Source organism: Urocitellus parryii, chromosome 1 (genome assembly GCF_045843805.1).
Source record: "Urocitellus parryii isolate mUroPar1 chromosome 1, mUroPar1.hap1, whole genome shotgun sequence".
Taxonomy (NCBI): domain Eukaryota; kingdom Metazoa; phylum Chordata; class Mammalia; order Rodentia; family Sciuridae; genus Urocitellus; species Urocitellus parryii.
The window spans coordinates 181,604,074-181,832,393 of NC_135531.1; the positions used below are offsets into that span (position 1 = coordinate 181,604,074).

The 228,320-nt window shown below is 35.7% G+C and overlaps 1 protein-coding gene and 1 pseudogene across 3 annotated transcripts; one reads left to right on the forward strand and one right to left on the reverse strand.

Moving 5' to 3' along the window:
• Positions 1-20,403: 20,403 nt before the first annotated feature.
• Ptpn4 (protein tyrosine phosphatase non-receptor type 4) lies at positions 20,404-209,469 on the forward strand. Of its 3 annotated transcripts, none has more exons than XM_077802315.1 (27): positions 20,404-21,046; positions 68,820-68,974; positions 90,644-90,751; positions 110,080-110,122; positions 110,221-110,299; positions 114,182-114,226; positions 114,483-114,535; positions 114,910-115,030; positions 120,208-120,295; positions 127,555-127,643; positions 134,577-134,640; positions 137,028-137,200; positions 147,166-147,234; positions 151,474-151,599; positions 154,098-154,256; positions 168,632-168,791; positions 172,364-172,447; positions 172,541-172,597; positions 178,494-178,650; positions 182,477-182,643; positions 183,635-183,725; positions 183,899-183,960; positions 187,913-188,059; positions 190,773-190,901; positions 194,202-194,350; positions 196,315-196,450; positions 200,967-209,469. In XM_077802315.1, exons 2-27 carry the CDS (start codon positions 68,837-68,839, stop codon positions 201,051-201,053), a joined length of 2,781 nt encoding a protein of 926 aa, XP_077658441.1. In that variant the 5' UTR covers positions 20,404-21,046; positions 68,820-68,836; the 3' UTR covers positions 201,054-209,469. The 3 variants fall into 3 exon arrangements, with proteins under 3 accessions (XP_077658441.1, XP_077658440.1, XP_077658442.1); XM_077802314.1 differs by lacking the exon at positions 20,404-21,046 and adding an exon at positions 21,081-21,328; XM_077802316.1 differs by lacking the exons at positions 20,404-21,046; positions 68,820-68,974; positions 110,080-110,122; positions 110,221-110,299 and having other exon boundaries at positions 90,650-90,751.
• On the reverse strand, positions 156,743-157,823 carry LOC113196784 (cytoskeleton-associated protein 2 pseudogene; annotated as a pseudogene).
• Positions 209,470-228,320: the final 18,851 nt, after the last annotated feature.

The window sequence follows — 228,320 nt, forward strand, 5'->3', positions numbered from 1 at the left end:
CACAGACTCAAACACATCATAACCCTCGGCATTATTCCAAGAGACTGAAATTGGTCTCCCTACTTTACATTTACCCTACCCCCCCCCCAATATGTGTTCTCCGTCATCATAGTATCTTTAAAAAATACACAGATGATTACTGCTCCACCTTAAGCCCTCCCAAAGTTCATGATATACTAATGCAAAGGTGGCCCCTCTCTCCAGTCTCATTCCTGCCCTTTCCCTTCTTAACTGAGGCTTGTCCCATGCTGGCTGGCAAGAGCATGACAGGACATGGCACTGTTACCCTCAATAACCAAATTGTTTGCATCTGTATAACACTCTTTTGTTGCCGTTGTTGTTTGTTCGATTTGGGGGTTTTTAAAAATATTTTTTTAGTTGTAGATGGACCCACTATCTTTATTTATTTTTAAGTGGTGTTGAGGATCAAACCCAGTGCCTAATGCTTGTGAGGCAGGCACTCTACCACTGAGCTTCAACCCCAGCCCCCACTGTTTGTTTTTGAAGCTCCATTTGGGGAGGTCAATGTTAATGATATGAAACAATCGGCTAAGTCTCCTCCAACACTGTGGGACTGAGTTGAATTGTTGTAACCTTTAAATCCAAGTTTCCTTATATGCAAAATAGGGGCCCCAATACTTTCTCAATGGGGAGTTGGGAAGACATAAATTCAATGATGTATACAACAAATGTGGCCGGTAAGTTTCTAATCAATGACAGCTCTACTTACAGAGTACATCTTACTCTTCAGGATGGCTCTAGGTGTTTGTTTGTTTGTTTAAGGTACCAGGGACTGAACTCAGGGGCACTCAACCACTGAGCCACCTCCCCAGCCCTATTTTGTATTTTAGAGACAGGAGGGTCTCACTGAGTTGCTTAGCACCTTGCTTTTGCTGAGTCTGGCTTTGAACTTGCAATCCTCCTGCCTCAGTCTTCCAAGCCACTGGGATTACAGAAATGTGCCACCAAGCTCAGCTTTGTGTTTTATGGTTTTTAGTTTCTTTTATCTCATAATAATCCCATGAGGTAGGTACTATTATTCCCATTTTATAGATGGAGAAACAAGCACAGAAGATTTGAAAAGTTTGTCCAAGATCACACTGACTGGGTTGGGGTGTCCTTTGCCCTGTCACTGCATGAAGCATGCCAGGGAGATTTGAATCCTGGCTGGGTAACACCATAAACTATATTCTTTTGGGGGCAGAGGGACCTAGATATTTAACCCAGGGATGCTTTACAACCACGTCACATCTCCAGCCCTTTTTATTTTTTATTTTTTATTTTGAGACAAGGTTTCCACTAAGTTGCTTAGGGCCTCTCTATATTGCTAAGGCTGACCTTGAATTTGGGATCTTCCTGCCTCAGCCTCCTGAGTTGCTGGGATTACAGGTGTGTGCCACTACACCCAGCTCAGAAACTGTATTCTTAATCACTAAGTGATTTCAATTCTTTGTGACTGATCATCATTTAAATGAATGCATTTATTTTAGTCAGATGCACAAGAAAATACATTTGGAATTCCAAACAATTTTTTTGCAGATTATTTGGTGGGGACACACAGAATCTAAGAATTTCTAGAATGTTAGTATAAAAGTCAATAGGAGGATGCCCTCCACCACACACACACCCACACACACACACACACACACACACACACACACACACACACAAATTTAAATACTTAGAAGGTGCTTCCATTGAACTGATTCAGGAACTAATTTCTTTGATGACACTGATACCAAAATAATTCAGATCAAAGTTGAATCTGTCATTCTGCAAATTAAGGAGTTTGGAAATTGCTTCAAAGGGACCAACGTTTTTGCTCTTTTCAAAATTCCATGTCACATCACCTTCATTGGGTACAAACTTCAAAACAGGAGCCCTTGTGGCTACCCATTTGGGTAAACTCGATTTTTTAGCTGGAGCAAAGTGCTTCACACTTGGTATTTACCTAGTTCTCCTTGGGCTGGATTTTAGCCAATCTGTCAACAATCAGAGGCACTCAAGGATGACTTTAAAGGTGTATCACAGGAACTGAAGTGTGTGATTTATGTCAACTCAAACAGGTCTTTCACTACTTGGTCTCAATTCCATGAATATTTGGGAAATTCACCCTTGTAAGGACAAGGCAAACAGAGGCACAGCCTTTTAGATCACCCTTTCTGTGTTCTGCAAAGTCCTTTAGGGTGGAGACGATGTGATATACATATCTCTGCAAACCCAAATCCTGGCGCGGTGCCTGGCACAGAGAAGGCCCTCAGCTAATCCAAATACCGGCAGGGTTAGAGGTCCCAGTTTGCCTCCTACGTCAACCACGATAGGTTCAGAATAGGGGTTGCTGTGGCAGAATACACACAAGCGACAGATACCAGCACCCTCGCATAAAGGGACCTAAATTGTAGTATTTAAGAAATAAGATGGGGTTGGTAGTATTTGAGAAATGGTCAAGTTGTTGGAAATATATAAAAGCTTCCCAAAATGACTAAGTTGGAGGACTGTACTAATCTGGTTTTTTGTTTTTGTACAATTTTTATTCTTTCAATTTTGTACCAGGGATTGAACCCACGGGTGCTTAACCCCAGAGCCACATCTCCAGCCCTTTTTTGTATTTTATTTGGAGATACTGTCTTCCTAAGTTTCTTAAGGCCTTGCTTAGTTGTTAAGGCTGGCTTTAAACTTGTGATCCTCCTGCCTCAGCCTCCCAAGCCATTGGGATTACAGACATGGGTCACTGTGTCTAGTGACTATACTTATTTGAATGCGTAGATTCTGGTATGCTTGTAACAACAAAAACAGATTTTCACGCTTTATAGTGACACCTGGTCCTTCTTCCCTATAAACCAAGTAAGCTGTGGTTTCAATCCTCTTTTCTTTTGGTTGATGTTTCTCCTAGTCTTTTCCCACTAAGATAGTATCTGATTCTATAAAATCTGTCCTTCCTTTCCTTATTATCTAATCATATAAAACATTCACATTTGGAGAGATTGTGATATGTGTGATAATTCCAAAGATTGCAAGCTCAAAACAGACCTGGAAAATTTCTTGATTCACTTGACATTCTTAAATCAGCATTCTTTTAAAGCGCTAAAAAAAAAAAAAAAAAAAAAATTAGGGAAAAGACCCAATAGTAGAAGCAAGTAAAACTGGTGTTTGAAGGAAGAGTACTTAGAAGAGTGCCTCTTCTCCTGTTAGTTGAGAATTGAATTGAACTTGAAAATAATCTACTCTCCCATCAGATATGAATTTTATCCATTTGAGGAAACATTACCCATAACTGATAATACTACATTACAGGTACTAGGCTAAGTGCTTTGTATTATTATTCTTTCAATTGTTCCCCACACTTTGTGGATGTCAATAATCCATTTTAGAGGTTCTGTAATTTCCCTAAGTACACATAACAAATAAGTTTTCTGTACCCCAAAGTCCAGCTTCCCTCAACAGAATCAGTAGTTTTAACACAGGACCAGAACCTGGCATTGTACGTAAAGTTGTGCTTATTAGCTGTGTGGTTGAGAGAAGCAAAGAGGTTGAGACTTTTGAAGCACAGAGGGTAGTGCCTGGCACGGGACAAACCCTCAATAACTACTGCTGTTATGAAGATCTTGCCTGCTATGATTTGTCCCCTTCAAAACTCATGTTGGAATTTGATCACCATAGTGGAAGTTTGGGGAGGTAGAGCCTTTAAGAGGTGATTAGATCATCAAGAGGGATCAATGTCTTTCCTAAGGGAGTTCTTGCTCTCACAGGACTAGATTAGTTACTGCAAGAGTGCTGCTTTAAAGCAAGGCAATCCTTGTGTTTTACCTCTTCCACACACTCTCCACTTTCCTTTCTGCTTTCCACCATGAGTTGAAGCAGCAGAAGGCTCTCAATAGAAGCCCTCCAGAACAATAAGCTAAAGTAAATCTCTTTTCTTTATAAATTACCCAGCCTTGGGTGCTCTGTTACAGCAATGGAAAGTGGACTAAGACACTGCCCATACTGAGGATGACAGTCCAATTTGTACAGATGGAAAAGGAGGCTTTGAATAAAAGTGAAGATGGGGCAGGGCACATGTGTTATAAGTTGCCTGGTAAAAGAAGTGATCCAAGAAGAAGTGAAAACTAAGGTCAAAACCAGAGCAACTGGTCTAGAGCTCTTAGCAGCCAGGACATTTGATGGAGGGGGCTAGGGATAAACCTCAGTGGTAGAGCACCTGATTCACATGTTTAAGACCCCAGGTTCAATACCCAGCAACTCACACACACGAGAGAGAGAGAGAGAGAGAGAGAGAGAGAGAGAGAGAGAGAGAGAGAGAGAGAGAGAGAGAGAGAGAGAGAGAGAGAGAGAGAGAGAGAGAGAGAGAGAATATGATGGAGACCAAAAGGGTTGGAAGAGGTAAGCAAGGGTATAGAAGATGTCATTTGACAGTTTAAGAATCTCTCTTTGAGCCAGATGCCATGGTATACACCAGTAATCCCAGCAGTTGGGGAGGCTGAGACAGGAAGATCACAAGTTCAAAGCCAGCCTCAGCAACTTATGGAGGCCCTAAATAACTCAGTGAGACCTTGTCTTTAAATAAAATACAAAAAAGGGCTGGGGATGTGGCTCAGTGGTTAAGTACCCCTGGATTCAATCCCCTGGACCAAAAAAAAAAGACACTTTGAACACAGAGACAAACTGTAGAGCCCTTTCTCTGGAGATTGCAGATATCTTCTCAATGTTAGTGGCAGTTCTTCAATGTATACCTAATAGAGAACCCACAAAATGCACATCCTGGCAGATGGAGAGGGCCCAAATTTGAGCGTAGTCATTGATGGAGAAATCTGTCTCGATTGTAATATATTTTAATATATGAACATAAATAAAATGCAATACATTAGATCATGTATATGAATTTTTTTTTTTTTTTGGTTAATTGTAACACACAGTGGAAATACTAAGAGTACAAGGGAAATGTGCTAGTGATGCAGGGTTCTGGGGTCAGGATTATGAGCAACCAGTCATTCTTCATTGTGACAGTTGCCCAGTTCCCAGAGTCTCCTTAACCCTCAGAATTAGGAGTGGAGAAGCCCCCACATTTAGACAGGCAACATGGCAGCCCTGGAATAAAGACCACACTTCTCAGGATCCCTTGCATCCAGGTGTGTGCAGCAACCGAGCTCCAGCTGTGATGTAGTGATACTTACCGCTTCAAGCAACTTCCACCTAGCAGCAAGCTCCTGCCTTTCTTTATGTCTTTCCCCTGTGGCTGCCTGGCATCTGAATGTGTTGCAGCCCTTGTCACTAATCTAGACCAAGAGGATGAGTCACACCCAGGGGATGGCAGAGCAGAGAGCTAGAAAGAGCCGGGCCCCTGAGAAGTTCACAGAGCAGGGCCACTCAGGACTGCCTGCCTCCCTCAGTTTTTCACAGAAGAGGGATTTAACTTCTCCTGTGTAAACCACTGTATTTTAGGGGGTTTGCCAAATGCAAATGGGATTATCTTAATCTCTTTTGGATTTTCTTTTCTTTGTAGCACCCAGGATAGTATATATGCTCTGCAATAGCTAGCTCTCCAGCCTTCTCTTGGATTCTTGTGTTCATTTTTGCTTCTTTTCTAACTATGCATGAGGTCTCTTAGGAGCCCCCCTCCTGGGTTTAGAAGGGTCTGAGGCTGGCCAGTTTGTCTCAACCGGTCCTCTTAGTTGGCCCCTAAGCACTCTATAGATCCTATATTTCTTAGTGGTCTGTTGTTAATGACTATGGTAAGCTATCCAAGATGTTTTTATTAAACTTCAGAAGTCTATACTTATGAAAAAAAAATAGACCCCAGAAGAAATTATTAAGCTCTTCAGTCCATGCTGGATTTCAGGAAGCTAATTGGTCCTTCTTGAGCTGTTCTGGGTGGTTTTCCTGCGATTTCCCAGTTTTAATGCTGAGCACCACGCTCAGTCTCAGCTGCCAGTTAACTAGGGCAGGAAGACTGCTGCATTAGCATGACAAGGACTCTGCAGCTAGCCCAGGCTTTCCCAGCACTCCACCGGCCAACACAGATGGGGGCTGAGATTTGGCTGCAGGGAGAAGAAGGATATAAGGAAAGGAGCTGAGGGAATGGGGCATCTGAGAACAGGCAGGCCCAGAGATGGACACTTGAGACATCCTTGTGAAAGCTGAACTAACCAAGTGCCCAAGGTCTGGTGCAGGGGACACTAAAGAGGGGTAAGGAGAAGGACAGGAGTACAGGTCAGAAGGGTGAACAGAGGTGATTCACTGGCACTACTGGGAATACAATTAGTAGCTCTTGAATAAAGGAAGAGAAAAGGAAGAGAGAGAAGCAAAGAAAGGACAGAAGAAAAATAAAGAGGTTGCTAAAACCAAATGCCAGGCAGCCAAAAAGAAGTATTGCTTCAATAGAATAAACAAGATAAGAATGTGCCTGCAGGTATACTAGGGTCATGCTTCAGCTGGGTGAAAAACGCAGACACCGACACATACATATACAGACACATAAATAGATATGGATATACACGTAGGCATAGATGTCATGGTCGACTTCTAAAATGGCCCTGGTATTTATATCCTTGGGTAGTAACTTCCTACCATGAATAGGGCTGGCATGTGTGATGAATAGGGCATTATGGAGAAAAGGTGAGTAATTTCCAAGGCTAGATCATAAAAAAACCATAGAAGAAGATCTCATCTTGCCCTGTCTGATGACTCCCTCTGGGGGAAGCCAGTCTTCAAGTTACAAGGACCCAATGGAGTTTCATGGGATAATGAATGGAGTTCTGCCTACAGTGCTAACCAACCAGCCAGCCAGGTGGCCATCTTGGAAATGGATCCTACAGCCCTGTTCCAGGCTTCCGTTGCTGGTGACCACAGCCCTGGCTATCATTTTGTAGAGATTCCCCCCCCCGCCCCCCTATCCCCAGTACAAGGGATTGAACCCAGAGGCACTCTATCACTGAACTACATGCCCCATCCTTTTTATTTTTTATTTTGAAATAGGGTCTCACTAAGTTACCCTGGATGGCCTTAAACTTGCATTCTTCCTGCCTCAGCATCCTGAGACACTGGGATTACAGGCATGTAACACCATGCCTGGACCCCTACCTGGGCCCGACTAACATCTTAACTGCAACCTTAACCCTGAAAGAGCCGTTCCCAGATTCCTGACCCACAGAAATCCTGCGATAATCCTTTATTGCTTTTAATGTCACATGTAATCTTTATGTAATTTATAACAAATATAAATCATATACTCATATTTTCCATATATAATTTATAATATAGGCACATGTATATGATTATCAAAATAATGTGCCTTTATTGGAGAAATATTAATTAAAATTCAGAAAAGTAAATTGAAATCACCACATTCTACCCCTCCAGAAAAAATATCATGTCCTAGTCATTGTTTTAAGCACACTATCTGTTAACTATTTAATTCTCACAACAAACCTTATGAGGTAAGCATTATTATAATTCCCAAGTTAATTGATGGGGAAACTGAAACAGAGAATTCAAGAAACTTGCTAAGCAATAGGCAGAAGAGGTAGAACTTGATCCCAAGAATTCAGAGTCCATTATCATCTTATATTATGATACTATCTGGCTTAAATTTTGTATTTCCCTCCAGTATTTTTTCTATACATCTAAAAAAAAATTAGTAGGCTTTATTTTTTAGAGCAGTTTAAGATTTGCAGAAAAATTGAGCAGAAAGTACCAAGAATTTCCATATACCCTTTATCCCCGCCTCTCATCAACAGTTTCCCGTTATTAACATCAAGTATTAGTGTAGTGCCTTTGTTATAATTGATGAGCTGATACTGATACATTAAGTCCAAGCTTATATTCAGCCTCACTCTTGGAGTTGTATATTCCATTGACAAATGTACAAGGGATAGAACCGCCATCCTTGTATCATATAGTATTTACTGCTCTAAAATCTCTGTGGTCCACCCGTTCGTCATTCCTCTGCCTGTCATTTTTAAGCAGAGGTCATACTATATACATACACCAATTTTACATCTCACTTTTTTCAACTAATATTACATAATAAACATTTTTCCATGTCAGTAAAACTTATTTATAAACACAATTTTTGATGCTTGACTAACACTCTGTGTGCATGGCTGAACCATAACTATATTCCCTGTTGTTGGGCATTGGAATTGTCCTTCTAAGACCTTTTTGTAATTCCTGGAGTTGGGGATTCTTGGCGACTCAACCCAGTACTCTTAATTTAAGTGTGCCTTTATCCACAGATACATGTGGGTTTCAGTAAGCCCATATAATTGCTATGATTTAAACATACGTAACCTGACTCTGTTAGAAACTTGGAAACTATTGATTCTGTAAGTTTTTTCTAGCCTGTGAGTGCACGTATTCTATCCACCCCCAACCTGGCTTTAAGAATAAGCTTTCCTTAATTTCAAGAAACGGATCACTGGGAACGACTAAGAAATCGTCTTTGCATCCTATTTCCCACATTGGACCCAGGCAGGTAGCACTTATGCCTTCCCAGGATTGACAAGGATCTGAAGACAACAACAGGAGCAATAAAGAAAAGCCATACTGATTTGTCATGTACTCTGTATTTCTTTTGCCCATTTCCATATTCCATCACTTAATTCTGAATTCAGTTTTGACAGCCCACAAACTCCTATTGGATTAAATCGCTATGAATCATCTGTACTTTCAATTTTCTCTAATTGAAAATTCTCTTTACAAGTGATTTTCTACTTACTATACTTTCTTGATGTGCGTGCCAGGGGACACCTGGGTCTGTATTGCAGGCAGGTACACAGACCTGTTCAGGCTGGTTCATTAGTCACACTGTCATTAACAAGAAGGGATAATGCACAAAAAATTTAAGCCTTAGGTTTAAGTGTTGCCCTGCCCTCCCCTCTCCCTCTCCCTCTCCCTCTCTCTGTCTCTTTCTTTGAAATCTGATGCCCAGAGAGGAAGTGGTGTTCTAAATTGTGTAACTTTGTTAATCCTTAGAGCAAGTATTGGTATTAGAAAATTCTAAAGAACCACGAGGAACCAGAAATGTAAAACCTGAATTGGCAATTATAAGCCCTTGATTGATTTTGGCCAATGAAACATTATTTGTCTCACTCATGATGGGCAGAGTTTTAAAAAATTCTGAGTAAGTTCAACTTAGAGTGAAGCACAACCTTAATATTCATCTTAATGTATTCCTGGGTGTTTGAAGAAAAAAAATTTCATATAACTTACAGAATGCCTGTAAGATAGCTTAGATAGTATATAGGTAGCTTTCCAATGAATATCACTAGGCCACAGTAGAACAATGTGTTAATTTATCAAACATTCAGTAAAAGGTCTCTATAACATAATAAGTGTGTGTTGTGTGTGTCGGGGGAGGGGGTGCTAGGCACACTTACTAGGAATTAAAATTAACTTTAGCCAGGTGACTAGTAACAAATTTACAACTTTTACGTCCTTTTGCTTTTTTTTTTTTTTTTTTTTTTTTTGGTACTAAGGATTGAATCCAAGGATGCTTTACCACTGAACTATAGTCCTTTTTATTTTTAATTTTGAGGCAGGGTTTCACCAAGTTGCTGAGGTTGACCTCAAACTTGTGATCCTCCTGTTTCACCTCCTGAGTCACTGAGAGTAATAAGCTTTTGAGATAACCATTTTTTTTTTTTTAAATAATCTGTTAGAAGTTTGGCTTTACCTCCAGGAGAAGTTCAAACATAAAATTGGAACCATTATTTAAACTGGTTAAATATGTAATGACAACACATCAAGTTTCTACAATTTCACATATAGATGATTACAACTGACTTCTGAATTTCCTTTTCCTGCATCTCAGTCATAGGGCAGATTCCCCTTGGCACCAATGTTTCTATGCAGTGATTATTCTGGGAAAGGTGTGGGTTTTCAGAATTGAATGGGGGAAGGGAGGGCAAGATTTAGTGTTGATTGTAGCATGTTGATGAGTTGGATGCTGCTCATGGGGTGATGCTGTTCTTTTTTTTAAAAAAAAAAACAAACAAGGGGCTGGGGATGTGGCTCAAGCGGTAGCTCGCTCGCCTGGCATGCGTGCGGCCCGGGTTCGATCCTCAGCACCACCTACAAACAAAGATGTTGTGTCCGCCGAGAACTAAAAAATAAATATTAAAAATTCTCTCTCTCTCTCACTCTCTCTTTAAAAAACAAACAAACAAACAAACATTTTTTTTAGTTGTAGATGGACACAATACCTCTATTTTATTAATTTATTTTTATGTGCTGCTGAGGATGGACCCCAGTGCTTCACACATGCTGGGCAAGCACTCCACCACTGAGCCACAACCCCAGCCTCACTGTTGCTATTTTAACTGGTCTACCAGGTTCAGTCTCAGCCCAAGTCTAATCTCTCTTTCCTCAATGCCATGAAATTAACTTCTCTTGGATAACTAATTTCATGACTATACTGCCCTTCTTACATACATTCATCCCCTACCAGTTAATGCTCATACTCTTCAGCTTAACTTTCAAGGAATAACCCTCCAATATCCTATTAGCAAATCTTGTAATGGATTATAACAAATGGTTACACCTCCTCACCACCATCAAACTTTCATAAGATCAGATGTTACTCATATCTCCTACTACCCCTCCCCATAACATCATTCTTAAGAATAGAACTAGGGGGCTGGGGTTGTGTCTCAGTTGTAGGGCTCTTGCCTGCATGCCTGAGGGACTGGGTTCAATCCTCAGCACCAAATTTAAAAAAAATAGATAAAATAAATATATTGTGTCCATCTACAACTAAAAAAATAAGAAGAAGAAGAATGGAACTAGGAGCTAGGGTAGTGGCTTGGTGGTAGAGTGCTTCCCTAGCATGTGGGAGGCACTGGGTTGGATCCCCAGCACTGCATGTAAATAAATAAAATAAAGGTCCATCGGAAATTTAAAAAAATAGAACTAGAAAATCAGAGTTTATTTCACCAAACATTTTTGGGGAATCTCTACTGTGTAAAGCTTCTGGGGACCCAAGAGCAAACAAAAGGAAGGATCACTGTTCTAAAAAGGACTATGCACTTTGCTAGGGAGAACTGATTCCCTGGGGAATGGGAGATTCTTCAGGCTTCCGGGAAGAACCACTGTCAGAGCTGAAATCTTGGCAGAGAATGGGAGGCAGGGCAAGAAGAGCAAGACTGCAAAGACAGAAGGACAAGGCTGCATATAAAAAGGTAAGAACGGATCAGCTTATGACTCATCTGTGAACAGAACCTGCGCTGTGTCTAGTTGACAATACCTTGCCAATAAAACCTGGGGGTCACTCAACTGTAATCAAGGTGACTTGGGATAGCCTCAGAAGTGGTTTAAAACCAGAGAAAGTTGTAACTCAAACTGGTACATTGAACTGCCTGCTTGAGGTAGTGATGGATAGAGGAAATGTCCTAGAAGTGTGACAGGTTGTCAAAATTTGTCTGTGCTTTTAAGCCCTGTCCAGAGGAGAGCCACGTGCATTGGATACTCATGAGGGTTGTCATCACTGAAAAGAACTGCTCCATGTGGGGCAGGGAAGATTTCCATTCTGGGTTCCCTAAATGACTTTCTTATGCCTGGAACTTTGGTACTAGAAAAAGGATATTGTTATAGCAAAGACAGTGTCTGGTCCCTGGAAAGGCATATTTCTTTTTAAAAAGAATGAATTTGCTTTATAACCAGTTTCTTTTAAATTTTAGCATATGAGCATCCCAAGAGCCTGATCAATGTGTGCGTTTGATGAGTTCAAAGACTGACCAACCTCTGGTAGCTCCACAGGACTCTGTTATCTGGCAGGCAGTCACTGAGAGGGCAGCAAGCCTGCTCCTTAAATGTGGGTCCTGCTAGTATTATCATTTGTGTTTTGCATCTCCTCTGTCTTCTCCTTGACCATCTAGAATATAACCTGAAGCCATGTGACTACAAATACTTCACTGTAAGTCGTTTGTCTCCAATCCACAATGAGATAAATACAGAAATTGAGAGTAAGCAGTGAGAATTTGTCAGGGTAATTAATTTCCATCAAATCTAACAACAAAGTTGGGACTTGTATTTTATTATGTCTTTTATTATATGCCTTTTTCATTCTATTTCATTTCATAGTAATTTATTTTTATTTATATTTTATAAAGATGTTGGGACATTCTAGATTGATCGTTCACCCCAGATCATCTGACAAGAACTGAGGAAAGGGCAGGGATCCCTGGGTCACACTGAGGCTCTGTGATGTTCAGTGCCTGTCCAAATGGGAACTATGTCCCTCAACCTGCTGCACAGTAGAATCCCCTTGGGATATGATAAAAAAAAAAAAATCTATATCCTTATCTAGAGAGACGCTTCAGTTCCACCCTGATCAATTAAATGAAAATGTGGGTGTGAGCATGGTGGGGTTAAAGCATCTATATTTATTTATTTATTTAGGTACTGGGGATTGAACCCAGGAATGTTTTAGCACTGAGCTACATTCCCAGCCCTTTAATTTTTTAATTTTGAGGCAGGTTTTCGCTAAGTTCCTTAGGATCTCACTAAATTGCTGAGACTGACTCAAACTTGTGATCCTCCTGCCTCAGCCTCTGAAGTCCCTGAGATTATAGGTGTGTGCTTCTGTGCCCGCCTACATCTGTATTTACAAAAAATCTACTTAGTGTTTCTAACTGATAGTCAGGGATGGGAATCCTTTTTTTTTTTTTTTTTTTTTTTAAGGAATGAGGATCTTTAATGTGGACAGTACACAATCAATGATCACAGGTTGAATGGATGATTATAATGATTATAACAAGTCAGTCAGCCAACAGCTGGTACTTACACAGCTGATAATGCTGTATCAGGTTCTACGTAACATGGTACAAAGCCGTGGAGATTAATCAAGATTTTCCAATCTGATGATAATGCTTCTGTGAACAAAGCCAACATATAAAGAACACAAACCAACAAACCCGCAGTTTTCACCTACAAATAAAGTAACATTTATATGCTATACAGGGATGTTCTCTCTCACTCTCTCCTTTTTTGTGTGTGTGGGGGAGGGGTGATTATAACACACACACACACATACACACATACATATTTAGTTGTAGATGGAGAACGCCTTTATTTAGTTATTTTTATGTGGTGCTGAGGATCCAACCCAGTGCCTCACACATGCTAGGCAAGTGCTCTACTGCTAAGCCACAACCGCAGTCCTGGTGCTTTATTTTTTATTTTGAGACAAGGTTCTTAGTAAGTTGCTGAGGGTCTTGCCAAATTACTGAGGCTGGCTTTGAACTTGTGGTTCTCCTGTCTCGGTCTTCCAAGTCCAAGTGTGCGCCACCATGCCCAGCTCTCCCTGTCTTTTTTAAAGCAATCAAGATTGCACCTAATAGGAAGATTTCTCAGGTCCGTGTCCCCAAGTTGGTTAAAGAATCCACTAGATGTCACTCAAGATCCCTCAGGGTTCCCTCTTTCAGGGTCTGCCCAGCCTTCAATTCTATATACCATCTACCTTTCCAAACTGTGTCCCACTCCCAATGGAAACTCTTCAAAACAAAGGCACACTGTGTTAGGATATGAGTTAGTGGCAGAGCACTTGCCTAGCTTGTGCAAAGCCCTGGGCTCCATCTCCAAGCATTGCCAAAAGAGGAGGGGGTTGCGGGACAATAACAACAAACATGTATAGAACTTGTTTGTGGGTCATTTGATCTCCTTGTACAGCTTTCCCTAGGCTCACCCCATTTATTCATTTATTTGGGAATAATAACTGAGGGCTGATCTTATCTCAGATATTCAATTAAGTGGTGACAAGATAATGGCTAGTGATTCTGTCCATGATTCTGTCCTCATAAAGTTTATAGTTTCATCTATGAAAGCACTTCTCCAATTTGAATTGTTTGTTTATTTACTAATGCTCCCTTCAGACTAGAAGCTCTCAAACTTTTTTGGCCACCACATCCAAAGAAAGAAAGACATCTTATATCTCAACCCGCCCCCCACAAAAACACATGACCACATTTATGCTTATATTCCTGTTGTATGACACACTCTAAGATTTTCGATTCTAGTTATTCCTCTGTTTTCAAAATGCTAGTCATGATTCATCAAATTGATCTCACAAACCTCTAATAAATCATAACTTCAAGAATGAAAAATACTTACCTTAAGGGCAAGGGCTACCTCTTCCTGTATTACCATTACTTAGCAGATAGCAAGTGAGCAATACATATATTTTTTAATGAATAAAAATTATGAGGACTGATTTGCATTAATATTTAAATTAAAAAACTTAGATATAGGTTAAATGGCTTATATTATGCATGTTAATGTCCTAAGAATAAGCTTATACACACATTATTTTCACATATATCCTTTTGGTTTTTTGCAGATATTATATAGACATTATGCCAATATTTCACCCACAATCTGGGGTTCCCATTTTTAAATTCATATAATTAAAAATATGTTCATTTTGGGAAAAGAATTCATTAACTCTTTCAGATATTTAAACTTATAAACTCTAATAGCTAAAAATAGTTGGTATTAGAGATTATGGCACAAAGAAAAATAGCCTCCGAAAATGCCTTAATCCTCAGAACCTGTAAATATGTGTCCTTACATGGCAAAATCTTTGCAGATATGGTTAAGTTAGAGGGTTTGAGATGAGGATATTATCCTGGGCTACTTGGGTGGACCCAATGCAATCACAAGGATCCTTACAAAATGGAGGCAAGGGGGTCAGAGTAGGTGAGACAGAAACATGGAGATGCTATCCTGCAGGGTTTGAAGGTGGGAGAAGGAGCATGAGCCAAGGGATGTAGGAGGCCTTTAGAAGCTCTACAAAAGCCAGAAGAGGAAAGTTGGATGCAGTGGTACAGGCCTGTAATCCCAGCAACTTGGAAGGCAGAGGCAGGAGGATTCAAGATCAAGGCTAGCACTCATCAACTCAGTGAGATTCTGTCTCAAAATCAAAGGGATGTGGCTCAGTGTTAGAGTGCCCCTGAATTCAGTCCCCAGTACCCCAGAAAGGAAAATAAAAAGTCAAGGGAAGGTCTGGTGTTGTAGCTCAGTGGTAGAACACTTGCCTTGCACATGTGAGGAAATGAGTTCACTCCTCAGCACCACATAAGATAAATAAATAAAATAAAGGTATATAGGGGCTGGAGTTGTAGCTCAGGGGGAGAGCACTTGCCTTGCAAGTGTGAGGTACTGGGTTCGATCCTAGCATCACATTAAAAAAAAAAAAAGCAAATAAAGGCATTGAGTCCATATACAACTAAATTAAACAAAAATAAAGGTATAAAAAAAAAGTCAAGGGGAGATTCTCCTCTAAAAGTTTCTAAGGAATACAACCTATTGACTCATTTTTGTTTTTCTGATGTCCAGATTGTAAGATAATAAATTTGTATTGTTTTAAGCCACTGGAGTTGGGGTAATTTGTAGTAGCAGTAATGGGAAACTAATACAGAGATGGAGAAGATAACTTATTGGAATAAAGTAAAACATTCTCAAATTAAAAATGTCAGAAGCTGGGCGCGTTGGCTCACACCTGTAATCCCAGCCACTCTGGAGGCTGAGGCAGGAGTATCCTGAGTTCAAAGTCAGCCTCAGCAAAAGTGAGGCACTAAGCAACTCAGTGAGATCCTGACTCTAAATAAATACAAGTATATTTTATTTATTTAATGTCTCTAAATAAAATACAAATGTATTGGGATGTGGCTCAATGGTTGAGTGCCCCCGAGTTCAATCACTGGTCAAAAAAAACAAAACAAAACAAAACAAAACAAAAAAACCCTCAGCGGGCTGAGAGAGTAACTCGGTGATAGAGTGCATACTCAGCATATATGATGCCCTGGGTTCAATTTCCAACCTACCCCTCTCCTGATGCTGCCTGGCAAAGTGTTGAGGATTTTGCATCTGATAAAAGCAATTTAGCAAATAGTTGTGTGTATGTATGTAATGAATAATTCAAAAAGGTAATATTAGGACAACTGCCTAACCTGTTTTAAAAAAAACATGAAGGTCGATCTCTGTCCTGGTATACAGGAATTATTTCCAGATGGATAAATTTCAGGAAATATGAATGACTTTAATTGAGAAAAATGCAAAATCAAGAAATGGCAGAGAAGATGTGAGTAATGGTAACTCTCACACTTAGTTAAATTGGCAACATTTATTTAAAGTAAGAATGCACAAACGTTTTGGCCCCACAAATTCATTCCCAGGAATTGACCTTAAAGAAAATACTTCAATATAGGTATAAAGTTTTGTAACAAAACAAAACAAAAAACCCAAACATTCTTTAAAGCATTATTTGTAGTAGCACAGAACTAGAAATGACCCAAATGCCCATTAGTTAGAGAAGGCAGATTACATCATGGGAGAGCCCTTAGAAAGAGACAAGTATCTGTATGTTCTGTTGAGAGATGATCCCCAGATATATTGGTTAGTGAAATATAGTAGGTATAGCATAACCTGCTGTGTTCAGGAGAAAGAGATATACTATTTTAGCTTATACATGCAGAGTAAATTCTAGAAGTGTCCCATGGATGATTACTAGTGCTTACCTTTGGGGAGTGGATTGGAAGTAGAAGGAAATCTCTAGTTTTAAAACTTTTACATTTTGTGTATAGTTTTCTGTCTCAGGATTGCTAAGTTGGGTCATCTGCTCTGCTCTTCAGCCAACAAGAAAAAGAAAGAATTTCTAGCAAGCGAAGAGAGAGAAAGCCATGCAGACAGAGTGACAAACTGGGCCACTGCCTCAGAGGTATATGTATTTGATTTTTTAAAATAGTTTTTTTTTTAAGTACATTTAAAGTTGTTTTGTGCTTAAAGGAAGTCTAAGCCACAGTATTCTAAACTTATTGGAAAAATGTATTACATTTCTTTAAAGATTTAAATTCTTTAAATTTACTTGTTTTGTTTTTCTTTGCTTTAACGGAGGCATGGAGATTACAGATAAAAAGATGAAATTGCCCCCTAATTGTCTAGCCAAGGCAGACAGATATCTAACTGGGGTGTCATGTCAGAGACAAGCTTAGGACTCAAACTTGTCTGAAAGTCTTTGTACTTTGAAAGTTCCACCTCACCAGCTTAGGTAACAAAATCAAGTCATTTTAAGTCACGTGCTTTTTTAAAGTTAAAATTCATATCACTCCAGGCTCTGTCTAGCACGTGGAGTCCAACTTTCCTTTGGGGTTCTCTTCCCCTATATATCCCCAGTGATTCCAAAGTTACTCAAATTTCTTTCAAAGGGGTCCTCTCAAGCTACTGATGATAGGGTGGCCTGTGAGTCAGCCACAGTGCCCAGGCAAAGATTATCTTTCAGTAAGGCTGCCCAGGGTCATTGCCAAGGCCCAGGAGGCTGGGTTAGGCTGCACAGGCCAGAATAAATGCCAATTCCCTCCTGGCCCTGGCTATCCAGGGTTAGGAGAGAAGGCTGGTCCTTGCCTGTCAACAGCCTCCAACTATGGACACAGCCTTTACACTCACACTCCAAAGCACAGCCAAGGGCATGTTGAAGACACAGAAAAAAAAAAAAAGATCAGTCAATAGCTGTGTCTGCTAATATCCAGTAATGTTTGAGGTCGCTTAAAAAAAAGTAAGCTAACTCCCAACCATTAAATTTTCTTAACTATGTTTCTTAGGTGTAGATCAGGTATAAATTCCTTATTGTCATATCTTTCTACATCTATAAAGCTAAAGAAGTATGGTAGATGATGCTGTTTTATTGAAATTTAATTCTCTTGGGCTGAGAATATTGAACTCACTGCTATGGTTATAGTTGTTACCACATACAAAATGATTCAAATGATTCAGAACAGGCATTAAAATATAATAATTTTAAAAAGAACAATTTAAATAAGAGCAAAACTTTACATTTATAGAGAATTTGCAAATTGATTTTCTTTGACTTCTGTTTAATGAACAGTGGTCTACGCTTTTGCTACTGTAAGGTGGTCCAAAGACCAATGAGCTTCTTAGAAATGCAGAGTATCAGGCCCTACCTTAGACCTAGTGGATTAGACCTGCATTTTAATGCCATACTCAGGTTATGGATATGCACATTGAAGTCTAACTTATTATTTCCCAGTTCAGTCTACAATAAGTCAGTATGGAGATGGATATATTCTAAAGCTCTCTCTCTTTCACTCTCTCTCTCTCTCTCTTTTTTTTTGTTGTAGTTGGAAACAATACCTTTATTTTATTTGTTTGTTTTCATGTGGTGCTAAGGTAGATTTAAGTGAACTTAGAATTTTCTAAGAATAACAGTAAGTATTAGTGACTCCAATGGCCCATCCTGGTGACTTTCACTAAGGATGTTCCATTCAGGAACTTATTTAATTTATATGAATTATCCAGAGTAAGCAAATCCTAGAGACAGAATATAGCTTAGTGGTTGTTAGGGACTTGGAAGAGGAGGAAATGGAGAGTGACTGTTAACAGATATAAGATTTCTTTTGGGGGGTAGAATTAGTAGTGATAATTAGTAGTGATAGTTTATGATAGTTTATTTTAGGTGGAATTAGTGGTGACAGTTGCACAATTTTGTGAAGGTTCTAAAAAGCATTGAATTGCACACTTTAAAGAGTAAATTTTATAGTATGTGAATTATATATCAGTTTTTAAGAAAGTGGCTTCATACTTTTCTTAAAGAACAATAGATGAATATGAGGCTTATGTTTGTTTATCTAAAGGGCTCATCCTGAGGAGTTTCCCAAAACAAAGGATGTCTTTCTCCAAGCCCTCATCAATGCTGAGACTCCAGATATATTTATGCTACACGTCAGATTTATGTATTATGTAAATATAGATGCTGTGGTTTACAGATGAGGGTAGAAGGAATGAGCTGCAGGGGGAGGGTCTGAAGATGGAAAGGTTAGTTGGGACTAGTAATGAAGCTCTATAGGGCATCAATAAGGGCAATTTAGACCTGATTAATATCACTGATAATATCCAAACTACCAGATTTAGAAGGCGAGGAAGAGTGTGCTCCATTTTAAACATCTTCCTGAAATCCTACCGTGAGAGATTCAAACATTTCATTCTATCCACAACACTATTTTTTTTTTTAAACCAGGCAGTGTAATCAAACATTATAAAGGATATAAAGATGACTGAGAGGTCCTTTCCCTCCAGTGGAAGTAGTGATCAGACCATGGAGTGGTGGTATGACCTGCACAGAGCTAAGTACTGTACAATAAAATGTATAGTATGATAAGAATCAAAGGAAGATATAAACTTAGAGCTCTCTGTGTCAAAAGAGGAAGAAATTACTTTTTACTGTTGGTGGTATTCCTTTCTGATCTTTTGTTGGAGGATAAATGGATATTGATAAGTGGATTTGGGATGGAGAGCATTTTATAGAGTCAACAGCATGAACAAAGGCATCGAAACTGGATACTTAGAGGCAAGAATGCATATTTAGGGAAGGATGAATGAGCATTGGCTAGACAAGAAATCTGGAAAGAAAACTAAGTAGACGAGGTAAAGCAGAAAAAAATACGAACTGACGCGTTTTCTTTTTCAAATGGCAAAACTAGGGAGGGGGTTGAGAGGAAGAGAGTCAGTAGAAATTGCAGTCTTTCACAGATTGGTACACATTTCCCTGACTGGTAAATAGCCATTGTGTTGACTTGAAGGGAAAGTAATTTTTGAAGGAAGATTTTTATAAAGGCCGGCTCTAGTAGGGTGGAAGCTATGAGCAAGGAGAAGGAAGAAGACGCCTGGTAACTGGAGAGGGTACCGGCAAATATGAGGCAAAAGGGAGGTGTGACGGTCAGGTCCCTGTATCTTTCATTTAAACTAAGATCACCCAGCCCATAAGGCATCTGTCCTATCACTAATAGGTTTGTATCCCAATAAAATATGAAAATTCCTGACATGATAATATTAAATGCGCTTTTATTAGAGTGAATTAATTCGATTTTAAAAAACACGGTGTTCCTGGTACATAGAGGGCACCTAACGTTTTATAAATTAACCTTGTTTGTTTGGGCTTTGTTTTGGAGCCTGTATTTAGGAGAGTATTCAAAACTGCACCACAAATCCTCGATCTACTATTAGTATTGATACTGGGATGCCCTGGTACCAAAAGATCTGCTTCTCCCCTTTAACACTTTAGTCTCTGGCCCCTCCCATAGGTCCCTAGGATCCTTAGGTACAGCGGCGGCGGGGTGGGGGCGGGTATTGCAGTTCGAGCAGCCAATCACAGCGCGGAGAAGAGGTGGGGCCACGGCGTCCCGCCTCTCCTCCTAGACCGCCCACCCCACCTTCCCAAGACCCGCCCCTCTCACACCTGCGTGTCCCTCTACTCTGGGGCTGCTGTAATCTCTATTCCCTGCGCTAGCAGGGAAGGGGCGTGGCCTCACCTCTCGCGAGACCGCCTCCTGTTGCCTTTGCCGCTGCTCATGGCAGCTGACTGGTCGCGCTTGCGCAGCCGCCATGTTCGGTTGCTATGCTGCGGCCTAGGAGACCGGTTGTGCTTGAGGGAGGAGGAGGAGACGGAGACGGAGGAGGAGGAGGAGGAAGAAGAGGAGGCGGAGAAGGAGGGGGGTGACTGAGCGCCTCTTGCACTCTCACACACAAACCCTGCCCAGGATTGCCCGCCCGCTCCAGGCGTGCTGCGCGCTTTTCCGCTCCTCATCCCCCCCCACCCCCCCACATTGTTCTCTCAGGACTCCTGGGTCCCCAGGGGCTGAAACTGGGCCTGAGCTGGGGCGGGAAGAGATTTGGCTTTGGCCGGAGGGTCAGAGATCTGGGGCCAGGCCCCCCGCCCCAGATCCCCTCCCCCACGTCGCTTTTTGGGGGGTGTGGATTATCTCATCCCCGCAGGGAGGTGGGAGAGGGCGCCGGCTGCCCGCCTCCCTGCCACTTCCCGGGCGGCGCTGGCCCGCGGTAGCCCCGCAGCATGAGGTGGTGCTGGCGGCTCCCGGCCGTGGCACGGCCGCTGCGGCGGCTGCTGCTAGGGGAGCGCTGAGGGAGCCCCCGGAGCGGCGCGGCGCGGCAGACGCGCTTCTCCCGGGTGCGTCCGGGCCTCGAGGTTTTTTTTTTTTTTTTTTTTTTTTTTTTTGTAAAGCCGAGAGGACGCGGCTGTGATACGAAGGTAAGAGGCTCTTGGGTGCCCGCCGGCCTTTCGGCCCTGCACGTTGTATGCTAGGTTGTTACCTGGGGCGTGTGAGGCTCTTGGAGGTGCCAAATAGGGCAAACCGGAGGTACAGGGTTGATTTAAAAGGAAGGAAATAAGGACGCTTCTTTTTTTCCTTTTTCCTGGGACCTTTGCTCTTGGAGTTCCCAACGTTATAGTTGAAATCTGTTATGGGTGAATGAAGGAACAAGGGATGGAATACGTACGAAGATGGAACGTTTCGCGGTGCCTGAACTCTATGTAAGGCTTTAGACTCTTTATAGACTTTTCCATTGCTGGTAGAATTCTTGGTAGATTTTTAAAAATTGGCTCAGGAGCGCTTCTTGCTTGCTGCAGGAGCACACTATCTCTACTATTCAAATTCTAACCTTCTAATGCTTCTACCAGTATATGCTAGTATTTAGAAATCTGTAGTTGGGCCAAAAAAGTTGAGATATAGCTAAGTAGATGAGCCGATGCATTTCCCAGGGTTTCCTTAAAATGGAACAGTTTACAGTTGCACTGATGTACGTATGGATATTTCTGTGAAACTTAGAATGGGAGACTGTGTCTGGGCTTGCATCATAGAGTGACATCAGTATGCACAAGGACGATTTGCAGGATTTTTCAAAGCCTTGTTCTAGGAGGACCTGACATATCTGCAACAAACCAGCTGCTTTTCGAATATGAAATTTAATATTAAGTTTTTGTGACGAAATCTTGAGCCCACTTGAAACAGCACAGCACAATAAAACATTTAAAACATCTATGGAGGAAAAAAAAGTCAGTGTATCCGACTTGTAATAGAAGATTTGAGTAGAAAGAAGACTGGTACAGTAAAAGCCAGGGCATTTTAAAATCCTGGCTTCCTGAAGCTTAGTGTGCCAGAGGGAGGAAATTATTTCTCATTTTTTAAGAGGGGGAGGGGATGACCTTAAAATAAATGATTATTCAGAGCCCCAAATGTCCTCAATGGAATAGAGCTAGATACATCAGTTAAATCTTGAATTTGATAAGTTTAAATTGAACATTGTTTTAAAGGAAAAGAAAACTTTTGAAAGCAAAAGTTGTGTATGGTGCAGAACTACTTTACAGACTCATAAGAGTTAAGTCAGTTTGTGGATACCACCATTTTTTTGTCAGAATAAATTTCTTCTCCACTTACCATAATAGCTATTTTTGCATCTCTTAACATTTTTATGGCTTACATATCTTTATTTCATTTTGCATTTACACATGTGCATGGTTTTATAATATGATCTTAAGTGATTTGTAAGAGCAACATGGTCTTTTTTGCATATAGTAATTGTGATTTAGCTAGTATGTTTTAGACATTTGGCAAGACATTTTGAACACAAGGAGACATCACTATTTTATAGTTTTTTAAGATATTGAGTAGGTCAGTTATTAATTTAGAAAACCAGGGATTCTTCAAAAAGCAGTAATAGATGAGGATGTGACTTTCTTATTGCCTGTTTTCTAAAATGTTAGCTGTGGATGGATTGTGTCAAATTTGTGTTGTTTTTTTTTTTCTTATGTCGTAATTGAATATCTTTAAAATACCTCTAGTAACATGTTACTTTAAATTTATGACACCTGATTTCTAATTTAGGCTAGGCATAAAACCAGCATTGATTGAATGCACTTGCTAAAAATACTTTCTGGGTCAGATGTACTTAGAATGCAGCCTCAGGAAAATTCGTTTAAACTAGTCTGTGACCAATGTACACTTCATTATTATTGAAGGGTGTTAAAAAAGTACAGAATATCACAAACTAAATTTCATTAGTTCAGACAAAGGTGCCTAACTTTTATTTTAATGTGTAAAGTAAAATAGTAATAAGTTTATGTGGGATAATAATTTTAAAAAGTTTTTTTCAATTTTTTTAAACTTATATGATCCCTGTAGACTGTTGTTAAACTCTGTGGTTTATATACTTAATATATTTTAGTTTCATCTATTAAATATAATTGAGTTGTATAGTGACAGTATGTATATGGAAATATTGTTGTTATTGGTCTAGTATTTATTTATGACTTTGTTTACACTCAATAAGGGGAATGTTGACCATATTTTTTTAAGTGAATTATCTTTAAGGAACAAAGAGACTACCAGATAATTTCACAGAGGCACTGATATTGAGAATACTTTATTTTGTCCTTCAGAGAGTTAATTTGGTCACTTTTAAACAGCAGGAATGCCTTTAAAAAATATTTAAGGATCTTAACTTGTTTAGTGGCTGTTTAAAGGGAAATGGTTAAAAGTTCTTGAATTTTTTGTTACTTATTAGGTATGCAAAAATCTCTGACCTCACTAGGAATGAAAGTCTGTATGATTTAATGGTGCTAAATATGAATTATTGCTCATAAATAAAATTTGTTTATTGGTAGAAAAGCACTGGTTACAGACTGAATTGAATTGTTATTTTTCTGGGTTATTGCATGTTATGAAGTTTTTTATATGCTATAGTTTTTTATATGCTATAGTAGATTAAATTTACTGGCTCACTAGAAGCTGTGAAGCCTTGAAGATTGGCTTAGCATTCTGGAAATCCTTGTATTGTTTGCCAGGAAAGTACTGTAGGAGGAAGGTATTGTTATTTCTTCATTTAATATTCAATTAGTACCGATGGTGAGAAGGAATATAATGTAGAAGCACTGTAGGGTATTTATTGGTGTGGAAGTCAGTTGTTTAAGAACAGCCTAATTTATTGTATATCCTTTGCATGAGAAGTCAGTATAATCAAATATAAAATGGAATGGGGGAAAAGAGAAGGGAAAATTTGTCACACTCTCTGTATTAGAGGTATTTTTCCCTCACATTAATTCTTTATTTCATTATTCCGAAGTAGAAATACTGGAAGAAAAGCTCAGGTTTTCATACTGTGGACTATTTTGAGGGGAAGATATTAACTTGGGTGGGTTATTGTGTTTATATCTTTTAACAAGGAGATTATGTAGAGTACTAGGGAAAAAAAAAAAGACTCCAGAAGAGAAGAGTAATAGTATTTATTATTTTGTTAAGTGTCAGACAGTGTACAAGGGGTATTTCATGTTATTCCAGTTCATCATCAAGTATAATTTGTGAGGTAAGTATTATTAATCCCCTGTCCTACCCCTGAAATAGAAGTAAAAAGAAATTAAATAACTTGTCCAGAGTCATACTCCTAGTAAGTGGAATTCAGACCACATTTGTCTTACTGTAAAGCTTATTCTTTAGATCAGGGCTGTCCAGTTAAGTTTTCTGCATTGTGGAAATATTCCCTCATGTCCACACTTTAATGAGGTGTAATTGACAAATATGATAGAAATGTTCTTTTTCCGCGCTGTTAGATATGGTAGCCATTAACCATGTGTGGCTGTGGAGCACTTGACATGTGACTAGTTATGTGTGAGAAAATGAATTTAAAATTGTATTTAGTTTTAATCACTTTAAAATGTGGTTCACAGATGCTAGCCATATCTGGTTGTGAATGTGATAGTGTTGGACAACACAGCCTTATATCTTGCATCCTATGAAATCTGAGTTCTAGTATGTAATCTTCTACAAGTTTGTGTATGGCGTTGGGCATGTTACTTTGTTTTAGAGTCTCCATTTAACCTATTGTGAAAACAGTGGGGTTACCATTAAAAGATTATTTCCAAGATCTCTTCTTGTAATTTTTATTAAATGTTCACTGGCTCTTAATACAAACATTTGTGAAAGTCTCCCCTCTGCAGTGTGCCCGTTCTTCATATAAGGATTTTTATTCAGTCATTTTCTTTTTGAGAATATGTATAAATCACACATAAAGAATAATGGAGTACACACACACACACACACAGTTGTTTGTTGAAAAGATTGGGTAATCCAAGGCAGTACTATATGTTGGAACAAAGTTTGAATCTTTTAAAATATCATATTTCAGCAAGTCACCTTCCATTTAAGAATATGTAGAGTTCCCTGGTGCTTATCAAATTTATTCTCAATTTATCTGCTGGCCCTTGAAGACTTTCCCCAGTTTCATCTCACCAATGCTGTTTCTTATTTTTGTTTTAAAAAAGAAAACATTCTTGTTTTTCCCTCCATCATTTTTTCCTCAGTTTAACCATCCTGCAGTCCATCTGCCTCCTTTAAGCTGTTCTCAAAATTCACCTTTTCTGGAAGAATGATGCTTAATCCATTCATAAAGATCAGGCTTTGGGCTGGGGATGTGGCTCAAGCGGTAGCGCGCCCGCCTGGCATGCTTGCGGCCTGGGTTCGATCCTCAGCACCACATACCAACAAAGATGTTGTATCCGCCGAGAACTAAAAAATAAATATTAAAAATTCTCTCTCTCTCTCCTCTCTCACTTTCTCTTTAAAAAAAAAAAAAAAGATCAGGCTTTGAGTCCTTGTGACACCACCTGGAGTTAATATACTTGCTCAGATACAGTTTATTATATCTTCCTACAGCTTTTCTTGAGTTTTAATGTTACCTACAAAATGTAATAAAATTAAAAACAAGGCTTGCTTAGTTTGTGTTGCTTTGAGTTTAGTTTGTTATTCAGTAATTCCCTTTTTAAAAAAAGTTCCTGATTTTAAAAAGTGATAAATACTGTAACAACATTTATTGGTAATCACCATTGTAATATTTTTTATTCCTTCTGGATAGTTATCAATACTTATTTATATTATATATAGATGTGTAATATATAGACATATAGCATATATACCTGTATTTTTTTTCCTGGAAAATTGTGTAGTCAAGATATAATTTTAAGTCAAATATAAGGGAAACAGATCTGGTTTGGAATCTAGTCTCAAAAACTTTGTGCATGTCAGAGAAAACATTCTACATTTTACCTAACTTTTGTATTTACATACATGAATAGAGCACAGTGAATCCCAACATAAAGTATGTCTACAAGACACTAATTAAAAAAAAAAAAAAAAAAGCTGTAAGTTGCATAAAGACCAGTAGGGTAGAGGGAAGAAAGGAGGGACTGAATTAGAGCAAATTATATTTTATGCTTTTGTGATTATGTCAAATATATCCTAATGTTTTGTATAACTACAGAGAATCAATTAAAAAAAAACCCTTGGACAAATTATGTAACATCTGAACCACTTGGCCTTTTATTGTGGAGATTAGGATAACATATATAAAGCATCTAGCACTGTGTTTAAATAGATGATCAAAAAGTGGTAGTTGGTATTACTATTTTTTCCATTTTCCCATTCCCATGTTCATGAATGTAGTTTAAATGTTTGCTTAAATTCAGGTGATATTCCATAATTTATTTAATCGTTTGCCTCTTGTTAACTTTTAAAATTTTCCTCAGTCTAAAACTGTAGGACTGGGATAATGGTCCAGGGTTATGCCAAATCTCTCTCTCAAAATTCTTACAATGGGTAGTCTTGTTTTGAAAAAGATGTTGATTTGATTGCATAGTTTTGCGTTGTTATTTTAATTAATGTGTTTTTGAAATTTTTGGTTTATTGGGAAATGATGTTGTAAGCATTTCTTTACCTCTTAATAGAGTGAGAGTAATGGCATAAAGGAAAATACGGCATGATTCTTGTCCTTGAGCTCAAATTCTAGAGTGGTAACACATGTCAACAAACACAATTCAGAGTGACAGTGTAATAAGATCTGGGGGAAATGAGAAGTGGTATTTGTAATATGGTCTTGAAGGATGAGTTGGAATTGATCTGGGGAAAGAGAACAGTGTGTACAAAAAGTCAGAAGTACGAAAGAGTACGTAGTGTGTTTGGAGAAATGCAAGTTGTCTTGTGTATATTCACCTTTTGATGGGTGTGGTATCTACTCCTGTGTATGAATCTGTGTGTGCATATGTGTTGACTATTGAGGGAGACAAGCCTAGTGAAGGATTCTTATGTTTGGGCAATGAAAGGGATCATATTAAGACCTTTAGAACAGAGCTTCACGTTGGGTATGTTGGAGCCTTAGGATGGTTTCTTTTGGCTTCATAGTCTTCTTGGTTTATACAGTTGTGCTAAAAAATTATTTTGGTGCCAACTTGGGAAAAGGATTGTGAAAAACAGTGTTGGAGAGTTTATCCATTCACTCTTGGCAGCCCCACTTCATAGTCAAGAATAAAACGCATACCAAGTCCTAAAGCAAGCATAAAGAAGGTCAAGTCAAAGTCTCCTCTTCCTCCCCTGTCTTCCCTTCTTCTACCCATTCCTCAGTATTTTCTTCATCATTGTTGTTGGGGGAGGGTAATTTTTGGTGCAACTGTGTGGGAAATCAGCATTAACAATTAGGATATTTGAATAAGGGAATAAGATTGGAAATAGGTTTTGAAAGGTAACTCGTGGCTTCTAGGTAATGATACAAGGATGTAAGAATGGTGCAAGGATGAGGTTAGAAATGGGGTAGGGAGATAAGTAAGGATGATCTTAGCATGCCAAGTGAGGGATAATAAGGCTAGGAATGGGGAAATAAAAATAAGAATGTGAGATTACTGATTAGGTAGTTTCATTAGGACTGTGAAAACTGATTAGGTAGTTTCATTAGAACTGTGACTCCATTTGGATATGGGGGAAGGAGGCAAAAAGTTGAAAATGATGCTAAGATTTGTTCTTTGGCCTCTTTTCTCCTTTGAGAAGGCCAAATAATTTTTATTGAGTACCGTCAGTGAGCCAAGTATTTTGCTAGGCACCAAGTTTGTCATGAGTCCTTATTGGATTTTAAAAAATTAACATTTTGAAATTCAAGCCTAATGAAAAGTCTCAAGGAAAGTAGTTAGAGCGCCTGAACTGTCTATTTGTTCATTTGCCTGTTCAACCAATTTTTAACAATATATATGTACTGTGTATGTACCCAAGATGAGCCTGGAACGTTTTGTTGTGCCTAACTTACTGTAGCAGGCTTAGTAAAAACTTCCTTTCTACATTTCCAGGGATAACCTGGGCATATCTTTTTGTTATGTCTAATTATATTCTGTTTAAATTTATTTTTCACATTTTTTATTGATATATTGTAGTTGTACATAATGATGGGGTTTGTTGTTACATATTGGTACATGTGCACAAGATAACAATATTATTTGGCCAGTATCACTCCCTAGCACTTCCCTCTTCCCTCCCCTCTTTTTGTCCCCTGATCCTGTCCCTCTTCTGATCTCCTGTCATGAGATCCCTGACTACCCTGCCCACCCCCCACCACCTCTCTTTTCTTTTTTTCTCTCTAGCTTCGACAGATGAGAGAAAATATACCACCCTTGACCTTCTCAGTTTGGCTTATTTTGCTTAACATAATTAATGACCTCAAGTTCCATCCATTTTTCTGCAAGTGGCATAAATTCACTTTTATGGCTGAATAAAACTCCATTGTGTATATGTACCACATTTTCTTTATCCATTAATTCACTTATGGACAACTAGGATGATTTCATAGTTTGACTGTTATGAATTGTGCTGCTGTAAACATGGGTGTATGCATGTATCCTTATAGTGTGGTGACTTTAATTCTTTAGGATAAATACTGAGGAGTGGTATAGCTGGGTCTATGGTTGTTGTATGCCTTGTCTTTTGAGGAAACTCCATACCAATTTCCATAGTGGTTGTATTAATTTACAATCCACCAACAGTATAAAAATGTTCCTTTTATGTTTATTATTATTATTATATTTGTAGTACATTTGTATTTCTTCTTTTGATAGCTATTATTTAGTTCAATTTGCCCATTTATTAATTGGGTTATATGATTTTTTTCTTTATATATTCTAAATATTAGACCTTCTTTGGGGGTGGGTACTGGGGATTGAACTCAGAGGCACTCAACCCCTGAGCCACATCCCTAGCCCTATTTTGTATTTTGTTTAGAGACAGTCCATTGGGTTGCTTGGTGCCTTGCTTTTGCTGAGGCTGGCTTTGAACTTGGGAATCCTCCTGTCTTAGCCTCCCCAGCCCCTGGGGAGGCATGCGCTACTGCACCCCGCTAGATATTAGAGCTCTTTTGGAAGAGTAGACAACAAAGATTGTCTCCCAGCAGAGGCTGCTGCCAAAGCCCAGAGGTCTTTTCTCCAGGCATGGTTGCCTCTCCCACACTGCTGCCCCCACCTTTGCCTAGAGGTTTTCTCTCTGGCACCGCAGATGCCACTTCTACCTACTGCTGCCTCAGTTGCCCACTCCTCCCTGTCATCACCTGGAAGTCTTTTCTCCAAGCGCTGCTACTACTGGTGCTGCTCCTGTCAACTGATTCACATGGTGCCGCTGCCCTGGACTGCTGCTGCTGCTTCTGTACCACTGCTGCTGATGTCCAGAGGTCTGCTGCCAGAGTGCCTGCAGGTTTGATTACACATGGCCACCTCCATCTTGGGATGCCAGCCAGCGCCTGGGGCCTGGGTGCCAGCTGGTTTGCTGCCACTGCCATCTGAGGGCGAGCTGCCTCTGTTTGGGGACACCAGCGGGGACCCGGATGTTCAGTGTCAAAGTGCCTGCAGGGTTGGCTGCGCCTGGAGTCTTCCTATAAGTTGACTGCCATCTTGCAGTGCCTTTTCAGGGTCACTTCCCTATGTAAGTGCATCCCTGATCATCTTCCTGCAAATTAGAACAGCTTGGAGATCTTGGGTCTGCAATGTGACCAAGCTTGGGGTATTGAAATCCAGATTAGAGGGATGGTAGCTGGGTCTGTGTGGCAGTCCTATGAAGAATCAGACAGGTCTGAGAAAACTTTGAACTCTGAAGCAAGCAGTTGCTCAGTTTTCCATTGAGCGCCCCCATCCCCGTTTGATGTGCTTTTGTTTTAAATACTCCCCCCCCCCTTTCTCTAGCTAGCTACTATTTTTGGTTCCAGGTATTTTTTCATTCATCAGTTTGTTGAGGATTTTAGTGTATGGATGGTATTTTGCATTTTATTGTATATTATATTTTTATTATATATATTTTTCCTCTCGCTTGTCTGTTTTCCTGGATTTCTGTATTTTTTTCCTACTAAAGGTCAGTCTCTGTCAATTCTTTCCCACTCTAACTGTAGATTTTTGCTTATGGCTTATGGCTTCTCTCCTCCTCCCTCATTAACATAGTGTCCTGCACTACTTCTGTTCTCTTTGTCCAGCATTTGGAATTGTGAACCCTTTTAACAAATTTGCTATGTATAGTGTGGACAGTAAATTAAACTATTTCTTTTTGTTGTGAGAAAACTGTGGAAGTCTTCATAGGATCTAGTGGGTTTGGGGCTATATGTTGTTTGCGTTGGGTGCTTTTGATATTGGTCTCCCCCCTTGAAAGCGAGGTGCTGGAAACCTTCAGGGACACCATAATCTGCAGAGTAGAATTTGTGCTGCCTTAGATCCATACTGCTAGATGGGGAAACACACGAACAACATGAAAAAACAAAGGAATAAAGTGCCCCAAATAAACCAAGAAGCTCCAGGGACAGAATCCACTGACAAAACAGAAGAAATGTCAGAGAGGGAGTTTAGAATGTACATAGTTAAACTGATCTGCGAAAAAAGGATAGTATAAGAAATGAAAGAAAAAACACAGGAAGTGAAGGATCGCTTCAATAAAGAGAGATTGTGAAAAAAACCAAGCAGAAGTCCTTGAAATGAAGGTGTAAATAAACCAAACAATGGAAGGCATCACCAACAAACAAGACCTCTTGGAATATAGAACCTCAGGCCATGAAGATAAAATATATAATCTTGAAAATAGAGTTGACCATGCAGAGAAAAGATGGTAAGATTCCATGAACAGACATCCAAACAAGAATAATGGGATTATATGAAAAGACCAAATTTAAGAGTTATTGGGATAGATGAAGGAGCAGAGATACGAACTAAAGGAATGCGCAGTCTTTTCAATGATATAATATTGGAAAATTTCCCAACCTAAAGAAGGAAATGTAAAATCAAATACAAAAGGCTTACAGAATCCCAAATGTACAAAATTACAGCAGACACATTATAATGAGAATGACTAACACAGAGAATAAAGATAAAATCTTAAAGGCTGTGAGAGAAAAATTCAAATGACATATAGGGGGAAACCAATTCAGATCTCAACTGATTTCTCAACCCAGATGCTCAAAGCTAGGAGGTACTGTAATAATATATTTCAAACTCAGAAAGAAAATGGATACCAACCAAGAATTTTTTTTATCCAGCAGAATTGTTTCAGATTTGAAAATGAAATAAAAACCCTCCATGATAAACAAAAGTTAAAAGAATTTGCAACTAGAAAGCCTGTACTACAGAATATTCTCAACAAAATATTCCATGAGAATGAAGTGGGGGGGGGGAGTGAAAATCACCAGAGATGAACAATGCTAAAGAAATGTCAATCGAAGGAGAAACTAAGACAAATTAAAAACCATAAGTAAACCAAAATGACTGGGAACACAAATAGTAGCTCAATAATAATCTTAAACTCATCAATCGAAAAACAGACTGGCAGATTGGATTAAAAACAGGAACCAATAATATGCTGTCTACAAGAGGCTTATCTCATAGGCAAAGACATCTACAGAATGAAGGTGAAAGGATGGGAAAAAAACATATCACTCACAAGCAGGGTTTTCTATCCTCATATCAGATAAAGAGGACTTTAAGCCAAAGTTAATCAGAAGGGACAAAGAAGCCCATTTCATACTGCTTAAGCAAATTACACATCAACAAGACATAACAATCATAAATATTTATGCCACAAACTGGAACATCTCTGTACATCAAACAAACCATTCTAAATTTTGAGAACCAGATAGACCATAACACAGTAATACTAGGTGACTTTAATAACACACCTCTCTCACTATGGGATACATCTTCCAAACAAAAACTGAATAAAGAACTCTAGATATAAATAACACTAATCAATAATTTAGGCTTAACAGGCATACATAGAATATTCGTTTATCAATGAGCAAATACACTTCTCAGTAGCACATGGATCCTGCTCTAAAATAGACCATATCTTATGCCACAAAGCGACTCGTAGCAAATACAAAAAAATAGAGCTAATACCCTCCATCCTATCAGATCATAATGAAATAAAATTAGAAATCAATGAGAGAATAAAAAAATATAAGCTATTGTAACACCTGGAGACTAAATAAAACATTATTGAATGATGAATGGATAACAGAATAAATCAAAGATGAAATAAAAAAAATACAGAGATGTAAATGATGAGAATAGTGATAAAACATAACAAAATCTGTGGGACATCATAAAGGCAGTGCTAAAAGGAAAGTTCATTGCATTGAGCCCATTCATTAAAAGAATAAAAAGTCAACAAATAAATGACCTAACATGACATGTCAAAGCCCTAGAGAAAGAACAAATCAACACAAACATCAGTAGAAGACAGGAAATGATTAAAATCAGAGCTGAAATCAATGAAATTGAAACAAAAGAAACAATTCATAAAATTGACCAAACAAAAAGTTTTTTTCTTTGAAAAAATAGATAAACCTTCAGTCATGCTAACAAAGAGAAAGAGAAATCTACTAAAATTCATGATGAAAAAGGAAATATCACAATGGATGCAACTGAAATACAGAAGATAATCAGAAACTATTTTGAAAATTTATACTCCAATAAAATATAAAATCTTGAAGACATTGACAAATTTCTAGAGACTACTCAAATTGAATCAGGACGTCGTATACAATTTAAACAGATCAATTTCAAGCAATGAAATAGAACATGCCATCAAAAGCCTACCAATTAAGAAGAGCCCAGGATCAGTTGGATTCTCTGCTGAGTTCTACAAGATCTTCAAAGAAGAATTAATACCAATACTCCTCAAATTGCATGAAATAGAAAAGGAAATAACCCTTTCAAACTTACTCTATGAGGAAAATATCACTCTGATACCAAAACCAGACAAAAGCACATCAAAGAAGGAAAACTTCAGGCCAATATCCCTGATGAACATAGATGCAAAAATTCTCAGTAAAATTCTGGCAAACGACATACAAAAACATATTAAAAAGATAGTGTACCACGCACAAGTAGGGTTCATCCCAGGGATGCAAGGTTGGTTCAACATACAGAAATCAACAAGTGTAATTCATCATATCAATAGATTTAAAAACAAGAATTCATGATCATCTCAATAGATGCAGAAAAAGCATTTGAAAAATACAGTACCCCTTCATTTTTCAAAACACTAGAAAAAAACGAGGGATAGTAGAAACAAACGTCAACATCGTAAAAGCTGTATAGGCTAAACTCAAGGCCAATATCATTCAAATGGAGAAAAATTGAAAACATTCCCTCTAAAGACTGGAACAAGGCAAGGATGCCCTCTTTTACTACTTATATTCAACATTGTCTTTGAAACTCTAGCCAGAGCAATTATGAGAAAGAAATTAAAGGGATACGAATAGGAAAAGAACTCAAACTTTATTTGCTGATGACTGATTCTATATTTAGAAGAGCGAAAAAATTCCACCAGAAAACTTCTAAAACTCATAAATGAATTCAGCAAAGTAGCAGGTTATAAAATCAACACCCATAAATCAAACATGTTCCTATACATTAGTGACAAAACTACTGGAAAAGAAAGTAGGAAAACTAACCCATCCACAAATAGCCTCAAACAAAACAAAACAAAAACAAAAACAAAAAATTGGGACTCAATCTAACAAAAGAGGTGAAAGACTTGTACAATGAAACTACAGAACACTAAAGAAAGAAATTGAAGAAGACCTTAGAAGATAGAAAGACCTCCCATTTTCCTGAATAAGCAGAATTAATACTGTCAAAATGGCCATACTTCCAAAAGTGTTATACAGATTTAATGCAATTCCAAAATAATCCCAATGACATTCTTCAGAGAACTAGAAAAAGCAATCATGAAATTCATTTAGAAAAATGAAAAACCCAGAATAGCCAAAGCAATCCTTAGCAAGAAGAGTGAAGCAGGAGGCATCACAATACTATATTTCAGAGCCATAGTAACAAAATGGCATGATATTGGCACCAAAACAGATATGTAGACCAATAGTACAGAATAGAAGACAGAGGCAAACCCACATAAATACAGTTATCTCATACTAGACCAAGGCACCAAAAACATTCACTGGAGAAAAGATGGCCTATTCAACAAATGGTGCTGGGAAAACTAAAAATCCACATGTAACAAAATGAAATTAAACCCTTAATTTTCACCCTGCACAAAACTCCAAGTGGATCAAAGACTTAAAACAGTAGACCAGAGACCCTGCACCTAATAGGAGAAAAAATAGGCCCAAATCTCCACTATGTCAGCTTAGGATCTGACTTCCGTAACAAGACTCCTAAAGGGTAAGAAGTAAAATCAAGAATTAATAAATGGGACAGATTCAAACTAAAAAGCTTCTTCTTAGCAAAGGAAACAATAACGTGAAGAGAGAGCCTACAGAATGGGAAAAAAATCTTTACCGCATGCACCCCAGAGCATTAATCTCCAGGATATATAAAGAACTCAAAAACCTTAACACCAAAACAAAAACAAAAAACTATAAATGTGCTAAGGAACTGAACATACACTTCACAGAAGAAGAAATACAGTTGAGCAACAAATATATGAAAAATGTTCGGCATCTTTAGCAATTAGAGAAATGCAAATCAAAACTACTCTGTGATTCCATTTCACTATAGGCAGAATGGTAGTTATCAAGAATAGAAGCAACAGTAAATATTGGTGAGGATGTGGGGGAAAAGGTACACTCATACATTGCTCATGGAAATGCAAATTGGTGCAACTACTCTGGAAAGTGTAATAGAGATTCCTCAGAAGAACCATTTGACCCAGTTCTCCCACTCCTCAGAATATACCTGAAGGACTTATAATCAGCATACTACAGTGATGCAGCCACATCAATGTCTATAGCAGCCCAATTCATAATAGCTTAACTATGGAACCAACCTAGGTGCCCTTCAATAGAGGAATGGGTAAAGAAAATGTGGTGTACATATACGATGGAATATTACTCAGCTTTAAAGAAGAATGAAATTATGGCATTTGCTGGTAAATGGATGGAGCTGGAGAATATTATGCTAGGTGAAAGCCAATCCCCAAAACCCAAAAGCTAAGTATTTTCTCTGATATGCAGATGCTAATTCACAATGGGTGGGGAGGGCTAGGGAAGAATAGAGTTACTTTAGGTAGAGAGGAGTGAAGGGAGGGTAGGAAGGATCATAGAATGAATCAGACATTATTACCCTATATGCATATATAACTATACGACCCGTGTGATTCTCTATCATGTACAACCAGAAGAATGAGAAATTATACTCCATTATATATGATGTATCAAAGTGCATTCTGTCATGTAAAACTAAAACAGAAAAATTAAAAAAAATTTTCTCCCGTTCTGTAGGTTCTCTAGTCACATTCTTTTTTTTTAAAAAAATTTTTTTTGTAGTTGTAAATGGACAGAATGCCTTTATTTATTTGTTTATTTTTATATGGTGCTGAGGCTCAAACCCATTGCCTCATGCATGCTAGGCAAGTGCTCTGCCACTGAGCTACAGCTCCAGCCCTCTAGTCACGTTCTTAATTGGCAATCTTATTATTCCTTTGCTGTGCAGAAGCTTTTTAATTTTATGCCATCCCATTTATTACCTCTTGGTATCTAGGAGTTGCATAGTTATGGTCTAATTCCTAGGTCTTGATCCATTTTGAGTTGATATTTTTGTGTGTGGAGTAGGAGATAAGGGTCTAGTTTCAGTCTTCTTTGTATGAATAACCAGTTTCTCCCTGAACCCATTTGTTAAAAAGACTGTCTTTTCTCCAGTATATATTTTTGGCACCTTTGTCAAGGATCAGATAGATGTGTGGGTTTATCTGTCTTCTATGCTGTACCATTGGTCTCTACTCTTTTTATGCCAGTACCATGCAATTTTATATAACTATATAATTATAACTCTGAAATAATTTGAAGTCAGGTATTATAATGCCTCTAGTAATGCTTTTTTAGCTTTTCTGGTCTTTTATTCTTCCAGATTTTAAGACTTTTTTCTAGTTCTATGAAGAATGTCATTGGTATTTCAGTGGGGTCTAATTGGATTCTTAGGTTTCAGTGAAACTACCCAACCATCTCTCATTGCTGGTCCTTCATTTTCATCCCAGTTTCTTCATTTCAGGGGAATATACTATTGGTAATCTCATTTGACCTTTTCTCTACCATTTGAGAGCAAGTTGTAGACATGTTACTTATCACCCCTAAATATTCTACTATATATTTACCAAAATATGAAGTCGTCTTCATAACTATCAAATCAGGAAATTAACATTGATACAATACTACTTTCAGATCTGTAGATACCATTCAAGTTTTCCCAGCTGTCCTTATTTTGTCCAGAATCCAATTTAGAGTTACTCATTGCCTTTAACTATGTCTCTTTAGTTTTCTTTAGTTTGTCTTCTACATCTTTTTGTGTGTGCGTGTGCTAAGGATTGAACGCAGGGCCTCAGCATGCCAGGCAAATACTCCACCACTGAGCCACATCTTCTGCCCTAGTCTTCTTTAGTTTAGAACATTTCCTCAGTATTCCTGTGTTTTATGGTCTTGATAGTTTTTAACGGTGCAGTCCTATGTAACATGTCCCTCTATACAGTGGTTCCTCTCATATAGACTGAGTGCATTGTTTGCCAGAATACCATAGAAATGAAGAAGTGAGTTGGGGGTTTTGTTTGTTTGTTTTTGTTTTCTGGTGGTACAGGGGATTGAACCCAAAGGTACTCTACTGAGCTACATCCCAGCCCATTTTTAAAAATTTTGAAACTGAGTCTTGCAAAGTTGCCAAGCTGATTTGGATCTTGCACTCTCTTGCCTCAGCCTTCCAAATCTCTAGGATTACAGGAATATTCCACGATGACTGGTTTATGGTGTGCTATTCTTAGTGCAAGTAGAAGACATACAGTATTATCCAACCACAGGTGGTGTTTAACCTTAAACACTTTGTAAGTTCATGTTCCTTATGTTTCTCTATTGTGAAGCCATCATTTTTCCTTTTTTCTTTTTGTGATATTGGGGATCCAACCCAAGACCTTATGCTAGGCCCACTGAGCTACATTCCCAGTTCCCATTTTTCTTTTTGCAATTGATAACTCTTAGATGGGAAAATATCCAAGACTCTGCTAGTATTTCTCATAAAACCTCTAACTACCATCATTTGGGTGCTCTTGTGAAGGCTGCCATCTACATTAGTTGGTATTCTACTGAAAGATTTTATTTTTTTCCAGACTTTAAAAAATTGATTTGTTCATTTTAATATATAATTATGGAAATTTTGTTCCTATTTGGTGATTCTTATTAGTTAATGGAATCTTTAGTTTTATTCTAATGTTCAAATTGTCCCAGATTTTGCTTGGCCATCCTCAGGACATGCTGCTATGTCCTTGCAGGGTAGGGAATTTCTCATTTAGTCTCTTTTTAAAATCATTTAATCAGAAAAAGAATTTATAGAAAGATATTATCCCCAGTTTAAAAGGAGAACTAAGATGAAACTCAGAAAGGTGTGTGTCGTTGGGTATGTTATTGTGTAAATAGCAAAAATTTTGAATTTGGATTTGTCTGATACTGAAGCATCTTTTCTCTCCTATATTGTGTAGCCTCTCACTACCTATGTAAGTATAGTTTGGAATCCAAAGTGACAGTACTTAAGGTTGTATGGGTGTGACTGACACAGCTTATTAAGTGTGTATGAAGTTAAAAAGAGGGTCACAAAGGGTCTAATCACCATCATTGAAAGAATAAGCACTATTAGAAGAGAAGATAACTGAATAGTGGTATCAGAAGAGTATTTGGTTGTATGGTAGAAAGTGGTAAAGTAGGGAATTTCAGGAAGGTGTCAAATGCTGCAAAGAGAAAGAAGACCAAAAGTGCTTTGAATGTGACTATTGGGAGGTTGATACTTTAGTTGGGTGGTTTTTATGTGTATTAGGCAGGCTACCTACTTCAGAATCATTGGGATATTGATTAAAAATATAAATTTCTCAGGTCTCATCTCAGAGTTTGCAGATTCTTAAAAAAGTTGGGTAGCATAGGACATCTGCTGAAATGCTGCTAAGATTCTTTTGGGGCATACTAGTTTGAGGTTTGTTGCTTTAGCAGAGGAGTTACAGTATAGAATCATGGTAAGAAGTGAAATCGAGAAAACTAGACAAATACTGATTATAAACTAAACAACTTTTTATGAAATTTGACCATAAAGGGAAGAAGGACTTTTCTGGGTTATGGAGGATGAGGAGATATCATCAAGAAAAATATTTATTTTTCTTTTTAAGGATACATACATCTTATCATTTTTTAAGATTAAGGGACAGAAATTATAGTGGTTATTTGAAAGATGGTTAAACAAAATCATATAGCAATACTTGCTATCAAAATAATTGCCCTGAATGAATTTTAGTAGATATCTGGGATAACTCCCTGTCCTCCTTTCAAATTATCGCCATCTTTTTGTGGGTTTTGGAGTTGTCAAAATGTCATTGTAGCTGGGCATGGTCGCGCACACCTGTAATTCCAGCAATTTGGGAGGCCAAGGCAGGAGGATCATGAGTTCAAAGCCAGCCTTGGCAACAGCAAGGTACTAAGTAACTCAGTGAGATCCTGTCTCTAAATAATACAAAAAAGCATTGGGAATGTGGCTCAGTGGTTGAGTGCTCTGAGTTCAATTCCCAGTACTGCCACCCACCCCACAAAAAAGGGTCATTGTTAACCTTATTATTAGTTAATATAATTTATATGTTATACAATTAACATTTTTCTTTCACTCATTTGTAAAAAAACATGAATTCTAAGAATACTCTTGTATATAAAAATAAAGTCTCCAACAGTACAATTTAAAAAATTATATCTAGAATTGGAAATGACTTCAGATAGAAAACATTTAGTCAATGTATAGTTAGTTGGAGTACCAGCTAGGTAACAAGAACAGTATATGGCATTGGGGATACAGAATTGAATAAGGCATAATTTTTGTCCTCAAGTAGGTTATTGTAAAGGACAGTAGTCTTTAGCAGAACTCAGAATCTAGTGTACAGCTGAAAATGGTGTAGGTCAGCTGTAGTTAACTACATATAGTTAGATAGATGTAGCATACAGCTAAGATACATACAGATAAGTCTTAGTTGTTAAGTTATTAGGACTTCAGAGTTCTTGTTTTAAAAATTTCAATTTTTTTCTATTTTTGTATTGGTATTAATATGACTACTTTGTTCAAAATTCAAAATAATATGAAAAAGGTATATGTTGAGAAGTCTCAATACTAATCTTTTCCTTTGCCTCTCTTTATAGGTAACCCACTTTATTTCTTTATATATTCTGTAATATTTATACAGATAGAAGCAAATACAAATATAGATTACTGTTTACCTTTCCACATTCAAAGTAGCTTACTATGTTAATGTTTTATAAACATATATGTTTTTTCATTTAAATATACCTTGGAGATCATTTGACTTTAGTGTTTAGAGAACTCCTGACCTTTCTTCCCTCCAATATAGTGATATACTCTGTTGTGTAGATATGTTGTTGTTTTGATATGTTGTTTTTAAAAAAATATTCTTAGTTGTAGATGGACACAATACCTTTGTTTTATCTGTCTATTTTTATGTGGTGCGGAGGATCAAACCCAGTGCCTCACACATGCTAGGCAAGTTGCTCTACCACTGAGCCACAACCTCAGCCTTAGATATACTGTTAAGCTAACTTGTTTTGAATATTTAAGCTCTTACTATACTTGGATTCTTTTATTATTCTCCTGTGTAACTTATTTGCTTTAACTTATTTTCTGTCTGAATTGGGCTCCCATGAGGTATTGTGCATTAATGGTTTGCTCGACTTTGTGTACCTGAAGTCCTCTAATGCCTCGTGGGACCAACCTTTTAAACTTTGTGGCCAAGACAGACTCTACCCTCCTTATTTCAGTTGCTTACATGAAAAAATGGTAGCAAAAGAAAAAGGGGTAAAACTAATATTTGTTAAACTCTACTGGTTGTTTTTAAATATGATATTTAATTTAATTCTCTCAGTAACCCTATGGAGTAGGTGGTGGTAGTCTGGTTTTACAGATGAAGAAGTTAAACTCAAAAAAGAGAGTTGTCCAGAGTTTTACAGCTTAAAAATGTCAGGTTGAGGGTGTTTTTGTTTGTTTGTTTGTTTGTTTGCTTTTTTTTGTTGTTGTTTGTTTGTTTGTTTTGTGGTGCTAGGGCTTGAACCCAGGTCCTTGTGCATGCAAAGCAAGCATTCTATCAGCTGAGCTATAGCCCCAGCCCTTGGAAGTTTTTAAAGTAGGTTTGAGTCTAGAATCTGTACCTATTCTGCTACTGCCCTTGTTTTCTGTGTTATAATGTCTTATTTTTGAATTCTTGAACTTTAGCCTTAAAGCCGGAGCTCTCTATTAATCTACTGTATACCTTACATCGGAGCTCTCTATTAATCTACTGTATACCTTACATCAAGAGCCACATAATTAGACATGTTGCCTGCTGCCATGTTTCCCTGTTGCATTGTTCCTGTTTGCTGGGATGCCACCTGCTTACCTGACCTCTGTGACACTAAAGCCCACTTGTCTGGATCCCTGCCGATAGGCATTTTCTAATTGCTTATCTGTATTGCCACTCATCATTACTCTTAAGGGTTTTTTGTTTTGTTTTGTTTTCTTCTCTAATTTCCCCCTGCTTAGCCCTGTCACCACTTGCTTTTCAGTTTATCAAGCTTTGTGAAGCTTGAGCAAAATTTCCAAAATTATTCGGGATGATTTAACATTTTTTTTTAATGTTAAATCTTTTTTTAAAAAAAATTTTTTTTGTAGTAGATGAACCCAATACCTTTATTTTATCTTTTAATGTGGTGCTGAGGATCAAACCCAGTGCCTCTCACGTGCTAGGTAAGTGCTCTACCAACTGAGCTATAACCCCAGCCCAATATTAAATCTTATCTTGGAGTTTTATATTAGTTTCCATAAAAGTGCATTTGACCATTAGTTTAGACTTTTCTAATTTCCTAGTGTAGCCAGTGTGATCTGACATGCATATTTGATCAAACTTTTCTATTATCTCTTCATCTGCCTGTGAAACAAATGAAGGAATTTTCCAAGGAGTTCAGAATTATTTGAAAAATCCAATTTTATAAGTAATGTTGAAGGTGGGCACAGTGGTTCACTCCTGCAATCTCAGCTACTCAAGGAGGCTGAGGCAGGCAGATTGCAATGTCAAGGCAAGCCTCAGTAACTTAGTGAGCCCTCCATCTCAAAATAAAAAATGAAAAGGAGGGTATGGTGGCACATGCCTGTCATTCCAGTGGCTTGGGAGGCTGAGGCAGAAGGATTGCGACTTCAAAGCCTGCCTCAGCAATTTAGCCAGGTCCTAAGTAACTCAGTGAGACCTTGTCTCTAAATAAAGATATAAAGAAGGGCTGGGGGTGTGACTCAGTGGTTAAGTGCCTCTGGATTCAGTCCCTGGTACAAAAAAGAAGAAAAGGGCTAGGGATGTAGCTCAGTGGTGGAGTATCTTTGGTTCAATTCCCAGTAATGAAACAACGAAATGAAAATGTTAGTGTCATTTTTGCCGGTTTCTTTTTTAGATATTTCTTTATTGTATAGAAGCAAATATCATTATAGACTTCAGAGATTCTTGAATTGTTTTATTTGCATTGTAATGAGATCTCTACTTGGTTTATTTACATGTCCCACTTATCTTTCTTTTTCCAGTCCAACAGCAGTCAGTTACTGTCGCTTACTACAGAAGTACTAGGAAATGGGGTATCTTCTCTGAGAAGCATTTTGTGACTTGGAAAAATTGTTGCAGGTGATTCTGATAATGTGATCCACCTTATATCTGTCCATTTTTATGGGTTTTGATCTGTGTTCACACAATCATTTTAAAAAAATTTGCATAGGTCAACATTTCTTTTTATGAAATTTCAAATCTCTAAAATTTTTTTTTTTTATTCACTTAGTGCCAGACTTGACCTAACAGATGTGAAGCTGTTTAGTCTTAATTTATCTCACTTAATAGTATACCTTCTTTAAGTTCTCTAATGAAATTGTATGGTGCTGTCTAGAACTAACCAAGAAGGTTACTCAATATAAGGTTTTTTTTTTTTTTTTTTTTAGGATAAAGCGGTTGAACTTATTCTTTTCATGTTCCAGTTTCACTTTTTACATATATTCTTCAAATTCATTGTTCATTTATCTGTTAGTGTCTTAGTAAGTTTTGTTACCAATTTATATTGTAGATATTAACTGTTTATTTGATAACACAGTAGCATGCTTGGGACATACTCTGAGTTTTCTTGTATCTATCACATTAAAAAATGCCACAACTTGAAAGCACATCTATTTATAAAGGAGATGATTTTGCTTACAATCCTTTTATGTCATTCGGTCTTACATCTCTACATTAAAGCCATAGTTAGTCAGGTACTTTAGTGCATGCCTGTAATCCCAGCAACCCAGGAAACTGAGGCAGGTAGATTACAAATTCAAGGCTATCCTTAGCAACTTAAAGAAGGCAGGGATGTAGCTCAGTGGTAAGGTGTCCCTGGATTAATCCCCAGTACCAGTACCAAAAAAAAAAAGCAGAAGAAATGAAAAGAAAAAAGATAAAATCCATAATTAATAAGAAAATTTCTTCTGAAGAAGAGAGGAACAACAAAACTTGAAAGATGATACCTTTTTTAAGACAAGAATAATAAAGAATATTCTCATTAGTGGTACTTATAAAAGATAGGCTTTATCGGAATCTAATATAGAAGGAACTAAAGAACCAAAGTTCACTGATTTGTGTAGTTTCTTTCCCTGTCAAGACTTTGAGCCTCCTGAGGCTAGAGATCTAGATGTATGCATATTTATATCTCCAGCATCTAGTACTGTGCCTGCCAGTTAAGAGCTGCTCACATATTTATATGCATAAACTGGTGTTTTGAATGTACAGATTTTTTTTTTTTTAAAGAGAGAGTGAGAGAGAGAATTTTTAATATTTATTTTATTTAGTTCTCGGCGGACACAACATCTTTGTTGGTATGTGGTGCTGAGGATCGAACCCGGGCCGCACGCATGCGAGGCGAGCGCGCTACTGCTTGAGCCACATCCCCAGCCCCTGAATGTACAGATTTAGGGAACTCATTTCAGGGTTTGTAGGTTTTGAGTCTGTGGGTCTTTGTCTCTTGTTTCTCTGTCACTTCCTCTCACAGAGTATTTTAAATGCTATAGTATATAAATATGATGAATTGTCAAAGATTAAATAGCAAAAAAGGAACAGCCTCTGGTAAATAAGTTTGATGCAAGAAGTGGTACAAATTAGTTTCTTATATTTAACATACAGTTAATGAATATCAAATCTATTTTACATTATTTAGTAGTCAGTAACAGTTGAGTTGAGGATTATACAAAGGACATTTAGAAAATGCTGTTTGTATAGTGAATCAGTGTGCAGGTTCAGTGCTGTGCATGCAGGTGTCAGGTGATTGAACATGCTTAACATGGGATACTTTTTTCTTAGACTATATGATTTCTATTCCCCCTTCTCCCATTATTGGGCTTTGAACCTAGAGGCAGTTTACTACTCCCCCCACTTTTTTTATTTTGAGAAAAGGTCTTTCTCAGTTGTCCAGTTGGCCTCTCAGACTTGGGGTTCTACTGCCTCAACCTCCTTAATTGTTAGAATCACAGGAATGTGCCTCGCTTGTGGTACACCATTTCTTAAATAAAAAGCTTTTATTTAAGGTGTTGCATAAGAACTACTATATAACTAGGTTTGGTACATGTAAGTCTAGAGAGAAATTTTAGAAAAAACTTACAGCATTATTTATTTATTTTCTTCTACAGGATATCAGTTTTATAACTCATAGTTTTGATAGTGCTGTCCTTAGGGAATCTGGCTCCTTCTGTTTTACATTGCCAGGTTTAGTTTAGTGGAGCTCAGTGGTAGAGCACTTGCCTATCACGTGTGAGGTACTGGATTCGATTCTCAGTACCACATAAAATAAACAAAGGCATTTTGTTTATTTATTTTTTAGTTGTAGATTAAACAACTAAAAAATAAAAAAATAAGTGTAAAGAATTATCAGCTATCCATGTGCTGATGCACATGCCTGTGGCTCAGGAGGCCGGGACAGGAAGATTGCAAGTTCAAGGCCAGCCTCAGCAAAAGTGAGGTGTTAAGCAGCTCACACCCTGTCTCTAAATAAAACACAACTCAGTGGTTGAGTGCCTCTGAGTTCAATCCCTGGTATCCCCCCCTCCAAAAAAAAAAAAAAAAAAAAGTCATCCAGAAAACTTTTTGAGTGACTAATTGCTTGATTATTTTGGATAACAATGAATTTATTGTGTATACTTTGTTAAGTGTAAAAACATAATTTGAAAGGAATGTTTTCTCTTTCCTCACATTTTTTTATTTTTAAAAACTTCAGACCTGTGGAAAAGTAGCAAGAATCACATATTAAACATCCATATACCCTTTATATAATTTTACTAGTTGCTACTTTGCTTTATCTCTCTGTATATACTTTTAAAATTTCTATTTGGGAATTGTAGTCATCATGATCATAATAACACTTTATCCAAATGTTTTAGCATGCAAACATGAATCTTTAGGAACAAACACATTTTCCCATATAACCACATAATCACACTCAAGAAGTTTTGCATTGACACATGTTGGTATCTGAAATACAATCCATATCTAAATTTCTCCAGTTGTTCAAGCAACTTCTTTATGCCCTCTCTCCCTCTGAATCCATGATTGGATTAAGGATTGTACATTACTTTGGTTGTTAGGTCAACTTGGATGTTTTAACCCACAGTTCTTCCCCAGCCTTCTTGTACATCTCCTGCACATACATAAGATCCAGATTTTTTAAGATCTAGATAAGTTGTTTTGTAGATTGTCCTTCAATTTAGATTTAGACAGCAACAAGCTAAATTAGTTTAGTGACAGATGTTTCATTTAGTTTTCTCATCATTAGATTTGGGTTAAACATTTTGGCAAGAATACTGCATAGATGTTTTGTTCTCAGTGTTTGATATTAGGATGATGTTGAATTTGATCATTTGGTTAAGGTAGGCTTTGATAGGTTTCTCTATTAATAATAATCTGTGGGGTAACACTTTCAGGTTGTGTACCTTGTTTCCCAAATAAACTTTTGCCCAGTGATTTTAGTATTCATTTATGAGTCTTCCCCAAATCAGTTATGGTAATTGTAAAGTAGCAATTTTCTATTTCTGTAATTTCTTCTGTTTCATCATTTGACATTTTTATACAAAGAAGAGTTATTCCTCTCAGTTAAAAAAAAAAGTGTTAAGTTTGACCTATTAATTCTTGTTTTTAGAGTATCATAATCTATTCTTATTTATTTTGGAACTTAAATTGATTCATATTTAGCTAGTAGGAGTCCCATTAGATTTATTCTTTGACTTGTCCTCTTTAGAGTTTGAGGGCTTCATTTACTGGCACAGATATTTTACCCTCACCTTATATTTTCCTTGTTCCATCTCTGGGATCAGTAGTTTGTCCTAGAGTCTTAATTCTTTTAGTGGGTAGAATAATATAAGGGATTAGATATGCTTGGTGTTTGGGGAGCTTTTTTCCTTTTAGGTTCAAATAGTGGGCAGAGGTAGAGGTGGCAAGGCTACTTTTAAAAAATGATGGAATCCTGTCATCAAACAATACCTTATCTCCCATGCCATGGGATCTAACTTCTTAATCTCCTCTAGCCAGTGAGGTTCCTGGTAATATTAACACGTTTTTCATTTGTTCATTTATATAATACACACAGAATAGTTTCAGAATGGTTCAAAACTGTTACTGAGGGTGGGGCATGATGGCACTCATCTAATCAGCCCAGCTTCTCAGGAGGCTGAGGCAGGAGGATCTCATGAGCCAAAGAATAGTTCAAGGCCAGTCTGAGCAAGATAGCCAGATCCTGTCTGTCTGTCTGTCTGTCTCTCTCTCTTTTTAAATAACTTTTTAAAATTTATGTATGACAGCAGAATGCGTTACAATTCTTATTCCACATACAGAGCACAATTTTTCATGTCTCTGGTTGTATACAAAGTAAATTCACACCAATTCATGTCTTTATTCATGTATTTTGGGTAATAATGTGCAAGAAATGTCAAAAAAAAAAGACAACATTGACAACAAACTTACTGAGTAAATTTAAGTTTTTTTGTTGTTTTCTTTTCTTTTCTTTTTTTTTTGTTTATCCTTAAATATATTCTTCTGTGGATATACAGATAAGAGTAGAGGCAGGCAAATCACTACCTGATTTTGTATGGCCTATGAAATAGCATGCTTTTACTTTTTTAAAAAATTTTTTTTAGAGAGAGAGAATTTTAATATTTTTTTTTCTAGTTTTTTCAGCGGACACAACATCTTTGTTTGTATGTGGTGCTGAGGATCAAACCCGGGCTGTACTCATGCCAGGTGAGCGTGCTACCACTTGAGCCACATACCCAGCCCCTGCTTTTACATTTTTAAATGAAAAAAAAAAAATCAAAAGACTATTTTGTGACCAGTGAGAATGATATGAAATTCAGATTAAGTATTGGTAGAGTTTTGTTGGAGTACGCCATGCTCATTTGTTTATGTTGTTTATGGCTGATTTCAAGCTACAAAGATAGTAGTTGCAACAGAGATTATATGGTTTGTAAAAGCTAATTTTTTTTTTTTTTTTTTTAAATCTGGCTCCTTACCAGAAGTTTGTTTATCCTGGTCAAGAATACTGTGCTTAACAATTACTAGGATCAGGGCTGGGGCTGTAGCTTAGTAGCAGAGCACTTGCCTAGAATGTGTGAGGCACTGGGTTTGATCCTCAGCACCACATAAAAATAAACAAAGGCATGCTGTCCATCTACAACTACACAATAAACTAAAAACAAAAACAAAACAAACAAACAATTACTAGGATCATTTTCCACTCTGTGTGGTGATGATATCTATCTGATACATAGTTAGGTTCATTTATTTACTCAGTTCTCAAAGGATGTTTTTTAAATGTTGGAAATTAGAAATGATTAAATTTTAGAATTGGAAGAGTACTAAGAGATTATGTAATCCTGTACTGCCCCATAGGGTAAACACTAGTCTAATGTGGCCATTGAAGTTTAACTTAATTTTAAAAATTCTTGGCTGAGGGAATAGCTCAGGTGTATAGTGCTTGCCTATCATGTGTAAGGCCCTGGGTTTATTCTCCAGCACTGAAAAAAATCTTAAGTCATATGAGCCACATTTCAAATGCCTAGTCATGACATGTCTACAATATAAGACAGTATAAACAGTAGGTGAACAAAAGTTCTGTTCTTTTACAGATGAAGAAATGGAGGTTCAGAAAAATGGAGTGATGGTCTCAAGATAGTCAAAGTTAGAAACAGAATTAGAATGCTAAAATTCACTGTGTGTCAGTGGCTTACCAAGTGTTTAGTTACTAATGTAACAGCAATTTTTAATGGGAAACAAAGACCTCTGCCTTAGGCTTTGAAAACCCTTTCTTTGCTAACTTCCAGATGAGTGCAGCATAGTAACAGAAATTTTTGTATTTTGAGAGCTTAATAATTGACTGAATGGATGCCCTATTTTACTGCTTTGTCCATTCATTTGCATTTATTCATTTTTGTAATAGGACATTTTTCATTTGGTTATTGACTTAGGAAGCTGTTGGGAGAGGTTGGGGAAAATGGGCTGTGCTAATTAAAAAAATGAAACAACAAAGCTCGGATACTGATTCTCAGTAAGCCTGTAATCTTTTTTTCTGTTAATATCACTATCACAAGTTGGGTATAGTGGCACATATATGTAATCCCAGCTACTCTGGAGGTTTATGAAGACAGATCCCAAGTTTGAGACCAGCCTGGGTGATTTAGCTAGATCCTGCCTCAAAACACTTCACACATGAGCAGTGAGTTATTCTCTCTGTCCTTACTTTAACAACACATTTCAGGATATTTGGCTGTGACTTCTTTTCCCCTTTAAGTTTTCCTGGGAGTAGAGTTGAGGTGGGAAGATTGAGGAAACAATAGAACAAATCATGTGATAAATCAGATTTAAGATTTGCAAATTAGTGGTATCTTTTTTTCAGTAATATCTTTAATTTTTTTCCATGGATGACTTAAAAAGGACAATAAAAATAATTTTAGCATGGGAAGTAGTAGACATCATTATGACATAGTGGAAACGGCTTTTTTTTTTTTTTTTTTTTGGTGGTGGTGCTGGGGATTAAATCCAGGACCTTGTGCATGCAAGGCAAGCACTCTACCAACTGAGCTATATTCCCAGCCCGGAAACAGGATTCTTTTTGTGAATAAATAGATCTGGATTCAAGTGCTACTCTTTTGCCTGTGTAACCTTAGGCAAGACACTTAATCCTTTTGAGGCAATTAAAATAGTGGATTGTCATAGTTTTGAGTATTGATAAAATGAGAAATGATCCAGTTATTACCGTCTAGCAAACCATGTCAACACTTAATAACATAAACCAATCACCATTTTATTTATTTATTCATTTATTATTAGTTGCTCAAGACAATACAATGGTATGTCACATTTGATTGAAATGGGGTATGAATTCTCATTTTTCCACGTGTACAGATTGCAGGATCACATTGGTTATATAGTCACGTTTATACATACAGCAATACTAGTGTCTGTTGTATTCTGCTGTCCTTCCTTTGGGCTGGGGATATAGCTCAGTTAGTAGAGTGCTTGCCTCGCATGCACAAGGCCCTGGGTTCAATCCCCAGCACAACCAAAAGAAAAAAATCTCACCATTTTATTTTTATAGACTGTGAGTGAGGAATTCAGATGAGGCCCAGGAGCAATGGTTCTTTTCTGCTCCACAGTATCTTCTTGCTCAGCTGGGACTGGCTAGGGATTGGAACACTTAAGGGGCTGGAAAATTGATTTTTAGGATTGCTCATTCCTGTGTCTCATGACTGAAGGATGGGCTCAACTCAAGCTGTCGATATGGTCTCTTTGTATAGCTTGGATTTCTTACAGCCTGTTAGCTGGATTCTGAAAGGATGTATCCTAGAGAATGACTTCCAAGAGAGCCAGAAGGAAGCTAAAGGTTTTTCTGATGTCATCCTAAAAGTGGTATACCTTCAGATCTAGACTCTGTTGGTCCTCACAGTCACCTCCCCCTTCAAGAGAGATGACATAAACTCCCTAACTCCTGATGGGAAGAGTGTCTGTGCCATCAAAACCAAAACAAAATTTCTAATGATAGTCTGCGTGACTCATTCTTTTCATTTGCTATGCTTTATGATATTGAGTGGTGGAAAGGCATCATTAAGCTTCTTTTGGTAATTTGTTAAAGAAAAAGGACTATCTAGATGGAGTGGTTCATCTTTGACATTGTAGACATTTTGGATCACATAATTCTTTGTTGTGTTGGTTGGGGATGCTGTCTTGTGAATTGTATAATTTTTAATAGCATCAGTGGCCTCTACCTATTAGATGCCAGTAACACACCCTTCCCTACCCTGTTGTGATAAACAAAAATGTCTCAGACATGTTAAATGTTCCCCAGAAGCCCAAATAATCACTACTCTACGTTATTGTTAATCAAAGTGTGGGCCTGGTGTGTAATCCCAGCTACTCGGAAGGTGGAGGCAGGAGGATCACAAGTTCTAGGCTATTCTGGGCAGCTTAGTGACACCCTGTCTCAAAAAACAGAAAGAGTGGGGATGTAGCTCAGTGACAGAATGACTCTGGATTCAATCCCTAGTACCATTTAAAAAAAAAAAAGGTATGGTTCATAAACTATCCACATTAAATATCATTTGTAGGACTTGTTGAAAGTATTACAGAATCTGGAAATGATTCCCAGAAATCTGTGTATTTCAAAATGCCCTCAAGTGATTCTGATACCCACTGACATGAGAAAAACACTGATAAAGGTCATCTTTGGATACTTACATGAGCTGGGCATGGTGGCGCACACCTATAATTCCAGCAATTTGGGAGTCTAAGGCAGAGCCACGTAGCAAGACCATGTCTCAAAATTTTAAAACAGGACTGGCCGTATATAACTCAATGGTAAATTGCCCCTGGGTTCAGTCTCCAGTACCAGGAAAAAATAGCAGCAACAACAGAAAAACTTAAGTGGTTTACAGGCATATGAGTACTTTATTAACTGCTAATATGTTAATTTTAGGTAAAATTAATGGCATAGTAGACTTGTACACTACGCACATACTTTATTATTTTGGGTTCCACAAATAATTAGTGCAAATTGTAATCCATGCCCATTTTAGGAAGAAATTTTAAATTTTAATTATTTTTCTCAACTTTGTTTTAAAACTTTCAAACACAAAAAATATAATATAGGGGCTGGGGTTATGGATCAGCAGTAGAGCACTCACCTCACACGTGCAAGGCCATGGGTTCGATCCTCAGCACCACATAAAAATAAATAAATAAATAAATAAATAAAGTTAAAAAAATATAATACATATGGGCTGGGCTGTAGCTCGGTGGCAGAGCGCTTGCCTATCGTGTGTGAGATACTGGATTCAAGCCTCAGCACTACATTAAAAAAATGAACAAATAAAATAAAGTCATTCTGTTTATTTACAACTACAAAAAAGTTTTTAAAAAAAGATATGATGAACATTTATGTATTTGCCACCAAGAATCAGGTGTTGTTAAAATTTTGCCATGTATGCTTCTTGAGTATGTCTTATGAGAAAGAAGAGAAAGTGAGAAATCGGATGTTATCATAAAGTATGGAATCAAAGAGATAGATGTATTCTGTCACATATCAGGACACTTTTACTCAGATTACTTAATGAATTGATTTGTAAACTTTAAAAAATGCTTTGGTAGTACGAGCACCCCACCCCTCTTTTTCTTTTTGTGGTGCTGGAGATCAAATCCAGGGCCTTGAGCATGCTAGACTAGTGCTTTACAACTGAATTATAACCCCCCATCCGTAGTAAAACTATCTTTCCTTGCTTATTTCTTAGATACTTTAATACCACTTCAGTCAAATTATGCTTTTCTTTAATGTAATCTGTAACAATGCTCGTCTAAGGATTATCTGTGAATTGGTGCCAGTCTATTGGTTGTGAGGAAATAAGTACAGTAATTAAGTATTTAGAAACTTTTTAAATGATTGATAGACTTTGCTTTCTTTATATCTAATAAAAAACTGGGACCAATATTTTGTATATCTTTTACATTTTTATTTTTCTATTTGTAAAAGTACTTACTATATTTACAAAGTACTTACTGATCTTTGTTCTAGTTGCCTACTGCTAAGTAACAAACTATCTTAAAAGCTGGTGGTGTAAAACAATTGGCAGTCATTTATTTTGTTTGTGATCTGTGTTTTGTCAGGGGTTGGCTGGGAAAACTTGTCTCTTCTCCATGCAGAATCAGCTTGGGTGGCTCAGTTGAAATTGGCTCACTCACGAAACTGGCAAGTTGGTGCTGTCTGTCATCTGTGACTCTTTTTTAAAAAAAATATATATTTTTTAGTTGTAGTTGGACACAATACCTTTCTTTCTTTCTTTCTTTCTTTCTTTCTTTATTTATTTATTTATTTTTGTAATGCTGAGGATCAAGCCCAGGGCCTTGCACGTGCTAGTGCTACTGCTACTGCTGAGCCCCAACCCCCCAACCCCCTCATCTGTGACTCTTAATAGGGCAGAGGTCTTGGGACCTCAGTTTCTTTTCACATGTGGCCTGTGCATCCTCAGAGATTGGTGACTGGGTTCCAGGGATAATCATCTCCAGGCAAATCCAGGTGAAAATTGTATCATCTTTTATGACCTAGACTCCAAAGTCACTGTTATTTCTGCTCTACTCTTACTCTTTGAAGTAGCCAGAAATGATGGTCCAAATTTAAGGTAGAAGAGACATAAATTCTACTTCTTGATGTAGTGACAAAAATCTAGAAATATTGTTGCTGCCATTTTTGGAAAATGCAATCTGCCACATGCCGATTGAAAATGGAAAATACTGGGCTGGGGATACAGCTCAGTGGTTGAGTGCTATCTAGCATGTTTGATCCCAACCCTGCAAAAATTTAAAAAATGACTCTTCAACACAGGTAATTTGAGAGCTGCCACTCACCTAGTCCTAGTTGACATTCTGTTGGGCACTTAAGTGCTAGCTTAACTCTTAAAAATTTAGAGGGTACTTTGATATACTTAAGAAGACACTGTGTGGTGCAGTGGTAAAGAGATGCCAAAAGGCTGGTAGAAAACTTCTCATGGTGGCTTGTAGGCTTTAGAATTTTAAGTCTTTTCCTGGGCTGGTGGTAAGTTTTCCTTAAGGAATTGTCAGTTTCCTCCCTGGGCAATCAAACATGGCTGCTAGTGTTCTAGAAACCCATTTAGGAAATTACCCTGACTGAAAGAGAGTGATACTGATACAAAGCTCAGTTCTAGGTGCTAAGACAGTACATGATTAGTCTCTAAAGGGCTTAACAATCTTAAAATGAAAAATACATTTGACAAGACTTTAATGCTTAAGTATTCATATTAATTAATAGTATTAGTATTTAAGATTTTATTATTCTAATAGTAATACTACTATCAGAAGTAATGTTGTCTGACATTTATGTATCACTTTAAAAAATTCCAAGTTGTTTTTTCAAGTTCTTTGTCTTGCCTCAGCTAATACATTAACTATAGTAGGTCCCCAGGCTTAGCATAGTGCTTCCAACAAGTGGATACGTAATAAATATTTGAGGTATAGTAGTATAATTGCATCCTCTGCTGTCTGGTATACTAGATCTTGCACTTTCTAGTAGTGTGATATTGAGAGGGTATGTCACCTCTGTAAGCCTGTTTTGTCATCTTTAGAAATAAAGTTAATATCTCTCTATAAACTATATATAAAAATAGGTTGGGAGCATTGGGTATGTGTTTTTAAATTCTAATATTAAAGCCCAGTATATGTGATAACTAGATGAAATTTCTGGTGTTGAAGACTAGTATTAGACATTTTAGGTACTGAAATTTAAAAAGTGGTATGCTGCCCTCTAGGGGTAATGTGCTATTAAATTAATTCTTGAAATTTTTATCCTTTCTCCTGCAATATAAACTTGTTTTTGGAATAAATATGACATATTAAGCAGTATTTAAGTTTATTTTTGTCTTAATTTTGACCCTCTCCCATTTCTAGACTTTTACTGATATATGTTCATAAGAAAATTTAGGACCACTTTTTCTCTCAAATTAACTTGGTGCCCTTATATTAGTCTTATCTTTCCATCTTAAATTTCACTAGAACTTTTGGAAATAGATACACATTCTGTAAAAGTTAACAAAGGGAGAACTCCATTGATTATGTTTATTTAGAATAGGAGATGAGATCACAAATGATGGAAAGCTAATACCACAAATTCTACTAAAATAAATACAATAACAGCTTCACTAATTAACTTACTGACACAAGTCTGAAAGAACATTTATTAACTATGCAAACATATATCACCTTTTTATATATTAACATTTTAAAATCACTGTTAATTGTAATAAAATGCATACAATGAAATTTACCATCTTAATTTTTAACTGTACAGTTTCCTGATGTTAGAAACATTCATTTGGTTATGGAACCATCACTTTTATCCTTCTCTGAAATTCTCTTCATGTCTAAACACAAACTTCATTTCCCGTTCTCTTTCTGCTTTTGACTACACTAGATACCTCATATAAGTGAAAACACAGTGTTTGTCATTTTGTGATTGTTATTTTTATTGAGCATAACTGTCAAGAATAGTCTGATTTGCAGATTTTTCTTCCTTTTTAAGACCAAATAATATTCCATTTTGCTTTTACATTCAATGAATTCTTGGTTTGTTTCCAACTTTTGACTGTTATGAATAGTACTGCTATGAACGTGGGTGTACAGACATCTTTTGAGATCTGGCTTTTAATTCATTTGTGTATATATTTAAAAGAAGAACAGCCAAATCTTTTAATAATTCTATTTTTAATTTTTTGAGAAACCATCATACTGTTTTCCATAGTGGCTGCACCATTTAAATGTCTACCTATGAGTTTTTCATATATGCTCTTTATTATGTTGAGATAATATCCTCTATTCCTAGCTTACTGAGTTGTTTTCTCATGACAGGGTATTGAATTTTGTCACATGCTTTTTCTGCATTGAGATGAGCATGTGGTTTTCTTCTTCATTTTGTTATGTGGTATATTATGTTGATCAATTTTTGCATGTTGAACCATGCTTTTTCGTATGATGTACATTAAGGGACCAACTTCTGTTTTGCATATATGTATCCAATTGTCCCAGTTACTTTTTGTAAGTATTCACAAGTGTAATTCTAGATACAAGTCCCTTTTCAGCTATTTAGTTTACAAACACTTTGTCATATTCCCAAGGCTGTCTTTTCATTTTCTTTTTGTAAAATTTGCTAATTAGTTATACATGACAATAGAATGCACTTTGACACATCATACATTAATGGAGTATAATTTCTCATTCTTCTGGTTGTATGTGATGTAGAGTCACACCTGTTGTGTAGTCATATATGCACATAGGGACTGTTTGTATAATTTGGGGATGTATTATTCTAACTTCATTATTTTGTAGGTGGATATTCATTTTTCCCAGTACTGTTTGGTGAAAAGGCTCCATTTTTGTTGGCTGAATATTCTTGGAACCATTATGGAAAATAACTTGATCGTGAATATGTTTATTTCTGTCTTGGTCTGTTCCATTCATTTATGTGTTTTTCATTATGACAGCCCTGGGCTGCCTTAAATTATTGTAATTTTGTAATATGTTTTATTAAAGATGTTTTTAGTTGTGGGTGGACAATAGTACCTTTATTTTATTTATTCATTTTTATGTGGTATTGAAGATTGAACCCAGTGCCTCACATGTGACAAGCACTCCAACACTGAGCCACAATCCCAGACCATTTTGTAGTAAATTTTGAAATTGAAAATGTCTTAAAAATTCCAAAAATATTTTATGATTGTTTTGGTTATTTTGGATATCTTGCATTTCCATGTGAATTTTGTGATCAACTTGTCATTTTCTCCCAAAACAAAAATGAAGATGCAGTTTTGTTAGGGATATGTATTTAAAGAAACATAACAACAATATTACACAGAATTTTAAAAAATAGAAGAGTAGTGTTATGGTTTGGATGTGAGGTGTCCCCCAGAAACTCATGTTTGAGACAATACAAGAAGGTTCAAAGGAGAAATGATTGGGTTTTGAGAGCCTTATCTCAAATCAGTGAATTAATCCCCTGATAGTTATTAACTGAGTGGTAACTGAAGGCTGGTAGGGTGTGGCAGGAGGAGGTGGGCATTGTGGGTGTGGCTTTTGGGTATATATTTTGTATCTGGCTAGTGAATGGAGTCTCTCTCTGCTTTCTGATCACCATGTTCTTCCATCCTATTGTTCTGCCTCACTTGGAGACCTGAGGAATAAAGCCGTCTATCTATGGTTTGAGATCTCTGAAACTGTGAGCTGCCCCTAAATAAAGCTTTCCTCTTTTACAGTTGTTCTGGTTGGGTCCTTTAGTCACAGCAGCGAGAAAAGGTGACTAAAACAAGTAGATTCTGTATTTTTTGTTGGTAGAATGTTTTATAGGTGTCTGTTAGGTCTAATTAGTTTATAACATTGTTTAAATTTTCTGTTTTCTTGTTGATTTTTCTGCATATTCTGTCCATTATTGAAAAATAGATAGTAAAGACCAGCAATTTTACTTTCTATTTTCCCTCAAGTTATGTCAGTTCTTGCTTGATTATTTTGGGATGTTTGTTTACTAGCTGGCTGGGTGTGGTGGCACATGCTTGTTATCCCAGTGGCTCAGGAAGCTGAGGCAGGAGGATCACAAGTTCAAAGTGAGCTAGGCCCTGAGCAATTTAGTGAGACTGTCTCAAAATAAAAACGGGCAGTGGAAGTGGCTTTCATCAAAATCATTTGGTTACTGTTTTTTGTGGTATATCTTGTGTGTGTGTGAATGTGGTACTGGGTATGGAACCCAGGGCCTTGTACATCCTAAGCATGCTCTCCACCACCAAGCTAACTTCTAGCCCTTTGTTTTTATTTAATTTTGGAGCAGGGTCTTGCTATATTGACCAGGTTGGCTTTGAATTTAGAATTCTCCAGAGTCAGCCTCCCAAGTAGCTAGAATTATAGGTGTGCACCACCACACCCAGTTTGTAGTGTATCTTTTTATATCCTTTTACCTTCTCTTTGTTTACATTCTTCAGTCAGAAATGTGTCTTGTTGAGAGCATATAATCAGAACCGGTTTTGAAAAATTCATTCTTGTAATCTCTGCCTTTAGATTTAATCCACCATTTAATGTAATTATGGACAAGGCAGTACCATTTTGTATTTTTTTTTATATATCTTTTGTCTCCTGTATTCCTCCATTGTTGCTGTTTATTTTACATAGATATATTTTAGTCTGTTGTTTTAATTGTTCTGTGAGTTATATTTTTTAGAGACTTCCATGAACATTTATTTATAACTATGTACTTATGGATAATTTCAATAACGTTGAAATTTTGTTCCTAATTAAATAGCTCACCCTCCTTTTTTCTTATTTAATACTGCTGTCACATGAATTATGTCTTTATACCTTTATATATTTTTGTTTGTTTGTTTGTTCGTTTGTTTGTAACTTTCCCCTCCTATCTGATTTAAAAGACCACGAACACAAAATACATTTATTACTGTTGTTTATATTTATCCATCTAATAACCCTTATAGGTAATAGTTATTTTTTCCTGTGGATTTGAGTTACTATTCAGTATCTCAATTATTAATGTTTTTTTTCCTGGGGGCAGATCTGCTAATGACAGATTCTTTTGTTTTTTGTTTTATTTCTGGGACTATTTTAAATTTTTCTGTCTGTCTCTTTCTAAGCAGTGCTGGAGATTGAACCCCCCGGGGTCTTGTGTGTGCTAGGCAAGTGTTCCACCACTGAGCTGCATCCCAGACCATCCTTCATTTTTTTTATTAATTGCTAATAACATTACAATGATCTTGACATATCATACATTTGATCCAAATGGGGTACGTAATCTTAGTTTTCCACCTGTACAGATTGCAGGATCACATTGGTTATACAGCCACGTTTATACATACAGCCATACTAGTGTCTATTGTATTCTGCTACCCTTCCTATCCCCCCCACCCCCATCCTTCATTTTTTTAAAGCATTGTTTTACTGTACAAGGAGTTCTTTTTGACAGTCTTGATAGTCTTTTTTCTTTTTCTTTTTTTTTTAGTAGTTAGTATCATCCCACTGCCTTTTTACCTCCATTTTTCCTGATTAGATTTTGCCTCTTCTCTTGATGCTCCTAAGATTTTGTTTTTCTTTGGCTTTCATCAGTTTGATTACAGTGTGTCTATGGGTGAGCATCTTTGAGTCTGTCCTAGTTGGAGAACATTTAGCATCTTGGATGTGTACTTTACTTTTTCTGACCCAAGTTCAGGAAGTTATATGCCTTTATTCTGTCTTCTTTCTGTTTACTTTCTGTCTATCCTATTAGGTATAATGTTGATGAGCTTGGTGGTGTCTTATGTCTCAGGCTCAGTTTATTTATTTAGTTAAATTTTTTTTTTAGTTGTAGATGGACACCATACCTTTATTTTATCTTTATGTGGTATGAGGATTAAACCCAGTGCCTCACATGTACAAGGTGAGTGCTCTACCACTGAGTTAAAACCCCAGCCCCTCAGTTTATTTTTCTTTGTTCATTATTCCTTCTGTTGAGATTAGAAATTGTTAGTTAACTTCAAATCAGTTGACTCTTCTGTCTTCTCAAATCTACTGTTGAGCCCTGACATTAAAATTTTAGTTTTAAAAAAATATTTTTAAAATTATTTTTTTCAACTACAGAATTCTGAACTGCTTGTTTAAAAAGTAACTTCTGTGCCAGGAATGGTGATGCAAACCTGAAATCCTAGTGTTTTGGGAGAGTGAAGCAGAAGATAACAAATCTGAGGACAGCATCAGTAACTTATGAGACCCTGTCTCAAAAAGTAAAAAATTCTGGGGCATAGCTCAGTGGTAAAATACCCCAGGATTGAGTCCCCAGGACCAAAAAAAAGTAATTTTTATTTTTTTGTTCATACTCTGTTTGGTGTGATATTATTCTCATGCTTTTGTTTAGTTCATGGTAAGTTTTTTTTAACATACTTACAGTATGTTATAGTATGATTTATTTATTTATTTTTTTAGTAAATTCAGTGTCTGGACATCCTTGGGGCAATTTCCATTCATTCCTTTTTATTGCCCTATATGTGGATCATAGTTTCATGCTTTTTAGTTTGTTTTTGTCATTTGGTAATTTTGTGTTGTGTGTTGGATTCTACACTTTAAATTGTATTTTAGGGCTGGGGATATAGCTCAATTGGTAGAGTGCCTGTCTCAAATGCACAGGGTCCTTGGTTCGGTCCCCAGCACCATAAATAAATACGTAAATAAATAAATGTATTTTCACAGTTCTAGAATCAGTTCCTTCCTTGCTGGGTGGTTTATAGTTTTTGTTGCTTGTTACTATTTGTTTCTTTAGTAACCTTCCTGGATAAATTTTATAAAGTCTGTTCTGTTAACCACAGGTTGCCCCATTGTCTTGCTCATTTAACTTAGCCCTCAGGCAGTGAATGAACAGAGATTTCCATAAACATTTTGAAAGAGTAAGCCTTGCTTCCAGTCTTTGCTAAGGGTATTTTCAGTGTTCATTTTACAGCCCTGCTTTCACTCCTGACTTTGCAGAGCCTCAAGGTTAGGAGGTGAGAAATTTGAGCCTTCTCCACTCTTCCCTGAGCATGCACAGTTCTGCACATGCTAGTAGCCTTCTGGATTCCCAGAAATAATGTTGGAGCTTCTCAGAGTCCTTTCTGGACATATCATTTTCCACCTGTTCTCATTTTTGTCTTTGATCATCTTTTGGTTACTTCTGGTAACTGCAAGATAAAACAATTGCCAATTATATTTTTTTGAAAAGCAGCCTATATGAAAGGTGATTGGTAGTAAGCAGGTAGCAGTCAGGTAAAGTATGCATGTTGTGCAAGTAGCAATTTTCAGGTAGCTGATGAAATGGTCAAATAATGAGTCTCCCAACTTAGGACTTTTTGGCGAGTTCCATGCCTTTTCTACCCATTCAGTGATTGCAAAACCGCTTATTTCTTTAGCTATCATGACTGCTAGTTTGTTGATGGGAGAAGATGGGTAGAAGTCACATTAAAATGTTACAAAGTTAGTTGTTCTTACTGAGTTTCTGCTATTTGTCTTGAATTAAAGCACATCTAAGTGTTGCATTTATTTTGTTAATTTCCAGAGTATGGAAATGTTGATTTTGACAGTTTGTCAGTTGTCTTTTCACTTTATTTATTTATTTATTTTTAAATATTTTTTGTTTTAGTTGTAGTTGGACACAGTACCTTTTACTGTATTTTTATGTGGTGCTGAGGATCGAACCCGGTGTCCTGCGCGTGCTAGATGAACACTCTACGGCTGAGCCACAACCCCAGCCCCTGTCTTTTTACTTTAATGTAGAGAACTAGATTTTCAGAGGTCCTTATTTCATCTATCTATCTTTCTTTCTTTCTTTCTTTCTTTCTTTCTTTCTTTCTTTCTTTCTTTCTTTCTTTCTTTCTTTCTCTCTCTCTCTCTCTCTCTCTCTCTCTCTCTCTCTCTCTTTCTTTCTCTCTTTCTCTCTCTCTTTCTCTCTCTCTTTCTCTCTCTCTCCTCTCTCTCTCCTCTTTCTCCTCTCTCTCTCTCCACCAAATTGAAAAGTTGCCTTTAAAAGATGACAAAATAGGGGCTGGGGATGTGGCTCAAGCGGTAGCGCACTCGCCTGGCATGCGTGCGGCCCGGGTTCGATCCTCAGCACCACATACCAACAAAGATGTTGTGTCCGCCGAAAAAACTAAAAAATAAATATTAAAAATTCTAAAAAAATAAAATAAAAAAAAAATAAAAGATGACAAAATAGTTTTCATAGTTTAAAATTGGACATTGAGGGTTGGGGTTTTGGCTCAGCAGTAGAGTGCATGCCTAGTACGTGCGAGGCCCTGGGTTTGTTCCTCAGCACCACATAAAAATAAATAAGTAAAATAAAGGCATTGTATCCAACTATAACTAAAAAAAAATAAATATTAAAAAAAATTGGACATTGATGTCAACAAAATATAGTTGAGTTACTTTCAAGTGATTGATACCTGAGGGTTTTTTTCCATGTTAACACACCTAATGTGAATCTGAACCTAACTCAGTGCTTTCTTAATTGGAATAGTATTTTGTATAAGGTAATTAGTAATGTAACTAGGGTTTGTGTAAGTAACATTTATGTAATATTAACATGAAAAACATTAGTCTTTTCTAGGGAATGCACTTTAAGAACTAAGAGACTAGTTCCTAAGTTAATTTTTACTCCATTTCCTTTTGTTGCTTTATTTATACAAACGTACTTTATTTCCAATGACATTCTGTTTCTGCAAATGTAAATTATAGTGACAGTAATGGAAGGTTTTGATTTATGATTATGAAAATTGAGAAAAGTAGATTGAGAGGAGTGCTAGTTGTAAAGATGGAAAAGATACTGTTAATAGTTATAAAGTGCTTACTGGATGTGTTGTTGTATGGCTCCTCCTGGACTTCTCTCTGATCCAGTAATAAACTTTATAAGACTCAGGAGATATTAAAAGTATAGCTGTGTAATCCTCAATAGTTGTTATGGCAGGTAAGGTTGTTAGGATGTGATTCAAATGTGATTTTTCAGCTTCACATAATTGGAAACTAGGGTTATTTATTGTTCCTTTATTGGTCTGTAGAGATTGTAGTAACAGAGCTCAAACTACTAATTTCTATCTTAGCATTTTTTTAACCTCTTTAAGTGAAGCACAGAAGAATAATAAAATGATAAGAGTGATTATCTCAGAGACATCTGCTTCTTGGGTGTTTGGAAATATTTTATTGCCAAATTATCAGATACATCCAAGATTATCAAACAAATTAACCAGAACATTCTTTAAATTAATGATAAACCTAATATGAGTCCTTAGAAGCTAGGCATGGTGGAGTACACCTCTAATGCCAGCAGCTCTGGAGGCTGAGGCAAGAGATCATAAGTTGGACACCAGACTCAACAACTCAGTGAAACCTTTAGCAACTCAGCAAGACCCTATCTCAAAAAATAAAAAGGACTGAGGATGTGACAGTGTGCCCCTGGATTAGGTCCCTGGTACTGGAAGGGTTGGGGGGAGATTCCTCAGAAATAAGATGTATGGTAATGACATTTATTTATTTATTTATTTAGTTTTTAGTTTTAAAGGTGGCCATTGAAAAGGGAATGTCCACACACACAAAAAAAATATCTACAACTGACATCACACTTTATGATACAGTCTGCACAGTTCCTCTAGATTCTTTTAAAAAGCCTTTGGTCCCATTATGTTCTTTTCATTGAAAGAGATGCACTCATTATTCTTAACATCTCCCCCTCATTTATACGAGAATATTTGAGTTGAATATACAGTCATCCTCTGGTATCTATGGGGGATTAGTTCTAGGACCCCAGAAGTTCCAGGACCAGCAAATCTGAGGGTGCCCATCTGAGGGTGCCCAGATTCCTTATATAAAATAGTGTGGTATTTGCATAAAATCTGCACACATCCTCTTGTATACTTTAATCATTTCTAGTATATACTTAATACAAATAAATGTTATGAAAATGGTTGTAATCCTATAATATTTAGGGAATAATAAGAAAAAAACATGTTACATGTTCAGTGCGGACACAATTTTTCTGAATATTTTCTATGCATGATTGATTGAATCCAGTGGTGCAGAATCCACAGATATGGAGAGCTGACTTTTTCAGGATTTTGTTAGAGAAATCCAGTTTTCCTGCATCTTTGTAAAATTTTCATTATTTATTTTATATTTTACTACTCACATAAGTATATAAATGATATCTCATAATCTTAAATTTTCATTTCTCTAATGAGATTGAACATTTTTTATGTACTTAATTGGCATCTGAATATTTTATTTGAAATGTCTCTTCATGTTTTTAGCTCATTTTCTATTTGTTTTCTAACAATCGCACTTTGAGAGTTCATTAGATATTCTAGATACTAGTCAGATAAGTAGTTTATAAAAATTTTTCATTGCCAATGTCTGGGCTTGGCACAAGATTACGAGCCACTCACAACTTTGTAGATTCAAACAGCAATTCTTTATTCCCAAACTCACACCGGCCTCCACACACGTTCAGGGGAAATCCCGTTCTGCCGCCCCCTTCACCTACTCCATGAGGCTTTTTTCCAAATCCCCTTTGAATCTCACGAGAACTCAACGGGAACAAGCAGCAGGAACACCCTATTCCCAGCAGCAATAATCTTTAACCTCGAACTTCCCTAAAACCACATTGTCTTAAATTGAGAATGCCCTAAACCCAAGGACCGGGATACTTCCTCAAACCTGCAGGATACACCTGAAACCTGGATCCACCCTCGATCACCTTGAGCAGGGTCACCTTACATGCAATGTCAACAGCGAAATTCCAAGGCAAGTCCATTTAACATGGGGTACGCTGGCAAGGAAATTTTGATGCATCATTCCTACTTGGCAATGGCCCTCAGCATTTCATAGTGTGTAGTTTCAAAGTTTTTGTCCTCTTAATGTCTTTTGCACCGAATTTTGAAGGTGTTTTTTTCAAGGGCAGTACCCACAATTAAACCCAGGGGTCCTTAACCACTGAGCCGCATTCCCAGCCCTTTTAAAATATTTTATTTAGATTTGTCACTGAATTGCTTAGGGCCTCAGCCTCCCAATCCTTGGGATTACAGGCATGCGCCACCATGCCTGGCAGAATTTTGAAGTTTTGATGAAATACCCAGTTTGTCAGTTTTTTTTTTTGTTTTTTTGTTTTTTACGTTTATGAATCATGCTTTTGGTGTCACATCTAAGAACATTTCACCAAGTGTAGGTACGGAAGATTTTTACATGTTTTTCTTTTTTTGGTGGCGGTGGGGGGTAGGTAGGGTTGGCCACTGGGGATTGAACTCAGGGACACTTGAAAACTGAGCCTCATCCCCAGCCCTAATTTGTATTTTATTTAGAGAAAGGGTCTCACTGAGTTGATTAGCACCTTGGTTTTGCTGAGGCTGGCTTTGAACTTGTGATTCTCCTGCCTTAGCCTCCTGAGCTGCTGGGATTACAGGCTTGTGCCACTGCACCTGGCTTTTTTTTATTTTTAGCAGGGAGCGGGTGATGTTTTCTACTGGAAGTTTTGCAGATTTAGGTTTTAAATGTAAATTTGATTCAATGAGTAACTTTCGCTATGAGGTTTAGGTTGAGGCTCCTTTTTTATTTTGGATATAGCCAATTTTTCCAGCACTGTATGTTAAAAATGACATCTCTTCATTGAATGGCTTTTGCACCTTTGTTAAAAATCAATTGCCTGTACTTATTTTAGTTCACTGACCTGTGTATCTCTGCTGCTATTACCACAGTCTTGATTACTGTAGCTACATAATTAAATCATAAAATCTGGGAGTGATGATTCCTACTTTGTTCTTATTTGGGGTAGGAGTAGAGTTGTTCCCTTTTTTTTTCTTTTTTCAAAATAATTTTCTTTTTTAACTATTCTGATTACTTTGCTTCCCTGCTCTTCCCCCCCCGCGCCCCCCCCCCCCATTGGCAATTAAACCCAGGATGTTTACCATTGGGCCACATCACTAGCCCTTTTTAAATTTTGAGACAGGGTCTCACTGAGTTGCTGAGGCTAACCTCAAACTTGTGATGCTCCTTCCTCAACCTCTTGAGTCACTGAGATTATAGGTGTGTGCCACCATGCCCAGCTATTTCCTTTGCTTTTCCATATAAATTTAGAATAATCTCTCTCTGCAGAAAAAGCCTACTGGGAATTTGGAGAGAATCGACATCTTTATTATATTGAGTCTTCCAATTCATGAACATATTATGTCTCTCTATTTATATAGATCTTTGATATTTGTCAGCATTTTTTTAGTTTTTAGCATAGAATTTCTGTTTTGTTAGATTTACACTTAATTTTTTTAATTTTTTGTTTAGTAGTTGAAATGGGGTTACATTTTAAATTTGACTCCGCATATTTATTTCCAGTAGACGCAAATGAAGTTGATTTTTGTATGTTAGTGTATCCTGTGACCTTGCTAAACTCACTACTTCAAGTGTTTTGTAGATTCCTTGAGGTTTTCTACATAGACTTCATGTCATCTGCAAATAGTAAGTTTTATTTCTTCCTGTTTATGCTTTTCCCCCTTACTTTATTGCCCTGGTTAGGACTTACAGCTTTAAGTTGAGTCAAGTGGTGAGAGCAAACTCCCATCCTTGTTTTGTTCCTGGGAGAAGACATTCAGGTTTTAGCCAGTCATTATGTGTAATGCTAGCTGTAGTTTTTTTTTTTTTTTTTTTTGTAGACATCTTTAATTATGTTGAAGAAGGTTCCCTTTATTTCTAGATTTTGAGAATTTTTATCATGAATGGGTGGTGGATTTTGTCATGCTTTTCTGCTTTGGTTGGAAATATTGTGATTTTTAAAAAATTCTGTTAATTTGCAGGATAGTACTGGTCCCATAAAATGAGTTGAGAAGGGTTCTTTCCTCTTTTGCTGTCTGGAATAGATTGCGTAGAAGTGGTTATTAACTTTTTGTTAAGTAGTTGGTATAATCCTCCAGTGAAGCCATCTGGATCTGAAGAGTTATTGGAAGTTTTAAAATTATAAATTCAAATTTTAAAATAGTAACAGAGATGTTTAAATTACCTTTTATATTGGTTAAATTCTGCATTTTGTGCCTTTTTAGAAATTTGTCCATTTTATGTGTCAGACTATTGTACTTATGTATAATAATGGATTTCTGGTTTTTATTTCAGTTCTACAGTTTTTGCTTCATAAATTTTGGAGCTCTGTTGGTGCATTCACAGTTAGGATTGCTGTGTCCTGGTGAATTGACACTTTTATCATTATGTACTATCCCTACATGTTCCCAAGAATTAATTGTTCTAAATCTGAATTCGACTTTATCTGATGTTCATATGGGCACTCCTGTTTGTGTGTATTAATGTTTCCTTGATAAGTCTTTTCCCATAATTGCACTTTCCACTTGCCTATATTGTTAAATTTGTGGAGAGTTTCTTGGAGGCAGCTTACAATTTGAGTCATGGTTTTGTTTGTTTTTTTTCCCCTCCTTTGCTAATGGCTGACTTTTAATTGGTGAATCTTTGTATAATTTTTTTATTTGTTTTAATTTGTTATTCATGACAGTAGAATGCATTTATGCACTTTGATAAGAATCTTTTTAAAAAAAATATTTTTAGTTGTAGATGGAAACAATACCTTATTTATTTTCATGTGGTGCTGAGGATTAAACCCAGTGCCTCACAGGTTCGAGGCAAGCGCTTTACCACCGAGCCACAACCCCAGCCCTAATTTTTTTTTTTTTTGGAGTAGAGAGTTTTTATTTCTTTTTAAAAATGTTTTTATTCTAAATTGTTATATATGACAATAGAATGCATTACATTTCATATTATACATATGGAGCATATTTTTTCATATCTCGGTCGTATACAAAGTATATTCACACCATTCGTTGCCTTCATACATGTACTTAGGGTAATGAGATCCATCTCATTCCACTATCTTTTTTACACCCCTTGCCCCCTTTCTTCCCCTCCCTCTCCTTTGCTCTATCTAGAGTTTGTCTGTTCCTCCCATGCTTCCCCTCCCAACCCCACTATGAATCACCCTCCTTATAATAGAGAAAACATTTGGCATTTGTTTTGTTGGGATTGGCTTACTTCACTTAGCATTATATTCTCCAATGCCATGATTTTATTCTCTTGTATTGCTGAGTAATATTCTGTTGTGTATAAATACCACATTTTCTTTATCCATTCATCTTCCGAAGGGCACCTAGGTTGGTTCCACAGTTTAGCTATTGTGAATTGTGCTGTAATAAACATTGATGTGGCTATGTCCCTGTAGTCTGCTGTTTTTAATTCCTTTGGATATAGACCAAGGAGTGGAATAACTGGGTCAAATGGTGGTTCCATTCCAAGTTTTCCAAGGAATCTCCAAACTGCTTTCCATATTGGCTGCACCATTTTGCAGTCCTACCAGCAATGTATGAGTGTGCCCTTTTCCCCACATCCTCGCCAATACTTGTTGTTGTTAGTATTCTTAATAGCTGCAATTCTGACTGGAGTTTTGATGTGCATTTCTCTAATAGCTAGAGATGTTGAACATTTTTTCATATATTTGTTGGTTGGTTGTATATCACTTTCTGAGAAGTGTCTGTTCAGTTTCTTGGCCCATTTATTGATTGGGTTATTTGTTATTTTGGTGTTTAGCTTTTTGATTTCTTTATATACCCTAGAGATTAGTGCTCTATCTGATGTGCAAGTGGAAAAAATTGCTCCCAAGCTGTAGGCTCTCTATTTACCTTGTTGATTGTTTCTTTTGCTGAGAAGAAGCTTTTTAGTTTGAATCCATCCATTTATTAATTACTGATTTTAATTCTTACGCTATAGGAGTTTTATTAAGGAAGTAGGGTCCTAGTCCAGTATGACGGAGATTGGGGCCTTCTTTGTCTTCTGTTAGACATAGGGTCTCTGGTTTAATTCCTAGGTACTGAATCCACTGTGAGTTTAGTTTTGTGCATGGTGAGGATAGGGGTTTAATTTCATTTTGTTGCATATGGGTTTCCAGTTCTCCCAGCACTATTTGTTGAAGAGGCTATCTTTTCTCCAATGTATGTTTTTTGCACCTTTGTCTAATATAAGATAACTGTAATTATGTGGGTTAGTCTCTATTCTGTACCATTGGTCTACCAGTCTATTTTGGTGCCAATACCATGCTGTTTTTGTTACTATTTCTCTGTAGTATATAGTTTAAGGTTTGCTATAGTGATGCCACCTGCTTCACTCTTCTTGCTTTAGCTATTCTGAGTCTCTTATTTTTCCAGATGAATTTTATGACTGCTTTTTCTATTTCTATGAGGAATGTCATTGGGATTTTGATTGGAATTGCATGTATAGTGCTTTTTGGTAATATGGCCATTTTGACAGTATTAATTCTGCCTATGTAGTTGATGAATCTTAACATGCTAAAACTATTTCTCATATTACTTTTATACTTATATAATTATTACTGGAGGTAAAGTCTACCTGGTCCCTCAGGATCAGCTAATTAAGCCGAGGGACAAAAGATGTTGAGGCAAGGAAGTTGACCTTGACTGAAAAACTGACTCAATAAGAAGAAAGGGGAATCATGTGTCTAACACCCTTCTTAAGGTAAATTTGATCCAGGTAGCTTATATAGGTGGTTGATGGGTGTTCCCAAGCTGGTGGGCATCTTCCTGCAGCTGTGTGCATCTTCCTGCAGTTGGAGGGCAGATGATGCACATCCTACTCAGATAACTTAGTTATGTAGTGTTTTTTGGCTTCTGTTTCAGAAACAAAGATCACTTATTATTCTTTTGGGCTCTCTCTCTCACTGATTGGGTTATTAACATAATAAACCATGGACAGCCTAGAGTGGCTATTTGAAGTTCGTATAATTTGAATTGGAATGTAGCTTTCTTGTGGGGGTGGGATGGGAAGACCCTTTTGGTCATGCCAGTTAATTGTCAGACTCCCTGTAATGGAAAAGAACATACTTCGTTTAGTTATATACTATAAACACAGGCTGTGAAGGTAAAATGTCTGCAGTTCTTTGTTTCATAATGTTGACTTTTACTTTCAGCTTTTACCTATTGACATGAATAGAAATCAACTTTAAATGAATAGCACTGATTTGAAATGTTTCTTTTTTTATTATTTTTTATTTACCCATTTTCACATTGCTTACTACTTTTCTTTACCCATATTAAAACTTCCTAAATACTTACATTTCTTCCTACTTTAGTTTATCTAATTGATTTTAAGGTAAAAATTTTATGAATTTTAAATGTTGAATCAAGGAATATCTGAAAAATGTTTTGAGTTTTCTCTAACATGAATGTTAGTTTTCTGGATATAAAAGCCTGTGTTTCTATTATTTTTCCCCCCAGAACATTGGAGCTGCAGCTTCATTGTCTTAACATGTAGTTGATATCATTATGATTTCTGTTCTTCTATAGACATTCTGTTTTTCCTGTTTTCTTAGGTTAAAAATTCAGAAGCAAAGATTGGTAGGCTTAAGTTTTCTCTTTAGTTTTTATTTTAGTTTGTTTTTTTTTTGTTTGTTTTTTTAACATCTTTATTTATTTTTATGTGGTACTGAGGATCGAACCCAGTACCTCACATGTGCGAGGCAAGCATTCTATCACTGAGCCACAACCCCAACCTGGTTTTTATTTTGTAAGGACTATGTTTGAGGATAGTTGAAATGAAGGTTATTGTTATATTTAAAAACAAAGAAAACCTCCCATGTTTTCCTAAAATCTTAAGTTTTCTAGGGAATGGCCTAAAAGTTATCTTACCTTTTGTCATTCTATAATGATTTTAAATACTTGCATTAGTGAATAACATTCAGCTTCCTGAGGTGGCATTACCCTCTTCCTTATTTATGTATTTTAAATTGTAATGTGACTTCCTGAAATTTTAGAATATTGAATTCTCTTTGGAGCAGTTAAAAATAAAGCCTTTTTTAAGGCAATAAATATTTGTTTAGATGATGAAATATATATTTGTGTGTATATGTATTTTTTTATACCTACAGTTCTTATCCTAATGTTTCAAAATTTGTTAGTTTCCTAAGTTTTAATTAAAAAAAAAACAATTATCTTTTAAACAACATTGTGTCTTCCACAGTCCTTTTATTTGGTGATTTTTTTTAAAACTTAGATCTTGTGTGGACAGTAATGACCTCACGTTTCCGATTGCCTGCTGGCAGAACCTACAATGTACGAGCATCAGAGTTGGCCCGAGACAGACAGAATACAGAGGTGGTTTGCAACATCCTTCTTCTGGATAACACTGTACAAGCTTTCAAAGTTAATGTAAGTATATTATTTTTTCTTCTTCGAATCATCATTATCATCATCATAACTACTTTTTAGTCTGAATTTAAATGTATTTTAAAACTAGAATCATTAAGTTGTGTAGTTTGAAAAGTTATTCAGATATGAAAGTCTTTGATACAGGTTTGTGTTAGGTATGTGTTCTCATTCAAATTGGGTGTTTTAAAAAAATCTTGCCCACTGAACACTGTTAACAAACCAGAAATAGTATGTGGGTGGTTGAAGGTACCTGAATGGAATTTGTTCTCTAACATAACTTATATGTTGTAGTCTTTCTTGAACTATCTGTAAAACTTTTGCTAAATAAAGATAATTGATTCCTGCTCTTAACTGAGTATTATCTTAATATTTGTTTATGCAATTTGTGTCTAGCTTCATTTGCTTATTGTTACTTGTGAGTTTCATCCATGTGGTATTAATAATAATAGTTCATTTTCATTGCTAGACAATTGCCTTTTGTATGAATATGTCACAGTTTATCCACTTATTTATCTGCTTGTCAATTTATTGTTTATATATTTGGATTGTTTCTACTTTGGGCTGTTGCACTGAACATTCTTGTACACATGTTGATATACAAACAAGGATGCATTCCCCCCTTTTTATTTTAAGAATTTTAAACATAAAGAAAGAATTAAAAAAATAGTACAATAAATACCCCATGCCCTTTACCAACGTGTTTGAGAATATCATAAAAGGATTTACTGTATTGAACTTATATTAACATTTTGCATATTTGCTATTTTTTTCCCCGAACTTTCTCAAAGTAGTAGATTTCATCCACAGTACTTTGGCATCCCAAGAGACTCCTGAATTAATATAGTACTGTTATCACACCCTGAAATTTAATATTATGAAAATAATAGTTTTTAATATTAATATTTAAACTGGAATTACTCATTTCCAAGTATTCACTATGACATAGCTGTTTTCTTCTGAGTAATTGAAAATGCTCATCTTTATTTATTGGTTTCTTAAGTTCAAACTGTTGTATATTACTGTACAGCAGAATTGCTAATTTATCCTAAATTCCAAGCTATTTCACATTAGAAAAGAGACTGCAGATTGATGAAAGGCACATTAATAACCTTTGAGATATTTTTAGTATATACAACAATTCAGTATGTCTTTTCTTTTTTTCTTTTTTATTGTTGGTTGTTCAAAACATTACATAGTTCTTGATATATCATATTTCACATTTTGATTCAAGCGGGTTATGAACTCCCATTTTACCCCGTATACAGCTTGCAGAATCACATCAGTTACACTTCATTGCTTTACATATTGATATACTCATGTCTGTTGTATTCTGCTGCCTTTCCTATCCTCTACTATCCCCCCTCCCCTCCCCTCTTCTCTCTCTACCCCCACTACTGTAATTCATTCCTCCCCCTTGTACTGTTTTTCCCTTTCCCCTCACTTCCTCTTGTATGTAATTTTGTAAAACCCTGAGGGTCTCCTTCCATTTCCATGCAATTTCCCTTCTCTCTCCCTTTCCCTCCCACCTCTCATCCTTGTTTAATGTTGGTCTTCTGAGCAGATTATGCTAAGCGAAGATAGCCAAGCCCTAAAAAACAAATGCCAAATGTCTTCTTTGATATAAGGAGAGTAACTAAGAACAGACTAGGGAAGAAGAGCACGAGAAGAAGACCAGTATGTCTTTTCTAAAATGTTGAACTTCTAATTTTTATTTCTATTCTATCATCTATTAATAGATAGTTGGAGTATAGGTTGCTATGCAAAAATATTATGAAATTAAGGAAATTTTGCTTCGTAAAAATTTCTGATTAATGGAAACTCTTTTAAGTATCAAACAACTGGTATTAAAAAATGGTACTCTTTTTCCTGATATTAACTCATGAGATTTAGAAAACCAGGATCAGAGGTCTCAAATCCCTAACTAGCTTGCTAGTTGAGGGTCATAAACTTAAAAAAACTCTTGTTGTAAGTTGATATTAGTTAATATTTTGTTTTCATTTTAACTTACAGTTTGTATTTGTTTCATAGTATCATAAAAGGATTCTCTGTGTTTCCCATCTAGCATAATTTTTCTTTTGATAACTTTAATTATCAAATTATCAGCAAGACCTTGTCCATCACCCCCTACCCCCCAAAAAAGAACCAAACAAACAATGGGCCAGGGATGTGGCTCAGTGGTTAAGTGCCTCAGCCTTTCAAGTAGGTACCAAAAACAGCAACAATAAAAAACTCAATCATTTATTATCCCCAGGAATTCTCTTTGTTATTTGGGGATTCACACATGAATGCTCTGTCTGCTCCATTATATGTCAGGCCTCAGCTGGAAGACTCAAAGGCTGGAGACTATCCACAAACAGGGAAACCTCAGCTGGGACTGAAGCATCTATATATGACCACTTTGTTTACCTTGGGCTGCTTCATAGCATAGTAGCTGGTTTCCAAGAGTGAGCACTCTTACATAAAAAGTCAGACTGGCTGGGCATGGTGATGCAAGCCTGTTATCCCAGCAGCTAGGGAGGCTGAAACAAAGAGGATCATGGGTTCAAAGCCAGCTTCGGCAAAAGCAAGGTGCTAAGCAACTTAGTGATATACCCTGTTTCTAAATAAAATACAAAAATAGGGCTGGGGATGTGGCTCAGTGGCCAAGTGCCCCCAAGTTCAATCCCAGGAACCAAAAAAAAAAAAAAGAGAGAGAGAGAAAGAGAGACTGTAGCCATATTACCTTTTCTTAGCTGACGCTTGGAAGTCTTGTAATGTTATTTTCACCATATTTTGCTTGTCAAAGTTTTCATAAAAGGCACGCTCACAGTAAAAGAAAGATAAATGTGCTGTCTTTTGAAAAAAGTGACAAGGTTCTGGAGGATCATGTGATCAGAAATACTGCTATGGACTTGTTAGGAAAATATAGTCTGTCCATATGCCCATTGGTGGAGACATCTATCTTGTCCTCACCTGGTCACCCAGCTGCCTTAGTAGCCACAAACATTAATTCTCATTTTCTCATCATAGCAAGACTGCTTGCTACTTGGTACTTGGACTTTCTTTCTCTATAAAGGTATTAGAAAATACCCTCAAGGTGAAAACCAGCATGGAACTAGATTCATTCAGTTTTTTTTTTTTCTCCCAACTACCATAGCCTTGCATAGGTTATTATCTGTTGTCTGCAAATTAGATATATATTGGTTCAGCTTTTCCCTCCCTCTCTCTCTCCCTCCCTCCCTTCCTTCCTTATTTTGATAGCATTGGGGATTACATGTCCAGCCCTTTTTATTTTAAGACAGATTCTCACTAAGTTGCTAAGGTTGGCCTCGAACTCTCAATCCTCCTGTTTTAGCCTCCCAAGTGTGTGGAATTTCAGGTGTGTGCCTCTGTGCCCAGAAAGTTATTTTTCTTAGTAATGTGTTAGGACTACTTTTTCATTAGTCTTTTGAATTCTACACACAATTTTTTTCTGTATCAGTTTGTTTAGTTTCCACAAAGAAAAGCAACAGGTGTTACATATGAGGAATTACTAATGTTATGATAAAATTTTTCTGAATGTTCAGGCATTTCCTTTTGGTGCTTCCTTTGGTTTGTTTATGATATGCTTTAAAGCTTATAGTTTTGGCTGTTCTAACAAGTTATTTAAGTTTGCTTGTTTTTGTTTTTTCCTCAAGTAAAGGATTTGGAGATAGATAGGCACTTAATAAATTTAATACTTAATTTTAGCAGTAATTTTTAACGACTTACTATATATTATTTTTTTCTTTATTTTTGTGGTAGACAAGTACTCTACCATCAAGCTATACCCCTAGCCCTTGTCAATATTTATTGATATCATTCAACTTTTAATCACTATGGGATAATTTGCATTTTTCTTTATTAAGAATACCTCATTCGGAAAAAACACTGGTTCTGCAAAGAACTAAATAGATCTGTCCCTGGATTTTAGGTATTGAGGATAGATTCTAGGATACCTGTCTAGATTTATGTAGTCCTGGATTGTAGGCTATTTAGATATCACAAACAGATAATCTAAGCATAAAGTGATGTAAAAATTAAGACTTAAAATGCTGTACAAACAACTGAGACAGGAAGCACTGTGGTGTAGGGAGACAGCATAGTATAGTAAAAACTGCATGGGCCATAGGATCTGAAGGACAAGATTTTCATTCTGTTCTGCTCTATACTTGATATGTGACGTAGTCTGTCTTACCTGACCTTTGGGGTATAGTCATTTTTTTCAAATGAATGCAATTGAGAACCAAAGAATATAACTGATTTGTGCATAGATTTCAACCACTTACTTCCCTTACTATTTTTAGCCTTGTGCTTTATCCTGCCTTTTCTTGATACTTGTGTCTCTATTGGGGGCTTCTCTGTTGGATTTGCTTCTTGTTGGTATTCTTTGTGGATATTTGAATTAACTCTGCTGTCTCTTTGATGTTATTTCCATCTTCTGGAGTGTGTTAATATCTCTGATATTTTCTCCTCTGTTGTTCTTGTGGTTTTAACAGCTTTCTTTTTTTCCACAAACAAATGGGCTTTCCAGAAAGAAGAAGTAGACATGTCCAGTCTATCTCATTTAACCGAAGGTTTAAACACTTTTAAACAGCAAATTGTTTTTCCTTAAAAAATTATTTTTTCTTAAAAAGAATTTAAAAAAATGGATAGTTATATGTAATACAATTTGAAATCACATTGCATTAACATAAAGATTTTATATTTTGGGCTGGGTGTGGTGGCTCAGGGAATCTCAGCAACTCTGGAGGTTGAAGCAGGAGGATAACAAGTTTGAGGCCAGCCTTAGCAACTTAGCAAGATCCTGTGTCAAAATAAGAAGGGATGGAGATATAGCTCAGTGGTAAAGCAACCCTGGGTTCAGAACCCCAGAACCAAAACAGTTTTTTATTTTATTTTTTTGTTTACCTCTCACCCACTTCCATTGTACTTTTTTGGGGGAGAATATAACAAAGTCACACTTTGTCATCAAGCATGTAAATATTGCAATCTTGCTTCAATATTCATTCTTCTACCCAAACTGCTTCCTCATTGATTATTATCTAGTTAAGAAATTCATCAGTTTATCAGGGCTCATTTTGTTTATCCTCTAGAAGGCTTTATAACCATTAACCTCTCCTTACTCAAAAAAGCTCTGTTCTCTTCTCCAATCACATTCTGGATCTGCCTCACCTATTCCTTGTATTTTAATGTTCCTTGAAGATTTACCATTGATTTTTGTTTCTTTTACTTTCATTCTTTTCAGTTGCTAAAGATTACCATATCTATTATATTCAGTCCTGATATCTTTCTCCTTTTTTATGTTTCATTATTCAAAAATATTTTACAGCATAGTTCACAATATAGCTAAAAAAAAAAAAAAGCTAAACTCTGGAACCAACCTAGATGCCCTTCAGTAAATGAATGGATTAAAAAAAAATGTTGGCATATATACACAATGCAATATTACTCAGCAATAAAATTTTGAGAATAAAATCATGGCATTTGCAGGTAAATGGTTGGAATTAGAGAAGATAATGCTAAATGAAGTGAGCTAATCCCCAAAAAACAAATGCCAAATGTTTTCTCTGATATAAGGAGACCGACTCATAGTGGGGCAGGGAGGGGGAGCATGGGGTAATAGATGAACTCTAGATAGGGAAGAGGGGTTGGAGGGGAAAGGAGGGGGCAGGGGGTTAGCGATGATGGTGGAATGTGATGGTCATCATTATCCAAAGTGCATGTATGAAGACATGAATTGGTATGAATATACTTTATATACAACCAGAGATATGAAAAATTGTGCTATATATGTGTAATATGAATTATAATACATTCCACTGTCATTTATTTAAAAATATATATTTTTAGTTGTAGTTGGACACAATACCTTTATTTTGTTTATTTAGTTTTTTTTTGTTTGTTTGTTTTATGTGGTGCTGGGGAACAAACCCAATTGCCTCACTCATGCTAGGCAAGTGCTCTACCACTAAGCCACACAACCCCAGCCCTCAGTCTTGATATCTTTCTATAACTTGAAACTCCAAAGACATCCCAAAGAAACTTACAGTGGTTTTAAGATTACATTTAATTTTTTGTAAGTTTTTTTGTTTGTTTGTTTGGTTTTTTTGGCCAAGAGAGTGAGAGGGTATGTAATCCCTTCGTTTGAAACTTGGTGATCCTTTGGATTTCTTGCACAATAGAATCTAATGGAGGGCTGGGGATGTGGCTCTAGTGGTAGCGCGCTCGCCTGGCATGCGTGCGGCCCGGGTTCGATCCTCAGCACCACATACCAACAAAGATGTTGTGTTCGCCGAGAACTAAAAATAAATAAATAAATAAATAAAGAATCTAATGGAAGAGATGTTAGAGGACTTTCTGGAATTTGTTAGAATATATTGTTCAGCTTCTGCGGCTGTCTTGTGGTTAACTCATTCTGGGAGTGCATCTAGCTGCAATGTTAAGAAGGCTGACTCCCTTGAGGTCACACTGGTGGATACCCAGGTAGATGGCATATAGAGAAAAACATGGCTGAGGAATCCCAGCCTAGATATTAGACATGTGAATGAAGATACCTCTGAGGTGATTCCTGACCATGTTACTGCTCCATATGAAATTCATTGAGTGAGACTTAATTAAATGAACTTAGGAAGTTATTAACATACCATTTTAACATACTCTTTTGATGTGGCTTGTTAGATTGCAGTAAATAACCTGTATTCACATTTATCAGATCCTAAAATCATTGTCATCTCCCCATTGAACTTTACTCTTTGTTTCTCCTAGTGTCATCATCACCTATGATATAACCTTTTAAACTTTTGTTCAATTCTTTGGCTCATTTAAAAAAAAAAATCTTTAAACACGTTTTAAGGGGTTAAGGGTGTAGCTCAGTTAGAGCATTTGCCTAGCATGCATGTGGCCCCAAGTTCAATCCCTAGCATTGCCCCCTACAAAAAAATTATTTCTTTTGTACACAACATAAAATTGACCATTTAAATTAAAGAGTACAATACAGTGGTATTGAGTATATTTACAGTGTTGTAAAACCATCACCGTTATCTATTTTCTTAACTTTTTCATCAAATTCTGTACCCGTTCTACAAATACTAATTTTTCCCAGCCCATAGTAACCTCAATTCTACTTTTCCATCCCTATGAATTTGCCTTTTTATTCCTGAATAATTTTCCATGTGTTATTATCACATATTGTTTATCCATCCTTCTGTTGATAGACCTTAGGTTATTTTCTTCTTTTGTCAGTTATGAATTAATACTGCTATGAACATGGATATACAGGAAAAAAGGAAAGAAAAAAGAAAAAGAAAAAAAAAGGAAAGAAAATAAACAAAAGTCTCATCCTTGAATTAAAAAAGAAAAAGAAAGGGGGATTTTCTGAGAAAAATACATTTATAGCCATGAGACAGTAAGTGTTTTTTGTTTTTTTTGTTTTTTTTTTAAAGAAAAACTCTTTCTCGAAACCAAGGTAAAAAGAAAATAAAAGAAAGGTGGTGGTGGGGTCTTATGAGATCAGTAGAGTAGAAAAAAGGGACCAAGGGCAGGAAGGAGGGGAGGAAAGGGGGAAATGCTGGAAAATTATATTGGCTCAATTATTTTGTTACATTGTGTGCATGTACGAATGTAAACAACAAATCCCATGACATTCAGCTATAATGCACCAATAAAATATATTTTCCTTAGAGTTGGGTGTTTAGCTTAGTGGTAGAACACTTGCATAACATGCCTGATGCCCTAGGTTTGATTTCCAGTGAGAGGTGAGGGAATTCATATGTTTCCTTGTAAAAGTTTCATGGTTTACGTATCACATTTAGATCTATGATCCATTTGAAGTCTATTTTTATATGGTCTGACAAATTCTATAAAAGATTATGTAAATATTTTAGGCATTGAGCAACCAAAATGATCTGTTGCTTGTTCTTCTTTGTTGTTTTTTTAACAACCCCTTAGAAATGTTAGAACTTGGCCTCAAGGGCTATACTAAAAATAAATGCCGGATTTGGGCTTTGAGCCATATTTTGGTGACCTCTGGATATGCATGGGTCCATTTGTGTGTTTTATGTTCTGTTTCCCTGATCTGTGTATTTACTCTTTCTAAAACCCCATGTCTTGATTATACTTATACAAATTCTTGAAATTAGGTAATGTAAGTCCACCACTTTTTTTCTCCAAATCTATTTTTCTTTTCCAAAAGATAACCTTGACCTAATAACTTTTACCTTGTACCTATCTTTCCATATATATTTTAGAATCAGATTTTCTATATCTTCAACAAATCCTACTGGGATTCAGGTTGAGAATTGATTGTGTTGAACCTATACATCAATTTAGAGAGAATAGGTATCTTAGCAAAATGTGTCATCTGATCCATATACATGGCATGTTGCCTTATTTGTTTATTTGATTAGTGTATGAGTTTATAGCATCTTGATCCTGAACAGATTTTGCTAGATTTATATCTAAGTGGGTTTTTTATATTCTATTATTTTTAAAATTTAGATTTCCAACTATTTATTACTTATATATGGAAATATAGTTGACTTTGTAAATGGACCTTGTACTGACTCACTAAACTCAATTCTAAGACCTTTTGTGTAGAGTCCATTGAATTTTTTATAAGACATTTTATTTGAAAATACAGATTTCCTTTCTCTCTCCCTTCCTTCCACTTTTCTTCTCACAGGCAGCCCATATTCAGCCACTCTCATAAAAAGTGAATTTTATGCATTTTCATAAAATTGGGGAGAAGCAGCTAGTTTGCTTTTCCCTTTACCCACAGAAGCCTTGTAGAAATTAAAGCCAAGTGCTATACATATGTAAATTTAGCTAGGCTGTGCTTAGCAAGAGAACAAGTCAGTCTTAATTTCCTTCCTGTTTTCCCTCACCCTGAGGATATAAAAGCAGTTATGAGGAAGTTGCTTTTAATTTCAAAAGGAATGTGTTTCCTTTTTTCCCATTCCTTTCTTTTCTGGCTACACTAAGGGATAAATAGGAGTGATGAGAATGGAAATATTTCTTGTGTTTTCAATTTAGGAGCAAAGTGTTAAGTCTTACATTTGAGCATGATAGCTTAAGATGTTTTGTAGATGCCCTTTATCTATTTAAGGAAGTTCTCTTCTGTGCCTACTTTAGCAACAGTTTTTACCATGAATGGATGTTGAATTTCACCATGTTTTTTTCTTCATGATCATTGGCCCAAGTTCTTATTTAGTTCCCTAGTATAGTGAATTACAGTGATCGGTTTTTGATTGTTGAACCAGCCTTGCATTCCTAGACTGAACAGAACTTGGTCATGATCTATAATCCTTTTCACATTTTGCTGGATTTGATTTTGCTAATCCTATGTTGAAAATTTTTGTGTCTGTGTTTACTGGGGTTGTTATTATGTAGTTTTATTTTCTTGTAATTGTTTTGTCTTTTAATATCAGGTTAATGTTAGTCTCATAAAATTAATTGTGAAATGTTTCTTTCTCTTATGTTTTCTGGAAAAGATGGTATAGAATTGGTATTATTTCCTCATGAAATGTTTGGTAGAATGTGTGTGGGGGGTATTTTTTTTTTCCAGCTAGCTTTGATAATTTGTGTCTTTTAAGAAATTGGTCCATTTTACCTAAATAGTCACATTTTATCTGAATAGTGCACATACAATATTTTGTAGTATTCCTTTCTTATCTGTAGAATCTGTATTAGTGTCTGTAGTTCTTTTCTGATAGTACTGCTCACTCACTCTCTAGCTAGTATGTTATCAATTTTATTGATTTTGTAAAATCATCCTACAATTATTTAACTCCTTAGTTGCATCAATTTCTGTTCTTATTATTTTCTTTCTTCTCTTACTTTGGTTTAATTTAGCTCTTTTTTAATATCCCAAGGTAGAAGCCTAGGTTATTGACTTGCAATCTTTATTTTTTCTAGTATAAGCATTTAATGCTATAAATTTGGTTTATTTGATTCAAAAACTTTCTGCAGGTTTCTTTGATTGGTATCTGCTTTCTCTTTTTCCTGTCCTATAACCTTTAATTTTTGCTTGAGCCTGTTGGTCATCTTTAGGGTAAAGGCTGTCAAAGTCTCTTGCCCATTTTATAATTATTATTTTTTAATTATTATTAAGAATAATAATTATATAAAAAGTAAGAATTCTTTTTTCTGGATCCTGGGCTGGGTCGTAGCTCAGTGGGATAGGGTCGTAGCTCAGTGATAGAGTGCTTGTCTAGTATGTGAGAGGCACTGGGTTCGATTCTTGGCACCACATGTAAATAAAGGTCCTTTGACAACTATTAAAAAAAAAAAAAGAATCATTTTTTTCTGGATCCAAGTCACTTATCAGGTATTTGATTTGCAGATTCCCCCCCCCCCATTCTGCTGGTTGTCTTTTTCCTTGGTGGAATTTTTTGAAACAGTTTTAACCTTTGATTCTAATTTGTCCCTTTTTTCTTTTGTCACACATGCCTTTAGTGTCATATTGAAAAGAAATTGCCTGGTCCTGGTCACAAGGGATTTACTCTTCCTCTAAGACTTTTTATAGCTCTAGATATTAATTTTAGGTACAAGATCCGTTTGAAGTTAATTTTTCATAGGGTTGAGATGTAGGGGTCCATTTTTATTCTTTTGTATATGGATATTCATTTATCCTACCACCATTTGTTGACCCATATGAATGGTTTTGTTGCTCTTGTAACATCAATAAACATAATAGTTTATATCTGAACTCTAATTCTTTTCTTTCCTGTTGCAATGTCTGTCTTTATGAATATGTATATTTATGAATGTGTATGTGTATGTATATCAATTTTTTTTGGTTGGGGGGGGTGGTCCATACTTAGAATTGCTGTGTCCTTGGTGGTGAATTGGCCCTTTTGTCATTTATAATTCCACTTTGTTTCTATTATAAACTCTTTTGCTCTGAAGTCTACTTTATCTCACTTTAATATAGACACTTTTAAAAATTTTCTTATATAATTTTTATACCTTTATTTTATTTATTTTTATATGGTGCTGAGAATCGAACCCAAGATCTGGCACGTGCTAGCCGAGCGCGCTACCGCCGAGCCCCAGCCCCAGCCCCAGCCCCAGCCCAGCCCAGACACTTTTTTTGATTAGTGTTTGTATTGCATTTTTGGGGGGGAATCATTTATTTTCAGCCTATCTTTATCATTATACTTTTTGAGGTTTTTGGAGATGGCATATCTTTGGGTCATTTATTTTATTTTATTTTTTGGTTTTCACTCTTGCCAATCCCTGAGTTGGAAATTGAAATTTTACTTTCTTTGCAAGTAATTTGTAGATGCCATCATCCCAGAAACACTTTAAGCTTATTTTTTCACTTGGAATTTTCAAACCACATTATATAGCTGACAAGACAGGAGAGTTTTAGTTTTTTTAATTCTTTATTTTGTTTTTCTTTGCCATTGTAAATGGCATTATTCTTTGTTTATTTTTACTTTTCGTGTACAGCCTACTTAAAATTTGGGTCTTTTATTTTCAACCTGAATAAACTTTGATTTTCATGTATTATATGTGGTCAAAGCAAAAGCTAGAAAACTTAAGGACTGGGAACTGATCATAGCATTTCTTACTAGTTAGGCTTCCTAGATCCTTTTTCACCCCATGCTAGATCAGTAATAGATTAAAGCAAAGAATAATGAAAATATTTCATCTAGCCATTTTATTGCATATGGGAGGATTTTTTTTCTAAACATACAATCTCCTTTACTGCCAGAAATAGAAGTCATATCTTTATTTGCACAGGAGTTTTTATTTTAATACAGACTTATCAATTCTTTATTGTTCATACTTTGGGCTCTTTCTGAGAAAGCTCTCTCAACTATGAAAACTAAAAGATATTCTTGTATAATTTTCCCAGAAAAAATATTTAAAAACATTTTTTTGGTACTGGGGATTTAACCCAGGAGTGATTTATCTAGGAGCTACATTTCCAGCACCCCCCCCCCCCACACACACACACACTTTTTCTTTTTTTTTTTTTGAGACAAGGGTTCACTAAATTGCTGAGGCTTGCAACGTGTGATCCTCCTGCCCCTGCCTCCCCAGTCACTAGGACTATTTGCGTACCCCACTATACTTGGCCAGAAATTTTAGTCATACTTTAAATTCATCTTAAATATTTGTTTAACTTGAGAGATAGTATTGAAATTTTTGAAAATTTTTTTGCCCTGACAGTAAGGAGGTATTTGCATGTGTTTTCTCCCTCATACTGTTAATGTTTTACATCATTAATTACTTGTGCTGCACTTGTGACATCTGTGAAATCCTGATTTCTTTTTTTTTACCATGATGTCAAGCAGTTAGCTAATATTGAGGGTTTTGCATCTCTATTTGTGGGATTTGCCTTTATATTTTCTTTTATTCCTTTGAATCATAAGACTAATTGGGTAACATTTCCCGTTTTCCTATTCTTTGGAATAATTTAGATAAATTGGACATACTTTGGAAAGGTTGTTAGACAGGTTTGGTAAAGCTGTCTCTGGTGACTTTTAAGTATATAAGATTTTAAAGCACTTACTAGTTTTCTTTAATGTATGTAGGTTTAAGTGTTCTACCTGTAGTTCTTTTCACTTTTTTTATTGTCCCTTTAATTTGCTGTTCTGAAAGTACTCTTAATCTTTATGCCAGTTCACATTATCTGGTTATTTTAGCTTGACAGTAAGTCTTTATATGGGATAGAGTAAATGGTTTTATATTTTAAGTACTCTTAATCATTTAAGTTTGTAATCTCTATAGTTCTGTTGTTGGAGTTCTGAATGTGTGTGTGGGGGTGATTCATCTCTGCTATCTTTTGCTGTTGATAAATTGATTCTTCTTATGCCTTAGAATTTTGGGTTGTAACCTTGTTACCCAATAAGCATTAACTCTGAGAATCATCTACAGTCAGGGTTAAGAATGTGTTTTTGACTCATGTTTTATTTTTACCTAGTTATAGTCTTGTTGTTGTTGTTGTTTTAATCAAAGTTTTCCCCTTTGGGGATTTTATGAATAGTCAATAATGTAAAATCAGACTTTAGACTTATATGAAAGCTGCCTCATGGTTAGGAATTTTCAGAAGAGGCTTTTCTTCATTCAGATCCCAGGTAGAGGCAGAAAAACCTCTTTGTGCTCATCTGGGCTGGAGGGAGGACTTTCCCTTCCGGTTTATTTTTCATGGAGAATGTTGCCCTGGGTTATTAGTGGAAAAGTCTTAGTTTATTTTTTTTTATTTTTTTTTTTTAAAGAGGAATCTTTTTTTTTTTTAAGAGAGAGTGAGAGGAGAGAGAGAGAGAGAGAGAGAGAATTTTTTTTTTAATATTTATTTTTTAGTTCTCGGCGGACACAACATCTTTGTTGGTATGTGGTGCTAAGGATCGAACCCAGGCCGCACGCATGCCAGGTGAGCGCGCTACAGCTTGAGCCACATCCCCAGCCCGTTTTTCATTTTTTTTTTTTTAAAAGAGAGAGTGAGAGAGGAGAGAGAGAGAGAGAGAGAGAGAGAATTTTTTTTTTTTTTAATATTTATTTTTTAGTTCTCGGCGGACACAACATCTTTGTTGGTATGTGGTGCTGAGGATCGAACCCGGGCCGCACGCACGCCAGGCGAGCGCGCTACCGCTGAGCCACATCCCCAGCCTAAAAGTCTTAGTTTATATCTTGTCTTATTTGTACTCTGGGCCTGAACATTGTTGTACCTGTGTGTGATAAGCCCAAATTGCTTCTTGTTCCTCTGTTCTTCCTTCCTTCCTTTCCCTCCCTCCCTCCCTCCCTCCCTTCCTTCCTTCCTTCCTTCCTTCCTTCCTTCCTTCCTTCCTTCCTTCCTTCCTTCCTCCTTTCCTCTTTTTGGTACTGAGGATTGAATCCAGGGGCATTTTCCACTGAACTACATATCTAGCTCTTTTATTTTTCATTTAAATTTTTGAAACCACGGTCTTGCTGAGTTGTTTAGGGCCTTGCTAAATTACTGAGATTGGCCTGGAACTTAGTGATCCTCCTACTTTAGTCTCTCCTGAGTTGCTGGGATCATAGCAAATTGCTTGTTCTTTCACAAGCCTTTCCAGGCAACCCCAGCACAGTTTATACCCAAGTTCTATTTCTTTCTTTGTGAATGCTGGAGATTTTGTGTCAGATTAAGAGTGCAATCCTATTTTATATTTTATCCAATTTTATATTTTATCCAGCATGTCTAGATATTTTGTTTCATGACTTTTTAGATCATCTAGTCTGCCATGTTGTTGGAAAGGAAGTTGGTATTTTAAAATAGGATATACAAAGCAATTATGTATAGTTAGCTTAAATAATTTCCCCCTAAGATGGGAGGACCAAATATAAATAGCCTTTCATTGTTGACCAAGGCAAAATAATTGTCTGAAGCAAAGTATTGCATAGTGGCTTTGGGCAACTCTAGACCCTCATAACCTGGCTAGAGTGTATAACCCTTGCCACTTAACAAAACCTGTATAATCTTTAGAAGTCTGTGGTATCGCCCTGTGCTTCTTCACTTTTAAAGAATCTTAATAGTGCTTACCTCATGTTTTTTTTTTTTTGTTGTTTAAATGAGCCAGTACACATATACTTTACAATAGTGTCTGACAATCATTAGTATTCAATAAATGTTAGTTATTATTATTTTTATTACCATGAACTTCATTAACCATAACGCTTACTTCTTGAGACCATTTTTCTGCATGGGAAAAGTTTTTCATTGACTATAGGAAAAACTATAGAATTTATACTTTATTTTTAGAAGGCTGTATTGCTTTTTCCTGTTCTGTTTTATAAATGAGTTTTCTGCAGAGAAGGAAATCAGTTGCCACTTCATTAAGACACTACTAAATTTTAAATTTTCCATTAGTAAGTAACCTTTTGTTTTCAAAACCATTGGTTGTTTTTCTCTTAAATTTATGTTACCTATTTCTAATCTCTTTTCCCTGACCCTTCAATGAAAAACCTACTCCTGTGATATATTTTCTTCATCCAGAAAGGTGTTCAGAAATCATAGTATGATAAGGCTCTCAAGTATTCATTCTTTTTTTTTGTGTGTGTGTGTGGTACTGGGGATCAAACCCAGAGCCTCATGCTGGGTAAGTGTTTTGTCTCTGAGCTACCCCCTGAGCCCTTCAGTCACACTTGAGGGTCATTACTATGACTTTGCACTAAATATTATGGAGGGAACTCTTTCTGTAACTTTGTCTTACTCACCTGCCTAACCTATTTCATAACTGTATTTTTCATTTATGGAAAATATATTGTCCTTGGGACTGGGTCTGGGGCTCAGAGGTAAAGCACTTGCCTAGCATGCGCGAGGCCCTGGGTTCGATCCTAAGCACTACATAAAAATAAAATAAAGATATTGTGTCCACCTATAACTAAAAGATAAATTTTTTAAAAAAGGAAAATAGTCCTACCTATCTTCAGGACAGCATCTTTAGAAATATGAAATTTTAGTGTCACAAGGGACATCAGAGATTGTCTAGTTGTTTTCAAACACTTTTTTTTTATTGTTGGTCGTTCAAAATATTACATAGTTCTTTTTTTTTTTTATCAGTCTGCAATCCAACTTTATTTGCCATACAAAGAAGAAAGAAAGTCTGACTAATTCTTTAATCAATCAGTTTAAATTTTAAAAAAAAAATACAACCCTATCTCAAAGGAAAAGATAATCAACAAATGTCAACAAATGACCTAACGTTGTTACATAGTTCTTAATACATCATTTTTCGCAGTTTGATTCAAGTGGGTTATGAACTCCCGATTTTACCCCGTATACAGATTGCTGTATCACATCAGTTACCCTTCCATTGATTGACATATTGCCTTTCTCTTGTCTGATGTATTCTGCTGTCTGTCCTATTCTCTACTATCCCCCCTCCCCTCCCCTCCCCTCCCCTTTTCTCTCTCTACCCCTTCTACTGTAAATCATTTCTTCCATTTGTATTATCTTGTCTTACCCCTCCTTTCCTCTTATATGTCATTTTGTATAACCCTGAGGATCGCCTTCCATTTCCATGCGATTTCCCTTCTCCCTTTCCCTCCCACCTCTCATCCCTGTTTATTGTAAATCTTCTTCTCAAGCTCTTCGTCCCTACCCTGTCCTTGTTTATTCCCCTTATATCAAAGGAGTCATTTGGTATTTGTTTTTTAAAGATTGACTAGCTTCACTTAGCATAATCTGCTCTAATGCCATCCATTTCCCTCCAAATTCTATGATTTTGTCATTTTTTAATGCAGAGTAATACTCCATTGTGTATAAATGCCACATTTTTCAAACACTTTTTAATAGACTTCTTCTTTTCCTAATAAAGGTATACTCATGCACACATGAACTGTATATGTATAATGGATCAAATTATAGTTAGTAGTTAAAGTGAGGTGTCTTGGACTTTTCTTTCTCATTACATCATTCAGTACACTCACTGAACCCCAAAATACTACACAGCATAATCTGGAACTACTGATCTAGTCTCTCTCATATTTTAGGGTCCATGAAATTGGCCTGCATGGAAAGAAAAATTCACCCAACACCACACATTAACTAGCTAAATAAGGACTAAGCCTAGTGTTTACTGTTTCAATTTTGCTACTTCCTAAAGCATTGCCCTGTTCCCTCTGCTATATGTCTGGAGAGCTGCTGCTTCATCTTCCCCACAGCCTTGTCTAACACAGTCTCTCCTTATACTTGGCCTGCCAAAAAGAATCTTAACTTAGACAATCCTTGGTCTAGGATTCTAGTGATAAGATTCTAGTGACAGTCTTCCTCTTTAGAGACAGTTTACCAAGTTAGTTTATCTGCAGATAAATTATTCCTTAAGCTTTAGAGATAATCCTTAAATGCCCTGTTCTCTATCTAGTCCTTTTATAAAATAAGAAAAACAGAAGGATTGGCAGTACCTCCAAAGACCAAAAGCCACATACATTTTTATAATTGCTTCTATATGCGGTTTAATCATTTAATTATTGAACTAACCACTGGGTACAGTTGGTGCACACCTGTAATCCCAGTGACTTGGGAGGCTGAGGGAGAGGATCATGAGTTCAAAGCCAGTCTCAGCAACTTAGTGAGACCCTGTCTCAAAATAAAACATGGTTCAGTTGTTAAACACCCCTGGGTTCAATCCCTGGTACAAAAAAAAAAAAAAAAAAAGAAAATTCAACAAACCAAATATTTATTGATGTCCTTTTTTGGACAGACTTCTTAGAATCTCTGGTACATTCCAGAATTCTCTTTCACCTGTCATGTTACTCTTTGTTTAGATACTGGGCAGTTTTATCTGCTTCAGTTCTCAGACTGATGACTCTCAAATATGTATTTCTTCTCGGTTGGACAGTGAATCATTTATTCTTCCATTTCTTGTTTATTCATTCAACAACAAATATTTATTTATGCTTGGTAGTGTTCCAGATTCTAGTAACTTGACAATAAGACTCTGGAGCTTTTAGTGTGAGACATATATAAATATAATTTATATATATATGATGGTATTAAGTAATAAGAAAGTGAAAATATGATAAAGGCATAGAATGAGTTGGGAGCGTGGAAGGTACATGTGGTCACAGGTGGTGGCACTAGAGCACAGTTTAGAACTGAGAAACAAGCCTCGGGTAAGTCTGTTAGAAGAATAGAGATTGAGTTTAGTGTGGGAAAATCAAGGAGGCTGTCATTAGGTAAGAATGTGCAAGCATAGAGGTGTGCATGATTAGTAAGGGATTTGAGGATTGGATCAAAATAGCACCTCACTAGGCCTTAGCAATTTCTATGGTTTGAATATGGCTTGAGTGGTTCCCCCAAGGTTTGTATGTTGAAATTTAATCCCTATTATGAGGTATTAAAAGTTCAGAAACTCAATCTGACTATGGTTTTTAGAGGTGAGGTCTTTGGTGGGCTAGGGATGTAGCTCAGTAATAGATCACTTGCCTAGGGATGTGTGAGGCCTTGGGTTCAATTCCCAGTTGTGTGTTGGGGGTGGGTGCGTTTTAGAGGTGGGGCATATGGGAGATGATTAGGATTATATAAAGTCATTAGGATGGAGCTTTACCCTAATAATTGAATCCTAGTGGTTTATTTTTTTCTAGTGGTACTGGGGATTGAGCCCAGAGCCACACATATGCTGCGTAAATTTTAGTGTCTAGTGGGAGGGAGTTCAGAAGAGAACAAGAGATAGAGATGGAGATCCCCTGCCAACGTCACTCCCTCTCTCCCCCTTTCTCTTGCCTTTGATGATCTGTGTTGTCTTAGGACTCTGCCAACAAGAAAGCCATTTATTTGTCAGATGTGGCCCCTTGACTTTGCACCTTCAGAACCAAGAATCTAAAGAAACCTTTCTTGATTAAAACTCTGCAGTCAAGCCAGGTACAGTGACTCATGCCTGTAATCCCACAGCTCAGGAGGCTGAGGCAGGAGAATCACAAGTTCAAAAGCTCAGCCTTAGGAATTTAGCAAAGCCCTAAGCAACTCAGCAAGACCCTGTCTCTAAATAAAATATAAAAAAGGGCTGGGGATGTGGCTCAGTGGTTAAGCACCCCTGGGTTCAATCCCTGGTGCAAAAAGAAAAAAACAAAAACCATCCCAATCTATGGTGTTATGTTATTGGCAACAGAAAATGGATAGTAGAGCAAAGAATGAGAAATGGACCAGTGGACCCAGCTTTCAGTCCTTTTTAAGTCCTTCTTCTATCCTTTTTCCTTTGGTTGAATCATAAGCCCTCAAAATATAGGGTTTTTTTTTTTTTCCCTTTTTTGTTGTTCTTTTTAGATATACAGACAATACAGTGTATTTTGATATGTGCATATACATACATAGTGTATAGCTTATTCTAATTAAGATTAATTCTTGTGGTAGTGCAAAATGTGGAGTTACACTGGTCATGTATTCACATATGAATATAGTAAAGTGATGTTTGATTCATTCATTCTTATTCTCGTCCTCGGCCCCTTCCCTTCTTTTCCCTTTTGCTAATCCAGTGAACTTGTATCACTCCCCCTTATTGTGTGTTAGCATCCACATATCAGAGAAAATATTTGCCCTTTGGTTTTCTGGGATTGGCTTATTTCACTTGGCATAGTCTCCAGTTCCAGCCATTTACTGTCAAATGCCATAATTTCATTCATCTTTATGGCTGAGTAATATTCCATTGTGTATATGTACCACATTTTCTTTATTCATTCATTTGTTGAAGGGCACCTAGGTTGGTTCCATAGCTTAGCTGTTGTGAATTAAGCTGCTGTAAACATTGATGTGACTTCATCACTGTAGTATGCTGATTTTAAGTCCTTCAGGTATATTTTGAGGAGTGGGAGAACTAGGTCAAATGGTGGTTTCATTCCGTTTTTCTGAGGAATCTCCATGCTGCTTTCCAGAAAGGTCACAGCAATTTGCAGTTTCACCAGCAAAGTATGAGTGTACCTTTTTCTCTTTTCCAGCCTTTATTGTTACTTATATTCTTGGTAATTGCCGTTCTGACTAGAGGGAGATAGAATGAATATCAGAGTGTTTTTAATTTGCATTTCTATAATTGCTAGAGATATTAAACAATTTTTTATATAATATAGGTTTTTGAAACTGAGCTTTGTTCATGGAGTGTTCCTTCCATCAGTGAATGGTACCACTAATGACATATTTGAATAATGCAGGCACGTACACACATTGTCTTTGATGTTCCGTCCTTCCTTATCTATAGTCAGTTGCTTTTTTGCCAATTCTGCCTTAATGAATAGATCAGTTTATCATTTTTGATGTCAGTATAGTTTAGGTCTCCATTATACTTGGTATTATCATAGGAGTCTCTTAATTTATCTTGTCTTAAAATTTTTAATATCTACACAGTATTTTATAAAGCCATATGTGATCTGACCACAACCTTGCTGCCTTTTTCCACATTTCAGAGTTTAAAAAATTTTCATTTTAGCATGTTTACTAGTTGCAGTCAGCTGGAGGCATAGCAGAAAATGATTCTGTTCCATCCCATCTAGACAAGTACATCAAACTCACCTTAGACTTTTCAAAAGACTTAATGCTTGATCTCTTCCTCAGGTCAGTTTAATCAGAATAGGAGAGGGGCCAGGAGGTAGGTTTCATCAATATAAAAAATATTTTCAGGTAATTGAATGGGCAGCAACATTGAGAAGCCCTATTTTTGAAACCCATACTTCCTTGCCATTGATGAGTTTGGTAAATAATCATTTTACCAGTTCTTGCCAATAAGATATGAAGGGAAGCTCTTTGTAAAATAAGTTTACAAGGAAATGCTTTCTTTTGAACATTGTACTGTGTGCATATAAATTTTGGAATTGCTGTGATAATCTTGCTCACGGCCCCCCAAAATAGCCAACCCTGGAATGCAGATAAGAGACATGGAAAGAAACCTGGTTCTTGATTGTCTTTTTTTTTTTTAACATTTAATTTTTAAAAGTAGTTAGACCAATACCTTTATTTTATTTATTTATTTTTTAATGTGGTGCTGAGGATCGAACCCAGGGCCTCGCACATGCTAGACTAGCTGAGCCACAACCCCAGCCCCTTTGATTATGTCTTTTATTTACTGAATTAGTTAGCTCTGGAATCTATTGTACCTCTATTAAAATGTTCTTAATATTTCAGCTCTGAGATTGGATTCTGATTTATAGCTAGAAGCTTCCAAACTACTATATCTCATGAATGGATAAAGTAGTGGTAAAATATACCACTATTTACTGCTGTGTTTTCTATTATTTCTCTTGTATAAATAACACTGCAGTGAACATACTGGTGTGTATAGTTCTTTCCCCCAGTTTTGGGCTTTATGTCATTACTCAGATTAACATCCCAGAAGTAGTTAACATTGTTTTTGTTTTTGTTTAATATTTCAAATTCCTTTCCCAACAGGTTATATCTATCTACAATGTTAGCAGTAATTAGTATTTTTTAATCTTGCTCACCGGGTTTTTTTTTTCCACTGTTGTTTACACATGTTCTGTCATTGTAATGTCCCATTTTTATTTCTTTTATTACTAAACATGTTAATCATTTCTCTATTTTTATTCATTAGTTTCATTTCTTTTTTTTTAGGCAATTGTACAATCATGTCTTTGTGCAATAATTTAGGAACTATGGAATATGGGGAAGTTATAGTTACTATTACTAAAACAAGGGAATAATAAATAATTTACTTATTACTGTAGGGTTAGTGTGAGGTTAAAATGAGACATTTTCCTGAAGTTCTCTGAGCATCATAATGAAATAATAGTCCTTTATCACATTTGCTGTATTTTTAACATCTTTTGTTTCCCTTTTCATGGCATTATTTTACACAAAATTATATTTTTAATTATAATTAGTCAAGCCAGTTACTTTTCAGTCATAATTTAGATACAAGAAAAGACATGAGAAAAATGACATGGAGTTATACGTAACTAACATATGTTAATCATACTATGTACCTACATGTTAATTATATACACATATAATTAATGTGGTACTGATAAGAATACCATGGTGATAACCTGAAAGCAAGAGACATTTTCAAAGGTTTCTTTATATCTTCATATTTATTATATACTCTTGAACCAGTTTGTTTTTAAAAACTATTAAATGTGAAGGCTTTTCTCTGAACCAAGTCATTGGTATAGAGACATCTGCCATTTTAATAGAAGAGGACAAAAAGTCAAGCAGGTTATAAAGCAAAATTGGTTTCATGTTATTTTTCTTTTCAGAAAAATGAGCTGGGACAAGTTTTGTTGGATATAGTCTTCAAGCATCTTGATTTGACTGAACGAGACTATTTTGGTTTACAGTTGGCTGATGATTCCACAGATAACCCAGTAAGTTTCATTTTCATTTTAGTTTTTCTCTCTGTTTAAAATATAAAGTCCTTTTTTTGTTTTAAATGTTCACTGATTTAATGAATTTTTAAATTTTTATTTGAACAGTTGGAGGTAATTCTTTTGTCTTCATTCCCCTTTACTTGATGTTTTTGTAAGTCAGCCTATAAGTCTAGTGCCAGTTTCATTAATTGTGTATCTCAGAAAACTGAAAACAAAAAAAGTATAATTCATCCTCTTGACTTGACGAGAGATGACTGGGCATAAAAATTAAAATATCTGGAGACTTATTAATTTGCACTAAAATGAAATTGGATTTTTATGGTATTCATGGAGAATTATTTCTAACAAAAAATCCTTATTTTTTTGTTCAAGATAAATTTTCCAAATAAGAATATTCAAAAAAGACCTCCCAAATGAGAGAGAATAAATTCAATAGGTACTCAAACTTATTATTCAGTATTTGTAATCATGGTTCTTTTGATTAGAAACATAAGATCATAGAAATAGAAGATAACATATGATTAAATAGTACAGCTGTTGACTTTTTAAATTGAACATTATGAAATACACTAAGGAAAAACATCTTTTTATGAACCTAGATGAAGGGCTTACTGCAAATTTTGGTTGAATTCTTATATGTTTACATGGTTATACCATGAGAGACTTTTACAGAAATTATGATAGCCTTTTGATTAGTGTAGGAAGAGTTCATTTTTAAGGAAATATTATGGACAGCTTAGAAAAATGAAGAAGCAGAATAAATAGTTTCTGAATCAGTGTTTCAGAAATCCATTATAAGACTATACAGTAGAGTGTCTACAGAAAATATAAATATTGTTTATGAAAGAGTAGGGGTTTTTGTTTGTTTGGTTTTTTGTTTCTTTTTTGTTTTGTTTGTATGCTACTAGAGATCGAACCCAGGAACACTTTACCACTGGTCTATATCCCCAGTCGTTTATATTTATATTTTTATTTATTATTTTGGGGGGTGGTGGGTACCGGGGATTGAATTCAGAGGCACTCAATCACTGAGCCATGTCCCCAGCCATATTTTGTATTTTATTTAGAGACAGGTTCTCACTGAGTTATTTAGCACCTTGGTTTTGCTGAGGCTGGCTTTGAACTCGTGATCCTCCTATCTCAACCTCTAGGATTACAGGTGTGCACCATTGCACCCAGCCTATATTTTTTTTTTTTTGAGACAGGGTCTTGCTAAGTTGCCTCAGCCTCTTGAGTTGCTGGGATAACAGGTGTGTGCCAGCACTTCTCCCGTCCCTCCCATCTTTCTACCCCCTGGTCCCTTTCTACCCCCTGATATAGTAATAGACAGACATTCAGTAGAGTAGAGGCAGAGGATAACGGGAAGGAAGGGAGGAAGGGAAAGGGAAGATCCTAGGGAATGAGATTGATCAAATTATGTGCATGTACCAATATGGCATAATGAATCCCACTATTATTTTTAGTTATAATACACACATAAAAATTTAGAAAAGAATTTGCCTTTAGAGCAAGTTCCCATGTGAAAATTGATGTTGCAAGTCCAAGAACCACATTTTGAAAATCCTGCTTTAACTCAGTAAAATATTAAGTCAACTGATGGATGGCTTAATTTATGTGGAACAGTTTGATTGATCTTCCTCCCTCCTCCTCCTTCTCATCCTCCTCCTTTTTTTTTTTTCCCCCTGGCACTGGGCATTGAAGCCAGGGTGCTTTACCACTGAGCTACAATACCAGTCCTTTTTACTTTTTATTTTGAGACAGACTCTGACTAAGTTGCTGAGGTTATCACTAAATTGCTGAGCCTGGGGTTGTAGCTCAGTGGTAGATCACTTGCCTTGCATGCGTGAGGCATTGGGTTCGAGTCTCAGCACCACATAAAAATAAATAAATAAAGATGTTGTCCATCTATAACTAATATATATATATATATATATATATATATATATATATATATATATATATATATATATATTATTGCTGAAGATGGCCCAAAACTTGGAACCCTCTTGCTTTAGTCTCCTGATTTTGCTGGGATATAGGTGTGAGCCACTGTGCCCAGCTAAAGTTTTTTCTTGTTTTAACATATAACTCAAAGTTGCTGAATTATTTATTTTGTCAGGCTTGAATAAATACAGAAAAAGTCACATATGGTTCAGTATAACAGTTCCTATAGTACTTGCCTTTATTTCACATGTCAGTATTTCTGTCTTATATTTCTTTCATGTGTTTTGTTGTAATAACTTAAATTTAGGCTTTTGTTACCTACTTATAAACATCTTTGGTAACCTCTTTTTAAATTTTAGCCCTGTTATACTTTCTTGAGGAATGACAGAGGTACCTGAGATACAGAGGAATGTTTCAGAAAGAAGCAGCAGCATATGCAAAGATTCAAAGTAAAGACACAAGAATGCTGTATTTGAGGAATTGAAAAAATGTTTTGAGCTGGGGATGTGGCTGAGTGGTTAAGTACCCTTGATAACTATTATATCCCTGGTATCAAAAAAAAAAAAAAAAACGTTTTAATTTGGCTGGCAAATAAGGTCAGGAACAGACAGGTAGAAAAGGACTATGCTTACTTAAGGATTTATTTATATACCAAATGTAAGACATAATTCAGCTCTATCACTTTATGTTTACAGTGTAGACAATGACTAATACAGTTATAGTTTAGAGATAATTGGAAGATTATTTTATTAATGATGTTACTAGGAAAAGTAATGATTGACTGTAGGGGGTGAAGAAAAAATGAGTGCTAGAAATAATTTGATGATATAGGACTAGATATAGTTAAGGTAGAGTGAATCCATAGGGAAAGGAATTAAACTCATTAATTCTGCATTTTGTAAATTCATGGAATTTTCCATATAGATTATCATGTATGTATGTGGTTAATTACATTGACTTTCAGATTTTAAATATATACAATTGACTGTGGACAAATAGATACAATTGACTGTGTGTTAAACTTGAATCTAAATACACATAAGTTCAAGTATTTTTCTTCTTTAATTCCTTGGGGTTTTCTGTGTAAATTATCATATCGTCTCTGACTAGGGACGGTTTTACTTCTTTTCCAGTCTTTATTTTTCTCATTTTTAAATTCATTATTGCATTGGCTAAAACCACCTTACAGTGACGAACAGCAGTGATGGGAGAGATTAATTTATCTTCTTAAGAAGAAAGTATTCAGTGATTCACCATCAGGTATGCTGTCAGTGTAGAGGTTTTTTCCCCCCTGAATTAATGTAATTGAAAAGTAGAACCACAATGAAATGTCAATACACATTCACTAGAATAGTTAAAATTAAAAATTCTTTCAATACCAAGTGTTGGAAAGTATGTGGAAGAGCAGATAAGAATTGCCTGTGAGAATGTAAAAATATTCAATCATTTAGAAAATAGTTTGGTAGTAGTTTAATTCCTTGTAAAAATTAAACACATTTGATATATTACACCACCTGGCAAAATCTCACATATATTTATCTAAGAGAATGAAAACATTGTATAAAGCCTTGTATATAAATGTTCATAGGAGTTTTATTCATAATACCCCACGCACAAGTTCACCTTAATGTCCATCAGTAAGTAAATGGATTAAAATAAATGTTGTATAACTATACAGTGGGACACTGTATAATTCCATTTGTATTAAATTGTAGATCAAGCAGAATTGATAAATAGTGACTAAAAACAGATGTTGTCCAAGGCTTGGTTGACATACTACAAAGGGATACAGGGAACATTTTAGGATGTTGGAAATATCTTGATTGATAGTGGTGGTTACCTAGCTGAATACATTTGTCACAACTTAGACTGTATATTGAAAATAGGTAATTTGTTTGGACCTACAGTCCGTATTTTATTTCCTTTTTGAGGAGGAGTATCTCCACTCATTTCTTTTAAAATTCCAGTTGCTTTTTCATGGAATTCTAGGGTCTTTGTTTTTCATGCGTAGTTCATGTGTCACTGAGTTGAGGTGGTTTGAATATGTAGGTTTAGGGCCTACTTTCTGTTGAGTCTTCCCTTTCAGAATTTCATTCTCAGTTTTTTGGATGTTCTGTCTGTCCTTAACTCTGTCTTCTGACACCTCTGGTCAGTGAGGCTATCCCCATGCTTTATGAAGGAATTGAGATTGCCCTCAGGCCAACTGCTAGAAACGTCACTCTCACTTATTACAGTTTAAGAGTAGACTTTGCTCCTGCTTCTGCCTGCTTTTGGTTACTTTGCAGTGTCAGACATTACACATACACACAAACTAACACCATTAACAACAAATGTTAAGAAGGATGTTTTGAAGATGGATCTTCTGAGGATTGGATCTTCAAAGATTGGTAGAAGAATCAAACCAGAGGAAAACCCACCAGAAGGAGGAGAGAAGAAAGGGGCACAGAAATTATTTGAAGAAATAAATGACCAAAAATTTCCCAGTGATATGAGTATACAAATGAAAAGCAGCTCACCAATCTCTGTAGGATAAAAACTGTTGAAAGACAAAGAGAGAATCTTGAAAGCAGCAAGAGAAAGTTGACTTACGATGTACAAGGGATCCTCAATAAAATAGGTGATTTCTTAGTAGACACCTTGCAGGTCATAAGCAGTGGAATGATACATGTAATTTACTGATGTATTCGACTAAGAATTTTGTATCTAGCAAACATGTCCTTCAAAGATAAGGAAAGAATTAAGACATTGACAAATATATTACACCTGAGGGAGTTCATTATCACAACCTGTCCTAAAAATAAATGCTAAAGGTAGTGCTTCAAGATGAAATGAAAAGAGACTAGATAGTAAGTCAGCTATACAGAAATGAAATATCCTATAAATATGCAATTATACATGAACATTTATAAGAACAGTATTATAATTTTGGTTTGTAACTTCACTTTTTATTTCCTATAAAATTCAGAAGATAAATACATAAGGAATAATTCCAAAATCTGTTAAAGAGTACATGTGTAATGATGTAGTTTTTTTGCATCTACAGAGAAGGGTTAAGGGCAGAGTTGTAAAGGACTACAGTTTTTGTATGTAATTGAAATTAAGTTGCCACCAGTTTAACATAGATTGTCTTTAGGATCGCATATGTAATCCTTATGTCTTTAGGATAGCATATATAATCCTCATGGTAACGACAGAGAAAATATTTATAGACTATACACCAAAGGAAGTGAGAAGAGAATCAAAATATTTACCAAAAAAGAAAGAAACCAAAAACTAAACACAAAGAGGAAAGTAATAGAGAAAATGAAGGACAAAAAAACATACGATACAAAAGTTTATGTTTCCCTGTCAGGGCTGGGTGCAATAGCACACACCTGTAATCCCAGAGGCTTGGGAGGCCAAAGTAGGAGGATCCAGAGCTCAAAGCCCAGCCTCATCAAAAGCAAGACACTAAGCAACTCAGTGAGACCCTGTCTCTAAATAAAATACAAAATCGGGCTGAGGATGTGGCTCAGTGGTCAAGTGCCCCTGGTTACCCCCCCCCCAAAGTATCTGTTTCATTATCAATCATTTAAATGTAAACATACTAAATTCCCCAATCCAGAGACATAGATGGGATAAAGGGTTAAAAACAAAACAAAAAGTCAGGATCTAACTATATCCTGACAAGATTCTTTTTCTGTCTAAGTGTATACAAGTTGACGGGTATTTTTTTCTAGTGTGCTGTTTCTATAAATCATTTGCAGAAGCAGCCTCCTTTCACCAGGAAACAAAGGAAAGATTATATTTATCATCCATTTTTAAGAAGCTCTCCTGCTTCTGGTTCCCTGACTCAAAATTTTATGTGTTTTTATGTGTGTAACTGTTATTGTTTCATGGATTGCTTCAAAGAGCCATCTTAATATTACATATTTATGTTCTTTTTTAAAAGAATAGTTTTAGTTATAGATAGACACAATATCTTTATTTTATTTATTTGTTTTGATGTGGTGCTGGGGATTGAACCCATGCCTCACACATGCTAGGCAAGTGCTATACCACGGAGCCACAACCCCAGCCCCCATATTTGTGTTCTTTAAAAATAAATAGATATTCTATTTGAAAAAGAAGATACAAATGCTTCTGTAACAAGATGGCAAACATGCACATTACTAATATATTAATCATTTATAATGCACTAATATTTTAATTTTATTATCTATTTTAGACCTATTAACACTGTAAGTTGAATACTGTCATCTTCGTTTTATAGATGAGAAAATTACTATACTGAGAAATGAAGTAGTTTGCCAGAGATCACAAAGCTACTAAATGATAGAATAGTTCCAAAGGTATGCCATTTTCATCAATGAGTGCTATTGAGACCAACAAGAGATTGACCAACAGGGGCACTGATTTCAGATGTAACCTACTGAGTCAACCCAGACCTCCCTGGCCTTTTGGAAAGCAGTAAGCAGTGTCTACCATTAAGTGTGAATACTTGGATTGGAGAAATCAGCCAGTGTTCCCATTTGACTTGTGACACGCAATGAAATGAGAAAAGCCTCTTTGCCCAGGATTTTGTTATAACATAGTAGAAGCATAGTCAATCCCTTACCAGCTGTGGGAGTCAAGCTATATGTCCTATGTCCTCTCTAGAAGTATTAAAAAAAAAATAGATACAAACATTTGAGGAAAGTTAACACTGTGAAAGAGATGTACCCACATGATTAAAACAAATACTTTATAGAAGAAATAGAGCAATATGTAAAGATGGGAAAATAGTTAATCTTGGGATTAATAGAGATGAAGTGAATTTTTACATGTAAATTGCATAGAACGGTGCTTGAAACATTAATAAGGGATCAATATTAATATATAAACGAACATGAAAAAGAACTATATTAGCATGATTAGAGAGGATATTATATCCATGCAAAGGAAACAATGAATGATTTTGGAAAATAAAAATACGATGATCATAATAAAAAAGCTCACTAGTTAGGATAGAGTAGATAAGGTAGAATAGTAATGCTTTCACCATTAATGGATGTAGCAAATATAACAATACATTAATATTTCAATGATAAAATAAATACCAAGTTTAAGCAAACAGTCATATAATCTTCTTTTCAAATGTAACTTTTCCACAAATTCAGCATATATTAGACAACATATTAGGAATTTGTGATACATAAATTAATTTGTTTATGAAATGCTGTATAGAATAAACAAGAGATTCATCCAAAAAAAATGGAATGAGAAATTGGCTTTGAGAAGACTAGAATGGTTCCATGCCTAAATACAAATCCTTCCTCAATTGATGATGAAATATTGTCCCTTATTATCTATTAATATTTATCAGATATTAATGATTTTTAATGCAGTATTATCATACTTGAATATATATTGCATTGCTTACAGTTAATCTTCTCTTGGATGCAGCACAATAATCCAGTTGGTACAACAGTTGTTGGAACAGAGAAATGCAGTCCGTGACCATATGTTGTAAAATGACCTCAGTGCCCATTTATATAAGAACAAAGAAGGGTTTATAATACTTGTTCTCAAGATGTAATGAAACAGTTTCTATAAGAAATTACACTCCTAGATATGTACCCAAGACTTAAATATATATCCACACATAAAAAATTTGTATTAAGATGTTTATAGTAGGATTATTCAAAATAGCTACACAGTAGAAAAAGTCCAAATGTCCATCAAGTAATGAATGAATAAACCAAAAGTAGTATATCTATACAATGGAATTTTATTCAGCAGTAAAAAGGAATGGCATACCACTGATCATTCGCTAGGATAGCAGTAAATTAAACAGTTCATGTTGGTAGGCAAGGTGGTATATGCCTATAGTCCCAACTACTTGATTGTCTGAGGCAGGAGGACCAAATTTAGTTCAGGAATTTGAGGCTAGCCTGGGCAATATAACAAGATGTTTTCTCAAATAAATAAAATAAAAGGCTCCTGTTGATGAGGAGGTGAAGAAATTAAAACCCTAGTACATTGAGGATGAGGGTGTAAAAAGGTACAGCCACCAGAGAAATAAGTTTGGCAGTTTCTCAAAAGTTAAATATAAAGTTACTATATGACCTAACAATATTACTCTTAGGCCTTATACCCAAGAGAAGTGAAAACATGTTCACATAAAAACTTGTACATAGTTGTACATAGCATTAATATTCACAGTAGCATAAAACAAAATAGCTCAAATGTTAGCCATAAAAAAGACATATTACAATATAGATAAACCTTGAAAACATACTAAGTACAAACTGAAAACAAAAAAGGCCACCTATTATATGAAATGTCCAAAATAAGTAAATCCAGAAACAGAAAGTAATTTATGGATAGGTTCATAATGAGACTGATTATTAATAAGTATAGATTTTGGGGGAGTGTGATGAAAATATTCTGGAATTAGTGGTGATGGTTGCACAATGTAGTGAATATACTAATAATATATACGTTAATATAGGAAAATTTGATGGTCTTGAATATATCTCAGAATGCTATATAAAAATTTATCCTGGGCCTGTGGTCATATGCATTTTATCTTTTGATCAATATTGCCAAACTGTCCTCTATCAAAATGGTACAATTTATACTCTTAAGCTATGGCTGAGGGCTGGAGATGTGGCTCAACCGGTAGCGCGCTCACCTGGCATGCGTGCGGCCCGGGTTTGATCCTCAGCACCACATACCAACAAAGATGTTGTGTCCGCTGAGAACTAAAAAATAAATATTAAAAAAAAAAAAAAAGAAGCTATGGCTGAGGGTACCTGTTTTTATCATGTTCTTGGTGTTGTGGTATGTGATCAAAAGTTTTAGTCTTTGTTCGTGTTGTTGTTGAAAAATAATAACCTAGCTGGGTATGGTGAGGTGTGCCCTCAATTCCAGCAACTCAGGAGGCTGAGATAGGAGGATTGCAAGTTTGAAGTCAGCCTCACCAACTTAGATCCCCATCTCAAAATAAAAAATAAAAGGGCTGGGGATATAGCTCATTGGTAACGCATACTGGTTTAAATCCCTAGTAACACCTACATCACCTCCCCGCCTCCCAAAAAAATGAGAAAGAAAGAATAAAATAATAATCTAATGTAGATTTGTGATTTATTTCTCTGTGATCCAGATTGAACATCTTTTATAAATTTTTTGCCATTTTATTAAGTATGAACATCTATTACTCATTGATTTTTTTTTTTTTGTTAACATTTGTCTTTTTCTTATTGATATGTAGGACTTCTTTATGTTATCTTTTACCTACTTTTTCTTTTGAGGGATGTACTTTTTAAATTATTTATTCTAATTTGTTATATATGATGGCAGAATGCAATTCATTTCATATTACAAATATAGAGCACAATTTTTCAAGTCACTGGTTGTACACAAAGTATTTTCACACCAGTCATTTCTTTATACATGTACTTAGGGTAATGATGTCTAAATCTTTCCACCATCTCTTCTACCCCATTTCCCTTTCCTTCCCCTCCCTCCCCTTTGTCCTATCTAAAGTTCCTCCATTCCTCCCATGCTCCCCCACCCATCGCCATTATGAGTCAGCATCATGACTGAAGGATGTATTTTTATCATGAATACTATCATTGCTGTCCAGTAGTACTTTTTACAGCTTTGCTCCATCTTTGAAGTTAAAATAAGAATCTTGAGTCATATGTCATTGACATCATTGATGAGGGCTGTTAAGTTTCTTAGTACTTAGCCTTGTACTTCTTCTAAAGCTATGACAGTTTACCACATCTGTTTGTGTATGTAATTGTTTTTCTTATATTCAGAATATTTTGAAGGGGAAGTGAATGAGGAACTCAGGCTTTGGATAAATTATTTGATTCTAATTTTGATTTTTAACAACCATTAAAGTAAATGTAGTTTACTACTTTTCATAGAAAATATGAAAAAAAATTACTAGATTAGTATATGGGTAAAAAGATAAATGGGTAGATAAATAGCATAAACAAATGTGTTAAAACAGGGCTGAAAACCAGGTGACTATTTGCAATGGAATAGTTATGCCGCACCCCCAACTGTTGAATCATTCATGCCTACACAGTCTTCAATAAATATTTGTGTTCATATTATATGCCAAACCTTGTTCTTGGTTCTGACTATCTTATGTTGACTGAAACAGATTTTTCCCCATATTTTTTTTAATTGGGACATTATAGTTGTACATATGATGGGATTTTTTGTTACATATTCATACTTATATACAATATAATAATATGATTTGGCCAATATTATTCCTCAGGACTGAAACAAGATTTTATCCCTGACCTCTTACAGTTTATAATCTAATGAAAAAGATAACAAAATGGAAAACCGAACATACTGTAATTGAGAAGATGTTATAAAAGTTTAATGTTTCCTGCTTATTTATAGAAAATAACTGAGTAACTGGGAGCTGTATGACATACTTTAGGTAGAGTGGTCAGTGAAGGACCTCCTTCTGAGGAGATAAGGTTTAAATTAATACAGAGGAAGAAGCCAGCCATAGCAAAGCTGAGGAACATTTCATGAAGTGGAGGATTGAAATTGAGGACCGTAAGGGTATCTTTTGAGAAACAGGAAGGAGGCCATGGAAAAGGTAAGAAGAGACCTTTCAAGTTATAGTAAGGACTTTGGACCTTTACATTGAGAAATTATCCGGAGATGTTAAAGCAAAAGATTGACACAATCAAGTTTATGTTAAAAGACCAGTAGTTTCTAGATGGAGATCAAAGAGAGAGAGAAAAGAAACTGAAAAAGCAATTAAAAGGCTATGACCCAGTGGCTTGGGAGGCTGAGACAGAAGGACCAGGAGTTCAAAGCCAACCTCAGCATCTTAGTGAGGCCTTAAGCAACTCAGCAAGAGTCCATTTCCAGATAAAATGTAAAAAAGAGCTGGGGATGTGGCTCAGTGGTTCCATCCCTGGGTTCACCTGGTACCAAAAACAAGGGGCTATGGACAGTGCCTATGTTACCGCTGTTGACCAGTGACGAGTCCTTGCTTCCCCAATGTTGAAGAATAACACCAAAGAAGCACTCCCAGGCAAGGTCAGAGTAGAAATTAGAAGTTTATTAAAGGACAGCAGAAAAGACTTCTCCTGGAGGAAGAAGGGGACCCAAGAGGTGGGATCCGTGGAAGTTCGGTTGTCTCCCCTTTTTATAGTTCTTTCAGTGATGGAATGTAGGTGGGAAGGCCCGAGGGGTGGGACACAGGCGGGCCAAAGAAGTCATCTGGGCAGGAAGGACTTCTGAGTCAGCACCTTCAAGTTTGCTGGGGGCTGTTCATTAACACTTCTTTGGGATGGGCTCTGGCCTTGGGCTTTTTCCTGGACTTCATTAACATTCCATGAGTTGTCCTGCATTTCCCTGAATCATTCTCAGCATGGCCTCCATTTTAGATTTCACTTGATATTAGACCCGATCTAACTATACTGACTACCTAACTTTAAATCTGGCTTCATTCCCCCCTCTAATTTGGGAACTCCTTACTGCTGTAAGGAAGGGGGGCTAAGAAGATCTTTCTGGCTTCTTCAGGCTGAAAAGGGACTGTGTGTGGGGCAAGCAGTTTGAAGTCCCCTTTAAAAATCAGGTCTATCGAGTGGTCCATGATAAAAGTCTGATTGAGAAGTCATAGGCTGGAGGGCCATTTGAGTGATGGGTGGTCTATAAGAGAAACAAGAGTTCATTAGTACTGGAACCATATAGATGCAGCAATAAATCCCATAGCACAGGAATATGCCAATGAGTATGATGGCAAAGACAAAGACTAACAATGTTTTCCACCAGGAAGTACCAAGAACCAGGAGCCAAGATATTGTTTTCATGACAAAGTTGCTGAGGACATGGCTTCTGAGCATGTAAATCTTTAAGGATATTTGTCACATTGCCAGAAGTGTCAGGGATGTAAACACAACATTTAACTTTTAGGGTTACAGATGTCCTTTTCCTTAAGATACAGTTTAATAATTTAATGTCATCTGATCTTGCAGAATCCTTTTACTAGTATGACCTCTGTGTCTAATAGAGAAATCTTTAATTCTGTTACTTAGGGCTGGGTAACCATACTAGCAAACATTAAACCTACCTGTGTAGGTTAGAAATAAAGGCCTTAAACTAAAAACTACTCTGGCAGTCACTTTTGATAGTTATCAGGCATTCCTGTCTGAGAATCTCTTTTGCAGCCTCCAGTTTACTTATTTTTGGAAGTTACATTTAACTATTATTATCATTTAAAATGCCCAGGAATAGCTGTGTTTTGGCTTTGACTGTCTTTGCTAAGTGTTTAAGATGAAGCAATTCAAACTGACTTTTGTTTCTATCAATTGTTAACAGTCAGCTGAGTTTCCCTGGGAGTCATCGGGGAACTTTACAGCAGCTTCTCAGTTCCGCTAGTGCCATTTGCGCTAGGATGGGTCCAGGCCTTGCTTGACCATGTGGCTTCCCTCGGAAGCATCAGGGATGTCTCCCTTCTTTGATGACCCTCCTCTTCACAGCAAATGCACTGATTGGCTTTCTGTCCTCCACTGGTCTTGTTGATCTACCTGATCGGGAGGTTATGTGACCTAGAGTTGCAAAGCTCTTTGGAGAAGTCCCCTATTCCCTGATTCAGACTGACTCAGAGGGCAAGAGCCAAATATTGGTTTTCTTGGCCCTTTTAATTTAACTTTTATTTTAAAACTTAATCTTAAACATCCAGCAAATAAGTTTCAACAGCCTTATACTAAGAGTACTGGGCTTTAATGTCTCTCTCTCTCTCTCCTGTAGGTGATAACTCCTTATCTTAAATTAACCCAGGTTGTGTGTTCTTAAATCAGTACCTCTGTAAAACATTAACAGGCAATCTTAAATCATTTATAAGAAAACTACAAAATAAAATTATGAAGAGTAAAAGCATATTGGGCTGGGGATGTGGCTCAAGCAGTAGCGCGCTCGCCTGGCATGCGTGTGGCCGGGGGTTCGATCCTCAGCACCACATAGAAACAAAGATGTTGTGTCCGCTGAGAACTGAAAAATAAATATTTTTTTAAAAAAAGAGTAAAAACATATTTAGTTCATATAATAGCTACCTTGAATTTTGGCAGAGTTATACATTATAATCCCCTGTTTGAGATCCTGGTAATCGTGACAAAAGCTAACCTTTGGACACAACTTTAAATGTACTGATATCTGGCCTACTTCTTTCATAGTCACTTTCACATGTAGTGAGATGGGACATAGAGTCTTATCTCAAGTAAGGCAGGGCTCTTCATAAATCTTAAATACTATAGTTCTGAAGCTGATCTTTGCTTTTTAGACATCATTTTACAAAGCCTACATAAATTGTTGCTCAAGTTCACATGAATATTAGCTAACACAACATAATATCACATCTAAAACATGAATTAAAGAAAGGCTGAAAGCTTTTAACCTTTTGTAGAAAAGTAGCAAAGTACTTTTGTGTTTTGCAATAAAACCTTTACATAGATTAGGCTCTCATTAACTTAAAAATACATTTAAATTGTATCTCAGTGTAAAAAGCAACATAGAACTTTACATAACTTATTGATAATAAGTACAGTTATAGAACACAAATGATATAAATAAATTTCCAACATGTTTTTCTTTTAAGCCTAAAATTATCATACAATTTTAGAACACCAGCTTGATATAATGCTCTTTCTAAAGCTTCTACCTTACAGACTTGTATACCTGGAAGATATGAACACATTAATAGCACCAATTACATTGATGTTTTTATATTAACCACGTTTAGCTTTTAAAGAAATAACATAGCACAATTCTCTAAAACAACAGCACTTGTTTAACCAGCTGTTTAATTTCTTTAAGATTACTTGCTCAAAAACTTACACTTATAAGCAACTTACACAGACCTTCTTTATATCATCTACTTAAACCCTCTTAATTACTTTTATCATATAGACTCTTATCCAGAAACAAATTTTCCCTCCATTAAATCCATACCTAGAACCTTCTAATTTCTCTTTTTTATCTGTTAACCTCCTTCTGTTCACATTTTGAAACAATACTTGTAAATTTTTGAATTTAAGCAGATTATTTCATAGACATCAACATTTTATTAGGGCCTTTTTGAACACCTAGAAAAACTTATAAGCTTAATTTTAAAGACATCTTTACTTTCATCTGTTTACCCAATTTAAATTGAGCCATTTGAATCATGTGAATCAAAGATATTTGGATCCATTTTTTAAATTTTTTATGAGCGCTCCTCATCTGTCAATTGTCTGTCAATCACTGCATGATATATGGACATACACACATACAGACATACCGACATACAACACGTAACACAAGTGTAACACAACACAATACTAAAGGCCTTGCAGCTTTCTCAGGTGAAATCTCTTTGCAATGTTAAAAAAAAACTCCAGTTGATCAAAAATAGAACTCATCAGAAAAACATTAACTTGTCTGTAGGATCAAAATCATGAGCTCAAAAAAAAAATACACAATATAAGAAAAAAGCAAAAGTCCTAGAAAAAATTGACCGGCCAGTAATTAGTAAATGCCATGCAATTTACTCTTTTTTTGTTTTTGAGAGAGAGAGAGAAAGAATTTTAATGTTTATTTTTTAGTTATTGGCAGGCACAACATCTTTGTATGTGGTGCTGAGGATCAAACCCGGGCCGCATGCATGCCAGGCGAGCGCGCTACCGCTTGAGCCACATCCCCAGCCCTTATCCTGTAGTTTAATCTAGTTTGAGTTCCCATAAAAAGACACTTTTACTCTTTTATTTTTTCATGGGCCTCAGATCTGTCTCCTGCTGAGTGCTCCAGGCTTCTTCTATTTGCATATCAACTTAAGTCCTGGCTGAGGTCTGGAAGGAACTGGGAAAACTGGAATTCTGAGCAGAAACCTCATGCCTAAAGCATTTTAACCATAAGTCACAATTTTCAGGTTTGGATGTTGAAAATTATGATACAAGTTTAAGATACAATTCACAAAATTGCATATCTTTATATCTTCCTACACTAGAAAAACTTGCTCAAACAAAACTGAAAATAATATTTTAATAATATAAAAGCTACCACAGAAGAAATTTTTTTCAGGATCATTAAGCCACTTTCTTTGTTCTGAAGTTCCTAAAGTAGTATTAAGTTACATTAAATCGCCTGAAAAATTTTAAAAGAGAACCACACACTACCATGTATATCCAAAATTAAGCTTTTAAAAATTTCCAAGACTGTTGCTATTTAATGTCATTTTAATAAGTCAGACCAACGTTTTAATTCAACACTTTTTTCCTAAATCTTACACACTGAGAGAAACAGATACCAAATCATAATTTACTATCCTTGCCCAAATCAATGCACTGGTATACCTAGTGAAATCTCCTTAGGCTACCCAGTTCAAAAATTGATGAAAAAAAAAATAAAAATATATGATTGGGAGTTACTTGCCAACTTGGAAGTAGAGTTCTTTTAATTTTCTATCCTAAGTATTTAAGTTCTCTGGCATGAATTATCTGAAATCAAACTAATGAATTACCTAACCTCAACTTTTATCTGCAAGATTATGCAATGCTTCAAACTCATTTAGATACCAGATGTTACAATGAAACATCATCTTTTAGACACACATTTAACCTAGATTATCCCCAAGAAACAATCTATAATAACCTTTAAAACAGACCAGATAAGAAAAAATCTCCGGGTTTTGAACTTCCATTTAATTATGACTCCTATCAGTGGCACCTTAGATTTCCCATGAGTGGACCAGATGTTTTCACATAGGGGCAACTATAGGTATAAAATCAAGGGTCAGTGTGACTGACTTTACTGCATTCAGATGGAGCAATCTTTACAGTGCAGGGAAGGAATGAGGAAGTTCCCCAAAGCGAAAATGGCTTTGGCAGCTGCTGGGAGTTTCTCAGTCTCCCCTTTTACTTGTAGGATTAGCTCCTTTGGTTAGGTCCAATTCCAGGCAATCTGGCATATCTCTTAACTTTCCAATAGAGTCAGTTTTTATCTGCCTTAGGTCTTGAAGGGGGAAGGGAGTATGTACTTTGATCGACCCAAATTTTTCTCTTGATTCTTTTTCCTCAGTGAGTCCAAGATTTTTTCTCTTCATGGCAGATATCATAGCTAAGTCTACTTTACACTGTTGGCATAATTTAGGATTTTCCCTTAGAGCAAAGAAAATCTGAACATACAGCACCTCACACCATTTCCTTTTTTGTAAATTTTATCAAACTGTAAAATTGTATTAAAATTGATATTTTCCTTTGGTGGCCGGGTTTCTCCATCAGAGAGTTTGTATTGAGGCCAGGCCAAGAAAATGAGGCGCTTTTTCTTGAGCGTCTGAGGTTCAGATTTATCCCAATTTTTCAATACGCGTGCTAGTGGTGCACCTGGCGTATTGGAGAGAGAGAAGCTCCCATCTGAGTGAGAAGAAAACAGGACTCAGGTGCCCACGCTGCACTGTAGAAAACTGTTCTCATTAGGGACGTCTCCCTAAGCTTGAGCTTCCTAAACGGTCCAGAAAACCCGTCTATCACCTTGCTTTGTCAAGGGGTTTCTGGTCCCCTTTAGCAAAGTGCTAGGGTCTCAGTTTGCCCTGTGCCAGAGACTTTGGGAGAATTCAGACTTAAGGGCATTGCTGCTTACCCTCCCAGTCACTAAAAACCCATTGCAAAAGAGAATCGTGTGTTCTTTTGTTGTCTTTGCTCTGTATACTAAAGGAATCGCCACAGCACCTTTTAAACATTGGGGCAATAAAACAGACTAGTGAAATTTACCTATGCATCTTAGAGAACCTGGGCAGATTTTACTAATTATCTCATGCCTTTCTCAGTCCTGCAACCTGAATTGCTAACATTTCTGACCTGCGAAGGAAGGGGAGCATCCAGGAGGAATGGATGCGAGGTTGGGAGTGTTGCACGGCCCATACGGAGGCAAATGTGATTGGGGCTTTCCCTTAGTGCCATTCATCTACCGATCACCCTAGATACCCCTGAGGGCTGTCAGGAGGGGGCTCAAGAGAAAGGAACCTTAGGAATTGTCTGAGACTCAGACCGGAATTCCGCAGTTGTTCCAAACTCCTTCCTCTTCCTCCACCTCCACGCACCCGAGGCAGACCAGGATTGGGGACACTGTGTACTCACGCCAGTTGCTCTCCGGGCCCAGACAGAAAAGTTGGAAGCGGCTTTGGCAGAACCCAACATGCCTGCTCTGTATTGAACAGGTGATTGAGAGCTGCCTAGGCCGGGAAACCTCTCACCGGAGTCTTGAAGAGTGGCGGCTGCACTAATTCCGTTTAAGTAGCCGTTGGGTGCCCACCTTACCCTCCAGAAAGAAAGAGAGAAAAATGCACCTCAAACAGACATGGGGTGCGTAGAGAAGAAGAAAAATCTCGGTGGAACCTCCAATATGTTACCGCTGTTGACCAGTGACGAGTCCTTGCTTCCCCAATGTTGAAGAATAACACAAAAGAAGCACGCCCAGGCAAGGTCAGAGTAGAAATTAGAAGTTTATTAAAGGACAGCAGAAAAGACTTCTCCTGGAGGAAGAAGGGGATCCAAGAGGTGGAATCCGTGGAAGTTCGGTTGTCTCCCCTTTTTATAGTTCTTTCAGTGATGGAATGTAGGTGGGAAGGCCTGAGGGGTGGGACACAGGCGGGCCAAAGAAGTCATCTGGGCAGGAAGGACTTCTGAGTCAGCACCTTCAAGTTTGCTGGGGCCTGTTCATTAACACTTCTTTGGGATGGGCTCTGGCCTTGGGCTTTTTCCTGGACTTCATTAACATTCCATGAGTTGTCTTGCATTTCCCTGAATCATTCTCAGCATGGCCTCCATTTTAGATTTCACTTGACATTAGACCCCCATCTAACTATACTGACTACCTAACTTTAAATCTGGCTTCACCTAGACCAGAAATATGGATGGCGGCAGAGTAGATGTAAAAAAATTGTTCAGTTCTAGGTATAGTTTGACAGTAGAATCAACATATTACAGATAATGAAGAAGAAAATTCTTGGTATATTTCCAGCTGTTTCTTTGTTAAAATTTTAATGGGGCTGGGAGCTTAGTGGCAGAGAACTTACTACCGAGGCTCAGTCTCCAGCAATACATATATATGTATGAAAGTATATAAATAAATTGATGCTTTGCTTGGAATCAAATATGGGTGGTGGTAGGTTTTAACACAGTGATACATAACATGTCTTGTAATGCTTTGAAAATACTTTTTAATTTTGGGTTCTTCCATTTTTTTAACTGAAATATGTTGGCAATTGAAGTATTTTCTGAATTCAGTTATAATTTTGCAGAAATATAGCTTAACTGGCATTTGAAAGTATTGAGACTGCTTAAAATCCTCACAGCCAAAAAGTAGTTCTTCCCCAAACTAAACATTTTTAAAATTTATTTTTTAATTTTAATTTGTTATATATGACAGTGGAATGCATTAAAATTCATATTACACATATAGCATGCAATTTTTCATATCTTTGGTTTTACAAAAAGTAGAGTCATATCATTCGTGTCTTCATACATGTACTTTGGATAGTAATGTACATCTTATTCCACCGCTTTTCCTATCCCCATGGCCCCTCTCCTCCTCTCCTTCCCCTTTGCCCTATCTAGAGTACATCTGATCCTCCCATGCCCCCCATCTCCAAGCCTATTATTAATCAGCAATCTTAAAACAGAGAAAACTTTCGGCATTTGGTTTTTTGGGTTGGCTAACTTCACGTAGCATTATATTCTCCAACTCCATCCATTTACCTGCAAATGCCATGATTTTATTCTCTTTTAATGCTGAATAATATTCCATTGTGTGTGTGTGTGTGTGTGTGTGTGTGTGTGTGTCACATTTTCTTTATACATTTTTCTACTGAAGGCATCTAGTTTGGTTCCACAGTTTCCAAACTAAACATTTTCTCTTAGAAAATATGTGAGTTCTTTGAGGTGGGGTGGGCGAGTTTAAAGTAGCAGAGTAGAAATTAGAAAATTTATTTTCCACTTATGTACTTAAAATTTTGTCTGAGAGTATCAAGTCCCAAAATTTTATTTATGAAAGAAGGGAATTTTTTTAACTTGCCAGATAAAATAGTTAAATTTATAGAAGTTACTTCCAATTGCTGCAACTAAGCATCTTTACTTTTGAAATAGAGGTTATTGCACAGTGGATACTTAGATGGGAAATTAAAATCAAAATCTTAAAGCTAATAAATATATTCAGTAATTTCTATCATAATTTTGTTATATTTGATATGAATAATTGGTAATTTAATGATTTTTTTCTACCTAAGCCTTTTCAAAAATGCAGTTTCTTAGTGTTGCTGTTCAAATGCAACAGATTTGCAAGAATTGCTATATTAGATATTCAAAGAGAAAAGAAATCAGTCTTCTTTATTTATTTTTCAGAGGTGGCTGGATCCAAACAAACCAATAAGGAAGCAGCTAAAGAGTGAGCATACATATTTACTTGATGTTTTGCAAGTACACCTTATAAGGATAAAGGATTAATATAAACTTATTAATTAGAACTGCTTTTATTAATTCTAGGAGGATCTCCTTACAGTTTGAACTTTAGAGTCAAATTTTTTGTAAGTGACCCCAACAAGTTACAAGAAGAGTACACAAGGTGGGTTTATGGAGTATATTTGTCTTGAAAAAATTGTCAAAATTCTAATATGAAATTTTGAAATTAACGAGGCAAAAATAGATTACCATTTTATACTTTTCCTGCCAGCACAGAGAAAAAATTATGGATAATCTAAGATAACTATTACTTCTTCTTTTGGATGACTAAGAGGGCTTTAGAGGATTAGATTCTCAGGAATTCCCCATCCAGCCACATGCTACCTCCTGAGCTGAACAAACTCTGCATTATTTATTTACTTATTTATTTTTACTTGTGAACAGTGGTTAAGAAGCAATGCTGTGAGCTGGGAATGTTGCTCAGTGGTAAGTGCTTGCCTAGCTTGCACAAGGGCCCTGGTTCAATCCTGAGCAGTGTAAAACAAAAGAAGAAGCAATGCTGTAGTTAAAAATGGTAATCAGGTGATGCCAAAATTGTGTCCAAGGAATGGTACATAGTGAGAGTTTTCCATTTTTTTTTTTCATGTAAAAGCATATTCTAATCTGGGGCTGTAACTCAGTGATGGAGCACTTGTCTCATGTGTATGAGGTACTGGGTTCTGTCTAAGCACCACATAAAAATAAATAAAATAAAGGTGTTGTGTTCATCTACAACTAAACATTTTTTTAAAGCATATTCTGTATATATTTTTTCCTTTCATTGGAGGGAACATAGAATTTCTAAAATACATTACCATCATGTATAAGAGAAATGGTTGTCAATAGATATATTTTTTTCCCTTATTTGTTTTATATCTTTGGTTCCAAAGAAACTACAATAGACTCTTATAAAGGATGCTGCAGAAGGTTCAGCCTTTGCATGCCTGCTTTATTGCCCATCTTAATTCTGAACTTGTGTTAAAACTGTCTTAATTTTGTTGTCACTTGTTCTTAGTGAGGGATACACGGGAAAGATTCAAATGAGCATTTTTGTTAGATTAAGCATTAGGTGAAATGTTTAGGGTAGAAAGAAGAGAGAAATACTGACAGTATGATGAATGTCATTATCCAGAATAACCTGAATAATGATATTGCATTGCTTGAAAGGTAAAATTAGTAATTAGTTTTTAAAAATGAAAAATTAGTATATTATACCTTCTATAGAACATGTAAGAATATAGGTCAGCAACTACATTGAGAATTACTCCAGAAGTTAGGTGCCAAATGGAAAATATGTACCTAAATCACGTATAGACAAAACGTTTGGTTTTCATACATTGCTTATTGTTTAGAATGTTGTGTTGGCATAGAGAAACAAAAGGATAAATTAAAGATACTTAGTTAGCCTAAGATCCTATTCTTAGATGCCTGTAGTGTTTTCAATATTAAACCAAGCAAGAAAAATTAGATTGAAATACTTTAGGATCTTTTTCTGTGTATTTGTTGGGGGGAAACTGGGTATTGCTTTTTTAATAATGAAAAAATTCAAGAATACAGGGTATTCCTAATATTTGCAACCAGTAGTAAAGTCCAAGCTAATTATCTTGAAAAATAAAGTATATTATATTAGTACCCTTTAATTTAATATTATAGCCCTTAGTCAAGTTTGTTTTTGAATAATTAAAATAATAAGATTTTTGTAATTAATTCTCAACGTAGTAAAACTTGCCCTGATTTTGCATGAATTCCAAGGAAACTACTTTCAATCAATGAAAAATTTTGATTTATAAAACAGTGTTAAATGTATTTTATATTTCCAGGTACATATAATAACTTGAAATTGAATAACAAAATATTTCACAGCTTTTATTTTATATGACTAGACTTCAAATGTTTAGAAAATAGTCATGATTAAAATCTAATAATTAGATTTCTAACATGTTTAATGTTTATAAGTTTGTTAAAGTAAGCAATTAAAATATCATCAATTATAGCCAGGTACATAATTTACTTCATTTAGAACTGCCTGAATTTCTGAGTGGAACTTAAATGTGTTGATTCTTGCACAGCATGTGTTGAAAATGTAATTGAGAAACAAATGTGTCTCACTGATAATTAAGTCAAAATAACTTTTTGACAATGAAGAAAGTGAAGTCAAGTTAGACTTTAGTTGCAAATGAACTTGTGCTCAGTCCCTCGTCTAGAGGATTATCTTTGTTTTCACTAGAAATAATGATCTTTTTCAAAACCCCATATGTTTTTGGAATGTTATAGAATCTCATAACTGGTTTGGCAAAATGTGGTACTTGGCTAGTTTTTATTATCATAGTGTACTTAGTGATTCATTATCCTGATTACAAATTACCATCAGTTAGGAGAGTTTTAAACCATACTAATTAGCCACTTCTCTTCATAGTCTGATTTAATAGGTCTCAGATGGGACCTTAGCATAGGCAAGCACCATCCACCCCCACCAGATGATTCTTATACATATAGCCAGGGTAAGAAGTACTTTTAAAATTTTAGTACTTGTGTAGACTTAATACGATGATCTTGATACAAGGACACTCTGTGCATAGCTACCAAGTTTTCAGGACTTAGTTAAGACCCACAAAACAGCAAATCTGCTATATCCCCTTACTCATTGAGTTACCGTTTTGAATAAGTAGAAAAAAAGAATGTGGTCAAAGGGCTTCCATTAAATGTCATTCAGTATTGACAAGTCCTGGCATCATTAGAATTGGATTTTTCTAATTCCCAAGATACAGAAATTAGGCAAATTATATTACTTCTTTTTTACAAGTGTAAAAACGAAGGCTTAGCCACATTTTAAGTTATTTGCCCAAGATCACAGGCTAATTTAGCCTGGTTCTTAAATTCTAGCTTCTACTCTAATAGTCCTACTTGCTTAAACAAGTGTGTAAGTAAAATTCAGTAAGGATAGGCCATACTTGTATAGGATTTGCAATATTATATCAAAGATAATACATGACCCCTAAATCCTAACTTAAAATTCTTTCCCTGCTGGGAACCGCCCCCCCTTTTTTTTCTTTCTTTCTTTTTGTGGTGCTGGAGAGTGATTGACTCAGGGCCAGGGCTTCATTATGCTTTGTGCTTTACCACTGAGTTCTATCACCAGCTCATCTTTAATGTTTAATTATGAAACCAAATAACTTTGATAGAAATACACAGTCTTGGATTGTCAGTAATAGTTGTAATATTGTGCATTAAACTGCACAGGGAATTTATGTACTAAATTCATATATGAAAACAGGATATTTATTTCAGTTTTTTTTCTTTTGGTAATGAATATCTGATTCTTTAAAAACTTTAATTATTCTTCGGTAATTTGAATATTGTCATAGAGCTAGTTAATGACAAGCCACACTAGAATTATTATTTAATGAGTTTTGATTCATGGAATATATTCTTATTTTTTTAGTTAAGTGAAATAAAATCTTAAAATTTCCTGTTGAAACATTAGAAAAAGGAACTTAGGTTGTTTTTCTGATCAGAGATTTTTTTAAGTCTAATGAAAGTGGACAGTTGCTTTTCTGCAGTAAGCCTAATGATAAAATTATCAACAGAAAGTTCTGTCTTTGCAGCTGGATTTCTCAGCAGAAAGAAAGATTTTCTTCAGCTGGTTTCTAGTGCATTTGGTGTCAGCTCTCCTTTATGTCTCGTGCTCAGCTTTTCTGTGCTTCTCAGTTTACTTTCTGCATACATCAATTCTTAAGAATATTTTCCTTTAATCTTCTCCTTTGGTCATATAACTTTTAGAAATCTTGAGAAGTTTTGTAATAGAAACAAGACATTCAAAGTATAAAATTTAATTTATCAAAGAATTTTAAAGATTTATATTCATGGATTTATGAAAATTATTTTTAAAAATATGTGCTAATATATAAATTATAAAAGTACTAAATATTTTCATTTGTTAACATAAGTGTACGGTTTCTCAAAACTAAAAGTGTAATTCCAGTAAATGCTTATTTTTTTTTTTAAGGTACCAATATTTTTTGCAAATCAAACAAGACATTCTTACTGGAAGGTGAGCTATTTAAAATTTTTTAAAATAGACTTTAAAATTACTTTTAATTCTGCATTCTTGAAGTAATCAATTATTAAAAATTATCAAAATTGCTTACATTTAATATGAATGTTTTTCATCATATAAGTTTATTTCTTAATAGTTAAAATTAAATCACATGAAAACTTCAGCTATGAATAATATAACATAAATTATAGCATTTTTGAAGTTACTGTGTTTAATCTTGGGTTGTGTATTTTCTGTTTTGCTTTATCAGATTACCCTGTCCTTATAATACTGCTGCCCTTTTAGCTTCATTTGCCATTCAGTGTAAGTATCATCCCACTTCTTTAGATCAAATAACGTATGATTTGTGGTCTGATAGCATATTTATTTTAATACAGGAGTTCTTTAGACATGTTACAGTGCAGTAAATAGAAATTGAATGTTCAAATAGTTAACAATGCTTTGATGTTTGAAAAATTTTTTTTCTCTGAAATTGAGACCTAGAAGGATGTTGTGAATTATTGCAGATTGCTTAAGTGAACTGCAGTAATTCATTTAACATTCTTCTTAATTGGTTACATTGAAAAATCCAAATATTTTACTTCCAGAAATACAATGGAATTGATGGTATTGCTGCTTTAACTATAATAATTGGAAATTTTGTTTTTTAATGTGAAATTTTTTCTTTACATTATTAGCTGAACTTGGAGACTACAGTCAGTCAGAAAACTTGCCAGGCTACCTCTCAGATTATTCTTTCATTCCTAATCAACCTCAAGATTTTGAAAAAGAAATTGCAAAATTACATCACCAACATATGTAAGGATTTAATTTTCTGCTTATTTGGTAAACTTATTGGTGTCCTTTTTAGAGGAATATTGTAAATTATTTCTAATTTTATTGTTGTATTTATTTAACACAGAACAATTACTATTATATAAAGATTGTTATAAAGAAATGTATGTGATCTCTACTAAAAATGTGTTTTGCTTATTTCATAGAATATGTGAGACTTCTTTGTATTTCCGTTAACTACCATAAAACTATTTGTAAACAGAAATTTATGTGTTATTATACAAAATTATTCTTTACAAATAAATTTTGGAATATTAATAATATATATTCATAACTTGCAGTTCAGTCTACTTGGTAAGCCTTTCTTAGTTTTTAGCTATATGAAAGGAATTGATTCTGTTTGGCAATGAGCCAAAAGCACCTTTTGTAACACTAATTTTATGAAAATATTCCTTTAAAAATAGTGGCATTTTTTCAATTACAACCATATTCAGCTTTGATTTTTTTATATAAGTTTGATTTTCTATGACTTTTTTTTTGTTTTGAATAGGCAGTAATATTGTTGATTGGTTCATAGTTCAATTTTGCTTTAACATATGATTCAGAATACTGAATCCTGGAGGAACTAAGGCAATCTTGCAACTTGGCTAAGACTCTGAGCTAGAGAACCAGATTGTCTGATTTGAATTTATGGTAAGGTTACTGTCTTATAACCTTGGCCAAATTGCTCTAAACCTCTGTTTCTCCATTTTATTGTATATAAATTGGGGATGATAAAAGTATCTATCTCTGGAGTTACTTTTAGTCCTCAGTGGAGAAGTACTCAGAATGGTGCCTAGCACATGGTAGGTATAGAAGAAATATTAGTTCTTACTAAGAAAACTTACTTTCATTTGGTAATAACCTATGTATCTGAAAATGTATCTAAAACATGTTGGCAAATTGGCTGTTGCCTATTTTTGTATGGCCCACGATCTAAAAAATGGGTGTTTGTATAAATGGAGAAATATATGTACATACACATGCAAACTTGTAGTTTTTATGTATGTGTACATATTGAAATTTCACAAAATCCAATGACCATAATAAATACCTTTTGAGACAGATACTCCAATTTGTTATATATTGACTATGACTGCTTTCATAGTTAAGTTGTTGTTGTAGAGACCAGCTGAAAGCCTAAAATACTTACTATCCAGTCCTTTCCACTAAATGGTTTGCTCACCTGGAATCTAAAGGGTCTAATGACTGAGAATTGTAATAGAGTAGTGTAAAGTAGTGAAGGGGCTGACTTGCACTAAATTGCTGTATATCGAAAGTTTTAACATATAGCATATCTGAACCAAAGAGTAGATTTTTTAAACTTACCAATAATGAAAAATATTTTCTATAAGGGAAAAGGTTTATTTAATGACACAGTGATTACATATTTCTATTTGGTTGAAAGAATTGATCATCAGATCTGCAGACAAGGAAAAATAGAATTATCCAGTTTAATGGGGGTGGGTGGAGGGGAGATAGGCTCTGTATTTAACTTAATGAAATGTTTCAGAAAAGGGAAATATAACCTGCCATCTACCCTTTTTTGTTGGTACTGGGGATCGAACCCAGGGCCACTTGACCACTGAGCCACATCCCTGGGCTTTTTTATTTTTTATCTAGAGGGCCTCACTAAGTTGCTTAGGCTGGCATTGAACTTTTAATCCTTCTGCCTCAGCCTCTTGAGCTGCTGGGATTGCAGGCACTGTGGTGCAGTGCCCAGTTTTGCCTTCTTTTTGAAGAATCACATTTGTTATTATCATACATTGGCAGGTTGTTGGCTCCCTTTTCTAGTATCATTAGTGAACAAAAGGTTGATACCTTTTCTTGAGTAGTTTATCACTTTTGCTGTACTGTAGTTTCATAGCATCAGATAACTAAGGTTGTTAGAACTGTGTATGAAATTGGGTGTTTTGTTTTGTTTTGTTTTTGAGGTACTTGGAATTGAACCCAAGAGTGCTCTACCACTGAAATACACCCTCAGCACTTTTTTATTTTTAGACAGGGTTTCAGTAAGTCCCCAGGTTAGCCTTGAACTGAATGAAGGTCCTCCTGCCTTAGTCTCCCAAGTAGCTGAGATTACCATCATGTGCCATCACACCTATCTATTTTAAATGACTTCATATCTAGAGCAGGGTTCTCAAATTTGTATTCACAAGAATCACTTGGAAAACATTAAAATGATAGTGCACCACAATCAAGTGGGATTCATCACAGGGATACAGGGATGGTTCAACATACGTATATAAATAAACATAATTCATCATATTAATAGGCTTTAAAAAAGAATCATGATCATCCCAATAGATGCAGAAAAAAGCATTTGACAAAATATATCACACCTTCATGTTCAAAACACTAGAAAAATTAGGCATAGTTGGAACATACCTCAACATTGTAAAAGCTATATATGTGAAGCCCAAGGCCAGCATCATTCGAAATGAAAAATTGAAAGCATCCCCTCTAAAAACTGGAACAAGACAAGGATGTTCTCTTTCACCATTTCTATTCAACATCATCCTTGAAATTCGAGCCAGAGCAATTAGACAAAAGAAAGAAATTAAAGGGATACAAATAGGTAAAGAAGAACTCAAACTATCACTATTTGCTGATGACATGATTCTATATCTAGAAGATTTTAAAAAAAAATTTACCAGAAAACTTTTAGAACTAATAAATGAATTTAGCAAAGTAGCCAGGATATAAAGTCAACACCCATAAATCAAACACATTCCTATACATCAGCATTGAATCCACTGAAAGAGAAATTAGAAAAACTGCCCCATTTATAATAGCCTCAAAAAAAAAAAAAGATAAAATACCTGGAAACCAATCAATCTAACAAAAGAGGTAAAAGACCTTTACAATGAAAACAGCAGTACACTAAAGAAAGAAATTAAAGAAAACTTCAGAAGATGGAAAGATCTCCCATGCTCCTGGATAGGCAGAATTAATATTGTCAAAATGGCCATACTACCAAAAGTGTTATGCAGATTTAATGTAATTCCTGTTAAAATCCCCATGACATTCTTCATAGAAATAGAAAAAGCAATCATAAAATTTATTTGGAAAAAATCTTAACACACACACACACACACAAATAACCCAAACAATAAATGCACTAAGTAAGGAACTGAACAAATACTTCACCAAAGAAGAAATACAATCAACAAATATATGAAAAAGTGTTCAGCATCTCTAGCAATTAGAAAAATGCAGATCGAAACTACTCTCAGATTTCATGTCACTCCTGTCAAAATGGCAGTCATCAAGAATACAGGCAACAATAAATGTTGGTGAGGATTGGTAAAAAAGGTAAACTCATACATTGCTGGTGGGACTGCAAATTAGTACAACCACTGTGGAAAGCAGTATGTAGATTCCTCAGAAAATTGGGAATGGAACCACCATTTGACCCAGCTATCCCACTCCTCGGTTTATACTCAAAGGACTTAAAATCAGTATACTACAGTAATGCAGCCACATCAATGTTTATAGTAGCTCATTCATCATTCATAATAGCTAAAACTATGGAACCAAGCTAGATGTCCTTCAATAGATGAATGGATAAATAAAATGTGGTATATATACTCAATGGATATGGCAAATGCCATAATTTCACTCTTCTTTAAAGCATTTGCCAGTAAATGAATGGAGTTGGAGAATATCATGCTAAGCAAAATAAGCCAATCCCGCAAAACCAAAGGCCGAATGTTTTCTTTAATATAAAGATGCTAATTACAATAAGGTGGGAGTGGGGGGGACTAGAGTTCAGAATAGTGTTACCGTAGATTAGGTAGAGGGAAGTAAAAGGAGGGAAGCGGAGGGGAGGTAGGGATAGGAAAGATAGTAGAATGAAACAGACATTATTACTTTATGTGACTGCATGACCAATATGATGTATACTACATGTACATCTACAACATGTACACTCAGAAAAATTAGAAATTATATCACATTTCTGTATATCAAAGTGAATAAATGCATTCTACTGTCATGTATAATTAAAACAAAAAAGTTAATTAAAAAAAGAATCACTTGGGATAAATGTAACAGTTTGACTTTATCCCTTTTGTAGAACTCTTATTTCCAAAACCATCTGTAATGAAAGACCAGTCTTCCCCCAGTCTGTCATTATTATGTTATTTATAATATTTTGAAATATGTAATAAAAATGACTTACAAGAAAATAAAATGGAGAAATAAAGCAAAGACATTAAAAAATTAAATCCTAGGAGCTGTGGATGTGTCTCTGTGTAGAACACTTGCCCAGTGTACAGGAGGCTCTGGGTTCAATCCCCAGCACTATCCAAAAAAAAAAAAGGTCCTGTTTTTTCACTATTAGATTCAACTAACATAAAATGATTGCCAAATATCTATAAAAGTCTTTGACACTCACTTCTGTATTTGGTGTGAAACAATATCTGTCTGTGCATGACACTCAGAAAAGCACTGCCCTGAGAATCTGCATATTTCAGAAGCACCCCATATGATATAAATGCAGCTGTGGTATGTGAACCAATTTTCGAGAAATAATGCTTCTAATTTATATATAAAAATGGCTTTGTTAGAGCCATAAAACTATAGGAGTAAATTTATATTTTTAAAAAAAGATGTTACATCTAGAGCAGTGGTTTTCAAACCTGCTGTAGATGTCAAGTCTTTAGAAATGGATCTACTCTGGGTGTAGTGGCACTTGCCTGTAAGCTCAGCAACCAGGAGGCTGAGACAGGAGGATCACAGGTTCAAAGCCCCAGAAATTTAGCGAGGGCCTAAGCTTAAATGTAGCAAGATCCTATCTCAAAATAAAAAATAAAAAGGGCTGGTACATGATAGCTCAGTGTAAAGCACCCCTGGGTTCAACCTCCAGTACAAAAAGAAAAAAAATGGATTCACTCATGTTTCTTAAGAGTTTTCATAAATTTTTAAAACTTACTGTATTAATGTATTTCTGGAGAAAACAAAAACATTCTGGAAGACAATAGTTTGAGTTACTGAAAGTGTGCTCTCTAAATGTATTAAATGTTACTATTCAGAGCTAAAAGGAAGAGTCATAGATGGTGGTTTTACAAGATTTAATTAGACTGTACATTTTTCCAGATAAATAACCTTTTACTAATTTGGGTATATTTTCAATGGATAACCTGATGATGTCTTTACAGGGGCTTATCTCCTGCAGAAGCAGAATTTAATTACCTGAACACAGCACGTACCTTAGAACTCTATGGAGTTGAATTCCACTATGCAAGGGTAAGTGAAGAAAATAAATTTCAATGTTGTTGAATTAGGCTTCATTACTCAGTATCAAAAATACTGTAATGCCTTGAAAGGCTTAGGTAACAGATGAAATAACTTACAATTGCTGTTGACATAGTTGAACTGAAAATTTCTTCTGAATAGAAATATTTTTTGCAATAACATTAAGACTGTTAAAGTGCACTTTGCATGTTTTTTCTTCCAGAACGTGTTTTATAAAGATAGTTTTTTGTAGACTATAGGAGATAGATTTAGAATATTTAGTCTGTAAAGTAAAGGTTAAGTTATAAGAAAAGTAATTTTTTTACTCTTTGATAATCATCATAAAAATGTTCTCACAACACTGAGACTTGTATTGCTGAGCTTGATTTTCATCATTTCTGGTATCGTAAATTTTTATTTGTAAAGCACAAAATGGAGCATAGTAACATGTTTTGTTTTTATCTGCCCCAGTCCATTTATTAATTTAGAATTTATAAATCACTGGCTTTTCCTGTACAACACTATATAACCTCAGTTTTCCTTGCATCAAACTGTTCATCCTATGAGAGACTGTTAACTTCTTGTCATAACTATTTCTGTGTAGCTATTCTTCATTTGTGGCTCTATTCCTTCTTGTGTTTTTGTTTTTGTTGTTGTTGTTTTTTGTCAAGAGGTTATATATTCCTTTAGAAGTACCTGGAGTATAGGTGTTCTGTGGAATTATAAATAATCATTGGTTGATTTAGAAATAGGGTTTATATTCTCTCAGGACAGACTGTTGAGCCTAAAAAAGGATATCAATCTGAAAAGGAGTTAAGGAGTTATTTTCCTTAGGTAATTATTTTGAGCATATACTGTTAGTACCCACACATACACAGTTGCATAGTTGTTTCAAGTACTCAAAGTTTTGCTCCTCATAATGATTAAGCCATCTGACCGTGTTCTAGGAGAGGAGATTTATTTCTTAACATTTCATAAAGCTCATGTCAGTTTCTTCCTTGGTGGTCAGAAGACTTGCTTTCTTCTGAGGAATGTATCTTGTAATTCTGAGTGTTATGACTTAGAAATCTGTTTTTTAGATTTCTATTTAAAATGTTAAGTCTTTCTGGAGCTTTTTGCTCTTTAAAATGCTCTTCTCTCTCTCTTTCCTTATTTGGGGTTTACAACTGTTGAACACGATTTTCTAAAATGTAATAGTCAATATTTGTGCAACTAGATTTTGTTTTATATTACAACAAATTTACAGCTGATAGAACTTCAAATATGAGCTATGCTTAAAAATAAGACATCCAGCTGGCTTGTCTGTAATCTCAGCAACTCAAGAGGCTAAGACAGGAAGATCACAAGTTCAAAGCCAGCCTCAGCAATTAAGAGAGGTCCTAAGCAATTTAGCAAGACTGTGCCTTAAAATAGAAAATAAAAAGGGCTGGGGATGTGGCTAAGCACCCCTGGGTTCAATACTCAGTATAATAAAAAAAAAAGAAGAAGATGACCAACTAATGTGGTGTTGTACACCTGTAATCCCAGCTACTTGGGAGGCTGAGCAGGAGAACCATAAATTTGAGGCTAGCCTGGGCAACTTAGTGATATCCTGTCTTAAAAAATGAGTGTGTACTGGGGATGTAGCTCAAGTGTTATAGCACCCCTGGGTTCAATCCCTAGTACACCCCCCCCCCAAAAAAAACACCACCAAAAACATTTTGCTCTTTTGTGTTGTTTTTGTTTGTTTTTTGTTTGGGGGTGTTTTTTTTGGTGAGGGTTATAGTTGGGGTTAAACCTGGGGATTTCCATGTGTTAAGCAGTTGCACTAACACTCCAGCCCTTTTTGTTTCATTCATTCTATCTATCTATCTATCTATCTATCTATCTATCTATCTATCTATCTATATCTGTCTATCTATCTATCTATTTTTTAATCTTTTGAGACAGGGTCTCCCTAAGTTGCCCAGACTGGCTTCCAACTGGCAATCCCTCCTGCCTCAGCCTCCTGGTAGCTGGATTACAGACACATACCATCATTCCCAGCTCCTTAGCAGTTTTCTAAATATAGTTTTATGACTGCTGAGATTACTGACAATGAAATAAGAAGAGTGGTAAACTTTCATCTTTTCACTTGTATTATAAGACTAAATAAATTTCATATATAATTTACCATGTTATTATTTCTTTATTTGAATAAGGTAGTTTTTCTTTGTTTAAATTATTAGATTATAAAACTGCTTCTCTGAAAGCCCTCAATATGGAGGACAATATTAAAGAAGTTTAAATTTGAAATTGTCAAAAGTTATTTAGACGTGTATTTTGCACACCCCCCCACATCCCCTCCCTACAAAAAAGAAAAAAAAAAAAAGACAGACAGGAAAGGGTTTTTTTGTTTTGTTTTTTTGTTTTTGGTGAATACTGAGACCTTAAGAAGTGAATGTGCAGATGTTCAATGAACATGAAGAGAATTTTTGTGGCATCAGAAGCAAAAGAATAGCCTATATGGTGGCGCACGCTTGTAATCCCAGAAGCTCAAGAGGCTGAGGCAGGAAGATCCTGAGTTTAAAGCCAACCTCAGCAAAAGTGAGGCACTACACAACCCATTGAGACCCCGCCTCTAAATAAAATACAGAATAGGGCTGGGGATGTGACTCAGTGGTCAAGTGCCTGAGTTCAATCCCTGGTAATTTCCCCCCTCACCCCCAAAAAAGAACATAAGGTAGATGAGGGAGGAGCATAAAAGAGGAAACCTAAGCTTTAATTGAATATTAGAAGCAAAATATTTTATTTTGGCAAGCAAGGTAAATTATTTTTTTTTCGGACTTCAAGTGGAACCAAGTTATTCATATCGAATTCCCAAGATTCATATAAATCTTAGTGCATTTATAGCAGTGGATCTGCTCTGTACCTGGTACAATCTTAGCACTAGGATTGTATCAGTTATTCCTGCCCTCATGGAACTCACACAATAGTGGGAGAAAGAAACAGACACATATTAGCAAATACATGAGAATATGAAGGAGAGAGTACCAAGTGCTGTGGGATCATACAGCAAGAACATCCCTCCCGCCCCAGGAAGAGAGGGTAGGGAATGCTTCTTAAAAGTAGTATATTCACTTAAGTCAAAAGAATGAATAAGATTTTTCCAAGATAATGGTTTTCACTGTAGAGCCATAAAGAAAAACCTCAAATCAAGACAGAACATTGTGGGGATAAGTGTATGGAGTACTGCATACATGGCATATGTTAAGGGTGTCTGAGTGGCAGGCCACTCCTCTGTGCTAGGCATGTGAGTGCCAAACAGCTTACCCTGTAGGCACAGCCCTGGGTGTGAGACCCCGTGTTGCAGTCCCAGCACTTCTCCATAGCCCACTCTTCAGTTGGTCACTTCAAGGGCAGTTAGCAGACTTTGCATTGGTGGCTGCCTGTAATCTGCTTAGCTACTGCCTGAGTATATATACATGGTAACTGCTCAATAAAATTAGACCTGCTTCCTGCTTGGTCTCCGGAGGTCTTGATTAGCAACTCAGAAGCCACACTCTCCTGTACCCTGTTCCATGGACCTCCTCTCTGAATAAGAGAGAGCCCACGCAGAACATGACATATTTGAAAAAATAAAATTAATAGCAAGGAATATCATAGGAACTAAGTTTAATTTTTTATAAAGAATTTTTAATCTCTTCAAAGGGAAAAGGCATTATCTCAGTAGAAACTGCTGGCCTGATTGAAATATCTTACTTTTTAGATGAATAGTGGATCAGTCGTTCAACACCTATCAACTTTTCTTGAAAATTGGTCAATAACTATTACACTAAGAAAATAGAATAAAAGAATGAAAGAGAGCTGTGATAATATCTAAATCATGAATCATCAAACTCATTCTCTTTCTCTCTTTTTTTGTATTTGGGATTAAACCCAGGAGCTCTTTACCACTGAGCTACATCCCCAGCCCTTTTTTAATTTTTTATTTTGCTGGGTCTCACCAAATTGCTGAGATTGTCCTTGCAATCCTCTTGCTTCAGTCTCCCATGTCACTGAGATTACAGGTCTGTGCCATTGTATCTGGCCTCAATCTCTCTTGTAGAATGCTCACATATTAAGAAAAAAAAAAAGAGGAATTATATTAAAAAATTACTGTTTCCAAGTTATCTACAGGTAAGCATAATTATGTTTTTAGTTAGGCACAGGAGGCTTTCAATCAACCCTAAAAAATTCTAACCAAATTCTAACCCTAAAAAATTCTTAATTATGAATCTTATTTCCATAAGTATTTGTAATAGTGATAAAGATAATTCTACTAAAAAGAAATCTTTGCTCTTCAAAGCTTCAAGAAAAGATTTATGATTTTTTAGCCGTTGATGGACCTTTATTTTTATTTATTTATATTCAGTGCTGAGAATCAAACCCAGTGCCTCACACGTGCTCGGCAAGCCCTCTACCATTGAGCCACAACCCTAGCCCTTATAATGATATTTTTAATTTTTTTATTCTTTGGTGAATATGTTTTGAGTACCTACTGTGCTCCAAGTCCCATGTATAGCCATTATGGATACAGCAGTGAGAAAAGCAGATAAATTCCAACCCTCAAAAGCTTCATTCTAGTTGGCAAAACAAGACTATCAACAACTAATTATATCAGAGTGAATAGTCTGATTCCATGGAAGTAAAGTTCAGTGATAGGCAAAACATTTGTTAATATTGATAGAAGTCAGAATAACAGTCATCTCTGGAGTAGTATTATTAACTAGGACACTCATGAGGGAACCTACTGAGGTTTAAAAAATGTGATATATATTAGTGGTGGTTAAATATTAATGTATATAAGTGTGAAATTTCAAGTTGGACATTTAAGATTTGTGCATTTTATAATGTATATATTTCAGTTTTTTAAAAAGGTAATTAAATAGATAATAGGTCAGATAACCAATAGGTGCTACAAAGAAAAATTAAACTAAGGAAGGAATTTAGTCAACCAAATATAAAGTATCCATTTAAGCCTCACTGAGAAGATAAACAGACCTGAGGAAACTATACATATGTCTAGGGTTTAGGGGGAGATAATTATTAGCAAAGGAAACAGCAATCGAAGGTGATGGGTAGCAGCAGTTCAGGTGACAGCAAAAAAAACGAGTTTGTCTGGGGGTTGTGTGAGGAAGGCAGGAGAATATTAGGAAATGAGGTCAAAGCAGACCAGGACTTTAAAAACATCTTAAAGACTTTGGTCTTTAATTTTAAGAAAGTTCCTTATAGGGTTTTGGGAGATTTTTAAAGATAGGCTATGATTTTACATTTTTAAAAGAAACTCATGGCTATTCTGAGAATATATTGTAAGACACTAAAGGAAGGGACCAGTAAACAGACTGTTAGATTTACCAGGCACAGTGGCACGTACCTATAATCCCAGGAGCTCAGGAGGCTGAGATAAGAGGATCACAAGTTCAAGGCGAGCCTCAGCAATTTAGTGAGGCTCTAACCAATTTAGTGAGACCCTGTCTCAATATAAAAAACAAAAATGGCTGCTAGGGATATTACTCAGTGGTAAAGTGTCCATGGGTTGAATCTTCAGTACAAAAAAAAAAAAAAAAACCAAAAAAAAAAACGACGAGACTGTTATGGTGATCCAGGTGAGAAAAAATGGTGGTTGTAGCAGTGGGATAGTAAAAAAGTAATCAGTAAGTGAAAGACCAGGCAGAGCAGGTTTCAGAATTAGTCTTGGGAGATGTTAAATTTGAGAAGACTTTTACAAGTCTAAATGAAGAAGAATAGACAGTTTATATAGATCTGGAGTTCAGAGGAAAAGTTTGAGCTTGAGATACAAATTTGGGAGTTGTTAGCTTATAGATAATATTTAAGACTACAAGATAAGAGACCTGGGAGAGGTGGGGCTGGAGTTGTAGCTCAGTGGTGAAGCACTGCCTGACATGTGTGAGGCACTGGATTCAATTCTCAGCACTGTATATAAATAAATGAATAAAATAAAGGTCCACCAACATCTAAAACAAATATTAAAAAAAGAAAAAAAAGAGCCCTGTGGGAGCAAATACTGCAGATAACAGAAGAGGTCCTCAAAGCTGGAACACTTCAAAGTTTAGAGGTTGGAGATGAGGAAGAATAGGAGATCAAGAAAGAACAGCCATTTGGATAGAAAGAAATTCTTTTTTATGTTAAAGATACAATTGTGTGTCTTTGGAGTCAAGTGAATCAGGGGTGGTCTACTGCATCAAATGATGCTTTTAGGTCAAGTAGGATGAGGACAGAGAACTGAATTAAAAATGTGGAAATCACTGGTGACCTTGTAAGAGCAAGTTTGTACTATAGCCACAGGATGATTAGAGAATTTTCAAGAAAGATTGTGAGGACAGTAATTTTGAGGAATTCTACAGTCCACAACATGGGTAATAACAACAGGAAACACCCATGTGGCATTTACTAAATGCCAGACACCCTTCTTAGGGCATTACATGTATTAATATCCTTTAATCCTTCAAACAGCCCTCTGAGGTGGGAATATTTTACTGCCACTTTACAGATGAGGGAAATGATACACAAAAAAAGTTAATTTGCATTACCTTCTAATACCTATTTCTGTGTTTAAAAACCAACGTATATCTTTTTTCTAAAGCTTCTTTTTTTTTTTTGTAGCAGGGATTGAACCCAGGCCCTTTAACCACTGAGCCACATCGTCAACCATTTGTATTTTTTATTTTAAGACAGGGTCAGGCTGGGATTGTGGCTCAATCCTGAGGGTGCTGGATTTGATTCTCAGCACCACATATTAATAAATAAAATGGAGATGCCTTGACAACTTAAAAAAAAAAAAAAAAAGACAGGGTCTAGCTAAATTGCTGAGGCTGGCTTTGAGTTTGCAAAGGATTATAGAAATGCACCCTGCTAAAGCCTCATTTTTAACCTATATATATTTGAAGACTTTTTGGCAGTTTGGTTAGAATCATCAAATAATGTAAAAACATAATTTGGAACAAGCAAAGGACCTCTTCTGTCAGTATAGAGGTATACATATGACTTCCATCTGTGTCCCCCTAAAGTATTCAGATCACAATTTTCCATAATTCTACTTCACATTTGCATCATCTTTTTTTTTTCACCTGCCTTTCTTAGGGAAATATGATGTATAAATTTGTAATAATTGCTATTTGGATTTGTCATTATAGCATGATTCTATAATATCTTTGAAAATGTCGAATTGTATTGAAACTAATCCTGTTTAAAAAATATATTTCTAACAACTAAAGCTGTTGTTTTAGATTGGTCATGTATTTCTTTTGAAGGATCAAAGTAACAATGAAATTATGATTGGTGTGATGTCAGGAGGAATTCTGATTTATAAGAACCGGGTACGAATGAATACCTTTCCATGGTAAGAACCTCATTAATGCTTTTGTTTTTACCACTTTATTACCAAATACAATAACTTGTGTTAAGTAAAGGTATGTTAACTTTTTTTAAATTTATTTTTTAGTTTAGGTGGGCACAATATCTTTATTTTATTTTTATGTAGTGCTGAGGATCGATCCCAGTGCCTTACTCATGCCAGGCAAGAGTGCTACCACTTGAGCCATATCCTCAGCCCAAGTATGTTAGCTTTTTAATGTCAGTTTTCTTAGGTGGTGCAACTTATACTTTATCCTGTTTACTTGGAACCTTCAAGAAAAAAACTAAAATTTGTTTATTTTAAAATGGCTACATAAAAATATTACTAATGAAATTTTTCTTAAAGAATCTCTAACTTCATACTGCAGCTTTATTAGAGCATTTACTTTGTGTCTTCTACCATGTTAAGAGCTGTAAGTACAGTATTTCATTTAAATGCATCCATTGGAATCCTAGTTTATTGTTGAAACAAAAATGGATATAATCTCTCTGGAATATCTTATAAGCCCCATGATATTTGAAATGGTTTTTATAGGGCGAATAGGAATTTTCTCAGTTGAAAGGGAAATGTGAAAGAGGCAGCAAATATAATAGAGTTTATTTAATGTGTATAGAGCATTCAAGATAGGAGTACCAAGCATTTGCTGAGGCCTGATGACGAGTTCATTAATGGAAGGATACTTGAGTTGCTTTTTCCTTTCTTCATTTGTTTTGATTGAGAAGAAAATAAGAATTTAGGAATATATTCCTTAAGGAAGAAAAAGGACTCAGACTTATACGTCTTACATGCTAAGGAGTTGATTTTTATTTTATAGCTACATATAGTGAGAGTTAAAGTTGAGACATAGAACTTATATTTCCAATTCCTTAACAGACCAGTTAGGTTAAAAATAAAAGTAGCAATGAGGATGTGAGTATTTAAAGTATCACGTGGAAAATAAACTGTGGATTTTTAAATTTTAGTTTCAAAAATTACACTAAATAGTTGGGATTTAAAGGTGCTAAAGCTACTAAGTCTGCCTCATTATGAAACATGAGGATTTTTTCTGAGCTTACTAATCACAGCAGTACATAATACAATATTAGGGAAATATTTACAATTTGGTAACAAGAAGCCATGATTTAAGATCCAATATATACATATTTTTTTCTTCATTGTTGGGAATCAAACTCAGGGCCTTGCACATGTTAGGCAAGTGCTTATACCACTGAACTATACACACAGCCCTTCCAAGTATCTTTGATAATCATCAAATTTTTTAACTTATTTTCACAAAAGCAAATACTTCTCACAGGTATCATTTGTGAATATGGATTATATTCATCTCCTAACCATTATCAAATTGGTATTTATGGCATTGCCATTGCCTTTAAATTTATAGTTTAGCAAGTACTGCATAAATTGACTTTAGGAAACCATAAAATCACTTTGAGTACTGATAATGATGATGTCTATAATATCTTTCATTTCAGGAACTTTATTTCATGTAATATCTCAAATAAGATGCTTAGGCCAAAAATTAAAATGGTGTAGATACCAAATATATTCATGAATGAAGAGTTTAAAACTGATAGAAAAAAAATCACTCATGAATTTCAATCCATTTATCTGTAGTTTAGAATTCTGCAAGTTTGGTAATTATTATAATTTTTTTAACAAATAAGGAGAAACGCAGGAGAAATTGGGTGGGCCTTAAATTAAATAACTGGTAAGTATGAAGCAGAGCTTTAAACTCATTTCATTTACCTCTTCTCTCAGAATTAGACCTACATGTAAAAAGAAAGTACCACATAATAAATATACTCTCTCTCGTGTCCATTTTCTATATATGATTATCCCCCAGCTCAGGTTTATACTTTAAATTTGTTGAATAACAAATTGGAGATATGTGGATTCTTTAAATTAGACTTCTTTAGAATGAATATCAACCAGGAGGCATCATTGAGACAACGAAAAGAGGAAGAGAGAGTTCTGATTTCCAGTCTGACAGGTAAAAAGCTTAGATGTTCACACTTCTGTCCTCACAACAAGAAAAAAGCTAATAACAACCCCAAACCAACAACTTTTAAGATTCTTCAGAGAATCAAGAAAATTGTTTTGAAAACAGGAGTGCCAAATTAATACAGAGAATAATCAAGGTTAGCAAACTACTAGAGCCAGAACTGTTAGGAATACTTAAAGGGCCGTTGTCTAATAGCTAGATACCAAGTTTTGACTAGATAAAGAAATAAAAAATATCTGAGGGACCCAGACTTAGGAAAACCTCCAGACTTTCATGAGTTTTCATGCCTCTCCGGGATCTCAGGATGAAGAAGGAAGAAAAAAATTCATTTATGGCAGTGGGTGGGGGAAAGTAAACATTTTAAAATCACTTAGAGCTTTCTGTTCTCCTTAACAAGGCCTGCCCTCAGAAACTATTTTGCCAGCACTTGAACAACATGAGTTCTATCAGAATCTTACCAAAATCGGGGATGGCAATTATCCAACTCAGACTCCTCCTGCTTTCTTGTCTACCTAAGGAGGGTCATAAGGAAGAGGCAGAAACCACTAAAGAACTGAGAAGTAATCAGGATTAAAGAATGGTTTCCCCGCTGCCTGTACCTTAACAGTCAGTGAGGCTCCTCTGTAATAACAGGATTATAACTGAAGTAACTGCAAAGCTCAGACTGTTTAAAGTTTACCTATGGAAACCTAAGACAATAGGGATAACAAAAACACAGATACTAGAGGAAATTGTAACCTCAAGTCTATAGTTTGTTTACAACAAACAGTAAACAGCCTTTCTTTTTGCCAGATAAATAAGAACCTCCACTAAAGGGATATTTGCCCTAGTTCCACTTACCCCTGTATATCACATCAGGCATTCATCAATCAATTACAAAGCATTGCTGAAAGGCAAAAAAACAAAAAACAGGAGAGGCAAAGGCAAGCACCAGAACCAGATTCAGGTATCTCAAAGATTTTAGGATTATATTACAAATTTAAAGTAATTAATTAGGGGTTGGGGTTGTGGCTCTCCTAGCATAAAATAAATAAAATAAAGGTATTGCATCCAACTACAACTAAAAAATAAGTTAAATAAATAAACTAATTAGTATGTAAGGACTTCAATGGAAAACTTACACAGTATACAAAATCTGATGAGTAATGTAACCAGAGAGATGGAAACCCTGTCAAACAATCAAAGGAATTAGAAACACTGCAAAAGGAGTGAAGAACAACCAATAAAAAAAATAATTAAAAAAAAATAAAAATAAAATAAAATACTTGTTATACTGTTCTAAAAAAAAAAAAAACAAAAGGAGTGAAGAATATCATGGGTTGTCTCATTGTTACATTGTATACAACTGAAATATAGTCACTGACCTTGAAGATAAGTCAGTATAAACTTCCCAAACTGGAAAGCCAAGAAGAAAAAGAAAAAAGGCAGTTAAGATAGATAATGAGACTATACCAGAAGGAGAATTTGAACAAAAGAAGTAGTGGTTGATACCTTTCTAAAGTTAATGACAGCCACTCAGGCACAAACCCAGAAGTTCAGAGAATATCAAACAAATTGAATACCCTCCGATTTTAGAGCTACACATAGCATATTCATACTTTAGAAAGTCAAAGAGAAAGAGAAAAATCTCAAAAGAAGCAAATGTCAACACCTTCATCAAGGAACAAGGATAAGAAACTATGTAAGCAGGAAGAAAATGGAATAAAAGTGTTGCAAGAAAAAGCTCACAAACTTAGAAGTCTGTAATTACCTTCAGAAGTGAAATAAATAAAACTTTCTCAGACAAAAATTGAGGGAGTTTGTTGCTAGCAACCCTGCCTTGTGAGAAATGTTAAAAGAAGTTCTCCAAAGTAAAGGAATTTTCAAATTGAAATTATCAAAATGTTTTTTTTTAACAACTTCACTGCTACAATTTACATACTCTAAATTTGCCTATTAAAGTATATAGTTCAGTGGTCTGTAGTGTATTTACAGGTGCAACATAATTTTACTCTTAATTTTGAATCATTTTTATTACTCCCAAGAGATAATCTTGCAACCATTAGGAGTCATTCCCCATCCCTTCCTCTGCCGCTCACCTATCACTAGACATGGCAATCACTAATCACTTTTTTCTCTCTAGAAGTTTCCTGTGCTGGATATTCCCTTAAATGAGATCATATGCTATGTGGTCATTAGTGACTGAGTTCTTTCATTTAACATAATGTTTTTGAGGTTCCTGCTGAATAATATTCCCTTCTGTGGTCATATACCACATTTTGTTCATCAGTTCATCAATCACTCTATCTTTTGGCCATTAGGAATGATGCTGCTATGAATATATGCATACAGGTTTTGTGGACACATGTGCTTTCATTTCATTAGGGCATATACAAAGGAATGGTTTTGCTGAGTTTTCAATCATGGCTGCATTATTTCACATTCCAAAGAGCAGCATATGTATGTTCAACTTCACTATATTCTCCCCTGTGGTGGTTGTTGTCTGTCTTTTATATGACAGTCATTCTGGTGGATGTGAAGTAATTATAATTTTTATTTGCATTTCTCTAATGTCTAGTAATGCTGAGCATTTTTTGAATGTTTGTAGTTCTTTCATCTTTTCTGGATTATTCAAACTGGACTTTTACAAAAACAGTCTACATACTGTCTTCTAGAGATATATCAAAAGCATAAAGAGACAGAATGGTTGAAAGTAAATGCATTGAAAAAGATAAACCAAGAATATAGAAACCAAAAGAAAACTATTATAGCTATAATATTATTTGACAAAATAGGTATTTCAAAGTCCTTTATTCATTGTTTAATTATATAAAAACTATTATGCCTATGTATAGAATAAAATCATATAGAATGTCTTTGTAAGAAAATACAAGTTGTATAAAATAAATTTTATGCCAAGGAGTAACCAGTGTAAGAATTTCTATTTATTCCTTGTTTAATGTTTTTCTGGGTTTTTAAAATTAATATGATTTGAAACTGGGTTAGATTTCCTTTATACTGATCATTTAGAATTGAATAGAGTTTTGTTTATTGCTTTTGTGACAACTCCTAATAGAAATTCATTTATAACTTCTAAAATATATGTACCGCTTTTAGGATTTTTTAAATGAAGTACCTGGTTTTCTTTTTTCCATAAATACAGTTTGTTTTATGTAGTCTTTTTTTTTCTTGACTTTCTAGAACTAACGTCCTCTGTCATATGACATAAGAATTTCCCCTTGTTGTGGGGAAGCTCTGAATGTAAAAATAAAAAACAAAAAATTTTAAGCCTAAAAACTAAACATAAACCAGTAAGTGCATTGGCACACACCTGTAATCCCAGGGACTTGGGAGGCTGAGCAGGAGGAGCACAAGTTTGAGGCCAGCCTCAGCACCTTACTGAGACCCAGTCTGAAATTAAAGAATAAAAAGGGATGAGGATGTAACTCAGTGGTAAAGTGCCCCTGGATGCATTCCTTAATACCAAACAAATAAACAAAAATACCACTGAGCATATATTTTCTTTCCTATTCTAAACTAGTCATGCTCGAAGCTGACTTATTCATTTGCCTCCCCAAGTGATTTGAGGTGTGAGAAATCTATCTGGGAATGCCAAGAGCTTCTTGGATGGATAGGGCCATGAGTTATGAAGATCAAAATTTAGAATTAACATGAAAAAAATGTATTAGAAGATTGGAGCAGGATCCCACAGAAGTTTTCACTAAATAAATTTAATGCCTTTGGCCTTATGACCAGGTCTTAAGGTCAAAAAGTATCTTGAGTCTTAACATATTACATATGGTTATAATAAAGAGAAACATCAGTTTTGCTCATATTGATTTCACTAATGGAACTTTGAGGATGCATACCATTGTGGATTTCATATGAGAAGAAAAGTAACATAGAAAGGTGAAATTTAAAAAAAAATACTTATGCCTTGTAGTGGGGGGTGGTACTGGGGATTGAACCTAGAGCTTTGAAAATGCTAGGCAAGTACTTTACCACTGAGCTACATTCTCAGCCCCTTTTTAAAATTTTATTCTGAGATGGGGTCTTGCTAAGTTACCCAGGCTAGCTCCAACTTGAGATTTCCTGCCTTAGTCTCCTGAGTAACTGGGATTATCAGCAAGTGCCACTGTACTAGTTTAATTAAGCTTTTTAAAGTCAAATAAAAAAATGGTTCTAGGGTCATTGCACAAAGCTGAAATTTTACATTTTATCAGTATTGCTTATAGTTTTAAGGAGTAAACTACACCTATTTTATTGATACTTCTTGAGGATTTTTTCTTTTTTGTTGTTGTTGTCATCGTTCACTGTTAAGTGCTGGGGATCTAACTCAGGGCTTCCTGCATGCTAGTTGGCAAGCACTCTACCACTGAGCCACATTCACAGTCCTATTTTTTGAAATTTTAATTTGTGACATTTAAGTATTTCTGTACATATAAAATTGGGAAACGGATATTTTGCAATTAGATATTTTGGTAAAATTTTCTGTAGTTGAACTCATAGATTTTAACTAGTTTTTCATGAAGCACCAAAAACTTCAGATTTTTTTTATATTCTGTGTGCATGTATAGAATATATGATAAGATGTTTAGATATTAGAAAATATAAATTTAAAAGATCATTTAATAGATACTTTCTTTTGGGGATGGGTGGATACCAGGGGTTGAACTCAGGGGCAATTGACCAATGAGCCACCTCCTAGACCTAGTTTGTATTTTATTTAGAGACAGGGTCTCACTGAGTTGCTTAGCACTTGACTATTGCTGAGGCTGGCTTTGAAACTGAGATCCTCCTGTCTCAGCCTCCCAAACCACTGGGATTACAGGCCTGTGCCATCGTGCCCGGCTGTTTTATAGATACTTTCTTAATTTGTTAATATTTTTCTCTTTATTCAATATTTTAAATGCTCTAGTTTGTTCTCTTTTGTATAGGTTGAAGATTGTGAAGATTTCTTTTAAGTGCAAACAGTTTTTTATTCAACTTAGAAAGGAATTGGTAAGTATTGGTCTAATAATTATTGATATAAATGAAGTAAGTCTTTTATGAAATGCCCAGTCATTAATGATAGAATTTTTCTACCATTATAAGTACAATTAATACTGTTGATAACTCTCTATTAAGGTAAATGAATTCACTTTTTATGACCAGGTGTATTTGTTTCTTCAGTGTTTCTGTGGTTTTGATTTAAAGTTCTTCTAGACATTCTTTCTGTTCTTTCCTCTACTCACAAACTGATTTCTAACACATGATATTCATTGTCCATCCCCAGGGTCCATTCCTAAGAGCAATAGCTGAACATTTTCTATGGCCTTCTCCTTTTTTTCTATTAAATCCACTGCATTTCATTTCATACATAAGTTCATTTCATTTTTGGAAAGCTGAGCATTTCGTTTATAATTCGTGAACATATAGCACATTTCCTCTCTGTGTTGAAGTGATAATGGCCTTTTTCTATGTTAAGTATAAGTTGAGTTGTCATGGACAGTACAGTGTTGGAAACAATTTTGTATTGTGATTATCTATTTCATCAAATTAACCTTTTTATTTACATTATTTCTTAGAAATTTTTGCAAATTAATATAGTTTTCAAGATTGGACGTGTGTGTGTGTGTGTGTGTGTGTGTGTGTGTGTGTGTGTAGAATGTATTTGAAACCTTAATGTATTTGAATCCACTGCATTTTATCAGGATATCAATCTAATCTGTGGCTGTTCATTTATGTTCACAAAATGTAGAGTTTTCCTAATCAAATTTCTATTGAAGTTAAAATGTAGCACAAAAAAGTACATGGGGTGTGTGTGTTTGTGTGTTGTTGGCAGTTGAACCCAGAGGTGCTCTACCACTGAGCCACATCCCCAGCCCCCCCCCCTTTAAATTTTTTTTTTAGTTGTAGATAGACAAAATACCTTTATTTTATTAAATTATTATTTTTATGCAGTGCTGAGGCTCAAACCTAGTGCCTCTCTTGTGCTAGACAAGTGTTCAACCACTGAGCTACAAGCCCAGCCACCCAGCTCTTTCTTAAAAAAAAAAATATAGATAGATAGATAGATAGATAGATATTGAGAATCAAATCTAGTGCTTCACACGTTAGGCAAACGCTCTACCACTGAGCCACAACCGAGCACCCCCTCACCGCCCAGCCCTTTTATTTTATTTTGAGATAGGGTCTCACTAAGTTGCCAAGGCTGGCTTTATACTTGGAATCCTCCTGTCTCAACCTCTTGTGTTGCTGGAATTACAGGCATGTACCCTGTAATTCCATTTTGCCCAATGTTTATGGTACATGTTATACATACTGTATGTGTTACTACATACAAAGCAACTAATAATCATAACTGAGATTAATTTTCTGGTGGTCAAGAAATGATGTTTTAAGCATATTAACTTTATACATGGTACTGTATTATTTACACATAGACATTTTACAGTGATTTAGTTATGGAAAATAGTTTCATGACTTTTTTTTTTTTTTTTTTAAATATAGTATTGGGGATTGAACCCAAGGGTGCTTTTCCAGTGAGCTATATCCCTAGCACTCCCCCCCTTACATATTAAGACAGGGTCTCACTAAGTAGCTGTCCTTGAACTTAATGATCCTCCTTCCTGACCTTCCTGAATTGCTAGGATTGGAGACATGTACTACAGCTTCTGGCTCTCTTTATGATCTTTGAATGGGGAAAGATTTGTAGAATAGTACATACAAGGAAATCTTCTTAACCTTAAACATAAAAATTGATAAGATGGGCTGTTATAGTTAATAACTCTTCATCAAAAGAAATCATTAAGAAATAACAGAATATGTATCACTCTCTCACACACACACTCTGTCCTTAGTTTTAAATGCAAGCCAATAGAAAAATAAACTAGTAACTTGAACTACACTTCACACAAGAGAGTGTATCCACATGGCCAGTAACGTGAAAAGATATTGAACCTCATTAGTCATCAAGGAGGTACAAATTATAACCAAAGTGTGCTGCCCTTGGATACTCACCAGAATATTAAAATGAAAAGGACTGATAAACCAGTGGTTGGTGAATATATGGAGCATACACAATTGTTGGATTTTATGTACTAAAGCTCAACATACTCGTATCTATGGTCCATCAACAGAAAAGTGTTCAAGTGTACACCAGATGACATACAGAAGTATACACAGCAGCATTACTCTTATCCCCTCAGACTGGAATCATCAAGTGTCTATCAGCAGTAAAGTGGATAAGTATCTGTAGTGTGTACATTTCCAGTAGAATACTATGAAGAATAAAAATAAATGAGTTATTGCTTCACAGCTCTGTAGATGTATACCGAACAAAAGTAAATATAGCATTAGATTCTGACTTTTTTTCTGATATTCTCTGCATTTTTGGTTTATTACAGCATGAATCTAGAGAAACACTACTGGGATTTAATATGGTGAATTACCGAGCTTGTAAGAATTTGTGGAAAGCATGTGTAGAACATCACACATTCTTCCGTTTGGACAGACCACTTCCACCTCAAAAGAATTTTTTTGCACATTATTTTACATTAGGTTCAAAATTCCGGTACTGGTAAGTACTACTTTTGTATTAAGAATTTTTTGTTAGATGTTTTTCCTCCCATGAAAGCAATTATCTAGTTGATAGAACCATAGAATTATTGCTCCTCATACCTACCTTTGGAGTCCCTATGGAATGCAGCCCTTACATATGTATCAGAAAGCTCTATGTGTTCTTCAGAGATTCATCAGGCTTCAGAGACCCATTCTATTGACTTTATTTCAGGTCCTTATTATCTAAAGTAAATTAACCACATTAACTTATTTATAGTCTAGACAGGTTAGATTTCCATTGTCTCTTTACTATTTATGTAAAAACTTCTCTTTGTTCAGGCACATTTATTTTATTTGTAAAAATTAAGATAGATTCTGCATGAGTTTATATAGTTTTTTTTAATTTATAATTTAGCATATTTCTGAGTTGTTAAACCATCTATTGTAAAGAGTTCAGAATATTCATTAGGCAAAATCAAATTTAGTTGTTGAACAAGAACTCCGGGGTTTCTTTTCCCTACAAGTGTCTTATTTATTATTTCTTAAATCATTTTTATTTTTAATGGACACATAATGGGGTATAATGTAATATTTGATACCTATAAAATATGTATAATGATCAGATCAAGGTAATTGGCATATTCATCACCTCAGACATTTATCAATTATTTTGAAATGTACCATTAATTGTTGTTAGTCAGCATTATCCTATTGTGCTGTAGGATATTAGAAGTTATTTCTCCTATCCAACTGCACCCTTTGTCTTATTTATTCTTGACAGCTTTTTTTTTTCCTGAAAGTCTTTGGGGGAGTAACTAAATTTGAAGAAGCTCTGATTGGTATTATTTATGGAATTTTTAAAGGACTTTAAAAGCTGGTTTTAAAATGAAACCAGATAAGACTTGTATAGAAAAAGTTATTGATGATCTTCTAGTAAGACGAATGTTACTGATTTTGTCTGTTTCTGTTCACAAAATAAGATTTTTCTATCTTCAGTAAATAAAACCCTTGACCATTATGTGATAGGCTGATTTTATCTTATATGTTCAGGAGAAAAATATTTAGAAGTGTCCTAAAAAATTTACATTGTAGGGACTGGGGTTGTGGCCCAGTGGTACAATGCTTGCCTAGCACATATGAGACACTGGATTTGATCCTCAGCACTACATAAATAAATAAATAGCATTGTGTCCATCTGCAACTTAAAAAAATTTTTTTTAAATTTACATTGTAAATTATAGACATGTATATATGCGCAGTTTGTAATCTCAGTAAAAATTAACAGCATAAAGTTTACTACAGAGTATATCACTAAAAATAGATGCCTGTCATCCCAAGAAAATGTAATAAAAGTGCACAAAAGTTTAGTAGCAACAATTAAACAGAATTAGGAAAATTTTAATTAAAAAAAAAACAGAATCTTCAGTGACTTGATATGTTTTAACTCCTTTCTCACTTTCCTAAAAGCAATATTGAGAAAAATTATTTGCAAAATTGAAGGTAAGAAGTCTGAAGGTGAATGTGTGCAGTCAATTGTGAAAGTCAAGGGAAAATATTGAACCTTCCCTACAGAAAAAAAATCTCAAAAGGCTTTATGTTGTTTGAAATGTGAGATTAGTATAAAACCAACCTAAGGGTGTTCTTCAATGAGTCTAATTCCAAAATGACCACTGGGGTAATCACCCAAATACTGACCTTACTTTCTGGTAGAACTCTTTTCTTTTCCCATATCCTTGCAGAAATATGTATCTGTCCATCCATTTCCCTCCCTCTCTCCCACCCTCCTCTCTCTCCATATACACACACCCATTTTACTTATGTGACAAAGAAATTAATAAAACACAGTAACCAATCTTCAACTACAGTTCAAACAGGTCTCAGATAAGAAAAAATTCAAGAAAGTAATCCAAACCATACCACAGGTCTAGATGTGATGAATACAAATAGAAGAGACAATTGAAGATACTATTGTGGAGAAGATCATCACTGACACCAAAAGAAATTTCTACCATAGACATTAATTTTTAAAAAAAGTTTAAGAACTATTTTGGGGCTGGGATATCAGTGGCAGACCGCTTGCCTCGCACATGTGAGGCACTGAGTTTGATCCTCACCACAACATAAAAATAAATAAATAAAGGTATTGTGTTCATCTACAACATATATATATACACACACACATAATATACATATAATATACACAAAATATACATATATATTTAAAAAAAAATAAACTCATATTTAAAAACAAAAAAAATATTTTAAGATTGGTGGAGAGAACAATAACTGCCATTTGACTGTTATTGCCCTTGGGAGAAGACTGATCTAGAATTGACAGACTTTGTTCATTCAACAGAACTGAGACTATGGTCTATTAAGTGGAATCTGTGCATTTTTAGAAATTGAATGAAATACTTTAAAATAGATTTATTGAGGTATTCACACATAGTAAACTACTACATTTAAAATTAATGTTTGAATCTCCATGAATCCTTCACCATAATCACAATAATAAGCATACCCATCACCCACGAAAGATCTATAATATTCCTCTGCGATAACCTTTCTTCCACCTTTTGTCCTCAGACAACTGCTGATCTGTTCTCTGTCTTTATAAATTTTCTAGGATTTTATGTAAAGTGAAACATTAAGTATTCTTTTTAGTCTTTAGTCAATCCACTTTTACTCAGAATAATTACTTTAAGATTCATCCATATTCTTGCCTGTATTTATAGCTCATTTCTTTTTATTGCAGAGTAATAGTCCATTGTGTAGATAAATAATTGGTTATCCATTTGATGATGGGTATCAAGTGGATTGTTTCCAGATTCAGGCTATTACAAATAAAGCTACTGTGAACATGCATGTGGAAGTCTTTGTATGGACATTTTCTTAGGTAAATACCTAAATGTATAATGGCCAGCTCATATGGTAGATGCATGTTTAACTTTTTAAGAACTGTTGAACATTTTGTCCAAGCAGTTGTACCTTTGTGAACTTTCCTGCAGTGTATGCAGTGTAGTTTCCTGCAGTGTAAGTTCTATTTTAGGACTGAGGGTGTAACCCAGTCATAGGATACTTGTCCTACATACATAAAACCCTGGGATCAATTCCTCCCACCACCCAAAAAAATAGACTTCTAGCTTTACCAGGTCCTCAAAGATAGTGCTTGCTGTTATCTTTTTAGTGTTTACCAGTATCAAGAGAACAGATTTTGAATTTTGATGGAGTTAAGCTTACTAGTTTGTTCTTTTATCAACTTTTCTTTTGTTCTCATATCTAAGAAATATTTGCCTAATCCAAGGTCACAAAGATTTATTTCTCTGTTTCCTTCTAAGAGTTTTATAGTTTTTGCTCCTACATTTAGTTCTTACATTTAGGTGATACATTTGGATATAATTCTTATATTTGATGTGAAATATGGGTTGGAGTTCATTTTTTGAACATTTATATCTAGTTGTTTCTTTTCACTTTTGTCAAAAATGAGTAGCTCATTTGTATCGTCCTGTTGTTGAACTTATTTTTTATTATTAGTCCTCTAGCTTTGCTCCTCTTTTAAAAGTTGTTTTGGATATTCTAGCCACTTTGTATTTCCATTTGAATTTTAGAGTGATTTTACCAATTTCTATGAAAAAGGGATTCTAATTGGAATCATGCCGAATCTGTATATCCATTTTTGGAGAATTGATATCTTAAAAATATAGGCTCTTCCAACTCATGAAGCATAATATGTGTTTTTCTTAAGTCTTCTTTTATTTCTCCAGCAATGATTTTAGTTTTTTTATGTACAAGTCTTGCATATCTTTGTCAAATTTAGCTTTACATATTTCATATTTTTATCCATAAATGGTATTTGTTAAATTTTGATTTCAAATTGATGGTTGCCATTAGAAGAAATGCAGTTGACTTTTTTAATGTTGACCTTGTTTCCTGAAGCCTTGCTAAACTCATTTATTATAGGAGCTTTCTTATAGTTTCCAACATATATTTTTTTTTTTTTTTGGTACCAAGAATTGAGCCCAGAGGCACTTAACTACTGAGCCACATCCCCAGCCCTTTTTAATATTTATTTAGAGACAGGATCTCACTGAGTTGGTTAGGGCCTCGCTAAGTTGCTGAGGCTAGCTTAAACTCATGATCCTCCTGCCTTGGCCTCCCAAGCCACTGGGATTACAGGTGTGTGCCACCGAGCCCAGCAGTTTCCAACAGATTTTCTACCTGTAAGGTAAAGATGGTTTTAGTTCTTCCCTTCTAATCTGATGCTTTTTCTTTTTCTTTCCTTATTGTTCCATCTGGATTACCATGTTGAATAGTGTTGAATACAAGTGATGCGGGCAGACTTCCTTGCCTTCTTCTTAATCATCTTGGTAGAAAGCATGTCATCTATTGACTGTGAACTATGATTTTGGTTGTAGGCTTTTTCTAGATGCCCCATATCATTCATGCATGTTAAAGAACTTCTTGTTTCTTCTTTCCTGAAAGTTTTTGTTAGGATTGTGTGTTGATTTTTGTTAAATGCTTACTCTGTAATTATTGAGATTATCATGGTTTTCTTTTCAGTTTGTTAATATGATCAGTTACTTTTTGAGTTTCAAGTGTCAAACCAGTTTTCTATTCCTGGGATAATGCTCTCTTTTTTATATGCTGTCTAAATAAACTTGTTAAAATTTTGTTTAGAAATTTTGCATCTGTGCTCATGAAGGATATTGGTATGTAGTTTTCTATCTTATAGTGACATTGCCAGGTTTCTGTGTCAGGGTAATATTGGCCTTATTGAAGAAATTAGAATATCTCTATTTTCCTGGAAGAGTTTGTGTGGTAATGCTCTAATTTCCTTTGTAAATGTTTGATAGAATTTACTAATTAAACCAAATTACATTGTTATATTTGTGCATGTATGAAGATATAAGAACAAATCCCACTGTTGTGTTTAATTGTAATGCACCAATTAAAAATATGGAGGGAAAGTGGCATAAATAAATAATAGGCATTGCATTCCAATTGTGAAAGACACTTCACCAGCCTTGGATATTATTGATCTCTTTTGTGATTGCTAATAAAGGAGTTTTATTTATTTATTTTATTTTTTATGTGGTGCTGAAGATCGAACCCAGTGCCCTGTGCATGCTAGGCAAGCACTCTACCACTGAGCCACAACCCCAGCCTATAAAGGAGTTTTAAATAGTGAGAAAAGAAAAAGAATTTACCAATTAATCCTTCTGGGCAGTTTTATTTCTTAGAATGTTTTGAATAAATGTCCAAAAATTTTAATAGATAAGACAGTCCTGAGCAAACTTTGGTAGTTTTTCTTTAAACAGATTTTCCCATTTCATCTAAGTTACTGGCTTTGTTAGCTTAAGGTTCATAATGTTACCATTATCTTTTTAATATGTCCAGAATTTAGCAATGTTGCTTGTCTAGTTGATATTGATAACTTGTCTTGCTAGAAGTTTATCTGTTTGGATTAAATATTTTTTGAACAATGAATATGCCAAATGAAACTTGTCTTCGGGCTTATGTAGCTTGTGGACCACTCTTTGACTCTGAAGTCCTAATGAAAATAAGAGACTAAAAAATATTAAGCTCACCCAGGTTGCCATTCAAGTCTAAAGTCAGCATGACATTATTCAGTATGTTAAACCTCATGTAATATAAAATCTCTGAGCCTTTGAAAAACATCTACTCATAGTAAAATTAAGCCAACTAAGAGATAAGTCAAAATAACTCAAGAAAAATTCTTCACTTAGAATAAAGATTAAATCATTCAAATAGAATTAATACTTTACAATTGTGAAAATGATAACTACTGAATAGAAATAAATGGTAAAATTTTAAAATGTAAAATAAATACTGTAACTTTAAAATTAATTAATTAATTTTTTAAAAAATAAATTGAACCACACCTGTAATCCCCGAAACTCAAGAGGATAAGGCAGGATTACAAGTTCAAAGCCAGCCTGAGCAACTTAGACCCTATCTCAAAATAAATTTAAAAAGCAAGGGAAGATGTAGCTAAATAGTAGAGTGTCCCTGGCCCCTGGGTGCAATCCCCAGTACCACAAAAAAGAAAAGAAAAAAAAAAAAAAGACAAGTGAGAAGAAGTATTTGAATTCTTAATGTATAGCTTTAAATATTAATACATGAACTTCTTAAGCTTTCTCAATCTTTTTTCCTTATTTTTTTTAAACAAACAGAGTCTTTTCCTTTCTTTTATTTCAAAGGAAATCAGCATTATCTTTTTCAGTTAAAACTGGATTATAATTAAGCATGGTCATACGTGCCTGTAGCCTCAGCCAATCCAGAGAGTGAGATAGTAGTATTGCTCTATCCCAGAAATTTTTAATTAGCTTTATTATATTTGTTTATTTTTTGTGTGTGATGCTAAGGATCGAACCCAGCGCCTCACATGTACTAGGCAAGTGCTCTACGAATGAGCCACAACCCCAGCCCTGATCCCAGGAATCTGAGGCTAGCCTAGACAATGTAGTAAGACCCTGTCTCAAAAAAAGTAAAAATTAAACAAGTGGCATATATCTTGTATTCACATTAAGATTCTGTCTCTATTTCAAGACTTTCTTCAAAATGATTTTTACCTGTGCTTAATGATGATGATTTCTTGGTAGAAAAAAAAAAAACAGTTTTTTTTTTCTTTTTAAACCTTTTTTATATTACTTAATTACTTATAAATAATAAGCATATATATTTATATACAGACATATGTATATATATTTACCTCCTGGCACTTTCTTTTTTTTTCTTTTTCTTTTTTTTTTTAACAAGCCTATCTTTTTTTTTAATTAATTTTTTTCTTTTTTCTTTTAGAGAGAGAGAATTTCAATATTGATTTTTTAGTTTCGGCGGACACAACATCTCTGTTTTGCATATGGTGCTGAGGATCGAACCCAGGCTGCACACATGCCAGGCGAGCACGGTACCACTTGAGCCACATCCCCAGCCCTCCTGGCACTTTCTTATTGTTCAAAAGATCAGTTATCTACTGTCAGATTTTGGTGTTCTATATTCTAATAACAATTCTAAGCCTTTAAAGACTGTGTTTAGATAATATGCAACATATAAACTCTCTGATATTGTTTAAATTGTTCTTTCCGTGGCTATAACTCAGTGGCAGAGCGCTTGCCTAGCATGTGTGAGGTACTGGGTTCCATCCTTAGCGCCACATAAAAATAAGCAAGCAAAATAAAAGCATGCTGTTCATCTACAACTACAAAATATTTTAAGTAAATAAATTTGTTCCTTCCTTATTTTGAAATTCAATTGTAAATCCAGCCTTTTGAATAAGAGTGCGCCATTTGAATCCTCTTCACTGGATAATTAATGTATCTGTCAGGATTTAGTTAGAGGAACAAAGTCTTTTTGATATTTCAAATAAAAGCAATTTAATCGAGGGAAATAGTTATACAGGTGTTAAAAAAGACTGGGAAGGCAATAGGGAATAAGTGGGCTGTGAAGAGGCAAATAGGAAGAAGGGAGAATGCCCAAGGATCAAAAGCTTGGGTCACTTCTGGGCTGGAATTCCCAGGCCTGGACTTGATACTACACTGTTAGAGCCACTCTCACAATTCTGAATCATCCAGAGAAGTGTTGCTTTAGCCAACGATGGAACCATCTATAAGATGCTGTTTCCCACTGTGCCCTGTTCCTACAACTTAAAGCAGCTACCAGCACCTTCCTGTTTCCTGCTCTGCCTTTCTCTACTTTCTGATCTTCCATCAGTGCCTTCTGAAAACAGAATGTAACAGAAAGACAGGTGGCAAAGGAATCTACAAAATGGAGTGTATTCACTCAAAACCCCTTGCTAATTGTAGCAGAGCACAAAAGGACAGAATTGATACTTATTGTCCAACCTTCAAAAGCTGATTTTTGCAGTCAAGTCAGAAAGATTTCAGACATGTCACTCAGAGCAATAGGCATGAGTTTATTGAAGGGATAGGAAAAGGGAAAGAGGATACTCTCAAGCCAGAGAATGGGTCCTGTCAGAGAAAAGAGGGATAATTAGCCTCTCCTGCACTCCAGTTTTATTAGAGATCCCAGAGAAATTTCCAGAGAGTCCCACTCAGGCCCACCTCTTAACTTTTGACTGGCAGACTTTAAAATCTCCACTGCCATGACAACTCTAAGTCACCTTAGCATATACTGACCTGTTCAAATTGGATTCTTAACCATGCATTCTTACAGATTTTATGGTTAAAAGGAATTATCCTTATCTCCCTGAGTTTTGGGATCTGGTCTGTGAAAAGAGTCACAGAAGTCTTCCTCTTCAGGGTAACTTGGGATTTTCTTATCTATGTTATTTTGGGCCTGCATTTCTCCTACAGATAATAAGTAGTTTACAGAGGAATGCAACATATCCTGTCTACTTAAGCCAGGCAGGGCTACAGGTAAATTACTTCTTGGAAAAGAAAGCACGTGGGGGTCAGCACAGTGGGCCCATACTATAGAATTATTCTTTTAACCTTGTGTTCCCACTACTCACATCTGTCTGCCCCCATCACTATGACAGCTCAGTCCACATTAAGTTAGTGTGTATATACAAACCATATATATTTGCCATATATATTTATAGTTTTAAAGATTAAGCTTTATGTTTATAGTCCCTAAGAACTTTAAAAATTATCTGAAGCACTTTTTAATCACTAGAGTGACTAGTAGTCTTATAAATAAAGTAAGAAAGGCAGCATGACAAATGTTTAACAGTCTTATACCTAATAACTATACACTAAATAAACACTTTTTCCCTCATAGTTAAGTGGTGGTTGACAATACAGGTACTATTGTCATACCTAAAATGTTGAAATATTATTTTGACTGGTAACATTAGACAGAAGTATTATTTTCCCCACCAGCCTCCCCATGCACACCCGGTTATCTCTTGTCCAGAATATCCAAGGGATTAAATCTTATTCTAATGTGGAAATACAAATAGTGGGGAACCTTAATTTATTATGTCTTCCTTAGAGGTATACTTTCTTAGGAAAGTTCAACTTATTAGCATTAAAACATCATGTTACTGTTTCTCATTTTTCCATTAAAACCTCACAAGCATGCTCTTCAGATCACACTTATATCATGGAAAATGGTCTTAAAATTGCTTGAGTAGCTTTGGAGACCTTTATTTGGCTAGTCTTACGTGCATTGATATCTACATTTGTAAATGGTTATATTTGATGTACTAGAAATGTATTCACACTCAAGTAATGAGATATCACAAATCTTAAAATTCTCTAAGAATCAACCCTTTATTAACAAAGTTGGTGTGAACACACTGGTGTACAAAGGAGGATAATCAGATTCCTTGCATAAAGTGTTACTGATCAACTAATTGGTTTCAAGATAAATATCTTAGTGCCTAACTCCTAATGTTATTTCTGTCCTTAGTTTTCCTTTCTATATTTGGAAATCTGGAATTGCCCCACGTCTGGACATGTAGGGAGTTGAGGATATATGTAACAGTCCTCATTATCTGTATGATTATTAGCAGTTGAAAGGAAGAAAAGCTTGCCCAAAGAAAGAGCACTTCTCCAAGATCATCCCCCATGTTTCAGCTCCTTGCTTAAGGAATAGTGGAGACACTAGCTAAACCCCAAACCTGTGGGGACAGGACAGGGATGATAGAGTTTGTTTAAACTAGGGGCACAACAGCCTGTTTCTTACTCTAGAGAGAATGTTTTGGCAGGGCAGAACCAGGAAGGAATTCCTCTCATACAAAACTATTTTGCTCATACTCTAAGTATTTGAAAATAAAATGTCTGTGGAACACATGTCTGTTCATTAATGGGAAAACTTCATCCATCCAGGTAGAACTGGAATGTAGTTCAGTCTAATAGTCTTATTCTGCTTTTGTTGTCATTATTGTTGTTGTTGGAAATGTCTTGTCTCATACAAAATTGTAATATAGTCATATTGTGTGTTGTCATTTTATCTTGTAGTTCTCTTTAAGATATTGTACATATTTATGTATTTCAGTGGGAGAACTGAAGTCCAGTCAGTTCAGTATGGCAAAGAAAAGGCAAATAAAGACAGGGTATTTGCAAGGTAAGCCAATTCTGTTTCAGTGTCTGAATTTTTTTTGAAGAATTAAAGTTATTAAAATTTTTTTCTAAATGATTTCAGAATAGTCACAAGTCCTTTTCTTTATTCACACAATTGATTTGTTTTCCTTCCTTCCCCAAATGAAAATTAATCCTTTTTTCTAATTAATGAAAATGAGAGATAGGATACATATTTAAATTTAAAATCCCAACATTGTCATATATCCTAAAGAAAAATTGTCATCCCAAAACAACCATTTTAAATTTTTTCCAGGGTTTATTCAAGATTTTTCTGTGCATTTATAGATATATGTATGTATATATTTGTTTCAAAAATGTTTCATGCTTTTTGTTGCTTGCTTTGATCACTTAACATATCACGCACATTTTCTTTGATGCTGAAAAAAATCTAATCATTTATAATGGCAGTATGTCTTTATAAACGGTTAAATACTTTTACAGTTAAATGTAAATCTAACTTTTGGGTTCTTTCCTTTGCCCCTGCCATGTCCCTGCCTTCACAGTAAGAGTTGTTGCTAAGACTATTTGTGACTGTCACAGTAATATGTATTAAGAGCTTATAAAAATAAATAATAACTATGAGCTACTTATATTTAAAGCAGAAAATTATAGAAAGATGTATTTTGTGTTTGAGTAAAATTTACGTACCTTTTTTCCTTTCTTCTGGGGTTTCCTTCTTTCTGATTTGTCTATGAATAATCTAACAGGGAAACAGTCTATGAAAATGGCTTGGTGGGAAGGATTCAGCAGGTTAGGGATATAGCATTTTGCTGTGATAAGTTTTCTTGAATTTTAATAGTATAATTCATTTTAGCATTTGTTCAGAAAAGTTTTGAATCCATTTTATTCTTATATCTTAGTTTTAGATTTATGAGGGGAAGTTATCTTTTTATTTAATATAAATTTTAGTGGCGTGGTTATTTTGGAAGGGAGAAAAAAGTCAAAACACAGAGATGGTTATCCTAATTTACATGATTCCTGAAATTACTCAAAATCCTCCTTTTTACAGTGCTAGACACCATTATTTCCAGTTAGTAATAAAGACCTGTACAAAGTTAAAATGCACAGTTAAGTGTTAATGTAAAATTGTTTTCCTTGCAATTGCTCTTAGGGAAAAAATAATTTTCTTATCAACTTTATTATTCTAACTTAGAATGAATTTTTTCTAGCTCTGAGTATGATAATTTATTTTGTAATACTCATTTAAGTACTTATTAAAATGAAAATATTTTTCCTGTTACAACTGCACCAGAACAATATCCTTAAGCCTTTTTCTTTCCTAACAGTAAGCTTTTTTCTTACTTAATATTTACTAAAAAAAATCAAAGATAAAATTTAAAGATAGCTATAATATTATGTCCATGAATACAGTATTATAAGTGTATTTTTACCATAAGGTTAATAGCAAATGCAAATGGTTTCTGTTTTATTTATTTATTTACTTATTGTTTATTTGTTTTTTGGTAGTGCTGGGGATCAAACCCATGGCCTTGCCCATGCTAAGCAAGCACTCTCTCTCTGAGCTGTCTCCCCAGCACCACAAAGTTTCTTTATTTTAATATTTTTAATATTATCATTTTAATATTTTTGGTCATATCAGCTTTTAGAAACTATACCTACATCGTACTTGTTCATTTTGTGTAGTCATTATTAAAATGTGAAGTTAATAGGTTATTTTATAAAACAAGTTTGCATTCAGTGAACAGTAGAGCTGGAATTCCAACATGATAATCCTTAAATGTCTATTCTATTTCTTCTGTTTTGCTGGAATTTTATGAATTCTCCTTGAAGTAAGAAGTCATCAACTGGGAAGAGGTTTTAGTGGTACTGGGCTATTTTATTTATCCTTTCATGTTTAAAAGACTAGACTTTCTGGGATTGTTTTCCTAATACAATATTGTTGTGATGACGTGATACATATACATCAAATTTCTGTAGTAATTTCAGCAGCTTTTAAATTATTTTGGCAAAATATTAAAGAATTCCAGAATTTCTCACCTGTTTTGAAATTTTAGTTGACAGTATAAATAGATAGAAGAAATTTCTTCTTAAATTTTTTATTATAAATTTTATAGCATTTTTTTCTTATTTCAACTCTTCAAATTGCTTTCATACTTCCTCAGTTATCATATAATAATATCTAAGAAGAAAGCAAAACAGCATTCTCATACAACAGAAAAATAGGTGCCATGGTCAGAAAATAAATTTACCACATTGCAAACACACTGCAGTGTGGTATTTTTTTCTCTGAAATTTCCACACTCAACAGGAAACATAGACAGCAAGTTTGAGTGGGTGGGTCTCTGAGGTTAAAACTGTTAATAAAATAAAATACCTGAACTTTAGCTTTGAATTCGAAGCATTCCAAACATGCCTAGTCTTATGAGGAAGAGTAAAGAGTTTTGACGGTTTATAGTAGGTGAGTATGCTGGATATTTTCTTCCTTCAAAGGATTTTTTTCCTTCTCTTAGAAAATGAAAGTAGTTGATGTCCTAACTATAGATAGTGAACTCTCTTACAGCTTTTATTTAGTAGTCTTAAGATATGAGGGAAGAATAGTTTATAAACCTTAAGGATTAGCACTAATAGAAGAGCCATGAATGGTAAGTTATGGTAAGTTTATTTTTAAAAAAATGAATGAAATAATACATATTAATTTTGTTTTGATTGATATGAACATTTGCATTGCAGTGTGAAGGAGTTGAACTAAATGGTATCCTGTAACTTAAACTCATGATAGTGGGAAATATTCATACTTAAATAATAAAATATTATTAAATAATATAATTCATACTTAAATAATAAAATATTATTTTGAATTTACTTACGGAAAATGAAGCTATGTCTTTTTGTTTAACCAACATTATATCTCTTTTTTTTTAATGCCCATTATTTTTTAAATTAAGGAGATATTATTATACCAAACTAAAAAGTTTTTGACTATGAATTCCTGAAATGCTAGGACATTTTTGTGGTTTGGATTCATTAGTAAATTAAGTTACTCATGGTTTAGTAAATCTAAAACATTGCTCTGAAAATTTAATTATCACAAATCATTAAATTCAGAGGCAATGAAGGGCATAAGGATCATATTATACTAATAGATATAGAAATTTAACTGATTTGTTAGGGAAAGGCCAGAACTAGTATTCAGTTCTCCTTATAATTATTTTAATGCTTTCTGCTATATACATGACACTGTTTCAGTTGTAATTGTGTGACTTAATATTAATTTGCCTTATGCCTTCCTTAATAATCTTTTTTATTTATACAAAAGTGTGCATACAGTACATGACAGGTTGTGGGGGGGTGGCAAACTTTAAGGGAAAAAGTCCTAATAAGTTGGAAAAAGAAATCCTATGAATTATAACTAAAAATAGCTTTGGTTTTTTTTTTTATTTCACACAAAAATTCTACCTACATTTTTATGATCTCCTTTTTTACTTTTGTAATGGGGATTTTTTTTTTTTTTTTTTAAAGACAGGTCTTGCTGATTGCTTAGTGCCTTGCTAAATTGCTTAGATTAGTTTTGAACTTGCAGTCATCCTGCCCCAGCCTCCCAAGTCACTGAGATTATAGCTATGTGCCACTGTGCCTGGCATGATGTAGTAGGATAATAGAATGTTTTTAAAAAATTATGATGTAATGGAAAATAACAAACATTTTATGTGGTGTGAATTTATTACAGAAATTTTCAAAACCTGGAAGATGATTTATTATATATTTTTATATAAGGAGCTTAATTAATTGTATTAGCCTCCATATAACCCTGAATTTCTAAAAGCTAGTTTAAATAGATGCCATACATTTTCAGTGAATTTTGACCAGTTTTGGAATTTGCATATTAAAAAGTTTGGGGTTTTTTTAGTTGTTAACACTCCTAAAATTCTAAGGGTTTATGATCTCTGCACAGATCAATATCAAGATCTTTTTATTTGAAGATTACTTTTAGTTCTCATATTTATATCACTATGATAGCTGACAAGTAATCACTCCCCACCACAAGACAGAATAGTTAACCTTCTAAAATGCTTTTGTAAAAAAGAAAAATCCACTTTGCTATTATAAGAAAGTTTATATATAAGAAAGAAATAAATTACATTTATTTGTAATTTATGCTGACTCATCTAGAGTGTAATCTATTAAAACACTTAAGAATTTGGTTTATAGTTTGGACTATAAAAATAAAACTCTTAATGTATTATTTAAATTATTTCTGCAGATCCCCAAGTAAGCCTTTGGCACGGAAATTAATGGATTGGGAAGTAGTAAGCAGAAATTCAATATCTGATGACAGGTTAGAAACACAAAGCCTTCCATCTCGATCTCCACCTGGGACTCCTAATCAGTAAGTACTATCCAACACCAAGTTTGTATTTAGCTAGTTGCCAGATTATTAGCTGTATATTTCCATGAATGTCTACATAAAAATTTAACTCTTTTTGATCAAGTATGTTTTTTGTTGCTCCATAGCATTATATCCTCCTTGCATATGGCAAAAGTGGCATGGAATAATAGCTTTGGAGAATGAGGAAGTAGTGCATTGACCCTCAGTTTCCTCAGTAGTTGTCCTTCATAGTAAACGTCACTAATGAATAAATTAAGATCTATTAGTGGACTTAAAATATCTTCAGATTGTTTTTTACACATCCTTTTCCATGTGAATTCCCAACAGAATTTCTCAGTGTAAAGATTGTTTGTAAATGCTTTACAAAATGATGCTATTCTCTTATTTAAAACCCCACCCTACTATAGGGGTGTAACTTTGTGATAATGTTTGGCTTAGCATGTGCAAGACCCTGGGTTCAATCCATAGCAAAGCAAAAACATCCCATTCATTTTCTGTGGCCTAGAGAAGAATTTACAACAGCAGTCCCCATAAGCTTAGCTATATCTATGCTAAAAAGAACTTTGTGATTTAGCACTTTTTATAGTATTTATCATAAAATGCTTTTGGTATTAAAAATAAAACAATGAGCTTGTGACTAAAGGTATTGATTATTTTAATTTTATAATAGTAACATTATGTTCACCTAATTAAGATAATGGTAAACAAATGTGTATCAGCACATGAACCAAATATATATACACCAAACTTTGTTATCCTATAAAGTTCATTTGTAGAATACTTGAATTTTGGTATAGAATATTTGGTATATATTATTTTTTTTGGCACCAGGATTTGAACCCCGGGGCGCTTAACCACTGAGCCACATCCCCAGCCCTTTTTTATAGTTTATTTAGAGACAGAGTCTTGCTGAGTTGATTAGGACCTCACTAAGTTGCTGAGGCTGGCTTTGAACTTGTGATCCTCCTGCCTCAGCCTCCGGAGTATTTAGGGTTACAGGCAATAGTCACCATGCCTGGCTAGAATATAATATTTGAAGAAGTCTTCTTTAGAAATATTTTATACACATTAATGTTCAATAAGTGTTCACTAAATTCTAAAAGCTAAATCACTGATGGGTAGTATCAGCTGAAAAATAAACTTCTACCAACTGGACAATAAAAAGTATATGTATAAAAAAAATTGGTTCACAAAACTTTATACCTAGGTGTCTTTCTTCCTGCTATATAAAGTGCACTATGTAGTTTCTTTTTTGTTTGTTTGTTTGAACTCCATAGTTTCTATCTTGCCCATTGCGGATTACTGAGTTAGTTTGCCTTATAAAATAAGGTGTATGCTCATCAGCTTGTTTGAAGAAATTTTGGAACCTTCTTTTTTGCTCCCTTTTGCAACCAGACATTTCTCCATTTTGTTACCAGCACCAGTAAATAATTATAATGAGTTATAGATGACAAAATAAAAATTAAAACAGATGATTAAGTACTTAACAGCATCTGATTAAGTTTTCTGATTAAAGAAACAATTTTAGGTATTTTTAAATTCTAAATAGCTAGTAAAGGTAGTGGTTAAGAATGTGGACTTTAATAGTAATTAAGTGTGTTGCTCTATTTAAGATAATGGTAGACAGTAAGGCTTTTTAAACTTTGAGCAATTTAATTTTCCTCATCTACAAAATTATAACAGTGTCTTTTTAATATTGATTTATTTTTTAGTTGTAGTTGGACACAATATCTTTGTTTTATTTATTTATTTATTTTTATGTGGTACTAAGGATCGAACCCAGGGCCTTCCTTGCGCATGCTAGGCAAGCACTCTACCACTGAGCGACAACACCAGCCCCAACAGTGTCTTTCTTATAGTATTATTTTGAGGACTAAAGAGGTAGTATATGGGGCTGGGACTGGGGCTTGGTAGTAGAGTGCTTGCCTGGCACGTGTAAGGCAATGGGTTCAATCCTCAGTACCACGTAAAAATAAAATAAAGGTATTGTGACCACCTATAACTAAAAAAATACATATTATAAAAAGAGGTGGCATATGCAAAATGCTTACAACAATGCCTAGTACATAGTAAATTCTCTAATATCAGATGTTTTAACTAACAATGGTAATGACAACAATTATTTATATGACAGTCACTTGTAAGGATAGAAATGTGGTATTTGGTGCCTGTTCTTAGGATGTGAAATCCCATAAATAAAAAACAGAAGAATTAAAAAATAATTTAGACTAGAAGATATTTCTAAATCATTTATTCTCATCAATTTTATAAATTTTGGATAAGATATAAAATTGTAGTGACTAAAACCTAGAAACATTTGGATAGAGATAATAAATGATTGAATGGGTAAAATTCTTGTGACAGATTTGTTTGTGTCAGACACTTTGCTTAGTCAACATAGTTAGTCTTAAAAACACAATCCCCACTGTCTCATGCAACCATATAATTAAGAAACTTGGAATATTTGAATTAAAGCTTTTTTTCTCTTCTTCATTTAGTCGAAATTCTGCATTCACACAAGAGGGAACCCGATTACGACCATCTTCAGTTGGTCATTTGGTAGACCATGTGGTTCACACTTCACCAAGTGAAGATTTTGTGAGTCAGAGATCTCCATCATCTACACAAGCTAATAGCATCATTCTGGAATCATCACCGTGAGACCTTTTTTTATTTTGCTTCCTAATTCTATATTTTCAGATGCTAAAAATTATTTCATTAGAACTAATTTTTGATACAGGATGTTATTTATCTGATTTTTGAATATTTAGTATTTGTAAATGAGCCTATTTGTCCCTGAGAATTTTTTGTTGCCTCTTTCTACCTCTACCTCTGTTTGCTGCTATCTTTAATTTTAAGTGCATATGCTCAGATATTTGTGCAGCTTTTGTAGCACTGTGGTCAGGAAGTAGGGTAGTGAAAGGAACAGCTTTTTTTTTTTTTTTTTTTTTAAGACAGTGTCTCACTAAGTTGCCAAGACTATCCTTGAACTTGCAATCCTCAAACTTGCCTCAACTTCCTGGGTAGCTGGGATTACAGGCAGGTACCAATGCACAGGATGTTTTCTTCCTTAATATTTTTTAAGGGGCTGTGTTTGCGGCTCAATGGTAGAGCACTTGCCTAGCATGTATGAGGTATTCTCAGCACTGCATATAAGTAAATAAACAATAATTGATAACTAAGAAAAAACATTTTTAAAAATTAAAAAATGTTTATTAAGATGGTCAACACTGAATAAGCCTTAGAAACCATGCACATATCAAATTTTTATACAGGTATTATTATTGTATACTTATTGGCTGCATAATTTTTAAAAAATGGAAATTCTAGCTGGTAAGGTAGCACATACATGTAATCCCAGTTATCAGGAAGATGAGGCAAAAGGATCACAAGTTTAAGGAGAGCCTGGGCAATTTAATAAAATTGTGTCCTAAAATAAAATTCGAAAAAGAAAGGGTTCGGGATATAATTCCGCGGTAGTTCAATTGCCTAACATGCAATAGGCCCTGGGTTCAATCCCCAGCATTGCAAAAAAAAAAAAAAAAAAAAAAAGAACACCATAAACTTCTACTTTCTACAACGTGAAAAGACAATAAATAAAAGATAATATATAAATGGAATGAACATAAAGAACCAAGTATATGATCTTCAACCACATTCACATTATATATTAAACTGATCTTTTTATAATTCACTTATTTGAGACTGTGAGTTGACATGATATATGCCATTTAAATATTACTTCTTGGCCTTATAAAACAATTTCATTGGTGGTATTTATGTGGGGAGAACAAAAGTATTTATTGTAACCATTATGTTTCAGAGGACATGATTTAAATGTGAACATATTATATAATGAAGAAGAAAGCAGTGCAAGTATTGGCTATTTTAGAAATGCTTCCTAAATTAAAATGACATTTATTAATTTATTTGGCACTGAGGATTGAACCCAGGGATATTTAACCACTGAGTCACATCTCTATGTTGCTTAGGCAGGTTTTAACATTGACACAGGTTACCAAGGAAACTCACATTAGATTTAAAATTGTGAATATTCACTGTATTGAGCACCTTTTTTTTTTTTCTTACACGAAGTACCTTCTCTTAGAATGGCATAGTTAAACTATTCTTGGTAACCTTATTTACAATCAAAAGATGAGCCAAGAGAGCACAGATACAGACTTAGTATCATATATGAAAAATGATAGTGAACCAGGCATGGTGGTCCATGCCTGTAATCCCAGCAACATTGGAGGCTGAGGCAGGAGGGTCACAAGTTAGAGACCAGCCTTACCAACTTGGCAAGACCCTATGCAACTTAGTGAGACCGTATTTCAAAATAAAAAGGGCTAGGAATGAGGCTCAATGGTAAAGTGCCTCTGTATTAAATCTCCAGTACCAAAAACAAACACAAAGAGATAATGAAGAACCATAGGCATTTTAAGGGATAAAACAGAGCACAACAGTCTAGTTAAATTAAGTTTGGTGGAAAACTTCATAACCCATAACATTTGAAGTGGGTTGATCTTTCTTTGTTCCATAAGGGATTCAACCTAGGGCCTCAGGAATGTTCAGCAATACAGTCTACCAATTAGCTATACTTCCAGCCTCATTTTTACTTTCATACTAATCAAAGAAAGGGGCGGGTGGCCATTCTGTTTTAAAAGCAGGAAGGTATATTATAAATTTGGTTTTGGTGGTTGTTTGTTAGTTTTGGAGATTGAGTCCTGGGGTGTTCTACCACTGACATATACCCCCAGCCCATTTTACTTTGAGACAGTATCTCATCAGATTGCCAAGGCTGGTATCGAACTTACAGTCTTCCTACCGTAGTCTCCCTTGTTGCTGGCATTACAGTGAGCACCGTCATGCCCAGATGACATTGACTTATTTTAAAAATTTTTGCTGGTGTGGTGGCACTTACCTGTAATCCCAGCAGCTTGGGATGCTGAGGCAGCAAGATTTCAAGTTCGAGGCCCCTCAGCAACTTGGTGAGACCCAAAGGCTAATGGTATAGCTCAGTGGTAAAGCACCCCTAGATTCAATCCCTGGTGTAGATAGATAGATAGATAGATAGATAGATAGACAGACAGACAGACAGATAGATAGATAAATGGTCAATGTAAAAACATAAATTTTATCTTTAAAACCTCATTTTCTCATAATGCAACTGATATATTTTGACCAGATTATTCAATGTTTGTAACATTTCTTCTTTGAGGCATCCCTTTTTAATTATGTTCAGGCATTCAAAAGATGTTTTATTTAGAATTTTTTCCATAAGCAATCTTTGTTTCTCTTCTTTTGCCATGGTAGTCCTGACAGGACCCAAATGATTTTTCATTTTGAACTTAGGCTCAGGCTGGGTAACTACTGAGTTAGGATAGCTCTTCATCACTTTTGCTTTACCAGCTTTCCAATCACTCAGATGAGCTTTTCTCTTTTCTGCAGTTTCTCTGGACTGAGCTGATTCTCTCAACAATTGCTTTTATTCTAGTATGTCTTTACTGGTGTATTTTTTTTTAGCTTTTCTATCAGTTCGATATTAGACGATGAAGCAGGCCTGGCTACAATTTCAGATGCTATGGTAATGCCTTATTTCTTTTTATGTTCTGAGAACTGGTTTGACACTAGAGAAAATCATTTTTGACTGTAATAATTCTTTTTCATGAGGCCCTTTTTGAATTTTAACACTAGCAGGGATTCTGCCGGTTCCTTACTTCATGATATCCTGGGTATTATTATGGTGACTTCTAATAGGATGTCACATATGTTGTGTTCTGGGATGTAGTACTTACAAATTTAATGGTAGCATTCATACTGGAGGCTCCTCTTTCACTTCCCATTACTGGTGTTTACAGGCTAAGGCTTTGTGGCTTTAGAGAGAGTAGTTGAAAATCTGTGTAGTTGCACAACTCTTTGACTTGTAGAGGTTTTCTAAATCAATTAATCTTAGACTGAATATTTTGGCCAAGATAAGATCCTAGTACAAGTTTCTTGGGTGTATAACATCTTGCTTTGGTTTCTCTGAAGTCATTTGTTACTTTTTATTATTGCTTTTAGGGTGAAATACCTGGCTTTTAATGTCTTATTTTGACTTTGGGGATCACCTTAATTTGTAATGACTGCAGAGTTTGTCATCCTCAAAATTATGTTTCAGTTGCAGTAGTAGAATTGGTTAACTCATTAAAAGGTTTTAAAGAAATACATTTTTTTTACATTATTGTATTTTTTTATTTTGATTGATTGAATGTGGTACTGGGATTTGAACCCTGGGGCACTGTGCCCTGGAGCTATAACCCATCCCTTTTATTTTTATTTTAAGACAGGGTTTTTCAAAGTTACCCAGTCTGGGATCAAGCTTGTGATCCTCTTGTCTTAGCCTCCCAAGTAGCCAAGATATTTATTTATTGTAATTTTTTTTTTAGTTGTAAATGGGCACAATATATTTATTTTTATGTGGTGCTGAGGATCTAATCCAGCAACTCGCGTGTGCTAGGCTTGCGCTCTACTGCTGAGCCACAACCCCAGCCTCATCTCCACTCCTTTTAATTTATTGAGACATAAAAGTTACTTAGGCTGACCCTGAATTTGGGATCCTTCTGCCTCAACCTGTCGTATCACTGGGATTAGAGGCATGCTTCTTTTGATATTTTCTTTTTTACCCATTTTTGTTTAAGTTTCAGAATTTTTGTCCCTTTGACCTGGTCCTCAGATGTCATTATTCTCTGTCCTCTACAGGATATCTGATTTTTCTGTTTGTATGCAAAATGTTTTTTGTTTTTGTTTTGTTAACAAATGTTCCTTGAGCTTTTGTCGTCTGCTCTCTGAACATGGTCCAGGCCTTCTGACTCAGGAGCAGCTATGGGTCTATTGGGCACAGTTAGGGTGCTTATTGCAACCTAGGGTTGGGGATACATCTCCACCTTAAACTACTTGGATTCTCTCAGGCCACCACTGCCACACAACGCACGCATAATTTCTAAAGTTCATTTCTACATCACATTGCACCTGATTGATATATAAATTCAACTCCTTAATTTAGTATTTAGTCCATCAATTTAATATACTAATGATATCCTCACATTAATGTTCAATACCTTAATTTATTGGCTTATATAATATAGTTTCTATATATGTGCGAAAATTAGTTTACAAAAAGTAGAATATGTACCATTGTACTGTCATGTATAACTAATTAAAACAAATTAAAAAATAAATATTAAAAAAGTAGAATATGTACAAGATTCAGATAGGTAAGAAGATTCATTAATTGTTGAGAAAGAGAAAGGAGTACAAGATATAGTGAATGTGAACAGCTTAAAGTGACAGAAGAGATGAATGGTCAGCAATGCAGTTGTAGGTACTCTAGAAAAACATGACTAGATATCTGAGCCATCGTTATCCTTAGACTAGGCCAACCAAAGAACACTAGCTAAGCTATCAAGGCCTTGGTAACTTACATCTTGGGTAAAACATTTTGATGGTTTGTATATATTATGAGTAATGAATGAGTAAGACAGATACACATACCATAAATGAGTTAGCAAAGGATAGGATTGATGGAAATTTATTGTTTTATTATGTTAAAAATTAAAATTTTAAACTTTTGGGTTTTTTTTAAATAATCATTTTCTTCTTTTAAAATTTAAAAAGTATAAAGTAAATTTTCTTTTTTTTTTTTTTCTCCCCTATATTGAATTCAGGGATGCTCTACCACTGAGCTACATCTCCAGCACCCCTGCACCATTTTTTTTAAAAGACAGTGGCTCAGCCAGGCGGTGGTGGCATATGCCTATAATTCCAGTGGCTTGGGAGACTGAGATGGGAGGACAAGAGTTCAAGCCATCCTCAGCAAGCAGGGCTGGGGATGTGGCTCAGTAGTCAAGTGTCCCTGAGTTCAGTCCCCAGTACCAAAAAAAAAAAAAAAAAAAAAAAAGACAGATTCTTGCTTAATTGTCCAAGCTGACCTCAAATTTGCAATCCTCCTTGCCTCAATCGCTCTAGTTGCTGGAATTATGGGTGGGGGGCACCACACCCAGCTAAAGTATAAATATTGAGTCCTAACCAAATTATTTTAATCTACTTTCTTCTCTTCTCTTCTCCTCTCTTCTCCTCTCCCCTCTTTCTCTCTCTCTCTCTCTCTCTCTCTCTCTCTCTCTCTCTCTCTCTCTCTCTCTCTCTCTGTTGTTTTTTTGTTTTGAGACATTGAGAATAGGGTCTTGCCCATGCTGCCCTCAGTAAACTCTTGATTCTCTTCTTTAGCATCCCAAATCACTGGGATTATAAACATGTACCACTACACACAACTTATTTTCTTTCTTTCTTTTTTTTTTTTTAGGTACTGGGGATTGAACCCCCAGGGGTTCTCTACCCACTGAGCTACAATCCCTTTTATTTTGAGATAGGATCTTGTTATAAATTGCTGAGACTGGACTCAAACTTGCAATCTTGTTTCAGCTTCCTGAGAGGTTGGGGTTATAGGTGTACACCACCACATCTGGCTTTTTTGCAGAACCTGTTTTAGAAAAACAAAACGCACACAATTGAATATTTTCACATATATAGATTATAAGCCCCCCAAATCATTTGCCCCCTCAAAATTCCTTTCTTTTGCTTTCTGATCTAAAGTGCAGAAGTATATTCAGAAGAGAGTATAACCATGCAGTGTTTTTTCCTCCTCTCCTTGGTTCACAGAATTTAAAATGATTGAAGCTTTCTCATAGGACATGAGGTATAAGTTTATGTGTTTGTATTCAATTTTGAATTTATAACATTGCATGTGAAATTTGACCAGTTTTAACCTGAATAATAATGAGTTCCAAGAAGATAAGTGTTAAACCACGCTGCAAAGAAAAGACCACTGACTCCAATTTAAATCAAATTAAAGCAAGTTTGTAATTCCTACTGGCCGGGGCTGTCTCTCCCGAAACCCATGGGAATAGAAGACAGCCCTGCAGCTCTCAAGGAGTGCAGCTTTATGGCACAGAAAGTTGCAAAAAAGGGGAGGTGTCTTGAGAACTTACAGAAAACAGGATTTTGACAAGCATAATACAAAGGCAGGTAGTAGGTTTAATGGTCCAACACTTAGGGAGTAAATTTAGATCCCAATATCAGAATTTATGAGGCGCCACTAGAGTTTCAGAGAGAATCATTATCTGTAAGTTCTCAAGACACCTCCCCTAATTATAATAATACATTGGTTGCTTACAGTTGGCTTTCACATAAATTATCTCTGTTCTACTTAGAAGAACTTAAAGAAGTAGGAAAGATATGTAATATCCATTGTATAGATGAGAAGCCACACTTAAAGCATTTATCCCAATTTACAGAACAGAAATTTAAGCCTTCTCTACCTAAACTATTGAGAACTTTTTACCCCAAACAAGATTTTGGTTTTTTTCTTTTGTTTTTTGCAATTTAGAAAAAAAAATTCTTTGTTGTGTAGATTCCGTAGATTTTAGTTTGACCATTGGCTAAAAGTGAAAAAAAAAAAATTCAGACAATGTTGGATTAAGCAGGAAGCTTTTCAGCATATAATGGTTTTTAAGATCTTACACTTTTTTTAAGTTGACAGATGAAATTGTAGTGAAGTAGATCTTGAGATCATCTTACCAATTCTGTCATTTTTAAGAGGAGTATAGGACGTTGGTTATACTGTGTAGAATAGTCACCATTTATACATTGGTCTAACAGAGACCATAGTTTACCATTTTCTTCTCTTTAACAGAAAATTAGAGTGTTTTAGTTTGTAGTTTTATGAGATATAAATAATTACCCTCAATTAAATTTTAACAACTTAACAGATGTTTATTGTAATAAATTTACACCACAAATACTAGTACACGATATTTAACAATGAAGCCAGGGTATTTGTATAAAAATAATCACAGAGCATGTGAATTGCATGATTAAAATTTTATTTTTTATTAGGAAGCAAATTGTTAAAGGCAGCAACAGAGAGCTGCTTTGACTGCAAAATAAGTTGCTTTCACTGCTGCTGTTAAAATATTTTCTGAGAAATTAAAGCTGAATGGACTGAAATAGGCAAGTTTTGGCCCCCATGTTGATTGACAGCTTTAACATTTTTTTTTTGCTTCTATGTGACAAGATATTGCCCTGTCACCAGCACTTAAGCATGAAATTTTCATTATTTGTTCTCTACTTAACAGTTTACAAAATGTCAGTTTAAGATAAGCCAGTCACTTATGGTAAAACAAAAACAATCCAATATGAAATATGAATGTTTGGAACCCTCTTAGAATTATATTCCTATCTCCCTTTCTCTTTATACATTTTTAGTTGTAGATGCACACAATTTTTAATTTTTTTTTAATGTGGTGCTAAGGATTGAACCCAATGCCTCATGCATGCAAGGCAAGCGCTCAACCACTGATCCACAACCCTAGCCCTCCCCTTTCTCTTAACATGTGAAAGTTAACTACCTATGTACAAAGTTTACCATAAGATTTTATATGCAGTAAATCTTGTGCAGTATGTTTCAAGCTCTGACTTCCCATCCTTTGGATCATTATCAGTTAAAATAAATATGGATGTATTAAATCCCTGATCTCTACTATATACCTTCTTCTCATTAAAATATAGTTTTTATTAAAATTTAAGATATTACCATTTATAACCTTGATTGTTTTGGGGTTTGGAGATTGAACCCAGGTCTGCTCTTTACCACTGAGCTATACCCCAGCCTCAGAATGATTTAAAATAGTCAGGTTCAGGATATGCTTTTTTAAGTCCCAAGAGTTCTGCTGAGGCCTCACGTAAAGGCAGACAGGAGGGGTTCTTAGCCTTTTATAAGTTGTCTTCTGAGAAACATTCCATTTGAAGAAAATATTCCACTGCTACAAAAAAGTTTAGAAACTTCTGCTTTAAAAAGAACTTTTCAGCTGGGCACAGTGGCACATACATGTAGTCAACTTGGGAGATTGAAGGAGGAGCAGGTTCAAAGCCAGCCTTGGCAACACTCTATCTCAGAATGATTTTTTTTTAAAATAACGGTCGACCTTGTAGCTTAGTGTAGAAGGATTAGCTAGCATTTACTAGGCCCTGTGTTCAGTCCCCAGTCTCTCCTCGCACCACACACACATTAAAATTAAATTGTTGTTTTAAAAAAAGAGAACTTATCTGCTGCTTTTTACAGTTAGTTTCTTTGAGGTGCAGTTATGTAGAAGAGCGCAAGTGGCTGGGCACAGTACACGCACACCTGTAATGCCAGGGGCTCAGGAGGCTGAGGCAAGAGGATCTCAAGTTCAAAGCCAGCCTCAGCAATGTAGTGAGGCCCTATACAACTTAGGGAGACCCTGTCTCAAAATAAAAAGGCCTGGGGGTATGGCTCACTTAAGGGCCCCTGAGTTTAATCCCTGGTACCCAAAAAAGATAAAAGAAAAAGCACAAGCTCTGGATTCAGACAGGATTTAAACTAGGTTACATCACTTCTAATTATGTGACCTTTAATGAGTTATTTTATCTCCAGAAACCTCAATTTTCTCACATGTTGAAAACCAAGATGATAATAGTGTCTACCTCATAGAGCTGCTCTTAGCATATAAATAACTTTCTTCAGTTAATATTTAGATATATATATATAATATATATATACATATTATATATATAGAGAGAGAGAGAGAGAGAGACTGAAAACTATTTGTCTGCATGTTTTGAAGTGTGATTATCTGATTAAACACAGTAAGGAATTCCACAAATTCTCAATATTTCCTTAGGTCTCTAATCACAAGACTTTATGAAGACTTCATAATCCTCAAGTGTTAAATCCATTTCCCTAAACCATTGTTTCCTGAATCAAACATTCTAGAATTACACCTATTGAATACCCACAGTTTTGTCCATCCTCATGAAATCCCTTTGTTAGATTGCAAAGCTTTGCTTCTCCTCTGCTGCCTCTCAGCTACTGGCACTGATGAGTTCCTTCTGCAGCCAGCTTTACCCAATTCCTATTCCAGTCTTGATCAATAAAGTCTTGCAATATATTATGAACCATGCAAATTCTTGGCTGGTTTAGGATAAGAAAATAAAAGAACCAACGAGAGTATGGATAAAACGAGATACCAAGCAGTGGAGGCTCAAAGGTGACTTAGAAGCTATATTTTTAATAGCAAAATTAATTGTAGGTGTCTAGGTTGCTCTAGCTGTAGTTTGCTTACCTGCCTCCCATCTCTGGCTGGTCTCTATGACTTGTATTTCGCAGCTAAGGTCAGGGACTTTGAATTTGGTTGAAACTAAGAATCTCAAGTCTAGGAGCCTTATTCTAGAATAGATTCTTAGTGATAAAATAATATAATAGCATCAGTTTTATTGTGTATTAATCATATCCCTGAAAAATGTATGTGTATTTTCATATGCACTTTTTAAATTGCCTTGAGCATTAATTAGTAATCCACTGAAAGTTTTTACTTTTACAGTATAAATTAGCCAAAAAGTCAAAGCTTGAATTTTAAACCAGAATTCTTTATCTAATGTAATATAGATAAAGTATAAGTCATGCCAAATCCCAGTGAAGACTAGGATGACTCTATTGTTAAATGAGACGTGATCTTCTGGTGCATATATCTCCAAAAAAAGTAGTAGTTTCAAAATGAGACGTCATTCCTGGCAAGTTTGTATTAGCGTCTCCCAAGAAATGAACTTTTTGTTTGTTTCCTAGTCTTAAATTTTAAGAGCTTAATGCTGCTTCTATATTAGATAGGTATGTACAATTGAAGCTTGAGAACTAAGTTTTTTTTTAATTCACAACTTTAAAGGTCTGTCTTGCTCATTTGTCTTTCTTAAAATAAACTAAAATAATAATTTCAGGATTTCATTTCTTTCTAACTTCCTATATGAAACATAATTTTTAACTGTCAGCTTTAAAAACAGATAGATGATGGCCTCCATTAGTAAGACTCCAGCCACAGCCCTGATCCTGGCTTCTTTCTTTGATTTCTCTTGTCCAAGGCCCGTCCAAACTATCTGTCAGTAGATGATAACCTTTTTAAATTATAGGGCCCTTTCTTCAAGGTACCAGCTGTTATTTCTGATGCGGCTGTGTTTCACTGTGCTGCTTGCTTATTCTCTCCCACATATGTAGGGCCTCTGCGTTCTGTTATACTTGCCAGATATTTGTATGTATGTATACATAGAAACCAGATCTTTTTAAAGAACTAGTCTTATTTTCATGGTATTATTTTTAACTGTATTATAATTCCTAATCATAATGCATGGTTCTAGATAATTCAGTAATAGGTTACATTGGATAGCTATACATTAGATACGAAGAAGAAAATTATCCTTCATTAAGATAAATAAATACGTTTGGAATGTGTTTTAAAAATATACTTGATCATTTTTGCCCAATATATAAATTTCAAGAGTCTGATCACCTTGATTAATTTTATAGATTTTAAGTGTGTATGGGTATGTGAAAGTGTGTATGTACATGTGTGTATACAGAGTTTTGACTGCTAAGTTGGAAACATAGAAGGGGGAAATAATTACCAAGATTTCTGGCAGAGCACATAATTAGAGTATAAGAGCTCCCCAGCCTGTCAGAAGCAGTTATTTGAAGAGCTTATCTGTCACTCTGAGAAGTTACTTTTACATAGGACAGAAGGCAGGTAGCCTATATCCTGAAACAGTTTTACTTTTCTTTCTTCTGCTACCTTTGTGTGGACTACAGACCTCCAACCCAGGTATATACGTGGACTCCCTTCTTGTCTCTGTCTTCCTCCTGTTCAAAAGTTAGGGAGAGTTTGTGCTCAAACACCCAGTGAAATCTGGCAACTAAGACAGGGTGGGGACTCAGTGGATTGGAGTACCCATCCCCCATCAAAAAGTAGCTGCTGTCACTTGGCTGTATCTACTCTTGAACAATTGGTAATGGAGACCCATTTCTTCCAAAGCTTACAGATTTTTCATTCTGAAAATCCAGATTTGTATTGTATATAATTATTTTTACAATTTATTTATTAGATTTGTATATAAATATTGAAAATATGATAATTGATTCACATTGTTTTTACAAAGACAATGGATGGACATAATTGGTTTACAAGCCATGAATTTATAACTACTGTTCTAGGACAATGATTTTTAATTAGAAGTACACAGTAAAAATCACCTCTGAAACTTCTTTGACAATATGTGCCTAAACTCTTATCCTCAGATTTAACTGCTTAGCCAAATACCATTATATCAGTGTTATCTCTCTGGAGTGTAACTGAGCATTGCTATGATTATGCCCATACCCATGAGGTTTGGCTGACTTAGATATTATACAGTAGATCAGGCTTGGGTTTGTCCTGTTATATATTTTGGTACTATATTTAGACTGTTAGACCAAGAATAAGTGAAGTTATTCCTGCATTTCCATCTGATCCCAACCTGGTACCCTCTCCACTCAGTTTAATGGATAAATGCATCCTGAGTATGATAGTTGTTAGCACAATCAGTGGGGTGGGAAGCTTCTAATCGTCTTACCTAAATGATTATACTTAGACCTAAGTTAGGTTGGAGACCTATTGTTCATTGGATATGGAGTCCAGTAACTTCTGGTTTTTGATAAGTTTGGGAGACTTTATTCACTGACTTTTAGAAATCTTGAGTTCTGTCAAAGGATGTCCATTTTGATCTTTTGTAATCCATTTAGGAGACCCTGGTGGAAGTCTATATTCTAGATCCTGGAAACATTTCCTTGGAGTAGCAACATTTAAATGTATTGTCCAAGAGGCTTGGGTTCTTGGCAGTGGAAAGTAGTAGAACAAAAACCTGCTATGTTTTGGACCTGGGATCCCTGCCTAAAAGCAGGTGCCAGTGAAGCTTTTGCTGAAAAGAAGGGTGTGTTTGTGTTTGTGTGTGTGCTGATGAGTCATAGACCTATCAGAATTTAGAACATTTGTGCCCTGAGATACTGGTATGCAAATGTCCAGGCCAATTGGGCACTATTGTTTACTTACTGAGTGGTTATATTTTATCAAACTAGAAAATTTCAGAACTCTTTTCCTTAGGAGAAATACACCCCACCCCCAAAAAAGCAAATTCCCTGGAAAACCATGTAATGACATCCTTCATTGTTAATCCCCATATCTACCAGGTTTCTAGTAGCCAACCTCTAAACAAGTTCCCACATCTTCTAACAGAGAATATATCCAAGGATCACTCTGTCAGTGACCTTTCTATTATCTTGGGCTAAATTATGCTGTGCTTGCAAATGAGTCAAATTTACAGGGACTTAAAACAACAAATGCTATTTCTCTCTTACGTTTGTGACTGCTTCACAGTATCTTCATGCTAGGTCTTAGGGTGACAGTAGTCCCTGTTTGAATGTGACCAGTCTCATGGCCAAGGGAAGGAAAGAAGCATAAGGAATCATGTGTTTTTTAAAGCTCCCTTCCAGAAGTAACACTTACTAGACTCGGGGTGTAGCTTAGTGGTAAAGCCCTTGCCTGGCTTGTGCAAGGCCCTGAATTTGATCCCCAACTGAAAAAAAAATTATATGTATCACTTCTGTCTACACCTTATTGGCCAAAGCAAGTCACATGGCCAAACCTGATGTGAAGCCAGGTGAGTGTAAGGAATATTTTGAAAAATGATAAAATCTAACACAGTTTTATTTTCTCAAGACTTTAAGGCCTAGTGTTAGGCATCTGTTGTCAGTCAACAAAACTGGGTAGATACTAAGTGAAGTATGTATCTGAATTCCACAGCCACAGCCATGTGGCTTGATATACAGATACACAGAGTTAAAACTCTTATCTGTACTTAGGCAATGAGATCGTAATCCTTATGTTTCCCCAGAGGGCCTCCTGCCATCTCAGAGGTAGATGATAACCTCAGTGGTGGTCAGTGCTCTTGTGGAGAACTATTTTTCCCTTTCCTGTTCTTTTATATCTTCCAAACTCAATTTCTATAGTGTCCACTTCCAAGGGAAACAAAACCTCTGGTTCCCCCTTCTGGCCTTTGTGGAAAACTCAGATAGATTTTAAGAACAATCACAGTATATATAATCTACAATTTCTACCTTGAAATTTCTCCTGTAATATCTAGTTTTTTTTTTTTATCAATTCCTGCTGCCACAAGTTGAGGGTTATGCTCCCTAATGTTAATTGTATTTTTGCTTTCTTACCTTAAATTATGTATCTGACACTTATTTCATCCAGTTTTGTCTCTTCAGTGATGATCTCTGCCCTGTTATAATCTTGTTACATTATTAAGTTACATTCCTTGAATCATGTTAAAGAAAATAGGCCAGCTAAATGCAGTGGTGCATACCTGTAATCCCAACAATTCAGAGCTGAGGGAAGATGACTGTAAGTTTGAGGCCAACCTGGATGACCTAGCTAGATCCTGACTCAAAATAAAAAGGGCCAGGGCTGTAACTCAGTTGTAGAGCACCTCTGGCTTCAAAAAAAAAAAAAAGAATAGGCCAAATATTTCAGTTGTTTTGTGTGTGGCACAGCCCGCTTCTCAGGTTTGGTTTCTCTTTGCCTACCTACCTTATTCTCTGACTAACCATGACTACACTGAAAACCTTAAAATATATATATTTTAGAAAGTTATGTGAAATGCTAAAACAAAATAACATATCTTCATAGGAATATTTTTGAAGTACATTTTATCATAATTATTTACTGATTTGGAAAAGAAATTAACTTTTCTACTTTAAAGGTAAAGTTTTTATTAAAAGTGGTACTGGGCTGGGATTGTGGCTTAGTGGTACAGCGCTCGCCTAGTAAGGGCGAGACCGGGGTTCCATCCTCAGCACCACATAAAAAAAAAAATAAAGGCATTGTGTTGTGTCCATCTATACCTAAAAAAAAATAAAATAAAATAAAATAATATTTATTTATAAAAAATAATAAAATAAAAGTGGTACTTTCAGATAATTATGGTATTTAAAGCCTGTTTCCACCTAGACATTGTAAATATTTGGGTTATTTGACTTGAACTTTTTAAAAAATGCATTTTAAAAAAATAATTGTGTGAGACAATTTCTAAAATATTTTTCCCCTTTTTTTCCTAGATCACAAGAAACACCTGAAGATGGGCAACCCCCAGCTTTACCACCTAAACAATCTAAGAAAAATAGTTGGAACCAAATTCAATACTCACATTCTCAGCAAGACCTGGAAAATCATACTAATGAAGCATTTGACATACCTTCTTCCCCTGAAAAATCTACTGTAAGAAGCTTCTTTACATATTCTCACTTTTCTTTCAATTTCTCAAATCCAAAATTGAGTTTCTTTTTGTACTTTAGCATATTTTAACTATAAATTTTATTATAGTACTTCATCTTTTTCATCATATTCTGTAGTCATAAATTATCCTTTACAAATTTTCTTTTTTCCCCTAGGCATAGAGGTGTATACCTATAATCCCAAGGCCTCAGGAGGCTGAGGCAAGAGAATTGCAAATTCTAGGCCAGCCTGAATAATTTAAAGAGACCCTGTCTCAAAATAAAATAGAACCAGGGCCAGACGTGGTGGCACATGCCTGTAAACCCAGTGATTTTAGAGGCTGAGGCAGGAGGAGCCTCAGCAACTTAGTGAGACTCTGTCTCAAAATAAAAAAGGGATGTGGCTCAGTGGTTAAGTGCCCCTGGGTTTATTCCCTAGTGGAAAGAAAGAAAGAAAGAAAATTCCTTTTTCTTTGGGGGTGGCTGGCTAATGCAAAACATATCTACACTTCCAGAACAAATGTTAATAATCCATTAATTACCACTAATTTTACTACTTACTTAGAGCAGAGACTTTATCTTTTTCATCATCTTTTGAAATTGAGTACAGGTTTTTAGAAGTATTTTAGTGCTTTTGCCTTAGAGAATATGCTTTTACCACAATAAAATGGTGAGTTGGTAGAATACCCTGGTTTATGAATTTTCATTGCTTTTTCAAGTAGATTTAAATAATCCATAAATGAGATTGTCAGTATATTTTGAGGAAATACTGTGCTCCTGAAGAAATTTTAAAACAGATAACTATTGGTGTGTTTCAGGAAACTTAAGAGACATCAAGGAATGGAATAAGATGTAAAAAAGGGAAGGACCACAGCAGATATTGGCATGTATGCCAAAAGCCTGCAGTGGCCATTACAGTCATTGCTCTATTGTTTCTTCAACCATACATCGCCTCTCACATTATCTGAAGTTGAAATTGAAAGGCAACCATTCTCTTATCCCACACTTACTGCTCCAATATCATGGATATAAAAAAATAGATGAGGGGCTGGGGATGTGGCTCAAGCGGTTGCGCACTCGCCTGGCATGTGTGCGGCCCGGGTTCGATCCTCAGCACCGAATGCCAACAAGGATGTTGTGTCCGCCAACTAAAAAAAAAAAAAAAAAAAAAAAAGTTAAAAAAATTCTCTCTCTCTCCTCTCTCACTCTCTTAAAAAAAAAAAATAGATGAAAATCCTTACAAAAACTAAAAAAGTGGGCAAGGGTTGTAGCTCAATGGTAGAGCGCTTACCTAGCATGTATGAGGCACCAGGTTCGATTCTTATTGACACATAAAAATAAGTAAATAAAAATAAAAAAGAACTCTAGTACTACCTCTGTGGTCACTTGCATATCATTTGTTCATGCATTCATTCATAGTCATTGAGGTCTTGCTGAATGCTGGGCACTTTGATGGTAGGAGATATGCAAGGACAAATAAAACATGGTCCCTGCTGTGACATAATTTATAATCTAGATTGTTTCTTTCTTTTTTTTTTTTCTTTTTTTGTACCAGGAATTGAACCCAGGTGCACTTAACCACTGAGCTACATCCCTAGCCTCTTTTTTTAATTTTTAAATTTAGAGATATAGTCTCAGTAAGTTGCTTAGGGCCTCACTAATTTGGTGAGGCTGGCTTTGAACTTGAGGATTAAATAGTAAGTAAGATATAAATAATTCAAATATATAGCATACTAATTTAAATGCTAGAGAGGAAAAATAAAGAAAGAAAGGTATTTAGGGAATTTCCAGAAGTCTTCTTACAATTTTAGATAGTTTGAACTAGGAATGAAATTTGTGATAAGCCATGTAACTATCTAATGGAATACCAGATACAAAGACAGATGTCTTAGTTCATTTTCTGTTGCTATAACTGAATACCATAGACTGGGTAATTTATAAAGAATAGAGGTTTATTTAGTTCATGGGTCTAGAGGTTGGGAAGTTTAAGGACATAGTACTTTCATCTGGTGAAGACCTTCTTGCTGCATCATATTATAGCAGAGGCCATTGCATGGCAAGGTAGATCAAGTGTGCTAGCTCAGGTCTCTTCATTTTGTAAAGCCACTAATGCCATAATAGGGGCCCCACCCTCATACATCTTCCAATCCTAATTTCCTTTCAAAGAGCTCACCTTTAAATACCATTAACATATGAATTTGGGGATTTTGTTGCTAGCATGTGAACATGTGAACTTTAGGAGGACACATTCAAACTATAGCAACAGGAGTATGATTGAGGGGCTGGGGCTCAGCGATAGAGCGCTTGCCTCCCATGTCTGAGGCCCTGGGTTCAATCCTCAGCACCACATAAAAATAAATAAACAAAATAAAGGTATTGTGTTCAACTACAACTAAATATATATATAAAAAGAATATGACTGATATAGTCAAGGGATACCAAGGGAGATAGTGTGGCTACAGAAAGAGTAGTAAAAGAGGAGATAAGCTAGATTCTCAAAGACTTCTGTTGTAAGGACTTTTTGTTTTAACCCTGAGTGAGATAGGAAGTAAATGGACATATCTGAGAAGAGAGGTAACATGATGTCCATGTAGGTTTTTATGGTATCGCTTTGGCTGTATTTCAAGTAGACTGAAAGCAGGGCAGAGGAAGAGATACTGGTTGTGAGGCATTGCAGTATTTCCATCATGTAATGGTGATTTGGACCAGGGTGATAGCAATACAGGGGATGAGAGATGACTGTCCTCTGGATGTATTTTTAAGACATGATATGCTCATGGATTAGATGTGGAGTACTACAGAAAGAAATCAAATATAATGCCAGTGTTTTTATTGAGATGTGAAAGGCTGCAGATGAAGCAGGTACAGTTAGAATGTCAGGAGCTCAGTTTAGAACGTGTTAAGTTTGAAATGTTTATTAAGAATCCTTTTGGAGATGAGGACGATTGGATATATGATTCTGGACTTGAAGGGTGAGGTCTAAGCCAGAGTTATAACATTGGCATGTAGTAGTATTTAAAACCACAAAATAGAGAAATTACCAAGAAAGTTTATGTAAATAAGAGGTTCTAGATACCAAGCCTTCCATCCTCCAATTTTAAAAAATGAAGGAACTGAAAGAAACCAGCAAAGGAGACTGAGAAAATGCAGATAGAAAGGTAGAAGGAAAAGTGGGAAAGTGAATTTATCAAATATCACAGGTAAGTCAAGTAAGATAAGGACTGAAAATTGAACCCTAGATTCAGCAATGTGAAAATCTTTGGTGTCCTTAATTAACAGTTGTGATAGATTGGTAGGGATGAAAATCTGAGAAGTAGGATGGGATTAGAGGAAATAGAGACAGGAATTTCTTTCGGTTTGCTAGTGTTCTTATTAATATAGTGGCAAGAAGGCATGAGAGAATATAACAGCAAGTTATTATTCAAAGAAATTTATTTTCTTAAACTAACATTTTGAGTAGAATTATGATTCTTTATATTCTATAGATAATAAAAGCAAATGAAAAGCATGCTTTATGTATGTCTGTAGGATAAACTATAAATGTAGAAATTTATATATTATTTTTGTCTTTTCAAGCCTAATGGTGGTATTCCACATGATAATCTTGTTCTAATCAGAATGAAACCTGATGAAAATGGAAGGTTTGGATTCAATGTAAAGGTAAGCTGGAATTTATATTGTATTCAGTTTTTACATTAAGTTGTCTTTATCTTGACAATATTTGACCAATACTTTTCTTGTTTTCTTTTCAAGGGAGGATATGATCAGAAGATGCCTGTAATTGTGTCCCGAGTAGCACCAGGAACACCTGTAAGTTATAGTATACTAGCAGCAGCTTCAAGCCAAGTTCTATAACACCAATACCAATACCTCTGTCTGTGTCTATCTTGTTCTCCCTTGATCTCTATCAGTTGTTCCTCCTGAGTCTCTACTAGGCAGAAATTACACAGCTATTACCACTATTCTAATCCTCAATTCTCGGTGGTAGGCATGAGATTTGTATATTACCAGCTCAGTAACCCAGAGGGACTAAACCTCTCAGTCTAATTTGTAAACCCCTAAGAAGTAAATCCTCAATAGATCAAGCTTGGATCAGATATCTTTGGAAAAACTGAAATTATTATTCAGAGATGCATATGAAGGTTGGGTGAAGTAGCCCCAAATTATTTAATCAATAGGAAATATTTATGTGTTTGAGATTACAGATGAAGAAATAAATGTTTGCTGAATTCTCATCTGTCATATAGAAAGTTTATAAATAACATGTAAAATAGAAAAAAGGGAAATGTTATTTAGAGATAGAGGTTAAAAAAATATTACAAAAAGATGTAGCTAAAATATTGAAAGTTGTTGCTTCTAGAGACAGGAAGATAAATGGTAAGGAGAAACACAGAAACTTTCATTTTCTCTCTCTCTCTCTCTCTCTCTCTCTCTCTCTCTCTCTCTCTCTTTCTCTCTCTCTTCTTCTTCTTCTTCTTCTTCTTCTTCTTCTTCTTCTTCTTCTTCTTCTTCTCTCTCTCTCTCTCTCTCTCTCTCTCTCTCTCTCTCTCTCTCTTCTTCCCTCCCTGTCTCTCTCCCTCTCCCTCTCTCCCTCTCCCCAGGGGGTTGAAGGGGGGGCACTTAACTATCCACATCCCTATCCCTTTTTTATATTTAGAGCCACATCCCTATCCCTTTTTTATATTTATTTAGAGACAGAGTCTCTCTGAGTTGCTTAGGATCTCACCAAGTTGAGGCTGGCTTTGAACCTTGCCAAGTTGAGGCTGCCTCAGACTCCTGAGCTGCTGGAATTACAGAAGAAATGGTTTCTAATAATCTTATAGACACAGTCAGATTTTTAAATTGTGATTAATAACTTTTCTAAAACTGATTTTTAAAATTTTAAAATTATACCTTTTGATCTGACAATTTGACTTTTAGGAATTGTTTCTAATGGAATAATTAAACTATAGAACAAAAATACACAAGAATATTCATTATGATATGAAATTGAAAAAATCAAAATATGTATCATTAAAATTAGTGGAATAAATTATGCCTTGCTTTACTGCTATTAAAATGATGCTGTGTCTCTGTAAATGCAGAAGTATATCCACAAAATGGTCTTACTGAAAATTACATTATAAATCTACATATATGTTTGAACCCAGTGTATAAAAATGTAAATTGTATAGAAAAAGTCTGGAAACATGCAAAAATGTTACTGTGTTTTGCCTGGATAATGGAATTATTGGAATTCTTGCATTTTTCTTTATTCCTTTTTTAATTGTTCAAAACATAACGATTAATATGTATTGCTCACATTATTAGAAAAGATAGTATACTTTATTTAAGTCTAAGATGTTCAGGGAACATTCTATAGATCAACACAATTCTGTGACTCCAAATTCTCTTCTTAAACTATACAAATTAGAGTTTTGTTGTCATTTTGTCATTTTATATATGCATGTTCTCTCTCTCTCTCTCTCTCTCTCTCTCTCTCACACACACACACACACACGCACACACACGCACACACACACACACACTTTTTTTCACAGCACTGGGGATTGAACCCATAATTGCTCTACCACTGAGTTATATCCTCAAGCCTTTTATTTTAAGATAGGGTCTTGCCAAGTTGCCCATTCTGGCTTCAAACTTGCAATTGTCCTGCCTCAGCCTCCTGAGTAGCCAGGATTATAGGCATGTGCCACAGGCTCATTTTATATTATTTTATTAATTTCAAGACCAACACAGTCTTTGAATTAGAAATCACATTTTTAGATGACTTGGGGGTGTTATGTCTATTGCCCATTTTGTTCTGGGGCTGTAGGTTGCCAAGAGACCAAGAAAGAAACTCAGAGATGTGATATGAAGTACAGGATTTATTAAGAAATGCTTATGGGGGAGGTTCAGTGACAAGCAGCTAGATGGATTCTTCTCCAGAAAGGCCTGTGGTGATAAGCTCAACAAGTGTACCTCTGCTTTGTCCCTGGGCAGTGCTTCTCTCTCCAAGGTGCTCTGATTGGTACCAGCTACCACAGGAGGGAAGGTATAGGTTTTATAGGTTTAGTTACAGAAGCAGAATCAGCTTAGCTTGCTTTGTCTCATTGTATGACCAGCATACCAAGGAGCAGCTGTCCTGGCATGTGTGGGAAAAAAAAAAAATGGGTTTCTACAGATAATGCTAATTTGCCCTGATTCCCAGCATACATCTCAGAGAGCCAAGTGTCCCTCAAGATAATATGTATCTGGACATCTTGGCCTAGACCCAATTTCATTGTTCCTTTTATTTCATTTGACTGGGAACAGAAGGGAGCTTTCAGGGACATTGTGTTTTATCAACCCCCTTTTCTTAAAGATGACACAAGGAGAAACAGAATTTCAAGTATTCTGATGTTTTTTTCTATTTTGGACACCTCTGAAATGGATAAATTCCAATGAAAAAAAATCATGTTTTTCTTTCTGGTCTGATAATCTTTTAGTCAGTGGCTATTGCTCCAACAAATTCATTTTAATATGTTCTTTATCTAAATTTTTAGAATCAGAATAAAATATAAATAAGAATTTATTTCTGAAAGAAGGCAGGCTAAGTATGAGTTTCCTTCAATAATAATAGGTACAGTAAGGGATACTTATAGTTATCTCTAACAAACCATCTGTTCTTTTCTACCAACTACACCATCCACAAAGTAATATAAAAAGATTGCTCTTTTTTCTACCATTAACTCCCACTCCATCTCACTTCAGGTATTCCAAAGACATTTAGAAAAACTTGGAACCAAATTGGTATGCAGAAGCATCACACTGCTAATGCAAAGAGAATATATGAAAAATGTCTTCTACTTTACTACAGAAGTAGAGAGAAAAAAGCAACTGGAGAGAATGAACATAATCTTACTTTTTTGTTTGTTTTTGTTTTTGCAGTTCTGGGGATTAAGTCCAAGGCCTTGTGCATGCTAGGCAGGCCTCTACCACTGAGCTGTCCCCAGCCCACCTTAAATTTTAATATTTCAGATTTTAAAACTTTGGATTAGTATTCTCATTTTTAGCTTCACAACAGTTCTGTGAAATAATCAAGGCAAATATCTTCTGTGTTTTCAGAATTTTAGATATCAAAGATCACATTTCATAAACAACAGAGGAAGAATTTTGACCTTTTTTTTTTTTTTTCCAATTCTAGGAATTGAACCTCTAGGCCTCATGCATGCCAAGCAAACTCTCTACCACTGAGCCACATCCCAAGCCCCAACTTCGACTGTACTTAGAACAAATCAGTGACAACCTTGTTGGATTTTATGGAATTTGTGAATTAGTGAATTCTGAGTAGTTGTGCTTTTTTTTTTTTTTTTTTTTTTTGTTTGTTTGTTTGGTACTGGGGATTGAATCCAGGGAGGCTTAGCCTCTGGGCCATATCCCCACCTCTTTTTATATTTTGTTTAGAGACAAAGTTTTGCTAGTTGCTAGGGCCTTACGAAGTTGCTGAGGTTGGCTTTGAACTCATGAACCTCCTGCCTCAGCCTCCCGAGCCCCTGGGATTACAGGCATGCACCACTTCACCCAACCTTGCTGTCATTTCTTACTGCCTTTGTCACAGGAGTTTCCCTTTTTTGTTAAGGTACTGCCTCATTTTTCCTTCTCTACTTTTATCTGTCATCCTTTATATTTGACTCTCATGTTTTTATTGCTCTGTTCCCAGAACACAATCTTCATAGTTCTGCTTCTATTTTTCTTATATCTTTTATCTTAATTACTGGCTTGTTTTCTCAATAAAGTGTGTACAAGTAATCTTCACTTTGCACAGTAGTGCAGGACAATGTGTGATGAAATCATGGAGTAATCTTGATTAGTTGGAACAATTACAGTCATCCCACAACTTTTATTTTTTTTTTGTCTAAACATTCAAATCTCTTCCTGTTTCTTACAAAAGTATAGATAAATGAGAAAATATTAAAACTAATAAATGATTTAGTATCCTGTGATTCAAAACATCAGAAATATTGAGATTTAAAATGTTTTCTTTATGAAAGCATAGCACAATCTCATAAAGTACTTACCTCCTTCTTGTTATAAAACTTTTTGTACAGAGTGAGCATTTCTTCTTGCCTTGATAATTATCTTTTTAGATTTCCTTTAACATTTTATACTTTGAACTTTGAGTGTTTTTATTCTCTTAACTTCATTTATGTTCAATTCAAATTTCATTTCCAGGATTAATCAAATTTCATTTCTTTGCTCATCTTTTTTGGTCAATTCCCTCTTTAGATTATCCATTTTTGTATGGCTTAATCACTGAAAGGAAGGAGGAGCCAAAACTACATGCTTTACTTTCTGTGCATGTAAAGAATGACAGATATGCATTGACATATCATTCAGATTTTGAAAGAAGGGATGTGGCCAGGCACAGTGGCGCACACCTGTGATCCCAGTGGCTTGGGAGGCTGAGGCAAGAGGATTGTGAGTTCAAAGCCAGCCCCAGCAATTTACCAAGGCCCTAAGCAACTTAGCTAGACCCCATCTCAAAGTAAAAAATTTTATAAGGGGACGGGGATTGGGGTCGTGCTTCTGTGATTAAGCACCCCAGGGCTTAATCCCTGGTACCAAAAAAAAAAAAAAATGATCTGATTGGCCACTCATCATAATATATGTCTTTATCTATGTAGAGATTTTTGGACTGAGAACCTTACAGTGAAGTTTTTATTTATGCATTATCCACAAGTAACACATGGTAACTAAAATTTAAACCATGTTGTTGGGGGACTGGTGTCGTTTAAACCATGGTAACTGAAATTTCTATGTATATAGACAATATAAAGTTAGAGCTGCATGTGTATATGTACTTTTAAACCTTTAGTTTTATCTGTATCTCTAGGCACATAATAGGTCATCAGGAAGGAAGAAGGGGAAGAAATAGTATCTCCATGAGAAAATTAGGTTTCTAAGCCAGATGTAGCGTCCCATGCCTGTAATCCCAGTGACTTGGGAGGCTGAGGCAGGAGGATCACAAGTTTTAGAACAGCCCAGGCAACTTTGTGAGACCCTCTCTAAAAATTTTAGAAAGCCGGAGGATGCGGGTAAAGTGCCCCTGAGTTCTATCCCCAGTACAATAAACAAAACAACAACAACAACAACAACCTCTATGTTTCTACTTTTTAAAATTGATGAATGAGAGCTAGGATTGTGGCTCAGTGGTAGACTGCTTGCCTAGTATGTGTGAGGCACTGGGTTTGATCTTCAGCACCACATAAAAATAAATACATAAAAATAAAAATAAAGATATCATGGGCTGGGGTTGTGGCTTAGGGGTAGAGCACTTGCCTCGCATGTGTGAGGCACTGGGTTCAATCCTCAGCACCACATATAAATAAATTAAATAAAGGTATTGTGTTCATATACAACTAAAAAATATTTTTAAAAATTAAGGTATCATGTCCATCTACAACTAAAGAAAATATTTTAAAAATTGATGGTTGAGGGCTGGGCTTGTGGCTTAGTGGCAGAGCATTGTGCTGCTTAGCATGTGTGAGGCACTGAGTTTGATTCTCAGCACCACATACAAATAAATAAAATAAACGTCCATTGACAACTAAAAAGAATTTTTTTTAAATGATGAATGAGTGCATAGATGCTTTTGGTTTTCCTGTTCTGAATTCTATAAAAATAAAACCCAGTACTTCCAGAAAGTCACATGCAAATCTGAAACCTTACTTGCCTTTTATTACAGGCTGACCTCTGTGTCCCTCGATTGAATGAAGGGGACCAAGTTGTACTAATTAATGGTCGGGACATTACAGAACATACCCATGATCAAGTTGTCCTATTTATTAAAGCTAGCTGTGAAAGACATTCTGGGGAACTCGTGCTTCTAGTTCGACCCAATGGTAAGTACTCTATGCAATACTGGCTATTTGTCATAATTAGTTACTCTTTATTACTGGACATAACAGCCAGAGTGGGCTTTTAAAACACAAATCATGTCAGTTTCCTGATCAAAGCACAATGGCCTCCATTCATACTTGGAGAAAAATCCAAATTCTTGGTTTCCTTACTTCTTTACTCATCTTGCTCACTCTCCTCTATTCTACTACACTCAGTGGCTTTCTTTTCTTTCTTTTTTCTTTTTTCTTTTTTTTTCCTCCTATACTGACTTTCTATTTCTTTTTTTTTTAATTTATTTATTTTAATTAGGTATATATGACAGCAGAATGCATTTTAATTTATTACACACGATTGCAGCACAACTTTACATTTCTGTGGTTATATACTATGTAGCAGCTTCCTGTTTCTTAAATATTCTGATCTATTTTAGGGTTTTCATGTTTGCTGTTCCCTCTGCCTGATAAACTATTTTTTTGTTTTTTATTTTATTTGTTCTTTTTAGATATATATGACATTAGAGTATATTTTGACACATACATACAGGGAGTTTAACTTATTCTAATTAGTAATCCCATTCTTGCAGTTGTACATGATGGAGTTTTACTGGTCACGGATTCATATGTGAACATAGGAAAGTTATGTCCAATTCATTCTGCCATCTTTTCTATTCCCATTCCCCCCCCCCTTCATTCCCTTTTGTCAGAATTCACATATCAGAGAGAACGTTCAACCTTTGGTTTTTGGGGATTGTCTTTTTTCACTTAGCATAATAGTCTCCAGTTTCATCCATTCTGATAAACTATTCTTGATTTTTGTATGACTTTTGCCCTCACTTTATTCAGGTCTCTGCTAAAAGGTCATCTCAGAAAGGCTTTCTGTTTCTTAATCTATCATTAAAATAGCTTTCCACTTCCCCTAATTAGTTTAGTAGTAGTATTAAGTACCCAGTAAATTCTCAGTAGATGCATGAATAAATTTTGAATTCTGTTCCACTCCTAGAAAATTCCATAATAATCTCTAGTTTAAACAATTTGTGTTTTTAAATCTTGTCTAACTTTTCAGTAGATAATGTGCACTTGCCTAATCATATCATCTACTTATCTGGACTTGTTAATTCATAACCACAGATTCCTAGGTTTGAAGAAATGTCAGACCTCATAAGTTCTAGCCCCTTTGCCAATTGCACAGGTCTCTTCTACAGCAGCCTCAAAAACATCCTATCAATGTAGAGTACTTAGTGGTTGCTGAAGCAGTATATTCCGCCTTTACATAGTTTGAATTGTAAATTGAATTAAAGTTTATCTTCCTTTAATCCCTTCATTATTAATTCTATCATTTAATTCTATCATGCAGAATAAGTTTTAATCTCTCTTCCTTCAATTTTTTTGGCAAGAGCTAATTTTACCAAAAATACCCTCCATGGTCACCAATTTAACAGTCACAGAGCCTGGAGCCATTGTTCATAGGGCATTGTTTTTAAGTTTCAAGAAAAAATTCCTATGTAATAGCATTGAACATATTCTTCTAGTTTTGTTCTGAACCTATTGTCCAGCACACCCAACCCTACAAAATTTTGCCAAGTTTTTTTTTTTTTTATTAAAAAATAAAACAGAGCTGGGGATGTGGCTCAAGCAGTAGCGCGCTCACCTGGCATGCGCGGGTCACTGGGTTCAATCCTCAACACCACATAAAAATAAAGATGTTGTGTCCACCGAAAACTAAAAAATGAATTAAAATTTTTTTAAAAAACCTCTCAATCTCTCGGATAAAACCAGGCACCTTAGGGACTGGGGTTGTGACTCAGTGGTGGAACATTACCTAGCATGTGTGAGGCACTGGGTTCAATTCTCAGCACCATATAAAAATAAATAAATAAAGATATTGTGTCTAACTACAACTTAAAAAATTAAAAAATATTAAGTTTTTTAAAGAAGGCACTTTAATTTTATCTTCTCTACTTTGACTTCTCTATTCATAGTCAGTTATAAGGACTTACACAGATCATTCTATCTTGGTTTTTCAAAAAACTTGTTTATTTAGACCTGGTACTGAGGTGACTTATTCATTTCTAGGCATTTTCTGTCACTTAAAGCTTCCTAAGTTTTATACCAAGAATACTGTTCTTTGAATTTTACTTACTCTGTTTTTTCTTGATAATATCTCCTAAAGAACTTAAAAATAATGTGATTTTTAAACTTTCTATGTACATAGGCTCTTTTGTATGCTCTCATTTAATCCTCATGGCCATCCAGTGTGATAGTTGAAAATAATCCTCATTTTAAAATTGAATACACTTTGGTACAAGACATTCAGTTTTCTGTTCATGGATTCATGACTAGTGCAGAGCCAAAATATGAGCAAAAGCCCATATGATGGCAAAGACATGGCCTTCTTGAAATTTCAAATTGCCTGATTTACACTTTAATTTATGAGAGAAATCCACCTTTCTTGCAAAATGTTAGATTTTTAAAAAATATTTTTTAGTTATAGATGGATGCAATATCTTTATTTTGTTTATTTTTATGTGGCGCTGAGGATCGAACTCAGTACCTCATATGTGCAAAGAAAGCACTCTGACACTGAGCCACAACCCTAGCCCAAAATGTTAAATCTTTCTAACATTGTTTTGTAGTCAAAATCTGGGCCAGGACCTCTATTCATTTTCACTGTGGGTCCATCATGTCCATTTGAACTTAAAACAACTTATAATCAAAATTAAGTATGCTTACCAAGAATGTGCTTTTTATTTTCTGATCTTTTTCCCTCTAAGTCTTATTTCTTCTTAGGTAAACTAGTCTCTTTTTTTGTTGTTGTTGTTTTGTTTTGTCTTTGTGTTCTTCATTTCAGAAATTTATTTTTATCAAAAAATGCATACATATCTGAGAAGGAACCAGGTCTCCAGACAAGAGTAGCAGAGGTCTCAGCCTTGACTCCATATTTTAGAAAGCTTTTCTCTGTCTTTTCTTTAGCCATGTTCCTTCCAACAGGGTCAGGATTTTGCAAGGCCGAGAAGATATGTCAAGCCATCACCTCTAACTTATCTCTCCTTTCTTAAACACTCTTTTTACCCCTCAATTATTTGTCCAAATAACCCTGAAGCCACTTCTTAGGCCTTTGTAAGCATTTTCCACAGTCTCATTTCTCCCAACTGTGGATCTTGTGATATGTGTTCTCAGGGCAGCAAGGTAATTAAGATCAGTAAGTAGTTAGACAAGTAGTGAAGACAAAGCACACATGTGGGCCAGGATGTTTACATGTGTGTTTATAGGTCCCCATGTTATGGAATGGGGCTAAGAAGGTGAAAAGAAATAGTGTATTCTATAGGCTTAGGGTCTAGGTACTGAATCTGCTCATACTATCATGACCATGGATTCTGATTTAGAATTCTCTTTTTAAATCTGGCATCTCAGATTATTTTGTTGCTGTGTCAAGGAAAAAAGATAGAGCATATATTGCTTATCACTTTGTCCAATATATTTGTAACTTACATTTAGACATTTGTCATATGAACTTCTATTTGTATTCTTGTCCTCAGTCCCCACAATTTAAGAATAGGTCTATTCATAGCTACATCTTAGCAGCATCATTTTTTTTCCTTGATGTTTCTTCAAGTTACAGACATTTTTAGGCTTCTGGACAAAATCCTTTGTTTCCCCCACAGGTGCAGAAAAGCCCTTCAATTTCACAGCCACTCAGTTCCCACACCCTACATCAGATTAATATAATTAGTCAAAGTGAATTATTTTCTGACAAAAAACTGAAGAGCATATCTAATTCTTATAATGATTTACATTAAGATTTCTATGTGCATTTTTTGTTTTGTTTTAGCTGTGTATGATGTAGTGGAAGAAAAACTAGAAAATGAACCAGACTTCCAGTACATTCCTGAGAAAGCCCCACTAGATAGTGTCCATCAAGATGACCATTCCCTGCGGGAGTCAATGGTCCAGCTAGCTGAGGGGCTTATTACTGGAACGGTCCTGACACAATTTGATGTGAGTGATATCATTGTACAGAAAAAGTGTTTGCCCATATTTTCTAATTAGTCTCATGGTTTCTAACTGCCTAATCTACTTTCCATTATAATTTAGAAATAAAATGGTATCCTTAGAAATGTCTGATAATAAGAAGTTCCAAAACACAATTTTTTAAAAAATTGTTCCCATAATAATTAAGTTATGATTATATAAGTACAGGTTTGTTTTTAAAAAGAGGCATAAAGGAATTTTATATCTATATCATCAGACTACATTTTTTTTCAATAATTAAGCATCTGTTTTTATGAAAAGTAGAAGATGAAGATAAGCTATTACAGACTTTAAAATTATGAATTAAAGGAAAAATAACCTGCTTTGAAGTTTATACCTTGTTATATTTAATCTTTTTCTAACTTTGATCAGTGCAGTCCTTAAAACTCTTAAATAGATTGCTGAATCAGAAGAACATGAATGCTTCTTCAGTACTTATAATCTGTATTTTGATTAGTAAGCATACAGAGGGTTTTTAAATGCTTTGCTAAGAGTATGTGAACTTAATTTGCTTAATTTAGGAAAAGCAGGAGGTTTTTAATGTTTTTTAAAATGGCCATTATGAGTATTTATTGCTCTGAAGTATGAGTCATGTGTTTGTAATGATAAAACATTAAAGACACATGTCGGTTTTTTAAGTCTTGGTTCATGTGCTGCAAACACCTCCAAATTAAATGAAAGTCAAGTGTCCTCTGCAGATGTGGTACTTAAAATTTTAGGTACTATTGCTGTATACAAAATTGTTTTTATCTGTTTTTTAAAAATATCATATATTTAATTCTTCTCAGAACTACATAATTCAGCTTTCAAATTCTGGTTCAATACTCTAATAGGCCCAGGTACATCATTATGTAGATGAAGTATTCAAAGGAAAAAAATCTATTTCCTTAAAGTACAGAAACAATTCTAAAAAATAAAACAAGTTGTTGGACTGAAGATTTTTTTTCTTTTTTTATAGCAACTGTATCGTAAAAAACCTGGAATGACAATGTCTTGTGCCAAATTACCTCAGAATATTTCCAAAAATAGATACAGAGACATTTCGCCTTGTGAGTATCTATAATCTTTCCTAAATTTGATCTTTTTAACATAACTTTATTAGAACATTGTTTCTAGACTGGGGGTTTAGCTCAGTGGTAGAGCATGTGCAAGGCCCTGGGTTCAATTCCAGCACCAAAGCAAACAACAGAACAAAAACATTATTTCTTTTGAATTTTTACAGATGATGCTACACGGGTCATTTTAAAAGGTAATGAAGACTACATCAATGCAAACTATATAAATGTAAGTTGTTTTTTTAAAAATTATGTCTTTGTATTTGAAATAATAGGGACCACTCTAAGCTTTGGGATAAGGAATCTAACTTAGATGGAATATTTAAACTTGCAAATATTAAAACAATATTATAAAAGAAATGTTGAATAGTTTGATGTTGGTATATTAGTATATACATTGAACATTGAAATACACTACTTCAGTTCAGAGATAGATAACCTAAATGTTAAAACTTTTTATGCTAAATGTAGCCTTTTAAATCATTGGGAATACAACAGTCTATCTGAAATTTGGTGAACTGTCTAGAATTTACAATTGTAAGAAAGATTCTTTGCCCCCAGTTGAAGAGAAAAAAAGGATCACTCCTATTTTTTCTTAACTTTGTAATATAGAAATTTTCAAAGGTATAAAGTTAGAGCAAAACATAAAATGAAGGACTGAGGATGTGTAGCTCAATGGTAGAGCACTTGCCTAATGTGCGAGGCCCTGGATTTAATTTCCCACACCATTAAAAAAAGATAAAAGTAAAATGAACCTTCATATACACATCTCTCAGCTTCAGCAGTTGTCAGTTCAGGGCCAATCTTGTTTCACCTATATCCCCACATTCAGATTGTTTGAGCTAAATCTGTATGTCATATCATTCTATGAATACCTATTCATCTCTTGATGCTGACATCTTTTGAAATACATCAAAATGTAAGTGTTAAAAACAGAACCATGAAAGTCCTTGAGAGAAATAATGAGAGAATTCTTTAATATTTCAGAAAGGGGGAGGTTTTATAAGCTTAGATACATGTCTAATCTATAAAAAAAATATTGATGAATTTGGCAGTGTAAAATTTGTAATGTTTGGTATGCTTAAAAAGTACTAAAATCTAGTTATGCCCTGAATTTTTAAAATGCTAGAAAAGGCTTATTTCTTAAATATAGAAGAGCTCTATAAACGATTAAGAAGAATAAAGACTTGAAGTGAGCCATGGTGGCACATGCCTATCATCACAACAACTCAGAAGGCTAAAGGCAAGAGGAACACATTCTTGAGGCTAGCCTAGACAATTTAGCAAGACCCTGTCTCAAAATAAAAAAGGGCCAAGAATATATAGCTCTGTGGTAAAGCACCCCTGGATTAAATTCTCAGTAACCTAAAAAATAAAGAAGGACTAGAGATGTAGTTAATGGTAAGGCACCACAGGATTCAATCCCCAGTACCAAAAATAAATAAATACATATATACATACATAATACTTGGATGAGATTAATCAAATTATGTTATATAGCACAATGAATCCCACTATTATGTATAAGTATAGTGCACTAATAAATAAAGATGTGCACTTAAAGATGGAAAAAAGAGAGAGAAAATGGGCCTGGCATGGTTGTATACACCTGTAATCCCAGTGACTCAGAAGGTTGAGGCAGGAGGATCCCAAGTTCAAATCCAGCCTTAGAAAAATGATTATTAAAGTAAACGTAGAACATAGAAAATTCAAAGAAAAGGAAATGCAGATGATGTTTTAAATTTCACAGCAATTTTCAAATACAAAAGTAGAATGGTATGAAGAGTCCTCTATGTTATCAGCTTCAGGAACTTTCAAAAGATGGCTAGTCTGATTTCATCTGAGCAGTACCCTCTAAAATTTTTAAGCCCACTTTGTCAATTCTGAGTATTTGAAGTAGTTGAAGTTTTTGTAAATATTGAATTAGTGAATACTGAGTCATTGCTTCTAGAGCAATTATTGAATTAGGATTCAAATATAAGCCAAATCACAACATTTTCATCATAACTTTGTTGCCATTTAAGGTATTTTATTAAATATATAATTAATTCATTGACACTGAACCTATAGCCCATAGTACTGCTGTAACTCATGCCTGAAGAATACTAATCTAAATATTCTCCATTGGGCATAAAAAAAACATGCAAAAAAAGTGCAAAGCATTCCTAGGAACACTACATAGTAGTGTTGTGCATTTATAAACAGAGAAATCACCAACAAAAAGCACCTAATGAAAAATATGGCAGTGTATAGCATGCAGAATGATTACTTGTTTACAGATACGACGGCAGAAAGAGGAAGGCACCGAGTTGTTTTGTTTGATATCAGTTGGAAATATGCCTATCTTGTGACTCAGATGTTTCACAACTCTGAACATGCTTACAGGTGACCAAGAAAGCACCTCAACTTTTCGAAAGTTACATATAAATTTCAGCAAGAAGTCAAATTTACAAATACAGAATCTGTGACTCAGGATTGGCTGCTTTAATGTGTACTTCTGATAAGGATTGTTTTATTTTATTTTAGCAAAACCACAATACCATTGTAACACTTAGAACTGAGTTAAACAAAAAAGTATATTCAGCTTAATTTTTTAAAAAGTAAAAGTACAAATGGAAACTGCAGGGAAGCTGGGTGTGGTGATGCACACCTGTAATCCCAGCAACCCAAGAGTAAAGCAGGTAGATCACAAATTTAAGCCCAGCCTCAGCAACCAAGCAAGGCCCTAAGCAACTTAGTGAAAACTGTCTCAAAATAAAAAATAAAAAGACTAGGGTTGTGGATCAGTGATTAAGTGCTACTGGGTTCAATCTCTAGTGCCAAAGAAAAGAAGAAAAAAGAAACTGCAAGGAATTCCTGGGTTTGTTTGTTTGTTTTATTTTATTGTTTTTTTACCTATGAGACTGAAAAATCAAAAAGTTTGATGATATCATATAGATGTAGAATAATATTATACTGCCATTTTTAAATAGCTTTACAGAACAAAAAGGAAGATAGTTTTAACATTGGTGTGTTGTATGCAGAATATATCTGAAAGCGTAGATCACAAATAAGAAAAAAAGGGCTGGGGGTGTAACTCAGTAGTAGAGCACTTGCCTAGCATGTGTGAGGCACTGGGTTGAAATCTCAACATATAAATAAATAAATACAGGCCCATTGACAACTAAAAAAAAGAAATGAGAAAAAAGATTACCCTCCTGGATTGCCCTATTAGGATGTTGCATCCTAAAGGCTGGGATGGAAGGCAGACTTCTTTTTCTATTCACCCTTTGGTATGCTTTGAATTTCAATTTGGTATGCACATATATCACCTTTATTTTTTTTCCAACCTCAAATGTAGTATGATTCTTTTCTCAAATATTTGACTCATTCTGAAAAATTTTAAATACCTTTTAATACCCTTTAAATTGTTATATATGTAAAATCCAAGCTATAACAAATGGCAGGGCTTTGCTTCCTCACAAGATTACAAATATGTTGTTTACAGGTAAATCTTTTTTAATTATTCACTAACTCTCTGCATTTGAAACAAGGTTCTCTCTCAAGCTACTTTTACAACCATGCTAGTGTATTTAAATCCTGCTTTCCATTAATTAAAAGGTAAATATGTATAACTATTGGATATTGCTAAGAAATTTCTTCCACGATACTGATAAAGATTGTTTTACTGCTGGGCACAGTGGCACACAACTAAAATCCCAGGGACTTGGGAGACAGGAGGATTGCAAGTTCGAGGCCAGCCTCAGCAATTTAGCAAGGCCCTCTGCAACTTAGGGAGACCCTGTCTTAAAATAAAAAATTTTAAAAAGGTATGCAGGGGGATGGAGTTGTGGTTCAGTGGTAGAGCGCTTGCCCAGCATGCGTGAGGCACTGGGTTCAATCCCTGGTGCCACATAAAAATAAACAAATAAAATAAAGGTATTGTGTCCATCTATAACTAAAAAAATATTTTAAAGGGGGTGGGGGAGCATGTGGATGTAGTTCATCAGTAAAATCCCCTGGGTTAAATCCTCAATACCGAAAATAAAATTAAAAAAAAAAAAAGATTGTTGTACTGATTGCAATTTATTGAAATTAATTATGCTCAGTCTCACAATTAATTAGTGGATCATTTTTATATTGCCAATCATAATAAAAAGTTGTAATACCAAAGTTTTATTTTAATGTTCTTTTCTTTTTAGATGGAAATTCCTTCTTCAAGCATTATCAATCAGTACATTGCTTGTCAAGGGCCATTACCACACACTTGTGCAGATTTTTGGCAAATGACTTGGGAACAAGGCTCCTCCATGGTTGTAATGTTGACCACACAAGTTGAACGTGGCAGAGTAAGTTATAGTTTAATCTTGCACATTGCGTGGGCTTGTTTCAAATTACACTGAATAATAAAAATATTTTCATTGAGTTAATCTTTTGTAACCTTTAATCTTTTTATGATTTCATGATTTCAATCATTACGATTATGTGCTTAAAATTACGATTGACACATACTACTGTGACATAAGTGTTAGCTATTATTATTACCATTGTTATTATTTAAAAGGATTAATGTTTATGTAAGGAGCTTGTATATAAATATATAAAGAACTCTTATAACTTTACAATAAAATGACAATCTAGTTTTTTAAATGGGCAAAGCATCTGAATAGACAGTTACCCAAAGAAAATATTCCAGTGGCTAGTAAGCACATAAAAAAATACTTGATCACAGAGCTGGGGATATAGCACAATTGGTGGAGTGTTTGCCTCACATGCACATGCACAGGCCCTGAATTAAATCCCCAGCACCACAAAAAAAAAAAAAAAAAAAAAAAACCTTGACCACATTAGTCATCAGGGAAGTGCAAATCAATAATAATGAGACCCCACTTCATAATTAGTACAAGAGTGAAATTAAAAAGACAGGTAACAATAAGTGTTGCTAATGATATAGAGAAAACAGAGTTTTCATATACTGCCTGTGGATTTGTAAAATGGTACAGTCACCTTCGAAAAGTCTGGTACTTCCTCAGAAAGTTAAACGTGGCTTTACTACAACTCATCAACTTCATTCCTAGATGTACCAAAAGAATTGAAAACATGAACATGCAAAAATTTTGTTCACGAGCATTTGTAACAGTATTACTCAAAATAGCCAAAACATAGAAAGACTCACATGTGCCAAGAAACAGTAATATATTCGTATTGTTGGATACTTGGCAATAAAAAAATGAAGTACTTATATATACTTGCTACAACATGGATGAACCTAGAAAACATTTTGCCAAATGAAAGAAGAGTTTTCCTCTTCTTTTTTTCTTCTTTTTTTTTCCTTTTTGGCCACATATTATATGATTATTTTTATATGGAATAGAATAGGGACAGAAAGTAGATTATTCATTGTCTAAATTCAGGTTGGGGAAAGGAAAATAGGATCAGGTAGGATGCACAGTGACTACCAACAAGTATAAGGATAGTTTTGGGTGTCATGAAGATGTTCTAAAAGTGAATGTGTTCATGGTTACACACGTGTGGATATACTGAAACCAGCCATGGTAGCATATGCCTATAAGCTCAGCAATTCTAGAGCCTAAGCAAAGAAGATCCCAGTTAGAGTCCAGGCTCAGCTATTTACCAAGATCCTGTCTCAAAATAAAAAGAGCTGAGGATGTAGCTCAGTGGTAAAGTGTCCCTCAGTTCAATCCCCAGTAACCTCTCAAAAAATAAAGTATACTTTTAATGGGTAAGCTATATGGTCATTAAAGCTAATTTTAAAATCTTAACACAGGGTCTGGAAGTATATAGCTCAAAGGCTCTGGATTTAATCCCCAGCACCAAAAAATGAAAATCTTTAAAAATTAATCAGATTATTTGGAGTCTCAAAATATGGCCAAATAGATTAATTATTGTTACAAAGGGTGAAAATGACATAATGTTAATAGTTGATAGTTTTTTGTTTTTGTTTTTTGGTACCAGGGATTAAATTGAGGGGCTCTTGACTGAACCACATTCCTACCCCTATTTTGTATTTTATTTAGAGACAGGTCTCATTGTGTTGCTTAGTGCCTCACTTTTGCTGAGGCTGGCTTTGAACTCATGATCCTCCTGCCTCAGCCTCCTGAACCACTGGGATTACAGGCATATGCCACCATGCCCTGCTAATAGTTGGTGGATCTTGAAAAAGAGTTAGTTAAATTATTATGAGAGTTCATTAAATTATTCTTGCACCCTTTTCTTAAGTCAGAAAGTTTTTTGGGTTGTTTTTTTTTTTTTTTTTTTTTGGTATGGGGGATTGAATCCAGGGGCACTTAACCACTGAGCTACATCCCCAGCCCTTTTTATTTTATTTTTTTTATTTTTAAAGAGAGAGATAGAATTTTTTTTAATATTTATTTTTTTTTTTTAGTTTTTTGGCGGACACAACATCTTTGTATGTGGTGCTGAGGATCGAACCCGGGCCGCACGCATACCAGGCGAGCACACTACCACTGGAGCCACATTCCCGAGCCCCCTAGCCCTTTTTATATTTTATTTAGAGTCAAGGTCACCCTGAGTTGCTTAGGTCCTTGCTAAGATGCTGAGGCTGGCTTTGAATTCATGATCCTCTTGCCTCAGCCTCCCAAGCCACTGGGATTACAGGCGTGTGCCAACACACCAGGCTGAAAGTTCTTTTTTTAAATATATTTTTTAGTTGTAGCTGGACACAATTCCTTTATTTATTTTTATGTGGTGCTGAGGATCGAACCCAGTACCTCATGTGTGCTAGGCAAGTGCTCTGCCACTGAGCTACAGACCTGGCCCCCTGAAAGTTCTTAAAAATTAAAATATTCTAAAAATTTGGAGAAACTGGGTTGAGGATGTGGCTTTGTGGTAGATTGCTTGCCTATCATGCACAAGGCCCTGTATTCAATCTCCAGAACCACAGAAAAAAAAAAAAAAGAACTCAAGTTGATATATATATATGTATGTGTGGGTGTGATTTTCTTTGTTTATTTTGTGTGTGTGTGTGTGTGTGTGTGTGTGTGTATAATTTCTTTGTTTATATAATTCTGTTGATACCAGGTTAAATGTCATCAGTATTGGCCAGAACCCACAGGAAGTTCATCCTATGGATGCTATCAAGTTACCTGCCATTCAGAAGAAGGAAATGCTGCTTATATCTTCAGGAATATGACATTGTTCAACCAAGAGGTAAGAAGGCAGGGTGTCCATTTGCTAGAACTGTGTTTAAAGTAAAGACTTTGAAAGCTGAAATGTGTTTTAGCCAGAAAAACATCACAAAAATCACTAACCTGTTTTGATGGGACACTCTGGAATTTTATAGAGTATATTTTCCTATACTATAATAAATGCATTTTCAATTTCTACTGCCAAAAATTAGTTGTCAGTATAAAAGCAGTCTGGTAAATATTATTTATTACTATTTACTACTTTGCCTTAGTTTGTTTGATTACTAAAAAATTCTCTCTGGGAGTAATATAGTAAAATATTTGTGTATTTGTTAATATGAAAAAGTAATTGAAAACTGTCAAATTGTTTCTTTTTTCAAAAGAATAGAGGCGAACACAATCCCCTCAATATTAAGGAAGAAAAATTCATAGGCAAGACCTTCCTATAGGTTAGAGCTTTCTACCTGCTAGTTCTTCTTAGTTCTAACTGGGTTACGCACATTGGCTACCAAAGCCAGAAATGGGGATTGATTAGTAAATGATGGCTCAGTACTCCAATTAGAAGATGTGTGTAGAGGGCATGATGAGGCTGTTAGAGACAGTATCCCATATTCACTGCCGGCAGCTAGGTATTCTGGTGCCGGCCACCTGTGGTTTTGGAGGGAGCCAAAAGAAGTAACTGCTAGAGAAAAGCAGACAGTATAAGCCATAAAGGCCTATGCCTCTCCCATAAATGGTTAAACCTTTGGAAATGGAAACTACAACCCTTCTCCAAAATTATGATTAAGAGAGACCAGAAACAAGAACCTTTCTTGCCAAAAGGGAAGGAACCAGCAGTTGTGTTACTTATAGAAAAGGAATCTGGTGGGTTGGGATGTAGCTCAGTGATTGAGCACTTACCTCGAATGTTTGAGGCCCGAGGTTCAACTCCTAGTACCACAAAAGAAAAAAGTCTTACTGGGCACAGTGGTGCATATCTGTAATCCCAGTGACTCAGGAGGCTAAGATAAAAGGATCACAGGTTTGAGACCAGCCTCAGCAATTTAGGAGGCCCTCAGCAACCTAGCAAGACCCAATCTCAAATTTTTTAAAAAGGAGAATGGGGCAGGAATGTAGCTCAGTGGTAAAGTGCCCCTGGGTTCAATCCCCAGTACCAAAAGAAAAGAAAAGAAAAGCCTTCAGCTACTGAATGAAGGTAAAGTCTGAAAATAAAAAGTTAAATTTTATTCAGATCAGAATGAATTTAAGGGGCTTGGGGGGATATACTCATGGTCTAATATATTCTCCCTAATTGATAATGAAAGATAGTCTGTATGTTTATATAAAATAATATCTGGGGCTGGGGCTCAGTTTGTGGTTCAGTGGTAGAGCACTTGCCTCTCACATGTGTGAGACACTGGGTTTGATCCTCAGCATTGTATATAAATAAATGAATAAGATAAAGGTCTATCAACAACTAAAAAAATATTTTAAAAAATAATATCTGTCTTCAGTGTAGACTCTTTACTTGGTGCAGTAGTGTATGCCTGTAATCCCAGATATAGGCAGGAGGATTGCAAATTCAAGGCCAATCTGGGCAACTTAATGAAACTCTGTCTCAAAATAATACTTTTTAAAAATGACTGTGGGCTTATCTCAGTGGTAGATCACTTTCCTAGCATGCTTGAGGCCCTGGGTTCAATCCCCAATACTGCAAAAAGTAAAAAACAGTCTTTTTATTATACTCTACCTGTAGATTAGCACCTGAATAGTAGTTTATTGAATAGTGGCTTTTCTTTATATACCCTGACTACCTTAGAAACTATGCTAAGTCATGTTTCTAAAGTTTGAACCACATATAATTGGGAAAATAAATTTGCATGTGTATGTAAATGCATTCATACGTTGATGGACACTGGTCAGACAGACAACACTACCTAGTCTTATATATCTTTTGCTTTCTTAACACTAAGCTACATCTCCAACCCTTTTTCTTGATTTTGATACAGGGTCACCCCAAGTTGCCTATGGTCTTGTTAATGGTTGGCTTGCTATGGCTGGCTTTGAACTTGTCTCAGCCTTCCAAGTCACTGGGATTACACTCATGCACCACCATGCCATCCATTACTTTTCATAGTATTTTTCTGGAAACCTCTCCGCATGCACACACTTTTTTTTTTTTTTTGGTATCAGAAGATTGAACTCAGGGGCTCTTAACCACAGACTCACATCCCCAGTCTTTTTATTCTTTTTATTTTGAAACAAGGTCTTGTTGAATTGCTTAGGGCTTCACAAGTTGCTGAGGCTGGCTTTGAATTTACAATCCTTCTGCCTCAGCCTCCTGAGTTGCTGGGATTACAGGTGTGCACCACTGGCAATTGTGCTCCCTTTAATATAAATGGCAATAACCAGTTTTCATAATGTTGAACGACTAGCTACCTGTTAATTGTGTATGTGATGTCAAGTAACGGGGTGATTTACAGATCATTTTATGGAGTCTTTTCAACATTAAGATTATCCCTTAAATGTATAGATGTTATTTCATTTTTCAAGTGAAGGAAGAAGTGAGGCTCTGAAATATTAAATTCCACCCTGACATAGTCACGACTTGTACCAAGATGTATCTAAGAGTCTTACTCTCTCTATTAGCTCCCCAAAAGGAATAATCACTGGTTTGATCTAGGGATTAATTAATGTCTCGTGATTTTATGATCTCCAGTTTTTAATCTACATTTATTTTTTTTTTAATTTTATCTGAGTTGTGTCAGGATTAGCTCAGCTTTGTGCCCCGTCCAAAAAATATATTTATTTTTTACTTTACCATTTTTGCTCAATTAACAGATCTTTAGTTAAATCTTTTTTTATTGGTTGTTCAAAACATTACAATGCTCTTGACATATCATATTTCATACATTTGATTCAAGTGGGTTATGAACTCCCATTTTTACCATGTATACAGATTGCAGATTCACATTGGTTACACATCCACGTTTATACATACTGCCATACTAGTGTCTGTTGTTAAATCTTTAAGCATTCCTCTGGATATTAATTTGTTTTTGCAAGTTTGCTTGATTATCATCATTTTAAAACTATAAATACAGATATTGAGTTATAAAAAGGCATCCATGTAAGTAGCGGATAAGATAGATATACCTGTTTCCATAAAATAGTTTCTCTCTTATTTGTTGCAATTTAGGATATTAGTCGGTTTATGCATTACTTCTTTGTGGGGAGGAAAAGGAGTTGGTTTTGCTCTCCTTCTAAAATTAAAATGACATGAATATTTATATTTTAAAGATAATTCCTAAGTCAAGGTAAATAATTTTTCTTTTATACTTAGAAAAATGAGAGTCGTCAACTCACTCAGATCCAGTACATAGCCTGGCCTGACCATGGAGTCCCTGATGATTCAAGTGACTTTCTGGATTTTGTTTGTCATGTACGAAATAAGAGGGCTGGCAAAGAAGAACCTATTGTTGTTCATTGCAGGTATTCTATTTCCTGTCTTTTATGAATGAATAACTGACTTGATATATTATTTTTATTATAAGGGAATAGGTATTTTATTGCACCCTTATGTTGTGATTGCCACAGTGACTAAGTACTCATAGCTGTGCTCTGATGTAGAAAACAAAGGATATGTTCTAATGTTAATATTTGGCAGAAACTTTATGATAAGAGATAAAAATAATAATTATTGCACGGATTCTTAAAAGCTTTTGTATTTTAGCATTGCTGAAATTGTAATTTAGATCTGATGATATACAATATTGTAGAAATATTATAGATTGTCTTAGTTTATTTGTGCTGCTCTAAAAAAAATACTAAAGGGCTGGGGTTGTGACTCAGTGGTAGAACACTTGCCTAGCACATTTGAGTCGCTGGGTTCAATCCTCAGCACCACATATAAATCAGTAAAATAAAGGTTCATTAACCACTAAAAAAATATTTAAAGAAAAAGAAAATACCTAAGACTAAGTAAGTTATAAATAACAGAAATTTAGTTGGGTGTGTGGAGGCACATGCCTATAATCTCAGCAACATAATGAGTCCCTAAGTAACTTAGTGAGACCCTGTCTTTAAATAAAAAGGGCTGGGGATGTGGCTCAGTGATTAAGTACCCCTGAATTCAATCCCTATAAAACCCCCGCCACCCCCCAAAAAATACAGAAATTTATTTCTTAGAGTTCTAGAGGCTGGAAAATCCAAGATGAAGGATCTGATACTGCAAATTCAGTATCAGATGAGGGCTATTCTCTGCTTCCAAGATGGTCCCTTATTTCTGCATTCTCCAGAGAGAGCAAATGCTGTGTCCTTATGGCAGAAGGGATAGAAGATATAGAAATGTGAACTCACTCCCCCAAGCTGTTTTATAAGACCCCTGATGCCATCTGTGAGGGTTGTACTTTCATGAGTTAATCGCTTCTTAAATGCCCTGCCTCTTAATACTATCACATTGGTGATTGAGTTTCAGCATGGGGCTGGGGATATAGCTCAGTTAGTAGAGTGCTTGCCTCACATGCAGAAGGCCCTGGGTTCAATCCCCAGCAAAACACACACACATACACACACACACAATTTCAACATGAATTTTGAGGCACACATTTTGAGGCATACGTTCAGATCATTACCTATACATTAGGATGCAGTCTGCAGTTTAGATTTTCTCCTTCCCAGCGAGGTATTCTTGTCTTTCCTGTGACCTCTCTTAGGATACTCATTGAGTGCTCCCACTCATTCTCTTGGAATGAGCCTACCAAATGGATTTATAGGATATGCCATTCCCAGTATTTCTAGGTGAACAGTGGCAGGCTACCTTTCCTTCCTTTCACCCCAGGTCTCCTTCAGTCCTCAAAGAGCCAAACACTGTGACTCCAACCTTCACTTCCACTGACCCAGAGATTGGGATACAGAAATTATTTTCTTCCTTTCATAACCATGTTTTAAAGTGCTTTATTTGGAGGATAGTTTGAGATAATTCACCTTTTCAGCACATTGTAAGAGCAAACTTTCGGATCATTAAAACAGATCATAGAACAAATATTTGAGAGGCAAAGTGACAAGAATGATGAAACACATGGCCATCCCATATCCTAAGACTCTAGTAGCTACCACATTCTTGTTTACAGATCATACTTCCAAGAGTTCTTAACTATCCAGAGGTAACTTAATTTTTTTAGAAAACCCTAATTTGTCTAAGGTATAAAATAGTGCTGTCTTCTACACATTTGTTAATGATTATTATAATTCTCTTGTTATGTTTTTTAAGGGAAGTTGCTCCAATAAGCTTATACCTTGTTTAGAAGTTAACTTACTACTTCTCTAATATAAAACCTTAAAATGAAATTATTCTTCAATATTATTATTCAGTATTTTGATTTTTCTGCACTAAAATCACAAGAATTTTAGTAGAATATTATCAGTAAGACCTTGCCCATATTTATCTTTTTTAGTGCTGGAATTGGAAGAACTGGGGTTCTTATTACTATGGAAACAGCCATGTGTCTCATTGAATGCAATCAGCCAGTTTATCCACTAGATATTGTAAGAACAATGAGAGATCAACGAGCCATGATGATCCAAACACCTGTAAGTACTGTATTTCATGTGCACATGTGAATCTTCAATGATGGTTTTTGTTATCAGTGTATATTTTAAGTTTTATTCTGAGTCATATTTTTATCTTTTTAATTCCTTATCAGCAGCTAATAACCTTTTGCCTGTGAATCACATCTGACTTCCCCCGCTTTTTTTTTTTTTTTTGAATCTTTAATGGAACCCAGCCATGTTCAATTGTTAATGATTGTCTTTGGCTGGTTTTATACCACTTCAACATTGAGCATAGTTGACAAGTTGCAACAGATACCATATGGTCTAATCTTGTTTTTATTTATTCATTTACTTTTTGGCAGAAGGTACCAGGGACACTTTACCACTGAACTATATCCTCAGCCATTTCTATTTTTATTTTGTTTCAGGGGCTCAACAAGTCACTGAGTTTGCCCCAAAAATTTGATCCTCCTGATTCACTGATTCATCCTCCTGAGTCACTAGAATTAACAGGCATGTGCCACCATGCCTAGCTATGGCCTGCAATTTCTAAAATATTTAACATCTGGCCTTTTACAGAGACAGTTTTTGCCAACATGCAAGTGGCCTAGCATATTATTTCTTAAGTATTACAACAGATGCAGAGGAATGTGTCTTATATTGCTTAGTCGAGTAGAATGCTCACAATGATAGTACAACTGAACTGGAGAATCCTGGTAGGCCTGCTTTCAGTGAAACAGCTGTGGTGGAATGCCTTTCTTTATCACATAAGAACTTAAATTCCTCCAACAAAAATATTCTATAAATCAAGCTACTTATCATTCTCCACTTCTCCACTGACTTTTTTTTTTTTTTTTTTGTACTGAGGATTGAACCCAGGGGTGCTTTGCCCCTGCTTCACATTTAGAGCACATAGGTCAAGTAATCTTATTGACACTAGTAATGCTAAAATAATCTTAGCCTGGTGTGGTGGTACATGCCTGTAATCCCAGCAGCTCAGGAGGCAGAGGCCCGAAGACCTCAAGTTCAATGCCAGTCTCAGCAATTTAGTGAGATCCTATCTCAAAATAAAAAATTAAAAAGGCTGGGGATGTAGTGGTAGAGTACCTGTGTTCGGTCTCTGGTACCAAAATCATCATAATCTTAATACTATAAAATTTCATGTTTCTTGGAGCATACTTAAGAGTCATTGGAGTCAGATGTGGTGGCACTCCCCTGTAATTCCTGCAACTGAGGATTATACTCTAAACAGATGGACCCATGTGACCTAAAAGCCTGTTTTTTGTTTTGCTTTTACATTTGTTATACAAAATTTCTAACATACACAGAAGTAGACAATATAATGTAATAAATACCTTTTCGGTAGTCAGATACTACTAACTAATACCATGCTTTTTTAAAAAATATTTTTTGTTGTAGATGGACATTATATTTTATTTATTTTTATGTGGTGCTGAGGATTGAACTCGGTCCCTCACACATGTTAGGCAAGCATTCTACCACTGAGCTACAGCCCCAGTCCAGCTGTCTTTTTTTTTTTTTTTTAATTTTTATTGTTGGTTGTTCAAAACCTTATATAGTTCTTTTTTTTTTTTTTTTTTTTTTGAGAGAGTGAGAGAGGAGAGAGAGAGAGAGAGAATTTTTTAATATTTATTTTTTTTTTAGTTCTCGGCGGACACAACATCTTTGTTGGTATGTGGTGCTGAGGACCGAACCCGGGCCGCACGCATGCCAGGCGAGCGCGCTACCGCTTGAGCCACATCCCCAGCCCTAGTTCTTGATATATCATATTTCACACTTTGATTCAAGTGGGTTATGAACTCCCATTTTTACCCCGTATACAGATTGCAGAATCACATCGGTTACACATCCATTGATTTACATATTGCCATACTAGTGTCTGTTGTATTCTGCTACTTTTCCTATCTTCTACTATCCCCCCTCCCCTCCCCTCCCCTCTTCTCTCTCTACCCCCTCTACTGTAATTCATTTCTCCCCCTTGTATTTTTTTTCCCTTTCCCCTCACTTCCTCTTATATGTAATTTTGTATACCCCTGAGGGTCTCCTTCCATTTCCATGCAATTTCCCTTTTCTCTCCCTTTCCAGCTGTCTTAATTCATATAGCTTTGTTGCAGAATTTAAATTCAAGAAATAAGAATCTTCAACTTTTCTCTTTCTTTTTTATGATTTTTATAACTCCTCTGAATCTCTTATATTCAATTCTATATGAATTTTAGAATCAGTTTGTCCTTTTTACCTAAAAAAGCCAACTAGACAAACACAAGATTGTCCTATTTATTTATGTATTTCTTTCAATGATGTTTTGTAGTTTTCACTGTAAAAGTGTCATATTTTAGTGTTTGTGGAGCTACTGTGAGTAGGATTATTTACTTAATTTCATTTTAGAACTGTTTATTGCTAAGGTATAGAAATGCAATTGATTTTGTATATTGATCACATATCCTTCAACCTTGCTGGAATCATTTATTAACCAGTAATTTGGTGTGCATGAGAGTAAATTTTTTAGAATTAGAATGTCATTTTTCAAACCTGATGAATTAATAGATGCAGGCATTGATCACTTCGTGCTAATATCACAAAAAGAAAGACAGATGTGTTTTTGAATAAAGAATAAAACACCTAAGCTGCTAAAGTCTATGGATCCACTTAACACTTTTAGGAAATAGAACACCACCTTGATGTAAATCAGCAAAATCCATCAGTGGACATTTATGTTGGTTTTTCTACTTTTTGTCTATTGTGAGTAATGCTGCTATGAACATGGGTTATATCTCAAGACCCCACTTTTCATTCCTTTCAGGTATACACCAACAGGTAGAATTATAGGATCATAACATTCATGATGGGCTTTTTTTTTTAAATTTTTTAGTTGTTGAAGGACCTTTATTTAATTTATTTATTTGTGGTGCTGAGAGTCAAACCCAGTGCCTCACACATGCAAGCAAGTGTTCCACCACTGACTACAACCCCAGCCCCACTGAGCCACAACTCCAGCCCCTCATGATGGGCTTTTGTTTTTATAATTTGTTTAAAATCAGGAGTCAGATATGTCTACTCACATTGATTAGTTATGTTTCCTAAGTGCCTCTTAAGTGAAATCTTCCTCCCCTGATTATTTTTGCCATATAGTTCTCCACTATCTAGATTTTGTTGATTTACATCATCAAAGTGGTGTTCTATTTCCTAAAAGTGATAAGTGGATCCATAGACTTTAGCAGTGTGTTTTTTGTTTCTTCAGAAGCACATATCTGTCTGTCTGTCTGTCTTTTTGTGATATTAGTACCCTCAAGTAATCAATGCCTTCATCCATTAATTCATCAGGTTTGAAAAATTGTATTCTCATTCTATCTTTCTTCATTTATCAGCTGGAATAATTGTTTAAAGAGAAACTTCTTGGGCTAGGAATGTAGCTCAGTAGTAGAGTGCTTGCCTGGTTTGTGCAAGACCTCAAAAAAATAAATAAAGTGAAACTTCTCATCTTGGTCAGTGAGTGGAATAGTGTTTGTATGAAAGGCAATGTAAACGTGATTACCTGATTCTTACCCTTTATTTATTTATAAGTTTTCTCTTTTTCTCTTTCCTTGGTCGGGGATAAAACCCAGGACCTCAAGAAGTCCTGGTTCTTGCCCAGCCTGGCGTCACATGCCTGTTATCTCAATGACTTGGGAGGCTAAGGCAGAAAGATCACAAATTTGAAGCCAGCCTGGGACAGTTAGAGCCTATATCAAAATTGAAAAAAAAAGGCTAAGGGGGGAAAAAAAAAAGTCCTGGTGCTTACTAGTGAGTGATGCTTTTAGGCACCACCCTCTAAGCACTAGAGAGTTCTATTGTTATTGGGTTTTGTTTGTCTCTAGAAATGCTCAGTTGACTGACTGAGCTAGGAAAGTATACTTACCATGAGTTTGCCCATCTAGGACCACAGTAATTTTACTTAACCTCTTTTATCTTACATCATATCTCCTCTTTTCTTTAACAAAAATACTAGTTTTCTACAAACTAGAAAAAGAAATTGAAAACACATATTCGCTTTGTGATTATTTACAATAATCACAATTTGTCTTTTGGACTTCCTGGAAGTGGGATTGATGGGTCAGAAGGTAAATTAATGTAATTTTATATATGCTTTCAAATTCTTCTTTTTAGGGGTTACAGCACTTTAACATCCCTATCAACAACATGTGAGTTTTGCCAACAAAATCTTCTATTTTCAGACTTTAGGTTTTGCCCATTTATTGATAAAAAAAAATGCTGTCAATATTTTTTCACTTTGAATTTCTTTTTTTTTTTAAGAAATGTCCTTCTTAAAAAATATGTTTTTAGTTGTTGATGGACCTTTATTTTATTCATTTATTTATCTGTGGTGCTGAGAATCGAACCCAGTGCCTCACACATGCTAGGCAAATGCTCTACCACTGAGCCACAACCCCAGCCCTGAATTCCTTTTATAAGCAAGCCAGGTGAGATGTTTATGTTTTGGTATGGTCTGTTTTGAGGGTTTTTTGATCAATTCTATTTTTTATGTTTTCTTTTTCAGAGTCAATACAGATTTGTATGTGAAGCTATTTTGAAGGTTTATGAAGAAGGCTTTATTAAACCCTTAACAACATCGTCAAATAAATAAGAAAAGATATGAAATACATGTTGGAAAACTGCTATTCGTTATATTTCATTATATTCACTGTGCCATGACACTGCTTGCAGGAAATGGCATCTCACAAAAAAATGAAGAACTAAAAAAAAAGAACTTTGAAAACTTCAGCACTGTTGCACTTTATGTTTTAAAAATAAGTCAACCCTTCAGAATCTATAACTCATGTGTTGGAAGACTATTTCATGCTTTGCTCCGAACAAATAGTGAATAACTGAGTATGTTCAGGGTAATTTATGAAAATTTGTGGTGGTGCCATGCAGTCCCCTTCTGGTAGAATTGCCACAAGCGAGGCTCAGAATCCTCATCATCTTTGTTGTACATCTGTATCTTGAAAGCAAAAAGAAGTAAATATCAGGAGTCAGCTCTGGCTTTTTTTTTTTCCAGTGGATCATGTACTTACTAAACTGATTACCAGATTTTATTTTTAAGATTTTAGCAATATCATTCTCAATATTAGCCAATACACTGCCTATGGATGCAGCACATCTTTCCCTACGCACCCCCTCTAGAGACCTGCTGTTCAGAAGAAGAAAGGTGGAATTTGCTATTCCCAGGAAATGCTGCACATTGTCCATTTACCAGCATCTTATAAAAAGTATAGATATGAATCTACAAATTTTCTTGAATTTAATAATGTAATTATATTTATCATAAGGTTGGCTTATTCCAAATCATGTGATTTCATATACTTGATGTAAAGGAATGCATGCATTGTGTCTTAACCCCTTAAGTGCCTTGAGACATCTTTATGTCTAATGAAAGGCACTCATTTGACCCCACTAGGAGGTATGTAAGTATATTGTACATTCTTACATTTTTATGCATTTTGAATAAGTTCACATTTTAAAAACAGGCTTCTTGTATTGAGAGTTATGCAGTCAAAAAAGGGTAAGAAAATTCTATTTCTTACTCAATACTTGTATTTTGCCATAAGAAGCAAAAATACTTCGTGTTCTACTGAGTGCACGCTCTGCTGCTACAGAATTGTTCAAAATATGCACATTCCTTTACTGCGGGACAGGGGTTACAGTTAAGCAGCTCAACTTAAAAAGATGCTTTATTATTCAAATTTCATATTTATTTTATCCCTGACTTTAGAAGTGGCATCTGATAAAATACTGGGACTCTAAGCTATAGAGCAATTAATTAATTTTGATTCATTCCTATCCATAACTAAAATATTTCTCCTTAGCATTCATTTTAGTTAATACGAAGCCTTTTTCGCACTGGTCTTTTGGTTGGGATTCTTCAAGTGAGAAATTAAATATTATTGAGTCTAAATATAACCCTTCCTTAACTAAAATGAGGGTTTTCTTGTCACTTTGTGTACAATTAAATTATTTCCGTTTATATATACTTATTAAATTATAAGCATGTTATATAAGGAGTCTTTTGATTATCCAATCTGATTGAGGATCTGATTCCCATTAAGGATATATCTGTTAACCTCTTCAGGTGTTTTGGATTTCAAGTCTACAGAGATAGAACTTTAATATTGCCCAATTTAAGTGAAAATTTGCCTGCCTATTTAAATATTATTTTACATAAATATTTTATATGGATATGGTTAAAGTAGATTCATTTACTAGTGGTTTCTGAATATTTATAGTTTTGATAAAGTTTAGAGTCTAATGGTTGGTATTTTGGAATGCCATTTAGTATGAAGGGGAAAATGTACATTTGAAAATCTTTAGTAAAATCTAAATGATGTCATTTCACATTCAAAAATCTATCATAATACATTTCAGAAAGTTAAGCTCCTAAACATTAATAGCCAAGATACCAAATAAATTATACTAAAATACTTCTAAGTCTTTTTTTAAAGAGAGAAGTAAACATAATCTTTATGTTCTTATCTATTTCCTGATTTCAGTCAAGACAGTATAAAATAGTAAATGAACTATTGACTTATTTGAACATTCCATTCTGTACCAACAGATAAATGTAAATAAGGCTGCTGTATGATATGACAAGTTGAAAAATGAAAAAGGAAAGACACGTTGGGGATCTACATATGAAATAACTGTTTTTACACTTATTTTTTGTGTGTATTAAAAAAGTCTCTGCTAACTGGACAGAAAATGACCGTCACAGTCAAAAAGATAACAGTTGTGTAGACATAAACAGACAAATGTCTTGCTTGGCATGTTCTTTAACTATGGCTTTGTTTACATTTCCCAGGTTAACTAATTGTTGGCAATGAGCACTGCTGCCTTTTTCAATCATTAATGCCTGTCTTGAAATGCCAATGTGTTAGAGGTGTAGAATTACATTTAAATTTATCATGTATGCATTTTTCATCTGGGAGCTACGCTTTGTCAGTGTTTGTATGTACAAAAGGATCCTTTGTAAAAATATATTAGGATATTACTTAAATTATCCTTCACAGCTTCTAAAATGACTACTCTAATTAAGCTTCCCTGTTTACCTAACAGCAAAGTCTTTATCCATTACACATAAGAATTTTTTAACCTGTTTTAATCTAAATAAGTTTCTAGAAATAATGGTGGCTTTTGTACACCAAGTTGAGTAGTTCTAGACTCCATCCATATCAATGTAATGTTGTGTGGTAAATTTCACGTTTCTTGTGTCTAAGCTGCTGTCCCAGTCCTGGTCACCCCTGCCTCCATACCATTATACACTCAAGAAAGAATGCTGACTTTTATTCTGACAAGTGGAAATCGGTATTGGTGATTCAAGGAGCTTTTATAAATGCAAGTATTTGTAGAGAACTTCCCTCTCCGATTTCAAATGTTTTTTCTGTGTTCATTTCAAGTTGTTTTTATTTGTATCTTATTAGCATCTGATTTTTGTCGGCATGGTATAGACAGGCTGAAGAATATTTTGGAATAATCTTTGCATTCACAAGAAGAATTGGTTGGATTTGTCAAACTGATACAACCATCCAGAATTGAGGCAGAGTAAACATCTCAGAAAAATTTCCGTTGTCTGGCCTATTAGGTCAAATAGAAGGAAGACAAATGATTGATCATTTTGATTTAAGAATAAAGAGAACATTTATTATATGAAAACTGACTTCAAATGCACAAAGTTACATTAAGGCATTAAGATGATTGCTTGAAAGTTTCAGGTACAAATATATGTGTGTGTGTGTGTGTGTGTGTATATATATATATATATATATATACACGTACATACATACATAGAGATACTTTAGTGCATTTGTTTACACATTTCGTTAAAGTTACTGCCCACAAACAGGAAGAACAGACTGTTTAAAGTACAAGGTTGTTGAGCATCAGTTAGCAGGTCTGATCAGGTCTAATCAGGAATTTGAGAAAAAATCTTGTCTCCTGTCTCAAGTACAACTTGAGAGCAGAAAGGAAATGGAAAGATTTTTTTCCCCCAATCTCCACTTCCCTTATTATAGCAAGGAAACAGAGACCCAGCAACAGTAATTGATTTAGCAAAGTCTCATTTTGTACAATCTAAGTTTCCTAATTCTCAATATGGTGTTCTCTATGTTATACTAGAACTTCAGTAATTGTAACCTATGTGAATATCATAAATTCTTGTGAATTTTAGTCTGTTTCAACTTGAGAAGCATACTCAGTGTTTTTGCTTCATAACTATGACAACCTTAGGAGATATCGCTTAAGTTAGAAAATAAGTAGGCTGCAGTAGTGATCCTAATTAGGACCCTGACTCACTCATGCTTCCCTGTCAGAGAACATAAGCTTTTGTGAAGTATTGAGGCTGATACAAATGCAATATAAAAGCATTCTGGACTGCAAGTAGAAGACTAATTTTTAAAAACACTTAAGACACAGAACTAAGATTTAAATGTATGTCCATTTATAGTGAAATAATTTATGTTCATAATGTGAACATGTAATAGAATAAAAGCATTATTTGTCTTATAATCTGATCATGAATGGAGAAGGGAATACGAATTTATAACAATGTGCTATTTAATATTTGTATTTTGAAAATATTTAAAATATTCTATTGGTAAGGTTGCCAAAGTAGTTTTGAATTCATAAAAGTTATAATAATGTGGGATATGTTTACAGGTTCTTTGATTTGGTAGTAATTTTCATAGTTCAGATTAATTTGCATTTAAAGTCATTTGTAGTAAGTACATTATGGTAAATGTTTGTTTGAATAAACATCTTGATATGACAAGATGTATATGAGTGATACCATAGCCTGCTTTTATATAAGCTGCCACATAAACAAACTGAGTACTTCATATGAAGATTGTTTCCCACATTTGCTTCAGTTGTACAACCACAGTTTCTGGAACTGTTTGTTGTGGTGCTTCTTCCGAATGAAATAGCTGTTTTTACAATCCACTAGGTTAATTTAATCAAATATTGGATTTACCGATCTGTTGGCAAAGATTTATTAGTGTCTCAGTGTGGTCACAATACAAATTGTAGCAACTATTTTATAAGTCTTAAACATATAGATAAAAGGAATTTTCTTAATCCTAAAGCATTTTGAGGGCTGCTTGCTGATCCATATTTCATCAATTTGAAGAGCCCAAGAAATGAATTCCTAAATTGTATGTTTGGGGTTCAGTTTTCTTTACAATGCCTACAACAGTTATCAACATTATTATATGCAGTCTTCAACTATTTTTTAGTAGCAATTATTATTATAAGCCTTTTGATGTTGTTAGAAATAGCAATCCCTATTTCTGCCCAAAATTAGACACTTTTATTTCACAATATTGGTGAATTTGTTTTGGGTAGACAACAAAATACTACTTGTTTCTATATATAAATTTGCTGCTATTTATTTTTATGTTTTTCTACTTTAGTATATTGTTGATTTCTGAAATTTAAGTTAAAATTGTTTTTATTTTAGTCATCCAAGCTAAGTGGTCAGCCATAGTACTATCTGCTTGGGTGTAATCTGTCTGCATTAGTTAGACATAGTTCAGTGCATAAATAAACAAATTTTTCTTTTAATTTGCAAAGTGAAAGTTACGAGCAATCTTGCAAGTTAAAGCTACAATTTTAGGGAAGAGTTCAAACATTTAACTTTTTTTTTTTAACCTTTTAAAATTTCCAGTACAAGAATGGAAATGTTTGAAAGCCTTCTTTAGCTCACAAAAGTTAAACACTGTAACAGAGTTTTCCTATCTGTTGTTGTGTAAATGATATAGAAAATATTTTTCTATGAAAAAAAGTTGAAAATGTTAACTTCTTTAATTGTTAAAAAGGGATAAAATGATATTTGTATGTCTTTCATGCTGTAAAGAAAATGAATGTATCTTTCAAATGTTATTAGAATTATGACTTGATTCTAAGGATACTCTTATTTTTTAACAAAAAAAGAAAGCCTGCAAAAGGATTGGAAAGAAGAAAGGGAGGAGTATTACACATTATAAAAAATGCAATTTTAGATGAAAAGTAATTTTCATTATAAAAGAGCAATTGTTGAAACATATTACAAACATGATGTGCATTCTTTTTCATATTGCTTTGTTTTAGCTCTAGAAATTTCCAGAAAATTCACACATACGCCTTTTAAGTGTAAAATATTCTAATTCTAGGCTTCTGGGGTGAATTTTTGTGTGAGGTTAAAAATTCTGGATGAATTTTTGTGTGAGGTTAAACATGCTGCTGCGTGTGTCTGCCACGGAGAAAAGTTCCCAAGCTTTGTCACTGGGACACCATAAGTGAGGACATCATTGTAAGAATGTGATTTAGTTAAAGCCTGAAAACCTTGCCTGAAATCCACTACAGTTAATTATGTGTAAAGGTCCCTGACCCAGTAAGTGGTTCTGCCTTTTTATTGTCAAAGTCACAGACCATCGGGTCCAACTCTGACTTGAAGCAGTGGTGTCTTATATGTTAACGATTATTAATGCTGATGAACAACGACAAAAAAAAAAAAAAAAAAACTTTATTTTAAGCCAACTACTACAGGCATGATTTGTTCAGCAGCAGCTTTAAAAAGTAGTATTTACTGTCACTCATTAAACTTGATTCAGTTGGGGTTGGAAGCAGTGATGCAGGCCTGTAATCCCAGCACTCAGGAGGCTGAGGCAGGAGCATTCATATTCAAGACCAGCCAAGGCAATTTAGTGAAACCTGTCTCAAAATAAAAAACGACTAAGGATGTCACTCTGGTAGAGCACCCCTGTGTTCAGTCCCCAGTACTGGCAGGAGAAGGACTTGATTCAGTTAGAGTTTCATTCTCTTAGCTTCCTGCTTTTTGTCCTCCGCATTAAAAAAAAAAAAAAAAAAAAAAATCACTCACCTTCCAGGCACACTGGTGCACGCCTATAATCCCAGTGACTTGGAAGGCCAAGGCAGGAGATTTGAAAGTTCAAAGCCAGCCAAAGTACTTGGAGAAGCCCATAGCAACTTAGACCCTGTCTCAAAAATAAAAGGAGCTGGGGATGTGGCTCAGTAGTTAAGTGCACCTGGGTTCAAGCCCCAGTACTCCCGCCCCCACTCCAAAAATCACTATGAAATAAATACTCTGAACAACTAAAAGGTGTTACCTTTATTACCTTTTGCAACAGTTATAAGAAATTAGTGGGCTGGGGATGTGGCTCAAGCGGTAGCGCGCTTGCCTGGCATGCGTGTGGCCCGGGTTCGATCCTCAGCACCACATACCAACAAGAATGTTGTGTCCGCAGAGAACTAGAAAATAAATATTGAAAATTCTCTCTCTCTCTCTCTCTCTCTCTCTCTCTCTCTCTCTCTCTCTCTCTCTCTCTCTCCTCTCTCTTAAAAAAAAAAAAAAGAAATTAGTATTAGACTCCCTCAACCCTGAGAGGTTCCAAGATTCAACACTGTCACTTGTGCTAACCTTAAATGCAGTGTTGCTTAATAAAATTATCAGGAAGCGATTGAGGAAAAGATTGCCCTGCTCAACCCTTAAAACAAATAGTTTCTGATTTATGGTGTCCCCCAAACCATTATAGTCAAAATTGAGCCCATTTTACCTTTTAATAAAATAAGGCTTTCTAGTTTCTACTCTTGAATTTTAGTGTTCCAATTATTTGCATTCCTGGGCAAGAAAATTTCAACCTCATTCTGTGATTCTCTGGCACCTGTCTTTTCCAATCCTTCGATGAGTTGACAAGATTATTCATTCTTGTTTTCTGTAGAATATGTCACATTTCAATTATCAAATTGATTTCTTGAATTTCAAATAGCACTTTATTTCATGCTTACTACTGACTTAATTTATACATCTAAAGATATAATCTACGAGTTTTGTAAATACAGGGAAAAAATGATTAGTATTAGAGCTCTTTAGATTGGACCCAAGTTTAAATGCTTTACAATGATCTCTTAATAGCTTATTTGATATTTAAGAGGTAATTTGTGTGATTTTAGGTTTGCCACCTTTCTGTAATTTATACAGTACAATAAAGGCTACACCATTGACTGTTGCTGGACTCTCGAGTTCTCTCAGCTAGCTTCTACCAAGTTTGGTTTTCTGTAATCATTCTGCTTTGTATTTTGTGTACATTATGTGAAAACTTGGAAATGTTTTCAGTCTAGTATTTATGGTTTAATTTTTACTACACTGCAAAAAAAGATTCAGGGGACAAAAGTCCTGGTAGATTATAATGAAATGGAGGATTTAGGAGACTTAAAACAGTTTACATTAAGCTATTTTCATCTTCTGCCAGCAGAATATATCTGCTTAAAAAAATAAAAACTGTCTAAAGTGTACTCCAGCATCAGGACATTGCAATTATGAACTGTGTTGTGATCTTTTCAAATAAAAAAGGCCAGTCTTTATTTTCTACAGTATAGGTTTAGTTTTAGGACTGATAGTTTACTATATCCTCATCAATGATACCTTTAAACAGTAGTTTTAAAAATGATTACATAGAGGGTATTTTAATTTGGAATATTTTCTTGTAACTGGTGCTATATGTACGTATGAAGTAGGAAAGTTGCCTAGTTAAAGGTCTAGTTTATTTTCTGACCAAAATGTACAATTTTACATTTCGGTTGCCATTCATATTTGTTTTCGCTGAACTTGTATCAAAATTGAATTAGTCTCCTAATCTTTTATGATCACTTTTCCCCAACCCATTATCCCTTTTTATGTGGTTATTTTCATAATTTAGAGGCAAAGAAACTAAGGATTAATTTGGTCAATAATGGATAATTTGAAATTATCACTTCAGTTTGTCACTGAAGTTTGGTGTACTTGAAAAGACCTTGTATCTTTGTCTAAATTTCATTGATAAATTAGAACTCCTGCCATTCATGTTTTTTAAAAGTCTACAAATACTGATAACAAACAGGATAAAAAAGCTGAATTTAAAAACTTTCAGCCCTGAGAACATTTTACATTCTGTGAAGTGCTATAATACATATTTTGTTGACTACATTTCATTTTAATTGAGTAGTTGTTAAGGTCCAAACATGGGGGAAAAATAGTTAGCTGTGATTCAATGTTCAATTGCAAAATAAAGATGTGCTTCAGTCATCTAAAGTACAGGAGTTTTCAAGGCTTCTTTATGGGAGGTTTTTGTTATCGGGCTTTTCTGACATGGCTCATGTTCATTAATGGACCATCAGTTAGGCTGGGGAGGATACTAAGCATAAAATTTATTTCTAGAAATTACGTTTTTACATAGTAGCAATTTTTGAGGAAGGGGATGATTAGGAACTAAATGGAATTTAGAAAATTAAAGAATGTCTGAAGAGCCCTCCTTCCTTCCTTCCTTGTGGTCACTGCTGACTCTTCCAGTATCAGCCCCTCTCTTCTAGTAATCCTGATATAAGACCTTGTGATTGAAAATAAAGGACCCCTCTTTCTATGCATGAAGTCAGAGTGGACAAAAGGGCAAAAATGAAGATATCTGATTATGCCATGCCTCCGTTCTTATATGCATGATGATTAGTGTGTCAGGTGGGTGGCATACGCCTATGTTCCGGCTTATGAAAAGGGTGAGGCAGGAGGATTGCTTGAGCCCAGGAATTTGAGACCCTATCACAAAAAAATCATTATGAGAAGCAGTATGAGGAAGAGCCGAGATGATTTGTGACAGCCTCTTCCCTCGTGCCCCATCTCTAAAAGGAGTTCCTCAAGCCAAAGGCAACCTCCTTTCAATTATATTTTATTGGGGAGGGGTATATTTGTGAATTTGCATATACATACACAATACGTTAATGCCGACAGGATTGTACAATCTAATCTATATAACTTTTATTTTTGAATATTTCCATATCAGTTCTACCTCATTCCTTGTTTTTTGTTTTTTGTTTTTTTCCTTGAAGTACCAGAGATTGAACCCAGGGCCTTGTGTATGTCAAGTGCTCTACCACTGAGATCCACCTCCAGCCCTACTTCATTCTTTTTAATCAGGAAAATTCTTTTTAATTGAGGAAAAGATTGCCCTGATCAACCTTTAAACCCAAATATGAATATACCATAATTTGTTTTTTTTGTGTGTGGTACTAGAGATTTTACCCTACCACCGAGCTTCACTACCTCCCCACCCCCAGCCCTTTTGATAAATTGGAACTGGCCTCGAATTTGTGAACCTCCTACCTCAGCTTCCTGAATGGTTTAAATTATAGGCTGCACTACTGGTACCTGGCTGATAGGTTTATACAAATGTTAAAAATGTCACCCCATCACTTCCACTAGCCTCACAAAAGAATAAAAAATAAATTGGTGAGGAGCTTGCAATCCTTTTTTCTCATCCGTGCAAGCAGCTGAGTTGCAAATGTGCCACTGCAGCCAGCAACTGACATTTTTTTTTTTTTACAATATATTTTTTTAGGTGGTGCTGAGGATCGAACCCAGTGCCCCACATGTGCAAGGCAAGTGCTCTACCACTGAGCAACAGCCCCCAACAGCTCAGCCCAGCTGACACTTTCTTAATCACCACCCAGATAAACTACTCAGACTGGCACATAGCTTCATGCTCTAATTATTTATTTATTTATTTTAACTTTTGCTTTATTTTTATGTGGTGCGGTTAGGAACAAACTCAGTGCTAGGCAAGCGCTCAATAGCCCCATCCCGAGGCTTCATACTCTTGATCTCCCCTTACATCTATTGACTGCTCTCTTTTATGCCAGAGCTCTTTTCAGTTCTACCAGTTAAACCATAAACTTTCTAAAACCCATTAAGTTGTGTGCTATTATACGTATGCAGAGTTACTTATATCAAATGATTGTATATTACATAAATCTATGACAGAGTGAAAAGAGTTGGTTTTTCCAAAAACCTTATAAAGATGAGTCATTACAGTTTTAAGGGTTTTTTTTTCCCCTTTAGTATTGAGGATTAAACCCAGGGGTGCTCTACCACTGAGCCACATTCCCTAGGCCTTTTTGTGTTGAGACAGGGTTGCACTAAGTTGCTCAGGGCCTTGCTAAATTGCTGAGGAGGGCCTCCAACTTGCAATCCTCCTACCTCAGCCTCTCAAGTAACTGGAAGTAAGGGGTGTGCCACCATGCTCAGCAAGGATTATCTTCTTGATTTTTTAAAGATTTTTTTAAAGATGGCAAGACAACAATGAAAAACAAAAACATAGCCAGGCACAGTAATGTACACTACTGTATACTAGTGTACTAGTGTACACTTTTCCAGTGACTCAGGAGGCTGAGGCAAGAGAATCACAAGTTCAAGATCAGCCCAGGGAATTTATTGAGACCCTGTCTCAAAAATAAGGACTGGATATATAGCTCAGTGGTAAATCATCCCTGGGTTCAATCTCTAGTACCTCCTCTAGGGGGAGTGGATAGGGAACAAGATGGTAACACTTAGGGCCTTTTTATTTTTTCTTCCCAATAAAAACTAAGGGATTATAATGAGGCTGAAACATAAAAAATAAAAGAAGTTGGGCTGGGGTTGTGGCTCAGTTGTAGAGTGCTTGCCTTGCATGTGTGAGGTACTGGGTTCAATTTCTCAGCACCACATATAAATAAATAAAGGCCCATCAACAACTAATAAAATATTTTTTTAAATGAATAAAAGAAGGAGGAAGAAAATACCTGCCTTTCATAAAAAGAATCACAAGAAAGGGTTGGTGATGTAGCTTAGTGGTACAGTACTTCCTAGCATGTGTGAGTTCAATTCCCAGCACCACAGAAAAAAATAATCTCAAACACAGTTTGTGGCACAGGCCTATAATCCCAGCAATTTGGGAGGTTGAGGTAGGAGGATTGCAAGCTTCAGGCTCTGCCTCTAAATAAAGAATAGAAAGGGCTGGGGGTTGGAGATATAGTTCAGTGGTAGAGCACCTGCCTTGCAAAGCCCTGGATTCAATTCTCAGTATTGCAAGAACAAATTCAGAAAGGGCTAGAGATGTAGCTCAGGGGTAGAGTACCGTGGGTTCAGTCCTCAGTACCACAAAAAAAAAAAAAAAAAAAAAAAAAAAAAAACAGAAAAGGCAAGAATATTCACTCTTGCCAGTTTTATGCAACAGAGTACTGGAAGTGCTATTGAGAAAATCACACAAGAAAAGTGCTAAAAAGGCATTTGAATCAGAAAGGTGGAAAATGTTTCCTTATTTGCTGATGGCATGATCCTATAGATAGAAAACCCCAGCCCAATACATATTTGTAATCCCAGCAGCTTGGGAAACTAAGGCAGGAGGATTGCAAGTTCAAAAGCCAGCCTCAGCACTTAGCAAGGCCTTAAGCAAGTTAGTAAGATGCTGTCCCCCAAAATAAAAAAGGCTAGGGATTGGGCTGGGCTTGTGGCTCAGTGGAAGAGAACTTGCCTAGCACACGTGAGGCACTGGGTTCAATCCTCAGCACCACATAAAAATAAATAAATAAAAACAAAGGTATTGTGTCCTTCTACAACTAAAAAACATATACATATATATCTTTAAAAAAAAAGGCTAGGGATGTGGCTTAGTGGTTAAGTGTCCCTGGGTTCAATCCAAAAAAAACAAAAAACAAGAGTCCACATAAAACTGTTAGAACGAATAAACATACAGGAAAGTTGCAAGATTCATAATCAACCTACAAAAATCAGTTGCATTTCCTTATATCAATAATGATTTATCTGAAAAGGAAATCAAAACTATTTATTTTATGCTGCTGGGATCTAACCCAGTACCTCATAAATGCACCTCTCTGGCTTTACTTAGGTTTTGAATATTAAGGTTTTATTTCCCCCAGAGTGAAGGTTGAGTTTGATATCATAAATGGGATTTTAAGCTTATGCATCCTAAATACTGGTTGAGTAAACCCTATCCAAAATGCTTGGAACCAGAGTGTTTCAGATTTCAGATTTTTAAAAAATTGGGGGGCGCTGGGGATGTGGCGAAAGCGGTACCATGCTCGCCTGGCATGCGTGCAGCCCAGGTTCGATCCTCAGCACCACATGCAAAGATGTTGTGTCCGCCGAAAACTAAAAAATAAATATTAAAATTCTCTCTCTCTCTCTCTCTCTCTCTCTCTCTCTCTCTCTCTAAAAAAAAAAAAAAAAAAGAAAGAAATTTTTGGAATATTTGCATAGACACTATGAGATATCTTGGGAATGGGATGCAAGTCTAAACACAAAATTTATTTATGTTTTATATATACCTTATATGTATAGCCTGAAGGTCATATGATACAATATTTTTAGTGCACTTGCATTTTGACCTGTCACATGAGGTCAGGTGTGGCATTTTCCATTTGTGACACTAGACATGTTAGTACTAAAAAAAAGTTTTAATTTTGCACAGGCTTATCATCCCAGCTACTTGAGAGGCTGAGGTAGGATTGTGAGTTTGAGGCCAGCCCGGGCAACTTAGCAAGACCCTGTCTCAATAAAATAAAAAGGGCTAGGGATGTGGCTCAGAGGTAGAGTGCTGTTTGGGTTCAATCCCCAATACCCCAGTACCACCAAAAAACAAATAAATACATAAAATTTAAAGCATTTTGGATTTTAGATTAGAAATGCTCAATCTATATATTTATTATGTTAACTTGAAAAGGTGGGAAGTGGTAATTTAGCAGGATAGTAATCCCAGCACTTTGGAGACTGAGTCAAGAGAATCACTGAAGTCCAGGAGTTTGAGCCTAGCTGGAACAATGTAATGAGACCTATCTTAAAATATAAAAAAATTAAAGGGCTGGATTTGTGGCTCAGCAGTAGAGCACTCACCTAGGGTATGTGAGGCCCTGGGTTCTATCCTTAGCACCACATAAAAATAAAAAATAAGGTATTGTGTCCAACTACAACTAAATAAACAAATTTTTTTAATTTAAAAAATTAATAAAATGGCTTCTTAAGAAGTCAAACTATCTTTGTTTGCTGATGACATGATCCTATATATAGACGACCCAAAAAACTCCACCAGAAGACTTCTGGAGCTTATAAATGAGTTTAGCAAAGTAGCAGAATACAAGATCAACACCCATAAAATCGGTAGTTTTCCCATACTCCAACAGAGATTCAGCTGAGGAAGAAATCAGGAAAACCATCCCATTTACAACAACCTAATGAAATAAAATACTTGGGAATTAATCTAACCAATGAGGTAAAAGCTCTTCACTGAAAATTATGGAACAACAAAGAAAGAAATTGAAGACCTTAGGAGATGGAAAAACCTCACATGTTCTTGGATAGGCAGAATTAATATCATCAAATTGTCATTCTACAACACTGCCATGTGTCATCCCCACTTCCCCAGCCTTTTTCTGAGAAGGTCTCACTAAGTTGGTTAGGGCTTTGCTAAATTGCTGAGGCTGGCTTTGAACTTGAGATCCTCCTGCCTCAGCCTCCGGAGCTGCTGGGATTATGGGCATGTACCTCCACATCTGGCTCAAGTATTTTCTTTCACATGTGGAAGGGTAAAATAAAGGAAAGGGGGTACAAACGATAAGATACCATAAAGATACAGGGAAGGGCTGGGGATGTGGCTCAAGCGGTAGTATTCTCAATTGAGTTTTTAAGTTGGTTTATTGCTTCCTGCATTTCTAGGATTTCTGTTTGTTTGTTTTTTATAACCTCTATCTCCTTGTATAGTTGATCTTTTGCTTCTTGGATTTGTTTATGTAATTCATTGTCGAAGTGATCTTTCATTGTCTGATTTTGCTAATGTCTTCCTTGAGACTCCAGATCATCTGAAACATGTATATCCTGAATTCTTTATCTGACATTCCATCTGTTGCAGCTATTACCTCTTCTAAAGTTGAGTTGACCTGCATTGCTTGTGGTCCTTTCTTTCCTTGCTTTTTCATACTGCTCGCGTTTCTTTCTGCTTTATGAAACTGTTGTGTTTTTGAAAATTTCCCCCTATATATTTATATTGCTCTTGTATAGTTGAAGTCTCCCTTGCAGGGGCAGGCGGTGGCTGTGCTCCTCCTCCAATTGGGGTGATCTGTCTACCACGCTGACAGGCCGCTAGGTTGGTCACAGGTCTGCCTACCTTGCAGCTCTGCTCTGCCCCTACTCCAAATGGGGTGACGTGTCTACCACACCGGCAGGCTGCTGGGCCTGACTGGCAGGTCGGTCACAGGTCTGCCTACCTTGCGGGCGAGGATAGCGGCTCTGCTCTGCCCCTACTCCAATTGAGGTGATGTGACTACCTCGCCGGCGGGTTGCTGAGCCTGTTCCGGGCACGGGCGGCGGCTTTGCTCTGCCCCTACTCCAATTGGGGTGACACGATACCATGTCGGCGGGTCGCTGGGCCTGTTCCGGGCGCAGGCGATGGCTCTGCTCTGCCCCTCTGGCTTGATGACAAAGTGAGAGAGACTCGGGTGTATGTGACTCACTTTCTTTACCAGGAGACCAACTGTTTCTGTCGCCGCTGGTATCGATGAAGTTATCTCCTCCGCTGCTTTCTGATGACTTCAGATCTCTGCCATGTTGGTATCCCATGCAAATGGCAGCATTTCGTTCCCTTTGCCAGGTGATCAAAGCAACGGGTGAGTCCTGACCGGCCCTCACAAGCCCCGTCTCAATCCTGTTGCCACTGCCTATGAAGGCTTGGTTGGTATTTACCTCCACAGTATTCAGCAGGACCCAGACCGAGAAGCAGTTTCCGCGGGTTCTTTAGCCCTGGGCCAGAGCAGTTCCAGGAGCCAGAATTCAGCCGCTCGGGGCTCGGTGTATGTTCTGATAGGAGCAGGCTCCAAGAAGCAGTTTCCGCGGGTTCTTTAGCACTGAGCCTGAGTAATTTGTCTGCGAGACGCAGGCGAATGGCAGCCTGAAATTACCTGTTCTATAGCTGAATGAGCTGCAATCAGTCGAAAACCTGAATTTCTTTTAAAAAAAAAAAAACATTTTTTTTGAGAGAGAATTTTTAATATGTATGTATTTATTTATTTATTTTAAAGAGAGAGAGGACAGAGAGAGAGAGAGAGAGAGAGAGAGAGAGAGAGAGAGAGAGAGAGAATCTTAATATTTATTTTTTAGTTCTCGGCGGACACAACATCTTTGTTTGTATGTGGTGCTGAGATCGAACCCGGGCCACACGCATGCCAGGCGAGTGCGCTACCGCTTGAGCCACATCCCCAGCCCCTCATATGAATTTCTATGCATCTTACAAATGGCTTCATACAGCTGAAATTTCTATACATTCTTTACATGATCACTATTTGATTACAGTGCTGCTGGATTTTGTTTTATGTTTTTCTTCTTTTAGGTTTTTAAAGGTTATTTTTGTGGCTTAAAATTATTTTCCTGATTAGATTCTAATGCTTTAAGATAGTGGAGCTCACTGCGTGGGGTGGTGCACACCTGTAATCCCAGTGGCCTAGGAGGCTGAGGCAGGAGGATTGCGAGTTCAAAGCCAGCCTCAGCAATGTCAAGGTGCTAAGCAACTCAGTGAGACCCTGTCTCTAAATAAAATACAAAATAGGGCTGGGGATGTGGCTCAGTAGTCGAGTGCCCCTGAGTTCAATTCCCGGTACCAAAAAAAAAAAAGTGGGGCTCACTACCTTAGATAAAATTTGGCTACTAAAAGGAAATGACTTGATGCACTAAGGCTTCATCATAAGTGAAAGTAGCTTAGTCTAAACCTAGAAAGAGCCCTGCCTAATATTCTTAGCCTTCACTAAACCACACGTTCTGAGATAAAGTAAACCTCAATATTGAGCATTACACTAAAATTTATATCAACAATGGTCTTTTTATGTTTTTCTCTTGCTGGAAATCATGAGGATTCCCTATCAAAATGTAGAAGGAGCTGGGCTTGGTGGCACATGCTTATCATCCTGGCTATTTGGGAGATATGGGAGATTGTGGCAGGAGGCTCACTTGAGCTCGGGAGTTCAAGGTCAGCCTGGGCAACACAGCAAGACTCCCATCTCCAAAAAAAAAAATGTTTGAAGAAAATAGAAGTTGAAGTTTTCCTATCAAGTTAAATGAACTTTACTGAATGGAAATACTAAGCTTTCCATCACTATAACAAAAACCTGGCTGATCACCTTATAAAGAGAAAAGGTTTACTGTGGCTCACAGTTTTTAGGTTTTGGTTGATGGTTGGTTGGCTCTGGTGTTTGGGGGCCCATGTGCAGCAGCACATCATGGCAGAAGTGTGGCAGATCAAAACCACACACCTCATGGCTAGGAAATAAAAAGAGGAAGAAGAAGGGAATGAAGTCCCATTAACCCCTTCAGAAGCATTCCCTCAGTGACCCGAAGACCTCCCATTAGACCTCTTGAAGTTTGTGCCACCTCCCAATAACGACACAGGGAACCAAGCCTTAAACACATGGAGCTTTGAAGGACATTTCAGATCTAAGGTATAGCATTCTGCCTGGGGCTCCCAAAGATCCAAGATCTCACAATGCAGACTGCATCCATTCCATCCTCAGATTCCCCGAAGTCTTAACTGTTCCAGCACAGGTCAAAAATCTGAGAACACAGCTGGGCACAGTGGCTCACTCCTGTAACACCAGGGGCTTGGGAGGCTGAGGCAAGAGGATTGTGAGTTCAAAGTCAGCCTCAGCAACTTAGCCAGACCCTACCTCAAAATAAAAAATAAAAAGGGGTGGGGATGTGGTTCAGTGGTTAAGTGTCCCGGGTTCAATCCCTAGGGCCAAAAAAAAAAAAAAAAAAAAAAAGAAAAAAGAAAGAAAGAAAAAGACTCAAGGAAACTCAACTGTGAGCCCAAATCTCCACCATGTTGGCTTAGGAACTTTCTTCCTTAAAAGACTCCTACTGCGCAAGAAGTAAAATCAAGAATCAATAAATGGGGGGCCGTGGTTGTGACTCAGGGGTAGAGTGCTTGTCCATCATGCATAAGGCACTGTGTTCGATCCTTAGCACCACATAAAAATAAATTTAAAAAATTTATTGTGTCCATCTACAAATTTTAAAAATATTTTAAAAAAAGAATCAATAAATGAGATGGAATCAAACTAAAAATCTTCTTCAGCACAAAGGAAACAATAATGTGAAGAGAGAGCCTACAGCATGGGGAAAAAAAATCTTTATCACACACATCTCAGATACAGCATTAATCTCCAGGATATATAAAGAATTCAAAAAACTTAACACCAAAAACCAGATAACCCAATCAATAAATGGGCTACAGAACTGAACAGACACTTCACAGAAGAAGAAATACAATCATCAACCAATATATGAAAAAAATGTTCAACATCTCTAGCAATTAGAGAAATGCAAATCAAAACTACACTTGGATTCCAACCCACTCCAGTAAGAGTGGCAATCCTCAAGAATACAGGCCACAAAAATGTTGGTGAGAATGTGGGGAAAAGGTACAGTCATATAATTGCTGGTGGGACTGCAAATTGGTGCAACCAGTATGGGAAGAAGTATGGAGAGTCCTTAGAAAACTTGCAATGGAACTATCATTTGACCCAGTCATCCCACTCCTTGGTTTTTACCCAAAAGACTTAGAATCAGCATACTACAGTGATGTAACCATATCAGTGGTTATACCAGCCCAATTCATAATATGGAACCAATCTAGGTGCCCTTCAAGAGATGAATGGATAAAGAAAATGTTTTATATGTATGCAATGGAATATTAATCAGCCTTAAAGAAGAATGAAATTATGGCATTTGCAAGTAAATGGATGGAACTAGAGAATATTATGCTAAGTGAAATAAGCCAATACCAAAGAACAAAAGACCAAATGTTTTCTCTGATATGCAGATGCTAATTCACAATAAGAGTGGGGGAGAATAGAGATACTTTGACTAGACAGAGGGGCATGAAGGGAGGGGAGAGGGCATGGGGGTAGGAATAACAGTAGAATGAATTGGACATTAATACCCTATGTGCATATATGATTATATGACCCGTGTACTTCTACATCATGTACAACTGACAAATGAGAAGTTATACTCCATTTATGTATGATGTGTCAAAATGTATTCTTCTGTCATGTACAAATAATTAGGAGAAATAAAAAATATATAATGGCATGGCAGGCACAGGGTATGCATTTACCCTAACCTGTTATGTACTGCCTCAGAACCCCAGGATGTTAAATAATTGCCTGTGTTTGTCTTTAGCACATACTCCTGGAAAGAGATATATTTGCCCTGTGAGCTGTGAATCAGCCTCTGAGTGGGGTCTTGCAGGGAACCTGCCAGTCTCTGAGAATGGGGTTTTGAATAAGCTTTGATCCCCACCAGTGGATGTCAGGCTGCTGGGTTTTTGTTAACGCCTGAACCACATTCCTATCCCTTTTCACTAAAGGATTTTCCTCTAGTAAGAAAACCCCAAAACCTAAGAAGTGGTTCCGACTTCAGTTGGACAAGGTGGCGCCTGTCTGTAATCCCAATGACTCTGGAGGCTGAAGCAAGGAGATCACAAGTTCGGGGCCAGCCTGGGCAACCTAGCAAGACCCTGCCTCAAAATAAAAAAAATAATAATGAGGCTGGGGTTGTGGCTCAGCAGTAGAGCACTCGCCTAGCACGTGCGAGGCCCTGAGTTTGATCCTCATCACCACATAAAAATAAATAAAATAAAGGTATTGTGTGAACACCAATAATGCAATACAATCCACACTATTGCATTCACACAGAAATTTCAAAAGAATACAATTCAATGTTTATCAATTAAATAAAAAGATTTCAATATTATTTTATAAAATTACTATTAAATGTGTATGTCTGAGGTTGTTAATTAAAGGAACAAAGTATGTAATCATAAAATTACTTGTATTTGATGAATTGTTTTGAATTGGGTATGGTCCTACATGTGAAAATCAATTGGTTTTAAAATAAAGCAAATATATTTTTTAATTTGAAAAATTTCAAAATAAACTTCTACATTAAATCTCATAAATAAATAAATAGAGGTATTATGTCCAATGACAACTAAAAAATAAATATTGAAAAAAATGATAAAGGGGAGGCTGGAGATGTAGCTCAATGGTAGAACACCCGTGTTCAGTCTCCAGTACACAAAGATAAATATGTCAATAAATGCCCAGATCCCTCTTCCCCAGCAGCTCTATCTGGCATTAAGAGAGGTAGGAACAAGCTGCAGTGTTCCTAAACTGTATATGTACCACCATTTTATTGGTTCTTCTCAACTATTATCTATTGTAGATGAGGAAACTGAGACTGATACAATTTAAGGATCTTTCCTGCAGTTCAATAGCTAGTGCATAGAATGTACTGACCCAAACTAGACCTGCCCAACTCTAAAACCAAATTCAATTTTCTTTGAGAGAAACTATTTTTGAAGAAACAATGCCAGTTTATATGTTTGAAAAATCATTGTCATAATTAACCTACACCTCATATTTCTTGAGGTTTGGGTTATTTTTTATATTGATTTTAAAAAATGATAGCGGAATGCATTATAATTGTTACTACATGTAGGCAGCACAATTTTTCATATCTCTGGTTGTATATAAAGTATGTTGAAACCAATTCATGTCTTCATAAGAGGTTTGGGTTATTTTTAACACAACTCAACAACATATCTAAAACCAAGTTTTTATGTGTGTGTGGTATCTTGGGTTGATGTAAAATAAAAGCTTCATATATAGGAATAAGTTTAGTGTCATAGATTTTATTCTCTTTTCTAATGACCTGATTTTATAGATGAGAAAAGTAAGACCAGGAGAGATGCAGCCTTAGCTGGTGGGTGTGGCTCACACCTATAATCCCAGCGGTTCAAGAGGCTGAGACAGGAGAATGGAGAGTTCAAAGCCAGCCTCAGCAACAGTGAGGTGCTAAGAAACTCAGTGAGACCCTGTCTCTCAATAAAATACAAAATAGGGCTAGGGATGTGGCTCAGTAGTTGAGCGCTCCTGAGTTTAATCTGCAGTACATCCTACCAAAATAAAAGATGAAGCCTTGTCTGAGTGACGTAGCAGCAGGGTGGCCACACTGGTTTTGCTTCTCAGACTTCCACAGGCCCTGGTGTCTAGCACTGGTCACAGGTGTTGCAGCACTCCCTGAAGACTTCCTCCTCAAGGTGAGGCCACTGATGAGCAGTATGAACAGCAAGCTGGTTTGTAATGCAGAATCTCAGCCCCCCACCCAGTCTCCAACCATTTAATAAGGTCCCCAGGTGACTCATGCATATTAACTTCTGGGGGCAATGAGTTGCCTCCTTCCTTTTTTCCCTCTTGAGTCTTTAAGCCTCATCATGGTTTCACCATTAGGCAGACCTGATGGCAAAGTGTTTTCACTTCTTTTATTACCCAATAGTATGAGCTTTCCTTGGAGCCATCAGAAGTTTTCTGATCTTCTTCCTCCTCTGTGTGTAAATAAGGTGTATGACACCAGATAAATCAGGCTCTATTTCAGATAACTCTGCACAAAGTGAGGTATGGCATATGGAGTATTTGTGGAACATGACTACATAGGTCCCTTGTCCTGAATTTCCTAAAGCAGGTTAAAGCCTGAAGGCTTTAGTGAAGAAACTGACTTGCCTTCCCCCCATTCCTGCTTGTGGAGTTTACCAGGGCCTCATGCATGTTAGGCCAGTGCTCCTCCATGGAGCCACATCCCTAGCTTTGACTTATCTTAAAACAATTTTTTTTACTTGTTCTTTTAAGATATTCATGACAGTAGAGTGCTTTTTGGCATATTATACGTATATGGAGTATAACTTATTCTAATTAGGATCCCATTTTTGTGGCTGTATATGATGTGGAGTTATATTGGTTATGTATTCATATATGAGCAAAGGAATATTATGTCCATTTCATTCTACTATCTTTCCTATTCCCATCCTCTCTCCCTTCCCTTCATTCCCCTTTGACTAATCCAATGAACTGCTATTCTTTCATCCCTGACTTGTTGTGTGTGTGCATCTGCATATCAGAAGGAAAATCTGGCATTTGGTTTTGGGGATTGGCTTATTTCACTTAGCATGGTGGTCTCTAGTTCCACACATTTATTGGCAAATGTCACAAGCCCGTTCTTTTTTTTATTTTTATTTTTTTTTATTTTTGGATGTTCAAAACATTACAAAGCTCTTGACATCATATTTCATACATTTGATTCAAGTGGGTTATGAACTCCCATTTTTATCCCATATACAGATTGCAGAATCACATCGGTTACACATCCATTGATTTACATATTGCCATACTAGTGACTGTTGTATTCTGCTACCTTTCCTATCCTCTACTATCCCCCCTCCCCTCCCCTCCCATCTTCTCTCTCTACCCCATCTACTGTAATTCATTTCTCTCCCTTGATTTTTTTCCCTTTCCCCTCACATCCTCTTATATGTAATTTTGTATAACCCTGAGGGTGTCCTTCCATTTCCATGCAATTTCCCTCTCTCTCCCTTTCCCTCCCACCTCTCGTCCCTGTTTAATGTTAATCTTTTTCTCTTGCTCTTCCTCCCTGCTCTGTTTTTAGTTGCTCTCCTTATATCAAAGAAGACATTTGGCATTTGTTTTTTAGGGATTGGCTAGCTTCACTTAGCATAATCTGCTCTAATGCCATCCATTTCCCTGAAAATTCCATGATTTTGTCATTTTTTAGTGCAGAATAATACTCCATTGTGTATAAATGCCACATTTTTTTTTATCCATTCATCTATTGAAGGGCATCTAAGCTGGTTCCACAGTCTAGCTATTGTGAATTGTGATGCTATGAACATCGATGTAGCAGTATCCCTGTAGTACGCTCTTTTAAGGTCTTCAGGGAATAGTCCGAGAAGGGCAATAGCTGGGTCAAATTCTGGTTCCATTCCCTGCTTTCCCAGGAATCTCCATACTGCTTTCCAAATTGGCCGCACCAATTTGCAGTCCCACCAGCAATGTACAAGTGTACCCTTTCCCCCACATCCTCGCCAGCACTTGTTGTTTGACTTCATAATGGCTGCCAATCTTACTGGAGTGAGATGGTATCTTAGGGTGGTTTTGATTTGCATTTTTCTGACTGCTAGAGATGGTGAGCATTTTTTCCTGTACTTGTTGATTGATTGTATGTCCTCCTCTGAGAAGTGTCTGTTCAGGTCCTTGGCCCATTTGTTGACTGGGTTATTTGTTTTCTTATTGACAAGCCCGTTCTTCTTTAACTCCATTCTTCTTAATGGCTGAGTAATATTCCATTGTGTACACATACCACATTTTCTTTATTCATTCATCTGTTGAAGGGTATCTAGGTTGGTTCCGTAGCTTAGCTATTGTGAATTGAGCTGCTATAAACATTGATGTGGCTGAAGCACTGAAGTATGCTGATTTTTTTAAGTCCTTTGGGTATAAGCCAATGAGTGGGATGACTGGGTCAAGTGGTGGTTTCATCCCAAGTTTTCTTTCTTTTTTTGGTGGGGGTACCGGGGAGGGAACTCAGGGGCACTCAACCACTGAGCCACATCCTCAGCTCTTTTTTTTTTTAATATTTATTTACTTATTTTTTTAGTTTTCAGCAGACACAATATCTTTGTTTGTATGTGGTGCTGAGGATCGAACCCGGACCGCACGCATGCCAGGCAAGCGCGCTACTGCTTGAGCGACATCCTCAGCTCTATTTTTTTTTTTTTTTGTATTTTATTTAGAGACAGGTTCTCATTGAGTTGCTTGGTGCTTCACTGTTGCTGAGGCTGGCATTTAACTCTCCTCTTGAACTGCTGGGATTATAGACATGTGCCACAGCACATGGATCCATTCCAAGTTTTCTAAGGAATCTCCATACTACTTTCCAGACTGGTGGCACCAATTTGCAGGACCACCAGCAGTGTATGAAAGAACATTTCCCCCCGCATCCTCATCAACGTTTGTTGTTCCTTGTGTTTTAGATAATTGCCATTCTGACTGGAGTAAGATGGGATTTCAGTGTAGTTTTGATTGGCATTTCTCTAGTTGCTAGAGATGTTGAACATTTTTTCATATATTTGTTGGCCATTGGTATTTCTTCTGGGAAGTGCCTGTTCAGTTCCTTTGCCTCCTCTCTTGGTATCCTTCCACCCTAGCCAGTCTTCTTTCTGTCCCTCAATTTGATGTGGTTAATACTTTAGTATGAATTAGTTTAGTATGAATTAGTCTAAATACAAGAGAGGGAAGGTAGACTTTCAAATGTGAGAAGCTAGCTCAGGAAAGATTTTGTAGGAGATCCTAGTCTTCTATTTGAAAGTATTTCTGTTCTTGGTCTGGAATATTTGTATGGTCTTATATGTAAATATTGATTGCTTCCCCCTCCCCACTAACTCCACGTAGGAGATTGAAAGAATCCAGAGGTGCTCTACCATTTTGATACACCCAACCTTTTTATCTTATTTTGAGGCAGGGTTTCACTAAGTTTCCCAGACTGGCCTCCAACTTTCTACCCTCTTGCCTGACTCTCCTGAGTAGCTGGGACTACAGGTAAGCACTGCCACACTCTACCTTTTTTTTTGCCAACTTCACTCAACTGCGTGGGCTCTCTCGTCCTACGAGGAGGTTCACAGAACAGGGTAGAGGAGTGTGTGGCTGCGGAGTCGCTAATCAAGACCTCTGGAGACCAAGCAGGAAGCAGGTAGATTTTTTTGCGCAGTTACCATGTCTATATATACTCAAGAAGTAGCTAAGCAGATTACAGGCAGCCACCAATACAATTTCTGGCAAACTATCTATAAGGTGACACATTGAAGAGTGGGCTATGGAGCAAGTGCAGGGACTGCAACAGGCAGCCTCATGCCCAGGGCTGTGTCTACGGGGTAAGCTGTTTGCCGCTCACATGCCTAGTACGAGAGGAGTGGCCTGCCACTCAGGTGCCCTTAACGTATGCCATGTATGTAGTACTCCATGCACTTGTCCTCACTCTCAACACATTGTTTTGACTGGGGATCAAACCCAGGGGCACTTTATCACTGAGTTACATTATTAGCCCTTTTTAAATTTTTTTTTTTATTATTTTGGGACAGAGCCTTGCTAAATTGCTGACTCTGGCCTTAATCTTGCTACCCTCCTGCCTCAATCTTTTCAGATGCTGGAATTACAGATGTGCACCACTGTGTCATGCAGAACATTTTTTTTTTTTTTTTAGAAGCCTTGTTTTCAAAACATTCACCCAACTGTGTTCTGATTGCCTTTTTTCTGTTGTCAGGAAACAAATGCACCCTCAAAGGACAAAGATTTTCACCAGTGATAAAATTCAGAGAACTAAGTGGTTTCTGCTTAAACCCAGTTTTAGTTGAATGTAGTGGCACACACCTGTAATCTCAGGTTGAGGCAAGATGATCACAATTTCAAGGCTTGCCTGGGCACTTTAGTGAGACCCTGTCTCAAAATAAAAATGGCTAGGAATTTAGCTCAGAGGTACAGTGCTTGCCTTGGATGCCCAAAGCCCTGTGTTCAATTCCCAGTACTGAAAACAGAAAGAAAAGAACCTTTTCAGGTAATTTGTTTTAGATAAGGCTTGTAACTAGTCTGGGAAGAAGATGGTATATCATCTTTGTGTTAAGGACCTTCCAGATGTTTTAGAACTTTTAGCTTCTGAGCCAAGTCTAGGCTTTTCACAGAATCCTAATAAAACTCCCCTAATGGGTGTTTTTTGATGACTGGCTTTGTGTTTTAGTTTATCTTATTTGTTTATATGTTTGAATAGGTAGTTATGTTAGTCAGCTTTCTGGCATTGTGACAAAATACCTGAAAACTATCAGTTTATGGTCAGGAAAGATTTTTGTTAGCTCAGTTTCAGAGTCAGTTTATGGTTGCTTGGCTCCATTGCTTTGGTCCTGTGGTGAGGTGGGAAGCACACAATGAAGGAAAGCTGCTCACTTCACGATGGCAGGGAATCAAAGGGAAGGAGAAGGGGTGGAGACCCTAATATCTCCTTTGAAGGCACGACCCCAGTGATCTAGTTTTCTTCTACTGGGCCCTGCCTCCCAAACGTTCCAACACTTTCCAACAGCACAAAGGCTGGAAACCACACCTTTCGCATATGGGCTTTGGGAGATATTTAAGATGCAAACCTAGTGCTCTCCTAGACCCAGTATTATGATAAACAAATTCTCATGCTACCCACCAACCTGAGGATATTTTCTTCTCAATGGAGATTTTTGGAATTCAGGGTCCCTTCAGTTTTCTTTCTTTCTTTTTTTTTTCTTTCTTTTTCTTTTTTTTTTTAGAGAGAGAGAGTGAGAGAGGAGAGAGAGAGAGAGAGAATTTTTTTTTTAATATTATTTTTTAGTTCTCGGTGGACACAGCATCTTTGTTGGTATGTGGTGCTGAGGATCGAACCCCGGCCGCATGCATGCCAGGCGAGCGCGCTACCTCTTGAGCCACATCCCCAGCCCCCTTCAGTTTTCTTTTTCCTTTTTTTTCCCCTTTGTAAGTGGGGACTTAACCCAGGAGTGCTTCACCACTGAGCCACATCCTCAGTTCCTTTTTTTTTTTTTTTTTTTTTGAGATAGGGTTTTGCTGAGTTTCTTAGGGCCTCACTAAGTTGCTGAGGCTGGCCTGAACTTGCGATCCTCCTGCCTCAGTCTCCCAAGTCGTGGAATTACAGATATATGCTACCATGCCCAGCTTCTTCAGTTTTCAAGAGGATTTAATTTCACATTGGAATTTTCTATGATCCAGTCTGTTCAGAATATTTGGCCATAAATGGGCCCTATCAGTGTGAACCAATTCAGAGAAGGCTGATCAAGAAAGCAAAGAGCCTAGAACTAAGGACAAGAGAAGATGATTTTGTAGGATTTTTTAAAAAAAATATTTTTTATTTGTTGATGGACTTTTATTTTAATTATTTGTATGTAGTGCTGAGCATTGACCCAGTGCCTCAGGCATGCTAGGCAAGTGCTCTACCACTGAACCACAACCCTAGCCCTGATTTGGAGTATCCTTAATTATTTAAAGGTAGGGTGGTAGGGTGGTAGGTAGGGTGTGGCAGTTGACACTGTAATCCCAGTGACTTGGGAAACAGAGATAGGAGGATCACTAGTTCAAGGCCAGCTTCAGCAATTTAGTGAGATCTTATCTTAAAATAAAAAATAAAAAGGGTTAGGGATGTAGCTCAGTGGTAAAGTGCCTCTAGGTTCAATCCCAGTACCCAAAGTAATAAATAAAATAAACAAATAAAGTATTGTGATGTGAGGAGGGATTGTTTCTTCTTGTGGACAGGGGCAGATTTACTGTTAAGATAATTGAGTTTAAGCCTTAGCGCTCCTCATTTGTAGACCCTGTTCCTAATTTTGAATACTTAAGTTTGTGTTTTCACACATTTCCACTACTAATTAGGGTTTTAGAAACCACAAAATCTGGAATTACCCCTTTCTTTGTGGCTCCAAAGAGCAAACCAGGACCTAAGATATAAATGGAGATCTGGGATGAGGATGTTCTTTCCATAAAGGAATATCTTTCCAAGAACCAGGAGGATTCCACCATGCAGTGGTCTAGTATGGCAGGCATCCTGTATAGCCACCCACAATCTTCCTGGCAACATCCCCTCTTTCCTACAAACAGTACTTGGATTTGTTCAAAAAGTTAATGGGAAGCAGGATATGGTGGCATATACCTGTATTCCCTGCTTCTTTGGAGACTGAGGAAGGAGGATTGCTTGAGTCCAGGAGTTCAGGGCCAACCTAGGCAGCATAATGAGACCCTGCCTCAAAATAAAAAGGACTGGGAACTATAGCTCAGTGGTATAAATCCCAGTAATGGGTAAAAAAAGAAAGGAAAACAAACAAAAACCCAAAAAACTTTGAAGGAGTGTCCTTGATCTCAGAGAGGGAAGGCTCTTCTCCAAACCCCAAGGGTGAATTACGGTTGGGTTAGCCAATAATAATAATAATAATAATAATAATAATAATAATAATAATAAAACAGCAGAGGCTTAAGTCTTTTTTAATCCCTAAGAAGTGTGGGGAGAGGAGATACTTGTAAATATTTACAGATATTTTTTTCATTTTTTGCGGTGTTGGGATGGACCCTCTTGCCTTGTGCACAGGTA

Coding starts and splice junctions, on each gene's coding strand:
- Ptpn4 (XM_077802315.1), top strand. CDS start 68,837: ATGACCTCACGTTTCCGATTGCCTGCTGGCAGAACCTACAATGTACGA. Junction 90,752..110,079: donor ATGATTCCACAGATAACCCA/GTAAGTTTCATT, acceptor TTTATTTTTCAG/AGGTGGCTGGATCCAAACAA. Junction 134,641..137,027: donor TTCAACTTAGAAAGGAATTG/GTAAGTATTGGT, acceptor GGTTTATTACAG/CATGAATCTAGAGAAACACT.